The sequence below is a fragment of the Emydura macquarii genome, unplaced genomic scaffold (assembly GCF_026122565.2).
Source record: "Emydura macquarii macquarii isolate MOO-44397 ecotype Brisbane River unplaced genomic scaffold, CSIRO-AGI_Emac_v2 contig_1876, whole genome shotgun sequence".
NCBI lineage: Eukaryota > Metazoa > Chordata > Testudines > Chelidae > Emydura > Emydura macquarii.
The window spans coordinates 209,029-497,386 of record NW_027132013.1 but is presented as its reverse complement, the minus strand read 5'-3'; the positions used below and the strand labels follow the sequence as shown (position 1 = coordinate 497,386).

Sequence of the window (288,358 nt, the reverse complement as noted above, 5' to 3'; positions counted from 1 at the left end):
TATCGAACATCCCCACTGTATTATTTGTTGAACTGCCTTGACATACTGAAGGAGAGGCTTTAAAGCTATCTCAGTCTGGTAGGTGAGAATAATAGAGGACGTTTGGAATAACGGCTATAGCAAATAGTTTTAGAGCGTTCTCAACTAAAAACAACAAGCCCACCCAAAGCTCACATGCTCACTCCAATCTCCCCAATGATTTCACTTCACACTCCATCACAAGCCTGAATGCAGATGTCTCTAGATGAAAAGAAAGCAAATAAAAACCTCACTAGTGAGCCAACAAGAATTCAAGCAATTCCAAGAGTGTGGGCCAATACAGAGTTTGAAATGTAAGGCGAATAGTCTGTTTTTACATGCAATTAAAAAAAATGTCTGGTTTACTAACCGCCAATGCCAGAATGACAACTGAAAGCAGAAATGGTAGTTCAAGTTTTCCAAGCTCTGCAAAAGACAGATCTGTAAAATGTCTGTGAAGGATAAATGTTTTTTGAAAAAATACCTAAAATTATCATTCTAATTAGTGTCCATTTCATGTGATTTGATCCTTGCACACAAAAAAGTATTTCCACACCCTTAGGAAGTGAAACATTAGGGGCAAAATTCTACTCTTGATTACACCAATGGAGTTACTCTGGATTTACACTGGTGTAACTGAGAGCAGAATCTGGCTCAGAAGCTGGTAAGTACACTGAAATACATCCTGTCTTTGGGACATATAACCATACTCCGTGGTAGGGCTCTAGTTGCCCCCAAAACTTTGTTAAATGATCACAACCCAAGCATTAAAGAAAAAACAAATCAGTCCATCATGATTTTTGTGCCCCACTGATTTTGAGGTCAAAATACTAAACAAATTGGAGTGCAATCTGTAGTCATTTTAGAACTTTGCAACCAACTACACCTTTAAAATGAAAACTAGCATTTGTATGCAGGTAGCATGCACTATCACTAATTTGGCAACAGAAAGACAAATGTGGAATTTCCCAATTACCTCATATATGCAGGTATTTTATGTGGGCATATCAACTGATCTCATCTTTGAAAAATTGCAAAATTAACATTTAAGGCATATATATCAAAATTAGGTGCAGACAATTATATATGAAAAAAGATTGCACAATTGCATTCTCCATGTTAGCAATAGCAGTATTTAGCAATAGGCTAATATATCAAAAATGTTGGTAGGCTAAACAAAGAGTACAATCACATTTCAACAGAAGGGTCCTCATGAATCCCAATGAAAGAACCTCAGGGATCATCTTTCTTTTTCTCAGTGTTTTTATTTTTAAAAGTTTGGTGAATATAAATAGTTAAATCAACAAGCTTGTAGAGCCATAAATCTAAAATGTTTTGAGCCACAGGCTACTTCTGAGTGTTTCTCAAGAGCATTATGACTACTAACTGTATGGATCTATTGTCTTTTAAAACTCTAAGATCTCTCAAAAGGATTGGGTACAGGGTGAGCTTTTATACGCTCTGTTTTTGGATTTGAATTGTTTTAACTGCCAACTCTCCCTAGCCCCATTCTTTTCTAGCACATGAGACAGTGAGAAAGACTAAAATTGATTCATTTCATTTCTCTAAAGCACAAATAAAACTCACAATGTATTATCACATACCATAGGCCTGATCATGCCCTTGCTGTAGCTACTTTGCGCTGGCCTGAAAGCCCAAAATAGCCTCACAGGTGGCTTAACTGGACAAAACGGCATTCCTGTGTCATAGCAACTCCTTGTCTTCTGCCCCATATATGGGTGTAGTACAAATAGCTGCTATAGTTGGGCCAATCCCCAGCTGCTGTAACACCACCTTGGAGGCCATTACAAGCTTGAAAAAGTTAGAGCAGCTTTTAGGCTCTTTAGATGGGAGCAATGTTTAGCAGCCCCTATGATGCATAAATGTGGTTTAAATCCATCTTTTTAGCCACCCATCTTGAGCTAGGTGCAGAAGGAATGGTCCTGAGAATCCGCTCACATCTTGATTTGAAATAACTAAAATAAACAGAAAAGAAAGAATTATTAGTTATTTTCTCCCTTCATAACTCATGTAGGATTATGCAAATCAACAAGAATAATTTTCACATGTAGTGTTTCATGAAAAAATGAAGACTAATCAAGTTATATTAGATTTTGTGATAAATGAAAGGCAGATTATTCTGCCAGAAAAAAACCTGATTTTTACATAGTCAAATAGAACAATTTTTTTGTCACAGCAGGCAAAATTAGTGAAACGAATAGGTAAACAACCATACTTTGGGAGGGAAATGTTTAATGATCATTAAGGGCCTGATCCAAAACCTTTTGATGTCAATGGGAGTCTTTTCAACTGCTTCATTTGGCTCTGGCTCAGACCCTACAGTTGCTGTCTTGATTAGCTTGAAAAGTGAATCCTTTGTTTATCAGGCATGATCTGGACAGCAGCACTGCAAGTACACATACTTCCCCACCAACTTGCCTAAATCCTTTTCTGAAGAATTATCTTTTAGGGGGAGGGTATCAAAGGAGTATCAAGGGGTATTAGTTAGTGTCAATGTGGTTTTTTGACATGGATGAAAATCCTCCAAAAACTGTATTGAGACTACGAGCACACAGACCTAACAACCAGAGGACCCATAGCTACCACAACTTTATGTCACTATCAACCTGGGCTAAATTTTAGCAAATGACCTAGATGAGAAAGGCTCCATAGTAGTGCTGGGAAAAATGTTAGCTCTTTATGGGGTAATTTTTCAAGAGATGAGCCCACATCATGCCTGAAGAATCTGCAGTCACTAAATGACCTGTGGGTGCCAATTGGAACACTTCCACTGCTACTGCTGTCTGATTGGCACTCACACTCTCATGCGACAGGCACAAAAGATAAGATGGACAAGATTTTGAAAAACTCTCTGCATTGATCTAACCCTGTTCCCATTCAAATCATTGGTAAAACTCCTATTGACTCTAATGGGGGGCAGCATTAGAGCAACACAGAACACCTTTTGAAAATTCCACCTGCACTTCAGCTGATGGTGCTAAAATGCAGGCACAAATTTATGGGATCAAATTGCTTTCAGAAAAAGGAAGCCACCCTAATAAATGTTTGGTCCTTTCAATATATTCCTTTGCAATGAATGAAAGAGATGGCAAAATAATTTCTGATCCACGGAGACATCATGTAGAGGAGATAGTGTCTACATTTATTGTACCCTCTTTCAAGTGGCATCCAAATGACTGATTTCCTCGATTAATTCTAAACCTTGCAAAAACAATTTTAATCAAACAAGTAATAAGAGCTTTACAGTGATGAACTGTTTCAGTTAACAGACTTGAACTATCCAAAATATTCAACTCATTAGGGTTGAAGTGCTACAATTAGAGGCAAAACAAAAAAGAATGCTCCTAGGAATTGCAATTTTTGTTGCAATTTGTGGGACTTCACTTTAGATTTTCTGTCCTTTCCATTATAGGCAGAGTCATCAAAGATTTCTACTCTGCCCCCACAATTCTTCACACCAGTTTCCCCAAAGGAACTTCCACTCATTTTCCTCTTTGTCTCTATTTAAACATTATTGCTCACCCACGTCATTGTGTGCCATCAGAGCGGTGAAATAATGGTGGATGTCCTCTTCTTTTCATTGTGATAAATAAGAGGGCTCTTTGCATGCTGACAACATATTCTCAAAGGCTGGACTTCATTTGTTTTATCAGCCATTTGTTTTTTCTAAAACCCTCAGATGGTCTGACCATATGCTCAGCTCACACTTTTACTGCCTGGTTAATTTAACCCATTGGAGCTTTATAACTGACTTGAGAAAATATATTTCATGAATTTACCAGGCTTGTAAATGTAATTCTGTAAAACACAAATACATTTTCAGTTCTGGGATGTTGGATCTAAGATTTCTGTTTAAAACATTTTTATTATATAGTATACATATACAGCACTGGGCCAGGAACAAAGAATAAATCCCCTCAAAGTCATCACTCAAGCACTATGAAATCTTTCCCACCTTTGCAATAGCCCTTTTCCCACCATGTATCAATAATTTCTATTGACCTTTTAGTAGATGATGTGTTTCTTATAATAATATGTTGGGTTAGCTTTTGCAGATGTTCCCAATAGCTTCTTTTTTTTCTGAGCCTTCATCATACTAGTTACACCTCCTGAGTGGCCAAGTTCACCCAAGATGATATAGGAAGGTGTGGTTTACTCCTCCAGCATTGCAAGAGAGATTCATCTCAAGGGAGGGAAGGTGATGGCACCACAGCCATCCATCTAATGGGTGTTTTGGCCAGTGGAAGGTAGCTTTAAGATACAGTAGGAACTTTGCTATCAAAGGATGCTGGAGGAATACATGGAATCTGTGCATCCTCCCTACCCCCCAGTATTCCATACATTTTTGACTGAACTGGCCCCAACAGGCTCCCCGTGGAGGCTGTGGTCACTTTGCATCATTTCCCACCATCTGGAGAACAGTTCCTTCCTTTAGGCTGAGGGAATCAAACAAAGTTAGGCTGAATCTGGTCTGATACATTTAAGATAGGATTTTCAAACATGCTCAGCCCTGGCCTAACTCCAGTCCCACTGAAGTTAATGACAAAAGTCTAAATTTCCACCCTGAAGTCAATGAGAAAAAAACAATTCCAATGCTGAGTGCTTTTGAAAATCCCTCCCTTAAACTAATTGCTTTCTCAGAATGTATTGGTAAAAAAATGGTGTTGTAACGGGTGATTAAAGATGCCAGTGCTGATTATTATTTATTAGTTTGCAGTGACACCTGCAAAGTGCTGGACACTGTGATTATACCAACAAAGAAAAGGCACAGTTCCTCCTTTGGCAAGCTTCCTAGTGAAACTGCAGTCAGGCAAAAGAGAGAAAAGAAAGCATACTAACCAATGAATAAAGTGGTCCCAGAGGCAATTAGCCATAGGAATCTAGGTCTTGATCCAAAGCCCATTGAAGTCAATGGGAACCTTTCTATGGTCTCCAATGGCCCATAGTGGATGCTGTAGAGAATTCTAGTACTACATTTTTGTAAGAGATGGAATAAGATACACAAATATTTCCTTAACTAAATATATCTAATTTTAGTCTTACCTGTTGAAAAAAGAAAATGTAACTTTCCTAGTTTCATAGTTTGTCAGATATGCCATAATAAGTGTAGCTCACTATTACAAAGTACTTTCCTAGCTCCCAGGAAGGTATCTTGTGCACAGCATGCATGAACATAGGTTTAATATTATTTTCAATATTCTGATGTGCTTCACAAGAAGTAAAGCTCATAATTTTTCAAAATATGTCAGCATTATAAAAACTAAAGTTTATAAGATGCAAGAAGTCAATTTAATTAAATCACATTTCATATTAGCTTTCCCCATTCTCTGATTCCTATTACCAAGGTGAAGGGCTGTTGGACTACGCTGCTGCATAACATTTTGTATAACGGTTTTTCCTATTTATTCTTGAATCAGACTTTTTTCATTCCCATTTCTTTAAAAAAATGGCTATCATTAAGGATTCTTTCTAGGAAATTATGCATTAAACTTTGGTTTATAAATTCTTTCCTTGAATTTCTGGTTCCATTTTCTCACTGCCATGGCAATCAGGTGATCAGGCAATCAAGATCTCTCTGTCTAGGCAATTATACAGCCCCTATCATGATGTTATCATTCATCTTACAGAGAGGGATCTGAGACAAAGACTTAGGCATCAAAATAACTCTGAGGATCTGAGCCTAACTCCTGTTGAAATCAGTAGCAGTTAGGTGCCTAAATACCTTTGAGGAGCTAGGCCCACATGACTTTCCCAAGGCCACATGAGAAGTCTGTAGGAAAGCTAGGAATTGAACCCAGACTGTGGGGTCTCTCCCTGCTCATGCTAGCAGGTGATCTGTGGAGAACTATGGTATTCTTTGATTCCATCCAGGCAAAGGACACACTTCATAGGCAATGTGCTTAGCTTTGGGACTGCAGCTTGGGAAACTAAAAGAAAGGAAAGGCCTCATAACACTCAAATTTGACCCTTCTGGGTAAAAGAAATGTGACACTGATGGGCGATGAATGAAGAGCAGTCTAGTCTTCCTTGGCCAGGACAGTGCCTCTGATATGCGGTCACAATGGGGGTAAGTAAAGTTGGTGAATATAGTCTTCAGAGCTCTCCCTTCACACGAAAAATAATTCCAACATTGCTATTTTCAGGTGCTTCAGTACATTACTCTTGCTTCCATTCAGACATTTGTAAACACCCCCTGAAGGAAACCTGTAGTGATAGTAACTAGTGACCACTTAACCACTACAGGTGGCTTGGGTTTCTTATTATATCCAGATCTCCTGGAATTTTCAGCCACTGCTTGATGTTGTACACTACTGTAGAATTCTTGCTCCTGTAAAATGCTGACAAAGTGTGTTATGTACCTACTATTGCTAAGAGTTAAAGGAGTTCCTCCCAGGTAAACACCCATGTTTTAATGCTGAAGGACCTAGATGGTGATGGCCTGTGATGAGAAAGTTACACTTACACACTTACACACAAATTGCTCACATCAGATTTTCAGATACCTCAGTCAAAGCTCTTGGGAACGTGCCACATTGAAACACTTCTGCTCTGATATCATAAAACAATAGAAAAAATATTCTCAGGGATATAGTCCCCCAAATCCCTCTTATTATGATGTTAGGAAAATGCTAAAGTTCAACAAAGACCCATATCTGTTTAGAATTCTTGTGGCTGCAGCCAGAAAGTGTATCCCATCAAAACAAATGCAAAGGCAATTACCATGGAAATGTGGTTGACAATAATAACAGAATTAAGAGAAATGTAAAGACTTACTGCTCGTGTTTCATTAAATAGTTCAGTTGCTAATGCAAGATGAAGGTGATTGTAAACAAAGCTTTGATACAGCTTTTAAAATATTAGTATATTGTACTTAAAACTCATAGTTCATATTCCCTCAGTTCTACTATATTTCCTTACCTTGCTTTCCTCTATTCTATTGCTTATACAAGAAATTAAGTTGTACAGACAACATTTCTGGATACCTGCAATTTAAGATATTAGTAGGATTGGAAGGATTAGATTTTTATCAGTAAATGTCAGGAAACATCGATTTCATTGCACACACACCAGCCGATGAAAAAATATTTCCATCAATAAAGGTTTAGAGATGAGAATCTGCCACTGGGAAGCAAAGGTTAAAGAATACAGGATATCTGTTTTTATGCTACAATATGGACACATATCCTGCAATCCTTACTTACAGGCAAATGATGCTCTCTGATAATCCATTGAATTCAGTAGGAGTTATGTGTGCAATAGGAGTTAAGGGGAGATTTTAGGGTCCAATCCTGCTTCTTTTGAAGTCAATAAGAGTTTCCTCTGGATAGCGGAGTTTCAGGAATATTTCTTCTAATGGATTGGATCCATATTCCTCACACAGGAAAAAATGTATATTGCATTGGTTTACTTGTTTTAAAATATGTTAACTCCCTTTCAGAGACTCAAAATGAGAGTATCTTAAGATACTGCTGTAACAGGAGCAGGCATTCAGCAGTTTTCAACTAAACCCTCTTTAAACTTATGAGTATATAAAAGGTTAAAAAGAGTAGCCTCAGGGTTTCCAAGGACTTGGAGCATATCATTTTTACTCAGAATGGAACCCAGATTCTCTGTGCTCCAAAATGATAGGTCTCTACTCCACTTTAGCTAAAAGAAAATCTCCATTAGCTGCTAACAGTCTAAGGAATATGACACACAGTTGTGTAATTGTGATACTGTCTAGTAGAGGGCAGTGATAATCATATTTTCTATCCAGTTCATTACAATGGTAGTTCATTGGAGGCAACATTTCGTAAAGCATTTATTTGCAGTTCAGAAGGTTTATAGATTCAGTCTGACATTATTCAATATTGTTTTCTCTTTTTGTGTTTTGCCTATCTTCATTTTTATTTTATTTATGTATTTTTGCATTCTTACAATTCTTTGATAAGCACATAAAATATATAAAATGTATTTTCCCAGGGTTTTCTACCTGATTCAGGAAGATACTTAAGCACATGAATAATCTCACTGAAGTCAATGTATCTTCCTGAACTGAGTGCTAAATTGTAGAAATCAACTAATATGTCTCTGTTAGACAAGAAGTATGTTGGTCCCAGAGCACTCAAAATTTTGCATTTTGAGGGTTAAAATTAAAAAATAAGGGGGGAAAAATCCTAAAAATCTCATGAATCTACCTTCTCCTTTTCCCACCACCTCCAGTTGCCACAAAAATATTTCTCTTCCGAAAGATCAGATGATGTTACCCTCCACACTACGTGTGAAAGTTCTATCATCATTAGACCATTTTAAAAACTTTATAAATAACAATTCTCATCCGTATTTGCAAATTAAAATTGACTTTATCAATCTAATCAATTTCTGATTAAAAATCAAAATTAAATGCTCTCTGGGAATCATGTAAAAATTACAGAATAGTTTGTTTTAAAATTATCAATGTCTGGAGCACCTATAACGGTAGCAATGGGCCACATCAAAGTTTGAGATCCAAATTTTGCTTCTTGAGCCCACCTCTTAAAATTAGGGTTCATGGAAGCAAACGTAGCGAAGCATTAGCTTCAGTGTCAGATCAAGCAATGTGGGGCCCTAAACTCACTCCCATACAGAGCCCACCACAGCCACCAAGCATAAACTGGTGGTGGTAGCCTCCTTCTTCAAGGGCAAGAGCAGCGGTCTTTTACTACTATTAGATGCTATCATAATACAATTAATAAATACTATTGGCTCCAGTCAAGGATCAGGGCCACATTGTACATGCACCTAAAATGAAAAGACGTTCTCTTTCATGCAGCAGCAGCAGCAGGAGTCAGCACTGAGCAAAATGGCCTGGTGGTCTGCGCTGATGGGATTTTTTTTTCTCCCAGGCTCCGGTGATCTCTGCTGCAGGCTGTCTGCAGCCTCAGGCAGACATCGCTGAGTTGCTTTATACTCAGTTCATGTTTGCAAGCTTTTCTTCGCAATCATGACATCTAGGTTCATGTATTTTAAAAACAAAAACTGAGATTCTGACTTCATCACATTACTCTGGGAATTAGGGTCCCAGGCACAGGTTTACTGTGTCTGTGTCTTAATCCAGCCCTGATTAACTCTGTAAGGACTGGATCCATCATAAACAGTTTTACTAAAGCTAAAGTCCCAGTGATATAATGACAGCTTTGTCTGAGTAAAGATTGTAAGAAGGGATTACATATCTGAAATATAACTCCATTTTATTGAATATTTTGGGTATAACAATGTTTAGTAATTATGGATCCTCTGAAATTATTTTCCTTTATCATTTGTCTAGCGAAAACATTTTAATAAAGAATATTGCAACCAAAATTACATTTAGTATATTTACAGTATTTCACACCTTCATTACTTCTCTTAGCAGAATCCATTTGTCCCCCACCCCCTTCTTTATGTTCTACAATAGAAAGTTGAGTGACATGATTAGATTTTTAGATCCAATCAGTAGTATAATGTTATGCCTTGCCCTCCATGACAATAGATCAGCAAAAAAAGCCGAGTACTCAGGTTGTTTCCAGGACAGTGATATTAATGTAGGCTTCTGGCCTGATGCAGTGTGTTGTCACAAAACGGACTGGGAAGACCAATTTTTCTGCACGTTCATGTAAATGTCAAGCTATGGCATCATTAACATAGTGCAGTGTCCAATAACTCCATTCTCCCCATGGACAAGAACTGTGCAGAAATAATTACTTGGCAATCACATGCACTTCATCACTTCCAAATTAGATTTCAGTAATCCAGTGCTTTATTTCCAGAGTAATCTCATTACCACAATGGAGTTTCCTTTGCTTTCCCCCCCCCCCCCCCCTTCATTTGATATTTATTGCCAGAGATGGACAGTGTGATTTAAGACACAGTCAAAAGGTGTACATGATTTGGGGAGAAGGCATTGAATAATGAGGTTCAGAGAACAGAAAACAGTTATCCCCTCATTCTGATTTCTATCTTCATTAAATCAGTGTTATGAAAATAACCAATAAAATATCTATCGCTTTCTCAGAAGGGAATCAGATTTGGAAGAAGAGGAATCTTACAATTACATAACAATCCTCCTTTTCACTTTAATAATATCTTTTAAAAAAGAATTCTGTGAAAAAGCCCTTTCTATCCCATTGGAAATTGTGAAGTGGATTCATTTTGTTGTTGTTGTTATTGCAAGGAAGATCAAGAAAAATATTTCTGCTGCAGAATAAATTATGTTGGAAATGTGAGATATTTCTTCCTCTAGGCTACTCAAGTGTCATCTCCCTTAATCCTCTCATGTAATACAAAAGCTTTACGGTTTCATTTATTATTTCAGACATTGTTTTACCCTTTCCTTTTATAGGAGTGAATGTAGCATTGGATAATAAAGGCCTATCATAATACTGAGAATAATATAATAAGCAAAGAGGATTATTATGTACAGTAGAAAAACAAATGTTGCTTAAATATAGTACTTAAATGCAAAAAGAAAAAAAAAAACCTTCTAAAATAATTACATAGGTGGAGCCTGATTTAGAGCCCATTGAAGTCCTTCCATTTACTTCAGTAGATTTTGGATCTGGTCAATAAATCCTGTTCAGCATGCCATGTCATCCTGTCATGCCATGTCATCCTGTTCAGCATGCCATCCCCATTCAACAGTGCACTTAGGCATATGCTTAACTTTAAACACATGCATAAATCTCATTGATTTATAGGGATTTAAGCATTTCTTTAAAGACCAGCACAAATTTAAGTGGTTTGCTGAACAGAGATAATTTGAGCATGTGCGTAAGTATTTTTCTGAACTGGGGCCATGGTGCTAGATCCAAAGCCCACGGAAGTCAGTAGAAAGACTCTTTGACTTCAGTGGGCTTTGGATCAGGGCCATACTGAAGGTTATTTCTGTAGTTTTACTACCTTCTTTATTACAGTTCCTAAATCCTCCTAGATTCTTCCTAACTAAATGCAGCATAAGAATTAGAGGATGTTGTATGGACAGATATGATGCTCTATCATATATTTGTCTAATAGGCACTAGCTACTTTGCCCTTTGAAGTAACTACACATCTTTAACACATTTTGTTTTTATATAAGCTCCAAAAAGTCACTTGTGAGTAAATTAAGTCTTGCGGTGCGCTGCAGTGTAAAGTTTGCAACTCACTATCTGTGTTTAAATGTGATGGATGATGCACTAGAGCGAGCAGGGCTCTAAAATGCTGCCATACATACACGTAAGTGGGAAGAGAGTCCGTGTTTCTTTCAAATGTTAATGATCTGGTCACTTTCTCTGTTATTCTAATTAAATGTCACCTGGAATCAGGGCTGCCTACTGGTTACTACTGTGCAGCCTTTGAAATATTATTGCTTCTCTTTTTCTGTTCATATACAAATAATGGTACAATGGCAAAAGGAAAGACACATAAAGAGAATTTTGGTAGATCAATACTCTCGATTTTTGGAGATTAAAGAGGGATAGTAGGATTTCCACCCAGAACAGATAAGGTGGAGACTGATAATTACTGCACTTCAGAGATGCCTTGTCCGCCACAATATCCCTTTCTAGGCTCTAAAGAGGCAGATTATTTTTCTTACATGGGTGTTTGTTCAGGGCATCAGTACCTCCAAAGTTGCAGATGTCACGTTTGGAAAAATACTTAAAGTTCAGATGCTTCTCCAAAGCTTAGCCAGACTTTTTATAGCTTTTTCAGCCCCACTAACTTGCAGGTCCCTCACCTTCACAAAATCTCAGTAATAAACTCTGGTATCTTTTTATTCCACAGCCTTCTTTTGGTTAGGCTGAATAAGCCAATCTCTGAGTCTCCTCTCATAAGGCAGGTTTTCCATTCCTTGGATCATCCTAGTAGCCCTTCTCTTCACCTGTTCCAGTTTGAATTCATCATTCTTAAATATGGGAGACCAAAATTGAACACAGTATTCTAGGGGTGGTCTAATGTTGTATAATGGTACTAACACTTCTCGATCTCTACTGGAAATACCTTGCCTGATGCATCCTAGGACTGCATTAACCTTTTTAATGGTCGAATCACATTGGAGGCTCAAGTCATCCTGTGATCGGAAAATACACCCAGGTCTTTTTTCTTCATTGTCACTTCCAACTGATAAGTCCTCAATTTATAGCAAAAATTCTTGTTAGTTCCTAAATGCATGACCTTGCACTTTGCACTATTAAATTTCATTTTCTAATACTTCAGTTTTCAAGGTTATCCAGATCTTTCTTCTATGATATACTGGTCCTCCTCCATATTGACAATACCCACCCTTCCAACTTTGTATCAGCTGCAAATTTTATTAGCATAGCATACTCTCACTTTTTGTGCCAAAGTCAGTAATAAAATTTTTAAGTAAGATTGATCCCAAGATCGATCCCTGAGAAACTTCACTAGTAACCTCCCGCCAGCCTGACAATTCACCTGTCAGTATAACCCATTGTAGGTCTTCCCCTTTAACCAGTTCCTTATCCACCTTCAATTGTTATATTAATCCCCATCTTCTCCAATTTAACTAATGATTTCACATGTGGAACTGTACCAAATGCCTTACTGAAATCCAGGTGGATTAGATCTACTGCATTTCCTTTGTCTAAAAATGTCAGTTCTCCTATGGAGAAGATATGTGCATAGGAACACTCTCATGTCATAAGATGTTCCCTCTTCTCAAGATGAAGGATGAAATCTTGGCTACATTAAAGTCAATGGGAGATTTGCAATTGACTTCAGGGGGCCAAGATTTCACCCCAAATGTGCTGTCTTTGCTGCGCTCTCAATTGAGAAACAGGTATCTGCACTCATGCTCAGGTCTGCTGCATGATGATATGTGATGCTATCACTGTTCAAAGCTACCATTATTTCTCTGGCTCTCTGACATCGATAGCAGTAATATTATAAAACAGATTTGCAGCTCCCAGTCACAACACAGATTTAATTACAGTCATTGATATTCTGGGCTAGGAAGAGCTGTCAAAATTGTCTCTCTTTTCAAATTTTGTGTTTTTCAGGCTGCTTCTTTATAGTTGCCAATAAATCCAGTATTAGAAACCTAAAGCTTGAAATGAATATAAACAGAATAAGAGAGAGGGGGGTAGGAAGGTATGTGTGTGTGAAACTTCAAACCTTTAAACAAACTAAAGGTATAATATTCAGATTATACATATACAGCAATTCGGCTTTTACTTTTAAAAGTGTCCTGTTGATAATTTACATTATTTAAAAGCAATGTAGATATTTTAACAGAGTAATATATTTTACAGGATGAAATAAGGAACAATAGTTTTAGGTGTGAGAGGTTCTGGAAACCACTACATTTGAACCAAATATTTTGGTGCACTCTAGTGGTAGAAAACGTGAGATGTTCAAGAGTTGAGAAATACAATAGCTTTGCAATTTTAAAAAATAATGTTTGGGAGATGTACTAATTTTTTATTCTTACTAATTTACTAGGAAGAAAAATTGGTAAATAATTCCTATATTTAATTTACTAATTTGTGCATTTTTAATACATTGTGTTGTATTGTGTATATAATTAACACTGTCATGTTAGGAAAAAGTAAACAGTCCTTTGCCAGCATGAAAAGACGAAGCACAATAAGAACAGGTTTTCTGCAAAGTTTTTATGGGCTTAGGATGTAATAATTACATGGTTTAGTTCGACCATTATACAGCAAAAGACCACTTGGCAAAATTTGGATCTGAATTTGGATTTTGAACTTCTCGATTCCCACTCTAAGTTTGTATTCTTTGAGATCCAGTGTTTTATTTTGGGACTATTTCTGATACATATGGGCCAAATTTGGCACATATATGTGTGTGCACACATATTCATAGATAAATGTATCATCATTCTGAGGGGTATGACAGAATCCAAATAAAATGAGATAGAAAGGAAAAGAAACCAAATGTGCATACTGACCATCAGATACCCCAAATATTCAGAGGAACACGACAAAAGCTTGGAAAAGAAACAGAGGAAGCCAGAAAAGACATTTGTTATACACCAATTTGCATCTGCTCAAATAACAACAAAGACATGGCATCCTGATTCTGAAGCTGTAAAAATAATTGTGACAGGAAAAGGCAATGGCAAAGTAGTACTAAAATAACATATGTCAGAGCATTGTTATTGTTAAAGGAATAAATTGTGTCTTGAGTAGAAGGTTAGGTAGTTTATTTATCTTTGGAAATGTTTAAATATAGAGACAGCATGATGTGGAACATTATTAGGAACTATACTCTGAACAGAAAAAAGTCGGCTAATAATAATATCTAGCACATACATATATAGCACTTTTCATCAGTAGATCTCAAAGTATTTTACAAAGGAAGTCAATATCACAATCTCCATTTTATAGATAGGGAAACTGAGGCACAGAGAAGGGACATGTCTTGACCAAAGACACCCAGCAGCAGAGCTGGGAATAGAAATTAGGTCTTCCAGCCACTAGGCAACACTGCCTAATGAAATCATCTTCTTTACTTTGACGATTTAGAAGAGAAAATTATTGTTTGCTGTAACTATTTTCATCCTGAGCAGCCCAGCTCAAGTACTTTGTTTAAAAACTCAGATAAAATGGAGTGAAGATGAAGTATTAGTTCAGGGATTTAGTAAACTATGACCAAGACTCAGGCAATCAAAGGCAGGGTAAGGTCAATACCTGAACCAACTTCCACGCTGCTACAATAATTAAAACTCCTGGAGTACTGTCTGCATTAATGGAATTCATTGTTCCAGACTGCCAGTAAGCTTGGCTTTACATGGTTTTATAGCACATAATCAAAGAGTGGCCTTAGAATGTAAGCATTGTAGTAAAGATGGATAAAAAACAGGTCGGAGTTCCAGGGAAATGGACAGATGCCAGTGACTGAAAATAACATCATATAGCAAATATTAATGTTTTTTCCCTCCAGGCAGCATTTCAGTAGGGTGACATACCCAGTACTGCCAACCCCAAGCATTCAACATTCATGAATCAGGCCTTCCAAAATCATGAAGGTTTATTAATTAATTATTATCATCATTATTTGGTGTTCTTTTTGTTGGTCTTCTAGTTTCTGAGCCTTTAGGATGCACTCTTGTCAGATTTTTAAGCTTTTCCCTGCAACCCTGAGGGCTAGAAATTTATTTTAAAATAAGTGAAAACATATGCTTCCTGATCACATGCCTCCTGCAGCTGGGGCAAAATCACCACACATCATGTCATGAGACTTGCCATAAAATTGTGAGGGTTGGCAACACTGCATTGATTTAGAGTAAGAATAGCTAGGGTGAGTAATGAGACAGATTCCTATATGTGCAGAGTAGATATTTCTGGAGGATGATTCAGTGTTGACTACTCCACATAAAGCCAGATTCTGATTCCAGTGCTACTACTCATGGAGCAAAGGACTACTCATTTTAACTATGAGTATCAGGACCTGGCATGTAGCTTCTAAACTGCTTTGGGATCCCTTTAGATTTAAATTACTGAATAAATGCAAGTTATTATGGGCCAGATTCTGATACCCTCCAACATGCTGAATATGATCTTACTACATAAATGCTTCCATTGAAGTCAATGGGACTACTCAGATAATAGGTTGCTATTCATCCAGAGTAAAGGTATCAGGACATGGCCCTGTATACTTATTTATTATATTTCCACTAATATAATGATGAGTTTTTAAAAGTACATAAGCAGTTTGAGAACACAGAGAGCTATCACTGTAAACAAAAGTTCCTGGAGTCCATTCTTAAACCATTTTTGAGTATGTAAGAATTGCTATTACAATCAGTATTTGAGGAGTTATGGCCTACATTTTCAAACGTGACCAACCATTTTGGTTGCCTTCATTCTTCTATGCCCCACTTCAGGGCTTGATTCTCAGACCCTCTGAATCTCAGGCCCCTGTTAAGGTGTCTTTAATACTTGATCATTTGAGGGGATGGAATAGGGAAAGGATGTGGCAGTGATGTCCACTGGGTTGAGAAATGCAAGTTGCTGCTGAGAAGGAAACACAGAGGAAAGTACAGAGTTGGTTCACAAAGACAAGGGTGGGGGAGAGAAAAAGGAGGAGGGGGAAGGAAGAAGAACAATGGACAGAAGTAGTAATGAAGTAAAAGGGAACAACTTTCCCCACTGATCATGGAATTGACAATATGACTCAGAATGAATAATATCTAATTATTAAATTTAGCTACTGCATACAGGCCATATTCTCCCATTGATCTCTGTGCAAATCTCTTACTGGAATCAGTGAAAACTGCCCTAAGCATTGTGGGGACTGTATAGTCCTGAATTTATAATCTGGCTCATGAATCAGAATTAAATATTGGATTTGGGCCTCTCCTCCAAGGGAGTTTGACTCCCCTGCTCTAAATCATGCAAAAATAATTTGGTCAGATATCTTCAGCTGCAGTAAATCAGCATAGCTCCACCGAGGTCTGAGGATCTGGTCTTTTAGTGTATTTTAACTATTGAACAATAATCCCGTAGTCACATAAAGGAATGTAAGCAAAATTGGATTGATTTACACTTTCACATCAAAACCTTTTGCTCATGGCTGTTTTGTTATGGTGATGGTGGTTTGTTTTGTTTTTTGTTTTTGCCTGTTCACAAATGAAACTCAAAGTAAAACTTGAAGGGACATGAAACCAATGCAGACAAAGAGAGAAGAAAATATTTGTATAAACCCTGCAAATCAAGCCCTGCACCCATTTTGCACCAATCTACCACTTAGCAGAAAAAACAGAAGCTCAAAAGAAAATGAGTCAGATGTTTTCTTTTTGGATTTATTCTCCATTTTTGTTTTTGTAGTGCTTTAGGTGTCTTTTTAAAACTGAGTTTAGTTTGCAGCTAAGTATTCCTTATTCAGTACGAGGCTATAAAATAAAATTCATTTAATTGCTCAAGCTGACAAAAACAGAGTAGAGTGTGCTGATGCTTCTTTTCCTTTGTAGTGTCATAATCTTCTTAGATTTATGTCAAAGTGAGAGTCTGAGTAGACAAAGAAAAATTTCCTGTCAGTGCACTTGCATAATACCTGTCTGTCAGATGAAATCCTGAGCAAGACAAGGTGGGTGAGGTAATATCTTTTATTGGACCAACTTCTGTTGGTGAGAGAGACAAGCTTGTATAGATATTACCTCACCCACCTTGTCTCTCTAATATCCTGGTACTGACATGGTTACAACATCGCTGCATACAGATGAAATCCTGTCTGCTCATGATTTTTAAAGAAACCATGTTATTTTCTTTTAAATAAAACAGGTGTTAATCCTGGCTAAATTCCAACATCGGTAATTACATTCTGCCTAAACTCATCTACCTCCCCATAGTCTCAGTTGTATATGACATTTGTCTTCATTTCCTGTCTTAAAATTGAGTTTAGCTGTTATATAAATGGGTGCCACATTGTACCCCTTCAGTGGCTTAAAGCATTTAGGGATCCTTCAATCCTATGTAAAAGTAAGGTACATTATTATTATTAATGGTGATACATGTGCATATTGACAGGAATATAAATATAGCTCTTTGTATGACTCCTGGAGCTTTTTTTTTTAAGCCTCAAATTTGACAAAAAACCCACGTAAGAAAGATATTGACTTGTTCGCAAACATTTATTGAATCAGTTTTTGCTGCTTTAAAATACCACTAAAATATAATTGTATCTAATTCATTAGTTCTTCCAAACTCTCAGGCACACCTGAAGGTAGAAATACTTCCAATTTACTCCTCAGTCTGTTAAAACCACCAATTAGCATTACCCAGCTTTGTAATTGGAAGTTGGTAGCATGTGTTTTTCTTTGTTTCCTACTCAAACAAAGGGACTTGTCTTGAATAGAATTACACCAGAGATGAATTTGGCCAAAGACCTAATGGGCCAGATCCTCAGGTGTAAATCAGCATAGGACCCAATTACTTCATTGTACCTGTGCTTATTTACACCAGCTGCCCCTTCTATTCAGACTGCAAGCTTCCAGTGTAGAATATGACATTTTTAGGTTAAGTACTATACACCACATTTCTGAGTGCTATGCTGCCATGCAGACTGTAAGCCAAAAGGTCAGTGCCAATACTAAACAAAATGCTGTACATCGCAGAAATGTTAAAAAAAAATGCTTTTAGACTGAATTCCCATCTCCATTATTCAGCCTACATTTCTGGCAGTAGAAAAACCAGACTAGGTATCCATTTTAAAGAGAAAATAATTATCTATGAATGATCCAAAAAAGTTGAGCCTTGGTTTCCCACATGTCCATAATGTGAATTTTGAAAAAGTAATAGGGTAGACAGCTTTATGGTGCACTGAAACCTCTGAATCTGCACTGGTACATTTGCAGCATTTAAAGAAGTAGGTCAGAGACACAGAGCTAGATTCTCTCCTCGGCCAAGCTCAGCACAAGATGAGAGTCATTAGGGAACCTGTAGGGCATGTCTAAAATGCAATAAAAGACCTGCAGCAGTGAGTCTCAGAGCCCAAGTTAACTGACTCAGGCTCCTGCTGTGGGGCTAAAAATAGCAATGTAGACATTTGGGTTTGGGCTGGAGCCCAGGCTCTGAAACTTGGCGAGTGGGGAAGGTCTCAGTTGACCTGGGCTCTGAGACGCACTGCAAGGGGCTTTTTATTGCAGTATAGACATGTCCTCAGCATCCCCCACTCTTGGGGCTAGCCATGGCCCTGATTCAGTTTAAAGCTGCTAGCAACCAGCTTTGAAATAAGCTACTGGTTTATGGTCCCCAACTGATGCTAATCGAGTGCAGGCTTGCTGTGGCAAAGCAAAGCTCTACCATGCCCCCTTCCTTCTTCAGACATACTCCCTAGGGCGGGAGGGAGTGTGGGAGAAAGTAGGTGCTACACCTAGCTACAGTGCAGACTTTTTTGTCATGTAAATGTATTGGTTTATAGTAACTGTGAAGAATATAATTCTACTGTGAAACTGAAACTTTTGTTTCTGTATCAGATACAGATATTAACTCTGCAAATGACATTACATGCAAATGGCCAATGAAATAGTGGAGACTGCCATCGACGTCAATGGGCTTTAGATCAGTACTTATACTAAGTATCTGCATATTCTGAACTTCTTTTTTGGCATGTAGATCCAAAATATGTAGGAATGGCTTTTCTTGGCTGACTTTACTTTACAAGGGGTGGGGAGAGAAATGTGGGGGCGATACCCTAGATAGAGATAGTGGAAGCCATAGTTTTGAGGGATTTTTAAGAGGAAATGGGCTATGAAACACTTACTCTATTTATTCTGGTATAAATAAATCAAACAAGTCTTGTGATTGCAGGGCACATTAAGGTTTTCACAGACATACTCTGTCTATGAGAGCTAAGACTAGCCTTCAGTGCATTAGATGACTTCCACCAAATAACAACTAACTCCTTTACTCAATGTGAGAATAGGAACCTTTTCCTGAAAATGTAGATGTGAATTTTAATTAAGCAATTAGAATCATAAGCAAAGGTACCGGATGGCTCCACTTGCCAGAGTGTTGAGTCAGGATGAAAGAGTTCTTACCAATTACAAGCATTAAAATAGCCCTTAGAAACAAACAAACAAAACCCTTCTCAAACACACCTAAACCCAAAATCAAATGAATACAGATTCACTGGAGTTTTTTCAGACTCTTTAGTCATTTCTACCTGTGCTTACCTCCAAAATTCTATTGGCACATCTCACTGTAGAATACAAAGTTTTTCTTATCCTCAGAAAAGAGCTCAATTTTGAACCCAGTCATGCGGATGTTAGTCAGGCAAAATCCTGCTGCAGTTTTGGTGTAAAGCTATGAGTCAGCAGTCCATTCACAACTCAGAAATGTAACTAAGTCATTATTCTGAAGACAGGTTAGAACAGTGTCATTTATAGGGGCCTGAATTAATGTCCTCCCTCACACATGTACACCTCCCATTGACTACTGATGTAAGACTTCAGCCCAACTCCCACTGAAGTCCACTGATAGTTTCACTTCGACTAAAATCAGAGTTGGATCAGGCACTAGACAAAGGAAGAGCTGGGTCCATAATATCTTTCTTTTTTGAAGTATATTTCTTACATTACAATAAACAATATAGAATTATTGATTTTTTTAATAATTCTTTTCATTACACAGCTTATTGGAGGCCCTCATATATTATTGTTAATATTATGTATTATGTATATTATAATAATATGTTAATATTCCTGAATTTTTCATAAGACCACACAATTGATTTTTATGGCTATGCTGCTATCTATGCTGCAGTTCACAAAGCTTCTATAACTTCCTTGACTTCATATAGAAGTACCATTAGCTAAGTCTTAGGATCAAGAAAATTCAAAGGGACAGACTCTGGTCTCATTTACACCGGTATAAATTGAGAATCAGATTTTCACTAGTGCAACTAAGATCAGAATCTGGCCCAAAACAGTGTCATTGAAAGTGCTCTGTCATGCTGGAAGAACATTTTATTTTAAAATGATATTTTTCAGGATACTAGAAATATGGTATTATCGTTATAGTATAGCAAAATAATTAATCAGCCTGATCAAAGCCCATTGACTTCAGTGGGGTTTGGATTAACTCTGTGTAATGTCAGTTACAATACTACCTGATCCTGCAACCTTTATTCACACAAGTACTCATTGTTAACTCAAGAAAACCAAATGACTAATTTTTTGTCACTTGGGTTACTTATGTCTTCCAGGGTTGTTGCATTTATCCTATAGTTGTAATATCAACTGAATAATTATCATTACAAAATATCCTATTCTATTTTTTAAAAAAATATCGTACGATATGTAGAGGTAAGGAACTTTGGCATAAAAAAACCAGGTTTAAACACCACTGAGAAAAACGTCCATAAAGATGAAAAAAAGCAGAGCGAGATCCAGTCATTTTCCATATTATAAAATTGCCTTTAATTGATTCTTTCTTCTTTCTACAACTAGAATATTTGTACTATCTGAGTCACAAATTGACAACCTGACTCATTTACCTTTGTGGGTGTTTTAAATATGAAAATTATAGGTTTGCTATAACAACACTTGATTAAGTGGGCATGCTAGAGAACACCGGAGTGCCCTATTAGCCTCTCTGTCAAGAGAAAGAAAGGATTCTTTAGGCAGCTATGGGAAATAAGGAGTCAATCAGACACAGGAAGCTGACCTTAGGCACAACAGAAGGGAAGCTGCTATTTCCTGCTGGCTGGGGTTGCTAAGAATCAGATTAGTGGAGCCGTTCGGAGCTTTCCTGTCTTTGTATCATCTCTCTGAATATGTAGAGTATGGTGGAGAATACAAACCAGAGTCTAATCTCACCTCATCATAAATCTGGAATTATTTTAACTGAAAACAGTGGTGTTGCACTTAATTGAAACTAATTAAATTGTTTAATTATGAAGTTAGCTATAGTTGCACTTGTAACCCACTATCAGAATCAGTACAGTAAAGGATGCATATGAGATAGAAAGATAACTGGAAATAGACAATAACAGGAATAACATTATACATATATATTTAATTACACACCCACAAATTGTTAAAAGAAGAGTAAGGTTGCAAAATCAAGCCACTCAAGAGTTAGGAAATACTAGAATTAAGATTGCCCATGTAACCTTAATTTGGCTCCCTTATTCATATTTTTAATTACAGGGTCACATGCTTTTTTTTCTCCCACAGGACTTCCTCTGAAACAGTTGAACAGTTTTAGCTGAAACTTTCCAAAAATAAAATTCAGATGTGAAAAATATAGTTTGGCAAAATGTTATAAGTAACTAAAAACCATGTCTTATAATCAGAACTGTCAGGCAACCTTAGTTATAGGTAGCATTAATGGCTCTACCTATAATATTGCACTTCTGCGGTGAAATCATGCAATTGTGGAACTGACATCACAGGGTATGCAAATCATAGAGCAAACTGTTGATGTTATTTGATAAAATATCCCATATGGAAACACAATGAGGGAGCATGGCCTAGTGATTAGACAAGGGGATTGGCAGACAGGAAACCTGGGTTCTTTTCCTGGCTCTGCCAATGATGCAATGTATGATCTTTATCAAATATCTTAACTCTTCTGTACTTCAGTTTCCTCTTTAACAGGACTATAATAATACTTCCTTGCCTCTCAGAGGTGATTTTGAGAGTCATATTTGTCACAGTTGGACCAACGCCAGAATATTGGTCCTGATGCTCTTCAAACTACAGGAGATTTTGATCATGATCCAGACTTTATAACCTGGAACTCTCTTTAATGTGCCAATTGAGAACACCAGATCCAAAAAGCCCTAAGTTATGGGGAAATTTGGTTTTGGATCTGATTTTTCAACTGGGAAACATTCTCTAATGTTTATGAGGCACTCTGAGATTCTTAGAGGCTCATGAAACCTATATTTAATAATAATAATAAATAATAATCCCTCACACAGCACACGGCCTCACATTGCACACGGCACTGCTGGGATCTCATATTTTTCTGCTGAGCCTGCTATTGTATAAACTGAGAGACAAGGTGGGTGAGGTAATATCTTTTATTGGACCAACTTCTATTGGTGAAGAGACAAGTTTTCGAGCACCACAGCGCTCTTCTTCATCATGGAGCTCGAAAGCTTGTCTCTTTCACCAACAGAAGTTGGTCCAATAAAAGTTATTACTCACCCACCCTGTATCTCTCATACTCTGGGACTAACATAGCTACAACAACACTATAAATGTTGTATAAACCATCATATTGCCAGGGGACAAGTATAGATTTAGTATAGAGGACAGTAGGTAATACAATGGCTAAATCACCAACAGATAAATTCTGGGCTTTTACAGACCTAGAAAAGGCATACAGTAAAGTAGACAGACAGATGCTCACACCAGTGCAGAGGAAATATGAAATGTTTGAGTATTTAATAACTATTGTACATGCCCAAACTAGATCACCCAAAACAGTGATCCAAATATGTTTTGGAACAAATCCCTTTGAAATGAAAGTCAGATTGCACCATCGCTCAGCCTTAAATTCATTGCTGTTTGTCATATTGATGGACTACGTCAACAGGAAGATCCCAATGTGAAAAGATGAGAAGATGCTCTGTGCAACAAAGGAATCCTCAAAAGAAGGATTTTGTAGAGGAAATAGCAAACCAGTGGTATGACCAGCTAAGCTGGCATGGGATAAAAAGGAGCATGCCTAAGACTGAGGTCATGTGGGTCAGTAAAAGTGCCCTGAGGAAACTGGACACAGAGATTAATGGAGTATGACTGAACCAGACTGACCAGTTCAAGTAACTTGGCAGCTAGGTTCCGGAAGATGGTGAGCTCGAAAGTGAGATACAGTCTAGATAGGGGTGTGCTGAAAGAATGTGGAACAACATCTCAGGGATTGGGTAGAACAAATGTATGCCACTGAGACTAAAAGCCCAACTGAATAGACAATAGAGCACTCTTCAATATTTTATGGTACAGAAGTATGGGTGATAGAGACAACAGGTTCAATACCCATTGATGTTTGAGATTAGATGTATTTGTGCCATAAGAGGAGTTACATGAAGAGACAGATTTCAGAATGAAGCTATTAGGATGGAAGTGAAATGCTGTGATATGGACTAGAATGCTCGACTTTGCTGGTTTGGACACATGTAGAGGATGCATGAAGGAGGCCTGGTGAAAATAGCATGGCAAGAGAGGGTGATAGGAAAGCTGAGGAAGTGATGATGGATTGCTTCAAAGATGATAAGCAAGTGGACCTTAGTGCCACCTTGAACAGACGAAAATGGTGGGTGCTTGAATCAGACGGCTGTAGATGAGAAAAGGGAACCAGATGATGAAGAATAGATTTAGTTTTTCTATTCCCTTAGTGACAGATTCTACCACCGTTACCCACATTGAAAAGTTCCTTTCTCCATGACTGATTTCAGTGGGTTTTTTCATGGAGGAAGACACTGATCAACTGTCTAACTCTCACTGGGTAAGTATGGTAGAATCTGGTTCTTACTGAATAAGCTGAAAAGCTATTTATACAAGTATATTTAAAGGACCATATAAATCTATCTCCAGAACATTATGTTCTGAATTATATTAAAGACACACAGACATAAAAACCCATTGGGAATACTCAGAACAAATGATTCTGCTAAACTCTTTAGGTCTGTCCCTTTTGGTTTCTTGCATTTCCATGTCACTATTTTTAACTCATCTCTCCCTGGTTTCTCATCGTAAAATTCTGTTGAATAGATTTGCATTGTGTAGCTCACATGCTTTTCATGTAATAAAATTCCATATAGTTACTATTGTTTGTACCAAAATAATTTTCTTTAAAACTTTCTCCTTTTGTTTTCCACAGCTCTAATTCTTAGATCCTGGTCTCTTGCTTCTGTATTTCATGCCACATTGTATATCAAGGTTCCTATTGTTTTCCGTTGTTTCTAACACTTTCAAAGGCTTTGTTTGGCTCTGAAAGTGTTAGAAACACTTCCTTTCACTAAAGGAAATATATCAAGATTTCTTGCTAACATTTCCTCACCCTTAGTGATTGTCCAGGAATGATCATATTATTCACAAATATGCATTATAAAAAACTACAGAATAAATGTTCTATGTTTATATATATTTTGGAACATGGACTGATCATAAAGTGTTCATTGTGAGATTTGCTTCACATATTAAATATCTGAAATCCAAGATGTTTTGGTTGAACATAAAGGTGGCAGAATATGTTTCTGTTCAAGACTGGAAGACCTTTGTTTATAGAATTAAGTTTCCAGTGGGAATATTCAGGATTTCAAATTCAAAATTCACTTTCCGTGCATATTCTGCAATATTATAGTGGTGCAGTGGTGCCACTACAGTTATGGTTAACATAAGAATATAAGAATGGCTATATTAGGTCAGACCAATGGTCCATCTAGCCCAATATCCTGTCTTCTGACAGTGGCCAATGCTAGGTGCTTCCGAGGGAATGAACAGAATAGATAATCATCAAGTGATCCATCCTGGGACCCATTCCCAGCTTCTGGCAAACAGCCATTGATGGACCTGTCCTCCATGAATTTATCTACTTCTTTTTTGAAGGTTACATCACAACTTCTGTTGAAAAGTCAACTATTCTAAGACCTCTAAAATCAACATGTTTAGTTAGAGGCTTTTGAAAAGCCCTAGTTTAGTTTAAATATGTATGGGTGAGGGGAGGGGGGCACCCCGCTGCCAATCAATTGGTCCCATTGCCCTTATTTCTTTGAAATTTGGTGTGGCTCCAGAAGGTGCAGGGTAGGGTTAGTGATCCAAGTTTGAGTTTATTTGAAGTAGGGATTGTAGAGATAGAAGTCCCTCCCAAAATAGCTATATTTCAAAAAAGTTTCTAACGGGGATGGGATGGGCACAGAGGTAGAGATCAAACTATGGATGTGACGTGGGTCAAAATGGTCTCAGTCAGTCAAGTTTTACCCAAGACTGTGCATGGCACTCACTAAAATCTTCGGGGGATCCAAACTGAGGATGGTATTTAAGAAAACACACATTTTGACACTGAGCATGTGCCAGCATAGAAAAATGGAAGAAGGTGGGATCTGGGGGGGCCATGCCCTCCAGGGATGTCTGAACCCCTCTCGCTGCTCCCCCTGTGTGTGCCAAGATGTAGGGGCTCATGCCTATGCCTATCTACAGGGGTTGGACACCCTACACCCCTCCTTTATGTGAATCTGGTTTGGGGGGGGCTTGCCCTCTTGGGAAGGTCTGAAGACCCCTCTGAGTCAAGATCTGGGAAGTCCTCAGTATGCACCCAAAGGGCAGAACAGCTCTAAAGCATTCAGCGGGCAGGGCTGAGGAGGGAAGGCTCAGGTCTGAGATATTGTTTCAGGTTGTATTTATCTCCATGAGCATTTCAGCTGAGATCATCACATTGAAATGACTGGGCCACTTCACTCCTTTCAGAGCCTCCTATGCTGCAGCTAGATGTGTAGAGGAGCCCTTTCCCTCCATTGTCCCTCTACCCTTCCTGTTTCAAAGTGCTCTAAAATCCCCATACTCACACAGATTTCCTTTAACTATGCCTCATCTCCTTTTTATCCTTTAATAGCATTAGATAGAATCCTGTGTGTGAGAGTGAATAGGTTGTAAAAGAAGGTGAAGATCCTGTACATTTCAGCCATGGTGGGGGTGGCAGAGTAAAGTTGTGTGTATTAAGAGGGCACCCTGGGGTACTTCTGAAAAAGGGCAGAGTTAAGGTGGCATTGGCATGTTAGCTATGTATTTGCTGGTTTTCAGAAGTTTGAGTTATGCTCAACTCAAGAGTTCTGCAAGGGGACAACATACCAACAAGCAACCTTAACCTTGCATTAATGTATTTTTTTTTGCCATTGAATTTTCTTAAAATTTGCTCTCTCAGTGAATGCTCCTGCCATTGAACTTGTTTGTTAGACTATTCACAGAAAGCAAACACAAAGGACATGAATAGAATTAAAACTAATTCAAGTGAGTTCTATTTTGTCCAGTTCTAAAGTATCTCACTGTGACAGCTGAATTTATCCACATGCACAGTGCCTAATTTTTTTATTTTGTTTAATTAGAATGAGTACTATGTTACTTAAAAGAGAACTCTGCTACTCAATGTGCCAATGAATTGTATCCTCCTGGAGATCTATTTATTATCAATATGAAATGTTAATTGAATTATGAATAATATTATGTATGAGAACGTGTGACCCTAGTTTGTTTATCAATACAACAGCAGTTAATGGAAAAAATGCATAGATTTCACTTTGTGACACAAAAGATCAAAATCCTTTTTTGAAATCGACATAGAACTATATTACTGCGTCTTGAAAAATTAATCATTAAGGAAGAAAGGATCTCCTCCATAAGTCAATATTCAAGTTGTATAAGTGAGAAGAAAAACTGTAATAATGTATGCAAATCTCCCTAACTTCAGGCGGGAGGATGGTTTAACTAAATTATGGGGCAAAATTCAGCTTGGGTTTGATGCTGGCTTCTGTTTCTCATGTTGACATTTAAAAATATTTAGGACCTTTTTTAAAAAAAATAAAAATAAAAGGACTTCTGCATTTAGGCATAAATTTTTCAAGTACAATAATTTGCAAGCAAATACCAGCAGCTATGCCCACGAACAGGCTGTATCTGTTCAAATCATGTAATTTAACCAGCCAATTAGCACACACATTTTATTATTTCTGCAAGCCAATTGGATAGTCTGATCATAGGATTTGCAACTGCATAACTCTTTAAAAACTTTGAGTTCAAGGAATTTTCAGTGGTTCTTATTATGTCCAAACTGACTTGCCCATCCCCAATGAGAGCATCATGAAGTGATTACCACTGTCATTACAACATCAAGACAATAAAAATGTTCTGGAAATAACATATTTGCATGCATGTGCTGCAGCCAATTTTCAAAGTGAAACATGTCAGCAGTTTCAAGGCTTTTAAAACTGTCTCCTTGAAGGGGTGTTGCCTGAAAAATCTTAGCTTTCTTTAATAAGCGATTGATTTTTAACAGAATTTGGCAACAATCCCACCCAGGACTGTCTTTAAATTAACTTTCTATGCTGCTCAGTATCTAAAATGCAGCTTAATATATTAAAACCATTTGGGACTTTAAAAAAAATTACATTTGTGCTGAAAAAGCTGAATAGCAGGGGTCTCAACCTAAACAATCAGAAGCAACTGGGATATGAACCTCCCCAAATCAGATTTTATAATGGAAGAAGAATCTCACCCTCTATTATAAGTGTCATTATTGACACAACTACAGAAACAATTGTTCCTGGACATCAGTGTCTGTTCTGTGAATCCTAGGCAGTCTTTGATGGACTTGGATATTATTTTAAAAGATATACCAGTTTTGCTGATGCTAGTCAAAAGCCATTTCTTAATGTCTTTAATCAATAACTATAGTGGGCCCAATTCTGTCTCATTTGACAGCCCCCTCATAATGCTCTGGTGTCACATCATGGCCTTATAAGGGTCAGAACAGACCTTCTGGAAAGCCCCTTGCTGGTGCAGGAGTAGTGGAGCAATTCAGTGCCGCCTCCCTGCAAGATGTGCTGGGGTAGAAGTGGAAGCAGAAAGGAGTGGTTTGGAGAGGGAAGAGTCATGGCTGAAGCTCGCTGCATTCCTCTGGTTCTGGTCTACAAAGCAGACCTGTAATTGGCCATGAAAGACTATTGTAACTTGGGGTTTCTCTAAGGAGCTTCTCTAAATTGGGCCAAGGACCAGATAAGCTCCCTCCTTCCCCCCTCCCCCCAGTTTGGCCCAGAATGCAGAGGGTGCAAAGGTAGTAGAAAATCACCTTTTGCTCTCTTCACTTCCAGGCTGCTGTCCTGGGTTATATCTCCTGCAGAGAGGAGAACCGATTCTGGCTTAATGTCTGTTGTTACAGTTCAAGGGTTTTTCCAAAATAGAACCAAGTTTCTGCCAGAATTAATGATTGTCCATAGACAGCAGGGTGGAAGGGCCACTCATTATACTGCACAGTTACAAACCCCCATGGAGGTTCTTACTACTCTCATCTCACTGGTCTCCTGACTATGTTTATTGAGGTCGTCTTGCATGCTGGGGGTATCCATGTACTTAGTACTTATTACCCCAGGACCAAAGCCTGTCATCCTGTACAAAGACCTGTAAATGGGTTTTATGTAGGAGAGTTCCATGTAGGCCTGAAGAATCCTTCCCATATCCAGGTCTCAGAGTTCCAATAGCGAGTAGTAGGATCCACAGCTTCTACCATGCAGGGGACTAGAGATTTAGGCAATGAACTGTACGGTTGTGGATCTAAAGCTATGCCCTTGCGCCTAGCCTTGCCTGTCCCTGTTGCACCCCGTATCCATCTTCTGCACAATGGTGGTGCCATGCTCCACAGTGCACAGAATTTACAGACACTTTGGCAGCCTGCCCGCCTCTGTACAGTAGAACTTCACTGGTTCTGTTTCCTGACAGGCCCAAAGGCAGGATTTGGCACTGCATACACTATGATTCAAGAGCAGGGCCAAGACAGTACAGGCAAAACACTAGCACAGCGCCAACACAGCAGCCTCGTGCCTAGCACTGAAAACACACATCTTGACCAACAGCCAAATTGTGTTGTCAAACCTTGCAGAGAAATGCAGTTGTGAAATTGCAAAGAGCCTGGTACACATTCATTTTTCTAAAATGGTAAGAATAAACCAGGGAACAGGCTAAACTTTCAATATAGAACCATTAGCGAGCCTAAAACAGATGGTATCTCAGTTTTAGCTATAGGCAAAGTGCCAAATGACATGACTAAATAGAAGAAAAAATCCCTATAGTATTGCATTTTTTGTGCCTATTGAGCACAGAGACTGAAAGGCAGGAACATTTTTAATAACCTTTCTTTGACAAGCTTAAAGCCATTTAAAGCTGAAACCTGTCCTATACATAAAGCCAAGAAAATAGGCCCCCAGAGAAAGCTTGCTGCTGCACAGCTTCACCTCCCAGCAAAACACATTATGCAGCAAAGCCACATGATACTTACTTTCCATTAAACACACAGACACACACACCCCCATTGCCTATTGTAATAGTAACCTTTCAATCCAGGTTTCTTTAGTATTTATTGGCAGAAAAGTTGTCTGTGGGCAGTAATTGTCTAGTTTAGAAACTAAAAGTCTCCTTTCTGATTTAGGGGACAGTACTCGTAAAGACAATGGAGTCCAATAAAAAAAAAAAAAGGCACCTAGAAGTGCTCAACAGCACATACCAAATGACTTATAATAAAACTAATAATTACGATGTTTTGTGCTGCTACAGCACCTTTCATCTGAAGACCTCAGAGCAGTTCCAAACATGAAGCCTCTGAACATGAAAGCATTCCAAACAGGAAGTTTTCACTGCACCTCTGGGAAATACTTTATAGATGTGTAAATTAATTAAACAAAGGGCCAGATTCCTGACTTCATTCTGGCCCTGTTTTACTTCTCTAGCATAGGGAAGTCTCCAGCTTGCCTCGCTAGCTCATAATTAACACTCATTTGGAGCTCAGAATAGAGAGCATCAGGGATATTACAGAAGCATTACTGCACTCTGACAATTACCTAGCTGGTGGATGACCCCAGGCTGGCATCCATAGTAAGCAGGGGTAGATCAGAACAGCCCCAAGCTTGCTCTAATTTATGCCAGGACTGGGTTCACTATAGAACTGGCCCAGAACCAGGGATACACAGTCTTTGTGACTCACCCTTCCCTCAGTTGCAACCAGCAGCTATTGGGAACAGCTGAGAACCTAGTCTAAATAGGTTAGAGGACTTGACCAAAATAATACAGCAAATCACCGGTAGAGCCAAGAGCTGACCTCAACAACCCTGATTGCCAGGCCCATACACTTACCCCTGGAAAAATCTGACTCCTAGAAAACATATTAAAAATATATAGAATGTAATCAGTGGCATTTGTGTTGGAAGGAGGTATCAAAGCAAAACAAACCTCAGAATGAGTTTAATTTTGTAGAAATAAAAGTTAGAATTAACTATCTGTTTCTAAAGTGCTTTAAAGGACCAAATTCTGGCCTAGTTTAATCCCCATTTACTTCGCTAAGAGTCTGCTCTCACTTACTGAGATTTTATAATAAGCCTCATAATATTTGATTTTGTTAAAATCCAAACTTCTAGAGTCATGTGATTACATGAGAATCTCAGCTTTTCTGTCTTTTTTAAAGTAAAGTAAGTTTCTAGTACTCATGGCTGTGGAGAAAAGCTGGTAAACAAGAACCTTGAGGTTCTAACACCAAAAAGCAAATAAACTCCCAAAATGTATCATCTTATAAATCTCATGATTTCTGGGGCCTGACTCATGATTTGTGAATGCTTGGGGCTAGCACTACTGGAGGTTGAAGTGGGTGTAAAACAGGGTAGAATTTGCCTATAAAGTGCTATTTGTCTGCATGGTATTATTAACCCTTCTAGAAGTGTGGAAAAGAGAATGCTCAAAAGGTAAAGCAGTTCCACTAAAATTGTCTTTTCCCAACACACTAGTGTTAATCAGAACTGCACATTGTATTCTGTAGCTCACTTATTTCTACAGGCATCATCTATTGTAACATATTCAGCTAATAAATTATATTTGTTTTCCAAAGATTCAGTTCATAAGAACATTTGTATGGATGCTGGGCATTTTCCCCTTGAGTCAAGGACTTCATCTTGTCTCAGCTGTTTCATTTTCTCCTCATCAATCCAAAGCATTTCTGCTATAATAACAACCCTGAGTGCCCTATTTCTTTGTAAGGATACAAGGACATGGAATCTGCTTTAATGCTGAGCATTATTGCTTAACCTTCTCTCTGCTAGGTAGAAAATATCACAAAAAAAAAAAAAAAAAGAAAAGTGAAAAATAACATTTTTAATACAAATTCTTCTCTTGGAATTTGTTTAACTATGTCAGCCTTGCAAAATAGAGAGCCAGATTCTGCCATGCTTCTTCAGAAACAGCAGTACCATACTCCATGAGTCGTCCCCTGGATTTTAGTGAGACTATTTGTAGAGCAAGATACTCCTCAATATGAGTGGCGGTAAAGGAAGTAGCTAGATTTGCAAAGCCTTGTATGTACAAAAAATGTATTTCAATTACAATATTTGCTTATATTTGTCAGTAGCCTTTACAAATTCTAGTAAATGTAACTAATAAGACCTTAGTTTTTCTAGTACTTTATATGTTATAGACCAGATTTTCAGACAGCTTTCAAAACTGAGTTTGCAGATTTTCATATTCAAATAATCATCCTTTAATCATTTATGCATGCACAGGCATTTGCATGGGTAGCATCAGAGGATCAGGCTTTTTTTTTTTTTTTTTTAAAGTGCTTTTTCTGTCCTCAGAAGGAACTTATAATCAGGATCAACACTAATGCATATGATGCCCAATATCAGAGGACACCAGTAAGAATGTAGCATTGCATTTTATCTCTTTAAATCCTGTGCCCTGCAACCAGGCTGAGTAGCTAGGTTTGGCAAAGGGTGGATTTTATGGGGATAGAGGAGAAAAAAATCCTCTTTTTTAGGCTGTGGAGCCTAGTGTGGCCCAGAACAGTAGTGCTTACCATGCTTGCACCTATATCTCCATTCTGCAGAAAGCAATAGCTGGAAGACACACACAGCAACAGATCCATTGTCCCTGAACCTATTCCTTCCCTAGCCTGTGCCCATCCCAAACCCTAATTTCTGAGTGCATGCACAAAGCTCCAGAAAGTTGGCATCCGTGGAAGTATAAACCTCCCATTTAAGATCTCGACATCTTGCCCTCATGTAAATACAATAGGAATTTTGCCTAAATGTGCATTGCAGAATGTGACCCAGTGTGCACAATGTTTCCCTCTTCTTACTCAATTTTCTCATTTGCTTAATCTCCAGGGGCAAAAGCATTACTCAGAAACCTGCCTGTATACAGAGAATCCAAGGACTGAATAGGCATGAAGAATCTGATCATGTAACTTGCATTCCAGGCATAGAGGCCCATTGATAGGGCAATGCGGTGATGCTTACAGCTCTATTGCTTGATCTGTAACTAAAAAAAGGGATATCTGCCTCCAGCATTACCAGTCCAGTATCCTTTCACATGCAATGAATTCACTTATGTCCAAACTACTGCTGATTTTGGATGCCTGAATTTTTGGGGACCCAACCTGAATTATCTTTAAAGGAGACAGATTCTTAAAACCAGCTGAACATCCACCCACTGAAAATCTGGCTCTGTTGAGGAGCCTCAAGTTGGGCACCTGAAAACTCAGACATCCAACATTACTAGTCATGTTAGAAGATGTAAGATATATAGTTCATTTCAGGCTGGCCACAGTTGGGGAGCATAATTCTTACTCCCTGCTAATGACCCCAAAGGCAGTAACAATCAGAAAGAGGGCAAGAATGAGCGAGGTGACAGACCAGACTTGGCAGTGCCCATTCTACAACAGCTGATGAATTGATTGGGCATCTAGGAAGCATGCCCTAGCCCCTGCAAGGGAAGAGAAGCTAACACTTCAGTCTCGGCAAGCTGAGAGCTCCATCAAAGAACTCTAATTGATTCCACCGAAATTCCTCTTAGGGTCTCTAGCTGATATGTGGCCCATCCATCCTTTTCTCCAGTATAGCTAAGGACACCAGCTGCAGAATCTTGTCCTTGATGTTTTTAAAATTATAATATAACTCAACCCAGGTTTTCAATTACCTTTTCACCTACTCTTACACACACTCTCCCAAACACACCCAACATGTGAATAGTAAATGTTCTTTTTCTCATGTAATGTTACAGCTGAATTCTTCTTAGTCCAGTTTTCTTCTCCTCTTCTTCTCTTGTATAATTACTTTACAGATTCTATTAAAGCAGTATTTGTAACCAATACAAGAATGCTCTTACTTGTGTCCCTTCCTCCTCTTTAAAAAAGATACATGGAATTGTCAAATTCTTGTCTGACTCCTCTGGGTTTTATTCTAGGCATGCTTGATAGCTTGAAGATAAAAGTCTGCTGTCACTATACCACACATACAACAAAAAGAAAGGAATAAGGTTGTTATGTGAAGGTCTGAGAGGATGTCTCTCCTGCAGTGTCATTTTAGAGGCTTTTAAAATTTCCATTAAAGAAAGTAACATTTGTGAAGGATCTTCTGAAATTGCAATTCATATCTGAGACATCTTTGCCATTGCTGAATACTGATTAACTTTCTGTATCTCTTGGATTTCGGTAATATTTGTTCACAAGAACGACAGAGACACTCAACATTAGTACATTCCGTCACAAACCATCCTTTGAGATCCTGTAATGAAAAAGAGCTGACATTTCAAGCTGACATTTGTTCTTTGCCTTCCAGAAATATAAATAAGGAAATAGAAACTGGTACAGTTTATTCACTCTTACTACCGAATAACTTTATTATAAGGCATATGCCTTACACTCTTCTGTGATAATTGTCCTGAATATCCCATATTCTGTCACAAATGCCTCTTACAAATAGATCAAGACTCAGAACCCTTGAATTAAAATCTGGATTGAAATCTGAGTTACCATGTCTTACCGAATGGGCCAAATTTGAACATCAATTCAAATATCCCTGGATTGGGGAAGTTATCTAGATCTTGAATTCCTCACATTTGGGATCTAAAATTTTGGTTCTACCTGTTAGAGAGCTATGAATTTGGGATCCATGATTTTGGATCAATGCTTTTGGTTTAGGTCCATCTCTTCTAAATGTACAAGAGTTAAACAACAACATTCCAAGCTAGAATATTTTCCAAAGCAGAAATTAATGGACCATACTGCAAAATAGTATTTCAGCACATGAAGGGAAGATTTTCAAAAGTGCTTAGCATTGGCCTAACTCTCCTTCCATTTTAGTTAATGGGAGTTTTACTATTGAGTAGATCTAGCCAAAACTCTGGATTTTTGGTTGTCAAGAAATTGATCTTTTAAAGTTTGTTTATTTCAAATCTAAAAGAAACCAATTTTTGCAAAATTTCTCACGGACTCAAAATCCCCTAGCTGCAGCCAGGATTCTTATGGCTTCCTAGCTGCTGCTATGGAGCCAGAAGCCAATCTCTTGGCTAGAGAGGGATTCTCAGGGTTTTCAAGCTCCTAGCAGGGTTGCCCCAAAACTGCAGACCTTGGAAGCTTGGGCTCCCCAGCAGCCTACCAAGTGAGCTGGAGGGAACCTGCAGGAAACCTGACTGTGATTTTTGTCAGACCAAAACTGCTTTCACAAGACATTTCAGGTTTAAAGAATTGGCATTTTTGACCAGCTCTACCATTGTCTTTCTTGGGACAATAATTTTAGGGCAATGTCAACTGCTTTTGAAAACCCCACCATAAATATATGTAAAGCAATGAACTGAATCTCCTCTTCTCTTAAAAGGATCCTGATACAAGGCTCCATTCCTAGTTCAAGCTACCAAGACTCACTCCTGAAAAGTGATATTCTGATACCTTGATGAAACTCAAATAGTCAGGTAACATATATATTTCCTGTAATGAAGGAATGAATCCTCCTTTCAAGTTCTTAATCACTAACACTCCTATGTTCGAAGTAAATCAGACAAATTTTAAAGAAATTCAAACAAGGTTCAACAGTAACACAAGGAAAGCATTAACAGTGATCACTAGTTGATAAAGGGTAAATCATACAGCAAAAAAAAAAAAAAAAAAAAAAAAAGGCCTGAAGAAATGTAGCAGCTGGTTTGTAGAAAGAGAAAGCCTGTATTCACAAAAACATGCAAATATTTCTAAAACTATAAAATAATTAAACATACTGTAAAAGCCATTTTGAATCCTTGAAAGGACACTATATTTCCAGAGTTAAGAGTAGTACCATATGATGGGTATAGTTAAAATGGACTTTCATGTCCACTGCAGTACACCTTCCACTTCATTTGATAATTCAGTCTTTTATTAGGTTAAAAAAAAATTCAGAAACCAAATACTTGTAATTGTAAATAGCAGAATTTCCACACTTTATACACTGAGCATTTCTGCCAGGTTTGACTAAGTAAGTAATTTGATCCAAAGAAAATTGCCAATAGTAAAGTGTTCTTTTCCTCCACAAAAATTCTTCTACAGCAGGAAGAAAAACAAAGACACCTTGCTAAAAGGTAAGTCAAACTTCTGAATGGGATGGAGAAAGTACGTTCACGATTCTTTCTTGAGCATGGCAGATTGCTAAATAATCACCTTATTTAACAGTCATTACCAGTGATCTACGTTGCTACCATACTCTAGACACTCTCTTATACATCTTCTAGCAGTGATACAGACAAGTCGGTCATCCTATTATCTTTGATATAGGAATGGATTTGACCAGATAAGAGCAAGGCATTGCAATGGAACACTTGCCATGGTGTTCTAGCAATTTACAATGCAGTCCTGTTCATAACTTATTGAACTCGGATTTTGTTTAATTTTGTTATAGGAGTTTTAATATCTTCTGAAAGAACATTTCTGAAAATATCTTACTGTGATATATTTAGGTTAGATTCTCTGAGGATAGGTATGCTGTATTCTTCTTTGTAGTCTTAGATACAGTAATACAATATTCCATCCAATCTCACCTAAAGAAAAAAAAGTGTTTTTCCCTAAAGCAGTCTCTCTTAAGCTAATGAGACAAAAACCTATCTAAATACAAGTTGGTAGCATGCGTTTCTTGTTAGTTTATTATTTATGCAATACATAAATGTACATGGAACCCATCCGTACATGCAAAAAGAGTCTTTCCCAATATCTTAGCTAAAAAAGGATTGTCTCGCTAAATTAACAACATTTTTTTCTTATATAGCATCTTCCACCCAATGGTCACAAAGTGTTTTGCAAAAATTCATTAATTTAGCCTCACAATTCTTCCATGAGGTAAAGTATATTCACATTTTATAGGAAAAAAAACCAACAAGGCACTAAGTGGTTAACTGACTTGCCAAAGTGTCTCAGAAATTCTGCAGCCGTGCTGGAAATAAAATACTTTTTTTCTGCACTCAATTCTGTGACTCAACCACAAGAGCATCCATCCTCACCTGTTGATAAGCAGGGAAATGGGCTATCACATGGGTGTTGATATACCTCATACCATTAGATTTTGTCCCAGTAATTCTTTTGGTCCCTGGAGAGACTTGAATGATGTGTTAAAATCACCCTCTATTGTGGATCTTCACAATTAGAGAAGTAAGCCCAAAGTTTCCTACTAAAAGAACTAGAGCTGCTTGTATGGAAGGTCACTGAACAATCACAGTTAATAAATAGAACTGGAGCCCTGAGGGCAAAGCCTGAAAAAAGAAAAAAGTTACACATGTGGAACAGAATCCAGTACATGGGGGGAATTCAACAAGTGGTGAGTGGAATTTTCTCTATATTTGGCAAAATGTTTATATAGAAAACACTGTTGAAAGTGAGAAAAATCCAGACTCGTGAAAGGATTTTCCAAGTATTTGTGCCAAGGACAGTAAAAGTTTTGCTTATTTACTGCATAAATGCTTAACATATAAACGAGACCTCACCTGCTGCTAGTCTAACATGCTCATACTACTTCTGGGGACTTTTCATGTTGTTGACAGGTATCTGTATTCTTTGCCGGGAAGCTTTCATTTTCCTCAATCTAATAAATAATGGATCTGAACAAAAATATTTTATTCCTTTTGAACATAGACTATCAGCAACCTTAATCTTCTGAATAGCATCCCCACAAGCTGAATAGGTCTGCAATGTTGAACTACGAGTTCTCTTTATAAACTCCTAGTTTGGGTTTTCTTAAATTAAAAAAAAAAATGTATTGGGTTGCATGGAAAAGTGCAGAGAGCCAGCCAGAGTAGGTCAAAAACTGCTTAAAAAAAAAAAGATATTGATACAAGAATTTTTGGGGGCTGCCTGTTTTCCCCATCTTTTACTGGCATATCTACCATAGGAAGAAGAAAATCTCAGTGAATGATCAAGCCAAGGGGGCAACATATTATGACTATGAAAATATATCAAAATTCTCCAGTAGTTTTGATTATCTAGATAACAGATATGAAGAGCTTTACTTTGGTCCAAAACAGGATACTAGTCTAATATGAAACAAATCCCATCCTATCTCCCAGCTAGGGCAGATAATTTAACAAGGCTTTTCCATATCTAACTTCTACAATTCATTTCCTCGGTTGGGTAGATCAGTGTATTAAGCAGTATTATGGACAAGGAAGTAGAAATGAACCCAGAGATCAATATGCAATGGAAGAATATTTTTTAAGTTTGTTTTTTTCTACGATTGAAGATTAGGAGAATCCTCTGAGTTCCTGAAGGAACACATCTCAGTCAGTGCAAAAGCTGCTTCCATCAACTGCTAAGCCAGAAAATGAACCCTCCTGACTTCAAGATAGGGAGGGTGCAGGGAAACCTCCTCCAGCTGCTGAGTTCTATGCTGTCGTTTATCACAGTTTCTCATATTTAATCATTATCTGCTTGGCACTGTGAAAACCACAGAACAAGACCTCTGCCCCTGAGAAGCTAACCGTCTAAACTAAAACAGAATAATGCATATACACAATAAACTTCAGACACATCATTCATCAGATTTTACACTGCAGATATACTGAGAACACTGATTGCAAGGTTACAAAGAGCCTGAAATCTACAAAAGACTCAGTTGCCCAACATGCTTTCACATAGTCAGTCTTCAGCAGGCAAATGTTAAAAAAGCATTATGAATGTAACTACCATTGGGGGGCAGCTAATCAAGGTCAGTCATCATCTAGCTTTATGGTATTCAGGCTAAAAATAATTTTAGTCTTCAAAAAACACTAGAGGCTCCTCCGGACTATGCAAGAATGAAAGGACTTTGTGAAGACAAACTCTGTTCTCTTTCCAGCAGAGAGCATCACCTCTGAAAAAGCCACTCAGTAAGAATAGACAGGTCCTTTAATATATTATATTCCATGCTAAACCGTTTCACTGAAAATTTCAGGACATTTATAGGGAAATTATTCCATTCCTTAATACATTCCTCAACTAGCATTTTCAAAGTGTTCCTTTTTCAATTCCATACAAATAGCAGCAACAAGAATATGCATTTAGTGTACCTGCTTTGATAAAAGAACAGGATGACATGAGAGTGTTTCCCAGATCTCAGGTCATCAACTGCTAACGGCCAAATGGGTTAACATCAGTGGGAAAAAGGAAAAAGTATTTCAATCTTGTCCCCCTAAATTTAGGGCATGCAAATCTATGAGGACTCTGCTGCTATTCACACATTGCCTTGTAGTTAATAAACCATTCTCTGTGGTGCACTCACCAAGCTGCTAGAGAAGTGACCTCAGAGTTTTAAGATGTTTGCACAACAGCGGTCAGCTGGGGATCTTAAGCTATTTACAAGGCAGCAGTGAGACTGAGTTTTAAAAACAGCTACTTTTAAAAGCTACAGCTCATAAACACAGATGCCAACAAGGGAAGGCAAAACCTCTCCTGGTGACTGTTTTTGTGCCCTATATCTAGAGGTAAGACTAGCGTAATTAAATGGTAGATTTCTGATAGATAATAATTCAACCCTTATATACCATTACATGTACTATTCAATCCTTTTCAAAAGAGACTTAGACTTGATGAACGTCTCACAGTGATATCCAGGAAACTTCAGATCTCATAGGTTGTTCTTTAAGTCGAATTCTGTCCCTCCATTATTTTCTTCAAACAGAAATTAGAGTAGGGCAAAATTTGGGCCAATATTTCCTAACTCCAGTGACTTCATCAGGAGTTTTTCCTGCCTGTGCCAGAACTGAATTTGGTCCTAACATTCTAGAGGCAAATCAAACCAATAACCACGGCAGTTCAACTTTACTATCCAAAATGGAGAGAAAGTTCTCTAAGCTTCTCCAGATCACTGCAGAAAAAAACCAAAAGAACCCAAATAAACCCCCCACAAACTTGGGAAATGCAATAGGATAGCAATGAGACAACAGACTCAATCTCTGAAGAACAAGTTATTTGTGTTGTTATACACTTACAGTTATTTACTTTCTTACAGTGCTGTAGGTTTACAAACACTTAGGAGAAGAGCCAGTCATTGCCTCCAAAGACTATACAGTCTAAGCAAGACAAAGCAAGCCAGATCCTGGCCTCTGCTCTGACTCCATTGCACAGCTCCACAGCAGAGGACAGGATCTGGCCCTCTTTATCAAAGAGGCTGGAGACCTGCCCTGAGGAAACAGTCAAGGATTCCTCAGGCATGGGGAAATACACTACAGGTGAAGATCCAGCATTCCCAACTTACTTGCGTCCTTTTCCTACCAGTGCTGCAGGCATGCCAGTGCAGAAAAGGATATGGCCAGAGCATGCTGTTTTCCAGCAATCCCCAACTGGTGCCACAAGGCTAGGGGGTACTATAAGCTGGCAAAACTGTGCTGCTCTAACTTTAACTGTGGAGCTGAAGCAGCCTCATGTGGCCATGGGGTGCTCAAAGATTTCTAAAGATGCCATGCAGTGCTCTGGCACTGCTGAGGATCTGGGCCAAAGGGTGAGGGAGATAACAGTCATGTGATTTGGCTAGTTTTTGCAGGCCCTTAACTTTGGTGCCCATCTTGGAACATCTTAAAGGAACTTGAATTTCAGAAGTTGCTGAGTACCATCCTCTGAAAATCATGGCCCTTTAAGGTGTCTCTGGTTGAACCCCCCTGAAAATTGAGGCATCCAAAAACCACTAATCACTTTTGAAAATCTGGATCACAGACCTTCATGTATGGTAAGGAACAACACTGGGAGGGGAAGGAATGGATTTCTCTAATGAGAAAGCAGCAACTTATAGCAACCTCACCCCCAAAATGAACAAAACACCACAACAAAATCCTACTATATTTATTTCCTACTGTTCAAAAGAACACCACTATGATCTAGTCTACTCAGAAGCCTCCCTATCTTTCAAATCCCAGAGACAACACTGTTTATACAACTGTGTTTCGGTTGTTGCCTGCAATTGCCAACTATTCATTTATAACACCGACTGTTCAACAGAGGCTAAAGAAGTGTCCTGGGACCTTACAGAGTTTCAGATCCCAGTGCTTTAAAAACTATCACACAGTGAGGCCATTACAATGGGACATAAATATTATTTTGGAAACATTTAGCAGGTCCAGGAAGCACTAACAGACATTGGCTGAAGACCAATTAACTGAGCAACTCAAAACTTAGTGTGGCAGGCCAGATGAGAGAAGGACCTAACAGAGATGAGGCACACATCGGTCACTTAGTAGTGACCACAACTTAAATCTCACAGTAGCTTCCATAACAAAAACCTAGCAAACTAAGGCCCTGTGTTGATGGACAACAAGGATGTGTTTTTCTATCATGTTAGCTCAATCAAGTTACCTTTCCACAATTGAGAAGTCCCATTAAAATGAATGCTAACACATTTGAAATTGTGTTAGCTAGTCCTGTTATAACCTACGCTTCCCCACAGGCTACATCATCACCAGCTAACATAAGAATGGCCATACTGTGCCAGACCAATGGTCCATCTAGCCCAGTATCCTGTTTTCTCAGGGCCAATGCCAGGTGTTTCAGAGGGAATGAGCAGAACAGGTAATCATCAAGTGATCTATCCCCTGTTGCCCATTCCAAGTTTCTGGCAAACAGAAGCTAGGGATGTTTCAGAACATGGTTTTGCATCCCTGTTCATCCTGGCTAATAGCCACTGATGGACCTATCCTCCATGAACTTAACTAGTTCTTTTTTTAATCCAGTTTTGAACACGGCTTCAAAGTGTTACCCTGCCTGTTAAAGGGGCTTTTCATTCCGATTAAACTAGCTTGATCATGAAACCGCACCCTTTTTGCATATCTAGTTATACCCTAAAGATAATGTCTAAGGGCTTGTCCACACAGGAGACTTTTCCAGTTATACTGTATAGTTATATCAGGATAGCTAAACCACTATAATTATATTGATATACCCACCCCTCCACTTCCCCAATTTAGACACACTTATTCTGGAATAAGAGTAGCTTTTTTCTGCTTATCTTAAACCACTTCTAAAGCTACATAAACTAAACTGGAAGGCACTCTTTTATAATGGAATCAGAGTCTTCACATGGGGAATTATACTGGTATAACTATAGCACTTTAATTACACCCCTATATGGGTGCAACTTCCCCATGTGAACAAGCCCTAAGATGCTGATTGAATGTATGATGTCTTATATAATTTTACAATATTAATTGAAAAAGAACAGTTTTAGTGATGAGGGGCTATGGATTTCAATGGGACTACTCAGAGTAAGGAAATACTCATATGAAGAGTGATTAAAAAGACTGGGACTGTTCATCTTAGAAAAGAGATAACTAAGGGGGCAGAGATGATAGAGGTCTAATAAAATCATGAATGGTGTGGAGAAAGTGAATAGGGAAATGTTATTTACCCCTTCACGTAACAAACAAATCAGGGTCATCCAATAAAATTAACAGACAGCCAGTTTAAAAACAAACAAAAGGAATTACTTTTTACACACAACACACAGTCAACTTGTGGAACTCATTGCCATTGGATGTTGTGAAGGGCAGAAGTATAACCGGGTTCAAAAAAGAATTAGATAAGTTTGTGGAGAATAGGTCCATCAATGGCTATTAGCCAAGATGATCAGGGTTGACCATCACCCATGCTCTGGTGTTCCTAAACCTCTACTGCCAGAAGCTGGGACTGGACAACAGAGGAGGGATCATTTGATAATTATCCTGTTCTGTTCATTCCCTCTGAAGCATTTGGCACTGGCCTCTGTCACAGACAGGAGACTGGGCTAGATGGACCATTGGTCTGACCCAGTATGGCTTTTCTTATGCTCTGACTCACTATGAGCAAGACTCTCAGAACCTGCCTCAGGCTGCTTTGCTGTAAAGGGCTAGAGCCTCAGCTGGTGTACACAGCTCCATTGTGAAGTTACCCTGATTTATATCAACTGAGAATCTGGCACAACGTGTTTTGTCAGTGTAGATTTAGAAAGTGGTCTTGTTTCCATGAGGAAGGCCTGATTGTGTGAATAAGGGTAGGCAGGAACAAGTCCACAGTTTGTTCAGTTTTGCACTATTATCAGATAATAGCAGCAAAAAGCCAAACTTACTACACTATATTCCTTAATTCAGTCAGTAATTGCTTCCCTCGCAAGACTGTAGAGAAATGTCAGAGTTAACTGAGACACATATTAAAAAAAGAACTAGAAAAATTACATTAAAATCAGAAGTCTGTCAAAAGTTCAGGTCTGACTCAAAATTTCAAAGCCAGGAAATTCAAACAAGAATAAAACCATGGGCCAGATCTTTGACTGATGTAAATCAGCCTACCTCTGTTGATTTCAGTGGAGCTATGTCTATTCACACCAGATGAGGATCTGGCTCTACATCTTTAACTCATTCTAGTGTGCCTAAAAATTGCAAGCCAGGTGATATGTAAGAACATCTGCCATAATGAGGCTCTCAGCAGAGGAGCATATCAACTGCAGAAACCTCAGTTCCACAGGAACACTCAAGGATCAAGTTGCAGCTTCAAATCTGGGTTAGAATCATAGAATCATAGAATATTAGAGTTGGAAGGGACCTCAGGAGGTCATCTAGTCCAACCCCCTGCTCGGAGCAGGACTAACCTCAGCTATATCATCCCAGCCAGGGCTTTGTCAACCCTCAGCTTAAAAACCTCTATGGATGGAGATTCCACCACCTCCCTAGGTAACCCATTCCAGTGCTTCACCACCCTCCTAGTGAAAAACTTTTTCCTAATGTCCAACCTAGACCTCCCCCCTGCAACTTGAGACCGTTGCTCCTTGTTCTTTCATCTGCCACCACCGAGAACAGCCTAGCCCCATCCTCCCTGGAACCCCCTTTCAGGTAGTTAAAGGCCGCTATCAAATCCCCCTCATTCTTCTCTTTTGCAGACTAAACAAGCCCAGTTCCCTCAGCCTCTCCTCATAAGTCCTGTGCTCCAGCCCCTAATCATTTTTGTTGCCCTCCGCTGGACTCTCTCCAACTTGTCCACATCCTTGTTGTAGTGGGGGCCCCAAAACTGGACACAATATTCTAAATGCGGCCTCACCAATGCCGAATAGAGGGGAATAATCACTTCCCGTGACCTGCTGGCAATGCTCCTACTAATGCAGCCCAATATGCTATTAGCCTTCTTGACAATCAGGGCACACTGCTGACTCATATCCAGCTTTTTATCCACTGTAACCCCCAGGTCCTTTTCTGCATAACTGCTGCCTAGCTCGTCGGTCCCCAGCCTGTAGCTGTGCATGGGATTCTTCCTTCCTAAGTGGAGGACTCTGCACTTTTCTTTGTTGAACCTCATTAGATTTCTTTTGGCCCAATCCTCCAGTTTGTTTAGGTCACTCTGTATCCTATCCCTAACTTGCAGGGTATCTACCACTCCCCCCAGCTTAGTGTCGTCCGCAAACTTGCTGAGGGTGCAATCTACCACATCCTCCAGATCATTAATAAAGATGTTGAACAAAACTGGCCCCAGGACCGACCCCTGGGGAACTCCGCTTGTGACCGGTTGCCAGCTAGACATGGAGCCATTGATCACTACTCGTTGAGCCCGTTTTGACAGATTGTAAGGATCTATGGGCTACAACGCAGGCCTGGGATGGCTGACGTTCCCACAATACCACTGGGAGGGGATGAAGCCAGGGAGCACTTTGGAGAGCAGGTGCCACAGGACATACCTCCCATGGGACCCAAAGTGACAGTACCTTGTGGCCCTTTGATTGGGCAAGCACCCTATTTAACCATGGGGAATGCCCCAGGAAGTTGTCTGGGCAACCACATAGACTATGGGTCTCCTGTGATTCCTGACTTCACCTTGTCTCCTGATCTCAGGTCTCTAACCCCAGCCTGACTCTGATCCCGATTCCTACCTCCTGACTCCAGCCTGGTACTGCCTTTGATCTCTAACCCCAGTCTGACTCTGACCTTGACTCTTGCTTACTGAACCTGGTTCTAGCAATTCCTCCAACGCCTGCCTACCGACTACAATCCCTGATGTGTAGATCCCAGCCTAGGTGTGACTGCTAGGGTAGATCTGGCCCCTTACACAGATCGTTATATTTTAACAGAATTATGGTTTATGAATTTTCCTTCCCTTTTAAAATAAGTTTTAAAAGATCAAACAAAATCTCATTAAAGAATCTCAATCTCATTAAAGGACCATATATTAATCTGAAAGACTGTAACTACTTTTATCCTGTTCTTTAAATGGGAATATATATATTTTTAAAACATGCATTTTAGGGACCTGATAATATTTTACATTTATATGTCATGGACCAGATTTTCAAAAGATCTTAGCACCCATTTAAGCACCTTAATGAAGTGACTGGCTATAAAAACTGCTCTGGTGCTCCTCTCATCTTGTGCTGAGAATGGGAGAAATCTACTACATCCCTTTAGAGAGTGCAGCATGCTTCCCATTTGCATCCATTCAGTTCTATTGGCTGGCACATGAGGCTGGAGTCATGGCTCCCGTCTTCCCCATCCACTTGCTTGGTGTGTGAGCAATGGAAGTACAGTCCCTAGACTTCACAAGCAGCCCCTCGCCCCCACTCCCGTAGCTGTATTCTGAGCCATGAAAAGTGGCTATATAGGCAGACTGAGGGCTTTTATTCCCCACTGCTCTCTTGTTCAGCTATATTAGAGTGAGCTCGTAGCTAGGTCTAAGTACTTCTTTTTTTTATTAGGTTGAATACATTACAAGCTGATGAAGATGAAATCCATCGTCATCCATTTCAGAATATATCCTTTAAAAAGCACCACAGTAACAAAGGCTAAACATCAATCTTCTAATTTGTACTCATGCAGAAGGGAATCAAGTCTGTGTGTCATATTAAATAAGCATAGCAGGAAGCATTTTAGTTAATGAATGTGAATATACAAATTCACAATGGGGCTTAAAAGAAAAAAATACAATGTACCATTCTTGATAAAGACCATAAGGAAATAAAACAAACAACATTTAACAGATCTCGACTGTCATTTGTCACTAAAATGATGAATACTAAAACAGTAATTAAATGCTCTGAAGATTAATATAATAGTTTGTAATGACTATATTGTGAATCACCTAGTAAATTTCTAGGTATTAGATTCCTTAGTTCCAGGTATGTTATTTTAGATTGAAATAACTACAATATAGCCTGTATTTTTTATTATTGTTTTATTTTACAGTGAATGTACAGTGTGGTTTAAGGGACAGGACACTGGCCAAGGAGTCAGAAAACCTGGATTGTTACCAATTCTGCCACTACTGTATGACCTTCACTTCCTGACTCTCTGCCTCTGTTTCCCCTCCCACCCTTTGCCTTGCCTACCTCAAGTATTAGCTTTTTTTGAACAACTGTCTCCCACTGTGTCACTACAGTGCCTAGCATCATAACCAAAATCAGGGCTCGAGGCTTGTAGCTGCTGTTGTAATACAAATAATAAAAAGTGAACAACTAGACAAAACTCTCTCTTGGTGTCCTTCCACTGACTTCAATAGAGTGATACCATCAGAAAATTTGGCCCACTATACCTAATTTGACCCACTTTACCTAATAATGAACTGCAAGCATGTGACTAATGCAAGAATATATCAATGTTGCAGTGGTAATAGAAGAGTAACCAAGATGATCATTTCTGTAACCCATAATAAATTATATGCAAGAACTACTCTGTAATATCATAGTGACCTTTAGCAATATGATTTTGCCACTTAATTATTTATGCCATGTAAATGTTTTGCTCTATACAGGAATGAAAATTCTGCTCTCATGTTCAGCCCAACAGCTTCTCCATCTAAATCCCTCTTTGATAAAAATATATTCAAACTAATTCTGCAGGAACTTTTTATTTTGTTTAGAGCTGTAGGGAAAAAAACCTTCACCCAACATCATTGCATAATTTGGGATATTTATTTTTTTCCTGAAAGAGTGAATAACATTCCCCTCCCACCCCAGTGTTAATTAATTTTGCTTCTGGCCAATGTCTTTTTCACTTAGTGAAACTCTGAATCATTTATCAGAGTAGGGAGAAAGTGAAGAAGTTTAAAGATGGTTTTCTACATCAGTTCACTCTTAATCTAAACATAATCAGCAATGCTCAGTGGAACAGCAAAAGGAAACAAAGGAACAAAAGGAAGAAAATAGAGGTAGCACAGACAATATTTTTAAAGGCGTCTTAAAAAGCCATCACAAATAGATGAACAAAACACACAACAAAAATTATATATGTTATTTTTAAATATTGTACTGGGAGTGGAATTCATCTCAGTGCAAAAAGCCTGTACAGCATCCTATTCATCAATTGTGCTTTAGGAATGACATTCATCATTGTGAAGAAGGCCTGTTCAAGACCTATGTGCTATTTAAATCCTAATCTGAGAGGTTTTAAATGGGATGAAAGTGATGCAGAGGCCTTGTGCTGGCCTTTGTACAGGGGTGAATTTCACCCACAGGGTACAGTCTGGACATAGGAAGGACCTTCTTTAAAACATTATGTTTCCAGTGACTCCAACAACCCTCTTCCTTATTACCATTGTGACTCTAAACCAACAACCAACCAGATTTTTTTTGAATTAAAAGTAAAAAAACAAAAAAGGTTTGTGTCTGTGTTATTTTTTAATAAGAAAATAACAGTGCTGAGCCATTGAAAAAGTGAAAATGGAAGTGTAATGAAGAGCGGGAAATAAATTCTACAGGTTAAAAAGAAAAAATCTGGAGAAAATATGAATGAATAGGTATTATTATTATTTACATTATTGTAGCACCTAGAAGCCCTAGTCATGGAGCGAGACCCATGGTGCTAGATGGTGTACAAACAGAACAAAAAGACAGTCCTTCACCAAAGACTTTACAATCTAAATAGACATGGCAGCCATGGAGTGGGGGAAGGAATATAAATACACAAGCAGAATGAACAATGGGTGGCAGCATTTATTCCACAGTTATATATTGGGAAGGCTTTTGGGGTGTGTGTGAAGGTGTCATCTGAATGGGGAAAAAAGGGAAGGTTAAAGGGTGAGGAACAGGGCAGAGGGAAGAGGAGGAGAGGGGCAGCTATGGAGTGAAACTGATGTGTAGACAGCCAGGGAGAAGGAAGAGAAGATTAGAGGCAAATGGCTTATCAGCACAGGACAGAGAAAGTCCAGGCAAAACTACAGATAGTCCTCCAAACACCAACAGTTCCTGATTTGGCTGCTTCTCCTCCTATCAGCTGGAGCCCCTGGCTGGCTCCTATTTACAGTAGTCATCAGCCTTTCTATTATGTCATGTCACAAAAAAGTGTCATGAATCTCAAGTCGTGGCCAACTTTGTGTGTGTGTTTCTCATCATCTTCCTTTGTATCATAAGAACTGGAGTCAATGGACTTTAATGGGGCCAGGATTTTAGGGACAATCTAGGACAATGTATCATTTTCTCCTGGCTTGTAATAACAAATGTAGTAATCTAATGAAGGTGCTACAGGATTCTTGTTTTTTCTAATGAAAACAGTTCTCCCTCTTTCAGCAGAAAGAAGAGATGTTGTGTTAAGCCATCTTCATATGACCCTATGCCAAATTACAACTGAAAACAAACACCACATTTAATACATCTTTTCTTTGAAGTACTGTCAGTTGCGTTTCACAATTTGACAGGTGCAGAAGAAATGACATTATGTACTTCCTATAAGTAAATTCACATCCATAATATGGTAGTAACCTGGATAAAGCAATTCACCTGCTGACTTTGCAGATGATCTGCAGGAGACAGTCTAGAATATTGCATGTGCAGGCAGCACTGAAACATTGGGATAAGGCTCTAACAGTAGGAAAGTGTTCCTCCTGACCTATTTGGTAATCAAATCAAAAATAAATCTGGATTTGCTGTTTTAGGATCTTATCTGGCAATCTTGACCCCCCAAATCAGGAAAGCACTTAAGCACATGCTTAAATCCATCCCTATTCAAGACAGCACTTTAAGTATGTACAGTCCTGAAAAGGGGTGCTTTCCTGAATCAGTGCACCATTCAGACAAAAACCACACTGACATCAATTTTGCCTATTTGAGGACTCTAGGTTTGGGCCTTTGCACACTTCTAATGGTGGCTGAAGTAGTTCTATCTATAAATCTGTCACCAGAAGTCCAATGGGCTGGCTTTCCATGATTTGGTAAGCCAGTACCATTTGGCCCCACTGCTTTGAGCTAAAGAATCTAGGCTGTCATTAAAATAAATTTCTCTAGCATATACATAGTTTCAAAAATAAGCTTCAGGTTGTGAAGTAAGCATAAACCAATGAAGTTCTGTCTGCTTGTCTGCAGACAGCAGAGAATAGCTCTGAGAAACATGAACTCCTCTTATTTGTCTCAATGGGATGTTAACTTTGAAGTAGTTAAGTGTCATTTATTTCACTGGAATTAAAGAACGGAGAGGGATGATCACATTATGAAGAAATGAATAATCTACTAGTCATGGTATTTAATTTTGGGGTACCATTTTGACAATTCAAATGAGTGCAGTGAGAAGGATTTTCCTAGTTTAATCCTAGACTAAAGTCATACTGTGTTAAAAATAATTAAGGCCTATATATGGTATGCTAGAATAGACTGGATAAGGACTTGCAAGTCAATAAGGAGAAAAGCAAGGTATAAGAATCTTGAGAAAAGTTTGCCTATTTCCAATTCTGGTGAATTGGTTAGTTCTGTTTCAATGCAGAAATATGTACATTTCAATGCAGAAGGAATCTCCCAACATAATTAAAAACATTCAAATAGGATAGCTTGTGGAAATCAACAATTGTAATTTTAGTGTGCCCTATGTGATTTCAATACTATTAAGAGGACAGAAATGTATTTTTCCTATTTAATTGGTGTGAGAGATTGAGAGACCATATTTGTCAGTGTATGTTTGGGCTGGATTATTTTTTTGCAGACAAATAGTTATTGCAGAAGAATATCAGCATAATATGCTAGCTCCTGAAAGCAACAACCTATTAGCATATGATAAAAATTTCAGGATAGAGCCACTTCCCGGGGGGGGGGAGGAGACAGATCCTAATTAGCGAGTGGACTTTTCTACTGTAAATCTATTATGTTTTAGTATCAGCAAACCTACTTAAAGGTTTTAGCAAAATTTAACAACCTTGTTTCCTGAATATAAAAAGAATGAAAGGCTGAAAAAGTTAATCCTGGTTATACATACTAAGGATTTCACTTAATATACATATGGTGCAGTTCGCTGTGGTTTATTTAAACACAGGTCAAATTAAAAAAAAGTAATTGTGGTGCATTGCCACAGGCTCCCTGCCCTTCTGGGTCCTCTGGGTGGTCTCTGCCCCTCTGGAACAAAAGGACTCACAGGTATAACCCAGTGCAATCACCCGTGATCGTTTATTTACAGTGTGTGTGTGCAATCCCCACTCTCGCACCAGGGCCCTCTGGCCCCAAAGCTTTAGGCTGCTCACCCTCTGGCCAGGAGGCAAACTGAATATCAGGGCTCCTGCCCTCCTCCCTGGCCATGCCTCTCTCCAGTTCCTCCCTAGGTGGTTTATATATCCCCTCCAGCTAGGGAGACAGCTGTTCCCCCTTGCCTCATTAGACAAGGTTCTGGCTTGCTCTAGTCAGCGCATTCAACTGTTGCTTTCTCCTTTGCACTCTAGGGCCCCACTGGCCCACTTTGCCCCAGCCCAGGCAGCTGGGTAGGGGTTGGCAGAGGCACCAAAGGACTTGTCACCCTCTACAAAGCCCCAGTAATAAAATCTGGAATTGTGAAACAATGCAATAAGGTCTCAACCTTGCAAAGACTTAAACAGGCGCATAGTTCCATGCACTGGGTTGCGATTAGTCCCATGGAAGTCAATGGCATTGCTCTGTGTGTGTGAAATTCAATGCATACATAAATCTTCGCAGGACTGGGACCTAAATCTATATTTTTATCTGTATCTATCTATGCCCCAAAATAAAGTGGTAGAGGAAGTAATATTCAATTCTAAGTGAAGACTAGATAATTTCCCTCTCGAAAAAAATCAAATAAAAATAAGTGTGTTGTACTTAATCACATTTGTTTAATAAGGTACTTTTAGAAACATTTTTATTTATTTAGACCATCGTTCATCAAAGCTTTTAAAACATGTTCTTGGTTTCAAGCTTGTGCTTTAATCCCCTTTACTCCAACAGGACTTAAGCTAGTGCTTAAAGTTAAGCATGTGCTGAAATGGTTAAATGAACTGTGGCCTCAATGCAGTCCATCCTGTGTGTCTGTAAAGAGGAGTAAGGTGGTGTATGACACTTCATTACTCTCCTGCGCTGGATACCTACACTGTGGGTAGCACCACAGCAGAGAGATCACACTCCATGGAACCATCATGTCCAGTGACCAGGCTTTGGGCAGGAGTAGGCAGAGACATGTGCTGAGCCAGGTAAGAACTAGTGCAGGGTATTGGAGCATAAGATGAGCTGTTCTGTTCCTGGGGCAAGTGCATCAATTGGCTGCCACATATGTAGGATGCATGCAAAAGCCACTTTGGAAACCTTAGCAAATGTTTGTGGGAGAAACAATGTACATCTTCCTAGCCCCATCTACAGTTCTGACTGTTTGTGGAATTGGAGCACAGGAAGTCATTGCTGTGGGGGCAGTTGACTCTTTCACCCTCCTTCCCATGGAGATCCATATGCAGTTAGTTCCCCTCCGACATAGATCCTAGTGAAATTTTCCTCCCAAAGAGCCATGTTGTGCCAGTGATTTTTAATCAATGGGGTATTCTCAAAAAAGAGGGCATGATATATTCCAGTGATAATATTTATCGGGTGACTCAATTAAGGGATTTGGAATTTACATATACAATGGGAAAATATAACATACCACACACAAACCCATAATACTAAAAAAACAACTCATAAATTATATCCAGAGTTGCCTTCTCTGACCTCACTAGGGATCTGATAATCAAATGGTGTAAACATGCATAGCTCTGAAGCTACCCTGATTTACAGCAACTTAGGTTTTGGCCCCTAAAACCATGCAAATCTGGGAACAAGACACATAAGAACAGAACTCCATATAGTCCTGAGAATAATGGCATCTTTAGTAGTAATAGTTACCTTTCTAATGCTGTGTTTCATTAGCAAATCTATAAAGGGGAAAAAATCAATATGACTTCCCCTATAAAAGTGTAGGGGATAGATCTAATATATAAATCTTTATTTGTTTAGCTGTTATAGGGCTGATGCAGAAGTACCCCCAAACTAATTTTACTGGCACATAGCACATGTAATTTGCAAGTATTATGTTACCTGTATAAACCTTACGTATGGTTCAGAATATTGCAGTGCAATCAGTCTGTGGGAACTATAATGTATAGTCCTGAAATAATGACAGTGCACATAAATTATGCAAGGTGTTCCTAATCCCCTCAATATTTCAAGAAAGGAGACAGCCATTAGGTAACAAGAAATGTCTCCTACACCTTTCTGACAGATGAGACATGAACATTATTACTACTTTCTGTTCCTCCAGGGCAGGTCACCCTTTCAGTTCACCACAGTAATGTGTGTCTAATTCTCAAGGCTTCATCGCTTTTTCAGATTTAGGCATTTCATTGTGGTTGAAAAACTACTATTTTCTACTTGCTTGATTTTCAGTTAATTACTTTTCATTCTAGCTCTGCCAAAGGAATAAGGATTTGGCTTAGACAAAGTTTACAACCAGGGCACATGGTTACCAATAATTTTATTAAAAGTAGTGTATTAAATATCTATTATAGACTTTTTCTTAAGGCTTTTATTAATAAGAGTTGCCTTCACTTCATAAAGCATGTAAAACATGATTGAATCCCATAATGGAGGAAAAACAGACTTGCTGTTAAGGCACTACACTTAGGACTCCATAGATCTGGGTTAAATTCCTTGCTCCATGTGTGACCCTAAGCAAGTCACTTGGGCCAGATTAAGGGTATTTAGGCTTTGATCTGTTCTGCATTGCAACACCTATTAAATATTTTCAAAAGGTATTTATGTATTTAGGAGCCCAAATCCTATTGGGATTTAGGCTCCTAAATCATAGAATCATAGAGTTGGAAGTGACCTCAGGAGGTCATCTAGTCCAACCCTCTGCTCGGAGCAGGACTAACCTCAGCTAAATAATCCCAGCGAGGGTTTTGTCAAGCCACAGTTTAAAAACCTCTAAAGATGGAGATTCCACCACCTCCCCAGGTAACCCATTCCAGTGCTTCACCACCCTCCTAGTGAAAAACTTTTTCCTAATGTCCAACCTAGACCTCCCCCCCGCAACTTGAGACCGTTGCTCCTTGTTCTGTCATCTGCCACCACCGAGAACAGCCTAGCCCCATCCTCCCTGGAACCCCCTTTCAGGTAGTTAAAGGCTGCTATCAAATCCCCCCTCATTCTTCTCTGCTGTAGATTGAACAAGCCTAGTTCCTTCAGCTTCTCCTCGTAAGTCTTGTGCTCCAGCCCCCTAATCATTTTTGTTGCCCTCCGCTGGACTCTCTCCAACTTGTCCACATCCTTGTTGTAGTGGGGGGCCCAAAACTGGACACAATACTCCAAATGTGGCCTCACCAATTCTGAATAGAGGAGAATGATCACTTCCCGTGATCTGCTGGCAATGCTCCTACTAATGCAGCCCAATATGCTATTAGCCTTCTTGGCAATCAGGGCACACTGCTGACTCATATCCAGCTTCTTATCCACTGTTACACCCAGGTCCTTTTCTGCAGAACTGCTGCCTAGCTCATCGGTCCCCAGTCTGTAACTGTGCATGGGATTCTTCTGTCCTAAATGCAGGACTCTGCACTTGTCCTTGTCGAACCTCATCAGATTTCTTTTGGCCAAATCCTCCAGTTTGCTTAGGTCCTTCTGTATCCTATCCCTATCTTCCAGGGTATCTACCACTTCCTCCAGCTTAGTATCATCTGCAAACTTGCTGAGGGTGCAATCTACCCCATCCTCCATATCATTGATGAAGATGTTGAACAAAACCGGTCCCAGGACCGACCCCTGGGGAACTCCGCTTGTGACCGGCTGCCAGCTAGACATGGAGCCATTGATCACTACTCGTTGAGCCCTATGCTCTAGCCAGTTCTCTATCCATTTTATAGTCCATTCATCCAACCCATACTTCCTTAACTTGCTGATAAGAATACTGTGAGAGACCGTATCAAAAGCTTTGCTAAAGTCAAGCTATATCACGTCCACCGCTTTCCCCACATCCACAGAGCCAGTCACCTCTTCGTAGAAAGCAATCAGGTTGGTCAGGCATGACTTTCCCTTGGTGAATCCGTGTTGACTGTTCCTGATCACCTTCCTCTCTTCCAAGTGCCTTAAAATGGATTCCATGATTTTTCCAGGGATTGAGGTGAGGCTGACCAGTCTGTAGTTCCCTGGATCCTCTTTCCTCCCTTTCTTGAAGATGGGCACTATATTTGCTTTTTTCCAGTCATCAGGGACCTCCCCCAATTGCCACGAGCTTTCAAAGATAATAGCCAATGGTTCTGAAATCACATCAGCCAACTCCCTCAGCACCCTCGGGTGCATTGCATCCGGCCCCATGGACTTGTGTATGTCCAATCCTTCTAAATAGTCTTGGACCTGTTCCTTCAGCACTGCGGGATGTTCGCCTCCTTCCCATTCTGTGCTGCCCAGTGCAGAAGTCTTGGAGCTGACCTTGTTTGTGAAGACAGAGGCAAAAAAGGCATTGAGTACCTCAGCTTTCTCCACATCCTCTGTCACTAGGTTGCTTCCCCCATTCTGTAAGGGGCCCACACTTTCCCTAATCTTCCTATTGTTGGCAACATACCTGTAGAAACCCTTCTTGTTCCCCTTCATGTCCCTTGCTAGCTGCAACTCTAATTGTGCTTTGGCCTTCCTGATTTCATTCCTGCATGTTCAAGCAGTATTTTTATAATCCTCCCTAGTCATCTGACCAAGCTTCCACTTCTTGTAAGCTTCTTTTTTGTGTTTAAGTTCAAAGACTTCTTTGTTAAGCCAAGCTGGACGCCTAGCATATTTGCTATTCTTTCTGCACATTGGGATGGTTTGTTCCTGTGCCCTCAATAAGGTTTCTTTAAAATACAGCCAGCTCTCTTGGATTCCTTTCCCCCTCATATTAGCTGCCCAAGGGATCCTGCCCATCAGCTCCCTGAGGGAGTCAAAGTCTGCTTTTTCGAAGTCCAGGGTCCATATCCTGCTGTTCTCCTTTCTTCCTTTAGTCAGGATCCTGAACTTGACCATCTCATGGTCACTGCTGCCTAGGTTGCCACCCACTTCTACTTCCCCTACCAAATCTTCCCTGTTTGTGAGCAGCAGGTCAAGAGAAGCATGGCCCCTAGTTGGCTGCTCCAGCACTTGCACCAGGAAGTTGTCCACAACGCTTTCCAAAAACTTCCTGGATTGTTTGTGCTCTGCTGTATTGCTTTTCCAGCAGATATCAGGGTGATTGAAGTCCCCCATGAGAATCAGGTCCTGTGAACTGGAAACTTTTCCTAGTTGACCGAAGAAAGCCTCATCTACCTCGTCCTCCTGGTCTGGTGGTCTATAAATACATAAGTACCTTTCGAAAATGAGATTTAGGTTCCTAAATCAGTTAGGCATTGGAGTGCTAAGTGTAGCAATCTTAAAATACCTTTCAAAATTTGGGCTTTAAGCCCAGCTCGTCCAAAATAGATTAGGCTCCCAACTTCCAATGATTTCAATAGAGATTAGGAGCCTAAATAACTTTGAGGATCTGGACCATCTCTCTGTGTCTTGAGTCCCACATGCATAAAATGAAGACAACAATCCCACCTTGTCTGTTTAGATTGTAAATTCTTTGGAGCTGGGACCATCTTATAGTATGTATATGTTTACAGCTAGCACTGCAGGACCCTGATCTCATCTGGAGTCTTCAGGTGCTATTATAATATATTAACTAATTATTAGCTCTTTAGGACTTGGAAAATATATACGAACCCTTTTCTGGAGCTTTTCATTAACAAAGAAAATGTGACAGAGTCTCTAACTGAATGGGTTTAAAACTAGCCTGTTTAATGTATTAAACCAGAGATTTTGCAATTCTAACACATGACTTGGCAATACACACAATGAAAGTTATACCAAAAAGATATTCAATCCTTCCAAGAAATAACTGGACATCTTGGAAAGTATATGCAAGGGGTTGTATATTCTAGAAAGAGAACTAAGACTCCAACGAAGAGGATGTAAAAGCCAAGAAAAAGGAATTCATGCATTTTCCTAAAAAACAAACAAAGAAAAAAATCCACCCACTCACTAACCCTCTGAGTGAAGAGGACGGTGGGGTAGGAGGGAAAAGAGAAATTGTGTATACTGTCCCCACCATACACATCTCACCCAGCACATCTTAACAATCCAGTACCCTAACCGAGCCAACATCAAAGTCATGACCTTGGGAGTGGTGGATGAACTTCAAGCTTTCCACTGCAGGCTTGGTTTGGATAAGCATTCCAAGGTATGGGACAGAATGAGAGAGAAAAAACATAATCTAGGTATATCTAATAGATAATACCATTTTTCTTTAGCTTTATTATTATTTTTAGTTGAATTATGTTTGAGAAATTAAAAAAAAAAAAAGACTGCAAATAACAGGGGCAAAAAAGTTCAAATTCTAGCTAGGTTTTTGTAAACCCAAAACTTCTTTAGGAAGCTTGCCCCATTCCTAATCCTTACAATATTTTTAAATCGTTATTTAATTTGGAAACCAATCCACTTATAAAGCTGACTGTAATATGAGAGATACAAATTGTGAAATGATGTGTAAAAATCCCAATTCTGTGGTTTAGATTCTCTGGTATCCTGCTGAAAGCTCAACTTGATTTTGGCTTTTAATTCTATATATAAAGAATCAGAATAAAGAATCTTTTAAATAGCACCATGGATTGTGTATTTACGTGATACTGTTGTAATGTGGAAAGTTGGTGTTATAACAAGTCCATCATGTATGCAAAATGGAAGATAAAATTCACTGTTTTATATCCCTCTTAAAAGTGGTTGTGATTGGGTGTATTTTATTCAATATTACTGGCAGAATACTGTACCCTTGAAATGTTATCGAAATCCTATGTCTCAACTAGTTATATCACATAACTCTACTTTGACAAGCAGAAAAAAACAATTTCAAGAGAATTCTCAGTTAACATTTGGCTTTCCAATGTGGCCAATGTTATGTGAAAGACCAATCAACATCAGCCAACATAATACTTAATGTTGTTGATTAATATAAATATATCAATGAACCGGGCACCTGTACAGGGGACAAAAAGTATAAAACTAAATATAATGAATTTTAACACACAAAACCAAAACCTACATTGTAAATACCATAGGCATGATCCTCCACTGCCATGCACCTTGTATAGTCAACCATACCTGTGCACAGTAACTGTACAATGCTATTTTTCTGGTATGTTACAGGTACTCTGGCATTTCACAGTCACTTTGCACAGGTGTAAATGACTACAAGAGGTGCATGGTAGTAGGTGCTTAGGCCTCACATATTTACAGACAAATTTAGAAGATTATACTTTCATGGAAGTCATACAATAATATCAGTTAAACCATTGCAAAGAAAAAATGTACACAAGTGCTAGGAGATCTGTTCATATATAGTATGACCAGTTCACTGAAACATTACAAATCAAAATGCAACTACTTTCTTGTGCAGAAAAAGCAAGCAGTATATGAGGAACAGAAAGTTAATGAGAAAGGTGACTTTAGCCACACCTTCTAAAAGCTGGCCCATAAACTAAACACAAGTGCCTTTAATAACTCTATATTCCAAAATTTCTACAGTAAATGTTCTTCTACTGGAATGTTCTGTTCATGGAACTGGACTATAAATAGGGATATAATATCTTTAATAGGTTGCAGAAACCATACTCTGCTCAAATATCCTGACTTTGCTTGAGGCTATAATGACAACAGTGAAATACCTTAGATAGCACTGGGACCAATTTGCCACTGCAGTGCACAGGGTCCAGCGTTTTCCTGTTGTAATTAGCGAATGGTATATGCTTGCTATTAGCTTTGGTTACTATAGTAATTCCAGATGCCACCATATGTCCGCTGACTACTGAGGTGCATATATATTTATATCTCTGTACCTTCTGTAAATTGTTCTTGTTAGTCCCCTGCAATTTATTTCAGATTTCCAACAATTTCAAACTGACAATGTCAGTGACATGTTTTTGACATTATTGGGAAAGCAGAGAAAATGATTTGTGCCATTTTTCCCCTCCTCAAGTTAGCCTGGTACAAAATGTAGATAAGTAATCTATAGAAAGATTCAGAAGACCTGACTTTGATGGGGGAGTTAGGAGAGGGAGAGCATACAGTATGCAATTATCTGTCAGTTTATCAAATAAAAGACTTTTGTTCAGTTAGAATATTTCTAAGTTATCCTAAAAGGAGCAATTGATTTTGCATATTGCAAATTTTGTAAATATATATTGTAAATATAAATAAAGTGCTACCCCAAACCATTTATTTGTGCTGTCATACAAACACAAATGTTTAAGCAACTATTTATTCCTGCATTGCTGTTGATAGCCTCTCTGCCATTTCACACAACCATTTGAACCCTATTTTGCTTGCACTATAGTCAGTAGCAAAAATCTGATTGCCTTCAGTTGGAGCACTATTGAGCCCATCCAGACTAAAGTTATTTTCTCACTTTTAATGGATAGATTCCAATAGTCTTAAATAATGTTCTGTTCACAAATATTACAGCTTTGCTGTTAGCCATCATGAGCCATATGCTCTGTGCTAAACTCACCACTTACAGGAGATCACTGTTACAAGGTGTGATAAATAAGTAGGCACAGTGTTCTGAAATGGGGAAAGGAAACTACTGGCATGATGCCCTACCAATATTTGGATCAGACATTCCACTATGAAGATATACCCCTTTTGTTGAACATGAAAAAGAGCTTGGCTTTGGAGAAAACTGAAAGGAGCCAGAAGGAAAGTAACTTAGATCACATAATACTGTCACACAGTACAGTGCAACTCAATGTAAAAATTTGATGGTAGGTTAATGCTTCAGTAGTCAACATTATCTTCCAGACCACAAGTTATGCCCCTCTTTGTTTCAATATGAATAAGCATTAGTAGCCTCTGGAATATAGAAGGCCACTCTGGATCTGCTAGTGATGATGGAGGCCTCTTGATGATATGAACAGACTCAATGATGTTAGATCAGTCTCCCCATGCTTTGCAGTAGTCATATAAATTTGGGTCAGCAGTATGTATGTAGTTTTCAACTGTGAATGACATAGGCACAGTTTTTAAACACATGCTCACTGTGCTTTTATTTCGTTAAAGAGTGTAGCATTGCATATCCGCTATGAACATTATTTCTGGCATCTTTTTCAGCAAGTTTTGGGTTCTACAGAAGAGGTACATATGTCTAATTGTATATATAAACTTCATATAAAAATTAAGGAAATTAGTTTCTTCCACTATTTCAGTAGTAAGAAGGTATATCCTAGTGCCACATTGATAGGCTGTGGAAGCTAAATTTCTGAAATGTGGCAATTTTGTCTGTGTTATTCTCTAATACATGTTATCTTAAAACTGAATCTATTTCTTTGTTTGTTTGAAGTGCTGTGGATGGGAATGTGTGTCCTTGGTTTTGCGACAGCAAATTTGAAAATACAAATGGCAAGTGAACTCAAGCTCAGAAACTAATATATGAAATGTCTAGTGACAAATTCAACCTCCTCAGAGCCAAATCATCTCATTGGGACAATCCGATACAAGGGATTTGCTTATGTACCAGTAAAAAAGGCCTCCAGAAGCAAATAACATCATGCCCTGCCTTTCTCCCTCTTCCTGCAGAAGACATCTCTATACGGCTACACTGACGGCAGTAAATTTGCCACCGTCAGATTGATTTCTCTGGATTGACTGAGCGGTCAGTGCAGACCCGCTCAGTCGATCCAGAAATCGACATACTAAGACCAGCTACAAAAGTAGCGTAGCGCTCCGTCGGCAGGAACACTGTTCCCGTCGGCGCAGCACAGTGCAGTGAAGACGGCGCGCAGAAGAGAAGCTCAGCAGTCAACGGGAGTTAAGCAAGTTTTTTGCGTACTTTGCGTAACTCTCGTCAGCTGCCGCTGAATCTTGCAGGTAAGTGTAGACAGGGCCTGTGTGTTTTTGAGTCTCCAGTTTCAGGAAAGAAATTATCTCAGTACCATCCCCCTCCAGTCCACACAAGGATTTTCCCACATAATAGAATGCTAACATCAAAAATATAGTGTACAGAATCCCACACCCCCCCAGCATATACAAGCTCACTGAAGGCATTTTTCAGCTGCTACTGTTACGAATATATAGAGGTTGTCACCAGGGAGGATCTCATAGCTGTGGAGGGAGTTGGATAAAGCCCTACTAAACATAGGCCACTCCTGACAACAGACTGGCTTCAATAACATCTGTTACTTTTTATGTATTGTGAATTTGCTTTTCATCCTCCTTGTATCTCTGCTATAATTATGAGTGTTTGCAGAACTGAGTTTGAAAAGTATAGGGGATAAAATTTCAAAGCAAACATAAAACATCAAAAAGCCCCTCTGAACTCAGCAACTTTCACTTCAATATTAAGAATAATGAGGCTCTGGGAGACAACAGTACAAACATTAATTGTCAGCAGCCTAATGATTTAAACCTCCTCCCTGCAGGCACTCCATCTTTTCTCAGCTGAAAGGGCAAGCTTAGCCCATTGTGACATTAAGCAGCTGATGAATGATCTTGTTGTCACACTTGTGATTCAGGGATTGATCATGTTCAATTAATTCCTGGGAGAAATCAATTGTTCCTACCTAGATCATTTACATTGATAAGAAACTATTAATGAATTCACTGCCCCCCCCCCCCCCATATATATATATATATATATATATATATACACACACACACACACACACACACACACACACACACAGTGGAGGCTGCAATTACACCTCTGCCTGCTAGTACTGAGTCCCAGTAGTTCAAGGTGGTTCACATGTTAGGAGGGCAGAACAAACAAAATTGAAAAAGAGCTCTGTGTAAGCTTGAAAGCTTGTCTCTTTCACCAACAGAAGCTGGTCCAATAAAATATATTAACTCACCCACCTTTTCTCTCTCATATTCTTTCTGGCATTTAGTAGCCAGAACTAGAGTATTGCTCTCTGCATTTTCTGATAGTTATATCATACAGCAATTTGTTCTTTAAGACTTCTTCTTGGATTACTGATTTATTCCTACTGGAAGTTGTAGTGTCTTATTATTCCTGTTGCACATTGCAGAAATCATACTGCTATTTTCTTTAATTGCTACCTTTATATTTAGAGAGCTGTGATATGACCTTTGTACAATAATGCAAGATGACATAAGATATCCTCTTCAGATTGTGAAGAATGATGATGTGAATGGGCAGGTTAGGAAGGCTTGTCTTATTTGATTTTGGGAAACAATCCAGAAGGAAGCATTCAAACTGAAACCCCTTGGATTGGGATTTAAAACTCATCATGATTTTCACAAACTTAACTAGTGCTTTATCAGATGCTGAAATTAGCCTCTTTGCAGGCTACAGAGTAAGAATATTACATTTCTGAACAGTCATTCTGGAGTTTCCTTGAAGTGGGAAAGTCAGTAGGAGGGCACAGCTGAGGACTAAATTCAGAATCTGGTTGTTATATTCTCTATGTAATGTATATCAGGAACATTTCTGGTAAAATGTTCTAGGTTGGGATTACAGTAAATTGATCACATAATACTACAGGAATTTATCATGTAACAGAAGAGGAATTTAAGAGCTGAATACTTAATATTAATAAAACAGGACTGAAGATAGAGACAGTTAGGGGTAACAGTTTATAGAAGAATCCCCTGCCAAATTCAGGGCCTCTTAAAACCAGCATGAAGGGACTAAAGGGGCAGAATCTCTGTCAGGTTTCCTTATGGAGATTTATCATGCTTGCTCTAGCAGGGAAGTTTGCCCTCTCTCTTTGAAGGGCTAGGTTCTGGAGATGATGCACAAGCTTTGCTTATTACTGGAGATCAGAACGGAGATTCTTGACCTCCACAGCAGCTGTCTCCCCCATCAACCCATCCTTCCACAGTGCATTTCAAATGGCCAGCAGCTGCTCAAGGGAACTTTATGCAGGGAGAGGATGATCCTAATCACAACATGGTGGTGCTATGTTATCTTCTGCTCCTCCTCAGCTCCACTGAGTACAGAGGTACAAAGTGCATTGCTCTGGTCCATGCCCTCCTCCCTAGTCTACCTCAGCACTCCTGCAGATGGATCCAGACATACAGAGTGCCCACCACATGGTCCTAGGGAGGGTTACATACTGCTAAGAAAGTGGATAGGTCCCCATTCCATGTGCAGGTGGTGCAAGCTGCCCATAGAGGATACACACCACATGTGTGAAAGGTGCACAATCAGGGCTACAGTTATTAATGGAGACAAGAAAAAGATACAATGCAACAAGTTGTAAAATACATGCCATGTATGTATCTTGCATATGAATTTCCTGGGCCCCCAGAAGCTGGGAAGAGCAACTGCAATGACGCTCTGCTTGGCCCCTGAAGTCCTAGAATTGAGCATGCTTAATTGCTTTGTAGAGCTGGCACATAAGCAGTATGGTTGGTACACAAGAGCTGAGAGAGGATGGAGCATGCTCAGTGCAGATGGAATCTTTGGAGAATTTAATTGCCAAACTCTAACAAGCCCCTACCAAGCATATGCAAACCGATTTTTTCAGAGGTTTATGAATTGGCCAGATTTGGCTAAATTTCCAGAGAGAAAGCAAAAGGCCATCCCTGAAAACAGGGCAACACCCCTGTCAAATTTAATTTGTTGCTCTAAAGCAGGGGGGGCACTACAGCTTGTCAATGAAATGGTTGTAAGAATTATTTTACATAGGCAAAGGAACATATTTTCCCTTAACCTCATGCTTAACTGTTTTAGCTGAAACTTTTGAGGAAACCCTTACTATAGACGCCACTACCAGCACCGCCTCTAATAGTGCAATTTTTGCTAGTGAAAAATCCAACACGTACACAATTAAGGCATCCAAGAAGCCAATGTACTAACTATGACCAAGAAAATATAATTTTTGAACATCTCTATTTGCATCCACCAAAAAGGACTTTACAGCAGCCCAGTGGAACAGGTAAGTTTTATTAAACACGTACGATATGAGGAATCTTAAGGGTTAAATGACTTGCTCAAGGCCACACAGTCATTGGCAGAAATGGAAACAGAACTCCAGCTTCTTTCTTCTGCTATAATTACTATATCATCCTTCACTGTCATAACAGGTGAAGTAGGGTTTTTTTTGGTTAACTTGTAAGACATTTAGGATTTTTCAAAACACATAAATAGTAATATATTATTATATAAGGAACATATTCGTATGTAGTACAGGTTAGGACTGTCATTGAAGAAGTCTACAAATTGAGGTTCCTATACTTCTCCCTTTGCTCAGAAAAAAAAAATAATAATAATTAAACTTCCTTGGGAGCTTTGCTTAAGTAAAGATTCTAGTACTTAACTTGGTCATTTAGAGAACCATGTTCACATATCTACTCACAAATGGGGACCATCTGCTTATTTATTTCTATAAATAAATGTTGTGTTTCATCTGTTGTTAATTCAGTCTCAACCTATGTTGTAAATTAAATTGTGTCCTTGTTCTGTTATCTGTGTTTTCTCATAAAACTTTTATTGTTGGGATCATTGGGAAACAGCAGCTTCACCATAGAAATTATTAAAATATTGGCAGTTTAACATCCAATCACATCTTGTTCTCCAGTGGAGGAAAATTAATTGGTAATAGGCAACAAAGATTTTTTTCCCTGATCAGCAAGTTTTTACAAATCATATCTATAGACCTTTGTGGATTTGTTGGTACAGTTTATTAGTAAAGATAATAAATTATTTCCTAAATTATTATGTAGAGAAAACAAAAGAACTTAATTGGTATAAATTTGCCCAGATCAACAGACAAAGTGAGAACTAAATTACATAATTTATAACTCATAATCTTGATTTCCTGGAGTAATACGAATTTACAAAAAAACAAAAATTGTAAAAACTGATGAAAGATTAACAGTCTGTTACCTCTACAATCTTATTTCCTATATCAGCCGAAATTTCTTAGATCAAGGATTCTCAACCTATGGGTCATGAACCCCTAGGCAGCAATGCAAACTGGTTTCATCACACCTTTTCCTCCACTGTTTGCACTTTCATTTTAAAAAATCATATTTCTAGCTCTTGTGGTTGCAGAGATTACACCTGGTGTACATTTGTGAGGTGAACCAATGCAGTGCTGCCTGCTTGACTCTCCAGGCAGTCTGAAACAATAGCTGTAAGAGGTTTGAACTGCCTCATTCATTTCAGTCAAGGTCATGCGAAAGCTACCATTTTGCAGCCATGGAATTTGGCATTTTTCCAATATGTTATGGGAAGGAGCATTTTTGCCATGGAATTTGCCATTGTGCTGCAGCCAAGTGTCTGACATTCTGTATGCTATCTATCTCCCTGCCTTCTTGGGACATGTCTATAGCTCGTCTTTTCTCTCCAGCTTTCCTCACAAGGAGCAATTAGATTACAATGCATGCTGCCTCCCCTGTTCCATGGAGAGAGGCAGCAGGATGGTAATACCCACTCATCTTTTCTTACACATTTTTTCTTCTTTAATGAATACTAAGTTTTCTCTCTGGCAGTCTCAGACTAAAGTGCACACCAGAATGCTTGCCAGCTACTGCAGCACTGCAAAGAAGTTGTTGCAGTAGCCAGCAAAATATTATAGGTGTGCATACTGCCATTAGAAGGCATGAGCAATGAGTGATTTGGAGAGCGAGTAACCATCTGTATGAAAGAAATCCTTTGCATTCTTCAAACAGAAATTTATGGGTTTACAAAACTCAAAGACTGTTTTATTATCTGGCAATGCTGTAAACATCAAATCACTCCACACACCAGACTTATGAATAGTGAAAGCTGCCAAGCCTCATGATTAGGAAAATATTGATTGCACCATGTGTCTGGGATGTTGTTAGTGCTAAGACAGGATCTTCTGCTGCCAGAGTCAAAGCAACGCAAGTCCCTTTCTCCCATGACAGACAGTTGATGAATTCATAATATGGATGCAGAGATTTGGAAACAGCTGTTTAGAAAAGTTCAGAAAAACTAGTATTTCTTAGTACAGCTGAATTAAATTACAGATTATCTTCTGCACAACTTTTACTATTTGATCAGTATGGATCCCTCCCATTCATACATGTTTTGGATTGTTTTGCAGTCCTCTGAGAGGATGTGCAACAAGGGAACACAAATCTTTGAAGTATTCCTACAATCAGATATTATAGGTGGGTTGGATTGGCATTACAGTATTGATATTTGCACTGAGGGTGCCTAACCTATGACAAAGAAAAACAATTACCTTATGATAAGAATTAAGAGTCAACTCCATCCCAAACCCTTTGGACATATTGTTTAATTCATCAGGAAGTTCCAGTGGCAAAGCGAATTGCAGTAGACCTGAAAATGGCCCTTGATGAGGCTGTAAAAGTTGTGAATTTTAATAAAGGTATGCCCACCATTTCATGCCTCTTCACTATTTTATGTGAAGAAAAAGGCACTCAACATTGGCAATTTCTCTTCCATGTGCACATTGCAACATTTTAAATCACTTGCTTGAGTTCAGAGAACACACAAGGATTTCCCTGGCTCAACGAGGATCTGCCATTGCTGCATAGGTCACTAACAAGCATTAGCTCATTCAATATGCTTCTCTGAAGAGGCAGGATCTGACCTGCGTTCTCATGTTGGAAGTCACGCACAGATGTCAGTGCATTGTGATCACCCTACTCTTCCCATATTGCAAAAGGAAAGGTGCGTCCTGGCTAAAGAAATAGGTGGCCCCAAGTCAGTCCTACTCTAGAAAAAGGAATCAGGTTATAGCTGATGACCCCAAGCTGGCTCCCATATGCATTGATCAAAGTCAGAGCACTTCAGTTAGCTCATAGCAGTGCTATTGATAGCTTCTTTTTGTCTTAGCTGAGATCTACTCAGTTGGAGGCCTGGAAACTATGTAGTCTTCTCTGCATAACTACAGTAAAACCTCAGAGTTACAAACAGCTCGAGAAAGGAGGTTGTTTGTAACTCTGAACAAATTGTTATGGTTGTTCCTTCAGAAGTTTACAACTGAATATTGACTTAATACAGCTTTGAAACACTACTATACATAAGAAAAATGCTGCTCTCTCTTTATTTTTTATTACTTTATATTTACCACAATACTGTACTATATTTGGTTTTTCCCTCTCTCTCTGCAGCTGCCTGATTGTGTACATCTGGTTCCAAATGAGTTGTGTGGTTGACTAGTCAGTTTGTAACTCTGAGGCTCTATTGTACACACCAGCCAGGATGCACAACTGCAACAGCACCGAGGGGGCATGTCTAAAGCCCTTAGATACAGCAAGTTTTCCTTTTAAAACACTTCTGAGATACTGTTTCAAGATAGCTATAAATTTAGGAAGACACCACTGCAATGGTTTACAGTTTGCTCATGCTTAGGGGTGTCTTCTATACTATCATAGGGCTAGAAAAAAATGTAAGTAAAAGCTTTAATTCTGGAGTGTAATTTTGTGGCAAGAAATGGATTTAATAGCAAATTTCACAGCTGCAGAATACAGCAAGGCCTAGCTACAGTTCAAACTCATGCTCTCTATACTTTTTAGTCATTAGGGACCCATTACTCCTTTCTGCATCACAGGAGTTACCATACTGGCTTACACCTGAGATCCATCTAAATTCAGTATTCTGTTCTCAGACAGTGACCAGCATCACATGCTTCAGAAGGTGCAAGAATCTGGCAATAAGAAGATTGGGAAAATCCTAATTTCTATTAACTAGAGCTTGTTTGAAACCCTAAATATAAGATTTAGTATTGCTCTCAACATCAGCTAACTTTAGCTACAATTCTATATATTCTTGTTACCCGTATAAATGTTAAATCTTTTTTAATTTAGCTAATTCTTGGCCCCAATCCTGGGGCAATGAGTTCCTCAGGCAAATTATTCACTGTGTGAAGTTATTTCCATGTAACGGTTTTGAATTTGACACCTTTTAATTTGTAGTATCCCATATTGTATTATCAGACTGGGAGAACAAAAGCTCCTTGTCTACCTTCCCATTATATACTTGTTAGATTTGTCTCCACAGGTCAACAATCCCAATTGCCGGATATGGAAGTTTTTCCATGCTCATCATTTGCATTGCCTTTCTCTGGATCCCCTCTAATTCTGTAATATCCTGTTTGAAATGGAGTGACCAGTACCACTCACAGTATTCCAGAAGAGGCTGCAGCCCTGATTTTTATAATGGCAAATTTTCAATATTCTCTATCCCACTCCTTACGCATCTTGTCAAAAAAGCAAGCAAAATGTTAACAGCTGCACATTAGCAGAGATATTCACTGAACTGGTCCAGTCCCTTTACTGAGCTGATAGTTAATTTATAAACACATAAAATGGAACAAAGCGCAATAGATCAAGAACAAAGCAAAGGGCTACTCTGCATCTTGATTCCAAACTTGACACTCAAACTCCTTTGTGGATGCTCCAAATATATGGTTGCTGCAGGAGAACAGCATTTTGGCAATACCATTTCCTCCATTTCTCATATCTCTATTTGCTTCTCCCCCAAAAAAGGAAAGATGGAATCCCTGTACCCAAGTGCAAATTAATGATCAACGATGTCAGTGCAAAAGACTTGATCCAGTCCTGCTCTGGTTAGTGAACAACAGAACTCCCTATTGAATTCAGTAAAGGTCTAAATATTTTATTCTGCTACCCACTGAACAGCCATCAGTCCCCATTGCTGACACTTCACTGTCCCTCAATCAGGGAAGTACAGGTAAAGAGGAATAAATCTGATTACTCACAGATAGGTCAGGCTGCAGCGATTTCAGGATACAGTAGGTGTATCTAAACTGTGTGAGGGGGGTACCTCATTTTCAGCCCTCTGAGCAAGGAAAAGATCAGGCAGAATCTGGAAGCCCAAACTACAGAGTTCCCATTATTTCTCAGGGTGACTAACCCAGGTTAGCCCACTACTGTTTTCCCCCCTTCTAATTCTCCGCATTTGTTTAATTCCTATAATAATATATGCACCCTCTAGTGGCCAACTGTGAGGAAATTAATCAAACTTAGTTTAACCTAGTGGTGCAATTACTCTACTTTCCAAGATGATAGGTTTTTCTCCTTAAAAAACCGAGAAGTCAGGCAATTCTCCCAACAGTTAAACATTATCCTCATTTTCCAGATGGAGAAAACCAAGTGAGGAATTAAGTAGCCAAAATCAAATAGTGATTATAGCTCAGGATTTGCCTACTCAGACCACACCTGTGTCACAAAATTTGAAGGCAATAGGAGCTAGAAGTTGATTTAAAATGATAATTTCAATTGATAGGTGGTAGAAATAAGAGTAAATGTTCATAACATGGACTTATTTATCCAAATATATTGTGCATTTAACAGGACAAACAGCTTTTAAAAAGCAACAAAGTGTAATATACACTGCATTAACCATTGCAACATGGCCCATTCTCCTACACTGCTATGCACGTGATTTCTCAAGACATTTATATGACCTGCAGCATCAAGAAAATGATACTTCCCATCATTTATTTGCTACATCTGTTAAGTTTCTAGACAGCTTTTGTGCATGTACAGAGGCAATTTGTATCAAAAGAAATACACTTCATGCAATATAAACCTGTACACTCATGCTTTTAGCTCGGTCATTTTCCAACTCTTTGTTGTACTGCTTTTGCATTTTCTGTCAGGACTGTACATAGGACTTCTTACTCCTTGTCTGAAGGGCAAAACAAAAAACCCATACAAAAGGCTAATCAGACCCAGTTCAGCTGAATGTAAACTAGAACAAAAGGAAAATTCAGTCAAAAGTGATAAATAGGAGAGTTAGGACAATATTAGTATTTAAGGAGTAAATTTAAAAGCTGATATTGATTTGTATTTACTACACTTTTTGGTGAAAATTCCCACAGTTGTAGTCATAGGTTAAAATCCACTAATTATGGTCCTTATTTATATAAGGTGCCAACAGGCTCTTATTTCTCTCAGCTAGATGAATCTTAGGTGTTGTTATTATTACCATTACTATTTTAAATATGTTTTACGATGACAGATTCTTTAATATGTAATTGTAAGTTATGACTCCTTTTGGGGTTGGAAGGCAAAGGTAAAGATATAATCACACAGATAGTGCACTCATGGCCATATAACATAGGAAAACACTTTAATTTTTAGATTAGACAACTACTATTGTTTAAAAATAGAATAAAATTACATCATGTTCAGCAACATCTAGATCATTGATACTTAGCCCTCAATAGTTCAGGAGCCAAATTTGGATAATGTTTATCACTAATGAGTCATAGTAATGTGAATTCATGGTTTCATTTACTATATATATTTCTTACTGAAAAATGACTGACAACTACAATCAGTTAATAACATAGTAAAAACATCCTGATTGGCTAATAATTAAATCACACTTTTAATATGATGAGCTGCAAAGAGTTGCAGGAAACACATTAGAGAGGGACTTGCAGCTCACCAGCCTCAGTCTGAGTATCACTGATCTAGATGTTACATGTGCTGAATATGCTGCACTACTGGTAGGAAAGAATTATTCCCATCCAGGATAGGGTTTGAAATTCCAGAATAATTCAGTAAGATTCTAGAAAAGGTGGTAGCTTTAATATACTCTCCAAGAGGTGAAGTACAAGTTGGATGCCTTTCCCTGTGTAACAGCAAGAAGCAAGTACCAACGAGATATGAAAATACAGGATAAAACATGATACAATGGGTTTAAAAAGCAGAAGTGGAAACCTGATATACATATTTAATATTTCACCGGTATGTGATGAGTCTAAGGGAGTGGAACTATAAGATATAAAAATCATTAGCTCTGGTAGCTGTTAAGTTAAAACAAATAAAATATTTGCTAGTTATTATTCCCACTGCAAACATTCTCAGGATATCATACTAACTGATAAATAGGATTGTTAAATTATCAAATATGAGTAGATTAAGGAATAACATTTCCACAACAACAGAATATTTGCAACATTTTATGCCACAGCAACAGAATGCTAGGGCTCCTGTAATTTACCAAAAGTCTCTATGGTATTTTATTTGAATTATTTATTGTGTATTTTATTTGTGCTTTGAAATTTATGTCTATTCTGCAAAATGTCAGTAAGGCAACAACAGAAACAGGTTTAGATGTTCAGCTTTGATAAAATAAACACCACCACCATCACTCTATAAGAACCTCATTAAGTGAGTGATATGCTAGGGCCTGAATGAAACTCCTTGTTTTAACAGGCCAGACTCGACTGAAGTGGAATTTTTTAAACTCAGTATTACCAAATGACTCAAGCTTCACTGAGAAAGAGCCTCTGCTCTATAAAAGACCTTCCCTTACTATAGTGATAGTATAGTTTTCCATTTTCACAGGTTTATAACTTGCCTATCCAATTTTCTCTCAGATTAGACTAAACCAGTGGTTCTCAAAGTGGGGGGCATGAAATGGATCACTGGGCAGAGTTGGTTCAGCTCCATGCTCCCCAGAGACGGAAGCAGCCACCGTCACCATCGCCCACTTCCTGCAGCATCAACAGCCCCCTTGCGCTGCCGAGCATGCTCCCCATGCTGCTGCTGCCCTTGCGCTGCTGCTTCCGCTTCCTGCGCTGCTGCCAGTGCTCGCTGCTCCCTGCTGCTGCACTTCCCGTGCTGTAGGCCTGTTTTTTTTCCTGAAAGAGGGGGTTCAGGGGAAGGGGGCGCAATTGTTAAGGCCTACAGCGCAGGAAGTGCCCCCTAACAATCGCACCCCTTTTCCCCCTGAACCCTCCCTTTCAGGAAAAAAACAGGGCCTACAGCATGAGAAGCACCCCTGTTTTTTCTGAAAGCCCCCACTCTTTCAGAAGGGAGAACAATTGTTAGACAAAAGTCCATGGGGGAGCTCCATTTAAAAGGTTTCAGAACTACTGGACTAGACTAGGAGTTTTAGAGCAATTTTAAGAATTCTGGCATATTCCATTTATATAGTGCTTTTAACCTAAAGAATCTAAAGCATTTTACAAATACCTTAATGAAGGTGTCATTGTACTGATGCACTCTTAACAGTTGCTTACAGTAGGCCAGTTTATGATTCCCTCTTTATGGCCCACTGATGAGCAGTCACAGTGGCATTAGAACAATTTTTATAGTGGGAGTGCTGAAAGCCATTGAACAAAACTGTAAACCCTGTAAAGGATAGAAACCACTTCAAGCCAGGGGGTGCTGCTGCACTCCCAGCACCCCAGCTCACAAAAGTAGTAATATCTGGGTAGTCCCATCAATTAATTGCTCACCCACAGAAGTAGAAGGGTCATGATTTAGCCTTGTATTATCACCATACAGCATTTCAGTTGCTTTGCAAAACAGATTTATTGTATATTTTTTATGTGCAGTTAGATAACATTATGGCTCGGAAGTATTTTGAGACTGTAGGTAAAATGCCTTCCATTTTCATACCTGTAACACTCCACTTCTTGCTGTGTGTAATCAAGTGTTTTTGTTTTATATGAAAGTGGACAATAAACCTAGATCTTTCACAGTAAACTCCAGAGCCAGTTGCTTTAGTATTAGAATAATGCCCATTTTATAGTTCAAGGTCAGTGTCCATCTCATCTTCATTTAGCAAATCCTGACCAATAAACTAATTTCCCTCATGGAGATTGTGATCAAAGTTAGTTTAATAAAGACAATTAAGACAAGCAGGTCCTTCAGTATCTATACTATTTGAACCGACCCAGGATGAAAAGAAGAAGTCTGTTGCCTAACCCATTTGAAACAAGATATTTCTACTCTCCCATTCTGGTTCCAGTTTGGTGAAGGAAACTCAACAAAAAGCTACACTGAGTATCCATTCAACTGAAAAAGGAAACCGGATAGGCAAATGAAGCTCCACACTGCAATACAGTAACAAACATGCTACATGGTGATTGATAAACCCTGCAGACTTGAGATCTTTTATGTATGCTTTTTGGACTCTTTCCCATTCAGCATGAAACCTCCTGACACCTCTGCACTCCTATCCACATTGTGCTTAGCATATATGGAAGCATGCAGTGAAAAAAGCAAAAATAAACCACAACTGGAAGACAAATTGATAGCGAAGAATAGATTTAACTTGGATTAATGAGCATACTAAAAAGGTGAGACTAAAGTCCTTCTTCCTTTTTTGTACTCTGCCACTGCTAGAAACAGACAAATGCTGTCAACACAAATACTGTATCCATGACAATGCACAGTTCAGCTTCTAACCTTTCAACACACAAAGTCGTTTAAGCTAGTTTCTCTATATTTTAAAGATATTTGCACAGTTTACTTTTGTAACAATAGTGCCAATAAGGGATGGAAACATTTGCTGTTAGTGATCAGCAGAATTAAGGGCACTATAAACACTGGGGAATATCGGAGCTGGCAAAGAAATAAGGGGTGGAGGTAAGAAAAGAAATTAGAAGAGATAAGAAGCAGATTCCAGAGTCAACTTGTTCTCAGTTGCAGAGAAAATTAACTGAGAACAACTTAACTAGATGTAAGGAGTCTGATTCCCAGCTCATTTACCCAGATTTTACATTGATAACTGGTGGGGAAAGGGATGGGAGGGGTCAGTCCAGGTTTACACCAGTATATACACAAGAGCAAGACCAGGTCCCTTAAGCACTCTTTGTTGAGCATACTGAAGTTTTATGGCATGCAATCAGATCACAGAGTTGCCTTTTCACACCAAAATGAGGCATAAACCTCTTGTCCTTTGATGTTAAATATGAAGAAAAGAAAGTTACTCCAGTTTCTTGGATATGAGGCCTTTTAATTTCCTGTCAGCCTATATAATGTCCCAGTCCACTCCTCCTCCGAGCTAGCAATCTAGTACAGTCCTCTCTTTAGTGAGGTGCCTCCATCTCCAGTAACAGGTCAGTCCAGACACTCAGGCCTGAGACTTCGAAGTCTCCATCCTGGGTCTTTAGGTTTTTCAGAGCCGCCAGGGCAGCCTCTCGGAGCCGGGCAGGTCCCCTCATGAAGCAGCTGAAGCGCTCCCGCAGCTCTTCCCAGGACAGCTCATCCTCACTAGGGCAGTGGCTGCTGACCCACTGGCCGCGCAGGGGGTCGTAGCGCAGGCGGCTGCCCCAGCCGGTCAAGAGGTGCAGGTAAGGGGTGCCCAGCTGGGGGTATTGGGCGGCGAGCGCGGCCAGGAGGGAGCCCGGGAGGAGGCGGCAGAAGGCGGAGAGCCGGCCGGGGTCCCCGAGCAGCCAGGAGAGCACCGCCCCAGCCGCCTCCTTGTTCTCTGCCCAGCTGTCCCCGCTCTGCTCCAGCAGCAGCGCCGCCAGCACCCGATAGACCCTGGGTCTGGGCAGCTGCTCCAGGACACCGGAGAGCCAGAGCGGCTGCTCCCCTGCAGCCCTTGGGCTCCCGGGCCCCTCCTCTTCCTCCTCCCGCAGCCTGGACAGCAGCAGCTGGGCCTCGGTCCGCACCCGCGGCGGCTCCAGCTCCTCAGAGCTCTCCGCAGCGGAGCTGGGCGGCGGCGGCGGCAGCAGCACCCGGGCGGCGGCCCGGCGCCGGGCCAGGAGGCCGAGGCTGCAGGGCCCCGGCCTAGCCTGGCCCTCGGGCGGCGGCGGGGGCAGCAGCAAGCTCCGCAGGAGGCGGTGGCAGGCGGCGGGCGGCAGCGCCCGGTTGCCCAGCAGCGCCAGGCCCAGCAGTTCCGGGCAGCGCCCCAGGTGCCCGAAGCTGAGCGGCGGCGGCGGCCCCAGGTGCTGCCCTCGGCGGAGCCGCTGCCCCAGAGCGGCCCGGAGGCGGGGCTGGGCGCGGAAGCGGCCGTGCAGCTGCTGGAAGTAGCGGCCCCACTGCAGGGCTCGGTCCAGGGTCGGCGGGTCCCAGTCCCGGACCAGCCCCGAGCGAGACACGGCCAGGAGCCCGGGCAGCTGCTCCACCTGCCACCACAGCGTCTCCATGGCGACAGCTCGCGCCCGGCCAGGCCCCGCGCGTCTCTTCCCGCCGCAGGTTTGAACAGCGGCCGGCCGTGGCTCTGCCTTCCGCCCGTGACGTAGCCCAATCAGGACCCGCTTCAGGTAAGCTCCGCGCTCCCGTTGGCTAAATGTGATGTCAGTCTCCTGCCCATTGAATTACGCTCCCCCAGTTAGGTTAGGTAGTGTGTGTGTGTGAGCAGGCTGCTAGGTGGAGCGGCAAGAACGCTGCTGTGACTGCAGGCTGGAGAGACTGGGCTGCTTGGTTGTTGCAGTGATGCTAGGTAGCTTGCACACCCCCGACCCCCCGCTTGCCGTGTAGACGTACCCTCCCCAGGCTTCTTCCAACACCCCCTGCTACTACGTGATCTATTAGGCACAATGCAGCAGCTGTGAATGCAACACTGAAATATGGACACAGTGTTCAGGCACAGTGGTGTACAATATAAACTAATTTCTACAATTATGCCAGCGTTCGAACACTAACATTTCCATATATACATTGTTCGAACATTTACATATATACATTGTCCCCAGTCATCAGCATTTGAACCCATCATCTTCACATCCCTAATTTACAGAGAGATTCCAGCTCTGGAGCATTTGTTTGGTTTGTTTCTTTATAAATCCCTGTTGCTTTAATCCTGTGGTGAAGTGTGACTCAGCTTTATTTTAAAACAGTTTCTAGCTCTTACACTTGTAGAGAAAAATGTTGACAATGTCATCTGAATGAACTCTAAAGACTCAGAAAACAATAAGCAAACCACAATTTGGGGTTAAATCATGAGGTTTAACACAATCTTGAATCTGGGAGAGTTGATTCATGGATTTTTGAAATTTGAGGATTTTCAATGTTAGAGACCTCTTTCTTTTCGCCTATAGGAATACTAGAGAAATGGCACTCAGACATGCTCTTACCCACTATGTTTCTCTGGGCTTGGGCTGAACTATAATATACACATTGCAAGTGGGTTACACAATTATGTGTGATACTGCACTGGAACACCAGGCATCAGGTTGGTTTCTGTTCCTGGCACTGGTAGCAGAATGTGGTCTAGTGGTTACAGTCAGCATATCCTAATGTAGCAATTCTAGTATTTGGGTCATCTGTGGGGACTGAACCCTCACTCTCTTTGCATAAAAGGAAAGACTTCTACTTGAGTTGAAGAACCAGATTTATTAGCATGCAAGCAGCAGCAAAGTAATAAATCTCTAGATGTTGCCTCACCACTAGAGGATGACCCAGAGTCACTAGGTTACAGTAGCACTTACTTTGGCATGTTCCTTCTGAAAGGCTGGTAAAGTGGATGAGATTTGGCTGGAAACTTACCACATGCTCATGCAGCCACCTACCACAGAGGTCAAAATTGTGAGACTTTAAAGCACTATCTGCCTAATTCCTCCACTGTGCCCCACAGCATATGCTTACTTCCACATCTCCTGGTGCTATTTTAATTATTTGTCTTTGTGTCTCATAAGTTCTTTAGTACTAAACAGCAATTCTTCTTTAGCTCAAGTGGCAGGGGCCTATGCTTTTGCATTAGAAAATGGTTTTACCTCCACTGCTGCTATGAAGTTACAAATTATGGTGTAGAGCAGTAGTGTACAACTTCTCAGCTTGAGGGTCAAATATATCATTTCAGGAAGGTCAATGCTGTAGAGCAAGTTTTTTGCCTTGTTCTCCTTCCTTTGCATCATTCAGGTGACAAAGGGAGCAGAAACCACCTGGAAGTTCCCAGCAGGACTACAGATGTATAGCAAGCTTGGACCCCTCCTTGATGCTCTTAGCACAAAGGGGTGTGTTGTGAGCAGAAGGGGGAAGTAGCTGAAGTGTACTGCATTTTGATTGTCCCTAGACAGTGTTTGGTCCCTAAGAGACTATTAGTATTGGTGCAAGTTAGAACATCTCCCCAAGATGCTCTAACATGGACAGAAGCAAAGCACCAAGAAACCATAAATGGTGGTTGGTTGTCAGCTTCTCCTGTTTTTCCCTTGTCTTAGGCTACCTTAGATAGCTATACAGAAATGGACCATCCTGTCTTAAGTACTACTCAAGGGTCACTCAGAGCCCGTGAAGCTCCTATCCTGTTCTCAGTAGGACCCACAGAGCCAGAGCTATTCTCTCCTCCTTCCCCTGCAGTTAGGAAGAGAGCACCATTAGACCTGCTAGGGAAGGTAGTTGAGGTTTAGTGTCCCTACTTCTTACCACCCATGATGTGCTGACTTAAAAAATAAAGAAAGGCATTATTTGTGTTCTTAACTACAGGAAGAATTTGAGAGGATGGGCTGGTTTCTCCTCCTTAGCCTCTTTAAGTCAAGATTGAGGTCTTTCTAGAGATATGGGCTTAGAGGTATTCCTCTGTGAAATTTTATGGCTTGTGTTAGCCAAGGAATCAAACTCAATAGAATGAGTGCTTCAATCTTTAAAAATCTCTGCAAGCACTTAATCTAGTGAGACTTTTTTAAACTCTCTTTTTAAATTCAGAATGAAATACATATTTCTCCTGAGGTCCACAAGTTGGACACCACTAACATAGGAAGTTCATGTTTATCTCTAGGTAGCCATAGATTCATTTCAATATTATTGTAGAAGAGTAGACTCACTGTTGGCATGCAGCCTCATGGCTAGGCATAGCATAACAGACTCTCCTCAGCAAACACCCTGTCAAAAGCTGTTCTAGCCCTGTGACGGTCTACATCTTTTCATGACTTACCCTTACAGCCAGCTCACATTTAGTCTCACCTCCTTTTAAGGAGAAACTAAGGATCATATCTCTTTGCTTCTACCTAGGCTCTGCAGTATAGTTTTCCCTCTCTGGTGCAGAGCAACACCTTCTAGAGCTTTCTACCTAGAGGCCAACCTTTGCACTCAGTATTCCTTCTCAATGTTTCCATACCACTGTTTCCAGTGCTCCAGTAGAGGAACTCATGCACACATGTACCCATCCCTCCACTCTCTCAGCTAGATTGTGGTCAGGGACCCTGTGGTAAGCAGTTTAGGTCTGCTCCTTCAGATGCCTCACTACCTCCTTCCTTTTCTGCCTTTCTTTAACTCCTTTCTTGTAACCGCTTTCTGTATTTCTCTGAGCCTTTTTGCCTGTTCTGAAGAATTTCTCCCTAAAAACCCTTTTATAGCTGGGCTTCTTCCTTTTATGCTCACCACCCAGTTCATCCTCCAGGTGGGTTTCATCTTCAGTTAGGCCTGACTCACTCACCAGGTGCAACCAGGTGCACTAATTACTCACTGTCTCTGGCTCTGCAATTAACTGTTTCATTATAAGTGTGGGGTTTACACTCACCACAATTACTATTAATGTTAATACTACTTTGTTTACATATATCATCTTTTATTTCAAAAGATTCAAAAGCCTATTACCAGCTCATATAGACTTCATTCAGTGCTGAACTGCAGCCATTTCTCAGTTGGAATCTGTCAACGGTTCAACAATACGCAGCAATAAATGCAACACAACAGTTTAAGATATGAAGTGGGGAATAGTGCATTCACCTGAAAGTACAGGTGGACGTTTTGATAGTCAGAAAATAGTTTTGTGAATTGGAATTTGGTCAGGATGCCAGTATTAACACAGCCTGTCTTGCAAAAGGTGTTATGGTCTCTAAAGTGAGCAATTTCACTGAATTCTAGGCCCACATATATTTTATTGAAGGATTTATTTTGGAGGGTTGTATGCAGCACAGCAGAAGTAAATGAGAAATTTCCCTTCAGGAATTTCTCAGAGGAAATTTTTGTGGGTTACTGCTCTTAGTCTCATTGGATGAAATGTCCATGTTTATATGCCATAAATGTACCTGTAAATTTCACTTGAAAGAAATCAAATAATCACATTTGCAGCACCAAGAACCTAACAAAAACAGGCTGTGAAAGTATGACTGCATTGGACAAAGCCCTAAGAAATCTGGAACATTCCTGCATGTAAAGGGAAATAGATGGGATGGCTAACAGATCTCTGTCGAGCTGATTGAAAAATGGCATTTCCAGCCTATGCAAAATTCTGGTATTTTAACATTTTATTTTGTCCCAAATATTGCAATTTTTAATTGAAATGAACATTTTAACATTCCTGAAATGAAATGTTTTGTTTCAGTTTGTTGATTCAAAACTAAACCTTTTTTTTTCTTTTGGGTTTTTCCTGTCCTGTGTTTTTCCTCTGTGTCAGTGTGATCTGTCATGGTATGTCATGGGACTTCAGCAGCTAAAACTTTCTTGCATACCGGCAGTGGTCAGCATCTGTAACCTGAACTTCCTCCCAACTTCCAGACCCTTCTTTTGCACTAGTAGCAAGTGCAGCTGACTTGCCCTATCTTTCCAACCAAAACACCTGCACTTTTCCTCACTATGGGCCTTGAATCTCAACATGCCAACCTCCACCTCATACAAGTCCCTCCCCACCTGAACTACTGATCCCAGCTGCCAAATTATTCCCCAGGTTTTAATAAGCTATTGTTATTTACTTATTTGCATTACAGGAGCACCTAGAGTCCCCAATGAAGAAGGGGGTCCTCCTGTATGGTAGGCACTATACATACACAGAGAATGATTAAAAAATCATAGAATCATAGAATATTAGAGTTGGAAGGGACCTCAGGAGGTCATCTAGTCCAACCCCGTGCTCAAAGCAGGACTAACCTCAGCTAAATTCAAACCGGAACAAGTGCAGAGAAGGGATACTAGGATGATCCGAAGAATGGAAAACATGTCTTATGAGAGGAGACGCAAAGAGCTTGGCTTGTTTGCCCTAACCAAAAGAAGGTTGAGGGGAGATATGATTGCTCTCTATAAATACATCAGAAGGATAAATACCAGGAAGGAAGAGGAATTATTTAAGTTCAGCACCAGTGTGGACACAGAAACTAATAGATATAAACTGTCCTTCAGGAAGTTTAGACTTGAAATTAAACAAAGGTTTCTACCAATCACAGGAGTAAAGTTCTGGAACAGCCTTCCAAGAGGAGCAGAATGGGCAAAAAACCTAACTGGCTTGACTGAGCTTGGTAAGTTTATGGTGGGGATAGTATGATGGGGCAGCCTAATTTGGCAATTAACTGATCTTTGACTACTAACAGTAAATATGCCCAACAGCCAGTGATGGGATGTTAGAAGGGGTGGGTTCTGAGTTGTTACAGAGAATTCTTTCTGGGTGTCTGGCTGGTGAGTCTTGCCCACATGCTCAGGGTTTAGCTGATCACCATATTTGGGATTGAGAAGGAAATTTCCCCCAATGCAGTGTGGTATAGGTCCTGGGTTTTTTTTTGCCTTCCTCTGAAGCATGGGCAGAGGTCACTTGCTGGTAGATTCTCTGGTGGATTCTCTGTACCTTGAAGTCTTTAAATCATTATTTCAGCACTTCAATAACTCAGTCATAGGTTATGGGTCTATTACAGGAGTGGATGGCTGAGGTTCTGTGGCCTGCGTTGTGCAGGAGGTCAGACTAGATGATTATAATGGTCCCTTCTGACCTTAAAGTCTATGAAAAGATCAAACCTGATATAAAGAACTTGCAATCTATGACCAAAGATAACAGATACAAACAGATGAGAGGAGCAGAGGGTAACAGTCAGGCCTGGTCTACACTGACAATGGAGATCAATGTAACACGGCTTACGTCGACCACCTAAAGTATGCTGGCATGTCAGTTCCGCTGACCTAAATCGCGTTAAAGTTCGACTTAATAAAACTACCTCCGCAAGTGGCGTAGTGCTGAAGTCGAATTCTGTGGGTCAAATGAGCGTCAGTGTAGGCAGAGCACAACGTAAATCAACATCATTGGCCTCCAAGAGGTATCTCATAATGCTTTGTTCTGACTGCTCTGCACATTTGCAGTCTGCTGCACTGTGGCCACATAAACAGGAAATAACTCTTCCCTGCAAACCCCGGGAAATTTTGAATTCCCATTTCCTGTTTGGTCAGCATGGAGAGAGCTTGCCAGCACAGCTGATCATGGCAACTGCATGCCCCAAATGCGCTCCAGCCTGGAGTCGATATGAGATCTTGGATCTCATCGGTCTGTGGGGCAAAGAGTTTGTTCTGGCTCAGCTCGGAGCCATCAAAAGAAATTTGGATATCTACAAGAAAATATCTCGTGGCATTTTGGAAAAGGGGCACAACAGGGACGCGCAGCAGTGCTGCGGTAAGATCAAAGAGCTGAGGCAGGCTTATCAGAAAACTAGGGAAGCTAACAGCCCTTCTGGCTCCTTGCCCAAAACATGCCGCTTTTACAAGGACCTGCAGGTGATTCTTGGCGGAGACCCCACCACTAAGCCACCATGCAGTGCTGATACCTCAGGGGAATCCAAGTCTAGGATGAATGAGAATGATGAGGAGAACAGGGGGCAGGCGAGTGTGGTATCCCTTGTCCCTGAAAACCAGGAGCTGTTTGCAACACAGGAGCAGCCCACCCAGATGCAGGAAACCACGACTGACCAGGATGCTGGGAAAGGCACATCTAGTGAGTATGTACTGCAAATTGCATGTCTTTGGTTATATCCCCTGTCCAGAATCTTGTACCAGTGGGAAAAAGTGGTGTGAGTGGCAGTGGGGCTGTGCTTCCTTGTACTTGGTGTACTTAAGCATTGGGTTCATCCCAGAAAAGATTATTTATGTGCACAGGGATGCTTCGAGAATCCTCCATACACATCTCCAGGAAACTTTCATGCAGGTACTCTGCAGTCCTTTGGAGAAGGTTTCTTGGGAGCGCAACCTTATTTCTTCCACGCGATAGGACACTTTCCCCCACCACTCTGTTATTAATTGTGCAGGCATCATCGTGGAACACAGCATAGCAGCATAAGGGCCAGGCCTGTATCCAGATGCTTGCAGCAAATCCTCCCTTTCTGCCTCTGTGACTCTCAGCTTGCTGATATCACTCATGGTTGCCTAGGAAAGATGGCACACATTTACAGTAGCTGACCAAGAAAGTTTTTTAAAGTGTGTGTTATTGCACAGCCTGGGATGGTTTCTTGGTTCAGCACACCTCAAGTCCATAAGCAGGCAGTCGTTGCTATGGTCTTTGGGTATCCGTAAATGGGTTCCCATTTTTTTTACTCCAGAGACAGTTAACCCGTACCCGCCCCTCACACGTTGTTCCTCCTGTTAAAAGCCTGATCAATTGGGAGTCCGACATCCATGCTGGTCTAGGGAGCATGGACTTGTGCAGCATGGTCCCCAGGAATTTCACTAACATAGATGCACTCTCCCTTTACTTACCATGGCTGGAATAGCACTCCGACCCCTGCAATAGTCAGGCAATGGAATGCGGTTGTAGCCTTCCCTTGGGAATGTTCAGGGGACTTATTTTTACATTGTAACATTGCTTTTCATCCGTGGGATGAGTTAACAATGGGTACCTTGTGCTTTGCTTCCCTCACAGTGGACAACATGGCCTTCAACACACCATCTTATACTCCTGCACAACACCTGTTGCAGATAAGAAAGCGAGAGAAAAAAAACTCAGGATGACATGTTTAATGAGCTAGTGAATGCCTCCACAGGGGCTGACACAGAGATAAGAGCATGGAGGATTTCATTATCTGACAAAGTGAACATGGACATGGACAGCAGGAAAGCAGCACAGGAGTATGAGTGTTCAACACAAGAAGAAGATGCTGCATATAATGTGTGATCAGTCAGACATGTTGAGTCGTTTGGTTGAGCTTCAGGAAGCTCAGTGGCAAGACAGACTCCCTCTGCAGCCCCTGCAAAACTCTGAGCTAATGCTGTTTTTCCTAGCCCCCACCTCAAAGCGGTCTAGGAGGAGGTTGAGCAGGGTGCAGTACGTGCTGCATTCCTCGCCGGTTGAGGCGAGCAGAAAGAGATGACAGCCCCTTTAAGGAGTGGGTATGTGTGATTCTTTTGTGTTCGCACAGCCAAAATGGGCTCTGTACCCCTGGCCCTACACAATGCATGCAGAACATTCCATTTTCTTCCATTTCCCCCGTCTGTGAAGGATCACCAATAAAGAAAGCACTGCTTTACAATTCATTACTCTTTATTTATTGATAAAAAGGGAATAAAGGGAGGGTGAAGTGGGAGGGGGGCGGAATGGATCAGAGAGGGAGGGGGAAGGTTGGGGGGGAAAACATACTGCTTCACATTTCATTACTGTTTGTTTATTGATAAGAAGGAAATAAAGGGAGGGGGAAGGAGGGAGGAGGACTGGAATGGTGGGTGAAGGAAAACGGGGGGGAACTGGCTTATTGGGGATGGGTAAGGGCTGTGAAGTGAAAGCACAGCACAGATAAGCAACACACATTACTGTTGTGTCTCATTGCAAAAGCAGTTTTTCAATGCTTCCCTCAGGCGCAGCGCTCCACGATTGGCTCTCAGCGTTGCAGTGGCATCTGGCTTCTCAAAATTTGCGGCCAGCCTATCTGCTGCCATAACCCAATCCAATGGGAACTTCTCCCCCTTTGTTTAACAAACATTATGGAACACACAGCAGGCAGAGATAACTATTGGGATGGTTTTTTCACTGAGGTCTAACCTAGTGAGCAGACTTCACCAGTGAGCTTTTAAACAAGGGCCTGCAACACCATTGAGAAGTATCCCTTTCATTTTATGTACTCTTTGGCAAGGTAGTCTGGGGCTAAGATAGGGATGTGCGTGCCCTCTATCGGTCCTCCACAGTTTGGGAACGCCACTGTGGAAATGCCATCCACTATGTCCTCCACGTTTCCCAAAGTCACTTCTTATCAGAAGTTTATTAATGGCCCGGCACATTTGAATCACAGCTGCTCCCACGGTGGATTTATTGATTCCAAATTGATTCCCAACTGACCAGTAGCAGTTTGGCATTGCTAGCTTCCACAGAGCAGTGGCCACTCTCTTCTCCACTGTCAGAGCTGGTCTCAAGTGAGTATTCATGCATTTTAGGGCTGGGGAAAGTTCTCTGCAAAGTTCAAAGAAAGTGGCCTTTCGCATTCCAAAATTCTGCAGCCACTCTCATCATCCCACACCTTCATAACAATGCGATCCCACCAGTCACTGCTTGTTTCCTGAGACTGTCTGCAGGTGATATGTGACAGCCTGCAGCAAATGGGGATTGTTTCGTTCTATGGCTTGTAGTAAGGTGGCCTCTGTAACATCACAATTTTCAGCACTGCAACTCCCGTCTCGCCCCTGAAAATACTGCAGAATAAGTCGTGAGGTGTTTGTGATGCTCACAATAATAGTGTATAGCTGAGCGGGCTCCATTCCTCTCAGGCAATGGCGTGTGTGTGGCAGAGAGTGAAGAGCTTGAAAAAATGGCGCGAAAAGGAGATCGTCTGTTTGTTTTGGACTGGGGCAAGAAGGGGGGGGAGTATGTTGCATCATGGGAGGATGACAACCTTCCCAAAAACCTCTGTGGCTAGTTGCGCTGTAGGATAGCTACCCGTGGTGCACTGCTTTGATTGTCAACCCAAGCACGGCTAGTGGGGACGCAGTTCCCTGACGCAATAAGCGTGGTGTGATCACGCTCCTCCGAATTCTAAAATTCGGCGGGTGAAAGTCGATTTGAACACACCACGCTTGTTGCGTTGGGGAATTGCATCCCCACTAGCCGATTTCACTCCCCAGTGTAGACATACCCTCAGACAAGTTATGATTAGTGTAAAAAGCAGTGACCCTAGCATGATAGCTGCCTAGCTATCAATTCTTTTTTCCACACTCTTCACTCAGAATACTTCCTCAATGCCCCACACCCTAGTACTGATATTATAAAAGGCATCCAAGGTTTATCATTTCAGTGCCTGGCTGCCCTAGAGATGTCTTTTGAGGCCTTCCACTATAAGGCTGGAGCCTATTGATCAGCCTGATATGTTGGTGTGATCCAATAATCCAATGCAGTGGAACAAATGGAGAATTTTCTTTGGGTCAAGAAGATCGTGAGCAGCTTTCTATCAAACTGGCTTTCTTTTCCATGTAAACATTTTTTCCCGGGGGGGCTTTTTAAGTGTTGGAAGTGTCGTTTCTACAGTTTGGCAGCTTCAATAATTGTCAGCATTGTGGATATGGTTATATGTTTCATGTTGGGTAAAATATATAAGCTCATTACTTTGTTTAGGGAGAGCAGGAAGCCACAAAGACATCCAAAAGAAAATCATCCAGATATAGTACATGATATTTCTTTTTCTTTTTCCAAAAGGGGAGACGTGTGATAATAGTATTTGTCAAGCATTCCAAAGAATTTATCTCAATGCCCAGCCTTAAAAATACATTTTCACTATTCCTAATGCCTAGATTTACAACTAAGGGTCAGATTCTCACTTGGTGTAAATTAGTTTAATTTTCTCTGACAACTGAAACTATGTCTATTTTCCCCACTTGGGATAAGGCCTCAAATCTATTTTCTTTAAAGAAAAAAGCAGTACCATCTGGTTTAATATATCATCTTTTTGTATCTTTTTGTGATATTGTGACCCAGTAGTTGTATCTACAACTTTCTTTAAGAATGTATGTGTCTATACGTTGTTTTTCCTATTTCTTTTTGTTTTATTTCATGTGGATGTTGTATATATTAGACCTAATATATTTGCCCATTTTAGGGCCTAATTAAAAAGAGAAAGGAGTCAGAGATCCATGCTCATTTTGGGTGCTTTACTTCATGTCTATGTGTACATTTCCTGTAAATGCCTGCCCACAAGTGGTTGTTTTAGTTCTTATGTAAATGCTCATGCAAAAGTAGGCATGATGGGGAACAGGCAAGACAGATATCCAGGCTTTTTATTTTTTTAACTAAAGATCCTTAATATATTTTTTAAGTCAGATTATAACCAGGAACGATCATCTGGGATACTGTTTAGCAGCCATAGTGTAAAACAGTATTAATAAGTAAAATTTCTTCATCATAGTTGCTTTTGATAGATAGGATACGGAGTCCTCCAGAGAGTTGTGGATGAGAAGATGCTGTTGATTAAAGAACCAGAGGAGTAACAAGCCAACCAAATCCAGTTTTCAGTGAACCATATCAGTATGGTTTCACAATCCCTATATTTTGCTCGAGTTACTGTTATTTCATTCTCTCAACCTGAGAATTCAAGCAAAAGGTTCATATGAAATCTTGTGAAACTCATGAATTTCTTCCCTTTTGTTATGAAGCCAATAAAACTCCTCAGGCAAGACTGGTCAGTTTGCAGCAAAACTGATGAAAAGTGCTAGAAATCTGTAATCTTTTGTTCAATTCTGTTACCTCTCAGTAGTCACATTTGCTGTAAAATGGGCATAATCTTTTCTCTAAAAATAAAAAGGAAGTATACCGTATTTGTCCACATACTTAACACTACAAAATGGGAAAGCATTGCTGCAAAAGATTTGCATTTTCAAGCACAAGCCATTTGGGGGTTAACAGTGTTATGCCATGTGTTACTGTCTGGTCAAAAGTTCCAAACATTTTTGGCCACTTGGCAAATGGCTAAATTGTCAATAGTCTGTGGTCAGCCTCTTAGTGGACAGTGATTTATGGACCTCTGACATGTCTCAGCCAATTAGATTTTGTCTATCAAAAGACTAAAATATTCCTTTGCCAGACAACAAAAACTAATATTTTGCTGTTGTATTAGAGTTAGACCAAATTAAAAGTCAGGATTGGACATAGGTGCTGCACCTAATAATAACCCAAATACATGATTTCTGTCTTCAGCACCCACATTATAAAAATTGTTCCAGCACCACTGGGATTGGAACATCCTTGATATGTAGAGACATATGGTTTTATGATCTAACTTTCTGGTCAGCCCCCCTCTGAATAGTGGGCCAAACTACAATTTTGATCTTTTGAGAAGTTTAGATCTGTATCCAAACTTTGTTGATTGGGCCCATCTGTAGTTCTGATGTTATCAGTCATGTATGCAATATCACAATTGTGGCATAGGGCTCAATTCACCAATGCTGGAGATGCAGTCACTGCATCTGACGGGCTGTGGGTAAAGGTGACTTTATACCACCTATTTTATTCTCCTAAGCCCTGGGCTAGCTAGTTTGACTCCCACTGCAACTTACAGATGCCTCAGGCTGATCCAAGCTTGATGCCAGCTTGTAGCCACCCCTGAAGAACAGTTACACCAGCCAGAGATCACTGGAACACATCATGCACTGGCCATGCATGCCTCTGGCAAGCCTCCTATTCCAGGTGACAATTCCCTCATGCCAGGAAAATCCTCAATTGCTCATTTAGGGTAGCATTGCAACAGGTTCTGACATATAGTTTGTGTGAGAAAATTCCAGATAACTTTTACAGCATTTTAAGCCACACTTATTCTAGGTGCCCAAATTGAGACACGTTAAAGAGACTTGGTATTCAGAGGATGAATGATCAGCACTTTCTAAAAACAAGGGTCCCGATAAGGTATTTCAAGTTGGACAGCCAAAAACTGAGCCACACAAAATCACTAGTCATGCTTAAAAATCTTGATTTTAGCCATTAGAGCTGGGGTATGTAAATGTGGTCAAGTGTGCCAGGACTGAGTTAACTCCAGCGTCCCACAGCTTTACTTTTGAACAATGAATTGTTCTGAGTGGTCTTCAAATGAAATTGTACATTTAAGAAAAACATCTTTAAAAAGTTCTCTCCAGCTGGTAGTTTTCATGTGTTTTAGTGACAAACAAAATGTTATCATTCACAAGGGTATACGAAAGTTTTAAAAAGACATTTTTCATGTTGGAGTCCATTATATTTTTAATGTATATAAAATGCAATGGAGGATAGCTGTGAATAAAGCTATTTATATATCTGTCTGGATTCTAGTAACACTGGCCACTCAAGTTTCAAACCCGTGATTGCCCTAATACCTCAGAATCTCTCATTGTCTGGATGGGCTAATATCTCACAGTTACCTTATATATTACAGTTACCTATTTAGTATATATATATGTGCGCACATGCATACACACATAGACACATGAGCACTCACACACACATATTGGATGAAGATTTCTTTTTTGTGTAATAAATTTCTAAAAGTGTCTGTTGTTTCCATTTCCATGTCTCCAAAGCTTTTATGTGAATTCTTCCAGCACGTTTCTCATTATTCTTCAACCTTTCCTCTGCTGGATGGCTGGGGTTTCCAGACATATAACCTGAAATGTCCTGAGAGAATTTACATAAAAACAATAAAGCCAAGGAAATGGAAACCACAGGATATATACATTTTTTTCAATCTTTGCTAAGAAGATTATTGGTTCATATTTACAAAGGAATTCAATTTTCCATCTTTTCCTTGTGAAACAAATGTGGGGGAAAAGGGATGGTAGAAATCATTAGGGCTGGCATTTGTCTCATTACGTAAGTGAATATTCTGATTTTGAGGTGAGGGTTGTATGCTAATCTCATTAATGATTAAAAGGTTTCACATGCATTATTCACAGCACATTAAGAAGAATGTACTGTGAAAAATCATATAAATGTTTGGATCAAGCACTATTAATGCATAGTTTGGAAGGTAGGGTTGGTCTGTTCCCCCTCCTCCCCCCATTTAAGGAAAGTTTAAGGGTTGGTGGGGGTTTTTTGGTTTTTTTTTTGTCATTTGCTAAATATAGTGGAGTGGTGTTTTTCAACTCTCTAAATTTAGCATCTTCTGCAATCAAATAAATTAAAAACAGATACAATTGTGCAGGCGATAAGTAATGTGAAACAGAGATTCTAGGTTTCCAGTTTGAGTTGTGCACAGATTGGTAATAACCAAAAGTTGTTACTGTCCTTTTGTTGTGTCCTCATCTATACAAAATGACTCTGGTAGACTTTGTCTGATACCCAAAGGACAGGTGTTCACATCACAAAAACCATCACCATACTGGCACTTCCAAGACTGGGGAAGTTTTGTTTCTCTTTTTGCTTACATTACTTGGTTTGATTTTTGTTGATAAAGATTCTCTCTGGCTAAAAGACTTGACTGTCTCTGGGGCCGTCTTGTTTCTTCTCAAGCTTACAGGCACTTTCCTTTGAGAGTTTTTACAAAGTTTTGGTTTGGGGAGAGTTTAAGTAGATAGATTCAGACCCTATCAGAAAACTCTAATGCTCAAGTTACATGGAGGAGTGGGTTGATTCTAGACAATTTTTCCTGCTGATATACAAGACAGTGGTGTCTTCTTTCTCCCGTGCTTGTTTCATTGGCTATTGAGGCACTATCTCAAGTAATTTGAATTAACCAAGCTACTAAGGATATGTCTACACTGAAGCTGGGAGACTTGTACTAGCAGGGCACATTAAAAACAGCAGGGTGGACATTGCGGCTTCAGGAGCAGCTTTGGCCTTCGAGCCTGTGCGGTCAGGTGCACTTGAGAGCATTAGCTGCAGCTCAAGTCACAACATCCACACTGCTGTTTTTAGAGTGCTACCACTAGCACGAGTTTGCCTACCTGGGCTGGAGGCTTGCTCCCGTGTAGACATACCCCAAAGAAGTATTCATTGGGATTGTCTGTCATACAAAAATATATGTGGATGATCCGCTTTTCGTTTTGTTTTTGATTTAATCAGTAAATTGCATATACCCCAAAGTTTGGACCCTGCTCCTGTTCATTGATTTCTTAGGTTACAAAATTAACTATCATAAGCCAGAATTATTTCCTATAAACATGCCCCCTGGTTTGTATTTGAATTTGACCCCTAAAGAGGTTCACATACCTAGTTCTCAAGAAAGCCTTTGGGAGTACCCAGCCTATTCTATCTGAGCTATATGCAAATCACTGCCAGCATTCTTCAGTGCCTAATTAATTGTTCTAAGCTTCTGATTTGTGAATGGGTAAAGTTAACCTTACTAAAGTTGAAATCCTGCCCAGACTTCTTTACTTTTTTTTCAACATGTTTCCAGCCTGTATTTTCCCTGAGCTACACATGATAGGCCTGATTTCCCTTTTGCTTGCTCCATTTTTACTCTGGCATAAATCCATTTGCTTCAATTAAATGGCTCCTGATTTACAGCCGCATAATTAAAAGGAGGAGCAGGCCCAGGGCATTCTCAAGGTTTATCTAGAGAATTAAAAATGCTAGGTATTATAATTATTATCATCCCTCTGTATTACATCATGGGAATTTTTTAAAACAAGAAAACAAATAGTTTTCAAAACATACAAGATCTTTAAGAGTAAAAAGCGGAAAGCTACTGTCTAAAATTTACCATAAATCACCAATAAATCCTGACCATGAACCAACAGCATAGGTTTGTGGAATCAGTTTTGTTAAACCTTTCACAAAATTCTTGCATTTTAGGTGCTCAAATGCACTCGTTTTCCTTTGAGCTTCCTTAAAATTCTCACAGTACCTAAGAGCACTGTCTTCTGGAGGTCACTTATCCTGATGTCTTGCACTCCTAATATGTTCTTGAGCTGCTCATTCATATCCTTAGGGATCACTTCAAATGCTCCAATAATCACTGGGGTCATCTTTATTCTAGTTTTCCATAATCATTCCACTTTGTGAAAGACTTTTTCATACCTTGCTATCTTCTCTTCTTGTTTTTATTATATTATTATTATATTATTATTATTTATTAGATTAATAAAGGCTAGCGGATCACCCTAATCAATTTATTATTTTACCTTTGGCCAGTAAGTGTTAGCTTTATAGCCAGAATGGTAAGGTAAGAAATGTGAATCACTAGGCATGCCCAGCCAGGCCATTATATATTTTGCTATTTACATTTTGTTTCTTCTCTTCAATTAGGAACAAAATTAAAGGTTAACCTATAAATTCACACACATAAACTTTGGCACAGAGTTCAAAAGGTCTTTAACAAGGGTTTATTTCCTCCCTTAGGGCTTGTCTACACTGACAGTGCTGCAGTGATGCAACTGCACCAGTGCTCTGTAACACTTAGTGAGAGCTTCTCCTGTTGGCATAGTAATCTCTCTCTCAGAGAAGCTGTAGCTATGTTGATGGGAGAAGCACTCCCATTGATGTAGCACTGTCTACACGGGGGGGTTAGGTTGTTATAATAACCTCACTCAGGGATGTGGATTTTCCATTTCCCTGAGCAACATAGTTATACCGACACACGTTTGTTGTGTAGACCAGGGCTTACTTTCACTTACATTATCTCAGATTTTCCTTCTTTATGAAGCACTGGGCTACTAACACAGAAGGCCTCAAATTCTGCTACCTTTCAGATCTTGTCTTATGTCCAGAGATCTTCAAATTCCCCTAGCACAGAGGTGTACTATGTAGTGAGAATTTGAAGACTGGTTACTTATTTTTGTAATGATAGCATTATTAGTACTCATCCACCTTATAGAGATATCTGGTCTGAATATATATAAAGAGCAAACCCACTTGAATCCCAGTGATTTTTCCCCTATTCACAGTATGCAATTATGCACAGCATTCTTGTTCACCCTGGTGGGATAATTATTAATTTGATTATTTTTATAAGTCCTTTGTCATGGTGTCTTGACCCATGACAAATAAAAAATGAGCAACATACTAAATAAAAGGGTTGCCCTATCTTATTTTCAAGCATGCCTACAATATTTACAAAGGATAAAGCTCTGGTTTACTATCCATGGCTTTCTCTTCTCATTGTTGGTTTTGAGTGTCTGGTTTTAAGGTTGGTCTGAAATTTGAGCTTTTCATAGTTTCTCAATGTGCTTCAGCAACATGTGTCGTTAATGAGGTGAATTGGGTAACTAGTCTCACCACTGTTTGTAATTCAGCCTATGACAAGCCACAGGAAAGCAAGAAAGGCTCAGCCAGCTCTAATTAGGAAAGCATGTCTAAGACACAGTCTGTAGTATAAACAGAGACAGGACAAGTCACTCACTAGAAGAAAACCAAAAGTGAGCATTTGGCAAAGATGTTTTGCATTCATACAAACAAAAAAACCTGCTTAACAAAACAAGCCTCACACACTGACATCAGAATGACTCATTGTTGCAAGAATAAAGAACCATTACCAAAGGGGGGGAATATGAAGAGACACTGGAAAGGAAGATCCTACAGAGGGTGCTGAAATATATTTAATCAGAAGAATGACTTCTAAGATTAAAAAATAAAATCCAAATCAACAGCCAAAATTGTGTTTTTATGCTTAGTATGAATATAATAATAATTAATAATAGGATGGCTTTAGTCAGCAACTACATATGCAGTTGTCTAGGGCAGTGGTTTTCAACCTGTGGTCCGCAGATCCCTGAGCGTCTTCAGACTATGTCTAAGGGGTGTGCAAAAGGTTGTCATTACCATAGAACAATGGTTTTCAACCTGTGGTCTATGGAACTCTGGGGGTCCACAGACTATGTCTAAGCTTTCCAAAGGGGTCCACACCTCCATTTGAAAGTTTTTAGGGTTCTGCAAATAAAAAAAGGTTGAAAATCACTATCTAGGATGCCACATTTCAGGGAGTAGTGCCATAAATCTAGGAGAGTTCTACTGAGGGAAGCCATTTTAACACCACACTCCTTGGGTTCCAGAAGGCCTTCATTAAAGAGTGGATTGTGGAAAGTGGCAAATTCCTCACAGCAAGGGGAAGGCTAGTGGAAAGAAAAAGAGATAATATATCAAAATACTAGATACTATTTACAAGTAACTTCTATCTGAGAATCTCAAAGTATTTCATAAATATTACTTGGTAAGCCTCAAACACCCTGTGAAGTTCGTACAGTAAAGCATTTCATAGACTGGGATACTAAGGCATGTGGAAAATCAATTAAAATGACTTTCCCAAGATCACACAGGTTTTTTGTGTGGTTAAGACAGCAAGTGGCTGTCCGAGCCAGGATTATTCCCAGATTTCCTGACTTTCCTGCTCTAACTACAAGATATTACCACATATATGGACAGAGGGACAAAAGGAGGAAAGAGAGATAGAAGACACAGGAAAGAGACAGTAAATAAACAAGGGTGACTTATGTAAAAGGAAGAGGACTATAATTAATATAATTAATGCCGTGCTATTACATAGTGATTTTCATTCATAAATGTCAAACTGCTTTACAAAACAGGGTTAGTATAATTATTATTTATCTTTTATAGATAGGGCAACTGAAACAAAGAAGGGTGAAGTGACTTGCTGAAGATCTCACAACATTAGCGGCATACCTGGGAACAGAACCCAAGTCTCCCAGCTACTAAAGAATGGGAGTAATTTATGTTTATGAAATGAGCTGGAGAATCACCTCATTCATGGGGCAATGTAAGAGGGAACAAACAGAATGATGTTCTTTCCATTCAGAATGTTTTGAGTGAAGCTTCTTTAATGGAAGAAGAATGGAAAAGATAGGTGGAACCAGAGCCTTCCCTGAGGTTTAGGAATGACTCTTTGAACTGAACAGTTGGAAGCAGAAGGAGAAGACTGGGGGGAAAAAAACTTGATGGCAGCAGTGTCTCTTTGAGGTGGAGACAGGGAATACCTAGTGAGGAAAAATGAATAGGAAGCAGTCTATAGTGTAATTGGAGAACAGCGTAAAGGTGATGAGAGCGTGTGAAGAAAGGAGTAGAGAAAAAGAAACAGACCTAACTGAAAAGATAAGTATGCTCCTAATTCTCCTCATACTGCATTAAGAGACATATTCTGCTTCTGCTTCCATTACCATAGAAGGCCTGGCAGTGAAATGCTACAATTCTACTGTACAAAGGGGGCGGGGAAGTAGGGGAACTATACACACATATGCACCACCTCAGAAGGTGTGGAACCCTCCTCCAGGGACTCCCTGCATGGCAGTGTGAAAAGATCACTTGTGAAGCGGGCCAGGATGAGCTGGGGAAGGCAGGAGTGTGGCCAGAGGATCTAGACAGGATTTTCCTATCATTGTCCTGTGTGGGAGCTTCAGAAGTTACTACAGCTAACAGAGAAAGCTTCACAACCAGTCTGCATCTTAAAGGGAAGACACATCTCCATCCCTCCCACATATGCCCAGCAAAGCCATGTGAGATCCTTGGTGTTTGCTGGGCTTAGCATATTTCCCTAAAAGTATAAGAAGGGTTTGAATTGCTGACTGGCCTGTTTAAATAAACAAATATACTTGTTTATTTTTACCCCATTGAGTAAAGTCTTGTAAATATAGTAATGTCTTTGGTAAGTGTAAACCAGCTCAGGAGGTGTTAGTAGCAATATGGAAATGCTTTGAGTGTGAGGACTCAGGGATGAATCCACAGCTACCAGAATGGAGATTCTTAGTCATCCATGCTTAGTTATGGTTCTTCCAAGTTTGGGGTAGGAATCCACAATTTAGCTCAGAATGTTCATGCTGATGAAAAAGTCACAAACTAGAGGAAATAATCTAAACATTAAAGCCTAATGCAGCTTTCATTGACGTTAATGGGGGTTTTACCACTTACATCATTAGAGGAAGGATTGGGCTCTAGATTACTATAAATAGGGAATTCAGGAAGAACAGTTCCACTTAAGAGCTAGTAAACACATGAAATAAGTTACTGGGGAAGAAATAGGAGCAAAGAATATTAATGAGTGTAAGAAAAATCTACATTTGTATCTGGAGAAAGAAAGAATTGAAAGCTAAAGTGAAAAAGCAGAAAGGTGGAATTATGACCAATCAAAAGAGAGCAGGTGGTCAAGCAGAGGGGGTTGTAAATCCATTACCTGTTCTTAAAAATTTGCATTCATCTTGAATAATGCATTGTTTTTCCATTATCTTTGGTTTGGAACAGTTGCTTACTTTTTAAAAAGCAGTGATCTACATGTGGACTATTTATAGAACATGACAGTGAAATGCGTTCCATGGCACAACATCTGTCAGTTAATTCCTATGGAAAACTAGCTCTTCGTTCCTTTCTAATGAGCCATAGTACAAAAAATGTCTTAGTTACAAATCATGAGATTAGCATTACAGAGAAAAATGTTATTAGTTTCAACCTAAAGGATTTCATCGGCTCTGTGATGGAATTTAACATCAAGAAGAGATCTTCTGTGTTTCAGTGTGTTCATAACTTTCAATGTGGGTAACTAAGAAAGTCCTGTTTAATGCATAATATTCTCAGACAGAAAGTACTTTATTCAAAAGCACTAGTTTATAGGGTCTATTTTGGCTTTGACTGTGACCCTGATCATGAAGGGGTGCTCAGTATGTGGTTGCCCTGATACAATACAGCATAAGAAAATTATATTTCTATAATAGAAGAATAGTTTCAAAACATACCTAAATAAAATAAACAAATCAATCACAGCTTAAAAACCTATCAAGAGTCATTTTACCCTTTAAGCAACAAAAGTACGTTGCTGTTGAACTCTTGTCCTCCTTTTATCTCCCCTTCCCCCTGCTGCTTTTTGTGTCCAGAGTGGCTTGATTCTGACACCCTTAGTTATGTTGAATAGTAGTACTTCACTGTAATAAGTAGCCCCGCTAAGTGTATTGGGGCTGCTGGTGGAATAAGTTGCTAATTAGTGTAAGAGTGGCAGAATATGACCTTTAGATTATAAAATCTTAAGAGCAGGACCAGTATCTTTTATAGATTTGTGAAGCACCTAGTAAACTAGTGATCATGGAAAAAAACAGCAATAGTAATCTGTGCAGATAAGGTTATTCTTATTGTTGTATGGTTGTAAGAGCTATGGTTCCTTAAATATTTTGGGCCTATTTTTACAAGTTGCTGAACACATCCTGGAAGGTGCAATATGCCCTCAATTCCCACTGAAGTCAGTGGTTACCCCAGATTACACTGATATAACTGAACAGAATTTGGCCCATGATACTCATGACTCTACTTCGCTCTACTTGATGTCTAGGGTTCAACCCAGACCAGTAAGGGGTTTTGTCAATGCCTTCTCTGTAAATGTGGGTGCTTCCCTGCTGTGCACCTTTGGTTCAGAGCTCTGACACCAACAGCGTGATCTCAGCCCACTTGCTGGGTCACTTTCAATCCTGAGTTCTCCCCAGAAGCATCTTTCTCTGCAGTGCTCAGCTCTTCTTATTATAGCGCCCACAAAACCTTACCAAGTTTGCTGCTCCCTTAAAGAGACAGTACACAGCATCTTATTAACTTAAATGTGGTTGACAAACCCTCTACTTCAGTTAAAGCACTGAGTTGGTTTATGGTAAAAGTAGAATAAGGTTATTAACAAAAGGACAGATGTTTATGTGATACCAAGTATAAGGAATAAGGACAGAAAAGATTTACCAGCAAACAAAAGTAAAACTATGCTTCTAAGATTAAAACTTAATTTCAGCAAGTTACAGTCTTTGCCAAAGCAGGTTTCTCACCTATACTCAGTTCCCAGAGACTTCGACCCCTTTGGCTGAAGGATCCACCGTTCTGTGATTTAACGAGCTCTTGAGTCCCTCAAGTGATGGATAAAATTGTTCTCTCCCGCTTTCTTTAGAGACCAGTAAACCTTTGAAATGTATTCTTCTGAAGTGTATATCCAGAGAAAGTTCCTTTTCCTTGCTGGGTGTAATCACCGTGATGTTTGGTGTATATGCCATGCTGGCTTCTCTCCCGCTTGTAATTTTACAATGCAAAGGATCATTCTGCAATCACTGATACAAATAAATAGCCCTCTGTCCTGGGATACAGCTGGCTTGGCGTGTTGGCTCTTTTCCTTTATCTGGAAAAATTTATCAACTTCCCATGACATGCCTGATTTAAACACATTTTTAGTTACGTTTCCAGCACGTCTGTATAATTCTTTGTAGGTTAACCGAACATACATCATGCAAGAACATTAATGATCAGTGAGGCATTTGTTTTCCAATGACATATTACATGACACCTTTTAAATAATTATCATGGCAACAATGTGTGAGGTGTTGAGCTGGTCAGGCCATCTGAGTTTTATTGTTACATACCAGGGAGCCCCTTGCCACTCTATCCTATCCTGACAAATGCTTGAGAAAAGAAATTGACTTTGCATTGAGCCCTGAATGCCAATAAACTCAGGTTCTGGTTAACTAGTTGGTGGAAATAACTCCAGACTCAAGGTCCCAACTTTGAATGTCCTTTCATGTTTAAATTTAGGGATAAGTACATCAGCTATTTCAATTCACCTCAACCATCATGTTAGATTATGAAGAAAGAAGGGTATTTCAGGACCCAAGCCATACAGAGTTTCATAGAGCAAGGTCAATAACTTGACTTGCTCCAGAAGTAAATAGGGACCCCAGTATGTAGATGCATTTTGCACTAGTCATAGCTTCTGAGAGGTTTTCAGGTGTACCCTGAAGTAGAGTGCAGTGCAATCTAGAAGTGATAATGTCATAGATTACTGAGGCAAGCATCCATTTTCCATCATCTTGGAGAGAATCTTGTATATATCTAGCCAGATACAGATCAGCAGTCTCCTCTCTGCATTAGGGGAGGTTACATAAGAGCATCAACATGAGTAGTGATGCCTTAATGAATACATCAAGTCTATGATGCAGAAGAACCAATTTATAATTATTTAGATTCACAATTGTCAACACAATGTCAGTTGATATTTTTGTTCAGACTATTCTATAGCAATGACTTCACAATTGTGACAGATAGCAATAAAACTTTATGAAAGTTTTTGGAGTAGTTATTCTAAATGACGTGTAAATTATACTCAGAGAAAATGTTTGTGGTAAAGCAAGTTTACACAATAAGAGGTAAATCATATTTCCTTGTAGCGTCAAAATTCTTTGTAGATGTTATTCATAAAAATGTCAATTCTAGTGCAGAACTGATAAATGCTGAGACCCTTATGAAATCAACATGTGCAATGGGTTTATAAAGACCATGTTAACTTCTGGCACGCCTAATTTTGATGACAGTTGAAATGATGAATCCAGTTGTTACTTCAATGCGTGACTGAATTCTTTTGAAAGTTTGCCCATTTTCAAAATATTTATGTCTCTTTTTCAAGCTGCCAAACACAGAGAAGACACATACTCCCTAGATCTGTGTATTCATCTACTCTTTTTAATGAGGATATACAAATTGGGGTATCTGGCACCATAGTATGGATGCTGAATTGCCATATGTCCAGATAGGACCTCCTCCATAACACAGGCCATTGAACTTCACCTAGCGATCCCTGTGTCAAGATAAATGACCTCCAATTGAGCAAAAGCTTTTATTTTAGGAGGGAATATCCAATTTTGATTTAAAGACTCCAAGTGATGGAAAACTTATCCCTAGATAATTGATTAATTCCCCCCACCACCACCACTTCAAATTTGTGTTTTATTTCCAATTTGTACTTGCTGACTCCGACTTTCAGCTTTTAGGTCTTGTTAGGCCTTTGTATGCTAGCGTAAAGAGCCTCTAGTATTAGATATCTTCTCCCCGTGTAGATAATTATAGACCACCATTAAGTAATCTCTTAACCTTCTTTGATAAGTTTAATAGTTCAAACTACTTTAGAGGCATATGAGGCATGTTTTGTAGACCATAAATCATTTTTATAGCTCTTCTCTGAATCTTTTCCAATTTTTCAACATTCTCTTAAAAAATGTGGACACCAGAACTTGACCCACTATTCAAGTGGTGGTCTCACCAGTGCCACACTCAGAAGTAATGTCACCCTTTCTACTCTTAAAGTTGTGTGAATGGCCACATATGGTAGATATTGTCCTAAATGTGTTGGTAATTTTGACACAGAATTTCAATAACTGAAATTGAGTGTGGATTGGCCAAGACTCCTTGCACAACTATGGCATTCCCTCACAAGCCTCTTTCTCCTCAGGTCTCTACAAGCCCTGTTCACTCTGCTTTCTCCCTCTCCTCAGCCCTGCTCTCCTCCCCAGACACCCACTCATCCCCCAGGTCCCTTTGACATTGGCTTTGTCTGAGATATTACCAGAATGAGTGTATAAAGTTGAATGTTTTGTGGAACTATGGTTGTTCAGCTAGAAAGACCCGAGCAAATGGGAAGAAAATGGGACAAAATTTCTAAAGGGGAGCATTTTTATGTTTCCTCTGCAAAAGTTAACAAGGATTTTACTAACATAAACTTACACGGAAAATTCAATTATACTTTGATAAGTTACTGCTTTAAATTTAGAAACTAAATTCAAGTATTAAAATGGGGAAAAGAGATTTTAGTTTTAACTTTTAAGTGCAAATTTCAATGCATTTGTAAGTGTGCTGTCACTACCGATACCTTCAAAGTATATGTATAATGTTGATTTCAGATGCATGCTTGTTAGTCTGTTCTAACCAGTCCTGGTTGGATAGAGTTTAATCTAAATTGTACAGGTATTGTGGATTTTAACTATTGTACAGTATGTTGCATATTCCCCTTCTAGTATTTGACAATTCTTTACTAAGTGATAGTGAGTAATCATAGCAATGAAAGCAATGCAAGTATAAAAAGATTAAATATAGTCAAAACTCTATGAGAATGAATCATCCTTTACTACCAGATGCAGATCTTGGAATGTTTGGTACAAACTCTCCATATGAAGGAGGTATCCACATCTCATTCTAAAAAGCTTTTGCACTATCTTTTTGAACCTTTTCAGAGTTATATATACAAATGTGCATTTGACTTTTTTTTTCATTTAAAATCTGGGGTAGACTCAGAGTTTGATTCCATGTGTAGGATTTCTCCTAAACATAGTGAGAAGTTCTGTGTTTTTCAGGATAATGCAAGCATTGGAGATTCAATGAGAGTCACAGAAGGATTTCTAAATGGAATGCTTTCAAAGCTTTCTATTAGATGAGAGCAGTCTTTAAGCAATACAGTGGTACTGGAATGTTCCTTCTCAGTTCAGGATGGTTTTTAAGATTGAATTGATATGGAATATAAATTGTTGCTCATTATCCTTTAAGGGATTGTTTCTCAAGGTCACATGAAGTCTCTAACTTCACCTTACTTGTCTACAGATTTTTATTTAAATGCAGTATTTGTTCTGCTAATCTGCAAACTCCTTTCCTGGGCACAGAAGTGTGGAGTTCTGAGGGCTATGCATAGTCTATCCCCTCAATGTTCCGGACCAGGACCTTGGACTAACCAAAGAAGAGACTACCCCGAGAACATCCATCCCATGTTTTACACTAAATGCTGAGACAGGACTTCAGGAGTTTAGTGCAGATACTTACAAGATGCATAAAGCTCATCTTAGTTATGTATTATGAAGTCTCAGATTTAAAAAAACCCTGTGGAACAGGTAATAGCCAATCAAACCAGAGAGGTTTAGTCTATTAGCCAGTCAGGATACATAAAAAGATTTTACATAAAATCTCAGCATACTGATTAGCCAATTATTAACCAGTGTACAGTAATTTGCTTACAATATGGTATTGAGAAATAACCATACATTAATTATGCAAATCCGATTTCCCAGCTGATCAGAGTGCAAAAAAAATGCATAACTGAGAAATGTGTCAATTTGAGCTGCATTTCTCCACTCTGACTGGTTAAGACAATTCCATTTCAGTATAGTGGTTCATAATGTGCATTGGCTAGAGCTATTATGTTAAGTAGCTATGCATTATAAAAGAAAAATAATTGTGTGCTGTTCATCTGGGGCTTTCTTATGGAAAGCAATAACATGATGCCATTAGGAAACTCAACAAGACAATAATCTACATCTATTCACAAGGAGAAGCAGAAGTTTGAACATCTGTTTCCCTCTATTGAATTCATGAAAGGGCTTCTCTGCACATAGAATAAATGGACTAATAAACAACAGTTGGGGAACATTATTTCTGACATTTACCATAACACTGAAATATACCGAATGAAATAAAGGTGAGGTGGGTATTTAAACAGCTTTCCAAACAAAACACTTCACCAATTAGTAGATCTTTAAAAGTGTAACATTAAGAATTATTAATGTATCTATTTTAATTTAAAAGAGATTATAGAAGAGGATGAAATCTTATTGGGAAAAGTGTAATTAAAGCTCATTATCAAAGACACAATGCCCACCAGATATAAAGCTGAAATCATGTCACCTAGGGCAGCAAAATCAAACGTTTTATAATATCAAATGGTGATAGTAAGTGCTAAAAAATCCTAGCCACCAATTTTTTTGGGAAAAAAAAGTTTAAACTAAATATGGGATTTTTCCCCACAGAATCAAAGTTTTGGAAGGGGAATAATAATAAAAGGAACTTTGGACCCCAGCGCCAAGTTCCTGCCAAGGGCTTGTAATACAATATCTCAGAGTTTCAAGGGTAATTCAGTGTCAATTACACTTGCCGTCCCCCAGAAAAAGTAAGCATTTAACTTCCGTTCAGTCTATGTGGACTGATGAAATGTAGGAAATCTGTTTCTGGAGGGGGGGAAAAAGAGAGAGGTTTCCCAAAGAGAGCACCAAGTGGAGCGATCAGAAGTATGAAGAGTGGCAGTGTTGCTGCTGCTGCTGGTGGTGTGCTCAGGCTGGGAGACCGGGACGGGCTGCAGAAGAAGGGCTTTGTGGAATTGCAAGAAGAAAGTGAGTGAGATTTCTATTCTTCCAAGCAATCGCTTACGGAGTGCGGGGTGAGGAATGCTGGCCACTAGTAAATGGCTAAGGCGGGGAGAGAGCTCTGCTAACTGCTACTGCAGTTAGTGCAGGCATCTGGCTGGATTTACAGAAGTCACAGCCCGGGCTCCTTTAAGTTGTGCGTGGGTTGTTTGGTTGTTTTTTTCACGGCTGCATTAGAGAGCCATGGGTCGGGGAAATTAAGCAAGACAACGATTCTTTCCCTTCAGCCCGTCACCTTACAGCGGGGTTTCTTTTGCTTTCTTCCTCTGATTTTGAACTTCCAAAGAGTTTGCAAGTCAGTGATTCATGGACACGGTAGGGAAAGCTGCTCTGAGCGCGGCAGCAGAGAGGTAGGCAAGGGAAGGGAAGAGAGAGTTGGGCTAAGAAGTTTGCAAATTGCAGTCGGTGCGCTCCTGCACAGGTAACATTTTTCTTTTGCCTGCACATTGGGTAAGCAATTCTCTCCCCCCCCCCCCCCTTTTTGACGAGCCGGAGTTCGGAAGTGTCACGGGGGCAAAGTGGGGGTGGGAGGAGAGGAAGGGGGAAAAAACAAGGTTAATGATTTGAGAATCATTATTTCCAGTTCAGGAGCTTGCCAGGGCGCAGCCCCTCCGCGCGGATATGCAGATAAACCTTCCATGAATGTTTGCATTGTCTCGCCTTTAATGAGCCGGACTTGGGAAGCGGGGTTACACACACTCACGGCAAAGCCATCTGTCCAGGCTTATGTGCACGGGCCCTGACGAGAGCAAAATAACACCAGCCACCCAGACTAGTAAAGATCAGACGAAAGCTGGGTTCGGGCTGGGGGGAGAGGGGGGGGGAATGGCTAGCATCAAAATATCCAGCATGATCCCAGGAGAATAATATGTTTGCCCTAGCTGCATGGAAGTCTTGTCCATTTCCAGCACACCGTTCGGGGCCCTGGTCTGCTTTCTGTCTGCTCTCTCTGCTCGTTTGCCCCGTTCGTTAGCCCTAAGCCCCCCCGTTGGAAGAAAAGGAGAAGGTAGGTTGTTTGTATAGGACGCTCATTGTCCTTTGGCCATAGGATCATCTGCATCAAATGCAGGAGCCAGGGCTTGGCTGCCAAGCACTCTGCCTACAGAGCTGTGCCACTGCAATTAGGGCATTCCTGACACCCCCAAAGGACTGGCGAGTGGCAGGACGGTACTAACGCTAAACCGGGGGCAGCTCTTGCCGTTTGCCTTCCTTCTCACGCAATAGACACGAGCAGAAGAAGGGCGGGCAGGCTTCGCCTTTATGCTGGGATCTTGCTGCACGACAGCGTCATGTTGTTTTTACAAAGGCTCTGTCCCTGGTGGAGGAATGCTCTCCCCTCACTGCAGCGGTGCTGGGCAGCGGGGCGACCGCCTGCCAGCCGGGCTTGCTCTGCCTGCGTGTGGAAGGTAAAGACACCGAGAGCCTTCTTTGCTCCTATCTGGGGCAGACGCATTGCAGCCTTCCTCCCGTGCGGCTCTGCAGCTCTGCACGTCTGACAATGTCTTTGAAATTGGGAGGGGGGCGGGGGAGGTACTTTTCTTTCAGTCGCCACGCACATTAAAGCTTGGATTGTTTCTTCGCCGCCGAGCCGAGGCTGTGCCAAGTGTAATGGTTTTGTGATGTGGATTGTGATTTAATAGGAAATTAGCTGACAGTCCTAAATTCATTTCATATGGTACACTAGGCCATCTGATGAGAATTACATTGTGGACCCCAGGTTGGAACCTCAGCCAAACCTTGATGAAGGAGGTGAGGCAGTGGGGAACTAGCATTGAGTCCAGCCACCCAGCTCTGATTGATTTTCAGTGGGACCTAGGTCCCTAAATCCTTTAGTGGCTTTTGAAAAAAATACCTATATTCTTATTATAATTTGATCAGAAAGGAGACAGGCTCTTAGCATTAGGGACACCTGTCCTGCTCCCATGTAAGATATTTTACACTTGGCCATTGATTTTAATGGGAGCAGGAGCAGGCCTAGCAACATTTAAGAATGGAAGGTTACATCAATTAAATGCAAAGTCATAGATTCATAGAAGCTGATGTTTATTGGCAATAAATGCACATTGTTGTGTACAAATTTGCATGCATTTAAAAATAATAATTAAACTCATTAGGCAAACACCTATTAACATTTCCCATCTGTAATAAATATTATTTCTTTAGCTAAAGGAGACTACTATTTAGATTTGAGTTTTTTAATGATCATTTTGATTAGGCAAGTAGAAAAATGAGGAGCAAGGGTCAGATCCTGCAGTCCTGCAAATCAACAATCCAGATTTTTGCCTGCCATAGGAATCAGGCTCATCATCTAGAACTTATAATGTTATTGCCAAGTGAATATTGAACATTCCTAAAGCTTTGTTATTATATGTGTGTGAGAGAGACAAATGACATTCCTGCTTTCCTTTTGGTGGAACAGACATTTAGCAAGACAGCAACATTGTCTCTGATAAAAACAGTCCTGAAAATGCCTAGGCTTTCAGTAACCTGGAAAGTTTTTCTTAATTTCATTTGGTGCTGGCTTCACACCAAGGGTCTTATAGGTTCAGAATATCAATACAAAGTCCTGTGCCAGGTTCCAGATACACGTTTTAAGTACAGTGCACATTTTGTATCCTGAATATTCATAACACAAGGGACAAAGGCTTCTTGTGAATCAGAGTTTACTTTATCAGTCTAGATCATATTTTGATGTAAGCCCTTAAAAATTCTAATTGATTAATGAGTTTCAGATGGTGGTTCCCCTCTATTCCCCCTCCTTTTTAACATGTACCGTATGCCTCAAGTTAATCTGGGAGTGCACCAGAAACCCTGAACTAAATTAGCTGTGTGTAGTTTATAAGGGTAATAAAATAACTAGAAAAAATGAATTTCTTACAAAAATATAATATTGCTTTCTGCATCTGTGAAAATATGTTTTATCCTATTATTTGTTGTAGTTAGAAAAGACAATTAAAATTAGTGTCGTTGTAACCATGTTGGTCTCAGGATATCAGGAGACAAGGTGAGTGAGGGCCAATAAAAGATATTACTTCACTCATCTTGTCTCTCTAATTAAAATTACAGATATATATGTACTTAAAATGATGTAGCTAAGAGTGACATCTAATATCTTATAGAAGGTAAAGTTCACTAAAAATAAGAAGATATTATGGCAGCAAAATCAGAATTGGATAAGCATAGCATTAAAGTCTCTGTTATTTTCTGAGTTAAAGAGTACAATGAGAGGAATTGTTGCGGTACTCCATACTAAGTCATAGCATCTTAGAAGTCAGTGATGACAAAGACTGATTAGATCATATATAGTCCACCCTTGCCAACACCTGATTGATATCTATATTTTATTTAGTGCTCTGTTCAATCCAGTGTTAAGTGTCTCAAATGATGGAGCATTCCCTATTTCCCTTGGGAGATTATTCCACTGTCTATCAGATCTCACTACCAGGAAGAATGTCCTGACACTGAGGAAATCAATTACATAACTTGTTGTTTATCCCTGTGGCTGTCAGGGGAAGATATTAATCAATGTATATATTAGGAAAAAAACAAAAGATTATTCCAAATGCAGCATTTAGTTTGTAGTCTAATTTCATACATATTCTGAGTCTGCAGGACCATACACACTGGGCATAGCACATCTAGTAGTTTTGTTTTTAATAACATTAGTAAGATCAACTTTTCAAATGTGAGTGTTTAAACTGCACCTACATATTTTATACTTGAACTCGTGTATACAAAACCTGTATTTGTTCTCATGAAAACAATGATTGCGTGCAAGAGACCCCATTTGTATGCAGTTTCATGTTTGCTTACACAAATACACTTTGTAGGTGCAATGTATGTGTCCTACTGATGAACATTTGATCTATTAAACATCTCTAATTTTTAACATCCGCTTTTGCTACTCCAGGGTAACCCCCAAAATATATAGTTATTTGCACATTCTTATTTCAAAATGGGTCAACCAGAGCTCCAACCAACACTCTGAAATTCTGCTGAAGGGCCAGAATTTTGTTCTTTTCCATCCCCTTCTTGATGTGATTAAAACTAGCAGGGAGATCCAGGAGAGACCCATGCCAGATACTCATGAGCTCTGCTTTGGCTTTTGATCCTCAGTTCTTCTCCCTTTCCAAAATGGCTGCTATCCAATACCATTACCTTCTCTCCAAGTCAGCAGGAGATTGAGAGTGGGACATCAGTTGCAACTGCAGACAAAGGAAGTGTGCACTGCTTCTGTGTAGCATTATAGACTGCAGTCCCTGTGGAGAAAATGCTGGCTACTCACTTCCAATATATTTTTTGCCACTGTTACCAGTGATTGTGAAGCTACTGCAGAGTTGTGTATGATGTGAACATTTTACTTTATAGTATAGTTTGCTGCTTCTGCATCTATCACGTTCTCCCAACTCTCATCTCACACAGGAGGAAATTTAGTCCATTAGCATAAAGCCTGAGCATTTGGACTCTATGCAGGTGGAATGAAATTCACTCCTCTAATTGAGAACCAGGAGACAGGATTGCCACACAACCCTTCCACACCAGTTGTGCAGAACATGGAGGCCACTGGATCAGCATAAATGCAGATCTGCATTTCCTTCAATAGCCCTAGATACCACAGGTCCCTTGAAAATTGCCTTTCTGCACTGGTTCCACATAGGCTGAGTTAAGGATAGTAAGGAGGAGTTTAAGTATATTAGGAAGAAAAAGAATTCAAACAATGATATTGTTCCATTACTAGATGGAAGTGGTAGGAATTATCAATAATAATGCAGAAAAGGCAGAAGTGTTCAATAAAGATTTTGGTTCTATTTTGGGAAAAGCAGTTGAAGTATCATATGATAACACTCTTTCCATTCTGCTAGTATCTCAGGAGGATGTGAAACAGCAGCTACTAAAGTTGAACATGTTAAATCTTTAGGTCCAGATAACATGCTTCCAAAAGTTTTAAAAGAGTTGGCTGAGGAACTCCTTGGACCATTCTTTTCTATAAGTTGCTTTTCTATAAGTCTTAGAATACTGAGAACACAGAAGATTGGGAGAAAGCTAATGTTTTAAAAAGATAAATTATAGGCCTATCAGACATTGATTCATCAGACATTGATCCTTAGCAAGTTAATGGAGTGTTTGATATGGAACTTTAATAAAGAATGAAAGGAGGGTATTATCACTAATGCTAATCAATATGAGCTTATGCAAAATCGATCTCGTCAGACTAACTTGATATCTCTTTTTGATGAGATTATAAATTTGGTTGATAAAGGTAATAATGTTGATGTAGTATACTTAGACTTTTGTAATGTATTTGATTTGGTACTGCCCAAACTTTTGATTAAAAAACTAGACCAATATTAAAATTACAATGGCATACATTAAATGGATTAAAAGATGGCCTATTGTGAGATGTTTCAAAATATAATTGTAACTGGGGAATCATTGAATGGGTGTGTTTCTAGTGGGGATCGATTCTTGGTCCTATGCTATTTAACATTTTTATCAATGATCTGGAAGAAAACACAAAATCATCACTGATACAGTTTCCAGATAACCCAAAAATTGGAAAATAATGAGGAGAACAGAGCAATCTGGATTACTTGAAAAACTGCATGCGAACAAACAGTATGTGTTTTAATATGACTAAATGTAACTGTATATATCTACGAATACAGAATGTAGGTCATACTTACAGAATGGGGGCTCTATTCTGGGAAGCAGTAAGAGTTGGGGGCCATGGTGGATAATCATCTGTGTGATGCTATGACCAAATGAACTAATGTGATTCTTAGATGCATAAACTGGGGAATCTCAAGTAGGAATAGAAAAATTATTTTACCTCTGTATTTAGCACTGGTATGACCACTGCCGGAATACTGGGTCCAGTTCAGGTGCCCAAAATCCAAGAAGAATATTGATAACTTGGAGAGAGTTCAGAGAAGAGCCACAAGAATGATTAAAGGATTAGAAAACATTCCATGTAGAGAGAGACTAAAGGAGCTCAATTTAGCTTACCAAAGAGAAGGTTAAGGGGTGACTTGATTACAGTCTATAAGTTTCTGGGTGGGAACAAATAGTTAATAATGGGCTCTTGAATCTAGCAGAGAAAGTTATTACATGATCCAATGTCTGGAAGTGGAAGCTAGATGAATTTAGACTAGAAATAAGCTATATATTTTAACAGCAAGGTTAACAGTAACAATTTACCAAGGGTTGGGTGGATTCCCCATCACTGGCAATTTTAAAATCAAGATTGCAGCTATACTTTAGGAATTTTGGGGGGGAAGTTCTATGGCCTGGTTATATAGGAGGTCAGACTAGATGATCACAATCGTCCCTTCTGGTCTTGGAATCTCTGAATCTAAGCCAACACAGATACCAGTTCTACAGCATGTAGCAGGTGCACAGTTACACCATTCTGCTGCTTAGCGTACCAAACCACCATGCAGCTTCATGCCAGGCTTAAGTGGGGTAGAGGAACTTGGGCTAGGCCCTTGCACCAGAAGTGAATTGGTTGAGAGTACTGAACACAAGTCTCTATTTAGCTTGTGAAAATATTTCATTTTCCAAACAACCTTCTTTAATTGTGGTTTGAGTGTGGGTTATTGTTTGTTTTTTAATAAGTGAATACAAATCTCATGAATGGTTTTGTCTTTGCAGCCCTGGAGGCTGAAAATCCTCTATTAATCCACAAAGCAAGTAGCTATAGCTATATATGTGTGTGTGTGTATATATATATATATATATATATATATATATACAGCTATAGCTGGTAGCTATAGAACAAGGTTTACCCTGCTGCACCCCCTACTTTGCCTCACTTTTGACTTGGAAGGACAAATTCTAGGGATGAGAGGAGAATTTGGTCTATGCACCTGTTCAGTTCCTTACTCTGTCAGCTGAGACTGCAGACACAAGTGTTGATGTGAATACCCATCCAGTACGAACTGGACAGAGACAACAAAATTCATTTCAAGCAGGACACTGAATAGCCTTCAGCTGATATCAACGTTAAGTCATTGCTTACCTGGGCTGGATTTGAAATGTTAGTTTAGAGTGAAAGGTGCTATATCGCACTACTACTTCCCTATGATACTTATATGTCCTTCACTACCCCAGGGTCTGAGCACCTCACAATGCCCCTGTGGGAAAGGGAAGTGCCATTATACACATTTTACAGATGAAGAACCAAGGCCCAGATCTCTAAAGTTATTTAGGCACCTCACTCCCGTTGAAATGAATGAGTGAGGTGCCTAAATACCTCTGAGGATCTGGGGCCAAATGACTTGCCAAACTTCCCAGAAGAAGTCTCTATTGGCACCGGGAATTGAACATGTCTGCAGAGGCCTAGGCTAGACTTTAACCACTTGTCTTTTTAGTCTATGGCCTCTCTTTTGCCCATCTATTTTTTTAATACACAATATGTAGTATTCTTGGTACTTTTTGCAGTAATAATTATTCACAACAAAAAGCCAGAAGAATTAGAGAACATTGCTTACTTGACTCCTATTGGTTACACCTAATGATCATTGACAAACATCAGCAGATAGTTTAAATTACACTGCTGGCAACACACTGGGTTGAGCTACAATACACAGAAAACTAAATGTGCCACTGTAAAGCAAAATAAAAACTCCACTGTTTGGTGGAAGCAAACAAGGAGGACTGTAACTTTCCAGATTGTTGAAACAGTTACGTGCCGTTAGGTGTACTGTAAACTATCCTGAACTGAATTCTTTATCTAGACAATGAGCCTAAGAATTTGAGATGCCTTATTGCTGTCATGGGACAGGGGGATGGGAGGGAGAAGGACCGCACTGCATAAATATGACTTGCAACAAAACAGAACGTAGGTAGAGTTCTGTCCTAGCTTATGTCATTTTCAGAAGAATAGTGAACAAAATTATTTTCCTGAAGAGCAAGACATTTTAGAGGTAAGTTTATAAAATGCTTATGCATGTTTGTTGGTAGGTTCAGTTTCTCATAGAAAAGCAGGACATATTCCATAACAAGAGAATGTCTATATGCATTTATACAAACTGATTTTAATGCATTGTTATAGCTGATGTTATATCAATGGCCTTACTGTTAAAATACTGTCTGGGGGAAAATAATGGTAACTTAAGGCTAAACTGTATCGTCATTAATAATTGCAGGGAGGGGATGGATGAGCCGGTACTAGGCTGACTTAGGGGACCTATGTTCAGTTCCCTGTTGTGTCATTGCCTGTATTGTGACATTAGGGAACTCACTTAGGGTATGTCCACACTGCTATAAAAAAGCTACAGCACCAAGTCTGAGCCTGGGTCAGCTGACTCGGGCTCAGAAGGCTTGGGCTGTGGGGCTAAAAATTGCAGTCTAGATATTTGGTCTAGGACTCGAGCCTGGACTCTGAGACTGCACATGGGGAGAAGGTATCAGAACCCGGTCTCCAGCCTGAGCCTGAATGTCTACACTGCAATTTTATAGCCTGAGTCAGCTGACCCTGGGCCAGCTGCGGCCATGCCATGGATCTTTTATCCCAGGGTGGATGTACCCTAGTTTCTCTGTGCTTGAGTTTCATATCTGTAAACTTGGGATAACAATACTTCCCTGACTCACTACATAAATACATTAAAGTTTGTGAGTTTTTCAGATACTATGGTAGTGGGGAGCCAAATATAGAGACTTAATTTCCCCTGAGTAAGGATTGCAGGATCCAGCCTTGGTTATGGCTGGGATTTTCAACAGGGCCTCAGGGAGCTAGGTGCTCAACTCCCATTGACTTTCAGTAGGATTTAGCTGTTGGTCTCCTTTGAAAATCCCAATCAACGTGTAGTGAAATGAAGCTAGGTAATATTTGGGCTGGTAATGCTAATCAGATTAACTGAGATAAATGTTTAAGTGATAGCCAGACCTTTTATCACATAGTCACTGCAGAGGGTTAAATGTAGTTTGGATGAACTTCACAGATTTAAAATGAGGAAGGTCAGTGAGCACAAAAAACAAAAAAATAGCTGTGCCAGTGGTACTAACAACTTGAAAGCACATGGCCAAATCGACCAATCTTCACCCTTTCCTGTTAGGCGAATCTTATTCTCAGAGTAGTCATGGATGACAAAGGGAAGTGTTTAGCTGGGGGATAAGACAGGTTGGTGGGGAAGTGGGAAGAAACAGAGGAACCCTCTTTCCCCTTTAGGAAGTAAAATAGTGAGGCTTTACAAAGAGAAGGGGGGGATCCAGTATTTATTTATCTGTGAGTGCTTCCCTGTTCTTTCCTCATCCTAGCCTCACCCTTGCCAATCTAACTGTTACCATACAATCCCCTCTTTCACATGCACACACTGTCAATTCAACCACCTCTCATTCACCAGTTGACTTAATTTCCCCTGCGCTCAACCATGCCATCTTAATCTGCCTTCTCCTGGTTTAGAACCCCTACTAGCTCAGAAGAGCTCCCAACCACACATGCTGAGAACTCCTCTTCTACTTAATTAAACTCTCTATCATTCAGAAACATTCCCTTCCAAACACGAGCTCAGTCAGCAGGGATCATGTGCAAACAGCCCTGTACAGTGAGTCTGAACTGAAATAGCATGGATGCTTGAATTCCACGCTATGTGCCTTCTTCTTCTGGCAGAAGCCCATGCTCTCTACAGGAGCTGCAGGGAACATGTGAGACAGCTGTACTTTGTCTCTGTTTTTTGCAATAGTTCTATATTCCCTGCTGTCTGCCTCCTCCATAAAACCCCTGGTGGCAGCCACATATAACACAGCTTCCAGGGCAGCCCCAGTCCCACCAAAAATCAAACAGGGTATGTCTACAAGGCAATTAGACACCCACAGTTGGTCCGTGTCGGCTTGCTTGGGCTAAGGGGCTGTTTAATTGAGGTGTAGATGTTCAGGCTTGGAATGCAGCCCAAACTTTGTGACCCTCCTACAGCTCAGGATCCTAGACCCCGGGCACCAACCTAAGCTCTAATGTCTACACTGCAATTAAACAGCCCCTTAACCAGAGACCTGTGAGCCCAAATCAGCTGGCATGAATCAGCTGTGGGTTTTTCATTGTCCTGTAGTGCACAGTGGCAGCAGGAGGCACTGCACCCTGCAGTATCTCAACCACACTACAGTTTCAACATTTATTGGTGGGGCTGCTTGGTGGGGAACATTTCACCATATAGATGCAGAGAGGTATGAAACCTTAAAAGGGAGTTTGCTTCCAACTAGGATCCTAAAGCATAGTGTCTCTTCATTTCTTCAAGAGCAATGATCCAATTTCTATATTTCCCAATGAATGTATCAGAAGAGTAAATGAAATGAAATAAATAAGATGACTATCTTAAAGACTTATCTGTAAACCTAAAAAGTGACTGTACACAAATAGTACCTTCTTACTTTGCTTCCTTTGTGCATCCTGAGTCATACGTATTTATTTTAATGAATAAGATCAGTTTTTACTACGTTTCTCCCATAGAATTACAGAGCTGTAACAACTATGGGAGAGTGAGCTGGATTACATTCTGGCTCATTCATCAATATAAGTGTTTACTGTAGGAGAGGAACTTTTTGACTCCTTTCTAACTTCTGGAGAAGAAGGATGAGGTAGAGAAGGTTTTAATCCTGACGATCATAGAGTCTCTGTGACAATTTGGACAAGTTGCTTAATCTCTTTGAGCCTCAGTTCCCCTAGTTATGAAATGGTGATGATAATACTGCCCTGGCTCACTGTAGTGTTTTGATGCACTCAGCTACTGTGGTGATGAGTGACAAAATAAGTTATGCTTGTGGAATCTTTATTGTTGTTGATGTATAGGCCAGAAGGACCCCACCTGGAAAGTAGGATTCCAGACTGAGTTTGCAGAACTGACATCTTGATCTTTTGTTGTTTGTTAGAGCAAAATGAACAGATTTGACCTGGATGTCGTTAACCAAGAAACTATAAATCCATGATGCCATTTTTACAAAGTCAGTTTTCAGAGCAGAGCTGTACTTTCATTGCATACCTTTCTCACTCCAAAGCTCCTTGACTTTCAAAAAGAGTTTTGGCTGCACAAGGAATGCAGAGTCAGGCCCATCATTTGTAATTTTTTTTCCATTACATCTAAATTCTAATGATAATTCAAAAATTTGCATTTACCTTGGGGAGACAATCTAGTTTGTTTGTTTTTCAGTAATCAAAAAAGCAGAATGATTTCTGTGGAAAACGTATTCTAAATAAAGATGACTAGTATGAACCTATTTATTCAAAATGCATCAGGGACATCCAAAATTTTAGGAGAAGCAGAATTTTGGATAAGCAGGGAAGTGATGCACTAAATGCATTGACAGGGGTTAAGCAAGAGATTAACCAGATGTATTGTCTAACAAGAAGTTTGTTACCCAAGGGTATGGTTACATGAGGTAGGAGTAATTTTAATCCATACATTAATATCCCAAATTCAAATATTTATGAAATGCTGCAGTAAATATTTTTACAAAAGCCTTTTTATATCCTGCAACTATTTTTCTTCTTTCTGTACATATAGATTCAGTAGAATGTCTATTTTATGAAGGAATTTGGTATTGAGTTAAAGAAATCCAAAAGCTAATAAAATTGAATATCTCAAAATTACAGTAGACATGATGCATATGTTAATTTATTCAGTGTTAAAGGATTGTGTATATAATAATAATGAATGGTAACAAACATATGCCTGATTTTTCTTTGAGAGAACCATATCTCCTCTTTGCCACCAAATCTGTCTTTTCAAACCTGTGCAGCTGCTTGAACATTGGCAGAAGGACTGAAGTCACATTTGGCATCAGAAAGATGACTTCAGTGGCAGAAAAATGGTTCATATAACAGGTCGTTCACAAGATCAATGTTCATAAAGTCAGGGTTCTACTGTATTACTCTTGCCATTCCTAATATTCTAACCACTGTCATAAGATAGCAAATTATTCTTCCTTATTTTTAAAGTCACTGTTAACTCAGGGCTGACTCATGACTTACTTGGCCAGGGCCTGACTGTGCTCGCTTGGGGCCACCGGGTGCCAGCTGAGACAGTAGCCAGTCCCCTAACTTGGCACTCTCTTTCGCAATAGGCTGAAATACTGCTATGCTTCACAGGGACAGGAAGAGTCTGATGCCCTCTTCTTCCCCTAGCACGCCTGTGCGGCAAATGGCAGAATTTGACTTTCAGTAATAGAACTATAATTCCAGTGGGCACTTTACACCTCCGGCTGTTGAAATTATTTTAAAGATTAAATTGGGAATTAAATATTGAATGGGAAAATGAAGTACTCTCTCACTTCTAGAGGTGGGTTCCACAGGCCAGAATTGAGGCCCATTAGCATTTGTGTAGGGGCAGTGAAGTTGGAAGCTTGCACTGCTACTATATCTGTTTTGTGGATAAACTCCATCCTCCAGGACTGCCATTCTTTTTATTTGTTTGTAGAATAACACAGTAAATTAAAGGATATTTTAAAGGGTTCTTTGTATTTTTTATTATGTTAGAGCTGTAGAATCGACTGATTTCGTTTGGCAGAATGGGCATCTGTTTATTACCGTTGATGGTTTATTACTGTTGCAGAACTACCTTACTCGTATGTTGTTCTAGGGCCTTATCCGAAGCCCACTGAAGCTTTCCATGAGTTTCAAAGGCCATTGAATCAGGTCCTAATGAATTGTTAGCTCTGCATCTAAAAATGTTTATTTTGATTTGGTTTTAATCATTCCTCGCAGAGTAGTGGATTGTTGAAACATGTGTACCTGGGTGAGTACAAATAAGACAGCTGTTATCTATATGATTAAATCACTAGCAAAATGCTTCATAAGCAACAAGACTTTCATCGTGTATGTTGTTTCCATGTTAGATGTACATCGATTTGTCTGACATCCTGCATCCCAGGATCATAGTTAGTTTCACGCACTATCAATAAACTAAAAAAAATTAAAAAAAGCTTCAGTCCATGTATAGTATAATGAGGAATTTTTTTGAAAAAACAGGTACTACGAGCGGATAAACAATGTGCACTGCTCTGAGCCCAAAGGCACGAGGACCTGGTCTCTCTGATATGCATCAATACAGCCAGTGGCTGGCCAGCAGACATGAGGCCAACTTATTACCAATGAAAGAGGATCTAGCGCTATGGCTCACAAATCTACTGGGTAAGAAGATTTATATCTATATCTATATAAATACACTTGTTAGTATGTTAACTTTTGGCACTGTAGGTCAACTGAAAAGTTGTTCTCCAGACTGTTTTCCCTTCCAAATAGAGTAGTTACAGTGAAATGGCTCCCTATGAGTAATGCAGCCATTAAGAAGGTCAGAAAGGCTTAATCATAAGAGGTATGCATCCACATTTCTTATCAAGCTGGTCTAGGACATAGCTAGGTAAACTTTGTTCTTCACATGGTAACTATTGTTCCTTGAAACATTTGAATATTGAAACACTGAACAGTTTGAAACATGAAAACAAACATTTATTTTAATGTTGTCTTTGTGTGTTTCAGTATTATTGTTACAATGGAAGGTGTTAATGGCTGCCATCAATCGTGTATTTGATCTTGAGATCAATTTCAGACCTGGCTAAAGTCGGTGGGTTAACTTTCATTCAGGCTAAATGGAAGGAGCATTTAAATGTCCGTTTGTCTATTGATAGCTGAAATAATAAGAATTTGCCTCCAAGGCAAATCATTGTATGATAAAGCCAATCAGAGCTAAGCCATGTGAGCCGAGGGGTTTTCCTGGGGCCTGATTGCAAATGCTGGGACTGGGGTATTGATTGGTTGGAGCTATGTGTGTCCATGGGTTTGATAGGCAGAAAGCGAGCAGATAGTGAGAGAACTGGTGAGCGTGGCCCTAAGAGAGAACAAAGACAGATCTCCTTGGGGTACAGGACTCACTGGAGAGACAGGCATGGAAGTTGTGAGCCAGGAAAATGCCTCCTGTTCATTTCTACTGTGTTCAAGTACACAGGACTTTGTGTATATTCTTTGCAAATAAACAAGATCACATCAAAGAAGTACTTGAATCATAGAATCTGTTTCTCCTTCTAATTGAAAAAACTTGGCAAGGCCTCAACTATTAGCTAATCCTTCAGACCCTAAAGGGGCAATAGAGTTTTAGTGGCCATGGTAGTAAGCACTGTACGGGTAAGTTATAACTTCCATTCTAGCCTCTGTTGTTCAGTTCCATGCTTGATCCGTTAGTTCAGATATGATCTTTTTTGGGATAGACCTTTCAGCAAAATAAATTCAGCTGCTTTAGAGTTATACAAGAAAGGAAAAAATACACAATTCCTATATATTCCAATCAAAATGTTTGTATTTCCATAACTCAAAAATAGACAAAATGAGAAACTTCATGTTTAGCTTGTTTTAGTATTTCTCACTGAAACTCAAATCAGTTCAGTTTTGAAGAAAACCATATAAGTGGTTTTAAAAATATGAATATTTAAAATTGACAGTTACATGTACGCATACTAGAACTCTTCCATTCATTTATTTTTGCATGTGGTTAGACAGACAGATATAAAATGTTTTATTAGACATTGAAATGTTTTATAACTTGAAAGGCTGCTATTATACAGTATGCAAAATATTTTCCCCGTTTTAAGGTCAGAAGAAGAATATAGTGGTAGCACAGAGTATCAGTTGAGGAATGCTCTGGATATTGTTCTGGTTTTTGTACAGTAACTACTACTACATATTATCTTAACATTTACCTCAAAGAAAACTGAAACCCATTTGGCTTAGCATAGCAGTTAGAAAATACAAGTTAAGGAGATTGTAAGCTCATTGGGACAGGGACCATCTGTTTGTATTAGGCACTGTACAGTGGGGATGCTGGTCCACAACTGGGGCTTATAGGCTGTAACATAATGCAAAAATCATTTAAGATCATCTAAATGGGAGATTTCAGACCTCAGTTTTTAACTATGATTCAATTTTGAGCTTTTTGCTCTCAGTTTTGGTTCATACATGACATCTTATGTAACACAGGTTATATTTTAGTTATTAAGGGCACATGAGCAAACTATCACACTGCACAGGAAAGATAAGAAGTATGGCAAGAGACAAACCTGGCTTAACCAGGAGATCTTCAATGATCCGAAATTCAAAAAGGAGTCCTACAAAAAGTGGAAATTAGGTCAAATTACAAAGGATGAATATAAATAAACAACATGAGCATGTAGGGACAAAATTAGAAAGGCTAAGGCACGAAACAAGATTAAACTAGCTCAGAGACATAAAGTATAACAAGAAAACATTCTACAAATACATTAAAAGCAAGAGGAAGTCCAAGGGCAGGGTAGGCCCATTACTCAATGAGGAGAGAAAGATAACAACAGAAAATGTGGAAATGGCCGAAGTCCTAAATGACTTTTTTGTTTCAGTTTTCTCCAAAAAGTTTAGTAGCAGTTGGACATCTAACATAGTGAATGTCTGTGAAAATGAGGTAGGATCTGAGGCTAAAATAGGGAAGGAATAAGTTAAAAATTACTTAGACAAGTTAGGTGTCTTCAAGTCACCAGGGCCTGATGAAATACATCCTAGAATACTCAAGGAGCTGACTGAAGAGGTATCAGAGCCATTAACGATTATTTTAAAAAACTCATGGAAAACAGGAGCGATTCCAGAGAAATGAAAGAGGGCAAATATAGTGCCAATCTATAAAAAGGGGAATAAGGACAACTCAGGGAATTACAGACCAGTCATCTTAATTCAGTATCCAGAAAGATAATGGAGCAAATAATCAAGCAATCTATTTGCAAACATCAAGAAGATAATGAGGTGATAACTAAGAGCATGGATTTGTCAAGAACAAATCATGTCAAATCAACCCAATAGCTTTCTTTGAAAGGGTAACAAGCATTGTGGATAGGGGGGAGGTGGTAGATGTGATATATCTTGACTTTTGTAAGCTTTTGATACTGTCTCACATGACCTTCTCATAAACAAACAAGAGAAATACAACCTAGATGCAGCTATTGGGAGCATAACTGGTTCGAAAACTGTTCCTAAAGAGTCGTTATCAGAGGTTCACAGTCAAGCTGGAAGGGCATATCAAGTGGGACTCCACAGGGATCGATCCTGGGTTTGGTTCTGTTCCATATCTTCATAAACGATTTAGATAATTGCACAGAGAGTACACTCATAAAGTTTGTCGATGATGCCAAGCTGGGAGGGGTTGCAAGGGCTTTGAAGGTTAAGCTTAAATTCAAAATGATCTGGAGAAACTGGAGAAATGGTCTGAAGTAAATAGGATGAAATTTAAAAAAGACAAATGCAAAGTACTCCATTTAGGATGGATCAATCAGTTGCACACATACAAAATGGGAAATGACTGCCTAGGAAAGAGTACTGCGGAAAGGGATCTGGGGGTCATAGTGGATCACAAGCTAATTATGAGTCAACAGTGTAACACTGTTGCAAAAAAACACGAACATCATTCTGGGATGTATTAGCAGGAGTGTTGTAAGCAAGACACGAGAAGTAATCTTCCACTCTATTCCATGCTGATCAGACCCCAACAGGAATACTGTGTCCAGTTTTGGACACCACATTTTAGGAAAGATGTGGACAAATTGGAGAAAGTCCACAGACGAGCTAGAAAAATGATTAAAGGTCTAGAAAACATGACTTGTGAGGAAAGATTGAAAAAAGTGGGTTTGTTTAGTTTGAAGAAGAAGACTGAGTGGGAACATGATAACAATTTTCAAGCATATAAAGGAAGAGGGTGAAATATTGTTCTCATTAACCTCTGAGGATAGGAGAAGAAACAATGGACTTAAATTGCAGCAACGGAAGTTTAGGTTGGATATTAGGTAAAACTTCCTTACTGTCATGGTAGTTAGGCACTGGAACAAATTGCTTAGGGACATTGTGGAATCTCCACCAGTGGAAGTTTTTAAGAACAGGTTAGAAAAACACCTGTCAGAATTGGTCTAGTTATTATGAGATCCTGCCTTGAGTGCTGGGGACTAGACTAGATGACCTATTGAGGTCCCTTCCAGTCCTACACTTCTATGATTTGAACCTTCTCAATGATAATTTCACATAATAAACTACTCTGTATGTATAGTGCCTTTCAACTGAACATCTTAAAATACTTTTATAAAAATTCACCTCACAGTGTTCCCTGAAAAGAAGGTAAATATAATTGGCAGGATAAATGTCTGTATATGTGTTAATAGTTAATAGAGAAAATGTCAGTACATGGTCTTCAAGAATATGCAGCATAGTCCCTGTGTTTTATAGGAACAATAACATTTCTTTTTGTTCTGCTTTCTAAGAGGCTGTTGTGCAGCTTTTTACAACAGCTTTTAACACATTACATCAATTTTAGAGATGAGGAAATTGAGGCACAACAAATTGAAGTGTCTCACCAAGGTCACAAAGAAAGGGACTGATCCTACAAGCCTTCAATGCATGGAACTCCCACTGAAGTTAATGGGCACTGTAAATATAGAATTGCCCAAGTGAGCCACAGAGGTGAGAATCTTGATGCCTAGCCCTCACTTAACCACTAGACTGCTCTCCTTTTCCTCTTTAATAACAGTTAAAGTGACAAGAAGCTCTTCATGGTTTAAACATTGAACACCCTGCTGAAATATTGAACAAGAAAGTACTACTAATGAAGCAAAATAGAAACGTGTTTAAAGTCCGTAACACAGAGGTCTTATATTGACAAGATCATGAATGAGGTCACTTTTCAGCAAGAAAGTGGCACCAGCAGGAAAGTCTGAAATGCCAAATGTATATTAAAAATCTTATTTTCAAATGCATGACAAACCGTGAACCTTCACAAATGCTGTACTAAACCTAAGAAATGCAGCTTGGTTTTAATTATGAAGCATACACCAGTGCTTAATTTGTGCCAGGGCTTGCCAGTCTGAGCCTCTGTATCTCTAGGCTTGGCAGATCATAGCCCCGGAACCTCTAGGCTTGCTGCATCAGTTATGAATATAAAAAATTGCTTGAGCCCAATCACTTAATTGCTTGAGCCCTGGCACTGCCTTCATTACAAATTCAGCACCAGCATATACTTTCCAGCCGTTTCATTCTCCCACAGCTTTTCAGAAATGGACCCTCTCACTTTTGTGAGTCTAACATTGTCTTCAAGGAGAGCGTGGTAGTTTAAGGACACATTCTATTGATTACCTGGGAAGCTGCTCAGAGTTGCTCAAAAGACTATTGCTGACAACTGCAGCATCTGTATGCGTGTATCTGCATATTTGCTATACCTGCATACATAAAAAGGCAGAACAAGAAATAAAAGGAAGTGCCGAATTCCTAAAATAAGTATTCAGATAGTCAAAACAGTCCCTCTCTCTGAGTCCTCAGATTGCTTCATATTAAGAAGGTATCTCAATCAGAATCTTGATTGAGTAGGGACTGCAAGATGTGTACCTTTTATTTGGAAAATATAGACAAGATATATACTTTCATCTGTTTGTGTTTATTTATTTGTTTATTTTTTATTTAGTGGCTTTTAAATTGACTCCTGCATATAGTTTTTTCTCATCAAAGACTCCATTCCCTGCTTCCCTTCTTTATAATTACCATTCTGTATACTATAAGAAGGACAAGATTTTTCCAGTGGTCAGAGCCACTCTTAGGACTTTGTTTTCAAAAGAGTTTGTGTTTAGGCAGCTAAATAAAATCCTGATTTTCCAACGTGGTCAGTACACAGTAATTCCCACTGTGAAATTATGAGGCAGATTTTCAAAAGAGATCAGCACCCAGCATGGTTGTTCCAATAGGAGCTGAGTTCTTTTGAAACAGGACTTCTTATGTGCTTTTAAGTTAAGAATGCACTTAAATGCTTTGCTGAATAAGGACATGATCCCAGATCCTCAAAGGTATTTAGGTGTCTAAATGGGAGTTAGGCTTCTAAATGCCTTTGAAGATCTGTGCCTTAGCCTCTATACAGTCACTGCCTTCTACACTGGATAGCTGGAAAAGAGAGCATATTGGGAATGCAGAGTCCCAAACAGGGATACTCCATTTATATCACTCCCAAACTGGCTATAAAACAGCCTGTGTTCCAGTGGTTATTTAATCTCTGGTAAGATGGAATGTCCATTGCCTAGTTACTCCTGTTAGGAACTGCAATACCTTCTGATTCCCACTTCTTTTCAGGGCTGGTTGAACCAGGCCACCATGTCTGAACCCACATAGAACCACAGATTTAATTTAATGGAGGAGAAGTCCCAGAGCTTTGTAAGGGTCTTTGAAAAGTTGGCTTTGGCCCTGTGGCCCTCCTATGACATTAATAACAATGAGACCACTGTATAAGGTGGCTGCCCTTCCGAGCCCTGCCCACCTTAGAAGTCACTGAAGCACTAGATTTAAGAGTTTGGTTCAGTTAGCTCTGTGGAGTAGGTGTTTTGAGTCTTTTAGCATGAGGGTTTGTTATAATGCTCATGAAGTGCCCAGGAACTAGGTTTGTCAGGGAGAAAGCACAGCATATTTTTTTCTACTTCACAAGCACTAAGTTTAGTGGGTGTCTCCTTGAACTTCTGGAAACTTCTTTTTCACACTGGGCATACTCACATGCTTAACACAGGGATTAGCATAGTCATGGTGCATACTATTATTGCATCATCTCATTAGCATACAGCTCTCATACAGAAACATGACATTCTTTTTCCTTACATCCTCCCTCCATCCCCTTGTATGGATATTTATTTCGCTTTTAAATAGATTTCCCCCCTCAATTACTTGTTGAGTCAATTATATCTGATCTCAACCTTTTTGACTTTTGTTGGTTTTCTCAAAGCACAGATAATAGAGCTGGTTTAAAAGATTTCAAAATCTGTAACATTGATGAACATTTTAATATTTCAAATTCTGATAGAAAAATATTTTGATCAGCTCTAGTTGTTAACATGATTTAATCCCAGGCTTCTTATACTTTGGCTTCAGCTAGATGCTACTTGGACTTGTCAGCCTCCATGATGTTAATGTCTAAAAGGATTCTGCCCTTAGATTGGGACTTGATATTCAGTAGTGCTGAGCAGCTGCAGCTCCAGTCAACTGGAGCTGTAAGTATTCAACATGTCTGAAAATCAAGCCATTGGTGGTTTTGGTGTCTCTAATGTTTCTGCTGGCACTGATACCGATAGAGTCTCATTCCATTTCATGTTCCTTGAGTTTTCATCTCTTTTCCTTTGAACAAACACACCTTTGGGATGTCTTAGGTATTTCATTTTAAGCAAACATTGATTATTTCTCTGCTATTGACTTTTCACAATATATGATCATTTGTCTTTTATGGTAGTCAAAACTCTTGCAGGTTTCCAGTTGTTATCATTTGTTCTGAGGCAGATTGATTGCCTTCTTGTCAAACTGAACAATGGTTTTGTATGCCTGTTGTAGTAAAATTGCTATCTTTTTTTGCTTTGCATCCCATTTTGTTTGTAAGTCTGGTATCTGCTTCAATTTGAGCAAAACAGGTCTGGTGGAAAGGGAAGTAAAAGCCTTGTTCATCTATCTATGTGCAATATTACTGGGGAAACCCATCTTTCTATTGTTGTATTTCATAGGTTCAACAGATCTATATCCAGATCTCTATTTTCATGCATAGATGTCGTCAAGAGATTTTTCACTGTCTGAATAGTTCTCTTAGTAATCCCATGACTTTGTTGCACAAATGGATCTCAGGGAATTCTTAGAAGTCTGCACATGAAAACTGGGATCTCTTGACTGTAAGTTCAACTTGTAGTGTTCCATGCCTCGCATACTGTGATGGATAATTGCCATTCTATTTCTTGTGTTTGCTATTGAATTTAAAGTAATAATTACAATAAAGAAGCTTCTTTGCATATTGAAATAAGTCCTCCCTTAGACTTTGCATTAGTATTTCTGGAATTTCATGACCCTTTATGAGAGCACTATTCATGGAAAAGACAAAGTATCTCTTGCCTTTAGCTAATATTTTTCAACTCATATATGACAGCTGTGAATGTTAGTGAGTGTTCCTTGCCCCATCCAAGGTAGATGGAACAACCAGGCCTTTGCTGTTTAGCAAAAGGTTGCCCTCTTCATTAATTCATCCATAAATAGTCTACATCATTTTAGGGTATATATACGCTGCAGTGTAATCCCAGGGTTAATAGAACTTGAGTTAGCAGACTGTGGGTTTCTTAATCTAGGGCTTGAGCATCTACACTGATCTGTAACCCCAGGTTAGGAATTGTTAAACTCTGGATCTCAACTTGAGGCTCCAGCATCTACATTGCATTATGTGGGCCCAACTCCAACCACCCATGTCCCAGGCTTTCTAGCATCCTCCCAAAATGTGGCCGCTTTAGTCCTTTGTTCGTGGTGCAGACTGGCAAAATGTGACTGTCCACCAAATTTGACTGTCCAGAGGACAAAAGAAGTCAGCCCATGGAATTGTGGAATACTTTTGATGGCTCCAAAAGCATGGGTCCAGTGGGGCTGCTTTTATAATGCAAAGCAATAGGGCTTGAACCCTGGGTCCCAGCTTGCCTCAGGCTCAGACCCTCTATCCCCATGGGATCTTGGAATCCTGGGTCTTAGCCCTGGGTTAGCATGATTTGTGTGTATATAGAAGGAGGGTTAGGTCTGAGTCTGAGTTTGAACACTGGGCTTACACTGCAGTGTAGATGTATCCTCAGTTACAAATGCCCTTTCTGAAGGTCATCCATGGAAAACTGGGTTTATGCACAACTGATTTTGGGTGTGTTTCAGTAAGAAATTCTGGTAGTTTTGAAAATACCTCAATGTATGAATTTTATATTCATTACTATTGCATCCAGGTGGTGTTAATCTGATTATTACCCGGCTAAGCATATCAATGTGATTTATATTTCACATGGAGATTCATTCTCCTCTCTTACACTAATTTTGCGTCATCTCACTTGGGTGGAGTTACTCCTGATTTACCCAGGTGTGAATGGGTGGGCAATCAAAGACACTTTACAGCTTCAACATTATATATTAGATTCTAGGTAATGATAAAGACAGAGGCCCATGTCTTTGGCAGCAGTATTGGCTGCTTTCTGCCATAAAGTGGTCCTGTTGAGGTAGTTGGAGATTTCACACATGTATCTACAGCACCTGCTCTCAGCTCCCAGATGTAGGGGGCGTGTTGGTGTAGGTTAGGTGTGAAAAGGTGCAAGGCCAAAGTGCTTTCAACTTCAGTGGTCTTTAATCGCTAAAGAAGTTCCTGCTGGTGTGTAACACACTGTACCCCATGTACACCCTTATAGTGTGATTTGTGTACCATTCATGTTTACCCTCATAGTGTAACTGTGTATGGTCTAATGCAAAGAATGTCATATAAGGTGTCTTTGGAATGCCCATGACATACTGAGCATTATTGTTACAGTGGCAGGTTTCCTGCAATTTCATGCACATGTACAGATATGAAACTCTGCTATGTCATATCCCCGAATGTGTGTCTCACATGGCTTGTGTGGATGCAGACAAACACAAAGTTGAGGTTCTAGGCCCAGCAGAGGCATGCATACAGGAACAATGGACTGGCCCAAGCACCTTTGAGCACTTTGGCTCAAGTGGAAGAAATCGTGCCCATTGCCAGACGTGGCCGATCACCTGACCCCAGGGGGTCGAGGAAACTTGTTAAAAGAAAGAGGCTTCCTTGTCATAGGGCTCTCCCTTGGAATCCATCTTCTAAGCAACATCAAGGACTGACAACTGCCAATGCAGAGGGCCTGGTTGCAAGAGGCAGCACAGTCAGCTGTGGGTAAGCTAACATCACAGACTGAAAGGCTATTGAAATATTAATCTTAGTTTAGGATGCGACTTCCCTTTAAGTTGATTGTGACCAACTCTTTGACTCATTATTAATCTTTGAATTTATATTAACCTGACTTATGATCACTTAAAATCTTGCTGTAGTCAATAAACTTATTTGTTTGTTTTACCTAAAACAGTGCATGTGGACTGAGTGTGTGTAAAGACTTTGCTTGGAGTGACAGAGCTGCTGCATATCAATTTCTTTGACAAATTGATGGACAATGTAAATGAGCTTGCAGGGTGCAGTGTACAGCACTGAACCCTGCAAGACGGCAGTTCCCGGAGTTGCAACTGGGACTGAGGGTGTTTGCTCTGGGTCTACCCCATGAGTGGCTGGCCAGAAGCGCTCCCTTGCTGGGCCAGGGACCGATTACTCACAAGAGGCTGAGCATGGGCTGACCCAGGAGTGGATGGCTCACACAGCAAAGCGGAGTAAGTCAGGGCCCAGGAGTGAGGAACTGGGGTGACACAGCTACACATCAGACCAGATTGCGGGGGGGATGTCACATGGTGTGACTCGGAGGAGCCTTCACCTTGTTCTAGGTTATGCTGGGAGCAGAAATGGTCTCCAGCTGGTCCCAGAATTAGTTCCTATGCAAAGCACAGCTCAGCCAGACCCGAGAATCTAGTCCAAAATGTCTCAATTTACAAACCTTTAGTTTATAACATTGGATTTATTTTTAAATGTTAATGATTGATAATCTAATTGTAAGTATGTAGGCTCGAGTCATGATTGGAAACTAGAGCTGCCAGAGCCTCTTGGCTCCCATGCTTTGACTGCCAAAGATTCTCGGAACCCGATTGCAAAACCTGATCCAGCATCAGCTGGATTTGGGGCCCAATCTAAACAACCTTTATTTATGTAAACAGCAACCCTAATTCCTGCAAATAGTCTCATTAAAGTCAGTGGGATGACTTGGATAAGCAATAATGGCAAGATTGAAGATGACTTTATTTTCCTGTTTGCATGCTTCTACCATTAGTTTTTGTTATGTATTACGCTGTTTCCTGCCTATATACACATTGCAACTACTTTCTTGTAATTATAGATCTTTTAAAGATTTTTTTAATGGATTTTAATGTTTTTTCCATCCAAATATATGAAGCCATTTTTTGTTCTCAGGCTATGACATTGCTCTCATTCGAATCAATACATTTTAACTGTTAATATGTCATGGTGTCTCTTTTAGCAAAGAAATGCCACCTTTTGGGGCCATAAAATACAGTGAATTGAAAGCTAACACCTAATATATTTTTCATTAAATACAGATGTTCAATGCAATACTCATTCTTTCAGCATTCATAAAAGGCAGCAGAACTAAAATAGTGTAGAAATTAAATTTGTTAGCCTTTAAAGAGCTACAGGACTCTCGTTTTTGCTGTATACAAACTAACATGGCTACCCCTCTGGAACTTTTCATAGTGTAGTTTAATGTACAAAAATGCAATAATCAAACTGCTAATGTAATTTCATTGTTAAATGGCAAGAGAAGATAGAAGCGTTTTTTTTTTTTTTTTTTTTTGTATCTGTTTAAAAAGGAATATATATTTAAGTTTATTGCTTTAATCAGATTTATAAATTCAGCCAAGAGAATAGCCAAATCCATAAACCATAGGACATCATAGGCATTTAAAATGAGGATTATTTTACTTATGCAGAAAATCCTAAGGAGTCTGCATTTAAAATAATAAAACTTCAGTTATGGTTAAAGATATTAATATGTGTATCTTACAGTAGAGTTCTGTATTAAAATATAATATTGCCTTTTAAAATAAAACAGCTTCTAATATGTCCATTGTTTAAATTAGCTTTCTGATCATTTCATACCTTTTGGCAAAGGTCAAAGGGACAAAATGGAAAATATTTTTCATTAGTAACAATAGAAAATGTAGGCCAACGTGGTGGTGAAGGTATTAAGGTGCTGGGAGGCTGACATTTTTGTGTCTGGGGGCTATTAATTTAATTCCTGGCTTCAGAAAAGTTGCGTGCACTACTAAAATAATGTCAGTTATGCACAGGCTTCTATTGTGAGGCAATGCTGCTACTGCTCTTCTGCCACCTGCAGAAGTCATTATATACACTAGAGGCTACAATGTGAAATATACAGTGGAGAGAATCAAGGCTAAAAAATGAAGGGGGGAAAAAGGCTTTACGTCAAACAGATGTTCTTGAAAGAATAAATGTATCAATAGCAAGTTTAACTTAAACCAGAAAAATGAGTCTATTGTTGCATCTGAGAATCACTTGCTTTAAAGCTCTTATTTTATTCATGTCTGGTTTTAGATTTCAAAATGAAGAACATTGGGGACTGTTTTCCTTCAAGGTGTTAAAATATTGTCAGAGTACCTAAAAACCTTCCAACAATTTCAAAGGCATGGTCAGATAAGTCCTACTGTAGTATCCTTTTGATTATTGTGTGTTTGTAAAGTACCGCTTCTTTCGCTGCCGTATATAATATATAATATAATATAATAATATGCCGTATACAGGCTACTGCTGAAATATTTCAGATGTGTAGTACATGTATCCCTTTTGGTGTTAGCAGAGATGGCTGAATAAAAGTATGTTTTCTGAAGATTCTGGAGAACTGGATTTTTTTTTTCATTTTATTTGATATTGTTCTGGTTTCTCTATTTTGGGACAAAAGAATCAAAATGAAATTGTTCAAAAAGCTCTATTTTGGTTTGAAGGGGTAGAAAAAAGGAGGAATTTATTTTTAACAAAGGAATGTGGCTAAAAACAAAAACAAAACAATACAACCCATCTCCCCTCCATCCTTTTTTTTATAATGGAAGTGTGAGACAGTTTTTTAAAATGATTATTATTGTACGTATTGTATTATATGATTGTATACAGTCAGAGATTTAGGGACAGCCAGACCATGGGACTAATAGCCATTGATGGACCTATCCTCCATGAACTTCTATAATTCTTTTTTTAACTCAGTGATACTTCTGGCCTTCACAACACTCCTGCAACAAGTTCCACAGGTTAACTATGTGTTGTGTGAAATACTTCCTTATATTTTAAACCTGCTGCCTCATTCATTCGGTGACCCCTGGTTCTTGTGTTATGTGAAGGGGAAATAACCCTTCCTTATTCACTTTCTACACACTATTCATGATTTTATAGACCTTTATCATATCTCCTCTTAGTTATTTCTTTTTCTCAGATGAAGAGTCCCCACCTTTTAATCTCTTCTTATAGGGAAACTGTTTCATTCCCTTAATCATTTTTGTTCCCCTTCTCTACTTTTTCTAATTCTAATATAACTTTTTTTGAGATGGGGAGACGAGAACTGCATTCAGTTCTCAAGGTGTGGGCAAACCATGGAATTATATAGTGGCATGATATTTCCTGAATTATCTGTCCCTTTCCTAATAGTTTCTAACATTCTGTTAGCTTTTTCAACTGCCTCTGCACAGTGAACAGATGTTTTCAGAGAACTATCCACAATGACTCCAAGATCTTTTTCTTGAAGGGTAATAGCTAATTAAGACCCCATTGTTTTGTATGTATAGTTGGGGTTATGTTTTCCAATGTGCATTACTTTGCATTTATCAACATTGAATTTAATCTGCCATTTTCTTGCCCAGTCACTCGGATTTGTGAGATCCCTTCATAACACTTTGCAGTTAGATGTGGAGTTAACTATCTTGAGTAATTTAGTATTGTCAGGAAACTTTGCCACTTCACTGTCTACCTCTTTTTCCAGATCATTTATAAATATGTTGAACAGCACAGGTCCCAGTACATTTCCTTGCGGGACCTCTCTATTTACCTCTCTCCACAGTGAAAAGTGACCATTTAGCCCTGCCCTTTGTTTTCTAGCTTTGAACCAGTTACTGATCCAAGAGTGGGCCTTCCCTCTTATCCCATCACTGCTTAGTTTTCTTACGAGCCTTTGGTGAGGGCTTTTTGAAAGTCCAAGTACACTATATCTACTGGATCACCCTTGTTCACCATTTTGTTGACCCTCTCAAAGAATTCTAATAGTTTGGGGAGGCATGATTTCCCTTTACAAAAGCAGTGTTGATCTTCCCCAACATATTGTGTTCAATTGTATCTAATGTTTCCAGTTTTTACTACAGTTTCAACCAGTTTCCCTGGTACTGAAATTCAGTTGCCTCATTTCATCCTTTATAGGAAGGCTTGACAGAATTCAAATTTTTAAATATAAATTTGATGGGTAATATTGATTTTAAAACATTTTATTGTTTTTATCTATTTTTAATTTTCACAGTTGCAGGAAATTATGTGGGGTATCAGACAATAATTATTTAATGACAGTAGGCATTGAGATACAAATGTCAAAGCTTTCTAACAGTTAAAACACAAATTATCAACCACCATGTCAAAATATAGAAAGTAAATATCCTTAAATCAAATTCTTAAGTTTCATGCAGCATTTTTCTTATTTTAGAATCATAAAATTGTAGAAGATTAGGGTTGGAAGAGACCTCAGGAGATCATCTAGTCCAACCCCCTGCTCAAAGTAGACCAACCCCAACTAAATCATCCCAGCCAAGGTTTTGTCAAGCTGGGCCTTAAAAACCTCTAAAGACGGAGATTCCACCACCTCCCTAGGTAACCCCATTCCAGTGCTTCAGCACCCTCCTAATGAAAAAGATTTTCCTAATATCCAACTTAGACTTCCCACACTGCAACTTGAGACCACTGCTCCTAGTTCTGTCATCTACTACCAATGAGAACAGCCTAGCTCCATCCTCCATGGGACCCCTTTCAGGTAGTTAAAGGCTGCTATCAAATCCCACCTCATTCTTCTCTTCTGCAGACTAAACAAGCCTAGTTCCCTCAGTCTCTCCTCATAAGTCATGTGCTCCAGCCTCCTAATCATTTTTGTTGCCCTCCGCTGGACGCTTTCCAATTTGTCCACATCCTTTCTGTAGTGGGGAGCCCAAAACTGGACACAATATTACAGATGTAGCCTTACCAGTGCCGAATAGAGGGGAAGAATCACTTCCCTTGATCTGCTGGCAATGCTCCTACTAATGCAGCCCAATATGTCATTAGCCTTCTTGGCAATAAGGGAACACTGTTGACTCATATCCAGCTTCTCGTCCACTGTAACCCTCAGGTCCTTTCCTACAGAATTGCTGCCTAGCGAGTTGGTCCCCAGTCTTTAGCAGTGCATGGGATTCTTCCATCCTAAGTGCAGGACTCTGCATTTGTCCTTGTTGAACCTCATCAGATTTCTTTTGGCCCAATCCTCTAATTTGTTTATGTCACTCTGTATCCTATCCCTGCCCTCCAGCGTATCTACCACTCCCCCCATCTTAGTGTCATCTGCAAACATGCTGAGAGTGCAATCCACCCCATCCTCCAGATCCTTAATGAAGATGTTGAACAAAACCAGTCCCAGCACCAACCCCTGTCGGCTGGAGCCAGTTTACTTTGCTTGTCTGTACATTTCAGTTATGATCAATGCAAATATTTTAATTGGTTTGTGCATGTACAGTGAAATCCACATTTATTGACACTTTCTGATAAAAGTCTAATCCTTCCAAGCCTATCTATAGGTTTGGTGCCCTGATTGGATTACATCTGCTATCATGTACCAGGGTGTCCTCTCTTGGAGAGTGGAAACAGTGCATCATGGGAGATATAGTCTGACAGGGAGCCCAGCCTGTAGAGGTCAGTGGGAAAATGAGGCAACTGAACTCCAATTTTCATAAAGCAATGTGATGGCATTACCAAAATCAAAATATTTTTGTTTATGAGCCAAAAAAAAAAAGGTCATTTTCCATGGAAAAAAGAGAATCTTATATTGAAAAATTGTATTTTTGTCAAACTCAACTTTCCTTCAAAAAATAATTTTGACATAAAATTGTCAGCACCTTCCAGAATCAAACCCTAAATTAACAATAAAATGGAAATTAACCTCTCATTTCTAAAGCTGGGGACTACACCATGTTGGTGGATGGCAATGAGGCTGAAGCTTGCAATGTATCTGTTCTGAGGATAAATTTAAGACATTATACTACAGGGCTCTCAATCTGGCACCTTTTTAATGGCACTAAAATAAAACAGTGGTCTCATTTAGTCAGGAATGGTAAAATAAGATTAACAGAATCTTGCATATTAGTTGGACTCATTCTACCAAAATGGATTGTTTGACAAGATGAATGTTTAACAATATACCATCCCAAAGAAAACAGCAAATTATCCAACAGAAAAATGTGTCCAAGAAATATGTCTCAGTGCCAGGAAAATAGCAGCAATACTAAATGATAAAAACTCAGTGTAATGTGAATTATTCAGTTAGGACCTATTTCTGAACCCACTAAAGCCAATGGAAAGACTCCCATTGACTTCAATGGGGTTTGGTTCATGGCTTTATTCTTTGCAAATCCAGTATTTACATTTGCTGTGTTGACACGTGCTTCCTTTTTTGCCATGTTAATTTTCTTCTTGCCTTTCAGGTAGGGAAATAACGGCAGAAACTTTTATGGAGAAGTTGGATAATGGAGCCTTGCTCTGTCGACTAGCTGAGACCCTACAAGAGAAATTTAAAGAAAACAGTTTTGAGGCAAACAAGCCTGGCAAGGTAAGTCTTAGATAAAATGTTGTAGCATGCGCTATCAGCATTTGGGATTTGTGACTGTTCATGGATCTAATTGTGTTTGAGAGTTTCAGAGGTTTGGTTTATAGAAGCTCTACCACTTGGAACCTGGGGCCATTACTCCACATAGAAAAATGAGAAAATAAAAGTGGAGTAAAATCAGTGTACGTTCCTCCAAATTCTGAGTGCTTTTTCATAGATACTCATTCTTTCACAAAAACGAGCTATCTTAGTAATCATTGTAGTGTCCTTGACAATACAATGCACATTCCAGTAGGGGCTCTGTAGAAGCAGCACTTCACTGAACAGTGACCAAAGGTCACTTTGAAATGTGTTCTTAAATGGACTGCCTCAGAGATCACTAAGGACAATGAAAGTCTTTTCGTTTGCTTCAATGAATTTTGGATTAGCCCAAAAGTCTGGGTCTACTCTTCAAAGTAACAGTGTAACAATGGCATTGTGGAATTTCATGTTCATTGTCTTTCAATGAGTTCTGTATCAAATTAATTCAGTTTACAAATAAAAAAAAAAAAAAGGTTTTAATTTTTAAACCACCAGTCCTGCAAACAAAGCCTGAGCTCCGAGAGTCATGCTTGGTTCTTTCCATCTCACACATCTTGACCCATAATAAAGGTTTGGTAGCACCTGCCACACATTCCACTGGAGCTAGGCTGCGGAAATGGCTGCAGACCGCCTGTGATCACTGCAGTGCTTGCTGTGCTTGAAGCCAGGCAGCCATGTGGCCTGTCTGTCTTCTCATGCTGAATCACCGCAGGGAAGGAACTGCCAAGAGGAGAAGCAGGTGGTCAACGGGGACATGGGTCCTAGTGCTAGTACCAGGCTTCCCAGCATCCAATCAATCATCTGTCCCAGCCTCTGGTTTTCCCCCTAGGATCCCAGCCAACTCCCCTTAGTCCTTAGATTATGCCTAGACAAGCTTTCCTTGCCCCTCACCACCACCCAATCCCTTCTGAGAATCCCAGCTTTCCTCACTTCCTCCCCACACACCCTTCAGCAATCCCAGGCTTCCTCCAGCATCTACTCTACAGGCCTAGTACCCACCTATCCCCAGACACCCTCAGTTTGTTCAGCACCCATCCATCTCAGACACAGTCTGGCACTTACCCAGCCATTTACTCCAGCAGCCCCTGAGAGTCACTCCCATCTTCACCAGTCACAAGCTTCCCGATTTTCTGCAGCTTGTGTCCTTCACTTGCCACTGACTGAGACAGAATGAGTGGATCATAAGTTAAAGTTTATGGTCATATGCAGATATTAGTACATATGCAAAACTCACAAACACAAGACACAGAAATTGGTGCAGTGATAAAGAATGACAGGTGGGGTTTGCAGAGTGATATACATCTCATCTCTTGAACAAACTTTCATTAATACAGCTAAATGCAAAGCCATTTGTCTAGGAACCAAGAATGTAGGACTGCATTGTGGAAAACAGTTACTCAGAAAAGGTCTTAGGAATCCTGATAGATAACAAACTAAACATGAGTTTTCAGTGTGATCCAGTGGCTGAGAGCAAATGCTAGCATTGTGTGTATATAATCAATGAAATATCTAGTAGAAGTAGGGAGGTGTTATTTCCTCTGTATATAGCTTTAGTAAGACCATTACCGGAATAGTGTCATCAGTTCTGGCATCAGCATTTTGAAAAGGATGTTGACAAATAAGCAAGGGTTCAGAAAAGACCTATAGGTTATCTGAGATCTTGAAAACATGCTTTACAGTGAGAGGCTAAAGAATTTAACAAAGAGAAGGTTAAGAGGTCAGTCTATAAATACTTACATAGGGAAAAGATTTCTGATAGTAGACGACTCTTGTCATGCAAGTAGATAGTAGACAGATCTTGTTATGCAAAGGCATAACAAAATCCAATGATGAAGTGGAAGCTACACAAATTCAGATTAGAAATGAGGTGCACATTTTTTATATTGGAAGTAACTAACCTTTAGAACTACGGAATTTAGGATGTGTCAGATTTTTCATCACTTGAAGTCTTTAAATCAGGATTGGATATCTTTCTAAATGTAAATCCCTAGCTCACCCAGAATTTAGGGGCTTGATGAAGGAACCACTTGTTGAAATTCTATGGTCTGTGCTGTGCAAGAGATAACGTTAGATAATTCTAGTGGTCCGTTCTGGCCTTAAAATCTATTAATCTAGATGCAGATTAGCTCATTATATAGTTAGCATAAAATGTCACACATGGGTCTGTACAAAACTTAGCAGCTATGAGTTTTACTTAAATTCTTTTAATTATTAATCGCTAGAGCTGATCAAAAATTGCAAATTTAAATGTTTTGACAAAAAAGACACTTTATGGAAAATTTTCCCACTCTATTTCCCACCGTTTGTTTATTTATCACATTAAAGAAGAAAATTAATGCAAGTAACAGTGGCCCACCTAAAATGCTGATATAGAACCACCATTGATAGCTCTCCTTATAGAGTTCTGCGGACTCTTGATCAGCCGGAAAGTCAGTCTAAACAGAGTGGAAAGCATTTGCACGGGTGGCATAAATTTCAGAGGGGATGGACTAGATAATTTCTTGAGATTTCTATGATTCTTTGTTCACTTTCTCCTCCCCTTCTCTGCTGTCTATATAGACTATTGAAGAATTTGATAGGCTGATGAAAAACATGAATCAAGATGGATTAGCCAATAGTTACAACTTAACAAATATTTTATTAAATCAATACCTCAGACAATGCAGTTCTGCTTGCCATCTGCACTTTGTTTTTTTGTATTATCATCTTATCTTTGTTATCTGATGTTGTTTGGAGAGAGAGATGATGTTAGCAAAGATAAACCAGAAATGTATCAAAACGTAGGGGCATGTCCTCAGACCTTGTTAGTGACATTCTGGGGTTACATTAACACTAGGTGAGAATCTGGTCCTAAAAGAGCCAAAATTTGCTCAAATCACTCTTTGGAGCCTATGTACAGCAGCAGGTATAGCACAGGAAAATTAGACTTTGACAATCTGTTTACTGTAATTATTTAGATTTGTAGGTCATTTTCTTTGTCAAACTGGTATAACAAATTGAAATAACATAGAAAAATCTCAGTCCAAAGCTATTTCTCATTGCATATTTCATATCTGGAATAATAAGAATTCAAAGAAATGGCGGAGTGATGGCTTTGTGTCATTACAAGCTATTAGAGGTTTGTTTATCCTTTCATATTGTAATTCCCTAATGTAGAGTCCCAGGCAGCAGACTCCATAGTTGGAAAATTTGACTCTTGGTGCCAAGGAAATTTATATGAGAATCATAGTGTATGAAATTTAGCATAGTAAGAATTCTACAATACTCTCCGGAATCATTACTGTACACCATGTTAATAATATATATGGTATTCTGGAGCCATTAGGTTATTACTCAGTGCATAGGAATAAAGAAACATAACAGGCTTTCACTCAGCTGCCCCCTTGAAGATGACATTTTTGGCAGCTGGGTCTGAGACACTCCAGTTTCTATTAAAATAGAGAAAGCACTTAGATCCTTTTTTTTAAAAAAAAGAAAAAGGATAGAAACTGACTGATATAAAAGGAATGGCTGCCAGAATAACTGGCTTGGAGGCAGCAGCCAGGCCAAAGCTGAATGAGGGGGAAGCAGACAGTGTAGGGTGAGACCAGGGGAGACAGATAATGGAAAAGTGCTACAAGGTATTGCCATAATCCTAAAGACTAGAGAGAATTTAAACTATTTTCAAATACGTTCTCCCTTCTGCGTGAGCTGCTTCTCAAATGGCAAATGAGGCTCCATAAAATGCTTTGGTTTTAATTTATTTTTACAAATTAAAGGAAAAAGATACATCCTGTTATCACAAGTGTTCATTGCTAATCTCTGTGCCCTTCTAAAAGTCTGCCTGTGGTGTCATGCCCAGTAACACATCTAGGAATGCATTACAACGGATAATGCACACCCTCACTGAGGGAAGTTATTGCTCCTTTGTTCACTGGCATTGCATGGAGCCAGATTGTGATACCCTTACTGACCCAGAGTAATGTTTTACATCATAAGTAATCCCATTGACTCCAGTGGAACTATTCCTACCATAAGGTGGTATCACAATCTGGTCCTTAGTATATTCTCCTCTCTATCTTTTGGTATAGAAGAGTTAAAAAAAAAAAAAAATCAACCAGAGGGATCGGGCAGTTTGGGAAGTACCACTTTGATGGGATCACCCCCTCCCTTTTCTTCAACTGCCTAGGAGACCCACAAGGATTGACTTTGTGTGTGGAGAAGTGCAAGAATTAGGAGGAGTCAACCAATAGCAGAGCTGTTTCCACAGCATTGTCCTATCTCCAAACCTGGAGGACCTTGGCAGCATTAATTAAATTGCTTTCCCCCTCTGTGACATAGAAACATCATTGGGGTATTGGGATACTTCCAGAAGAAGCAGTGGGCTGGAAATTCCTTGGCAGTACATCTTTGGGAATCATACTTCTAAGAAACTGGAAAGGGAAGTGTGGAGCCAGGAGTCAGCGTCTGTATGGGTCTGCATGGGCCGTGAGGGATCCCCTAGTTTCTGGGCCTGAATTCCCTGATATTTCTGCAGGCAAGCATCAGCAAAATCCTGCCTCCCTGAGGGACAAATGTGAAAGAAGTTCTCTTATGCATATGAGGTAGAATTTTCAAACATGTATAAGTTACTTAGGAGCCTAATTCCTTAGCCCCATAGAGTTAGGCTCATAAATGATTCAGGGCCAAATTTTCCAAGGTATTTAGGCACATAAAGATACAGAAAGGTACCAAATGGGAGTTTTGAAAGCACCCATTTGGAGTTAGGTGCCTAGATGCTCTTTAAAATCCTACTTGGTGCCTTTGTGTGTCTTTAGGCACCTAAATATCTTTGAAAATCTGGCCTTTAGGGCTTTTGAAAATTCTGTTCATGGTCCATATTGATTAGGGATCTGATCCTACAGTGCTGACTCAGTCAAAACTCCTCCTGGCATTAATGAGAAATTTGACTTCACATGGATTTCTGGAGATCATGGAACACAGTGAGTGTAGGATGCATACTGCAGGAGGGGCTGCATTTTTCTTTCTAAAGCATAATGTGTGCTGTTTACAATATCAAATGGGTCATAATCTTGCAGGTTTAGGAGACTGGCAGATACAGAGATAGTGATATTAATAAATGCCAGAGACTGGTACAGTAGTAAATGTCTAAAACTATTCATGTTGCAGCTAATGACTTGCTGTCCAGAAACTTCTTATTACAACAAGTGCAGTTCCATAAAAGTGATTCATATTGCAGGATGCCATTTTGTAATTTTCTCCCACTGGCTTAGTTTTCATCTCCTTACTCTCCAGGCAATATTTTACTTCTCCTGACAGATAGTTAATTTGAGAATTTCACAGCTGTACAAACAAATTTAAAGCATCAAGGCATGTGTGGTATGCACTGAGCACACATTTGCTAGGAATTATTTAACTAACTTGTAAGATTTTAAAGTAAGCTCAAATAAAATGTGTTAATAGTTATCAGTATTTTAATATACAGGACATAATATTCTGCCCACGGTACTTAAAGCTGGTTGTATATTTATGCTGTATTACCATTGAATTCCATTGAGGTCATAATGGTTGTGTGGCAAATAAAAGCAAATAAAACACTCAGTAGACGTATTTTTCGGTTTCCAGAGGTTTATACAGAATAATTCTTTGTTTTCTATGACCTCTCAGAAAGGGTGGCTTAGCTCAGCTTGAATTCAAATTTTTTTTTTTTTTAGATATAATCCTGAATCATGGATTTGAATCCAAAATTTCCCCTCACATTTGGGAGAGTCTGCATGTTGGGCTTTGATTTGGGCCAGTAATAGACATAGGCCTGAGCTTCATAGTGGATCTAGATGCAAATGATCCTAAAGTTGATGTGGTGAGAGGATAGGAGTCAGCTTTCCAGTTTGTGTCTTCTTTATCTAATGGGAGCTAAGTTAAAATGACTCAATAGGACTACATATACAGTGAAATTCAGCTATTGTATTGATAGAACAAATTTTGCATTCAGATGCAGGCATGTACAGCTCCCATTGAGATTGTGTTCATATAAGATCAGAATTTGACTCACAGATAGTGAATATGTTTGCAATCATTGTTCAGATTCTGTATTTTCAGGATGAGTCTCTTCTTTGGTCCACACTGTCCATCCCTGAATCACATTGCAGGCTTCTACAGTTCTTTTTGCACTTGTTCCAAGTCCAAAGCTTCCATTTGTGGCAGTGGAAAATCTGTACAATAAGTCAGATCCTCAGCAGATTGAAATCGATAGACACATTGATTTCAGTGGATCTATGCTGATTTGTATCAGCTTAGGCCCTGGCCCAATGAGTGCAGAGTATTCACGTTGAGTATTACAGTGAAGATGAGACATTTACATTGTGAGTTGGAGAAGAGCATTTTGCCCTAAATAATCTCTCCCATGAGGATATATCTCATGTTAAAGAGTGCTTCCTTGTGAGTTCAGAGAAGCTAAGCGGTTGTCACTTATAGAGCTCATGCAGTGGTGAAAACTTATAAAATTCAAAATATCTGTTCTTCTGTTTTAAAATATGCATTAAAGGGGCACTATGTGTCTGTGTGCAGTTGGGGAAGGATGGCTAAAGCACAGGACTGGGAGGCTGGAGATCCAAGTTAGTTTCCAGCTCTGCTGCTGACTTGTTATTTGATCGTGGGCAGAACACTTAACATCTCTATGCTTTCTCTTCCCACATGTGAATTAGGAATAACATTTACCCTGCATGAGTGTTTTAAGGCTTAATTCATTAATGTTTGAAAAGTGCTTTGAGATTTTCAAGTAGTAGGTATTATATGTTATTGTATTGGTCCTGGGCTGGAGTGGTTCAGAGCCTCACTAGGTTGTTTCCCCTGGGAGGAGAAATTGATTACGTGAGATGAATCAGGTATTTTTTGGCAATCCTGTTTGTTTACAAAAAATGTACACAATACCCTGTTTACCTGAGCAAAGTAAAAAAAACAACAGGAGGTACTTTCCATCCAAGCCTACCTTTCCAGGCGGTCCTGTGCCCCAAGGAGTTCTGTCTCTGTTCCATCTTAGGGCCATGCTCATCACACTTCTCTCACTATCTGCTGGTTTTATTTTGCCTTCTGGCTGCTTTCTGCCTCAGACACACACATTGTTGCATGCACTCTGACCTGAGGGAGAGCTCTGTGTGACCTCAAAAACTTGTCTCATCCACCTCGTATCTCTGACACACAAATACACACAGAGCAGTAACCAATCAATGCCCAGCTCCTGCATTTGCAATCAGTTCCCAGGGAAATCTCTCAGTTCACATGGTTTAGCTGTTGATTGGCCTTTCATGTGGCCTCATGCCTCAACTGGTGGCTTGCATTGTCTCTAGCTATCTTGGTCTATAACTTCTGGTTAGCTGGAATGAAGGGTGGCTAGCACACCCATCAGCTTTAACAAGGACTGTGATTGACTCTAGATAAGGGGATTCTATGCCATTCCAGGGTGCAATCCAGATCAGTGAGGAGCTGTGTCACCACCTGCCCTGCAGCCTGGGGTGCCTAACAATTCTTTGCTGCCGTGGCTCCCAACCTGGGTTTCAAACAGCATGCAGATCACACACAGAGTATCTGTGTATAGCCACAGCCTTGGTCCAGCATCTCTGACCCCAGCAGCCTGTCAGCACACACCAGCCTCAATCTGGCTTTCAGCAGCCTTAGTTACTACATGTAGGGTAATCCCAACACACTCCCAGGCCCAGATTTCCCCCCCAAAACATATGTTCTGAAATGTCCAACCCCCTGCTGGACAATCCAGATATACTAGGTCAGTTTCCCTTCTAAGGGGATCAAGATACAACAGTTTGCCACTTTAAATGGAGTTATCCATACAGTTCACAACACTAGATTAGTTTTGATTAAAGAACAAAACAAGTTTAATAACTACAGAGAGAGAGAGAGGGTTTTAATGAGTACAAGTAATAAGGCATTAAAGTCAGAAATGCTTACAAGGAAAAAAAAAGATAAATCACTTTCTAAACTTAATAACCTACACTTGGTTCAAAGTGAAGTCCCTTACCACATTTCCGGTAACATTGCTGACCAAACTCCCAAAGTCCAATGGCTGCTTTGTCTTGCCTTCTTAGGTGAAAAAAGAGAGATGGATAGGGAAAGAGAACTTGAGTGTTTTTGCACCTCATTCAATCATCCTTTGACAACATTTTCATGAGAGTGACCCCTAGTTAAAATTCTTTTCAGCTGAGAGCAAGGACAGATGGAGGAGGCTTCATGCTGTTTATTTACACCTGTGTATGCTGAAATGCAGATTTTCTTTGTCTTCATTCTTCCCCCTCTCACTCTTGAGGACTCTGTTTACAGTTTATAAAAAAAGTGAGGTAAACACACATCCCTTTATTTAAGATAGGCCTGTTCAACCAATTCCATTTAATCAGGTGATGTGAGTTTGAACATATACCTTTAACATCGTGCAGGGGGATTTCATAACTTTACACATAACGTTGCTACATATATTTCATTATGGTATTATTGACCAGTGAGTTACTGGTTTTCAAATGATACCTCACAAGGCATATTTGGTACCAATATTATTGCAGTTGTGCATAGGGTGTGAATACAGGGGTGGATTTGGTCACTGGTGCACACATATATCCATACCCAAAAGGCTGGGGTCTTGCATTTTTTTATTTTGAAAATACTAGGCATAACTAAGGCCTGGTCTACACTGGTGGCTTAATTCGAATTAAAGTCCCTTAATTCAAATTAATTACTCCCGCGTCTACACTTGCGCATTGTTAATTCGAATTAAGGAGCCTTTAAAATCGAATTAATAAAACCATCTCTGCAAGTGGATTAGCACCTGAAGCGCATCAGTTAATTCACATTCGTGTCTGTGGACGCAATGGGACTTAATTTGAATTAATTGGCCTCCAGACTGTATCCCATGATGCCCCATTTCAGTACCTTCCCCCAAAACAGCGCCGGGAAGATTTAAATCTTCATTTCCTGCAGGGAATGGGTTTAAAATCCAAGCTGTGCTCACCCCCCTCCCCCGCCATACACACACACACACACACACACACACACACACAACAAGCCCTTTGCAGTTTGTCTCTTTAAGGTTTTGAAAGATTTCACCACCCACCCCTCTCCCCGCGTGGTGAATGCGTTTTAACTGCCCAGCAAGCCCTTTGCAGTTTGTCCCTTTGAAAGTTTAGCCCTTTAAAGTTTGTCCCTTTGAAAGATTTCACCACCCACCCCTCTCCCGGCGTGGTGAATGCGTTTTAACTGCCTGCAGTGAGAGGAAATTCTTTGCTACATTGTTTCAGTGGCCAATCATGGAAATTGATACTTTCTTAAGCATTTATTCACAGCGCTATATGTGGATACATTATATCATGCTTTCCATCAGTGAAATGGAAACATTTGTATCACTGTATTAATATACGAACTGACTCCGTTGTTATTTATCTTACATTCTACAGACACCTGTAAAATCAAAATCAAAGGCAAGCAATATGGGGGGGGGGGGGGGGGAGGGGGAGCATAAAAGCCAAACAGCATACAGTTCTAAAGTAATCCAGGATATGCTGCAATGTATTTGTCACAGTCAAAATGAGAGCATAGTTCAGCTGGCTCCATGTGTCTGCAGCAATGGTGATCGGGGGAATAAAAAACCAGCATGAAAATCCTTTTCCTGTTTGTTTGGGGGTGGGGGAAAAGGGTGGGGGAAGCAGCGCTGCATCCTGGGATGATGGATGACACTCGTCACAACAGCCTCTATGGTTAGTTGCAGTGTGGGATAGCGTCCCACATTGCACTGCTTTCTAATTCGAATTAAGGCTGGCCAGTGTGGACGCAAGAAACCAGCACAAACACTTTAGTGTGGACAGTCTGTAGTGCTTTCTATAAATTGCTTTCTGTAATTCGAATTAAGCTAATTCGAATTAGTGCTGCAGTGTAGACATAGCCTAAATCAACTATTCTACCAGGAAGACCATTTATATCCTGATCAGCCAGAAACAACCAATACTCAGAACTTCTTGAGATGACATTTCTTAGCAAAATATAATACTACTGCACCAGAATGTTAGGAAATCTGGGATGCTGACTAGTTCATCAAGATTTGGTCCATCTCCTTAAATTTCACTGAAATCAATGGGAGTCAGGAATGAGTAATGACTTTAAGGTTTGACCAGTAATTATATATATGAACAAAATTTGTACTTTACCTTAAGAAGCCAGAGTTGTGTATTGCTAAGTGTTTGTGAGCATCAGGGTTATGTGGGGCATTGGAGAAGCATTAAATATTTCCATATCATAATCAGGCATCTCAATGGTGGAATGACAAAAATGAGTGGGGTTCTGTAATCCTTATCTAGAAAAGATACAGGAAGTGCAGATTAAATCATAGACATAGGGGAATAGCACTGCCCAAAAAGGATTCCATAGAATCTAATGAGATAATATTTCAGAATGGAGAAGACCTTACAGTAGAATGTGTATGGTTACAAAATCCCAAGGCAGCTCTGAGCACGTTTATAATTCTGGCTGTCTAAATAGGAAAAATGTATTGAGTGCACAATATTGAGGGTGATCAGAAGCAACTAAATCTAATAAATTGGCTATAATGGGTGAAATCAATACATTTTCACAAACTGGTCAAACGTCACTTTGGGACAAAATTTAGAGAAGCACTTTCTCAACTTATTAAACAATTATTTCTTAAAACAGCTAGTTCTAGAGCACACAAAAGGAGAAGCTATTCTTAGTTGTCCTAAGTAACACATAAGAGTTGGTTCAAGAAGTAACTAAAGTTCAGCCACTAGGTAGTAATGATAAATAATTAAATTCAACAGCCTCCTAGGAGGAACCATACCAAAAACCAGCAGATTTTAGGGATTTTTAAAAATGAGGATGCTAGTCAAAAATGCCCAAATGTGGTGATTAAAATCCTTAGAATCTGTATTGAGGTTGCTTAAGAATACTATTTGAGAGCCACAGAAAGGAGGCATACATCTAAAGAAAAAAGCAGGTATGCAAGAAATAAACCAGTATGGCTAAATGACAAAATTCATGAGGTTATGTGAGCCAAACAGGTATCCTTCAGAAAATGGGAATCAATCCCTAGTGAAGCCAGCAGAAAGGAGCATAAAGTAAGGCCAGTAATATGTAAGATGAAAATCAGGAAGACAATTTAGTGGCCATTGGAAGGAATAACTGGAACTACACATTGACCTTAATGGGTTCTAAATTAACTGTAACTGCTCAGGGGAAAAAACTGATGTCAGTGAGGGCAACTCAATGAAAAACTCTGCTCAATGTGTAGTGACTGTCATGAAAAGCACACAAAATGTTAGAATGTATAATGAATAGGATGGGTAATAATTATAAATGCAACTTTCTGTGTAGTGTTTTGAATGAAGAGATACTGACATGGTGCAGGGGGAAAAAAAAGATAACCTGGCAAAACCATTTACAAGAGTTAATCCATCTGGATGGAATTATTTTCACAAGGCTATAAAGCCGTTTGTCAGATAATTCCTTACACCTTTTTCAGTGTTGTCAATAATGTGTTAAACTCACTTACAGACACTCGAACTGGACTGCTACCAAGTTTATAGCAGATGCACTAATGGCCCGATTCTTCAGGCCTCAGACAAGCAACTCTCCCACTGAGTCCAGTGAAAGCATTGTCTGTCTGCTGAGGAAAGTGTGGCAATGTAGAGTTGTACATGGTACCACACCAGTTAAGGCTATTCGGCAAGTGTGATGGTTTGCAACTACATAGCACATTCCAGTCAAAGATCTCAAAGCACCTAATAAACACTGATGGCTAAGTTGTGACTTTAAAACAACAGCACTGAGTTAGGGGCAGTGTAGGGCCACACAACCCTAGAGGGAGCACTGAGATATTGGGCCTCTGAAAAGCATGCTGCTGCTCCTTGCACAGGAGGGAAGCCCACTTTGCTTTCTCATTTGGGATGGAGCAGATTGCTTGTTATAGTGCACCAACCCTGGTGCAGTCATGGATTCGATGCAGCCATGGAAGGGAGTAAGTAGTTTCTTGCTCACCCTGCTGCCTCTGCATGGCCTTGCAGGGTTGCTCAGAATCTGGGCCTATAGATTTAATCCTAACAACACTCATGTGAGGTTGATACTATCAGTCCCATTTTACAGATGGTGAAAATGAAGCACAGAGATTAAGGGTGGGATTTTCAAAAGCAGTTTAAAAAAGATAGGTGTCCAGATCCTATAAAGCTCCTAAAATCTGTGGGAGTTGATTGTCAGCCTGCATTGGAAAAGTCAATGGGAACTTAGTGGTTAACTCCTGAATGTGTTTTTGACTTGTGATTTGTTTGAAGTCAAACTGCAAGGCTGTGGCAGAGTAAGGAGCAGAACCCAGATCTTTGGATTTCCAGTCATGTGCTTTTTCATTAGTTGACAATCATGTATCATTATTGGGTGGGTAATTATGTTCTTACCAGTTTTATTATTATCTGTTAGATTTCTAAATGATTTATCATCATAGTGGTGTCAATATTATGGGGATAGATGAGTTTGTATTAGCTAAAATAGACAGACAGATTATTTAATTTGTTGCTAGAAATTTATTGTGTCCCCATTTTCATTAAATGCTTGGTAACAGGTTACTATAGCATCTTTTCTTAAGTACTTTAAAATAACTTGTATATCTCTATAATATTAGAACACTTGATATGGGCTTCTTACATACACTATTGGATGTAATTGTAGGATCTGGACTTAAATGCACAATATGACTTTGTTTTTAAATTCCTGTTAAATTTATCATAAAGATATCAATTTATCATTTATCACACATTTGCTTTGGTCTAAAGCCTGCAGTCCTTATTCAGTTTAAACTCCCATGGACTCCTGTTTGGCATGAGTAATAACTTAGTAAGAAGTGCAAGATTTGGCTCTTTATGAATACCCAAAGACTGTGAATCCTACAACACTGGGCAGAGATTGCTAAATAGAGAGGTGTAAGGAATACAAAGGTGCAAGTGGAGAACATAAGGCAGAAGAGATAATGCATTATGAACCACATTTTCAAGTATGGCCTCCAAATTGTGCATGTGTTGGACAGTTGCACATCTAATTCCCATTGTTTACATATGCAAGTATTTTTGTTTGCACATGTAAATTCATAGCTATTTGAACAAATGGAAGTGCATAAGAAAGCTTTGTTCATAATTTCAGAGACTGATTTAAGGCTGGATTGGAAATTTGGATCCATGGGTTATCATTTCAATATATTTTTCAACTGATGGAAGCTTTTTTTAGAATTCCCAAAGCTCCAGCGGCTTCCTTATGATTTCCAGTGGGAAAAATCACAGAAAATTAGAGGCTTTATCAAAAAGAATAAGATGCAATTTTTGTTTAAAACAAATCTACAAGGGCTTTGGAGAATCAAACTAAACTTCCGTAGAGTTATGCATGAAATTCTATATGAACATTTTTGGTGTCAACATAAAAGCTGTATGTTTGTTAAACATCTGGAAATCTGAAAAGAAAACAGATAAAGCAACTGCAAAAAATAGTCTAAAGGAAGAGAGAATTTCCTTCCTAGATCATTATCTTGACATTTGGCTCATGTTAGATAAAGCACCATTTGGAGATAATCTTGCAGGAAGGGAAAGAACTCCCCACTCACCGCCACCACTACATTAAAAGAATCACAGAGCATTAGATTGATCATTGAGAGAAAACTGGGAAGAGAAGAAGTGAGAAGAAGAAGAAACTTTATTTTAATATAGTGATAGGCACCATGTCATGATGACTACATGGGATTTGACTACATGATGACTACCTAGGGGTTTGTTACTCAAATGGCCAATATGCCTTCAGTTCCATAAAACTGTGCAAAATGTTAGTACTTTTGAGAGCAGCACCACATCTTCAGGGGAGTGGTAGCAAAAGCTATGTTAAGGTTGCTAACACTTTCCATTATAAGCCTCTTTTCAGTTGCTGATACCTTTGACTATTCAGGCTGAAATTGTAAGGAATTGGGAACTAGAACCTGGGGCAGCTGATATTCCCACAGTGCCACCAGGAGGCCATGCACAGGTATGGGCAGGGAGCACTGTGGAGAGTAGTTGGCACAGGAAGTACCACCCATGAAACCCAGAGTGACAGTACCCTGCCGCCTTCTGATTGGTCAGGTGCCCCTACTTAGCCCCAGGGGTTGGCCCAGGGAGTTGTCTGGGCAACCACACAGGTCTTGCCTTGTTGCAGTGCAAGACCTTGCCTTGTCTCCTGTCTCTGACTCCAGCCTGACTTCAGCCTTAATTCCTGCCTCTTGCTTCTAACCCAGTACCACCTCTGCTCTCCAGTCTCTGACTCCAGCCTGATTCTGTTTCCTGCCTCTTGATTCTGACCTGGTACTACCTCTGATCTCTGGTCTCTGACCTGACTTGATTCTGACCCTGACTTTTGTTTACGGGACTTGGCCTCACGATTCCTCCAACTCCAGTCTGATGACTCCAATCCCTGATGGGCAGACCTCAGCCCAGTGATGACTACTAGGCAAGACTGCCTATGACCTGGTCTCTTACAGAAATTTTTCATGGCTGGTAGCTTGAACGTTTTTGGAAAGATTGAGGAAAAAGTGCTTTATCATTTTTTGAGAATGAGACTAGTGAAGAATAGGAAGTTTTGTTAATGTTCAAAATTTTTCAGACTAATTTTCAGTTTTAAGATAACCTAGTGCCTCCATCTTTTGGAGAAGGAACTTGAGATTCGGCAGGGCTGATCATGGAGTCATGGAAGTGCCTTTTGCCATCCCTATGGAAATTCTCTTAGATCCACTTGTGCATGCATGCAGTAAAACTTGTTCAACAATTGTTCCTTTGTTTACTGAATGTCCCAAGTTCACTGCATATGTTCACAGGCCCTGCTCAGCCCCATGCATCATTCTGAAGTGGATAATGCAAAGCTTAGCCTCTCAGTGGAACACAGACAAAATTGATCCTCCAGCTTCCCCCCATCACATTGGTGACAGTGTGCTAGAGTGGAAGGCAGAAAGCCATAAGTTCAGGTCTCACGAACTGGTGTTAATAATTCTGTGCATTTCATGGACATCATTTTTAAGAAGACCTCAAACCTGTACAAGGGGCTGGAGGGGAATAAAGTAACAAGGAAGGTGCATAAAGTCACCTCGGAAAGCTCTGGTAATAAGATTCAGGTCTCTAACACAACTAAAGCAAGTGTCCATGTGCCACATACATTTTCTGTTTGTAATAAAATGGATCAAGAAGGCTGCAGTATTGCACAACTTTCATTTAACTCTTATTAGATGGTAGCTAGAGTGTGCACCTGTCTTTCAGAATAAGGCACTGACAGAGTGAACATGGAGTAGAGATTGTAATGGTTTTGATTCTAAATCTGAGCTATTTGGGGGCCAGGGTGGGGGTGGGAAGGACAACCATTTTCTAGCTTTATGATTGTGAAAAAAAATATCCTTGAAAGTATGAATCGAGGATACACCAGTTTTGTCTTCCTGATTTTGCAAACAGCTTGAAGCAATAATTGCAAGAACTGCCCCATTCACTTTTATGATTTATTAACTATGAAACCTAAAGATGGCAATGTAAACATTGACAATATGTTTCACTGATGATCATTTTAGCAGAAACGTCCTGCTAATGTGCTTACTCCAGAATCCCAAACTGTCTACCACTTTCCCTTGTTAACAAAAATCTCAACTGTCTCCTACCCAAACGATAAATCCCCCAACTTCCCTCTATAAAAACCTCTATTATGCAGTTATGCATTGTCCTTACAAAAACTCGTAGACATTGAAACTGAAATGTAAGAGGAGTGTAAAATAAACTCTATTTATTATCAAAGTCAATGCAGGAATCTGGCACACAACTTTCAGTTTACCTATTGGAGTGCCATGCAAACTAGGACACTTTCTTCCAGGAAAAGATTGGTTTTAGGGTTAAGGTACCAGAGTTGGACTAAGAAGATCTAGATCCAGTCCCTGGCTGTGCCACAGACTAAGGTTGAGCAAGTCCCTTAATCTCTCCGTGCCTCAGTTCTCACTTATCCAATGTTGATAAAAATACTTTTGTCTCTTTTCTGAGTAGCTAGGAATTCTGCTGGACTATAGGGACTGTATCTGACTGTGTTTGTAAAGTACTAAACACAAATGCACCTTGATCTTGCTTTGGGCCTGTAATCACTACCACAATGCAAATAATCTGCATCTGAATCCTTGCACTGTTCTATATTGGTAAGGGCCTGAACAAGGCACCACCATCTCTGTTTTTCCTGGGCTGTACATTGCATGTCCTCTTGAAAGTCTGATAAGTTTTTCCCTCTCTAAGTCCTGTTCAACAGAAGGATTATTTCAGCTGGCCATTTCTGCATGTTTCTCCAGCTGGCCAATGGCACATCTGTCATGGCAGACACTCTCACTTCATTCATCACACATGGCCTAGATATTTCCATTTTCTTTTTCAGATAACTTTAGAAAAAGGAGGTTGTTGAACTCTTGGATGACTCTTGGCATTCGTTATAAATTCATTTAATTTAATATCCAATATTTTCCTAAGGCAGTTGCTTTCAAAGGTACTTAGACACCTGTCTGTACTTTTGGCGGATTTCCAGTTTTCATATTCATATATGAAGGCAGAAATAGCATTAAAGTTGAAGATTCATTTACTCTTTAAGTTGTAGATTTTTAATGACCAAATTTTGTCTAAGCCGGTGAATGCAGCTGCCACCTTGCCAGTTCCTGACATTATTTCCTTCTGGATATCCCCACTGATTTGTACATTACTGCCAAGGTATGTGAATTAACTCACCTCTTGTACTACTTTGCCTTCTAACATAATGCTTGAATTGGAAGTTGTTGGGTGTAAAGTAGTACACATATCAGCTGTAGTGTTCTGTGGAGTAAGGGCACTATGCTGCAGGGGGCCTTGTCTCTTGCATCTCCTTTTGACCAATATCTCTCTCTGGGTCTTCTGTGACCTGGACAGAGGACCTGGTCACCTCTTAAGTTCAGCCCCCTTCTGGAGTAACCAAAGGTCGAACTGAAAGTCCAAACAGATATCCATATGATAATTCTTCTGCCCTCTTGTGCTGCACTGTAGTTCTCTGCTTCTTAGCCACTACTCCTGGGCTCTGCAGAACTTCACCTATACTATTTCCTCTGAGCCAGTTTTTCTCCACTGCCTCCTCTCCCGAGGGACCCAGGCAGCTTCCTCAGGGATCTACCTTCTCCTTGTAGACCCTATCTCAGGACTTCCCCCACAGAAGCTTAACCTGCTTCCTGTCAGTTGCCTCCAGACTGACTTGAACAGGCCCTTCCCAAGGAGAGGGAACTCTCTCTCCTAGTTTCTCTTCTCTGAGTTCTCCACTCTATGAATATAGGCTTTTTCCTGACCCTTTCACAGATGGGGTCACTAATTATCATTAAGTTGCCATATCACCATTAGCTCAGGACTGTCAGAAACTGGGGCATGGGCAGTCAGATTCAGTGTGGTTAGAACTATCGGTGGTCAGGCCTGAGTTCAAGCCTGAGTCAGTAGTCAAGATCTGGAGCCAAGGGTCAAGCTGGAGTCAAAGCCAGGAACTAGAAGGCAAATCAAGAAAGAAGGGACCCAGGAGCAAGGAGACTGTGTTCTATGCATCTGCACTTCTTCTCATGTTGAAAGTCAATGGCAATGCCAAAGAGGAGAGTTGAGAGAATGCATTCTTGTTTGACACTAGTGTCTCTGTTAAACCATTCTCTGAAATTTCTATTTACTTTAACTGTGCAAGCTGCATCTTGATATGAAGACTTGATTATATAAATTATTTTTATTGGAATACCATAACACTTCAATATGTAACCGAGTGAATGATAATGGAGAATGTCTGTCTAATGCTCTTTTAATCTATGAAGTTTATGATGAGTGTTTTTTTGCCATTTTGGTGTTCTCTTCAATTATTATTTTTAGGGTGGAAATGCGGTCAACATGATCATCTGTATTGAAATCCATCCTGCTCTTCCTTTAGCTTTGTCTCAACCACTTCCTTTATTCTGCTTAAGATAATACTGCAAAGGACTTTGTCTATCATTGAAAAGACTGTAATACCTTACCAGTCAATACAGTTGCTTAGGTCACCTTTCTTTGGTATTTTGACTAAAATGTCATTTTTTTCATTGTTTTGGAGGCTCTTCCTGGTCCCATATTTTATTCAGTGATTTTATCAGTGGTCTCATGATTGCAAACTTTCAACACACCAAGCTTTCAAAGGGGAAAAAGGAGGACTTGGGGAATTAGACCAGAAATCTTAACTTCAGTTTCTGGAAAGGTACTGGAACAAGTTATCAACCAATAAATTTGTAAGCACCTAGAGCAGTGGTTTCCAACCTTTTTGAGTGAAAGCCCCACTAGTTAACACTAGGTAAAACATGAGCCTCCCATCCCCTACCCTATCCCCTCACTGGCCATAGACACGTATAACCCCTATAAACACATATAATGATAATAATAATAACATTAAATTACATAATAATAATAATAATAATACATTACTCTTACCTGAATAAAGAAGTAATGCCTTCCCTGGTGCAGCCACCACCACATGCCCCATGTGGCCCCACCTCATGGATGGAGGGTAATGGAAATGAGCTCTCACAGGTTGGCCAGGGCTGTTCCAGGTCCCCATTGGTGGGGCTGTTCCTCTTCATCCGGGCACCTGGCCGTTGCAGGGTGGCAGTGGGGAGGCTGTTCCTCTGCTCTGGCCAGCATGGAGCTTGAGGCTGCTGCGCCTGGCGCGGAGCTCAGGGGGCTAAATGACCTCAATATTACTGAAGCCTCATGGACCCGCGGGAATCTTTGGTGACCCCCCAAGGGAGTCCCATCCCCCAGGTTGGAAACTGTTGACCTAGAGGATAATAGTATGATAGATAGCCAACATGGATTTGCCAAGAACAAATCATGCCAAATCAACCTGATTTCCTTCTTTGTCAGGATTTCTGTCCTATTTGGATGGGGGTGGGAGAAAGCTGAAGAATGATATTTCTTGATTTTAATAAGGCTTTTGACCCAGTCCTACATGACATTCTCATAAGCAAAACTAGGGGAATGTGGTCTGGATGAAATTACTATAAGATGTGCGGGTACACAACTGGTTGAAAAACATTCTTGAACAGTAGTTATCAATGGTTCACTGTTGAACTAGCAGGAGGTATCTGTACTAAGTCCAGTACTAGTCAATATTTTCATTAATGACTTGGATAATGGAGTGGAGAATATGCTTATAAAATGTGTAGATGACACCAAGCAGGGAAGGGCTGTTAGCACTTTGGAGAACAGGATTAGAATTCAAAAAGACCTTGAAAAATTAGAGATATGGTCTGAAGTCAACAAGATTAAATTCAGTAAAGAGAAGTGCAGAGTGCAATATTTAAGAAGGAAAAATCAAATGCACAACTACACAATGGTGAATAAATGGCTACATGGCAAAAAAGGATCTGGACGTTACAGTGGATCACAAATTGAACACGAGTGAACAATGTGATGCAGCTGTGAAAAAGGCTAATATCATTCTGGGGTGTGTTAACAGGAGTGTCATATATAAGTTGTGGGACATATTATTCTTCTCTACTCTGCAATGGTGAGGCTTCAGCTGCAGTACTGTGTTCAGTTTTGGGTGCCACACTTTAAGAAAGATGTGGACAAATTGGAGAGAGTCCACAAGAGAGCAACAAAATTGATAAAAAGTTTAGAAATGTTTAAAAAAAAAAAAAAGGACACATTTAGTCTCGAGAAAAAAAGATGGAGGAGAAGCAGCCTCTCTCCCGCCCCACACCAGCCAGGTTCCCGGCTGAAAAGGAGCAGCCCCGCACCAGTGGGGGCCTGGAGCAGCCCCGGCCAACCCGCCAGAGCCTGCATCCATGAGGGATGGGAAGAGATGGGGTCACATGGGGCATGTGGTGGCAGCTGCACCAGGGAAGGCTTAGCTTCTTACTCAGGTAAGAGTAATTTATTATTATTTTTTTGTAATTTAGTGTTATTATTATCATTATATGTATTTATAGGAGTGATATGTGTTTATGGCCAGTGAGGAACGGGGCAGGTGGTGGAGAAGGCATGGTTTACTTAGTGTTAACTAGTGGGGTTTTCACTCAAAAAGGTTGGGAACCACTGTTGGATGATCTCTGATGGTCCGTTCCAGCCCTATATTTATATGATTTCCCCAATGGCCGTTGATCTTCACCTGCAGCTTCCCTGGGTTTTAACTATTTTTTTATTGAGGCTTTCACTTTTTTGTGATGTGAGATGTTATGATGGCTAGTTCTGGCTGTTACATTTTTGGTCAGACTTAATCGTTTCTTGTGGTGTTGCTTTGTTTAGTGCCTCTTGAAAGTGCTCTGCCCAATAACAAATAAATAAAAAAGAACTTGGGTCCAGCTTGATACAGGGGATTGTTTACCTCCACTGAATGTTCTCTGATAATTTAGACAATGTCTAATTCATACTCACCCACACTTGTGGATGTGACTGTTTGCAAAATTCAGGGTTAGTTCTCTAGGCAATATACCGCAGTTGGAACAATTTTTTTTCTTCCTGCCCTCAAGTGGAATGGGCTGGGGACAACATTTTTGTGAGCTATGGATGGAGACTGAGGTGTTTTAGGAGGGCCATTTGGGAATGTGAGTATAGCAACTGCATAAATGTTGCCTGGCTTTAACTGGTGTTGTTTAGTATTCACATGTAGACAGGATTGAGCCTTAAGTGTATTTGACACTTCACAAATTCATGAAGGACAAGGGGAGAAATCCTGGCCACACTGAGTCAATGGCAAAACTCTGCAAAACTCTGCCCTAAATACCTAATTCAGACAAAATATTAGGATAGAAAGTGTATTTTAATGAGGGATTTGAGAAGGAGCAAGATGGTACCTGCAGGACAAGAAATGAGAGCCTGTTCCAAATGTAGGGGCTGAGACACTGAAATGATTTGGAATGAGTTTTCTTCGTCATTTTCTTTGAATGTCAATTTGTATCCCTTACTAGCTGAATAACTATCATAGAGGTACACATCAGTATTTAGATACTGCAATATTTAACAATATCTCTTTCTTTCCTTTTTCGATAATGTAGGTAATTCAGAACATGATGGAATTTTTCCTGGCAAGGCCTCAACAGCCGTAACCCCCTTTTTTAGCAATAAAACGGGCTAATCTATTCCCTGTACTTTGTGGCAAAAATAGGGAGAGGATAAAAAGAATGTGGCCATCATCAATAGCCTTTAAAACCTGCTTTGAGTCTGCTTAAAGAAAATAGTTTTTTTTAAATCACTTATTTATAGACCATCATTCTGGAAAAAGGTGTACAAATACATTTCTTTTTTCCGTGTGATTTCACAGCACAGTGAAACCGAGTCCCTCTTGGGTTCAGAAGTGAACCTAACAGCATTTTTCCGGGATTACATCATCTGTTTCACTCACACTTTCACATCCTGCATTAAACCACATGTATGCACATCAACAAGACACGATTGTAAAAAGAGTGTAACTAGGGAACTGTTTTTGTGATATTTGATAGGAGTAATTGTGGGTACTGCTGTTTCAAAGTAACTGTGGATATACTATACTATGTCAACAAAAGTCACTCTTGCCATATGGAAACCTAATTATTTCTGAATGATCTGTTACAAAACACTTTTGAGACATTCAAGCCATTTAAACAAATCAGTAAAGAATATTTGAGCATAAAACCTGTCTTTAATAAGAACTTTCATCTGTTTTAGAGTTGGCCTTACAGTAATATATTTGAAAATAGTAAGAAATGGCTTATTTTTAAAAGGAGGCAGGGGATTTTATCAGGTGTTAAGAAAATATGGGTATTTCCTTGCAATTCTTCAGTATTGGCCCAATTCTCCAGTGATTGAAGTGAAAGAGTATTTTGCTGTTGGCTTCAGTGAGAGCAGGATTGGGCCCTAAGTTTGTGGGCACTGGGGTAGAATATAGTGTGATATATATTCAATGCAGGATATAATTTTTTAGGGTGTAAGGTAACCTAGGCTGTATGGTCCTTTGCTATTCTCTAGTCTTATTTTAAGCATTTTTGACAGTGATATTGTTTGTTCTGATAAGTTCTGTCATCTGAGTAAATAGAAGAGAGGTCATGAATTATTTATAAAGCAAAACAACCTCCCTTCCCCCCAGTCTAGCACATGTTTTGTGTTTACATGCCATTGCTTGTCACTACTGATTTCATACTTGTTTTAGGCCACCTGTCAGTGACACTGGCAAGATGTCTGTTGGCTAGACTGGATAACATAACAGTCAGATAAGCTTAATAGTTCAGGAACCTAGACATTTTTGCCATTTGCTTTTAGTAGATCTCAATATAAGAGACGTCTCAATCTTTATAATAGTAAGAGATTTTACTAGCTTCATGAATATGCCTGTTTCACAGCGAAACAAACTTGATGGATACAGTTAAGGGAGTGATCTCAATTTTCAAGGTGAATATATTTAATTTATGTGTAGCACATTAAATAAACATTATATTTTAGATAGTTTAGGTAGTGAAACTAACCTGATATGAATCTGACACATTAACAGGCTATTCTAAATTACCAGGCTCAATTGAATGTCTATATCCAGGCTTTGCCATCTACTTAAATTAGGAGATATAGAACATTTAAAGTCTGATTTATCCATGTATTGGTGACGATGCACAGCCACACTACTCCATGTGACAGCTCCGGAAGATGTTGTGTCTCAACAAGGCTTAATGTCTCCCTGAGGTCCCTGGCACAAAAGATAACATGTATGCTGCACTCCCCTTCTTAATGTGCAGCATACTTTCCTGCACAACTGCTCAGCTCTGCAGCCTAGTGTAGAGGCTCTGACTCCTTCCTACCCTTTTTGGGGTAGTAAAAATGCAGGGGGTCCTTAGCACAGGGACTGCAATCCTGGATGGCTCCTATCCCAGGTGCAAGGGCAGAGTGCAGAGTCCTGCACTTAGGACAGGAGAATCCCATGCACTACTGACTGGCTAGGCATCAGTTCTTCAGAAAAGGACCTAAGGGTTACGGTGGACAGGAAACTGGATTTGAGTCAACAGTGTGCCTTGTTTCCAAGAAGGCTAATGGCACATTGGGCTGCATTAGTAGGAGCATTTCCAGCAGATTGAAGGAAGTGATTATTCCCCTCTATTCGGCACTAGAGAGGCCACACTTAGAGTATTGTGTCCAGTTTTGGGCTCCCAACTACAGAAAGGATGTGGACAAATTGGAGAGAGTCCAGTGGAGGGCAATGAAAATGATTAGGGGGTTGGGGCACATGACTTATGAGGAGAGGCTGAGGGAACTGGGCTTACTTAGTCTGTAGAAGAAAAGAGTGAACAGGGATTTGATAGCAACTACATGAAGGGGGATTCCAAAGAAGATAGAACAAGGCTGTTCTCAGTGGTGATAGATGCCTGAAAAAGGAGCAATGGTCTCAAGTTGCAGTGGGAGAGGTCTAGGTTGGATATTAGGAAAATCTTTTTCACTAGGAGGAGGATGAAGTACTAGAATGGGATACCTAGGGAGGTGGTGGAATTTCCATCCTTAGAGGTTTTTAAGGCCTAGCTTGACAAAGCCCTGGCTGGGATGATTTAGTTGCTGCTGTTCCTGCTTTGAGCAGGGGGTTTGACAATGACCTCCTGAGGTCCCTTCAAAACTAATCTTCTATGATTATATGAAATGATTTCTTTCCGTTGGATTCAATGCAGCTAAACTAATTTACATCAGCTGATCTGGCTCTATGTCAATAGGCTCATGTAGCAGCATCAGATTGGGTTTTTTGGTATATATATTCTAGTGAGTCAAATTAATACATAACATTACCAAACAACATATCTTCAAGTTCATCAGTATAATGGAGCTCTTTTAAACTAACAACATATCTTTTAAATGTTTGGTTACAGTACAAACAATTATAAACCATTGGGCCAATTTCTAAACTCATTACACTGGTCTTGCACCAGTTTAACTCTGGTGACTCCATTAGTTACTCTGGTTTTGCAGCAGTGTGAGGTCAGATTTGGATCCAATGTGTGTCTGATGGAAATGATACTGGAGTGAAATAGTGGTATAATTTTATTCATTAGGAAGACCATCAGCATCAAGGACTCAATTCCATAACATTTAAGATTTCTCTCTATTTCAGTGGCTTTCCCAGAGACATAGCCTGGCCTTGAATCCTTATTCTGACAAAACCACCAATGATTTTTTATTAGCTTTCTTTTTTTATTGTTCTTCCTTTGAAAAGTCCAGTACTGCACTTTTTATTTCAGTGAAATTTTCATTCACTGGGAGTTCATCTGAGAAAGGAGTGCAGGATTGGGTTGAGATGGATGAATGCTTCATTATATCACCAAGAAGGGTGCGAGTCACGAAGGAAAACTCAATTGAAAATGTGAAACAGTCAGTGCTTTAAAGTGTGAATTTGCCTCAGGATACTGATGCTCACTTGATCTTAGAGATTGTTCTGATATGGAGTAGGTATTACTCTAGAAACCTGACTAGAGCTAATAGTTATAATAAGGCCTAATCCCGTGAAGAACTTTTATTGACTTCAACTCAGCACTTCTCAGTAAGGGGACCTACGACAGAATGGAAGGGAAAAAGGTTGGTATTGGATGTTGGGAGACAGCTATGAGGATTGGGAGGGATTTCAAACAGTGATCACCAAACTCTTACTTAAATTTCAAAGTATTTTTCCACTTTCCATATCTGCTCTGGCTCTTATCCTGTGAGATAAACCTAATGTACCACATCCTTGGTATTGCCAACCCCATGTTTACAAAATCATGAGACAGGCTGCCCAAATCATGAAATTGACTTAAAAATCAAGATTAAAAAAAAAATCAAATAAATGTTTTGTTCTCTTTTTATTTGCCTCCTGGTATTTGCCTTTGATGTGTGTTTTTAAAAAGTTTTTCTGTGTACCTAAGAGCGCTAGAAATGTACTTAAAAAAAAAAGTGAGATTCACACATAATCACCTGACTCTTGGGACTGGAACTTTAAGAAAACAGCCAAATATCAAGAGATTTGCAATAAAATCAGGAGTTGACAAAAATGCACCTCATTCTTTACCCTCTTTATTGATCATAGAGTTTTATACTGCTACACATCATCATATTATCTGAGATGTAAAATAAGTATAATTAGCAAAGTCCCTAGAGGACTTCATAGAGTCTCTGGAACTTTTCCTTTTATGGAGTAATGCCTCTGCTTGGGGTAGGTTTTTTGGGAAGAGTTTGGGAATAAAAAGGGTGTTCGACCTGTGAATGTCGCTTATGGTGGTAAAAGCTTTCTCAAAGAGGAAGGCTTTGCATCATTTCTTAAAGATGGTCAGACTTTGGATTCACCTGATCTGTGGAAAATTGTTCCAGAGCTAAATCTCCTTGATCAAGAATACTTTGTCCTCAGCTTTCACATGCTTTGTCCTGGGCTTTGAGATCTGCATTATTCCAGAGGATCACAGCTGTTGTGGGGGTTCATAGAGCAAAATTCAGGCTGTGGTGTGCCTGGGCTTTGATCCATTAATTGCTTTGAAAATTAGGACCATGACCTTCAACTGGGATTGGAAGCTGACTGGGAGCCTGACTTCAGCACAGGCTTCATGTGCTCATGGGGAGCTGAGACACAGAGTAGGTGGGCAGCCTCATTCTGTACCAGCTGGAGCCTGAGCATCCTCTTCATGTTCAGCTTCAGATACAACAAGTTACAGTAATCCATGCTGGAGGTGAGAACTGCATGAATCATTGTAGCCAGGTCCTCATCTGGGAGGAAGTTTCCTGGCAAGCTGGAGGTGAAAGAAGGCATTTTGGGAAACTGATGCTACCTGATCATCCAAGTTTAATGAGGAGTCGAACAGGACTCTAAGGCTTCACACCACATCAATGAACAGGGGCTCTATGGCTTGGATGGAAGGTGGAGACAGAGGTTTCGCCAGATCTTCAAAGTGTTCTTACCTGCACCACTTTGGTCTTGCCTGAGTTCAGTTTGAGCCAGCTGCTTTTCATCCAAGAGCAAATTTCCTGTAGGCATTCTGCCATTTTAGTAGCAGCAGTGGTTCTATCAGTTCAGAATGAGATCTATACTTGAGTGTCATCAGTATCGGAGAGAATTTTTTTCTTAAAGCCCATATTCCAATGTCTTTTACTATTTTAAAATAGTAAAACTAGAAACTAATGATGTTTGGGAAATTGTACTGTTTTACACTACGTCCTTTGGTCCTTAACAAAAGGAATAATTTCTTTATTCAAAACTGTACAACTCAAAATTATTGGGCCTAATTCTTGAACCCAGCTAAGCTGTGCTTGCCACAGGATCCCAGGAGTTGACATGTGGCAACATGGATGTATGTGGTCTTTATACTCCTCCTCTCCCTATTCAGGGCCAACTGAGGCTAGTTCAGTCCCATGGCTGCTCCTAGCTGCACCTGTCACTTAGAGGATGATTCTGGAGCTGGGATTGCTGAGCATAGCAGCACTCTGGCCACACACTCTAGGCTAGAGTCCAGGAGTTTTGGAGAGGGAGACATCTTGGAAAAACTGTGAATTGGCTGATTAGACCAGCTTCATGGCTTCTTTGTATTTTTGGGGCAGCACAGAGAGATCACATTAGACCAGACAATTGGGTGGATTATCTTGGTTATACATTACTCCTGTGTAACATCTCTTGTACAAACTGCATCTCAGAATTCTTCATAGAATTATTTCCTACAGATTGGGCCAAATCCTGGTCCTGGTGAAGTCAAAGGAAGTCTTGCAAGTGACTTTAATAAGATAAGTGTTTGACAACCTGAGTTGAATAACAGCAAAGGGCAAGAGAAATTAAGAAGCTAAGAGAAGGCCAATGCTGGGTCAGCAGAGGAAGTAGGGATGATATGGAAAATAAGGTCAATGAATAGAATGAAAAAAGTCTATGAAGGGTTTTATAAACAGCAGAAGAGCAGTTTTGAAGAAGCTTCTAAATGGATGGGAATCATTAATTTGTTTGTTTGTATGAAACAAGCTAATTCTTGCATGTATAATAAGAATAATGAATTTGCTGTAATTTGGAAAGTTTGCAATTGTAGAAGTCAGGAACAAGGGCATTACAGTAATCAAGTTAGAGAAGATAAAGGTACAATTGGGCAGTGCTGGAGATGTGGTGGCAGGCAGATTTACAGACAATGAAAATACAGTAGAGAATGATGCCAGTTACTGATAACAGAGGCAAATGGAAGGTCTGGCTTGAGGAGGAAGGTAAACGACCGGGAATTGTGTTTAAGGATGTTCTCCTTCTCCACGACAAGCACTCAGTCTTTGAGACATTAAGGCAAGGGGGTTGCCATGGCACCACAGGTTTACTTGATCAAGGCAGGCAAAGGGAATGAACAAGGAAGAATTATTATAAGGTGTCAAAAATGACAATTTGTATACCATCAACATGAAAGGAGTAGTTAAAATAATAGAGGCAAAACCTTCTGTCAATGGATGTAAGGGACACCAGTTAATGGTGATGCTGCATCCACAATGAGAGTTCTCTCTAAAAAAGAAGGGAGTTCTGGTTCCAAGATGGTTCAGGAGGAGATGTGATGTCTGTCACCTTTTGATCATTTTTTAATTTTTTTTTGTAAGAACCATAAACATTGATCAGTCTTGCATCCCTCTTTCTTGTAATTATTTTGAATCAAATTAATCCTTTTCCTGCCCCAAAACAAAGGATTAAGTTCAGAGAGAAAACAGAAAGGTCACAAGATTCTTTTGGAACCTGGAGGTAGGTTGTGATTGAGGAACAATATCTAAATATTTATTGTCCCTGGAAATCTATGGCTTCAAATGTCTCATTAATAAAGTGACAAGAATGGCTAAAATGACCACTTTCTATTCCCTTTGCAAATTGATTTATCAAATATGTAGTTATTGTTAGGCTACCTACATCAAGAACCCAGAACACATGCTCTGCTGTTGCATTGCTACAAACTGATCTCTGAAGTAGGACCATAAGCCAGCTGTTTCTAAATCTTGTAATTAGTGTGCTGCCAGCAACTGGGGTCAGGCCTTCTAAAGTCATTTGATTTTTTTTTTCCTGCTGTGTTTTATGTGATGCTTCCAAGAATTACTTGGACTGTTGATAGTAACTGTTGGACATAGAATTGGAAACTGCTACAAGACACCATTTGCATTTTCTCAGCTCTTGAGCTAATGGCTTTTGAAGCTAACAACCAGCTCCAGAACAGAAGCAGATACTCCATAAATCACGTTAATGGCAAAGCTGCACAATAAAAACAATTTTGGGATCCGAGTTTCTCAGTGATGAGGCGACTTTGAAAAGTTGTGGGGCAACAATGGTCATTTCTCAGTTTATTTGGCCTTCTGTTGCAGATATATCTTTTAACACGGTAAAAATGAGCTTTAGATTAAAATTAAAATTATTGATACGAGCTTTGTATGTGTCCCTTGCAAATAAAACAATAGGGGTAAAACACTCCCTCAGCTTTTTTTGTTCTGGTCATTAGCTTTGGATCAGATTCTGGTCTCAGTTATACCTGACTAAATCTGGAATAACTCCCCTGGAATCAATAGTGTTTAGTCAGAATTACTCCGGTATAACTGATATACAAATATGGCTGTATCCTGGTCCTTGATTTTGTAAGTACTGGATCATAGTGTATGTTTTTCTTAATGGGCTTGTAAAGTCAACTGTTCAGAGTGTAGGCTGTTGAAAACTGCCAGTGTTAAGAATCTTATGGTCCCAAAGAATCTAGCACATACATTGCTACACCTGTTCCTAAGGTGGTTCTTGGTTACTATTGAAAGATGTGAATGCAGTATTTTAAAAACTGTATTGTTACCTTTATAAATGGGTAAAATCTGGATCCCAAGCCATGCCACATTTTGGGGAAGTTCAGATCCAAATCTGGATTTTTACTTAACAGCTGACTTCTTATTCTGTCAGCTGAACCAAAATGCTGATTCCCAAAGCTCCTAGACTTGGGGAAAGCTCTAGTATTGATCCAGTTTCAAACGTCACATCTTGGATCAGTCTATTGGTACTTTTGAATGCACTGCCAGGCTAACATTTTTGTGCCAAATAGATTGTACTATTTATTTATCTTTGGCTGTAATTCTTTAGGGAGTAAGCAAGAGTGATACTTGGCCCGGTACATATGCTGCACCTATATGATGTGATTTCCTGTTCCCTAGGTACAAATACAGCCCGACCAAATACTGTATACCTAGAATGAGAGGGGTTTTTGTTTTATTTTTATAGACCCTGCCAGTGCGGAAGATTCCATGCAAAGCCAATGCTCCTTCAGGGTCTTTTTTTGCACGAGACAACACAGCAAATTTCTTATCCTGGTGCAGAGATGTGGGGGTGGACGACACATGCCTATTTGAATCAGAAGGTTTGGGTACGTACTTGCTTATATGGTAATTGGCTACTGAATGTCTTTTTGGTTCAGGTGGATATTTTGCCTTGTCACATATGTCACATATGTTAGAAGTATAGTATGATCTACTAAAGCTGGTTAAATAGCATTTCAAAATACCACATTCATTTTAAAAAACAGATGACTGGGAAGAAAAATACCAACACAGTGTTTTTAAAACCTGGAAATAAAGTTGCTTAATATGTTGTAGGCACTCGACCTGTAGCCCTTAATCCATAAAAATTCCTATTTCTTTCACTGGCAGTTCAGTTTGAATAAGAACTGAACAGTCAGGGATGGCCCTGGACACACTAATGCCCCAGGCCACTGCTACCCAATGGTGAACCCTTAAAAGGGCAGCCCCCTACAAGCAATATCCTGGCTGGGCCAGAGCCCTCTAGAACTTTGGCTCTCACCACTTACTCCTAACCTGATGATGTTTTGGGGTACGCATCTGGATAGACACTGATAAGCATAGGAGCATGCAATGCACATGTTCAAAATTAGCCATATTTTAATATCTACATATGTAAGACCATGCCATTTTTAGATACATAATAGTCATTAATGACCAAATTCCTCCCTGATGTAGTGGTTCGTTGTGTTAAAATGGATAGTTAAAATAAATTTAAAAAAAAAAATCTCTTTTTGGACTAGAATTTTATCTTTCATCAGAAAATTTTAATGAACCAGTAATTAATTAAGCACCAGGACCAAGATCCCTTGCAGCTTATTTGCAACCTGCAGTAAAGTGCAACTGAATTTCATCTTCTAGTAGTAGAAATAATAATAAAGCAGCTGTGGCAGAAATTAGGAAGAAGAAGATACTGTGAGCTCCTGAGGCTGCATTCACCCCCAGGCAGGAGATGGGCACAAGACCTACGCACCACTGAAATCCCACTTAAGCCCTAGTTAAAATGGATTTAAGAGGTACACAGGCCTTGTATTGGCCTCCTGCACAAAGATGAATTTTATTCCAGGTATGGTTTTTTTTGATTGTACAAAACCCTTATATTAGAATGGCCTGGAATTCTTGCTCCTTAGTTCAGCAAATAAGATGATTCTTTTTGTCTCTGGAGAGTAGGATCCAATTGTGCTCATAGTTTTGGCTGCAGGAAATTCACCATTAGGCCACAGATATAGTGGGTATCTCAGGAAGGGAGAGAATATGAAATTCTTCTCCCCATCCCACACCATTCCTCCAGGCTCTTGAAGAGGAGAGTGAGATCCAACACTTGTGCCTGCTGCTGCTCCACTACAAGAATGGACTGTTTCAGCAAAATCATCATCCTAATAATACTTCATGCCTTTTACACTTCTCTTTTGAAAGAAAATGTAGGACAACTTTTTGCCTCAGGATTGCATTTCAGTAAAAAACACAAGATGAAGAAAATCGATTGTTTGCTTGTGATCTGAACTCAGATAAAAGCCTAAAGCTATTTTGATGAGACTAATTTGTTTGTACTGAGGATAAATGAACACACTGTACTGTATCAAGAGGCTTCTGTATTCAGTTGCTCAAAAGGTCTCTGACTGTATAAGTGAAGTCCTTATCTTTGTTGCAACTGATCTGTTCCCCTTCTGTTCTAGTGTTGTGCTTTTTGAGCACTATTATTTGTGAAAGGATCTTGCTTCACTAACCACTTGATCTGCTCTATTCATATACTGTTTTGTTTAACAAACAAAACTGTTGTGTATCCCTAGGAGAAAATGTTTGGCAGAAAAGAATTTAGCATGTGTTGACAAAGACTAGTTTTGAGGATATTGCTTTGAAGATATATGGATTGTATCTTATCATATTTTATGAAGGTTAATTGTATTTTTGGGTTAATCATCCCTCTCCCATGAAAAAAATCCATGGAAGGCAAATGATGATCATACTTCCAAAGCTCTGTAGCTGTGGAAAATCTGAGGCAGAGGGATTTGCAAACACATGGGGAAGAAGAAGGAATGGACCTCTAAACATATGGATATTGTGAGATCAACAGCTGGATCTATGGCTAATCTGGTATCTCTGTTCATTGGCTGTCTGCTGTACCCCTTACCATTCCAGTGAAATATAGTTGGCTGAAAACAAATGAAATAAGACATTACAATTAAACTTTTTACAAGAGATCTTCCTTATTAGACAACTTCATCTCTTAAGAGACTAAGCCAAAGTATTCCTGAATGTATCAAGCACAATTCAGATCAGATCTTTATTAGAAGAACTTGATTAAGAAACTGATTTTTGTTGACTGGTGGAGTAATCAGTTAAAAACAGATTTTGCTGTTGGTTGTTGCTTTTTTCTCTTTCTGAATATTAATGTCTAGCAAGATGTCCCTGCTCATGGATAGAACTCATTAAATAATTGATTGGTGACTCAGTGGCAGGTATAGGACCTGAAACTAATTTGAACTCATTTTATGAAATTGACTAGATCACAAGTTGATGGTGTCCCTTTACTTAAGAGTTTCAAGGACTGAGAATTAGCAACTACTTTTTCCTTTTGCCTGCTTTTTGCTGGAACCCTTAGCACATTAGGAGTTTTATCGTGATTGGGGCCTTTGAATGCCAATGCAATGGAAATAACAACTGCTGTTATAGACCTTCACATTCACCTGCCAAAAAATAAATAAATAAAATAAAATCACTTTCCCTCTGGACAGCAAATAAAAATTCAGTGAAGCTAAGAAATATAAAAGTTCTATTCAGAAGTTGTGAGATATGTCTGCACATGAGATATTGGTGTTTGCATTGCTTTATGAAAGACCTTTGTATCTTTGAGACTGCATAGCTCTGGTGATGGGGTGGTTACTAATTTAACTGCTTTTTTTGTAATAAACTGAATTGGTGTGTAAAACATGGGTAAATTGTCAGCAATACAGAAAATGTTTGCTCATCTAGTCTCCATGGTCCTTAGTTTATTGGTCTTAGTGTACCTGATTTTGTGTCCTTCTCTCTTCTTTATTATCTTTCTTCCCTGCCTATGGTATGTAAAAACTGCTTTAATGAATTAGAACCACTGTTACACCTGTATTTAGAATATTTTCCTGTCCTTATTATCCTATTTTAAACCTAAGGTCTGCTCTAATTTTCTATATTTTCTGTGTCTGATTTTATGAGGATGATGTTGATATTGTTTTTGTCTAGTTATTGAAAATGTTAGAATGATTTATGATGAAATAATAACAATGCCCTGAGTCCCTTGCAGAAGAGAGTAAAACTGGGGACACGTTTGATAAATAATAGTAGTAATAATAAATAATATAAATTAATGTATTATTAATTTTTATTAAATTTTTATCATACTTCTTGAGGGAGAAAAATCGTTTAATAAATCATGGAAATAATAACCGTGGCCCAAAACTGTACTCCCTGTGCATCCATATCTCCCATTATGATCTCCCTCAGAACTGGGCACTGTATAAACACAGAAGCAGATATAATCCCTGCCCCAAAGAGCTGCACACTATTGATGTCAATGGGTGCTATGGAGGCCTCAGTTCTGCAAGGCACTGAGCACTCTGGGCCTAATTCAGCAAGGCATTTAAGCACATAGTCCCTCAGATGTCATCCCTTGTCTTCAGGTTCATGTGAGGGTCTGATTTTTTCCCTTCACCAGGGTCTGCATTTGTCCGTTGAGTAGGAATCTGCTGAGGAGTATATCTGTAGAAAGAAAACAATTGACTTTTGGGGGGGCGGGGTTCTCCAAAGGTATATATCCAAATGGATTACCTCTCTCACCTACATTTCTCCTTCAGACTTCTTGTATATTTTTAAGGCTAACAGGACTGCTCCTGTGTTTAAAGATAAGCACAAGCTTAAGTGCTTTGTTGGAGGAAGGACAGAGCGCTCAGCACCTGTGGGACCAAAGTGAGAAAGCAGGATGTTACATAAGGAAGTAGGAGAAACAATGTATTCTACTTATTTTTCCAAGTACAATTAACATGTCATCAAGCAACTTGATTTTACAGAGGTCCTCAAAGGGTATAAATCCTGAAGTTTGTAAATAGTATGTATACACATTAGACCTGATCCTGATCATGCTCATTCACACCAGTGTGAGTCAGAGAAGTGAGTTCTGATTTACTCCAGTGTGATGGAGAACAGAATCTAGCCCATTACTCTTTATAAAATAACTTGCTCATTAGTAATTCACCCTCAACTGAGATACTTTTAGACTTTTACTGCTACGTTGTTTCAGTACAAAGGAGACTGTGAAGCTGAGCTGCCTCACTTCAGTGGGAATTCTGGGGCCTCAGGCTTGCCCAATAGGGCTGATTCTTCACGGCCTTCCTCCTTATATAGTTAGTTACACCCATGTAAAGTGGGTATAAAATGCTACTAGTGCTGAATGATACACTGTCATACTCACTTTGCACTTACTATGCATAGGTATGACTGCACAAGGAGCAAGGCAGGAAAGAATCAGGCCTAATGTCTCCAGCAGTAGAAGAGGACTGATGCACCTGTCTCAAGACCCATGGTAGTTACCAGTGGCCTCTCTCTCACACTTCACTCCTCCCTTCCCTCACCCCTCTACCAAATCAACAGTATTCACACTATCATGGAACAGTCCTGAGTTCTGCAACTGACACTCTGACCAGCCCCAATGCAGTTGCTCAAGGGGTGGAGGGGGGGGGAGAGGATTCTTGCACCTTCCTCCAAATTTTTGTCCTGTAGGCAAATCCTGAGTGATATGATCTTGAATGGGGATCTCAGCAGGTATCAGGGGGGAATAATTTTTCTCCTCATGGAACCCATGAAATGTGATGCATTCAGTGTTGGAGTCTGGAGTAGCGTCTACACCTGCAGCACGCACCAGAAGTTCCCCTGTGTAGGGCTTTAGGCCAGTGGAGCCATGAGGCTTTGATAATGCAATTTACTAGCAGAAGTTTTCATTCCATACTGAGGATATCTTGATACGGAACTCAGACTTGAAGAATGTTATAGTTTGGCAAAACTCCCACTAGCCTCCATAGGAGTTTTGCCAGGCTTAGAATTATAGAATTTAGCCAGATGCACATCGTTGTGAAAGTTAAGGACTCTTTGTTAGCAATGACTGTCTCTATACTCTAATGTTATTGGATGGTTATAGGATGTGGAGCCAAAGAATATTCTTCATCTGTTTCTTCGAAAAGAATCTACACAGCAAGAAAAGGGTTTGCCATCAACTGTGCCAGCATGCTAATGTGTTTGATTTGTTTTGGGCGTGTTTGATGGTACTGTTCTATTCATCCTTTGTGCTTTGTATATTCTGTTTGTGTGTGTGTGTATGTGATGTCTGACACTGACTTCTTTTGATGCAATACAGTGACCACGGTTTAGTAGAATAGGTTCTCTAAACAGTGATCAGCATTGTTTTAATGTTAATGGTGGAGTCAAACATAGATGCCTCTGTCCCCCCACTCTAGAGTTGATTTCACACTGCTATCAAAAATAGCAAGCAGATATTGATTGCTTAAATTGTTATATGTATAACACAGAGCAGTTTTTCTTTGTAATATTCTGCATATTTGCTCCAATTTCACATTTAAAAGAAAGTAAAAACAGAATAAAATCTATGACTATGCCACTATTTTTCAAAGACTATTTACAGTTTGAAATATTGGGTTATATTTTATATCCAGTTGCATCAGAATAAGTCTTTGTTTCTATCCTTCACAGTGTTTGACTAAACAATCCACATTATTGTAGAGCGTGTCTTGTCACTTTGAGGACTATAGAAGCACCTTGAACCCTATTTTATTAGCACTATACAGTTAACTTAATGTATTACAGTAAATCTCAAGTGTTTAGATGATCTGTAATCAATTCCTTGCTTATACCACAGTTGAGATTTAGAACTTAGTCCATGATACATCCCATTTGAAAAACTTTTACAGATTGAGAGTTATATAACTGATATAATTAAATATAGGGAAAAAAGAAGTAGTGAAGTAGCTCACTGAGGTAAGAGTGTGATGGTATCACTCTTTCTGGAACCATGAGAAACTTGAACATGGTGCAGAACAAGGAAATTGAGTTTGGGAGAAGGTGGAGAGATAAGTGTTATGTTGTCATAACATTGTCCCAATATGTGTGATTGTTTCCCTCAGGTATTTATGACGGTTAAAGGATATAAACCTCTTTGATGATTATGAGTGGGGACAAAGTATTTAAGATGAGATTTTCAAAAGCACAAATGGGGATTATGAGCCTAAATCTGACTGAAAGTCAATGAGATGTGAGTGCCTAAGACTTATTTGTGCCTTTGAGAATTTCCCATATCAAGATCAGGGAATGTTTTAGTAGCAAAATACACATTAATGACATACAATACTGTGGTCACAAGTAGTGAAAATTCAACCCAACTGCGTTTATAGGCAGTGCAGATAGTGAGCCCTGTAATTAAGGTTGCCAGAAACTTTCCATAAAATCCTGTTTTCAACTGCTTATAACTTGGACAGACTTAAACTGTTTGTGCCGAAATCTTCCATGGTCCATTTCTCCTTCTGGCTGAATTTTTTGGAATTTTTTTCAGTTAAAATGGTTCATCCATTCCTGGGAGTTAGGGGAAAATATGATTTGCCCATGTTAAAAAAATGTTCTTAAAATTGCTTCATTGATAAGATTCAGCACCTCTATGCTTTGGAGCAGGGAACTGATGTTTTGCAGGGCGGGTCACCGTGGTGTCAGGGATGTAGCTTTTGCCATCTCTGTGAAAATTTGTCCACATTTGACCAAGTTATAAACCTCTGAGAAGGTTCACATGCTCCATAGAGATTTCTTAGAAATTAGCAGCTACATTTTCTGAAGTTTCCGTCTCCGCTGAGCATACAATCCCGCCACAGTTCCTAAATGCTGACCAGACTGCATAGGTGCCATCCCTACAGAGTGACTGACCATGTTCCAAGCCAAGTCTGTTGTGACTGAGCAGGACTTTCCCTGCAGTTACTCCTCCCAGATATTGGGGCCTGCTGTGGTGCTAGGCTCAGGTATGGGAACTGCCTCTCTTGCATTCTGAATGCTCCCCTTCTTGCATCCAGATGGTGAGGAGGGGAAAGAGGAGATTGCCTGACTCAAGTGCAGAGGAGTGATAAACAGGAGTGGCAGGAGGAAGAGATGTAGGGTGGGGGGATATAGGTAAGAGATGAGGGGGCATATGATAGGATCTTGGGGAGAGTTAGGAGTAGGACCCAGCAGCGAGGGAAAGGGGTGGGACCAGAGGGGAGCACAAAAATTGAAAGGATTAAAGACACGGGGGGAGAGAGGCAAGAGCCAGGGTGGGGGAGAATAGAAGTGGAGAGGAATGGGCAGGAGCTGTGGCATCGGGGTACCGGGTCAGGAGTTGTAGGGGGGAGCAACTGGGAAAGATGTACAGGGGCTGGGGAGCAGGGAATAAGATCATAAGGGAATGGGGGCAGAGTGCGGTGGAGGGCAGGAGACAGGTGCATATGGGTCTGTAGCCTTTAGAGAACACTCCTCTGGAAAACCTGAAGTTGTACTTAATAGTCCTTTGCTCTCTATCAAATAGCTGTGAAACCTGCAAAGTCAGTCTCCATCCCTGTCTAGTGGCAGGCTCACATAGAAAACAACAGCCTTCCATTGTTACCAGTTATTCCTTTTGCTCAAGTGGTGTCCACTGAATCTAAAGATCCCCACCCTCTGATGACCCAAATGGAGGGGCAATATGGTTACATAAGATGAAATTATTGTTTTTTTCTGTTTACATTTTTTAGAAAATTAGGAAATTACAACCCGAAAACTACATTAATTAAATTGTAAGGTTGGAAAATTAAGCACTCAGAATTAAGAAAATTCCCAAATTAAGGCTGCCCATGTAACCTTAATTCAGCCACCTTGAACATATTCATTATGTTACAGTCTTTATTAATATGATCAGGGTACTATTTTTTACCTACAGGACCCCTTCCTCATTCTCTGCCCAGGATGGTCTGTACTCTGGGAATGAATCAGGCTTCTGTAGTGAAGGAGGCTGTTGTCTGTAGGGCTCCAGCCTCATTTGTTGCAGAAGCTGGAAGGTGTGAAATGAATGAGTAAGGGGAATGCAGGAAAAGAAAGTGGTTAAAATGATTAAATGGTTAAAGCAGTTCAATGACGCTCTGGAGAAGTGTCTTCTATCTCTGCTTCTGCCAGAGAGTTCCTATTGTGCTTCTGGGAAAATCACTTAAACCAAAATTTTCACAGGTGGTCGCTGATTGTGTATTCTTCATTTTCCGGATGCCTGACTTGAGACACTGGGGTCTGATCTGCGGAAGTGTTGAACACTCACAACTGTATCTGAGGGCAATGGGAGCTATAAAATGCTATGTACTCTGAAACATAAGACCTTAAGTATCTCAAATAGGACATCCAAAACTAGTTGACAATTTTGGCTTTAATCTCTATGCCTCCGTTTCCATGTGTAAAACAGGGATAATAATACCACCTTATTTCACATGGGTGGTGTGAAAATAAATTCATTAATGTTTGTAAAACACTAAGATGACAGAACCACAGAAAAACCCAGGTGGAAATTAATAATTCTGTATTCAGTGAAGGGTTTGGATGGTATACAGTGACTAATGCATGTGGCCACACATTAGATGTTGATTTTTTAAAAAAAGTTGAATGACTCCCCATTAATTGAGTACCTTCAGTCCTGTGCACTGAATGAGTCAGAGATCCTGGGAAAAAAGTAGTATGTGATTATATAATTAAAGACTTTGCCATATGCCAAGGCACAAGGGATCCCAGTTAAGTTTGCATAGGCAGCCTTAATTATGTCATTTTCTGACTATGGACTTCTTAATTTTGCAACCTTATGGTTTTTAATGTAGGTTTTTGGATGTCGTAAATGTTACATGTATGTGATAATACAAAGTGTGTTAGTGCTAATTTAATAATGTTGCCTTCAAATTATTATTGGAAATGCATTGAATATATGTGATAAGAAAATGAACATCAGACACAAGGGAGGAAATTTAGCTATCAGAATAGATGAATCACAAATATGTATTTTTATACAAACTGTTCAAGCTAAATAACAATTTTAAGTATTAAAGAATGTACATATGCTAAATGATGTACTTCTGAAGGGCAGAGTGAATTGTTGGCAGGAGATTACAAATATCTCATTTTTTTACATCCATGCAACCACATTTACCTGGGTTGTAAAAGAAAAGAGCAGTTTCTCCTAAATGAGGACATAACGGACCACACTCATCCATGGTGTAACTCTGTTGACATCACTGGAGTTATACCAGCAATTAATTTAGCCCATTGAGTCTTATTTTGTTGCTTATGATGCTTTCTTTCTCAAAATGAATATTTATTCTTACAATTGCAATAAATCTGGTATTTAGCAAACTTTTATTTGCCACTCAGTGCTTGAAGGATCAGGTAACCTTTCATGTCAGAAAGTTGAGGTACTGGTAATAATTTAGGAACATACATTAATTTAGATTCCAGTAAGTAATTCAGAAAATTATGAATACAATTCCCACAGGAAGCAAAAGCATACCACAGGTACAGATGTAAGATTTCCATCTGAGTCTGTAATCACTCACTCCAAAAAGGAATTTCCTCTAAACCATGAACTATATTACTTGTTACTGAATATATGTATGGTATCAAGGAACTGCTTTTAACCCTTGAATACAGATGCAGTAAACGGGATTCCTGACTTGCTCCAGTGCAGACAATGCATGGGCATTTTCCTCAAAACTACAAAGACAGACACAGGTTTTCCTGTTCAGTTCCACATTTGCACTCTGAAATACCTGCTTACAGCATTGTCAAAGGATAACGTAAATGAAAATCACACTGGCAAAAAAAGTTCAGAAGATTTGCACACCTTCTATCACACTTTCTGTCAAAGATCTTAAAGCACTTTACAGACACTGATGTATTTAACCTCACAGCACCTCTGTGAGAAAGGGAAGTATTATTCTCCCCATTTTGCAGCTGGAAAACGTGTAGAATAGCAGCCAGCTTTCAAAAAGTGGATTCTAATATTGGGTTCCTCCAGTTTGAAACAGAAGGCATCTCAAACTGAGCATCCAAAACCTCTAGGCACCTACAATCGTTGCTCACTTCTGAATATTTTAACTTTAGAGACTTGCTGAAGGCCATATAGGAAGTCTGTAACAGGTGGAATGGAACCCCAGTCTTCTGACTTTCAGATCTTTGCCTTAATCCCTGATCACATTGCCTTGTTAGCTAATAGTCCATTAAAAAGTCCTGCTTGTAAAGATATAAGAATTCTGTTTTGAGAGTCTAAACTGTTCTATACAAAATGGTGCTCTATTCTATACAGAATGGCTTTTGTTTTCCCCAGAAATTCACAAATGTGCATGCTGGTATAGTCCTCAGGAATGCTAACATTTTGCTGTTAGAAATACAGTATCACTGTATTCTTATCACATCACCAGATGTTTGTTTTTATGGTTGGTTATTGCCTGCACAGCTTGTCATGCTCTAACAATGATTTCACTCTTTCACATTGTTCATCGTGAAATGCATGAAATGTGTCTGAAGCATTGTGGGCCAGATTCACTGGAGCACATTGTTTTCATTTAAACAGTAGAAGTTTTAGCATTGACAGACACTTTATTTTTTTCATTCAAACCATCCTCTTATGTTTACAAATGCTTTCCCCAAAAATGCATTTGTCCCCCAGTTTTTTCAGATGTGTGCAGATGTAAACTGGAGGTAAAAAATATTTGCCCCCTTCATCCCCCAAGATATTTCCAGAACTGGTTTTAAGATACATTTAATATATTGACTATTTTGGAACAGTTTTCAGGTGGAAGCAGCAGAATGTATGTCTGGGCTATGGGTGTACTTTTTTTTTTAACATATTGGTTTCTCAGTAAGATTAAGTATTGAATTAGTTTATGGCAAGGAAGAATATTAGGAAGGACTGAGTGCCCAGGTCTTCTTTTACATCTCTGATATGTCTAATAACAGATGGCAATAGAATTGAAATTCTATTCCCAATGCTTTGCCACTTTATTTTTATGCTATGCAGTTTTCCTTCTGGAAATATTTTTGGTTCAGCTTCTACGGGGGAAATGCATATATATTTTTCAAAGTATTGCTGAATATACAATACCAAAAGTCATTAGGGCAGAGCCTCAGCTGAAGAAAATTGTAATAGTTCCATTGATATCAATGGAGCCATAACAATTTACATCAGCTGTGGATCTGTCCCACTTTGTATTAATTATATTCAGAGATAACTATCTCAGCTGTTCCCACTCAGAGGTCAATGTGTACAGAGTGTAGTACAAGATGAAAACTTCCTTAACTTTTAGCCTCTGAGGCACCTATTGGGGTGCATTTTTTCACCTGGCTGAATCAGATGAGCCAGCAAATTCTCTTAAATTCCATATAACAGCTATTTCAGCCTTTCATGAACACATCCGAGGTAGACCAATTTCTCTGCCACTAGTCTTCTGGTTCATGATTCATTTATTCTTCAAGTGCCAAAATGAGCCCTGGTGTAAGATGGCAAAGATTCTGTTTGACAAATTGAAACTTGTCCATTTACACCAAGGCCTGAATTTATCCCCACAGCAGGATTCCACTAAGACAGGCATCTCTGGAGAAAAGAAAACAAGGTGCCTATAATTCTTATCCTCTGAAGCTATACATCCAAATGGATTGTTCATCACCCAGCATCTCCTCTCAGACTTTTTGTATATTTTTCCTTATGTATTTTACTGGGCCTTTTTTGGGGGGGAGTTACCATCTCCAAGTTTTTACAGGAACTGATATTGGAACATGATGGTGCTTCCAAAAGTACCTAACTGAGTGGTCCAGGAGGTTCTGCAGCTGCCTCCAAAACTTAAAAGCTATGGGAGCTCTCCTGAAGTCTGGCATAGGACCCAAGCATGGCAACTTGCCTAAATGCATATCTTCAGAGAACAAGACTTACGGATAAGTAACTTTCTTTTCAAGGCCTGGGTGACTTCCTTGAGTACCCTAAACGCATGTTGTTTTCAGAGGGAGTGCTTGAGTGCACAGGTAATACAGGATCAAGTTTATAGAAGTATTTTTTTTGCTAATATAGTTTTAATATTTGCTCATTTAAGCAGAGGGAGAAAAACTGTTTCCTATGGAATATTATCTTTTTAGTTTGTAAAAAGTGATACAGAATCCTTTAACATTTCACTAGTTTTTAGTGTTCTTTAGAAGCCCTTCATTAATGTATAATAGCTATAGGTAGACTGTATGTTACCAAATTGTGTAGACCATTTATTTGGTGATTTAGGCTGGGATTTTCCAAGGAGCCTAAGGGAAATTCAGCGGGCGTTAGAAGCTCCTTCGGAAACCCTACATCTTGGGTCTTCTTAGCATATGCGCAATGTGCCTCAGGTGGCACGTGACCAGGATTCATCGCAATCCTGAACTCTTTATTCAGGCAAAACTGTATTGGAAGCCAATGGTAGTTTGCCTATAAGAGGAGTTCAGGACAGACAGCTGATGACAGCCACTAGTAAGTTGGGATCTGTTCATCACTGAGATCCTTAAAATACCCTTTATTGTAAATATTTTCCATCTTCATTTTGCTTTCGCAGTCCTCCACAAGCAGCCCAGAGAAGTGTGCCTTTGTTTGCTGGAACTTGGAAGGATTGCAGCCAGGTATGTGAAAATATTTAAAGAATTAAAAAATATTTACATTTTGACAGCAGTAACTACTGAGATACTTACTAACTCAGTGCATCTTCATGCTAACATTTACACTGGCCAAGGTCAAGGCAAAAACCTGCTGATGCTTACACAAGAATATTTTTTGTGCAATTGTTCAAACAATATAATCATACCTCCCTTAATATAGCGATAGTATTTGTCTGCTGTCTTCATATTAGAAAGGGGTATATGGGGGAAACTGATATAAAAATAAATTTAAAATTAGAACAGGATTTTTCAAAGTAAAGTTGTTAAATTCTTACTCCTTATGATCATGTTGTCTCTGTAAATAAGCAAGACTATTTTCTCTCCAAATCTTCTATACTAGTGTCTAATCCTGATCCCACTGAGGTCAATGAAAATTTTTCCACTGATCTCAGTGGTAGTAGAATTGGCCTTCAGATAGCCTAGATCTGATTTCATTTACACTGGTTGTAACCTCATTGACTTCAGTGAAATTACTCCTGATTTGTCACCAGTCTAAGATAAGAATCAATCCTAGAGTCTCTGGCCCTCCTCTGTTGGATGTTTATGGCCAGCCGTGGTACTCAAGAAAGGATACAATAGTCTTTGCTACTAAGACAACGATTACTCCTGCTAGACTCTCTGTATGCTTAATCCTTAGGGATCAGATTGTGACATACTTACAAAGTCACACTGAACGGTAGTCCCTTACATGGTAATCACTGAAATCAAAGGGACTACTTTTCACTGTTAGTAAGGATGTCACAAGCTGGTCCTAGGGCATTATAACTCAACAAAATATTACTCTTTGTTTTTAAGAAAAACTTTGCCTTAAATGCATTCATATCTTGGGAAGCAGCTTCACTAAATTCTTCCCTCATACCTATGTGACCTCATTCCAATGGGTATTGCATGGGAATGAATCTATAATTTTGCCAACTGCATTTGACTTGTTTAACTTAAGTGCGTATACCCTGGGTTTTACCATTTGTACTCTTTCATAACAGTGTATCCCTCAGGTGTAAAAACAAATACCAAGCGATACCCTGCTATCACTTATAACTTCCCATGTAAAAGAATAAAACATGTCTATTTATTTTGGTTTATGAAAGATGCTCTCCATTTCACCATTCCATGCACAGGCAATGGGAATTTAATGTTAAAAGGCACTACCCGAGCTGGGGTGCAGCCCTTCACTACGCCTAGTTACCACTACAGGGTTGGCCCAGTACAGGCCACAGCCTCTTAGTCCTTGCAGTGGGCCCCACCGTGTGGGTCAGCTTACTTTGTTTGCAGGTGGGGGAAAAACAAAAGTTCAGATTCAACACAAAACAAACCCCTCCTGGGATCAGTAGAAAAGCATCAATATTTATGGCACCACTTCAGGGGTAGCAACTTTGTTGGAGTCCCTATGGCTGGGTAGTCAAGTCAATCTCTCCCTATTGGGCTTGCCCCTGAGGTCATTGGACTCCTCACAGAGCTGGGAGAGTTTCTTGTCTGAGGTTTTTCTTCTGCTGGCTCAGGAGCCACTCAAGCCACTCCCTTCTCAGGGCTTCCCCCATTGCTGGCTGCAGCTCCCTCCTTTTTAAAGCCAGCCCTTCTCCCTACCATGCATGATTGGCAGGGCTGGAAGGGAGGGACTACCTTAGCACACAGCCTCCCAAGCCCCTACCCTGTTAGTGTGGGGTTTAAACACCTCATCACTTATGGCTCATATTTTAACCAACTTGTGAGCAGAATAATAGGCAATTCCTTCTTCCTATTTTGACTGGTTACTTTTCCTCTCCCCTAAAAAAATCCTATCCCCATATGGGATTTCCAATCCCACCACAGCTAGTAAGTTTTCAAGATGCATGGGAAATGCTGGAAGTGGAAACATAACAAGGTTATGTAATTTAAATGACAAATATCTAATGGCAGTCTTGCTTTAAGTGTGCAAAAATCTGTTGGCTGGATTTAACAAAGAAAAAAACATTTTAATAAACTGATCTCTGCTATAGCTATTGCTTTAATTTACCCATGAGGAACAATAACATGTTGAACAGACATCTTCCTTGCTTTTTAAAGCCCTGTTCATCCTGAAGATCGAACTAACTGTACTAACACTCTGTGGGGCCTGTTTTTCAGAACAGGAACCTCAAAGATATAACATGAAAAAGGAGCCTCTGCAGAGTCCTAAGGAAGTAGGAAAGGAAGAGACACTGAGCAGTTATAAATACATTTTACTTCCTCCTCCAAAAACACAAGAAGGTGTTCAGGGAGACCATCCATTAACCATTAAAAGTCACCTGTGAAATTCTCAAAACACTATTTTCTTAGATTTCACTGGTTAGGACCTAATCGAACTCGCAGTCAAGCCAATATGGGTCTTTCCACTGATTTGAATGGGGGTTGGATTGGGCCCTTATTGAGTGATAGATAGTACAGAAGACTTGGGAGGGGGAAAAAAAGACCTCCTCTCACCCTATCAAACTGGCACTCTTTCTAGAAACAACCCTTTTAATGTTCTGTAAAGACGCAGACTTTTTTTCAATCTTAACTGCAATATAGAGGAAATAGAGAAAAAAAATCTGATTTAATTTAAACAGGTGTAAATTTAGAGTTACTACTGAAGTCCACATAAAATTACTCCAGACCACTGAATTTGTCTGAGGGAGTTTCTCAGATTTTCAGATGACTTATTTTGCTGATTCAAGGGCCTGATTCCCCCTTGGCTTATATAATTGACTTCAACGGAGTTATATTACTTTATATCAGTATTACTGAGGATAGAAACAGGTCCTAATCAGGGTGAGATAACCCTGTTAAAGTGCCTGACTTCTGGTTTCTTATCAAAAGAGAACCTGAACATTGGACCATGTTGTGTCTTGGTAGCCTACAGTGAGGGCAGAAAAAAGTCAGGTTTTTCCAGGCAAGGAATAGGCACAATCTGTCCTCTTCTACTTTGCACATTACTATCAGGCATATCAACATGTCATTGTGTTAGATGCTACCAGTTAACTCACCATACATTATGGAAGCCTTCATTATTAGCAAACCATCTAAATAGTTTGTAGCATGTTTACTTTAGTGATTTGTGCCCAGTTTCTTTATCAGTTCAGAGAGCTGGGTTGAAACTGTACTCTCAGCTCTGCAGAGAAGGAACAACCTGGCTTGACTGATCTTTGGCACCATTTGTACAAAACACATCAGCTAGCAAAAAGAGAAACTATTGAATGTTACTACTGGAGCTTGCATTTAAATGAATGAATACGAAATTTCAAAGATGATAAAATTTTTGAGAAAATCAACTAAAAAAATCACAAAAAATACTCTGCTGACAGTGCCTTGTCCTTTCATTAGTGAAGAATTTATTTGTATTTCAGGCTGTAGGCAGACCTTCAGGGCCTGAGCCTGCTCTCACTGTAGTAATCTGTGGTCCTGATCTGTGATCTTTGCTCATGTGAGTAGTTCCAGTTGAAGTATACTCAAGATCAGGGACAGTGTTAGGCAGAGGGTCAGCTCATTATGCGAAACTGAAATCTTGTTTTGCATGTAAACAATTTCTAATCAGCTACTGGCTCCAATCAATAACTGTTCTGATTTTTCTCTTTTGTCCATATGATGGAAATTAAGTCAGGAAATATGTGTAGAATGTATAAGACTCACAGGCTTTTCATTCAATAAATATAATGGGCCAAATTCTGTACTGACTGATCCCATGTGAGTGCATTGACAGTGCTTGTGAAAGATGGATGAATCCTATGTGGTAAAATCCACTGACTTAACCTATACAGTTCCATTGCAATCAGTGGGATTGCAGAGGTCTGATTCATCTTTCACATCTTTAAAATAGGACTAGCTTCAGTGAAATTGTTGGAATTACACTGATGTAAAATTAACATAAAAGAGAGCAGAATCAATCTGTCTACATGTGTAAATATGTCTTAAAGAATGTCTTACATTCTGGAAAGCAAATTAGGTTCAAATATATCTATGTGCTGCTTTTTTTGGTGGTATGACATGCAATAGCTAAGCTATCTGCTCTACAAAAAGAATTGGAATTCTTCTTACGTGGCTGTACACCCTTTTTTTGGTAAATCAGCCCCCAGATGTCTTTTGTTTGAAAATTATAGTCTGTTGAGAAATTTCAATATCTTTCTGGTATTGTACTTAATTTTTCCTTGGGAAAAATAGGAAGTGGTGCACTTAGAAGTCTATCAGAGATCATTTTACAGTCTGATGCTGCTCTATTTGTAGTTACGGAGAAGGCAGGCTAAAAAGGAATAGAGAAGGAAATTCCCAACATAGTTCTCAGAACAGGGCTTGCATCTTTTTTGCATGGCAAGCTACTGTGAGACAAGCAGAAGGATTCCTTTGTTGAGTCAACCTTCTAATTAGTCTGTTTGATTGTTATGCAGTCCATGAGGATATATATTTAAATTTAATTTCAGCTGATTAGTGGAAGGAATTTTGTTAAAGTTATCCATAATAACTGTATACTATCTATTGTAAAGATTGAAATTGGAGGTGGGTTAGATTCTCAAAAGCAGCAGAAGCAAAGAAGCAGCATTACTGAGAGTGGGAAAGGTTTATTTGATGAGTAAGGCCTCATGCAGGTGTAGGCTTAGAGCCCAGTGGGAATTTAATGATTTACAGCCTGTCAGCATCTGCAGACAGACAGGAAGTAAATGGATTGAACATAAGTGTTCGCTCCAATGTTGGCTGACGTTTCGTTAGCAGACTGCACCAGTTAGCAGCCAATACAAGCACAGATTTGGTTCTTAGTTTTCTGTGTATTAATTTACTATGCAGCAGTGTGATTAGCTTGTAATTTGTAATGAAAAATGCAAGGGCCAACATATACACTTATGTTCTTTGCCTGTATGACTTTAAATTTTATGATAATGTTAGTCTTTAATACTCGGTGTATTTTTGGTTCAGGAATTTAGTGGCCAGGGCTTCAGGTAGTGTAAATCAGGATGGTCTCGGATCTGGCCTTAGGTTTTTATATTACACAATACAATGTGTATTTTCACTATAGAAGGAGTTTGATGTGAAAACCTATATTTAGCATAATGGTCTTTAGCCAAAAAAAATTAGCATTTAAAAAAAGATGCTTTCTTTTCTTGTTCAGCTAAAAAAAAATATGGTGGCATTGAAGTCCAATGGCTAGAGCAGTAGTACTATTCTCAGCTCCGCTACTCATTCATTATGTGACACTGGCCAAGCAATTTACAACCAAACTTGTAAAAGGAGCCACTCATTTTGGGTGGCTCCATTTTTTGAGCGCCAAGCTTGAGACACTTTAAGCCAGATTTAAGTCAGAGATTCACTTCAGCTGGAGCTGTGAGTACTCCACAGTTCTTAAATAAAACAAAAACAAAACAATAAAACCCACACAGATGCGAAGTTGGGCTCCCAAAAATTGAGGTGCACAAAATCAGTGGCCAGTCTTGAAATCTGTCTCCATTTACCCATCTATAAACTAGGTATAACACCTATCATGCTCAGGTTTAATAAATTTATCTTTTCTCATATAGATTTAATGTGAAAGCTATTTAAGTTTTCATAATTCCTACAAAAAGTCTGTGAGGATGGTGAAATAAAATGCAAAGTAGTGTTCTCTGAATTGAAGCCTTATACTGTAACAAGTCTGTCTACGTGTCTATCACATACCAAATACCATCACATATGTCTATAGACATTTCTCAAAAAATAGCAAGCTAAAAACTAAGTCCATTTATTGTAAATTTGATTAAATCAGAGATGATATTTAATTTCACAATGCATATTCATTTATGGTAATAGTAACAGCTACAATAATACATCATGTTCTTATCCCTTCATTAGTGTGTTTAGCAATTCTTTGTTTCACAGCAGTGTATGTATGAAGTTTATGCATCATGATCTATTAAGATATGAAATGCTTTGTAGGTGCTGGTAATTTGTTTCCGTGTTTTCAAAAGGTTTGGTGTGGAACCTCCTGGATTAATAAAGCTGGAGAAAGAGATTGAACAAGAGGAAATACTTTCAGCCCCTCTTCCATCCCCTTCACCCTCCCCAACAAAGTCTCCGGGGAAAAAGAGCACAGGAAAACTGTTGGATGATGCTGTAAGTGTGCTTGGGCAAGCTTCTTAGCATGAGATAGCTACAAAAAAAACAGACTAATGTCTGTCTGACACATTCTGGCATGTATTTTATTAACACAGGACATAAGGGGCTGAGTTTGACATCTGACCATATTGAGAGGTCTGACTGCATGATTTGCAAGCACCTACAATTACTATCACTTGTGACCACAATTATTTCCACCTGCAGTTTGGGGAATTTTAGTGGATAGTGGAAATCTGCAATTTGGCCCAACTCTGCAGTGCTGAAGTTCTGACTGAGGGCCAGGTGTTATTATTTTATTTTATTTATTAAACTCAGTTGTTGTTCACTGAACTCCCATTTGGTGTTTTGCCTGAGGAAAGACTGAGTCAGGACTGTGAGATTAGTCTCATACTGACTTTTATGTATTTCTAACAAAACACTTCTGAGTTATCTGAGCCTCTTTTTATATGCTAGTTCTGCATGTCTCTTGTAGCATAAAACAAGTGCAAAATAGCATTTTCCTCACTATTACCAAAGAAAACACCTTGCTTTACAATTCATTAAGCTCTTTACACCATGTTGTAGTGATCATTTCTCAGTTACACTCCTCTAGAGGGGTTCACTTTGAAACAGCTGGAATCAGATGAAAGAGACATTTTGAGGCAATGAAGAGGTTAACTAGGAAATTACAAAAGTATTCTATAAAAAGAAACAGTTACTATAGTAACAGCTATATCACATGGTAGATGTGCCACCTGGGAGTTACAAAGCGCTTCTTGAAAAACCCATGTGCCACTTTTGTGTTACAATGAGCAGATGGAATATAATATTCATTCTTTTCATGAAAAATGTATTCTTAAAATGTAAATAAGTTACATTTAACTTTTATATTTTGTGTCATCTTTAACTTTGCAAACCCACTCATTGCTCCTGTAAGAGCATTGTGGAGAATGTGGGCACGTTTAGAATGGAAGAGGTGACAGTATGTCTCGGGAACAGACAAGAGAATATGAAGGCTGTCTCCAGCCATCTTCTTTCATTTAAAAAGTGGTAGAGATAGAAAGGGTTGAATTTATGCAGTTAAATTCCTGATCCTCACAGCCCCCAGACACACGCACTACACACTAATGGCAGTGCTCAGATAATCCAGACACAAAAAATAAAACAGGGATTAATTTTGCCCTCCACTTCCATATTTGATTTTTGGATTCCATTCAATAACACTTCTATGCCCCTCAGGCCAGTAAGGCTGTGAAGGCAGCAATGGCAAGTTCAGTAGTTATGGCTCAATTATCCTCTGGTTTGTACCAGTTTTATGCTGTCATAAATCTATTGACTTTGAGTCTCCCCAACATTGAGATTGCTTTATGCTACTTATCCGAAACAAAGCAATCCTAACGGTGGCAGACCAGGCTGCTGGAGGAGTCCCTCTGCTCAGGTGAATTCTCAGCAACATAGACTTATTATAACATCTCCTACACCACCTTTCTGATGGCTTCCAGTTCAAGGAGTGTCACCAGAAGGCATGGTTGGCATGTGTCTATGTGCTGGCAATTCATACCTGTTAGACCTTGCGGGCCATCTGCAAGCTGATTTGGGCATCATTTAGAAGATCTGGTACTCAATCCCAGGATCAGAAGACATATATGTCCATCGATGCCTGTTGCACCTTTGGCAACCCACATTAGATATGAACCATTGACATCCATAGTTCCTCCTGATTTATGCTGATGAGAGAGGTCCTGACTATGTTAATAGTTTGGTGCTCCACATCCTGGGCCTAATACTCTTGATCTGTGCCAGAGTGAATGAGAGGAGAATTTCCTTTGGAGTCACTGGAATTATTCTGGTGATAAAACAATTAAGTGACAGGAAAATCAAGCCCAATGACTATTTTTAATGTGTTTAGTGCCAAGTATAATTTCAAACTATGAAGTAAGTTTCACAAAGACATTAATGCACATTTTCAAGAGAAAGAGTAATTATTCTCAGCAATTATTTCACAAGTGAAAAAGTCTGGTCAGATGGTAGCACTGGATCATTTTAGCAATACAGTGGAAAGCCTTCAAATTAGGTGAAAGAGGATAAGTCAATTTTAAAAGTTCCTCTTTCTGTCCATCAGCTGAGAAGATGAATTACAGAAAAAGTAATGCTAGTTAACTTGCCTTTTACCTCTGTCCATATCCCCAATCACCTTCCAATGAAAAGAAAGTTCCTTTGACATGGTATAATTTTCCCTGAAGTATGGCTAAAATCCCATACTCCATATAACAGATTTTTGTCAGACAATCAAAATACCCAGCAGAGCCCCAGTACACAACCTTGGTCTTTTTCCTGTCTAAGACAGTGTTACTCAACCTTTTATCAGTAAGTTATTCTAACAGCTCTTTTTCTTTGTTATCATTCTCTTTTTATGAAGCCTTAATTTACAAACTGGATCTTAAAAGGTTTCTTGAGTGTTACGTGAAGTAGACAAAACCTTTGGAAAATACATCCTGCATTTTGTTTTATTTGACATCAATACATTAGGTCAGCTTTCATCCAAGAGAACAACAGTATGTGGAAATGATTGCCTTCATGCGCTTGTCAATGTTGTTTCTTAGTGGGAGTGCTACTTGAATGTCAAATTAGAGTTCACTCAACCAGATCTGCTCTTTGGGATTGATGGTTGTACTACTTTAAGATCATCTAAAAGTTCAGAATATACTTCTACTAAACATTAATGTCACTTGTATCACATTCAAGGTTGAATTCTCAGCTGGGGCTGAAGTTTGGCTGATGTAGCTGAGGAGTGGGGCAAAAGTAGCATACAGATGCCTTTGTTCATCCCTCATCTCTGAGGTTGTGGGATCTAGTTTGGACCCCGGTAACTGAGGCCAGGTCTACACTTACCTGGAAATTCAGCAGCAGTTGATGGGAGTTACGCAAGTTACACAGAATAGCTTGCGTAACTCCCGTCAAATTCATAACTCCTCTTCTACGCGGTTTCTTTACTGCGCTGATGGGAAATGTGTTCCCATTGATGCAATGCTATGCCACTTGTGGCGGTGGTTTTAATGCGTTGACTTCCGCATCGATTGAGCGGGTCTTCACTGACCTCTCAATTGATCCGGATTGATCGATCTGATGGTGGTGAATTTGCTGCCGTCAGTGAAGACATACCCTTAGAAAAACTCAAGGCAGCTCTAAATCACACCTGGCTATAACAGACTCCAATGGGCTAATGCAACAGCAGCTGATCATCAGAATGCAGCTGCACATCCTCTACCTCAGCCATGTTCCTGCTCTGGTGAACATCTCAGCACTGAATTGGCCGAAGATAGGGGGGACACAAATGGCACCTTTCTCCCTACAACTCTTCTGAAAGGCACTGAGTTTATGTTGGGCCTTGGCTCATGATCTGGGCATAGTGTTTTACCCAGGTGTAAATGGCTATGCAAGGTGCAGATAGTGGGAAATCAGGTCCTGTATCTCTAAGCTAAGGTAGTGTTAAATTTATTAGTAGGGAAGCCCTACAGGAGAAATGATTGGGCAGACTCCTTTTTATGTATCAGATATACATAGGATTCTGATACCTGGACTTCCTTTATTTTTTATCTGATTTTTATAGGTGGATTTTAAGTATAAATCTACCAAAAAATCAATAGAGTTCAATTCCATTCACATACCGTCAACCTCAGATTGACAAAAAAATTGGGCTAAGTTCATCAATCAATTATATAGTGCAATTCCATGACAAACTGTGTGTCTGAGAGCACCACTGGTCCCTTCTTTATCTTTTCACATCTGGGAACTCCTTTTTGATTTAGGAATCCCCACAATCTTGGATTTCACAGATGCTTTAAAACACTGCTACTGTATTTGTTTTTCATTTTAGTATTTTTAATTAGTAAGAATACAGATTTATTTAATTTTATGTAATTGAAAGTACATGTAGATTTCAAGTACAAATTATGGCCCAGTCCTTGGGCTTGTCTGAACTCTGCCGAGGACTCAAAGGGAGGGACACGTGATCTGTTTGTCAGTACTGGATGATGACAGAGGATGCTGATGCAAAGGATCTTTCTGCATATATTTTAAGATCAATAGGGTCTTTCTTGTGGGTCCCCAGACTATCCCAGAAATTCTGCAGAGCCAAAAAACAAAAACACAAAAAACAAAAACAAAACCCAGTGACCCTGAAAAAGCCGTGGATCACAGATTTTTTGTTTCCCATCCACACAGTTTAACATAAGAAGAGAGCATGTGTTGCTAATATCTGAATGCTATATGAGGTTTATTACTACGGGATTCAAGGCTTTACCTATACCAGAGGTGCCAAATCCTGAAGTCTTCATTCAGCTTTTACCCATTCTTAATTGAGGCAAAAATTTAATTGAATGTATGGGATTGTTGCTTACAGACCAAATAAAAACTGAGTAAAGATTTCATGATTTTGCACATTAATAGTAATGCTATTGAAATCAGTATCTTAAAAATTCACTCAAAGCCAAACTATTAAAACATTAGAGTTAAGGGGAAAAAGAAGTAAGACAATTTCAGCAATAGTGCCTTAATTAAAAGCCTGAAGAGGTGTTCAGAAGAAGTCATTTGTCAAGATAGCAGAGAATAAATCAAGGGCATGACATTATGTTAACTGTCCTTTTGAACACTTTGCTGCAGAAGCACTCTATTAAACAGATACAATAACTTGTTTTTCAGGTCAAACATATTTCTGAAGATCCTCCTTGTAAATGCCCCAATAAATTCTGTGTGGAGCGTCTTTCACAAGGACGATACAGAGTTGGAGAGAAGATCCTCTTTATTAGGGTAAGAAATTTTCATTTTTCATTTCATTTTATGGAACATTTGAGGATCACTGATTGCCATCCGAGAGCAACATTTTTAAATATTTGGGCTGCTGCTTGTCCAGGTAAAAATGGCACAATTGGTTAATGGGAGGAAATATTTCCTTTCTGACAAGTAGAGACTCTTATTCAGAGCATAATTAGAGATATATAGTTCACAGGAGGGGCTAGTTGGTTTAGGGAATTAACAGTGTGGTAGATCATTCTACTTCTAGGTCATTAATTCTATGCTGGCCATGATCATTGATGACTAAAAATCTTCAGAAATAGAGATGATGATTTCTTAATTCCTGTTGGAATAGTATTCTTGTCAGAAACGCCACCCTCCCACTTTGTGTTAACTGGTACCCTTCTTGACAGTCTCAGGAGAGAGCTCAAAAACTGACAGAGTCTAAATTACTTTCCCATTCCCATTCCTCCATTCCCTGGTTGACATACATCAGAAGGGTAGTGTGGGCAAACCTGCAGTACCAGTACCTGTTTGGTCAATTAAAAGAAGATTTCAGACTCCAGTGCCAGCAAGCAGGCGCCTTCACAGGTACTACATTAACTCATGTTTGGTAGAATTGTATTGGTAATACACATATACATATAATTTCTATCTGGTTGAGCTGTCCCCAAAATGCACTATTGTGCATTCATTCTGAACATCTTAATCTTTTGGATATTTGCTTACCTGGGAAATTTGAAAATACCCAAATTATTGATTTTTATAAATACAATGCTAGATCCTGTCTGCCATTAGGCCTACCCCCAAAATATATTTGTGCTAGCCCCAAGTAGTGGCCAGACAGAATTGCAACTCCTGTACTCATGGAAGTAAATGGATTGTGCTATCCCTAGTCCACCAGGGGTACATGGCTCTGCTCTGGCACAACTGAAGGTTTAGGGCCTGTTCCAAAATCAGTAGAAGTCAGTTGGAGCCTTTCTAGAGTCTTTCTGGAGTCAATGTGAATCTTAGCTTTTGAATTTGCAATCCAATATTTACTCACATTCTCAGTCCTACATTCCTTGAGGTCCCAATTCAGCAAAACACTAAAGCATGTGCTTAACTCTTAGAAGATGCTTAAATCCCATTGGTCTAGTGCATGCTTAAGGGCTTTGCTAAAACAGAATGGATTTAAGCATGTGATTAAGGTTAAGCACACATTTAAGTGCATTTCTGAAAAGGGGCCTGAAAACTCCTATTGAATTCAGAAGGAGTTCTGAGTGTACAAGAAATGAAGGATTGGGCTACAGATAGAATTTTCAAAGGAATTTTAATGTGCTAAAATAAGGGATTGGTAGACTTCCTGTTTCTGTTTGCCTATGAAACTTCCTTTTAACTCTACAGTATTTTTTGAGGGTACTAAAATAATTATTTTTTAACCAGTTTGTGCAAAAAGTTAATGTTAATCAATGATAGCTATGCATTTCTGTACATCATGTATGGGGTTTTATAATTCACATTTTTAGTTTAATTTTTGTCCTCTATTACATTTCACAGTATTAAGTTTCACAAGTCACTGTTGTTCCCATTAAAAACAGATTTTTAACAATGGAAAATGAACAACTCTAGCTTTTCAGCTGTACTCTTAAAGTAGTCTTGTATAAAACTGGTGCTTTTTAGCCAGCGTACACTTTTGCTTTCTATCTTTATTGTTAGTCTTAAATCACAAATCTTATACCATTCTTAACCTTCTCTTTTTGATAAACTGTAAGTTTTCCTTCCAAAAATTTGCATCACAAATTCCCCACTGCTGGCTTCTCTGTTATACAGTTCATTCCAAGTCAGTTTTCCATTCCAAGTGTGCAAACAAAACACTCCTTTCATATCACGCTTTTGCATTCCAGGTAGAATTGTGCCAAAAAATTCTAACTGTGATATGGATTAGACATCAGACTACAGTGTTAGGGCCAGGTCCTGCTCTATTAATGTCAATGGAAATTTTGCCATTGACTTCAATGAGAACAGGTTTGATCCGTAGACAGTGTACTTCAAAAATAAAGTACATTATATTTTGGTTGCACTAGAATCTGTCTCATTATGGAGCATTCCACTGGGTCACAGTAATTCTTCACCAGCTTCTCTTAACCCTTCAAGCTATGAATTTCTTTCATATACATAAATACATGTATTAGGCTTTTCTCTTTGAACCCTTTAGAAACTTTCTTACATATAGTAGAAATGCAGGTAGAGAACCGCTTAATTGACATTTAATTTCACTGGCCATTTGGCACCATCTCCTGATGTTGCTGGGGATAACTTTTCCTTCTGTCCCACCTGCTACATATATGGCATAGGTTGTTTCCCTAGGCACTGCCATCCACTTTTGCCTTGCATACTAAGTAACTGGATAAAGGATTAGGATGAAATTTCTAGATTAGTCTGTTTCAGACTAATCTGGATTTATAACTTCTCAATTAGAGCCCAGTGGAAGAAATGCCAATGACGTCAGTGGGACAAGGGTTAGAGTCTTACATCGTGAAAATATTTATTGTTATAATAGAGTTGGTCAGAAAAATTCATACAAAATATTTTTCATCAGAATTTACTGAGTCATAGAATTTGAAATGTTCTACAGAGGTGGTTTGATTTCAAAACAATTCCTCTGGAAACCAGGCAGGGTTCTGATAGAAACTAGCCTCGTTTCCTGCCAGCTCACCTGCCTGGCTCCTTGGCAATTCTCACTTCTGGAGTCTGTGGCTCTGGGGCAGCCCAACTCAGAAAAGGGATCCCAGGGCTTTCCCTTTTGTGGACAAAATCAAACTTTGAAATATTGCAGACCAGAACTACCTTTCTACACACAGGTCTAGTGGTGAGCCACTCTTCTGGGCTTGTTTCTGCTATGGAAATGCCTGAAATTATAAAATTGAGCTCTTAACTAGCTGTTTGTTCTCCTCTGCCATCCTGGATCTAACTTTTTACTTTTTTGCATTGGATGTTAGGGTAACATTTTCAAAAGCACCTAAGTGACTTAAGAAATTCAATGGGAGCTAGGCACCAAGTTGCTTAGTTATTTTCGTAAATTCCACTAGGTGCCTAACTGCATTGTTAGACACCAAAATACCTTTTGTAAATCTGGCCCTCACTGTCCAAATTACTTTAAAAAATGGGACTTTGGCTTCTAAATCATACAAGTACTTTTGAAAATTTTACCCACAGCCTAAAGTTCACCCGCTCCTGTAAGCTGGCTGAGTGTACCTCTACTTGTCAATCACTTTTGCCTACCCAGTTTTAGATGTCACCCACCTCCAGGGGAACCTAGATGCCACTGTATATGAAACTCATGAAGAAGATAGGCTATGTCTATACTTAGGGTAATGTGTAGAGTACAGGCTCTACACGTGCATCTATGCACTGTAGTTAAAGGCAGGCTGCATCCACACTTGTCATTGCAGTGCGTAGCTATACGCCGCAGTGAATGGCTGGAGCAGCGGGGAAAGGCTCTGGCAGGGGAGGAGGCAGGACATCACACTACTAAAAATAGCAGTGTGGACATGAGAAGCATTACTTGGACATGTAGAGGTCTGTATAGGATATATACTCTACTCCCCTAAGCCATGCCTCATGGTTCACCCAGCTATTTATACACATGCTAACATAGCATGTAGTGTCTATACTTTACACTCCTCCATAAATCTTGACAAAACCCTAGACATATAATGTCTGAGAACTTACCTAACACTTTGTTTTTATGGTACTACTAACTGTAAATACAGTGAATGACTTTATGATTATGGGACAATAAAAAGAAAATGTTAATGAATATTTAATGAAGTTATCTACTACCATAAATTCCTTTTCTGTTCTGGATCTACCATTTTTTTAAAGGACAAATTAAGAACACTTCTCTTGTTTAATTTCTGTAAGGATTTCTGCTGCTATTTTTAAAGCAAGTTACAACAACATTAATAAAAAATCTAGCAGAATGAAATCCTATATGCAATTTATCCAAAATTAATATTTGTCAGCCTGGGATATTTATTACAGAAAATATTTTTTCTCTTTGAAATTAAAAAAACCAAAAATACAAAGGACCCAATCCTTCATGTGTTTCTCACATGAATAACCTTCTCTCAAGTGAATTGTTCCACTGAAACAAACAGGACTACTTTCTTGAGTGAATACTACTCTTAGAAGTAAGGATTATAGGATCAGGCATCAAATCTTCTGTCTTTTTGCTATTCAGCAGGGTGTATATTTACACGTTATATGAAAATAGAAGAAAATGTGTAACAAACAATGCTAAAGCAATGGAACAATGGAAATCTTTATTTAAAAATATTGAAAGGTCTTTCAAATGGACTGACAAGAACCCATGTGACAATATAGGATGGCTAAGGTTTGTTTCCCCTATCTAGTTTACTTGACATTGGGGAATTAACAGATTGGATTTCGGACCCTACTTAAACTGAGCGGGCCTTCCATGAAGTAAACATGAAAGCTTAAACATTGAACATAATTGTATTTTAAGTAAGAAGTGTGACTTCTCTTTATTTTTTTTCTTCCTTAATAATTTATATGGTGTTTGCCTGCTAGGTAAAAGTAGATAACTGTAAAGACTACTTAAATTCTGATAAGAAAAGCTATATTTTATAATAATGAATGCTAATTACTTAAAGAAAAAGAAATGATGGTATCCAATTTAATAATGTATGAACCTGATCCTTTGGTTTAGAGTTAACACTCCACATGCATATACCATGTATGGGAAACCACTTGCACATTAGCTCTTGGACTAGATGACCTCTTGAGGCTCCTTCCAGCCCTACATTTATATGATTTCTTGCTCATAGTGACACAATGGTGGGAATGGGACACAAAGTGGTTTTGTGGCATTCAACTGTTCTTTAATGAGCCTCAATAATTCAGCTATAGTATTTCAATTGACAAAATATTTTAAAAAATAAATGGAATAATGAGATTGTAACAGAAACATGATGAAAAATTTAAATTTCACAAAATGAAACCTTTTATAACTTGACTTTTTAGATTTTGTTAGCATTAAATCATTCAGGCCTGAGGTACTAATACCTTCAATTTCCACTGAAGTCACTGACAGTTTTCTAAACGGATCTTTAATCTAGTGGAGAAAGGCATAACAAGAACCAATGGCTGGAAGATAAAGTCAGATAAATTCAAATTAGTAGTAAGGCATAGATTTTTATCGGTGAAGGTGATATAGCTATTTTACCAAACTACCAAGGGAAATGATGAAATCTCCATCTCTTGAAGTCTTCAAATCAAGATGCCATTCTAGAAGATATACTTTAGTCAAACACAAGATGTTGAGCTCAAAACAGGGGTAGTAACTTGGTGAAATTATTTGGCCTGTGGTATACGGAAGTCAGACAAGATGATCTAATGGTCCTATGAATCTATGAAAGGTGTTCAGTACTTTGCAGGATCGTCTCCTGTAAACCAAACAATGAATCATTCATAATCTCTCATATGTTCACATTTTTATTGTCTGTGAGCTTTTTTAATGCTGACATTCTTCAGTATTCTGTTTTAGTAGTAATAATAAAGGATTCATCTACAACGAACTCACTGTATGAACCCATGCAAGGAAAGTCAGGGTAGTTTGGTTGCTATGGAAACAGAGCCAGGACATTTTCTTTTGGGATTCCCTATGGAAAGGGGCACCACTATATATGTGTGTGTGCATATGATTAGTCTGTAAACAGTAATCTGGTATACACTACTGCCCCTTCATGGAGAGAAAAATGTCTTGTTTTACAAAAATATAGAGGTGCTTTGTTATAACATACAGATTTACATCCAGCCATGGAAACCATCATAGAATTAATCACAGGAAATAAGATAATATGGACATTTTGTGGGGGACATTTTTGAAGCAGGAATGACCCTGAAACTGCCATGAGCCCAAATGGTTTGTGCTACCATTCAGACCCAGAGATGCATACACAGCTATATTCACAATTTTCCCATGATGTGCTTATTATGCCTAAAGTTGCCTCCCACCTATCTTTAGTTGTTCTAACTTTCCTCCTTACCCTCAGCACCATAGCAGCTGTTCTGCCTCTCTTGAGCCCTACAGTCCCAGTATTCTGAATTCTATACCCTCTTATTTGCCACTTCTTCTGTTGCTATGCCTGTGACCCATAACCCCATCCTCGGGACTTCCTCTATGGCTGATCTACTTCCAGCTTCCCAGCAAAGGTATCACGTAAAAAAAATTGGGGATCAGGGGAAGCGGAGATGTTTGTCTTTGTTTTAATAGCATTGTTTGTGCCTCTGAACTAATGCAGTTGGTCCATTTTTCTTCAAGAACAGGGAACCACCTCAACTTAAAGAGATGAGAGGAGACCTGGGAAGAAGAGACCATTTTCCCATATAAACAGTTTGGAACTAAATTTTAAAGGTTCATATTGTCCCTTAGGAAAGTAGCATCAGGCAGATAAACCCTCATAAGAGGGTTTAGAACTGTCCAATAACACCATTAAACACACAGACTTTGATTCTTCACTCCAGTTAAATGGTGGGGTGGTGGGGAAAGGCTATGAAATAGGTCTGCAGGAACCAGCACTGCACAAGTACAGACCTAATTTTCATCCCTGACAAAGTCCTAGAGAGACCTTACATCAGTGGAGGATTGGGTACAGCAAAACTTTGCTTGCCATGTGCCCTCCCCTCCCTGTCCCACCTGTGTCTCCAAGGCCCCATTGACACATCCCCCCATTCTCCTTATGCTAGGTCGTGAGGAGCTTTCTGACAGTGGAGAATTCCCCTGTGTGTGGAGTTCTCCATCAGCTATCTTCAGCCTCCTAAAGCCACTTTGTAGTACTTAAGCAGTGGCCTGGCAGGACCAGAAAATCCAGCCCATAAGGCTCAAAAAGTGAACATTGTCAACCCACAAACTGATAAGGAGAGGGAGTATGTCTGTAACGGGGTTGCCTGCAGTCCAGTGGCTGAGCATGGGATAGGGGACCAGGAGGTCTTAGTTCTCTTCCTGATTTTGCTACTGACTTGCTGATTGACTTTGGGCAAATCTCTTAATATTTCACTGTCTTACTTGCCTCATCCATCAAACTGATATGAAAACATGGACCCACCTTTTTAGAGCAGTTTGAGATCTATGGATTAAAAATACATTTCAGGTTAAAATATAACTTGTAATATTCATTTTTCTCCCTACCATATTTCATTTCCTGTGCTTGTCTCTCACCCCCTTTTGTCTTTCTCTTTACAGTCATTTGTTTAGTAAATGTTGAGGATTTAGCTGGATAAGGGATACTGTTGGAGTGTTGCATTCAAGTCGGTTGTCTCATACCACTTTGTATCATGTCATTTTCACAGCAAGCAAAGTCTTTTCCACAAAGCTACTCTTGGTAGTCAAAGACATTTCTAAATGTCTCCATTCCAAACTGAAAATTCTTTAGAATAAAGTGCACACACATACACTTACACAAATTGTTTTCTTCTTCATTCCCTACTGGTTCCATCTGCTAAATATTCTTGAATAGCAACCACACATAGATGTTCAAAAATCTTTAATATAACACATTCTCCCCCTTCCAGGATTTAAATATTCTTCTGGGAACTTCAGACTCTAGTTCTTTTCATAATGGTAAAGATACCTTTAGTTTGCCCTGTTACCATCTAATGTCTAACTGTGTGCCTTCACATTCATAGGTATGAAAGCCACCTGAGCTGTGCCTGTGTATGTGGTGCATAGTTGGGCCCATGCAGCTCTTTAGTGCCTTAAAATAAATATTCTGCAAAATGAAGACGTTTTCATGTCATAAGAAGGGCCACACTGGCTCTCACCAATGGTCCATCTAGCCCAGTATTTTGTCTCCGACAGTAGCCAGTGCCAGATGCTTCAAAGGGAATGAATGGAACAGGGAAATTGTTGAATGATCCATCCCTTCATCCAGTCCTTTCTTCTGTCAATCTTAGGTTTAGAGGCAGCCAGAGCATAGGGCTGCATCCCTGACCATCTTGACTAATAGCCATTAACAGACCTATTCTCCATGAATTTATCTAATTCTTTTTTGAACCCAATTATACTTTTCACCTTCACAACCTCCCATAGCAATGAATTCCACAGGTTGACTGTGCATTATGTGAAGAAGTACTTCCTTGCAATTCTTTTAAACCTGCTGCCTATTACTTTCATTGGATGACCCCCAGTCTTTGTGTTCTCTGAAGCAGCAGTAGCAGCTAATTTAGACCACATCATTTTGTATGTATAGTTGGGATTATTTTTTCCAATGTGCATTACTTTGCATTTATCAACATTGAATTTCATCTGCCATTTTGTTACCTGGTCACCCAATTTTGTGAATCTTCTCGTAAATCATTGCAGTCTGCTTTAGACTTAACTAGCTCGAGTAATTTCGTATCATTTACTAACTTTGCCACTGCACTGTTTACGTGTTTTTTTCAGATCATTTATGAATATGTTGAACAGCACTGGGCCCAGTACAGATAATTAGGGGACCCCACAATTAATCCCTCTCCATTGTGATAATTGACCATTTATTCCTACCTGTTTCCTATTTTTTAACCAGTCACTGATCCATGAGAAGATCTTCACTCTTATCTCATGACTGCATGCTTTGCTTAAAGCCTGTGGTGAGGGACCTTTTCAAAGGCCTTCTGAAAGTCCAAGTACATTGTAGCCACTGAATCACTCTTGTCCACATGTTCATTGATAACCTCAAGGAATTCTAATAGATTGGTGAGGCATGATTTCCCTTTTAAAAGCCATCTTGGTTCTTCCCTGACATATTGTGTTCAAGTGTGTGTCTGATAATTCTGTTCTTTACTATAGTTTCAGCCAATTTGCCTGGCACTTAAGTTAAGCTTACCAGCCTTTTCCAGGATCACCTTGAAAACCTTTTTTAAAAATCAGCATTACAGAGTCCCCCCTTCAAGAACTGCAATGCAGTTCTCCAGAACCATTTATGTAAGTATAATTGGAAGTATCCATGGAAAATAGTAAGGAATTTTCTTATGGTTCAGTGATACCCTTTTGCTATGATAATATGCCATGAGTAACCAGAAGTTCATTAAGTCTTACTCTAAAGGACATTTTACTTCAGCAAGAGACAGTATATGCTTTCCACAGTTTGGAATTACTGATCCTGAGTTTTAGAAGTGAGAACACAGCTACCCATTGGTGTCATGTTTTAAGGATGGAAAATGTTAAGCTTCAAATTTTCCTTCCTAATCACTTGGTGAGGTGAAGCATATTGTGGACAGAATTCACATCAGTCAAAGCAGAAAGCTCTTGTTTTATAGGCTTCATGGTGAAATGTCTTATGAACTAAGTGAAGTTTACCTTTAGGCAACTGCTATTATACTGTGTAACTTTTACCATTTGCATGATTGTTTAAGCTAGGGTTTTTGATGCATACAGATGTTTTGCACTATTAAGGGGTTACTTTCATGCTGTAAACATAAAATGACATTATTCTAGAGCTGAGAGAAATAATTGATACCAGGAGAGGACTCATTTATTTCTACAGAAAAAATGAGTATGTGCGGTAGGAGTGATTTTCATTATACATGCAGGACTCATGCATAAAGATACTGTTTAATGGCAGTCCCTATAGATTTATGGTCATATTCTGGTTTTGAATGGTTCTTAAAAGGACACAGTTTACATTAGGATTTCTAGTTGGACTTTTAAATGCTTTACATATTGACATGAGAATAGTATTACTGTGTAATTAGAGCTGAATTGGCCAGCGGTTTAGCAATACAGTTTGTAGGATTTAGATTGTTTGTGATGCATTGCTTGGTCTTTCTGCTGCTGAAATAAAGGGGACACATTTAAATGTATTTTAGGGTTTGGGGTTTTTTTTTAAACTTTGCCATTCCTTAGAATACTTTTACAAACTCAAGATACATTTTCTTCCCCTACTGAGTCCTTTTCCATTTTGAGGATGTTCATTTTCTTTGTTTTGTTTTTGCCCTTGCTTGCAAATCCTGCTTGTCTTATTCATGCAAATAATTCTATTGACTTCAGTGGGACAAGACACTGCATTAGAGCCAGAAGTGTTAGAGCACTCCAGTGAAGTACAGCCTTGCCATTTCTTTGGGACAGAAATCACGAGATCTCTCCACTATCAGTTCAGCTCTCTGATATCAATCTGGAATAATTGCACTTCACATTGTCTTTTAGATTATCCAAAAATCACTTTTAAAGTGTTTTACTTTTACCATGGCAGTTATGGTATTTTATGGGCTTACAGTTTTATATAACATGTTAAAATATGTCAACACCTTCTATAATAATAATTGCAAAGGATGTGAAAGTCTGTTGATTTTTTTAAAATTATGTATACACCTGTAGCAGGGCCACACAGACCACCCCCTGCTGGTCAGGTCCTCTGCACCCACATAGAGTCATCAGATTCATGCTCCCACCAGTGCTCTTTATTTACAGGCTTCCCCACCACCAACTATGTACAGATACAGTCCCAAGCTAAGGCCAAGCAGCCTCAGCCCCTAATCAGCTCTGCTTCAACTACAGCTTTACCCTGGCCACTCACCTTTTCCCTTACAGCTACCACCAGCCTCCCCTGAGCCTTTATAAGGCTGGGATGAGTGAGCCTACCACCTGCTCCTCACTAGCCTCAACCCTGCAGACTCTCTCAGCTGGCTCCACTCCCCTCTTAATTAGGGCTCTTGTGGCCGTGGGGTGGCTTAACCCCCAGGGCTCAGCCAGCACCCTGTCACAAGACCATAAAGGTTTCTGGTGCTGAATGGGCAAAAAATGGAGACATTTATAAATAATACATTCTGTCCTTGAATTATTGAGTAATCTACCTGGGAACCAAGACATATCCTGTAAAATACCATAGTGACTGTAAATTCAATCTGCATCTCCCTTGTATGAAATTGTATAGAGTATGTTGAACAATGCTTTTGTAAGTACAATTTTCTTGAGCTTATATTAAGTTGATGAAGCTCAATAGTATACTGATGTAAAATTATTATTAATAATACTGATACTTAATGTTTATAGTGTGCTTTACAGTTATAACACAGTTTGGAAGCTTGAAGTAATTAATTCTCATAACATCCTTGCCAGGTACAGTAGGCAGGTCGGTAACTGTTATAGTTATCACTTAACAGATGGGAAACTGAGGAAAGGAGGTTGTGGCCCAATTTTAAAAAGTTTGTGCTTGTGCCTAATCCCCCACGGCAGACACATGGCATGAGAACATGCACAGTTCAAATGTTGTGTGTGCGACTCATGGGCTTAACAAAACATATGAACAATTAAATATGGAAGTCTAAATGACTACACAGAATGTCACTGGCAGAGTCAGGACTGGAATTCAGCAATTTGTGTGTCTTAATCCCTGTGTTAAACAACCAAATAATTCTTAGCCCCATTAAATGAGTTAAGAATAATTAAATTGATGTTCCATTCTTCCTAACTGAAACAAGTGGCCAAATTTGTCCCTTGGTTACTCCTCTGGCTTCACTGAAGTTACACCAATGATAGGTTTGGTTCAATTAGTTTTAGTGGATTAAGGTCTGCATAGAGGAACAATGGTTTGTGTTTAAGACAGTGGACTGGGATTTAGGAAATCTGAGTTTAGTTCTTGGATCTGCCATAGATTTCCTATATGACCTTGGGCAAGTCACTTAAACACTTTGGATGGGATTCACAAGGGGCACTTCAGGTGCCTAAACCCAAAACTTAGATTCTCAAAAATCCTGCTCAGCGGCTGCCTAACCTTGTAGGTGCCCAAAGTCCCTTACATATCTACATTTGTGCCATGCCTGTACACAGCTACCTCATTCCTGATACCTCTGAGCAGGTTGGTGCCTAACTCACACCTAAGCCCCAGTGGGATTCACAAACTGGGCATTCTCCCACCTATCTTGCCTGTAGAGCTGGATCTGTAGATATGCTCTAAGGCAGCCTCTGAGCATGTCTACTGCATTGGGCCTTACACAAACTACAGGCAGTGCAACCGCCCATTCTCTTGTGCCCCCCCAAAAATTACTCAATAGCCCAGTGATTTTAGAACACTCATCCTGGATGTGGGAGACACAGGTTCAAGTCATCTCTCTGCCAGATGTGAGGGAGGGATTTGGGTTCCCCACCTCCCAGGTGAGTGCCCTAACCTCTGAGCTATGAGTATTCTGGGGAGGGTATGTCTCAGTCTCTTGTTGAAGTTGACCCCGTGGTGGGTGGTTGTTTTGTTTTGTTAACAAAACCAAAACCAAACCCAAACCTTAACTAGTCATTGGAGCAGGGACTTGAGTCTCTCACATCCTAGGTGAATGCCAGAACAGTTGAGCTACACAGTCAGTCTTTTTCTCAACTGCAATGAATATGTAGGTGTTTTATACACAGTGGAATTATTTCAACAGGAGAAATTAAAACAAACTCAGTGTGATGCTGGCATATCAGGTGCCAACTCATGCCGAGGCCCCAAGGCACTGATGAATGCATAGCTGGAAACCAGTCTGGCTTTGCTGTGTGTTAGTATTATTAAAATAGATATTTGAGTTATAAGAGTGTGTTTAGTATTTAGACTTTATGGAATGTTTGTAGAATATTGCATGTATTAATCCTACTTATAATATGTGTATCCCATATTATATGGTAATATTTAAATGTTTGCTGTACAACTATAAAAACATTTTCTAAAACTGTAAATCCCCCACAGTCAGGGGAGAAGCATTACCAAGTGTGAAATGCTAGTTTACCACAAGAGGGGTTATTGTCTCCCCAACAAAAGAAGGTCTATAGACATCAGATAAGCCATTGTGGACAAAAGATTTAGGTTGATTGATTCCTCCCACATCCTTGAAGAGGGATACCTGCATCCCATCACAGCTTGAATACTGGGGGAAGGGAATTAAAATGCCTCTTAAGGAGAAATTATCATCTTTATACTGTCTGGATTCTGAGGGACAATGACTCTTAAACATAAGCAAGGATCCCTATCTTGCTTGAACTCTCAAGGGCAATGATTTCTAAGCATAAGCAAGGGGTACCCAGCTGTTTAGCTTGGGTTAGCCCTAAAGGACATATAAAGTTTGCTTATTGTAGAAGTTTCTATTGCCTTTTGGAATTTAAGACTGTAGCTCATTTATGCGTGTATATTATCTGCTTTTAACCTGGTAAATAACTCTGATTTCTTTTTCCTAGTTAATAACTAACTCACTTTAGTTAATTACAGGATTGGCTACAAGTGTTGTCTTTGGTGGAAAATCTAGGATATAAATTGATCTGGAGTCACTGACTGGTCCTTTGGGACTGGGAGTAACCTGAATATTGTTGTGATTTTTGGTATAAGGGACCATCTATCACAGAGGCAGTCTTGCCTAGAGTGGTAAGATACACCACAGTGCCCAGACTATTTATGATTCCATGGTAAGGCTGTTAGAGTGCTTTAGGAGTTCACACTTGTTACTTGGTTAGTGAAATCTAATTATAGAACTCACAACCATTTTGGGGGTTGTGCCTTGTTCTGCCCTAAGGACACCCATCTGGGAAGTGGAAGACCTGGGTTAAAATCCCTGAAACTCTCAGGCAGATCCACATCCTGGATGTGTGTTCTAATGAGTGGGCTACTGAGTAAAAGAGGTCAGGTACTACCACCACCAATGACTGCCTTGAAAAAGGGCTGACCTGACTTAGGCACCTTACTCCAGGTTAGGGTTCACAGCTGCAAATCCCAAGTAGAGGAAGGTACTTTCTCTTGCCTGGATTCAGGTACTTAACTCTCTTGGAGGGGTGGGCTTAGGCCACACCCCTCTCCTTGGCTAGTTTTGGCTGCTCCCCACCCAGATTGCTGGCATCTATCAATCCCATGTTTAGGTGCCTAACTCTCCCCATGCATTCTACAGGGAGTCCAAGCATCTAACTTGGGAATGTGTATTTCATGTGACTGCAGGGAGCCTAAAAGATAGAACATTGAAATGCTGAGCCTAAGTTCCCCTTGAATTTCCCACTCTTTGGGTGAAATCCTAGCCCAGTTGTAATTAATAGCAAAACTCCTGTTGACTTCAATGGGGTTAGGATTTCACTCTTTTTGCAACAATCCCCATCTGTAAAATGGGGGTAATACTGCCTTTAGTCTGTTAAGCTCTCAGGACAAGGACAGCCTCTTATACTGTGTATATACAGCATCAAGCACAACAGAGCCCTAATATTAGTTATGGTCTCTAGATGATATTATAATATAAATAAATAATTATACACAACTATCATGACATGATTGACATGTTTTCTGATGTTTACTATTTCAGTAAGGGTGGTCTTGCCGTTATCACAGGACTAATAATTAGGACGTCAGGGTTCAATTGCTAATTCTACCATGGACTTCAAGGACAGACTGGGACAAGTCACTATCCTTCCATCTCCATATTTGTAAAAATGGGAATAATAATGCCTAGTATGATTTTAGGCTTAATTCAATGCATTCTGAGATCCTTGGTGAAAAAGTGTCAGAGAAATATAAAAATGTACCTATGATGAAGTTATTTTGTATCAACAGATTTTAGGAAAATCTTTTTGTGTTAATTTTTGTACATCTGACTTTTCTGTGTGAAAGAACTGCAGAACCCTTGTATGTGGCTACTTCCTGCATCTAATTAACGTAGGGTTCCAAGTTTGCCTGCAGGGCTCCCATTGAGGTCAACGAGAATTGCAAATGCACAGCCAAAGTCAGAATTTGACTCTTAAGTTTGTTTTCTGCTTCACTTTTCCTTAGTCCCTTCATTTCTTCTCAATATGCTATTTCATTGTAGCATTTGATCATTGGACCATTTGTGCTCTGTACATCATCTGTTAATGGTTTTTAGCAAGTGTTATTTACTAAAGTTACCTTCCATTGCAGTTGAGCATTTAGGCAATAATTAGTGTTCTCTCACCTCCAGCAACGTTCATAATTCATCAAGTAAATGAGTTAAGTTGTGCCTGCAACCTAACGCACCAGTTCCTCAGCTGGTGTAAATTGGAATCAGTTCACTGAAAAGTCCATGGAGCTATGCCTTATTGCAGCTTCTGCTATTGTGGAAACTATACATAAAACAACATTGAAAATTTCATTATAACCCACAACCATCACTATTTTAAAAATATTTTAATATTTTAAAATCACCAATATTTTACAATCATTTTGGACTGAAAATTTCTATGCTAGATCTCTGAGCTCAGAGGTGCCTTCCTTTTTGTGCCCTTGAGTTGATATTTTGAGCTAAATCTTTTCGTTTTGAGAGCTGGGTGTGTTTGTTGAAAGCAAATATGTTGTGACTGGGAATTTTGCATATACAGAGCTCAAAACCAGTGAAGACGTGTTAGTAAAACTTTATTTTTTTTTTTGTAGATCTCACTGAGACCTAAGGAATAAATTTGAAGAGAATTGGTTTAGAAATGTTAATGTGATGATCATTCAGAATCTTTTCACACACATGCAGTAGCATTTGCTGTTTTGGTGTTAAATTATACAGTATTTGTCTCTTGAGGCTCTCATAGCAATGCAACAAGAATCCTGTGTTGTAAGGAAGTATTAAATACAGCAAATATTTCTCCCTGGGGAAATTAGGAGATATGTGACTTGAATGTTTGTTCAAATTGGTATTTCCTAAATACCTAAACTATGTAAATGAAGGCCAGATAGAGAGTATGACACATTTGGTTTTCCAAAATCCTGTCTGCACACCAGCTGATCCAAACCATTTTATGCTGTTCTGTCATTCTTGGGAGATATAATCTAGGAACAGGATAACTAAAATGATCATGCACATCAGTTTTTTGGAATTCTGGTCTTTTTTCAATTAATATTCCAATCCTTGGGCCACATGCTGAAGTCCAGTTTTTACTCAGTCCCTCTTTAGGCAAAACTCATGCTGGAATAAAAATTGATCTGGTCAGTGTGCGAATAAGATTCATTGTCAGAAACATTGCCTTCTGGCTACATAAATAGATCAATATCTGATTTAGACATGCTTATAAAAATTGCATCGGTGGTAGAACTGAATGCTGTAAACATGAAACCTGCAATTAGACTTCGGGTGGTGAATGTTTTTATATACTAGGCAAAAAATATCTTTGTGTAACATTTTTAATCTGTATGAAAATTTTTCTTTAAACTCACCACTGCAGACTATATGGGGAAAGTGGAACAACTCCCTCTACCATGTTTACTTGATAAAGCCTGTGGCAATTTGGCTTTTCTTAATATTATCATCTTTCAACATGAACATCCTGACAAATAAATACATTCATATAAAGTTAAAATCAATGGTGTAGTCATAAAGAAATGTGGCTCACTATCTGTGAAATGCATAGCTAGAAGGGTCTCTCTAATTTAAATGAATACTCCTAACAATTCCAAACTGAGACTGTTCTTAAATATAAAGAAAGAGACTCTGTGTTCTCAGTCTGGGAAAATTCCTGAAGTCTTAATCTACTTGAGCTCTCTCTGATAAAAGTATTCCTACTGATTACGTTAAGGCAACTGCGAGAGAGGCCTTGGGTGAAGGATTTGATGGCCTCCTGTCTTCCCAGTCACTCTTCCTTTCTTCCCACCAACCTACTCTGCTAAGTAATCCACCAGGCCTCTGTTCCATGTCATTTCTCCCTCCAGAAGTGTGTGTCTCTGTCTCTTCTATTGCAGACAGTGGGGACCTTGAGTTCCTAATAGAGTAGGCCAAAACCAAAACTCCTGATCCAAACATCTCTGAACCCTGGGGAGATTCACATCTGGATTTGGACTTTGCAGTACAAGCCAATTTATGATCCTCAAATATGGTTTAGAATCTTTCCCCCCAGAGGCACAAGGCTTCTAAGTAGATACTGAAGCAAATGGCAGGAGGGACTCTGGCATCTTGCTGAATCCAAAATGTGCCTAAGCAGAGGCAAGGGGCTGACAATGAGAGAAACAAACTCCATAGCTCCCAAAGAGTATCTGAGGACTGGCTTTTTTTGTAAATGACCATTGGCCAGTGCTCTTCCACTTGTATTACCTCAGAGGTGATACTCTAAGGGCTTATCTTAGGCTGACCTTGGATACAGCGGAGTCACTAAATAAGAATTTCCATTGTCAAATGTTTGGTTTCAAGGTCCAAGAAACCTACGTTAGGATTCTTTAACATTTCTGGTATTATTTTTGCTGTAACACACTGCTAACAATGAAAGATGAGAGAGAGAGAGAGAGAAAAAACATCACCTGCTACCTAGATGTTTTAAATAGAAAACTTTCTGTTTATACACAACAGTTTCAAGCATGTTATTTTTATGAGAATCCATTACAAAGAACTAGCACTACAGTGTCTCTTCAGATCACAAATCAGGGCTTACTTTCTGCATTAGAGCTGAGAAATATTTTATCATCAGCCATGCTGTTTGGTTCCCTGGCCATTTGGATGGTAAACGTCTTGCAAAATAGTTCATCACAATGTTTATAAAATGTTCTACCAGGTTTACTTAGTGGCTTTTACTGGATTTTTAAACTTCTAATTGGAAACATTTTCATCTCAAGTGACTCCTAAATTAATCTTGGGAACACTCACAGCTATTTCCTTTATGTATTGATCTTTCTATTTATACTAATGTATTGATCTTATCTATTATTTCTTTTATGTAATGATCTTTGTTATGTCTCACTTGATCTTCTAGTATCAGACAAAAGTAAGCAAGCAAATGGAGCTGTGCAGACCTATCTCAGCTGAAGAACTGATTCGTACATACAGTTTAAAGCAATGCTATCTTTCAGACAATCTGATCACAGTGATGATATTTTGGCATTCCTTTCTGCTTTTGATCAATCTTCCTTAAAATCCAAGTGAGAATCTCAGAAAAACAAACATAGTGGCACTTAAGTGAGACTGAACATCAGTGAGAGTGTTTACAAAATAGAAGGTGATTTTTTAATATTTTGGATGCCTTCCCAAAGTCAGATGGGGAGAAATATTCCAGGGCTCCATGGTCCAAAGCAAAGTCCTTCCCAACTATTTATTATTATTTGTTTGTGTCAGCACCCACAATATGGTAAGCACTCTCTAGACATTTAAGAGGTATTGTCCCTGCCTTGAGGAGTTTATAATCTAAAGGCAAACAGAGGCAGGTGGACAGAGGTTATAGGAAGGGGAATAATAAATAAGGAATTTTTATACAGATCAGTTAGATTCACTACAGTCTGCTTAGGAAAATTGGATCTTTAACAGGTACTTACATGCAGACAGAAGTGCAAACCTGCATAAATCCATCAGGATTCTTGATCTGATGCTATCTGAAAGTTAGATGAGATTTATCAAGCAAGTAGGAGAATAGACATACAATTCTAGGACATTTAAATAAGTGAATGTTAAAGCAGCTTCCACTTACCATTTCTTTCTGTCGCTATAAATGTTTCAAACAGATTCCTTTAACATATTTAAATGGTTTCCTTTCTATCCAGTACAAAATTATCAATATGCATTATACATCAGCATATTTTTGTTGATCTTCTTGCTAAGCTTTTAGCATGTCAAGCAACTTTTAAACCAAATATTGATTAATCCTTCTTTAACTGCCTATTCTAGCTTTGCTCCTACTAGAGGAATATAACCACCAAAAAAAAGTGCAACATGTTGATTTTGGATTGCCGAGTATTACTGGCTGGTACAGCAGTCTGCTGGCTTGCCAACATGTCATAATTTCCACTTGTAAATAAGGTCAATTTCTCTACTTTGGCATGATTAGACTGGTGTGGATTTTTTTTTAACATAAGATTAAATGTGCTTCCAGTCAGTTTCTCACTGAAACAAAAGAGACGGTGAAGGCTGGTAACATCTGCAAGTGGGAGGTGACATTAACACATAAAAAGTGAACTCAGAGCCAATTTACAGCTGCAGATAAAAAATCATAATGTTAGAACTTAGATACTACAGTGAACTGTTGCTCTCTAGATATATACAGATAAGCGAAATAGATCTGATTTAAGTTGGATAGGCAAAGTCTCTGCCCAGCTTGAGGAGCCTCCACTGGGGAATAAAAAAATAAGATCAATACTCCATTTGTGCTTAAATTCTAGGTCTATAGTGGTTTTCAAATTCTGCTAAGATCTATCAACTGGAGTCAAATAAATCAGATAAAATGACAGTCTGGAATTTTAATTAAACCTATTATTCAGAAATAATTTTATGGTATGTTTTTGTGCTAATTTCTTGCTTCTTGGTTCGTGTTACTTAACTGCTTCTCTGTGATTTGATAAGGGGAAGGAAGGGGAGTCATTTGGCATTTTCATAACAGTACAAAGAGCCCTGTTTCTGTTTCCTCTCCCAAAATATATATACTAGCAAGCCAAAGAGTGAGATCGTGGCATTTTTATGCTGAAAGTGTACATTGTTCTCAGACCCTTTCCCCACTTCCCCACGGTGCTCTTTGTAGTTTTTTGGGTTTTTTTAAAGAAATACATTTAGTGTTTGTGAAAGGTGCCAAAATGACAGCCCTGAAAAGTGAAGCCCTCACAAAAGTGGTATGGACATGAACACGCTTTTAGCAGAATTGAAAACAAGGTCTAGGGAAGAATTATGCATGTGATCCTCCATGATTCTTGGTGTATAGCTGTGGCTGTTAACTCTGCTCAGAGGCAGTGTCCAGCAGTAGTGGTTAACAGGACTACAGGGGCTGGACTTATTTTGGAAAGCATCTTAAACTGAGACAAGTGAAGGAAAGCAGTGTAAACTGGAGAGCTTTTTTTTTTTTTTTTTAAGTACTTGATCAATCTACACTCCTGTGTGAAATTTTTAAAAACCTTCCATGTTGGTCTAACTCTGCTCCAATTGAAGTCAGTGGTAAAACTCTCATTGACTTCAGAGGGAGCCAATGCTGAGCACTTTTGGAAATCCCTCTCATACAGTAAAACTAGAGGATAAATATCCTGCCAATGCAAGGAAATAACCCAGAACTTTAAACCTTGTTTTGTTCCTATTCTCAAGAGTTCATTGTCCCATTCTGAAGAGTTCCACATGTGTGTGTGTGTGAAACACTTGGAAAAAAGAGCAAAATAAGTGTTTTTGTTATATTCAAAACCATCCAATATGCTATATGTCCAAGTATCTTGTTACAGTTAATAAAGAATATTGCATTCAGAAGCAGCCACAGTATTTCTGGCTGGGCTTGCAGCATTATTTTTTACCCCCTGGACTGACATAACTGACTTTTCTCCACTCTGATCACGCCACTGTTCACAGAGCTGGCCTGAGCATTTTAGGAAGGACAGTGAGATGAGACACCTCCAAGTTTAACTGACTCATTTTGTATAATAAGGTGGGTGATCTTTGCTGCAGGAAATGTGGATTTCAACTGTGAGCTGGGGTCTGTCAACATTTAAAAGAATTCTTTGTGGGACTATTTTCCAAAGACCCAGGAGTCTGATCACTCCTAGGCCTTGAACCAGTGGAGGCCTTTGTGTGGATACCAGTGAATTTTAGCATTTATAACCTTAATTTTTCAACAACACATAAGAAGTAGGTGAGTATTATCCCAAATTTTATAGATGGGAAAACAAAGAAAAGATTAAGTAATTTAACCAGAAATATTCAGGCTATCAGTGTCAGAACTGGGATTAAAAAACAGGAATCCCTTGTTTTCAATCCTGTGCTGAACTCACTAGGTGAGGCTGCCTCTCATGTTACCCAGCTGGTCAGATTCCACAATAACTGCTCAACAGATGGCACAGCTCAGCTGCAGAAAATCTTCGGGGAGGAATCTCTCATTAGCCCTATCATCATCATTTCTAGCCCATTTGGCAGGAGCTCCTGTGACCCTATATTTATGTGGGGGCTGTTGTGTGGTGTCAGTGACTAATCTATGGTCTTTGGAAAAATCAGAAACTAACTTCCAACCTCAGTGATTTTGCTTTCATTTTCAAGCTTATCTCTATAACAAAAAGGGCTGGAAATCTTTTTTTCTTTATTTTTTAATAACTGTTCAAATTAGCCTTAGATTCTCTGAAACTAAAGGAGCTGTGGCTTGCTTCTGTGTGCCCCAATGTCTAGTTCTGACGATACAGTACTGCAAAATGTCCAAGACTATCATCTCCAGCAGACACAAAATAACCAAAACGTTTATTTACATTTAAAAACCTCTTGTATACATTAGTCACTCGGGCCCAGTGAGCTCTGCCCATTTATTACTTGTGTGTGTGCAACACTTCCCTCAGCTATCAGTTCAGACTAAAGTCACACTTCTTAGCGAATACCATTTGATGCCAATTCAGAATAAATAGAAAAAAATAAGAAAATCAGCTAAAATTTTGGTTCACTGAGGCTATGTCTACACTGACGGCGGCCATGAAGACATGTTCAATCAATCCGGAAGTCAATCTAATAAAACCACCTCCCCAAAAATCGTAGCACTGCATCGACAAGTATGCATTTCCCATCGGTGCAGCACAGTGGAGACAGCGTGCTAAACAGAAGTTACGAAGTCAATGGGAGTTACGCAAGCTACTCTGAGAAGCTTGCATTACTCCGGTCGACTGCTGCTGAATTTTGCCAGCAGTGTAGACTAGGCCTGAATTTTTTAGGTAATATTTTGTTTTCACATGAATACTAATCTTGATTTTTGTGGTGCATTAGCATTTCATTTCTAGCATAGCATCTCAGATGTTTCACTGTATTCAAGAACAGTAATGTGTATAAATATTTGGTCATATTTTCATGTTCACAGAAAACTGTCTGAAACCAGACTCTATAGAACTTACAGGCAAGTGATTCTGGCAAATCCACCCTTCTTATGTGTTTTGATATATGTTGTTGTGGGTATTAGCTTTTTCTTGTTAATCAAGGAAACAGCTGTTCTGAAAGGAAAAAGTGCACCCTCTTGTGAACATTGTAGCAGTAGGGAGGGAGCATGTGTTTTCTCCAGAAATTTTTGGTATAGGTTTCAGAAAAATGTATCATTTGTATTTACATATACACAGTACTTTTCATTCTGAAGATCTCAAAGTCTTTCACAATTGACAGGACACACATAACGTTGAAATGCCGCCACCTCTAGGGTGGATAGTGGAAAAATACTGAACACTACACAAAAATGGAAGAAAGAGATGTTTTGGCCAGCAGCAGGATATATTGGTGCACGTATGGCTAGGTAGACATCTTATTTCTATTTAAATACAATATAGTACATTTCCATTGTGCATATAGTAATTTTGCACACAAACTGGTCATGCAGTTGCATATGGATTTCTGTGTGAAGAACAAGATAGGGAGGACCATTTCAAAGAACCAGACAGTCACCTTCATAAGCTAGCTTGAAAGGATGAGTTGAATTTGTAAGATTTGAATGTGTGACTCCAGGAAGTCTAGATATATCAGAACTGATACCTAGACCTGCACATTTATTTACAAAGCTTCATGCTCTATTAACCAACTACTAGAGTCTACAGGCAGTAGCCTTTATGGACATAAAAAAGCTTATAGACTTTCCTATGGTAGATATTGCAAAAGTAATTCCTTCTAAAGGGAACTGTTCATACCAAAGACCAGAATCATCTAAGAGTACTTGGGAAGGAAATTTGAGGCATCTGCTTCAGCCATGCATATTCCCATGGCCTCTATGGCCTTCACTAAGATATTTCTAGAATGATAGGCAACTAAGAAATGCCACATAGCCATACAAATAGATATGTCATTACTGCACAAGATTTCCTTGCAGACATTTTTGTATATCATAAAATTTTCTGTTATTCTATGCAGTGTAGTTGTTTCAGAAAATTCTCTATGAGAGCAATATCTGAGGAAAATCCAGCTAGATTACAGACTGACTAAGCAGGAAGATACGTCTTCAAAGGAAATGGAACCTATATGCCTAAGCATTTAAGCAAGTAGTGGCATGCTCTGGGTTTCCTACAGGTGGACCTCTTTAAATCAAGAGAAAAACAAAGGCAAATGATTTTTCACCAGGTACCGAGGTCATGGCAAGAAGGGCATAGATGCTGTGTCATGTAAATGACCTCTCTCTCCCTCGCTTCTGTATGCATCCTCTCCAACTCCTTTAATACAAAAGCAAACTACATAAAATTCAAGACAATGCATTGTTTATGATACCAAACATTCTAAATTGGCTGAAGTGGCTTTGGAACTGAGTTACCAGTAATCAAGCTACACAGAAATTATCACTGGCAAAACCCCTTCTGTCACAAGACCCAGTTCTGCACCAGAATCCAGTTTTTCAGAAAAAGAATAAAAGCTCCAGGATTCTCTGTTACAGTAATCAGTGCCTTGGCAGCTAGAACATATTCCAAGACTTTTGCCAGAATCTAAAAAGATTTTTCTTCTGGTATAGGAAGAAAGATATAAAACTGATGAGTGCAAAGAGATCCAACATACTAGCATTTCGGCAGCAGGGGATTTTCATGTGAATAAGCCTGAGCACCATCTAGTTACAATTGGCAGCCATCAGAAACAAGCTAAACTCCCAATGCTAAATTCAGATAATTCATCCTCACATCAAGGGAGTTATCAGAGCCATAAGGCTATCAAATCCCACCAAGATAAGGAAAAGTATGACATGGAAACTCAATCTGGTGCTCAAGGCACAGGCTGCATCTCTCTTTGAGCTCGTCAGCTCTGTATCTAAACTTCCACACCAGAAAAGTGATTTTTCTGGTAGTAATCCCATCATGTAGATGGATTTCTGGGCTTGGCAGCTTGGCAGTCATTCATTAGTGCTGCAGGAAGAAAGTAAAAGAGTGAACAGCTCCAGAATTCACTCTAAAGATAAACTCAGAATTCCACAGAACAAAAGAATTAGTATTGCCATAGTTTTTTCCTGGACCCTTCCCATAGAGAGGATAAGATTAGATACAAGATCAATATCAGGTATGCTGTCAAAGCAAACATGAAAAAAACAGAAGATCTTTGGCAAGTCATTAGTATTTTTCTCCTTTGCCACCAAAGAGACACAGGGGCAAATCTTGCCCAGGTTCAAGCTTATCTGAGATTTATGGTCTTTATGTCGAAACCATGAGAAAACTCCTGGCTTCACATCAAACGCAAATGAAACTATGTTTTCAATTGAATTTTAAATTATCTTTGGGATTAATTCAAACAGAAATACAGAGAAAAACTCAGAAGATGCAAATCTATGTGGACTGAAAGTAAAGGAAAGTTTTCCATAAGCCCCTGTGAGTTGAGTTTGTGGAGTTTTGCATATCCAGTCATATTCCACATTGATGTAAACTATGGTGTAGGTTACACACTGAGTGTTGGTCAGGTAGTCAGAAAATGAGTATCTTGTAAGTGACAAAGTATTGTAATTTGCATGAAACTATCACTTTGGATGTGTAAAATGAGTGTAACTTACATACTGAGGGGCAAATTCTGCACTCAGACACACCAGTGTAAATTCAGAGTACATTTATTAAAGTTAAAGGGAATTGATATAAATGGACTTTGAATTTGGTGTAACTTTGGACTCCAGTGTAAATGAGTGCAGATTCTGGCCCCAACATGAAAGAAAGGGAGTGTAGCAGAAAAAGTAGCTAACAGAGTACTGTAAGGTAAAACAGCCTCTTTGTCACGTGTCTATGTTAATTTATGACCACACTGTACTCAACACTTCAGTTCAGTTGTAACTGAGATCAGAATCTGGTTGACAGACTCCTGTGTGAGTTGCTCCTCTTATCCCAGGAATGAATTTGGTCCTCACAGCATTCCACATCAGTGCAAGTTACACTACTTTGACCACTTACATGTTTCCAGGCCAAATTATACATGTGTAGTTTTCACCACTGCTTAAATCACTGTTGAATTTGGCCCAGACTCTTCCAGGCAATCTGCACCCACTGAAGCCAAGTGGACTTTGGTGGACCAGAATTTGGCCAACATATTCCAGGCTGCATTTGGTTGGATTTGACCCAGTATATCCAGTTAAGATTGATGATTGTTATGGCAGAGCTAAATCGTAATTTCTGCACATTTGTAAGTCTGATTTCATCTTAATTTTATTTAATATTGTTTAATCTGCTTAGATTGCTGCTTTTTCAAGGATTGTATAACGTGCATTAATATAGTCTTAGTTCATTACTTTTATACAATGTTGCTTTCATAGACTTGCACTGACATCATTTTATTCCAACATTATAATATTATCCCCTCTAGACTTGCAGTGATGTCATCTTGAGCACTTTGTGAGGATGGTTTGTGCTGTTTAAGGGAAATAAGGCCTATATATAAATATTATATAAAGTATTATTTACAGCAATGTAAATCAAGAGTAACTCTAATAAAGTCGGGAGTTAAACCAGTGTAGTTGTAAGGATAATCAAGTCCCTTGACTTCAAAAGAGTTAGGCCCAAATCTACAAAGGGACTTACACATTGCAATGCTGAGTGTTGCAACACTTAACTTTTAGGCACCTAGCCACCCACTGGATCTATAAAGCCCGAGTTAGGCACCTAGGCTCCCTATAATGGGGAGAGATAGGCACCTAAGAATGGGATCCACAAAAGCCAGCATCTAGGCACACAGCTGCCTAAGCTAGCCTATGGGAGATGCCGACGGGTGTGTCCTAAACCCTGCCCTTCACAGGCTGTTCAGTGCCTAAGTCCAGATGGCAAGGATTAAGTGCCTAAGGAAGATGGCTACCTCCACTTGGGGTTTGCAGTTGGGAGCCCCTCTCCTGGAATCAGGCACCTAAGTGGTGTCCTGCAGGAGTGGTAGTGGCACACACATGCCTCCACACAAAACACCAGAGAGGGGAGCGGAGGCCTCCCTTATAACTGTCAGCCCAGTGGTTAGGGACCTCAGTCAGCACATGGATACCTTGGTTCAAATAGCACCAGTGCCTGATGAGGTGAAGGGATTTGAAAATGGGTTTCTCATCTTACAGTGCCCTAACTGGCCTCTGAGATATTGTGATGTGGGCTGCCCTCAATCTTTCCTGTTGAAGCTGGTCCACTGTGTATAAATAATTAAATATGCATTGGGCGAGAGAAAAGTGAGACTGACTCTATAGCCCAGTGGTTAAGGCAGTCACCTGAGAGGCAGGAATTTACAGCTGAAACAAATCTCATATAAATTTGGATTGAAATTGCACTCATGATATTAGTCAGGATTAATTTGTGAGAAATTTAATTCATAGTGTCAAGAGTTCCACTGTAATTTAAGATTTAATATCCACCTCTTATTATCTGCCATTTACCACCTATGTGCCATACAACAGAGATACAGAGGGAAGAGATCTACATATCATTACCTTCAGCCCTTAAGAGACAGGTCTGTCCTTTAGGTGTGATTTACCTTATGGACTCAAACCAGTTTCCAGTGCTTTTGGGGAAGCCATCAGGCATTGTTGTGGTCAGAGGAGAGAGGGCTTCTAACTTCAGTGAGCTGGGGCTAGAATGGAACTGAGGAAGTCCTGAACAGACCCACCTTCTCCCACTGGGTATCCTGCCCTTCATATACCCTTGCTAAATCCACCCCTCTACTGTGCCCTGCCACCTCCCTCTAGTGTGTGACGGGTTTTAGGAGAGCAGGCTGAGGAAAGGGATTATTGGTATGATGCCCATAATAGCTGTATGCAGAGGCCTGCCAGTTGCTCAAAAATAGTGTGGAGTTTGAGGCTTGCCACCCAATGTGGTCCTCTTCTGGACTAATCAAGGGGATGAGGTGAGTAATGGTAAGGTTCCTATTGGAGAAGGAGGAAGGACACAGCTCCTGCTACAGAGGGCTGGGTAGAAGTATGGGAGCCAAGCCCACTCTTTGCCTCAGAACCTTTGGGAATTAGGTCAGAGGAGAAGATCCATTTCAATATATTGGGAATCTATTTCTGTCATCCCAGAGCTAGGTTGTGCCATTAAGACATAGACCTGTGTTGGCAATGATATAGGGTCACTTCATCCTAGGGAATGCCATAGCTTCATGGAGCTCCAGTGTGCCACTCCATATGAGGGTGCTGGCATGGGTGAGAAGGACACAGCCCTCTTGTAACCCCCCACCCCTTTTGGGGTGGATAGAATCCCTGAGTGCACGAGCAGGGAGGAGTGCTGGGGGGAAAGTTACTTGCTCCCTTCCTCTTCCATGGGCACAATCAGTTTCTTAATTAATGTTCTATTTTCCAGTCCTAGGCTCCCCCCCTAGACAGAAACCTTGGAGAAGCAGACAAAATCATCCTGGGGGGGGGGAGCAAAAGAAGAGGGGGGTTAAAATTACAAAAAAATGACCCAATGTTTAGCACGCTAAATTTGCTAAACGTTAACCTCTCCCCTCTCCACACCTGGTGATGTTTTCTCATTCCCATTGCCAGTGGAAAAGATTCTGAAAACAATATCTAAAAGATAGAGATATCATGCTGGAGAGTCTCTCTTCTCGGAGAATGATAACAGGAGCATTGTGTTCTTCTCATTAACAGATTATATTTTTAGGGTGTTTAATTGGAGGATTTGGCATTGAAGATGTAATTATTTACCTACACACTAAAGAAAATTAACATGTAACCCTCTGAAAAGGAGGGCAGCATAAAGGCCCAGTGAGCATCTTGTTGTCATTATTCTAGTGTCACTAAGCAACCAAGGACACATTGCTTTGTATTCTGCATGGAATATTGTGTAGTCCGTAAAGGCCTTTCAAAATGACATTGTTTAGGACTAGAATAAATGGAATCCAAGGATATTATGACCCTTCTCAAATAATTTCTGTTTTCTCTTGTGTGTCTCCAGCAGGTCAGAGCAATCCCACAACTGGGGCTCCACTGGCTTTAGATTTCTCACTTACTGGTTTAATTAAAATTTCTAGCCAGCTCAATCCTTCATTTCCTTTTTCTAAGATGCTGTCTCTGAAAGAGAAAGTCTTAGTGCACATTGCAATAGTGCAGTACAGCTACTGCATCTTTGGTACCCAAGTACAACCAGGCTGGCTGAACATATCAGTACAATTCTCCGTCTCATTTTAACTGAAAGCATTCAGTGAGAAGGCACAATAGTGCTATTTATCTTCTCTGCATTGTTTTCTTATAAATCTGTCCTGCTTCCTAAGAGAACTTTAAAAACTGCTTTTAAATACAATCTTCAATTCATTAGTTATTTTTACAGTTGTCTTTACAAACCGCGGTGTAGTAGTAGGTGCTGTACATAAACATAGTCAGAGACAGTCCTGCCCCAAATAGTTTACAGACTAAATACTCAAAGAAAGGAAGTCTTATTATCCCCATAAGGGGGAATTAAGATACGGAGATTAATTGACTTGCACAAGGTCACAAAGGAAGTCTTTGTCAGAGTCTGGAATTTAATCTAGGTTTCCTGAGTCAAGTCCAGGAAGCAGAATGGAGACATCTTATGGCTAATACTCAGGGCCAACTAAGAGTCAGAATAGGCTTCATAGCCTAGTGCCCCCATGACAGGTGTGGGTGTAGGAAGGCACTGGAGGATATATGGAACAGTGGAATCTTTGGCATCACGCTGTACCAAAGAGCTACTCCAGGTAGCCTCTGCAGGAGTCCCAGCAGATCTGGACTTCATGATGCACTAGGGGTATGGAGCCATGTACAGGATCCCCCTAAGCACCAAACCTATGTTGGGGGCCGTTGGTGCTGGCGGAGGATTGGGGCCATACCATATATATTGCCTTGGTGTGTTTTGTGAGAACCATATTGTTGCTATCTTAGGAGAAAAGTAATAAAATTCCTTGTATAAATTCCAATAACAAGAGTGCCCTACTAAGGTACAGGTCGCTATTGGTGGCAGTGTGTCATTGCATCACCCAGATGGCGCAATGGGAATCGTTGTGTCTCCCAGAGGTCCCCAGAATACAACGGCCTGGTTTTTCCATCAGTGGTTGGACAGCTCTGCCATGCAAAGTGAGGAGCAATGGCTTCCTGCTTCTAGTTGAGCCAGAAATATAGTGTAAGAACTTTCTAGTGGTGTTTGCCAGTTCTGGAACACCTTCCAAAACTTTGGAGAAAAGGAGAGTTAATCAACCTTTTTCAAAATCCCCCCAAATTAGATTTGGCCTAACTTGGAACTCCAGATCTGAACATCCTTGAACTTTGGTGTATTCAAATTGGGAACAGTAGCTCCATATTCTGGGTTTGGATCCAAAATCTGGGAAAGATCAATTGTCACTTCCAGAGTTCAGAAGCAGAAACTGGACTGTATGCCCAGAACTCCTTCCTGGGGACCCACATTGTTGCTATCTTTCTGGCCTCCATCTCACTCTCTGCTGGGGGAGCCAACTGGCCACTCCCCACAAAGACTTTTCAGGGATCTCCAAGGTCAAGCCTCCACCCTCCATTCCAGCAAGGTGAGACAGACCGTTGGCTTGCCTCCCCACGGTTTTCAGAACTTCATAAACAGGTGAAGGGGCTAGTGGTTGCTACAATCCAAAGGTTCATAGGCAAGTTGTGTTGTATTGTATTGTATGAATGCAGAGGATATGGGTAACCTGGTTGTAGGTGCAGAGGAAAGCCATATACTGTCCCGTGTCTCTTGATTTCAACATAAGGCGATACCTGCTGCACTGAATTGCATGGTGTTATGTCCCTAGGAACTTATGCTTTCAGGTTGTCTAGGGATTTCAAACTTGATTCCGACCCTACTCCTTCACAATGAGCTTGGTTTTGATAATATAAGCAGAAGAGAAATTAAAACTAATGTTCACTTCATTGGTCAAAACTGCCTCATCCTAGACCTTCAGCTGGCTTGAAGGATCCTCTTCAGTGCCTTCTTCTAGTATAGATGTTTTTGTCATAGTGTATGTCTGCCACCCAGTGATTTGCTTTATAACTGCAGCTCCACCGTCTTTTTTTGCTTTCCGAAGAAGACTGGAGATAGGCTTAGATGCCATGAGTCAGTTAAATAATGAAGTGACATACATGGCATATATTTATTTATTTATTTGTCATGTATTTATTTCTCATGTATTTCTCATATAGGAATGAATCACTTGACAATCTCACACATCGAGGCTTGTTAATGAACTCATGAGCACGTTGTTGTACTTTGTCATCATGTATCATTGCATGAGACTGCCATTACCAAATGGAACAGCACATATTCCCATTGCTGATTGGGTTTAAAATTTTATGAATCAGCAGGCCAAATGGTGCTCTCAGTGATACCAGCCTGAAAGAGCCTTATCCTGCCCATATAACTTTTGCTTTCCGTGGGCTGCCCTAGGCAAGTACCAGTGTTAGAAAGTCTACTCGTATGACTTGTGGCACTGAGGTCACATTGACATGTTATATACATGTGCCTCTGTGATAATTTTGTTCAAATAGGAATGGTTGACAACAAGGTGGTTGGATCAGGATCACCTTTTATGCAAACCCCAAAGTTCAGGAGGTGAGTATAAATGATTCTAGTTTGGGCCCATCTCTTTAAAGAGCAAAACTGGGGGTGATTGTATTTTTGCAAAACCTCTTGATAAGATTTTGCTTTGACAAAATAAAAGCTCTTTGGATCTAGGTTCCATTTTATATTATTATTATTATTATTATTAATTACTAAGGATTTGTATTATTGTAGCACCTATAAGCCCCAACTGATGTCTATTGAGCTAGGAACTGCACAAATGCATAGTAAGACACTGACCAAGTTTTTGTCCTTAGTACTTACTGAAGCAGTTAATCCAAGCTGCCTGTGTTACCTACATTGCTATTTTTAGCATGCTAGCTTGAGCCGAGCTACTGGGGTTGTCTGTGTGAGCTGGGAATCACATGTTCCACCTCAAATGCAGGCATTCCAATAGAGTATCCATGCGGGCTCTGCTGTAATGGCATTCCCATGGATGCTGGTGTGCAAAACAGGAAGAAAGCAAATAAGCCATTTTAACTCCAGCTTCTAAGATGGTATTACATATTCTGGGCGGCAGGGTGGGGGGAGGAAGAGAGAGAGAAATGTTTAAAGCAGTTGAGTAGGTTGGAATGTTAAATGAATCCCAGAGGAGATAGATTAGTATGCAAATGGTGCAGTCATAGGTATGTGATAAATTGCACAGGCATATGCTAAGTTTATTTATCATGTATCTGTACTATTTATGATATATACATTACCTCCATATCAGGCCACTGCAATTTTGATAGGAAATTCCATATTTTGTGGAAGAGGACAAAAAGATTTTGGAGGCAAGTACATTTTTGTTATTGGTGGCTGAAGCTGCTGTTTAGAAATTTGGAATGGTAGGATAAGATTTGAGAGACTGGTTTAGAAGTCAGAGGACAGATTAGGTGCCTAAACAGGCATGATAAATACATTTATCACATGGCTCTGCAATTCTGCAATGTGTGTGTGGGAGGGGGAGGTATATGTAAAAATATTAAAAGGCAAAACTCTCATTGACTTCAGTATGGCTAGGATTTCTGTATGCCCACACTTTCTAAAAACACTTAGTCTCCTTAAAGGAAGGTTAAATAGGGGGGACCTAAATAGGTTGATAACATCCCTTTAAATGAATAAATTCATTTTTATTTACAGCTTTGTTTTGCAGTAATATATTGCTCATGAGCACAACTATGCACATATTTATTTAGGGCCAGAATCAGCCACCCTTATTTATGCCCTCACCCATACCCTCACTCCTCCAGTAGTGCTATTGATTTCAATGGGACTAGTGGAGGAGAAAGGCTTGCTCAGACTAAGTAAGCAAGGCAGAATCGGCCCTTAATTAATTATTTGCTTTTAATAAGTGGCTCTCCAAGACTCTAAATGCTTCTACAAACATTACCAATACAAAACTAAGAATTCATAATTAACTATCCACAGCTAAGAGGAGACATCTGTGCTTTTGATTCAGAGATAATAGTTGGCCCTTCTCTTGTCTACCAAGAATGCATAGTTTTGCTTTGACAGTTTCATGTGTTTTTTACTGTATTATATATTTTCTTTCCCTTCCCATATTATTTAATCTTAATACATCTGGTTTTTCATATCTCCATGCAGTTGCCAGTTTACATTTTTTTGTCTTCCCCCTTAACCTCATCAACTCTCCCCCTGGCTTTATGCTTCATATTTAATCTATTCGCCATATCACCTTTTCTGCTGAGCATTGCATAAAATATTTGTTATGACTCACTTGCTCTGACTGGAAACATGCAGCAGCTTGGTACTTAGATTTCTGCTAACCACCCCAGATTTAATTTGATGGGGAACTCTGGCCTACATTGTGGCTGGCCCCGGCATGAACATATGGAGAAGAAGTGAACAAGAAGCTTCCATCCCTTGTCCTCCTCACACAGGGCCTTATCTAAATTGCATTGAAATCAATAGATATTGCATCAAGCCCACAGTCCTTGTGTTCTCCTAATTGTACAATGGCAATGGGATGCAGTGAAATATTATAGAAATGGAAAATGCCATTATGTGAGTGAGACTACCACATCCAATTAATTTTGTTTTGCATCAATGCCTGAAGCCACAGGTTTCACTTGCCAGAAATTCACTTGCCTCATAATGAAATAACAAGCGTGTTTACTTCTTTCTGCAACTGAATCATTTCTCACGTATAAGGTGCTTGACTACACATTATTTCTTTTTGAAGCCGGAGTGTTAATTAGATATCCAAAAGCAGAATATCCCCATCTCCTATTTAAGAAAAAAAAAAAAAAAAAAAAGCAGCCAGGTGCAAGACACAAGCCAGAAATAAGTGTAAAGAAAAATTTAATCACAAAACTGTGAATCCCAAAGGGCTAAATCCTGCTGTTATTTACACCAGAGTATATCCAAAGTATCTCCATTGACTTCCATGAGTTACTCAATATTTATACTAGTGTAGCTGTGAGCCAGCTTTGACCCAGTTACTGCTAAGGATCTGATATACTCTGAAAATTAGGAAATAAAAGACTTAAGAATACAATGGCTTCTGACTTGTGTTCAGAGTTTGTAATACCGACAATACTTTACTTTGCATTTCCATAGCACTTTTCATTTCAGAGTGCTTTATATCGGTGTGCTGGGCATTATTATTACCAAGTCTAAATGGATGTCTGATTGTATGTCATCTTGGTGTGACCCTGGCTGGCCTGAAAGAGGCTTTGCTTCCTATACAACCAAAGGCACTGGCATTCAGGGGTTGTGCACGATAGCTAATAGGGGGTCTGGTTACCTGGCTTCCACTACCCTCAAGGATAAAAAACTCAGCAGTTAGAATCCTGTTGGAATTATATGTTCCGAGAAGCAGAACTACAATAATTTTCTTTAGCAGGTGCCACAGTAATACTGGTCACTTATTATGTGATTGTCTGTAAGTATGCAGTCTTTGCTAGTAGTCTGGTTTCCAGTTGATCTATTGAACACCTGTTTTCATGTTCCTCAGTGTTTCACATAATACAAATATCCTCAGTTCCCAGTTACATCAGCAGACTTATATTGAGAGTGCACCATCTTAGAACAATGTTTCATCTAGCACAATGTTGAGTCATAAAGTAGCTTAAAAACCTGTAGAAATACCAGAAGACTCAATTGGAATGAAAAATTCTCACTCAAAGGTACAAATAGCCTGTAGAGACAACCTGTGAATGGAATAAATAAGAAGGTGTTTGAAAACACACTATGGTGAGTCCCAATAGGCGAAAGTGTTCTAAATTTAAGACAGCTTTCTCCATGCTCCTGCTGTTAAAAGCAGACTAGCTCATAAAAAGTTTCCTGCAAATGAAAGAAGTTGCAGAATGGACAGTAATCTGAGCCAGGAGGGAAGGGAAAGCAATATAAAAGCAAAATTACTGTCTGATCAATTAAGTGAGGGTAAGGCTTGTGAAAGCTATAAAACAATTCATTCTATCCCACACATATCACCGAACAGAGCAAGTTCAGTTTCTGCAATGAGAAAACTAATTTGGTGAAGTGATCAAGTTGGTGACATGTGTTGTTCTACATTTTTATAGGAATGTCTTTTGGATGAAAGAGGACACTAAGGTGTCTGAATTAGGAGTGGGATTAGTTAGGACATCCTATATATTTGTACAATTTTCATCATAAGAGTATCTGAATGCCTTTCTCTGAAAAAAATGACCTTTTATTGGAGCAGAAGGGTCATTTTGGATCTCATAAAGTCATGATCCAAAGCCCATTTAAGACAATGGAAAGATTCCCATTGACTTTGATGGGAATTGGGCCTGATTTACACTAGAACATTGATCAGTTTAAGTACATCAGTCAGAGGTGTGAAAAATCCACACCCCTGCGCGGCGTTGTGAAGTCAATCTAACTCCCTGTGTAGACAGCACTAGTTTGGATGAAAGAATTCTGTCGCCCTACCTGCCATCTCTCGTGGAGGTGGATTGCCTATGGCAATGTCAGAATCCCTCCCATCAGTGTAGGTAATGTCTACACTGAAGTGCTATAGTGGCACAACTGAAGTGGCCCAGCTGTGCTGCTGTAGCATTTTAGGTGTAGACATACTTTTGGATCAGGCCCTAAATGAAAATGCTGCATAACCTGACTGTCAATTTTATGAAACGTCAATATTCTCTTTTTTAGACTACAGTGCACAAGTTGAGGAAATTTGCCAGCAGCGATGGTTTAAAAGTATTTACTTACCTGCTTTTCAGGGTTCACATGAAGGTTAATGTTTATAAAGTACTTTGAAGATTAAAAGTGCTAAGGATTATTAATGGATGCTGTGGTTTTGCAACAAAATAATGTGTTTTGGGCCCATTGTGTATGTTTCTCTGTTGGACATATCATATGATTAAAAATAATATTCTCATGCCAATATTTGAAATTCAGATTCTCAAGCACATATTTTTCCTCTGCCACTAAAGATTCATATGTGCATCTATGTTCGGGACATTCTTTAAGCAGTCAAGTACTTTTATTGCATCAGAGGAAATCCCATAGGCAGGGGAAGAGAGATGAATAACAAAGTGAGAATAGGGCCAAAATTGTTAATGCACATTCTTACAAAGTATTAATGTTCTAATTATCTAACACAACGGATGCAGCAATTGTCATAATACTCCTGAGGGGTGAGAGGGTAGTTCATTCTCCATGACTAGCCAAATCCCTGGCTTCTCTGCTGAGGTAGCCAGAAAGGATGATTTGTGTTGTAGGCACCTGTCAACAAATAACTGGATTCAGTTTACATAATCTAATAAACCACCATCAGACAGTAATGATTTTGGGTTGGTACCCACTTGGGCCACATTGAATAGGTGAGTTAGAGGTAAAAGACTCCTTATGCTATCCTGTCCCTTTATCCTGAGCCATCCAATCCTTCATTCCCCTATTATATCATTATAAAAAGAATAATAGAAAAAGAAAATTAATGTTCTGTGATCAAATATGAGCATGAATCTGATTGTGGCCATGAATATGAGCATGAATCTGTGTTTAGTGGAAGTCCTTTTGCTTTTGACTTTCTCTCTGACCTAAAGAAAAAAGTTTACAAAACCCTACTAACCTTGAAGGAAGTGTCAGTGTCAAGAACCTAGCTGTGATTATTAACTGGTTTTCTGCTGACACCAATTCAGTAAGCTTCCTTATTTGGCAAAAAAAAAAAAAAAAATCTGCCTTTCTATGTGTAACATAAATATTTCCATTACCTCTCCAAAAGAAAATCAGTGAAGAGCCTGTTCTCTCTAACATAACAACAGCTTGCCTCAGGTAAAGAATTCTTTAATACCTTAATTTAAGCCAGTGATGTTACACAAATACTGTAAGAATCTCAATGTTATTCAACTCAGTTTAAGTAGCAGAAATGAGTGACATTATTGGGGAGGAAAAAACACCTCCTAATCAAAATACAGTCGTATCACGATTCAAAAGCCCAAGCATCTGGTCCCTTGATAGAAAGGTGACATCTTAAGGTTTTTGTTGATTGACCTCTAGAGCTTATGCATCTTTCATTGTGTCCTAAATGACTTTTTTTCAGGGTTTTCTTTGAAGTCAATGCACCTGCTATAGCTGTCTGCAAAACATGATTAATCATTATTTTATTTCCATTGCTGAAAATGAACATTAAAAGGAAGCTTTATAAATATGTATCTGAAATAATGCATGTGTCTATCTGAAGAAGTTTGAAATTTGCCCAAGTTAAAACGGTATATAAATTGCCATTGTGCTCTATTAGTCTTACTTTTTTGTCTTATGGTAGCACCTATGCTGCCCCAATCAGAGATGAGGGCCTTATTGTGCTAGGCACTGTTAATATACATAACAAAAAGATGGTCTTTGACCCAACAGCTTAGGCCCAGATCCTCAAATGTATTTAGGTTTCTAACTTCTTTTGATTTCAATGGAAGTTAGGAGTCTATGCATTTTTCAAATCTGGCCCTTACTACCTAAATAATGGATTGTAAATTATTCTTAGTACCTTATTTTTCTGAATATACTGATTCTAATAACAGTCCTTGTTTTAAAAAAATGTGATGAAAACAGTGTGATGGTTTCCAGCTTTTTTGTAAATTGAGGAGAAACTTAAAGCTGCATGCCTTATTTCTTCTCCTTGGCAGACTTCCAACATGGAACTGTTAGCTGTTCAGAGACAACAATCTGCAGCCCCTTTTATTGATGTTCCCCTACTGACTGATATTTGTAGCCAGCTTCTGAAAAGGGCAAAAGCAGTTTTTACCCCCACAATTCCAGTGATTGCATGTGCAGTTTGGGTATTGGCATATGCAAATTACTATTTAGACATCTAACAAGGCATTTATGTTTACAAATACTGGATCGTATGTGCAAGTGCCCTGGGTTTCTGCTCTTTTGAAAATCTGGCCCTAAATCATCTGGGAAAGAATCTCACTGAATGCACACCTGATCACATGCTGAGTGACACCCCAGCTGCCCAGCCTGATCACCATATTTGGCAGTCACAGACCTCGTGCCTATGAAAGGGTTAGGAGCAGCATGTGGATGCTGAAAAGGGGATGTTTTTCCTTGGGACGGGTAGTAGCCTCTGTTTCTGTCTAGTCAGGGAAGTCTATAGCTTCAGTGAATGTGCAACTGCCAATGCTCCTTCCAGTTGGATGGAACTTTTAGCACTTTCTGAATGGTTAAGTCAATGCTACTTGAATGTAAGTGCCAACTGTGTGAGTGTTTTAAATGCAAGTCATCATGGGTGTAATGCATAACTAGCAATTTTGCCGCAGCAGTTGGGAATTGTATTCATTTCTACTTGGAAACTGAGCTCTTTAAGCAAGAGATAGGAAGAAATATTGAAATATAACGACAAAGTCTATCCTGGTCACAGCAGGAGACTTAGGGACTCTACAAAGCGACTCCGTTTCACCTCTATTTTCCATGAGAGACAATTACTACAAAATCATGAAAATTTACATTTGATTTTCTCTGGAACTGGTGACTTAAATCAGTGAACCTAAGTTTAAAATATTTAACAGAAATAGATTCCCAGCCTGTTCTTTGTTTATGCAGTATATCACAGTGAATTGTTCAGAAGGAAGAGAGCCCGGTGCTAATGCATTGTTTTGATAAACAAAACAGATACATTTTAGCATGTTTGATAGACACTTTTATTCTGAAACTGATATAAAATTCTTTAGAAGTACAGCTCAAAACAAAGTATTATTTATAGAGGCCACCTATTGATACAGCTGGAAATGTTGTGACAAGCAATTAACAGGAATCTACAAAGCTCTGGAGATGTTTTTGAGACTTAGTATTATTATAGAGGATTTTTTTCATCTCAAATTATAGGGAGATTTAATGGGATTTATGCATATAAATCCCCCAGCAGTGAGATGGAAATGTTAGCCCAAAGTATTAACTATTCCATGTGTTTATTATCACAAGTGCCCCTTGAGGGCAAAGCCAGCATTTGCAATATACCATCCCTTTTCAGGGGTATAAAGCTAGAACTTGGAACACAAAATCTCAGAGGTCGATTTTTTTTTTAAAGGTGTTTGAAACAATCTATAGTCTTCCTGATGTGGTAGTGGAAGCTTCAACACTTGAGACATCTAGAACTAGATGTGATAAAACACTTGATAATGTTCTATAGGAAACAATCCCACATTGACAGAGGATTGGAAAAAATTTGACTTAATGGGATTCATTGGATATAGGAATGAAAAAAAAAAAGGGAGATGGATTCTAACTGTTATTTCAAAGCTGGGAAATATCGTCTTTCTTCCAATTTAATTTTGTTAACTATCAATCCATACATGAATATTATATATAGATGACTCAAGTATGGTCAAAGATTAATATCTAAAATTGGCTATTGGATTTGCTCTGTAGTATCTTAAGAGGCAGTCAGTGCCTGTATTTACATAAATTGGTGTGGAGAGCTCAGGTTTCTAATGTGGTTACCTAAATCTGCACCTAGGCACCTAAATAAGCACTTAAACACCTAAATGGGCCTTTTTTCTGACAAATTCAAACCAACCCACAGAGGCATATTTGATGCACACACATATACACTGTGGTTGAAGTAGAATGAATGAAAGGAGGGAAGTTCTCAGTACACCAGCCAAGAGGATAAGTAGCTGCAAGAGAATTTTCCTGCTTTTATAAGAGAGGAGCTATGTTTTAACTCCTGCATGTATCCCTGGGGCCCTCCCCAGCCACCCCTTGCCTCCTCCTTTCCCACATACAATTATCATTCTTGGGATTTTTCGGCCACCTGCATTGCCTCATATGTTTGAGATGTGTTGAATAGCTGTCTTCTGCTCCATCTTCCATCTTCAGGGTCCCACTAGGTAAGGTCAATATTGCCACAAATCCCAAGAGTCTTGGAGGGGAGTAGGAAGCAACCCTGGAACACACATCCCTCACACCTACATGAGGAAGAGGAGGAAGAAAAACTTCTTTCTCCTATCCCCGCAAGCTCTGCACTAAACCCTGAGTGCAGGTAGAGATCCATAAGATATAACACATGGATCTCTGCCTGGCTTTATTCCTGCCATTGAGGAGAATGGGAATGCTGGAGTTGAGGGTTCAGACACTCATTAGGGGGTCAAGACCTTGTCCTTTTTCACTCTGACATATATCTTCATATAATGAAGCATCAAATCCTCTGGTTACCTGCCTTTGCCATTACATCAATTTCTCATCACATGCATTCTTGCCCAGGTTGCTAAATAATTTATACTTTTAAGACTAAGAGTAGGACTTGTCTGTGATTTACAGGGTTATCTCTTCATCTACTATGTATTTAAATCACACTCTTCTTAATGGTGTCTGAACACCCGTAGCATGGTATCTGACTTCTTCTAACCATGTCTGAAATATATGGGCATTTTCTAGAACATCATGCAGTCCAAAATGTCACTTTGAGGTAGTATGTTTTCATTATAAAATAGAAGTGTAAAATCTTCCCGAAGAACATAGCTTCTATGAGTCAAATTCTTAGCTGGTCTAAATAGATATAGTTCCATTAAAGTCAATGGAGATATATCTATTTACGCTACCTGAGGTTCTGGCTCAATATCTGTACAATATACTTGATCTCAAAGTACTTACAAAGGAGTGTAAATAATATTACCCCCATTTTATAAATGGGGAAACTGAGGCACTTGAGAACTTGCATATGGTCATACATTAAATCATTGTCAGAGTTGATAGCTGAACCTATTTCTGATAGCTTCTAATCACCTGCTGTTACCAGACTGCTTCCTTCAGTTACCTGATCTGCATGGGATTGTTTGCAATTTCATGCAGACAACTGGTATAAACCATACTGGCAAAATTGCCTCTACACTAAGAGGGTTTGCCAACGTAGCTGTATTGACAAAACTTTTCATGTGTAGACTAAGCCCAAGAGTCACAACTGCCAAACTGCTACTCTAACCAATTAGACAATACCATTAGTGTAAGATTCAGAATGTGTCTTGGGGGGGGGGGGAGCAACTTTACCCCAGACAGACCTTTTAAAAAAAAAAAAGAGAGAGAGAGAGAGAGAGAGACTATATAAAACAAATGGAGTAAATGATATGTTTTGTTCAGCCCATTATGGAACAATGTAGCCATTTCAGTTAGTGTCCATTCACTTTTTCTTTCATATTCATGCTAGGAATTTTCATTTGCTTGCTTTCCTATTTTGAACAGTAGGCATTATCAAAGTTATAAAAACATACGTATTAGCTTCCCTGGTTCATTCCACCACAAACACTTTAGGATTGTTCCTCACAATATATTTTTTAGTGCTTTGTCCTGTCTAGTTTTAAATGTCTCAAAGGTTGGGGCCCTCCCTCTTTCCTGGGTCCAATTCAGTCACACTGTTGAAAAATTTTATCTAGTATTTAATTTGTGTTCTTTTTCTTCATTTCATTTCAATGTTCTTTGGTATGTATCTTTTCTTCCTCAGTCTCTCTCACAATATAATATTACAGTTTTGTTTCCATTCAGAAAATAAGTAATTATTTAAAAATAATAATTATAACACCTTGCTAGTTTGTTGAAATATATAATACTTTCACTATGTCCATTTGCTTGCTAATCTCCATTAAGAAATGTGTCCCCTGGTGAAATTGGATGTATGTTAAAGTGGTGATGATTCTACCAAAGATACTACACAGTCCGAATGGCTGAAAATTAAAAAAAAGTACAGTGACTAAATCTCACCTAGATTAATTTTTAAATCTGATGATGCTGAAAGAATTAGTGTAAATTATACAATGGTTTCTTGTGATAAACTTGTAAAATCTTTGCTAACATGATTTAAAAAAAAATCTATATTACATGATTCATAATGATTCATCACCAGGCTATTAAACTTGCCTGTCAGCCTTTGCAGGTTACTGCATTCTCAGTGAATCTTAAAAGGTAATTATAGCAACAATTACCTACTGATTTCTAAAAGGCCACTTCCTTCTTTGAATGCATTAAGAGATTTTGTTGAAAAGAGTCCAATACACAAGTAGATGGAAAAATATTGACAATGATTACTGATTTCAGGTGATGAAGTATAAATACACATCCAATATGATATTGCATTAATGAAAACTGAAATTTCATATTGCTGTATGCCATTTTGAATATAGGTTAGTCTAATAATTTTAAGATCATGGTATTTTACAATAGTAATTCCAACTGGTATTTTAATTTTTCATGGACTGCTGAAAATACACATGGTGTTTTACAAGTATATAATGCCCAAAATACATAAAACAGATGGAGCTAATGGAGTTACTCCAGATCTATGTTGGTATCTTTTGATTTCAAATGGGCGAGAGAAGAAAAATTTTCTGTTAACTCCTGCATCTGGTAGGTGAATCCTGATCTTGGAAACTTAAGAAAAAGCTTAGATATTTAAGGTGTTTCGTATGGAAATGTATTTATACCAAACAACCCATAATATTTTAAAATTAAGGTTGAGCAAATACTGAAAAATTCAACTTTTCATTCACATTTTTAAATTAATTCTCATTGACAGCATTCTCACTTCTTTTGAATTTGTTCTTCGCTAATATTCTAGGAAATTAAATTACTGGCAAAAATGTTTACAGAAAAATCCAGTTTGGAATTCAGAATTGCAAGTGCTTGCATCATAAATCTAACTTTAAGACTTTATGCTTATCCAATAAGGCAGCAGAAACATACTGACTTGTGTCCAGTCAAAGCAATTTGAATTTGGAACTGTGAATATTACATTATCAAAGCAATTCCTGTGAACAATGAACTGTTTGTGAGTGATCCATAGGCTGACACATAGTTGCGCGATATATTATGCAGTATATATTCTTATAATAAAAAATTTGTTAAATTAATTTGAACAAGAAAAATTTCACGGACAATTGTTGATGCACAATTTGCAAACAGTAAAAAGATCTAAATTCACAAAAACATTGTTTCTTTTCAGCAGATTGCCAACTCGCTAATTAACTTTTAGCACATCTCAAAGTACTTTACAAAATTATGCTCTGCTCCACTCCAGTACACTGCACATAGACAAACCCTTATGCCTCTGCAGAGCTCCCCTGACTTCAGTGGAGCTCTTGAGGTGGAGTTGGGGGTTGCCTGGATGCATCACATTGCAGGATCATGCCCTAGGCTTCCAATCCTACAAAGCACAAGGCAATGAACTATGCATAGGAGTAGTCCCATTATTTTAGCAATGATATACCAACAATGCACAGGGATCATTTCTTCCACCTTCAAAATGCAGCCACTTCTGGGGTGAAATGCAGCAGCTGTTTAGTGGCACACTATGAATTTTCACAACTTATTATATCAAAATATTTTAAACATATAGTAAAACATTGCTTCAGAAATGTAGTCTTTTTGTGATTCACTCTTACCCATCCTATCTACCTCCATCACTGAGGAAGTGCCAACAGCATTTGTCTCCTTACCTATGCAAAAGCTGATGATTCTAGATATCCATTGGAGTTGTAGTGCTAAGTGCATTTCAAAATGGGATGACTAGTGCAAAACTATGGCAAATGAGAGTTGTGTTCTCTTGTGAGAAGAATGGATTTGATCAAGTGGCCCAGATTCAGTTGAAATAAATTGATCTTTAGCCTAGAACCACGCCCCACATACAAATACACACACTATTAGTTGTTTTTCCTGCTGTACAATCTTTCATCTTTTCAATGTATAAGTTTCACTCACTTTGCATAACCACTGAATGCCAGATAGGGGCAAGTAACCCTACCCTGTCACTAGCACCCACGCACTTTATGACCAATATATGCCTAACACGTATCTTACACCACCATTTATGTCACCACTAAATTTGGCCTACAGGTTTCCAATTTACACCAGACTGAATTTTCCTGAATTTGGCATCTAGGGTCTGATACAAATCCCATTAAAGTCAGTGGGATTCCTTCCATTGGCTCTAATGGGAGTTGGATTAGGTTCACAGTGCACAATTTAAATATGAGGGTATTTAAGAATGGGTGTAATATAGTATACAGAATAGCATACTGGGCCAGGTCCTCCACTCCTGTAAACCAGCATAGCTCCATTCCAGGCAACTGAGTTATGCTGATTTACATGAGTTAAGGGTATAGCCCAATATCTTTTTAATAAGCCCTAAAGCGCTCTATATATTAATTTATGTGAAACACATCCTTTTTTAGAATACTTCACTGTATTTCCAAAGTCCTATGTAATGACAGTTCAGTCAACATGATTCATACTGCAAATGTTTCTCTGTACATTTATTTCATGTTACCTCTTGAGATAACTTTAATGTATATTACAGTGGTACATCATTTATATATTCCTTTCTAATGCTGTTGCCTGTTAAGACTGTTTTCTCATATTTCCACTAAACTACAGACTCTCCTACACTAATTCAAATTGTGGAGAAAACAATTATTTTGTGGAAGACAAGTTTCATAGAAAACAGCAAATAATAAAGATTTATATCATTCTTAAATGTCTCCTGGAAATGATTGAATGATATATATTTTTTTCATATTAGTTTTAATTCTCTTGGTAGCAATATGAAAATTCCTTCATGTCAACACTGAAATCTGATTAATAAGATTTACACTTGCTGGATCCAAATTTTACTGTTTTTGAAGTTCTTATCCAACAGAGTCACCGAATCAGGTCAAAAATAATGTCTCAAAAAACAAATTAATCAGATCCTCAACTGTAATATGTGGGGGAAAGATTGTTTTTTATTTGTTTGGGTTTTTTTCAAATGAGAAGAATGCTGTGTGCTATTTCATTTATCTATTGTTTTACCAAATTGCCAGCTTCTGGACTCCTTAACAGCAGTTTGAATCTGGAGTAATTTGAAGCTAGAAAAATTACTCTGGATTTACACTGGTGTAAATGAGATGACAATACGGTCTATATAGTGCAAAACAATGAACACATTTAGGAGGCAACAAAACATCATTTATATATATATAGAAAGAATGGGTAGTAAATGTGTATCATTATATCATAGCAAATTATAATAAAACACAAAAATGGGGAAAGCAACAAGGGGGGAAAGACAGGAAGAGGTTGTACATAAAAACGGCCATACTGGGTCAGACCAATGGTCTATCTAGCCCAGTATCCTGTCCCCTGACAGTGGCCAATGCCAGGTGCTTCGGAGGCAATGATCAGAACAGGTAATCAGCAAGTGATCCATTCCCTGTAGAGCACTGTTAGGCTGAATATCAGGAAATAACTTACCAATGAGTTTTATTACACTGTAGGATAGTCTCAAGGGAAAGTGGTGGAAGCTACATCACTTGCAAATTTTAAAGCTAGATTACCAAAAAAGCGCTATAAATTATACCTTAGGGAATAACCCTGCATTGGCAGGGGGAGGAACCTAATATTTGTTTTGCTAATTTTCCATCTCTAACTTGTATGACAAAATCAAAAGTCCAGATACTAATTGCTTTTGAAATGAGAGCCATTGTGTGACAAAGGGTGGAAGCCTTACTTGAACACCAGCAGACACGGAATTAACTCTCTCCCAGAATAGTATAGAGTGGTGCAATGAACCAGGGTTGGGACTAAGACCCAGACCTAAAGCCCATTGACTTCAAGAGGCTTTGGATCATGTCTTAGAGGGTCATATCTACATTATCACTTATGTCAGAGTAATTTGTGTCACTCAAAGGTGTGAACAAGCCACTCCCTGAACGACATAACTTACACCGACCTAAGCACCAGTGTGGATAGCGCTATGTCTGTGGGAGAAGTTCTCCCACGGACATAGCTAGCTCTGCTCGTTGGGGGTGGATTAATTAAGTTGATGAGAAAGCTTTCTCCCGTCAGCTTATAGCAGCTACACTAAAGAATTTACAGCAGTGCATCTGCATCAGTGTAGCTGTGCCGCTGTCAATGCTTTAGTGTAACCATAGTTGACAGGAGAGAGCTCTCATCCAGGAGGAAGCTTCTGAAGAGACAGAGCTGTGCACCTCATTTCTCGACGGCTGGGTTACAGTCCGAGCTGAGGTTTCTTCAACTTTACAGAAAAACCTTTTGTTTCTTTTGTGATTATCTTATCCACACTAAGGGCCTGACTCAGATCTCACAATGTTGTAAAACCAGAAAAACTCCAAATGTATTCAGGTATGACAGAATTTATATAAAGTTTGACTGATTTCTGTTTCAGGACTATGTAGCCCACTCCAACAGTTTACATGTCTACAGTATTTGAAAAACTTGAATAAAATCAGATCATCTGATTCTGCGCCCCTTTCTATCAGTGTGAATCAGAGGAAAGTCAATGCCGTTATACCAATGTAAGAGCAATGTAAGGGAGATCAGAGTCAGCTCCAAAACGTTGCCCAGGGCTTGGAGTAAGGAAACATTGTTCTATTTCTATTAGAGCCAATCAGAAAATGTTAAGTGTTTCCAGTGAAAATTTTCAAATGAAATTATTTCTTTCAAAAATTTTCAATGCATTTTGTTTGTTTCTCTAAAAAATGAAAAAATCATTTTTTTTCAGTTTTTATAAAAATGAAAAAAATTAGTTTTTACAATGTTAAAAGAAAAATGTTTATAAAAAAGGCTATTTTTAACTGAAAATGTTTTTGAATGAAAAATTTCAACCTGTTCTAATGTCTGTTTGCAGCTACTAAGTCAAATTGAGAGCTTGATTCATTTTAAACGTGTCCTATCTTTCACAGTTCAGAAATCCTTGCAACTTGTTCTTTGGTTTCCATTTTTAAAATGGAATCATGCCCCCAAAAGAAAAGTTACTGTAAGCCAGGGGAGTGTGAAAAACTAATTAATAGTGCAACACTTCATTATCTTGGCTTCCTCTCCTCTTCCCTTCCCTTTTCTCACTATTCGGTTTGCTAGTTTAAATGACGGAGTAATATTTACCCCTGTGCAGAGGATCAGCACAAAGCCTTTGCAGCACTTAAGTCCCATTTATGTCTTCAAAACAGTGTGGACCCTTAGGTGAATTTCAGCCATGTAGAACCACACACACACACACACACACACACCAGCTATTAATCTAAGTCTCATTATCTAGAATAGGTAAACATGCTTTAGTATGCTCTCTGAGGTGGAGCTCTTACAAGCCATAATTCTAATTTCTTATGCCCTAGGTGAATGATGTCTAGTATTTTGTGAAGTATATTAATCAAAGCACCTTTCATTACCTGAATTAAGCTGTCGCTGTCATAGAACTTGCTGGTTTATGATTCCCAGATGGCATTTGTTTTATTATGCTGTGTAGGAAATGAGATGAAAGAAGTGAGAGTGCAATTACCAGCTGAAATAACAGGCAAAGACACTAGCGAAGGTACATCTTACTTGGGTAGGAAATGTGGTTGTTTTATGAGGATCACATTTCTCACTGCATGTTAGGAAAAAGAAAGACTTTTAACAGATAAGATTGCAACGTTCCATCACTTAATACTTGATTGCAACCTATATTGCATGCGTGCGGAAACACACATACACACACAGAGTAATAATAATAATAATTAATAATAAGTCAGATATAAGAGTATATCAGATTAAATATACATACTTAGCTCATGAAAATAAGGGGCAGATAACTTAGTATTAGAACCAGCCATAGTGCGGATAGGCAGTGTTCAAGTTTCGCAGTACAGTTGATAGTGGAAGTGAGTCCTGACAAGCAAACATCCTTATTTTTTTAATCGGCCTCCTGAATACATATTACAAGCATTACAAATAGTGTGGTTAATTTGGAACCAACAGGAATACAAATTAATAATAATTATTATAATACCTGGGGACCTCCATCTGTATTTTCACTCGCATTTTATTTCTGAATTCAGCTCTCTCTATAACAGCTTCAGGCTGCCTTCATTATTTTAGATGTCCCTCATTTTAGACCCACAGTTTTTTCCTCCCTCCCACACAGTACTTTATTCTTTCTATTACTGTTGCACATTACTGTATATGTCAGAAACGCTAAATCATATCACTGACACTAAAGGAAGCTTCATGTTATTAAAGAAACTCCACATCTCATCTAACAATTTTGAGTAGAGGAAATTGTTTTGGATGTTTGCCCCACACTTGACCCTTTCTAGAGTTAGGACCCCTTCTCCATAATATATCAGAAGCCTATTTTTACAACATCAAAAGCTGTATCATTACTAAATATGCTTTCAGCAAATACAGCTAAACAACATCCAGTTTCACTAAGGAGCTTATCATTAAACATCTAAAGAACAACTTCGCCCCCTGCAGTCAAGCCAGGAAAATATGTAGTGAACATTTTACAAAATTTAAAAATCTGCCCAGTCTGGGTGCTTCTCCATTTTCTTACACGCGGTTACTTTTCTGTCTCTTCCCCTCACTTTTTTTTTTGCACTAACCTGCAGTGCAAACCAGAAGCTACTTGCTTTTTCTCATTCTTCTTGTAAACCAGGCTGCTAACAGATGTTACTTTTAATTATAGAAAGCACATAAGCACAACATGTTGAAACAGAAATGTGATTTTCAACTTGATAGTAGCCCTTCAATATTTTGTCTTTTATGCAATTTCAGATGCTGCACAACAAACATGTGATGGTTCGTGTAGGAGGAGGATGGGAGACTTTTGCAGGGTACTTGCTGAAGCATGACCCATGCCGAATGCTGCAGATCTCGCGGGTGGATGGGAAAACCTCTCCAATCCAGATCAAGTCTCCAACCATCAAGGACATGAATCCAGACAATTACCTGGTTGTTGCTGCCCATTACAAAACCAAGAAGGAGATTAAGTGAAATTAGCTTCTCATTTGACTGGGACTATATATATGTAGGTCCAAATTATCTTCTTGAGTATAGTAAATTTAGTTCATGCTTTGAAAGGACTTCAGAAAATTTAACAGACTGAAAATGGCAATCTGATTTGAAGATCTTTGAACTGTAGAACTATTTATTTCTAGTACTGTACCCTTTATAGCAAATTATCCTTGATAGGTTAATTACTACAATCAGATAAGAAATAGACATAATTTTAGCCAAATCATTATTCTTAAATATGTGAATGTATACTTAGAATGACTTAAAGGATGTGGTTCATTTTAAAGAGAGAACATTTCCAGTACAATATATTTGTATGAAAAACCTATGTTATTGAGTCCATGACTGCTTTCTAGGTTAGTTGGAAAAGATATATGCAGGTTGAGTGTGCAGAGTGATGAAAAACTATTTGCTAACACTTTCTTCCCACTAACTAAAATCAAATTTGACTATTTTTTACAGGTTGCAAGATTCCCTTAAGCAATAAATTTTTAAAACAAGATTATTTGCTAGACAGTTTCCTAAAAAGGCCACCTTAAAAAGCTTGTATTCCCTTAAACTACTCTGACAAAGTCAACTTTAAGACCCAGATCCACAAAGGGATTTAGGCACCTATGCCCCAGATTCAAACACCTAAATCCCATATTTAGGCACCACTGCAATCCACAAAATCCACTTGGTTGCCACCTAAGTCTTTAGGTGCCTAAACTAACCCAGTGACTAAATTTTTGTTGTAAAAGTTCCCTAGGCATCTAAATTCCTGCCTCTGGGCATGTGCTCAATCAGGCATCTGGACGCCTATCTCATGCCCCAGCAGGATCCTCTAAATAGGTGTAGATAAGCGTTACCCTGCTTATCTCACTCACAGCATGTCTACCAGATTGGGGTACTTTAAAAGTCCTTCGGCTGAGGAAGTGGTGGCAGTACCACCACCTCCCTTAACACTTTTAGCCCGGTACTTAGGGTACTCACCTGGGATGTGGGAGACCCATGTTCAATTGCTCACCTCTGCCTTTTTGGGAGAAAGGATTTTTGAAGAGGCGTCTCCCACACAGGTGAGTGCCCTAACCACTATGGAATATTCTGATGTGGGACTCCCTCAATCTCTCCTGTTGACTCTAAAACATTTAGTCATTGGGGTATAGGTAGTGGACTCTGGGTCTCCCATCTCCCAAGGGAATACCCACATTACCAGGTTCTCAGTTTAGTTCTCTAAATTGCTGGTATTTATCCAGTCCAGGCAAGGTAGAGGAGGAAGTATATTATAAATTGCAACTGCATGAAAATGAATACAAATAAAGATTTTTAAACTGTCTGGCTTAAAAGTGTGTCTCAACAGCAGAAGTTGGTCCAGTAAAACATACATCCACCTTATCTCTTTAAAACAAAATAGTCAGGACTAGAAACTGAACTGCCAATTTGTTCCGCTGCCAGAAGCGGAAAATCTAGTGGCTTGAACTGAAGAACAGAGCTTAGCCCTAGAGCCTCCAGCAACAACACTGCACAGCCACAGAATTCCACAGGTGCGGGGCATTAGACTGTGAGTAATAGATTCAGAGACAAGCTGTGCCACAGAGCAGGCAAAATTTCATGCCCACATATCCTATAGCCCAGTGGTTAGGTCATGCCCCTAGGAGATGAGAATCCCCCTATTCAAATCTCCATCAGCCAGATGGGGGTACTGAATGCAGGTCTCCCCCCTGTTGGGTGAATGATCTAATCACTGGGCAAAAAGTTATAAGATAGGCAGCACCTCCACCTCCATCAGTGTTTCTTGCAAGAAATGGCTTAGATGCCTAACTCCAGGAGAAGCAGAGATAGGATTTCCCTGCAGCTCTGTTAAGCCAGCTTAATTCCCCATGTAGACAGCGCTAGGTCAACAGTAGAATTCTCCCATCAACCTAGCTACTGTGTCTCAGGGGAGGTGGATTATCTATGCTCATGGGAGCATCCCTGCTGTCAGCGTAGGTAGTGTCTACATTGAAGCACTCTAGCGGTGCAGGTGTAGCAGCACAACTGTATCGCTGTGGCATTTTAAGTGTAAATGAGCCTTGAGTCAGAATGCCACCTGGTGCTTCCCTTGTGGCAATTCATCTTCATACTGCGCGTTACTTTGGATCTGACTGAAAGGCACAGTCTAACCCTACTGTTAGTCAATTAATTGGGTCAAATATGAAACTAGTCATTGCGCACTCTTTAGAGCAATTCAGATTCTTGTAAATCATTCACATGCCTCTAAAATATATATATAGGGATTGGGGGGGTATTTTTTATTTTTTGCTATTTTTCCTTGTTTATATTTGGTGACTTCTGTGCCTTGTAATTTCCTAGAAAAATCATTGTATAGGATTATTTGAATGGTGATAAATTTGAGCAGAAATCGGTTGTTTCATTAGCAATTTAATAAACAGAAACTTTTTTAAAATACTCATAAAAGATTTTTTGCCTCATTTATTGTTTGCAATATATGATTCCCCCCTGTAATCACAGACACAAAGCAAGCAAGCAAGCTCCTTACTGTACTTCTATGTGCAACAAAAATGTGAATAGTGAAGAGCAGGAACAGAAATTGAGGCAAACCGTAATTTACAGCAGGTGAAATAAACAAGAGATGGATTCATTTAAAAATCCCTTTAAAAGAACGTTTTCATTCTTGGGAGGTGGGGTAGAAGTTGAATTTGTTTTGGTTTTTTTTTTTTTTAACCAAGTTTTTTGGTTTTTTTTTTTGGTTAGAATCAATGTTTTCTGTTGGTTGTCAGTTTACATTTGCAAATTGGAATCCCTAAACATGAGTTGGATCCCCTTCTCATTAAAAATTAATGGCAAAATGCCAATTGATTTAACTGGACAGGGTCAAGCCCCTGGGTGAAATCCTGGCTTCATTAAAATCATAGACCTTTACCATCAACTTAAAATCGTAGACCACTTTTACCAGTAGACCTTTACCATTAACTTAAATGGGCCCAAGATTTCCACTACTGTCCGTCTGTATATACTAGATACAGACTAAACATATCTGATTATTTGCTTGCATTTAGAAATGATAACTTGTACAGTAAGTTGCATGTGACTTATTTTCAAGGAATTTTCTATTGAGAGTAAATATTTGCATTAGCAGTAAATCCTTATTTAATAGGTAATAAGGTAGTCATCCTCAGTGAAGGCCTGCTCCTGAAATGAGCCAAGAAACTGCAACACTCATTGAGTGGTGGGTGTTCAGCTACTGTCAGAATCACGCCCTTGGTGACAAAAAGTGTAAAAATTCTGTGTACCAGAAGGGAAACATTTTCTTACCAAACACAGCTAGAGACCTGATTTCAAATGAGCTAAGCGCAGGAAAGAACCCTTCAAAATGAAGTGTTTGTGTCAAAGTTTCATTTTAAAATAAGTGATAGTGTCATTCTTTAAAAATAAATAGTTGGTAAGTGTATGTCTACATTGTAATACAATACCCATGGCTGGCCCCGTCAGCTGACTTGGGCTTGTGGGACTCGGGTTGCAAGACTATAAAATTGCTGTGTAGACATTCAGATTCAGGCTGGAGCCTGGGTCTCTCCCCCATTGTGGAGTCCCACAGCCCAGGCTCTAACCCAAGCCCGAACAGCTATACTGCAATTTTATAGCCCCACAGCCTGATCCCTGCAAGCCCAAGTCAACTGACACAGGTCTGCTGTGGATGTTTTACTGCAGTGTAAACATACCCTAAGTTGCAGGATTTCAGTCAATGGAGAACTTTAACTGCCCATTGTTTGTTAAAAAAAAAAGTTTCTTCTGTTTGGTTGAATGTAAGTTATTTTGGGGAAGGCAGTAATAAACTGGAAAACTACAGGAAACCAAACTCCTACAACAGGAGAATAAAAGAAACCTTTATTCAAACGCCTAGTGTAAGTTAAAGCGAGATTGATATGCAAACTGTTTGCGATGGGACATAAATCAGCAACTACCACAGACATTGAAGGAGACCTGCACCAATCTAAACCACTCAGCTCTTTTTTGCTATAAAGGCACTTACAAAATGCCTGCTACAGGCAGTTGCAGCATGATCGATTTTTTGTGAGAAGATAAGATTTTTTGTGCTTTAGCCTGGAGTCTGGAGCTGCCACTGATGTCAGCATGGCTAGTGACCATTACGGGAGGTATCCTCTCCCACCTGGTACCTATTCATGTGTGTTCTTTATGCTGCCCAAGCTGGATTTACCATACATTCTACTGGGGATGAGGAACTGGTCTACTGGTCTTCACCCCTCCCCATCACTCCCTGCACCTAACCCCCCCGATTTTAAAGTTCTGAGCTCGCCCTTGTAATGTCCCTCCCCAGTGGATCTGGAGAAGGTGTATGCTCTGGTGTAACCTGAAACCCCTCTGAGAAGCCTGAATAATCAAAGATCTGCAAAGATTGGCTTATTGTTGCAGGTGAGGAGTAATTGGGGAAAAGATTAGAGAAAGTACTAGCTGAGCTTGCACAGGGGCCTCAACCCTCACCATCAAATCCAACACAGTCATCTCTTTGGGAACAATTGATTATCAAGACCCTAAAATAGAAATTACCCTTCATGAATGCAACAGGTAAAATTACTAACAAGGTCTTTTAATAATTTACAAGTGTGGTGCTACAACTTTGAGCAAAAGTCTCCTGAAATCCCACATTTGGAGAAGATAAATGTTGAGATTGGAAGTCATTGTGTTCCCCATAACTGCTCCATTAAAATAAAGGTTAATGACTAATTTAGAATGGTATGCATGATACAAGTAAGCTGAATTATGCTATTGAAATATAAAGACGAATTGTTGAATGATAAATTAAACTAGAAAGCTTATATTTAGGTTTATAGTTATGAATAGTGAATGAATTTGGAGAGGCTAATATGGGCCTTGCTTTTGCCTGGCATAAGTGTTGCCAATCTCTTTCTCTTTCTCTTATATAGTGTTGCAAATCTCTTTCTCTTATATAGATTTTGTTTACTTAATACTTATTGCTTTTAGCACAAAAGTGATTTTTTGTCATTGCATTGGAGGAAGATAATTTAGTATAATAAATACACAAAATGTAATGCTAAAAATCCCTGTACTAGAAAAAACAAGAACAAGGTGATATGAAGACTTAATGACATAAAATTAGTTGTGATGGCATGTCCACCCCACACATGCCCTGAGCAAGTTAATGTGGGCCAGAAGAGGCCAATTAACATTATATACTGCACCTGGAGAGGATCCAGGGATTGATAAAGCCTAATGGCAAATGAAGTCCACCTGAGGGAGGAGCTAGAATAGAATTATAAACCAGAAAGTGAGCAGCGAAAGGGGCTAGCTAGGAGAAGAGAGCACAACCTGGCCTGCGCATGCTGAGAGCTGATGCTTTGAACTCAGGGAAAAGTTGGTAGTGATGTTGGAAAATGAGGGAAAAGGAACAATGGATGAGGAATAGCTTCAGAGTAGGAACATTGGGCAATGAATTGGCAGGTAAAACAACTAAAAATGCCTTAAAAATGAGGAGGCTGTTATAAAGATCCCTCTGAGTAAACAGGACTTCAAAGTTGGGTTAAGAGAAAACTTAAGAAGGAATGGCAAGCACTATGCCCCAAAGAGGAAGAAAACACAAAAGTTCTATGAAATACACCCGAAGCTTTCATTCTAGACCCTTGCACACTCCCTATGGAAGCAAGCATACCCGAAAAAACAAATTTACACGATATCTTATTACACATCCTTTCAGTTCATTTTGACACTTCTGTCAGGGGGTGTCTTTAAAAAAAAAAAAAAAAAAAAAAAATCTCACAAACATGGCCCTATGAGTATATGGAATCAGACGAGTGGTCCATTAAGTCCGGCATACCATCTGTGACAGTGACCAATACCAGCTGCATAGTGGAAGTTACAAGAAATCACAATGTGGGCAATTATTGTACTTACAGAGGAAGTCTCCTACTTCCTTTTAGCAGCTGGCTTATGATTGAGGTATGAGTGTTTTATACCCCTTCTGAAATCAGGGAGTAACCAGAGGTCAAGGCCTCTCTGTGGCAGTGGAAATAATGTGTCCTGGGTAGAGAGGAATCTGCTGCATTTCAAGACAGTTCATATAAAGGATACAAAAAAAAAAGAGGAAAAGAGAGAGTTGAAGTCCTTCTTTTAGTCCTCCACTGGCTCAAGTACTTTTAGACATGCTAAGTAGCCATGCAGAAAACAGTAGACCTCCTGAAGCAGGGACTTCTTCATTCAAACTGGGATCACTACAGCTCATACCTGAAAGAGGAGTGTAGCTCAGCACGGATTATGTTTTTGAGGCAAAGGGAACCAGAAAGCTTTTTGGAGCAGAGACTGCCTCTGTGTTTGTGCAATGCCCAGCACTATTCAACCCACCCTGATAACCTAGTAAATAACAAGAATACAAATTGAAAATGTTCTCTAAAGGTAGACTTAGACATATGTTGTCTTCAGGTTTATTTAATATGTTTTCTCAAGTTGTCAATACTAATAATTGGTTGCTGGAAAGTTTCTACAGCTGTGAAAAAAACTCTTTGGTGGCCAGCTGAAGGGCGGAACTTAGTCCTGGAAGTTCCAGCAACAACACTGGATTGTCTCCAAATTCCACAGGTGAGTGGCATTAGCCCATAAGTAATTGATTCAGAAAGAAGCTGCTAACAAAGAAATTCATCAGGTAAGAAATTTATCATTTCATCTCCAAGTGTATTAGACTGTAAATGGCCATTGGAACAAGATACTGTAATTTATCCTCATAAATAATGTATCATTTTAGCTACAAATGTACTAGCAGAATCCTGCTAATTCTCACTCAGCTAACTTGCAAAATATAATTAAAAAAAAAAAAGTCTGGCCCTATTTCTTTGAAAATCTTCAACAGGAAATAGCTGTATTGAGGTCTCCTATTACTGAATTTTCATTAATCTTACAAAATATATCCACTCTATTTGTTAAAATTCAGTGATATATTAAAGTACATTTGTCTTAAAAACAAAATATATTCTTGGTTTTGCCTCTGCAGTTTTCAGTGTAAGATCATTTTCCCTGCCAATTGAGGAAGGGAAATAAAACCCTCTTGACTGCCTCTCAGTTCTTTTCTTTCTGCATGCCTGTGCAGACGTGGACCCAATCTTTATCCCTGTAGGGGTATTTTGTTTGGAATGCGTAGTTTGTTTAAAAATATTTGTCTACTAATAAGGTTGTCATTAACTTTTTCTTGGTTTTTATGTGTGGACTTTGTCTGATGGTTAGGGTCACTCTGCACTAGAGATAGGAAAGAGATCAGGGTTTAGGACTTCATAGAGATATTTTGTTAGGACACGGACTCACCTCCATGGAGAAGTCTTTGCTGGACCCCTGCCTAAGGAGAACTCTTATACATCAGAAAAGGATCCAGCTCCTTGGAGATGTATTATTACAAGGGAATTCTTGTTTTGCTCTGATAATCCAAGTGGAAATACTTTAAGAATTCGGGAAACCTAAAAATAGATGATTAGTAGTCCAGTCTTTTGCTCCATTACAACTTATTTCATAATTTTCTATGTCTAATAGATTTGGTATTTTACTGGGATACTTGGCTTCAACTTTCATGTTCCTGTTTAAGGGTTGTGATGCAGTCTGGAGAGCTGTCTTTTGTCATCCTTTAGAAAACAGTATTTTAAAAGTTTGATGGACATATATAGTCAAAATCATAACTTGCAAATATATGGTATTGAAATTTTTAGTTTCCACAAGGCTTATGGAAGTTTTTATTGAGCCTCTTAGAACCTGCTTTCTCTTGTATCTGTTTCTGGAGATTCCTTCCCTTGTGGCTGTAACATTTGCCGAAAGACCATCAGAATTTCAGGCTTCGATGACAGATCTTCCTTATTATAAATTTTATATAAATCCAAGTGGTCTCGGATTTCCCTATACATAACTTTTTTTTTTGGGGGGGGGGGAGACAAATACTGCTTTTAAGCTTCATAATCTTCTGGGTTAAAGTTGCTTGCACACTGATCCTGACTGGACAATGTATTTTATAGAAGTCTTCAGGAATGTGGCTTTTGGTGAAAAGTCCATGTAAGTCCAGAGATGAACTAAACAAATTTGAAAGCTCCTGTAAAGCAGCTGAAGTTGGTTCCTTGTTCCCAATCCCCATGAATAAGAAACTCTGGGTCTCTCGAGTGTACGCTTCCAGGCTCAGACCACCTCCTGTCTGATGTGGGACTCTGCAGTCCAGACACCCTAGACCCTGAAACTAAAGCCTCAGACATCCCAGTTCCCACCTTTCCCCTAGTCACTTACACATGCTCCTTTAAAGTCCCATTTAGACTATATCTACACTAGAGATCTTACAGTGGCACAGCTCCACCTGCACTGTTGTAAGGTCTCCTATGTAGCCACTTTATGCCAATAGGAGAGAGCTCTACTGTCGGCATAATTAAGCCACCCCCAATGAGCAGCGGTAGCTGTGTCGGCAAGAGAGTGTCTCCCACTTACATAGCGCTGTCCACACCAGCGCTTAGGTTGGTATAACTTGCATCGCTCAGGGGAGCATGGTGTATTCACACCCCCGAGCGACATAACTTACAAAGACATAAGCTGTAGCGTGTACCTAGCCCTGGTCTAGTTAATTTCAAAAGCAGAGAAAGGCTGGTCTAGTGCTTTTCATGGCCAGGAGGATCAATTATTTTTAAGGAAGGACCGGCCTCTCCTTACTCCAGTAAATTAACAGTGGCATGGAGAAGCCCATGTGCCTAAACAACTTAGAATTTGACTCTGGGCATATAAGGTGAAGGCCTTAAATTTGGAAAAATGTCAGACTGCATAATGCAGAGCTTTTCAGGCCAAAGAGTGGTAGAACATGTACAGCATGACTGAATAAGTAGTTATATTTCTTTTTTCTAGCCTTTAAAAAAACATATTACAATATTGTTAATTTTGTGGCTTATGTTTAAATGTACCCAAGGAATTTGATAAATAACATACATAATAAACTTTGAAGTTTCAAATTTGTTTAATCTGGCTGTAGGATTCATCCTGCTTTTGTAGTCATTCATACAAATGGTGCATTATAAATTAACAGTAAAAGCAACAGGTGCTATTAAACAATAGATAAGGATCCATTAAAACTTTCTGCATTAGACAAAGTTAATTACAAAAGCTTTCTGCACACAACAGGATTTTATTAAATTAGATTTGGACATAATTTAAAGACTACTTGCTCTTTGTTTTTACATTATTAGTACAGTGTCTGTAGATATAGATTGGTCCAATTTTCCTTTGAGATCAGTTACCATCCCACTTTGGGCTCCCTAAAATGTCAGTAGATCTCAAAACAGCATGACAGCAAAAGGAGTAATATTATTATTCCCATTTTAAGGCACTCATTCTGCAGTCTTTCCAACTGCAAATATCTAATATTTCATAAAATCTGTTTGTCACACACCTTAGTTATGATTTTGTTTTGCAAAAATCCCTTTCAACAGGACATGTCTTAGTTGGATGTCAGACATGAGAGGTGTTGTGTCTTCTTCTCAGTGTGATGATCCCATACAAATAGTGTCATGGGTTCTTCAACAACTGCTTATTCCCTGACCAGTTCCATTAAATTAAATGCAAGAATGGGGAGAATCAATTATTATGGATTAAAAGTGTGAGTAGGAAAACTTACATCATTTCTTGATTACATGGCTGGAAAACAAAAATATATGCACACGTTTACATATACTTACCTAAAGTTATATAAGATAAGCCTCTTGCTATACTATTGACATACTCTGCAGCATCCAAACACGCCTAAAAATATGATGCTGAACACTTAAGGCCTTAACGTTGCAACTGGATTTTTATGGGTGGACCCCTAGATCTAAAGTATCACTGAAGTTAGCAAAACTCCATACAGCTGCAAGGGTCTACCTGCACAGATCAAACTGCAGGATCAGGGCTTAAATTTATACCGGGAAGATTCATACCCATCCACTTATAATGTTATGTAATCGATAGAAGAGAGTACAACATTTATCACTGAAGGAAAAAATTCATAGCTACAATAATAATGACTCAAAGCATTCCATAGTACAAAGTGTAGAAGTGGCAGCTTCCATAAATAGCAAATATTTTGGCATAAGGATACCATTTCACGAAGTAAATAAATTATAAAAATTAAAGGGAGAAATTCTGGATCACTTGAACTCAATGGCAAAATGGTCACTAACTTGAGTGAGGCATTTTCTAGAACTCTGCTTTTGTTCTTCCTAGAGCTTATACAGAAGACCGCCTCCCACAATAAGGTATATATTAAATTCAATTTTACTGGATTTCCCTATCTGAAAAAATGTACTTTGTCAATTTATTTTAAGTACAGTAAATTGGTAACAGATACAGTTCTAGAGTTTATTATTTTTCACAAAAAACAAGTACAAAGCACTCCATTAATTTATTATGCCAATGAAAACCAGAAGGGCAGGAGTCTTTGGGAGATGGGGGCTATGAAGTTATTCTGGGACTACTCTACCTGGAGTACACTCAGTGTTGTAATCCATGTTTTTTTTCTTTTATGGCTCAGTTTTTCCAAGATCTCCAGTCCTTTCTGAAACCATAGATTCAAGTGGGTAAACAGATTTCCATGTCACTGTTTTTTGAGCAGCTAATCTAGCTCAATAGATTGTGGACTTTCTTCTCTACCCTGTCTAAGATAGGAATAACCCCCTTGCCACACACACAAATCTGTGAGCCTAATCTTTTATTATGCCAAACACTCTGAATGTTTTTAAAGTCAATATATCTGAAGGAACTCTGACTCTCACAAGACTGGACTGTTAAAATTTAAGTATGGTAGAAATAAATCAAAGCTGAGTCACAGAATAGTTAAAAGCGAGTAGCTAGAACAATATCATACTTGAGTACAACTCTGGTATTTACATTTGTCTCCTGGCTGATGGCTTAGCACAATGCTTACACAACGAAGTGCATTAATACAGAGGCTAACTCCACGTAGCGCAGATTCCCTCAAAAAGATCCTGATCAACAAAGGCACAAACCATATACTCCAAAAAAACAAAGTGGCACTTTAATTTGACACAACAAGTTGTCTTAATACAATCACTCTGTAGGATACTCGGTCTACTAGAAATCCCAGACAGTTACATTCTACATTATTACATGTACTGTATTTTAGTGGATTTCATAACTTTGTCTTCCATTGTAGTCTAATTCAGTAAACCAAGAATATAACAGTGAAGAGAGAAAATGCCCACACTCACAAAGTAAATGTGAAGTGTCAGTATCTTCTATGAAGGCCACAGCTTTTGTCACTAAACTAATAGTAGTATACTATTTTTAAGAATTCCTTTGCTATTGTGAATTATGAAGGCAGAAGCTAAGTCTTTCAAGAGAGTGGCCTTAAAATAATACTTTTGGATTTATGGGGAAAAGATGGTGTATTTAATCCAAGTAACACTTCCAGAGTCTAACCTGGGTCAAAAATGGAGTCACTAGGACACTAAGAGGCCAAACATCATGCCCTTCAGGGAAAATAAAAATTGTATTTTTTTGCAGCAGAATAATTTCGAAATTCCCTCATCTATTCAGTAGTGGCCTGAGGTCACTTCTAGTTTTGGAATCTGTTCTTAATACATCAGTTTAGATAGCTGTAAATAATCAAAAGCAGTTTCACATTTGGGAAAAGGATTACAGACATTCCTGGATACAAAAGAACAGTAAGAGTGATTCTGGCAGTTGGCAATTATTTTTGTACTATATATAGTTAAGCCACCCAGGTAGTATAGAAGCTTTTAGGAATTAACTATCCAAGAGATGACCTAATAGGCCTTTTCCTTTTCTATTTTTTAAATATTTCCAGATGCACACCACCACCCTCTTGTGGTGGAAAAAAATAAATTTAGCCAACAATATTTACTTAGCGAATTAGCATTAACTTTCAGTATGTATATCATATTATAAATACAATTATGTACTCAAAAGAAATCCATAAGTGGAGAATCAATGAAAAGAGAATACGTATAAGACCAAATAAGAGATTTTTCTCAGTAAAAACATATAAAGGGATTATAATGCAAAGTGATTTTTTTTTACTGTACATTTGACACAGTTTCAATTTGCAGAAGCCAATCTTTTCCAAGCATTTTCTCGAGCCTTTTAAAGGCACTAAATTCACAGATGATTCACCAATAATTAGTACAGCAGAGGTGGACAAGAACACATTTATTTAACTATAAATATCTAGGGAAGATAACTTTCACAAAGAGGCAGAAAAAGCTCAATTACAAAACTTTAAATAAATGCTAAAACAAAAACCCACTCAAAATTATCCAAGCTGTGCATAAATTAGTCTCAGGAGCAGAAATAAAATACATTCACTCTATCACCATTAAATACTGGATTCATTTCTAAATAACTGTGCATCTCCCACTCTTGACCCCACCAAAAATATGAAACATGAGAAGTTTAAAAAATGGAGATTGAGTTTTAAATGATAAATTTTGGCCATCTTTGTTTTGCATTCTGAGGTTTCTGTTTGAAAACATTCTTAGCATACATCTCTATCCTCTGTCGTACTGCAATGGCAAAGTACTGTGGAATCTTCATATGCAAACAGCAAAATCCACATAATGAACAAGTACCACTCAGCTGCAGAAATTGGCTAGTTATTGGCAGTATTTGACCCTCTTCTTTTCAAATGCCCCACTTCTTTATCCAACCTGCCACTAGAAAAATAAAACAAAGTTGTGCATGAGCAGCAAATTCAGTGACTCATTATAGTTCAAAAGTATTGGTGGATTTGAATGACATACTTAATGTGCAATGAAAGAATGCACAATTTTCCAGATGCTATCCTTGTCCCAAAAAGAATTTACCATTTAAAAGAAAAGCAGGAACATATTAAAAGGTAAGGGAGAGGGAAATAAGTATATATAAAATGTAGATTTAAAAAAAACAAACCCAACAGATGCACAAATATACATAACTCCCCTTTGCCTGTTTATTATTAGTTGGCCAATTTCTTATAAGCAGAGGAAAAAGTGTAGCTTCTGAAGGAGGTCACCATCTTACAAGTATGTTCAGTAAAAGTGTTCCATGTGCAGGCAGCAGCCTGGAATAAGGAGTGAATATGATTGAGAGAGAATTTGACAAATGGGAAGTCAACATTAGCATTAATGGTGGAGCAGAGAGGATGACAGCAATGCATAAAGAGACAGGAGTGGATAAGTGGGGACGCACAGAGCTGTGAAGAGACTTTAAGACTAGTATAGCTGGAGCTTTATGGTACAAGAGAGAGACCTGGTGGAAGAATTCAAAGAGGGGGTGATATAGTAAGACAACAGGAAGGAAGATGATCTTAGATGTTGCATTTTGAATGGATTGGAGGGGAGGATCACACTGGGGTTGGAGAAATCATAAGAAGAGGCAGCTGCAATACTCAATGTGGGATATGAAAGGACAAATTTTTGCTGCGGGAACAAAAAGGAAGGTTGCATCTTAGAAACTTTATAGAGGAAGAACTGAGAAGATTTGCACACAACCTAGATGTATGGGTCAAGGAAGAAGGAGAAATAGAACTCTTAGATTATGGACCTCAGTGGCCGGGAGCAAGGTGATACTGTTAATAACAGCTGAGAGTGCAAGTGGTTAAGGCGAATTTGGAAGGAAACTTCAGTTTGGGATATGTTAAGTTTACTTCTGCTTTCTATTTGTGCTTACTCTGTGTTTTGTATAGTTCTTTAATACATGTATATTAGTAAATACAGTTTTGTCTGTAAAGCTAGTTAAACCTAAAAACAAAAACATTTTTCAAAGGATTTAACATAAAGCAAATAGTAAAAAACTTACTCTAAGTCCTCCTCCTCCTCCTCCAGAGCTTGAAGATGCAATTTGCTTTTCCATTTCTTCCTGTTTCTTTTTCTTTTGCTCCACAGAATATGGGTTCTTAACACCCCGAGAGGAGGCCTTTAGGGAAATAAGATTGGGTAAAATAAGCACACTGCTGTTCAGTTACTTTCCAAAGAAATAAAATCTTGGCAACTACATTCTGGGGATTTCTATTTGGAAGCAATATTGAAATGCTAACTAATAATACTATTATGTAATACAGCCGCATAACTTTTTAAGGTGCTTTTCCATATTGCACAGTATTTGTCAGTGGTTGCAGTAGGATATTCTCTTATTTCATTTTATTTGCAAATCCAGCTGGGCATAATTTAATGAATAAAATGCATATAGTTTCTATCCAGGTTGTAAAATTAAATATTTTCCCCTCCCCTTCAAAAACCCCCATGCATTTTGATCCTGCAGTTTTTCCAATTGATGAACTCCATATTCTTGCCCTCACCAATAGAATTTTAACTTAGAAAGGATGGTACAGGCAGTCAGCAGCATTCAAGAACCCAAACTGTTGTTTATTATAAGATCACTGCTCCAACTTCTTCTCTTACCACATGTATTCCTCCAAGTACGGGGCATCCTGTGGCTAACAGAGGGATGTTAGCCAAAAGACCTCAATACAATTTACAATAAGTGCCTGAGACGAGATGACAGATTTAGTTTCCAGATCTACAATCCTTATGTGCATCCTACACACAAGTCAATGGGAATTTTACATGCAGCAGAACTGCACAGCCAAGTGTTAGGGGCCTAGCTTAGGATGTGTGAAACCAAGGTTCAATTCCTCCAGCAAAAATATCTGCTGTGACCCTGGGGAAATCACTTAGTCTATTTGCACCTCAACTGCTCATCTGTAGAATGGGGATAATAGTACTTTCCCCTATTTCACAGGGGTGTTCGGAGGATATATACATGAAAAGATTGTGAGGCAATGAGATACTATGGTGATGGGAGCCATATAAGTACCTATATTGGACAGATATACGGTTCTAAAATGACAATACCAAGGCTATACACAATAGCTTCTTTTTCCTCTTATTTATTTTGAAAGTTGAAGTTTACAGAATTTTTAATGCACTTTTAGTTCATAATTTAGAGCTATGACACTACATGTGAGCAACAAGGAAAATAATCTATAATGAGAGAAAAGGGGAACAGACTGTTAGCACAAATCCAAGGTGGTGGTGACTGATTAAAGGAGAGTTGTGACAAGTCAAGACTATAGACGACTAAGAATGTGAAGAGAGGCATTAAGCTGTCAATACAATATAAAATATGAAGTAAAGATGAAACAGGGTGATCTGAACAGTAGATTAGATATCATTTGCACAGAAACACGAGCATGGTCTGAGCACAGGGCTGGGAGCCTTAATTCTAATTCCAGTTTGGACACCAACTCACTGATGCACCTATGAGCAAGGCACTTAGTCCCCAGTCATTTAAAACACATACACACACAGCCTTATACATGCAAATATTACCATTGAAATCAATGGGATTACTCGTGTGCCAAGGTACATGTTTGCAGAATAGGCACTTTAGTTTGTGTCTGTTTCCACCATCTACTATATAGTATATGGTATTTATCTACCTACCTCACGGAGTTCTTGCAAGGATACATATTTAGAAGGTACTTTGAGATTTGAAGCTCTGTAAATGTACTAAATATCTTTTAAATGTTTTACAAGATTTTAAATTAAAATGTACTCCAAAGCAAGCCAAAAAAGGTTTAATAAAAAGGCCCTTAAATATCACTTAAATGCTCCTATAATAATTTAGAAAATGCTTTCATTCACGACTCAAATAAGAATCATGATCTTTTAAAACACGAGCAAACAAACCCTTACCAGTAAAGGCCAACAAACTATACAGAGAACAACCAACAATGTTCATACAATACACACATTCATTATCTTCACATTTCAGCTGCATATTTGAAATTCATACAAGACACGATATAGAATTTATATTATGCAGTGTTTAAAAAAAAGTCTGGTAAAGTACAAGTAAGTCTACACTGATATTGCTTCAGTCTTTCTCTGTGTTTCCACCCTCCTATTATTACTTCTGTCTCTAAGGCACATTCTACCTCCATTTTCCTAACTTTAAGACCTCCCAGATTCAACACCCAAGTCCCCAACCTTTCAGGCCCAGAGTTTGTCAATGTCACTGTTTAATTGACTGGGATAAGGAAAGAGACCCAAATTCCTCCCATGTTAATGAAGTGAACAGCCAACAAAACTCAGCTACGTTGAGCTTTTAGAAGTAGCAAGACTCAAAATAACACTTGCAAATGCCACCAAAACAATTAAATATCTTTGAAAAATGCAGCTGAAATCTCTTCGGTGTTTGTAGTCAATGTAAAAAAAAAAAAAAAAAATCAACTTCTTCTTTGGTTTAAAATAACTTTCCAGATTTACAATCACATTTTATAATGGTAGGGATTTTCAATGGCGCTCATAGCCATTTAAATTTCAATGGGAGTCAGGTGTGTAACTACCTTAAGCTCCTTTCAAAATCCCAGCCAATGTTCCATGATGTCATTATATAAAATACCCATAAAATATAGTATTAGTAATATGACAGACAAGTGCAATGATGAATTCCACTTGCCTATAGTCCAGGTATGCTATTCAGCTGCATTTTGGCAAAGAGACCTCTGGTATTTTCCATATTAAAATCAGTGGCTACATAAGTTTCTGAATAGATGTAATGTTACCTCCATCTGCCTCTTTTCTGCAGCTTCTGCAAGTTGTCGTCTTTTACTTTCCTACAGAAAATTTAAAAAAGGTATATTCCACTGTACTAGAGAGAGCAGAATAAATTGACTGTTTAACATAATGAAAATACAGTAGTTTAAAAAGTTTCTTAAATAATATAAATGCATAGACTACTCAATGTCCTTTCCTTGTCATTCATGTGGACAATGAAAGTTATTTAATCAGATCCTGAACTCAAGTCAAACGGCAGCTTCTTTCTGTTATAAATAAGTATTAAAGTAACTACATAAAGACAGTATGCTGTTGGTTACTAAGATGGTAAAGTGTTATTGCTGCTATGATGTATTCCAGTGTTTGAGTAACATTAGTTAGGATTATGCAGCTATATCAATTAGAAGGCCACATTTCAGATGACTTGCATCTTTACCGTAAAAAAAAACACACACATTCTAGGATGAAACTGGCAGACAGTCCATAAGATGTTCTTGTCATTTGAGGAGATAAGAAAAATGAGATATTGGTATGATTGCTGTTTCCCCTAAGGTCCTCATGAAAAGGAGGTACGTGTCTCATAAGGTCATTACAAGCATAAGTATTTTTAAAACAAACATCATGGAACTTCTGATAGTGAAGTTTACAAAACAACTGTAACCAGAAGAGCTATCACTATAAATAGATTTTCACTGAATGCAAGTTGACTAAAACCAGGTTCCAGTATATTCCAGAGTTCAAGAAGCAGATTTATTTATTTAATAATTAAATCCAAACCAGGGTATTGATTCAACAATCAGGTCCCTCTAGATACTTCAAGTGGAGAACACCTCTGAGTGAGATTGAAACTCCAAATGGTGTTAATTTTAATTCATGCTAGAAGTTGCAATCTTATTAGGGATCCTACTCTATGGTTTTTGTTCTCTGGTTGGTTACATAATCTATGTTGAGGTATTGATCCTGCAGTAGATGGCGGATATGACAGCTGTACTGAAGCACCTAGACTTTTGGACAGTATAAAATAAATAACTGGGATTTCAATGTTTTAAAACATTTTAAAGAGATACTCAGTTTGACTGAAACTAACTTTTAAAAATGTGTTTGGATTTTGTTTTTAAAGTCCTTAAATTTTCTGTTTGTTTATAATCTCCCTTTTCTCCCCATCTCCCTACCAATCAAAGAGAAACAAACAAAGACTTGCAGGATCAGGGTCTGTACAGGAGTAAGAATGGAACTGACATATTAAGTGCTGTCAAATGCACAAAGCAGACAAGATGAAATGAGAGAAAAATGTTTGCCCACCAACGTCTTTCAGTTACAAGTAAAACCTAAATTAAGTAGAAAATTTTCTTACAAAAATATGATTTTCAAATTGACAATGTCCCTTTAAAGCAAAATGTACTTTAAAAAACCCAAACAAACCTAGTGCACTGTGGGCCTGCTTCTGCAGATCCATGCAAGATCAAGCCATATATTTGTTTAATTACAGGATATAGTCAATTCTTAATTCTACATTGAGGACTTAATTCCTCCCCCCTCCCCAAAATAAATATTTTAAAATCTCAGCCTTGTAATAGGATCTCTCACTGTGTGTGTTTGTGTGTGTGTAAACACTGGATGGAGTAGGTTAGTGGTGCACCTTTTGGGAGGCACTAGAGCCACTCCTCACGACTCACTACACGCCAGGTGGGGGCTGAATGATGGTCGATTACAGGCTAGCATACAGATGTTCAGTCCTTAGGCAGGAGAAGGATAGCAGCAAGTGACAACGAATTACCCCGCCTCTGATGCATTATTTTATCCTGAAATGATGGGGAAACGACACCAGGGAAAGTCGCCTCTATTTGGGGTAGTTTCAAAAAGCAACCTAAGTAGAAGAGGAAAAACTGGTGGCTCGGAAAAACCGTCCAGCAAAGCGCAGCTAAAATGAGGATGCACCCGCTGAGGGCCTGCTCCGGGCTGCGGGGGGGGGGGAATCCCTCCCTGCCCCGCTCTTGCGTGGAGGGGTCGAGGAGAGCCGGGAGTGCGGTGCCGCGGCTCGGCCAGGGCGTGTCGGGGGAGAGGAGGTGGGTCCCCGGGGCGGTGGTGCCCTACGCACCGCACTCACCGGGTCGGGCGTCTCCACCACGTCCTCGGCGGCTCCCCCCAGGCAGGGCAGGCAGAGCCCCATGCCGGGCCCCGCTCCGTCCGGCCGCCTAGCGCTCGCTGTCCCCGGCTCCGGCAGCGAGTAGTCCGGGGACGCGGCGATCCCACCCCTCGCCGCCCTAAGAACGCGGAGGAGCCAGCCCGGCAGGGCCTGCCCAGGTCTGGGATCAGGGGCACACGGCGCCACCTACAGATCCGGAGCCGCTGCTGCCGCGGCCTGGGTGGGTGGGGCCGGCCGAGGGGAGACAGAGGCGGGGGGAGGAAAGAGCCCGGCAGGCTGTAGAGAAGAGTTCTGCTTAGGTAATGATTTGTCCGACTGACGCTCGGTAGCAGCCGGCGTTGCAAGGGGCTTCTCACATCTGGGGTCAAAGTGGCTGCCAGTTACTGAAGAGGTTGGCGCAGGCAGGGGTTTGTGCACCAGGCGTCATTACAAATGTGCCACTGCTAAGCAGAACCAGAGTCCCTTCAGACTAAGGCGATGTCAGTGTCTCCATGAGAAAGTTGCAGTACATCTTGTTTTTGAAAGTGATTGTAGTCAAACCAGTGCAAATATCTGTGTGGAACCTCCTATTTCCTGAATAAGAAGGGCTTATTTATCTTAAATTGATTCCTAATCGATTTAAATTAAAGCAAAATATAAATGTCCGCTCAAGGTTTTATGCTGGTTTGACTAAATCATTTTAAAATCGAACTTTTAAATTAAACTAGTGAAACGTTCTTATGTGAATAGCCTTTAAGCCTCGTCTACATTACCAAGTGATTTGATTTTAACTAAAATTGATTTTAAAATTGATTTTGGTTAACCCCAGTGCGGACACTTTTAAATTGATGTAAACCTGGTTTATATCAGTTTAATTTAAATCTATTCCTTACCGAATTAAAATGCTAATCTGAGTTTACACTAGGTGCTAAATGATGTTTTAAATAATGTTTAAGTTTAAAAAAAAGAGTTTCCCCCCAGAATATTCCTGTTGTAACAGATACATACACACACTGGGGGATTACAATTCATTTTGCAACCCATGCTGTGATAGACAGTATTTCTATTGAGATGGATTCTCATCTCCACATGTGGTTAATCTCTCCTATTCCCCACTGGAGACCTTCTTCATATGGCCATCCAGTTAATTTATCCTGTACTGTCTCCAACTGGTTCTCAAATCCAGTGAAGCCAACTGGAGTTTTGCCACGGACTACAGTGGTCAAAGAGTTAGGCCAATACAGTGCTTTTGAAAACCTAACCTGAAGAATAATAGAATTAAATACATTTGTTGATTCTAGGCCAAACTATTTTTGAGGAGATATGATCAGCCAAAAAGCACTTTTGTATCTCCAAAGTGCTTTGTCTAGTATACCCCAACATCATCAAAGACATTTGCCCATATATACATTCACATGTGAAAGTTTGTGTATCAATTTGAATTTAATGAAGTTAGTGGGAGAGATCAAAATCAGGTTTGTATTTAAAAAGTCCATCAATTTGCAATGTATGCATCTGATTAATTATGGATTAGTGTTTGTCACAACATCTGCATGTTTTTCTTCTTACTCTTTTTCAAGCAGAATAAGAACATGTTAACATTTGGGTTTGAGTTGCATTTTCAAACCTATAATGTTAGAATGGTTTTAAAATTAGGGAAGTGAATCCAATAACAAAGGACCTGATCTAAAGCCCATTATGGAAAAATTGCTTTCATCATGGGGTTCCCAGGAATACAATATTTATAGCTAGTTATAATTAGCTATCTATCATATTGTTAGAAAACAATCATCATGGACTATAGGCATCCATTAATGGGATCCATTCCAATTATGAGAATAAAAGATCTTATCTATAGCAAGCGTAAATCAGAATCAATCCAAGGAACTTTGCCTGTTTATACCAGCTAAAGATCTGTCTCAAAGAGTTTATAGCATGAATGGCATCCCTCTAAAACATCCTAATTTAAGACTGTCTAATTTTCTTCATCCATCACAGAGATAAACAGGGCCTGAACTTGCTCCCATTGCAGATGTAATGGTTAGTTAAGGAGATTGTCTGACTGAAATTAATGGGACAACTCATGTGAGTACAATTTATGGATCCAAGTCTCATTGGATTCAACTTGATCCAATTCCAAATAAGTGGGCGAGTTCTGTGGAGTTGTGTGTCGTTTTTTTATTTTTGTTTTTTTCTCTTCAGTTTGCAGGAGCTGGTACTGGGTGGTGTACTGAGATCAGATGACCCTAATTGGGGGATGGGACTTCCCTAATTAGGGGACCCACTCAATCAGGCAACGGCATAGGAGTCGGCAAACAGAGCTGAAAATGGGAGTTTGGGGAGGGAGTGTGTGGTGTTCTGGTATTGGTGGGGTGCTCACTGGGGGTTGTTTTGGTGAGGTTTTTTTGTTTTTGTGTCTCTCACTGACAGGAAGTAGGGGGAAAGACTATGATGGATACAGAGGTGGTAGTCACTCAAGCAGTGGAAGAGACAATGAAGATGACTGGATGTGAGATGTACATGATCCTGGAGGGGGTACCTCAAAAGAGCTTCATTTGTATGAAATGCTGCCTCATAGAGCTGATAGAAGAGAAGATTTGAGGGTTGGCGATGCAGGTGGAAACTCTGGTTGAGTTTAGAAGAGGGTTCGAGCAGATGATGGAGCAAAGGAATGAGGAGGCTGAAGGGAAAAACCCAGGCCTGCAGTTGGAAGCAGGACTAACAAACTCTGAGGGAGAATGCTGGGTGAGGAAAGTGGTCAGTGGAAGTATGTGACTGTGAGAACCCAGCAGAGGAAAAGACAGACTAGTGAAGGAGAAGTAGAGCTCAGAAACAGGTTTGCATAGTTGGAAAATGAAGAAGGGGCACAGCAGGTGGTTACTGACGGTGGGAGGGCAAGGATGAAGAGAAGATCAACTAGTCCTATACAAAGAGTGGATGAGCCAGTGGAGATCCACCAAATAAGAGCCCCAGGAGGATACAGGAACGGTTGCAGAGGATTGCAAAAGAGAAGCGTAGATGAGATGACTTGCAGCCAGGAAGAACAGGGGATAGGCCAGAGAATTGCACCGTTCCTGCCTTCAGGAAAAGGCAGGTCTACGTGACTGGGGAGTCTCTGCTGAGAAGAACAGACAGGCCTGTAACCAGAGCTCATCCAGAGAACAGAAGGGTGTGCTATCTGCCAGGTGCTAAGATATGGAATGTGGATCTGAGGCTGAAGAGGATCCTAACAGGAATGGGAAAGAATCCACTGATTATCCTTCACGTGATTACAAATAATATAGCTAAATTCTCACTGGAATATATCAAAGGAGACTATGCCAGGCTGGGGAAGACTTTTAAGGAAATGGAGGCTCAGGTGATCTTCAGTGGGATTCTGCCTGTCCCTAGAGGAGGACAACAAAGGTGTGACAAGATGCTGATGATCATGCAGTGGTGTTATAAAGAGGGCTTTGGTATGTATGGTCACTGGGAGGCATTCATGGACAGACGACTGTTCTCTTGGAATGGACTTCACCTGAGTAGGGAGGGAAATGCACTTCTAGAATGGAGGCTGGCACAACTGAATAGGAGAGCTTTAAACTGAGGAGTTGGGGGAGATGGTTGGAAGATGCCCAGGTAATCTCCATACCTGATTTTAGCATTGAGAGGGAGGAAAATGAAGGAAGAAGACACAGCAGTGGAGAGCAGAATGGACATTAAGAGGAAGGGTAGTATAGATACCAGCCTAATAGGCAATATTGGCAGCAGAATGAGGTAAATCAGTGCCAAATCAGGTACGGAGCGTGAACAAAGCCAAACAACAAAAATTAAGATGTTTGTATACCAATGCGAGGAGCCTGGGTAACAAAATGGAGGAACTAGAGCTACTGGTAGAAGAAGTGAAACCAGATATTATAGGGATAACAGAAACCTGGTGGAATAGTAGACACGACTGGTGTACAAGTATTGAAGGGTATGTGCTGTTTAGGAAAGACTGATATAAAGGCAAAGGTGATGGAGTAGCATTGTATATCAATGATGAGTTATACTGTAAAGAAATCAGAAGTGATGGAATTGATAAGACCGAGTCTGTCTGGGTAGTAGGTTTCTTCCCCAATGTGATTTTTAGAGTTTCCTCTGGGATAGAGCTTGGGTGTGCTACAGATCACCAAGATCTGATTTGGACATGCACAGAGACCTCTTTAAGGCTTTTGATGTAGTAAATACTACTGGGAACTGTGTGATTATGGGAGACTTTAACTTCCCAGATATAGACTGAAGTAATACTAGCACTTGTCCTAATAGGGTCCATATTTTCCTGGATGTGATAGCTGATGGATTTCCTCACCAAATAGTTACTGAACCAACAAGAGGGGATGCCATTTTAGATTTGGTATTGGTGAGTAGTGAGGACCTCATAGAAGAACTGGTTATAGGGGACAACCTTTGTTCAAGCGACCATGAGCTAATTCAGTTCAAACTAAATGGAAGGATAAACAAAAACAGATCTGTGACTAGGGTTTTTTACTTCAAAAGGGCTAACTTTAACAAATTAAGGGAATTAGTTGGGGAAGTGGACTGGACTGAAGAACTCATAGATCTAAAGGTGAGAAGACTTGGAATTACTTCAAGTCTTTAAACCATGATTTGAGGACTTTAATAACTCAGTCATAGATTAGAGGTTGACTACAGAAGTCAATGGGTGAGGTTCTGTGGCCTGCAGTGTGCAGGTCATCAGACTAGATGATCATATTGATCTCTTCTGACCTTCAAGTCTGTGAGTCTAAGTGAAAAGACTAAAGTTGGATCAGGCCCAATATGAGAAAAGGTTACAGAACAGTGGCCACATATTAATTGCTGATAGATGTTTTACTGCAATTCACTGGGGGGAAAAGCCCATCAATTGCATTTTGGTTTAACAAAAATTGGGAAATACTGAAGATGGATAAATTTACCTATTAATGACAACTGGAAGCAATATCTGGCCTTGTTTACTAACTTTCTCTTTAGTAACTATAATTGTTTTCTTGTTGTTTGTATTTATATTAAAAAAATAAACCTAGTCAAATAATAAAATTAATCAAAACCTCCCAGAGGTGCTAAGGGAGGTAACTGAGTTCCTATCAATGAAAGTGTTCCAAAAGAGATTATCTAATACTCTCAAGATAATAGTGTAAGGAAATAACCTGCACTAACTACAGGAGATTGGGCTTTATGAATTGTAAACATCTGTGTGATGGTTATAACCTACACTGGCACGGAACGTGATTGAGGGAACTGGAGACCTCAGTTAAGGTACTTAATGGCAACAAAAGGGTGTATCAGGCTCAATTAAGGATAAGATCCAGCTGGAGAGGAGCAGTGTAGCAAATATAAAAGAAGGGCTTAGGGCTGAAGGAAAATAGCTGAGCTGAGCTTTTGGAAAGGGAATGTTAATCAAAGATCTTGTGTACATATCAACATGGGTTTCTCAGGGAAGGTGCATGAAGCATGCATCTTCAATATCAGCAGTGGAGTTGGTTTTCAACAGAACATTCAAGCCCTGACATGACAAGCATAGTAGAATGCACTTGTGAAATGGCCCTTCCTTGTTACACTAAACCTGTACTTCTAGTTTTGGGGTTAATCCAAATCTAGTTTAAGGGCAATCCACATTTAACAGGGCATGTTGATTTCAATTAATTTAAAGTTTGTCTAATAATGTACTGCTAGAGTCCATGATATTTTATTACCCAAACAGAGTGTATTTAGTTAAGTGCCGAGATCACTAAAGAGAGCAATAGTGAATGTTAGTTGTTGCTCAACACCAGTAGACACCAGTATAATTGGAAGAATTGAAAAGGCTCTGTGTTAAAGAGCTGCTCATAGTTTTAGCAATTTGTAGGTGGAATCCAAGCTTTAGTCTAGGATTTACCAGAATGATCTGGAAATGAATTAGGACAGTGGGTGCGATCAATATAGATACTTATATAGATAAATCCCAATTTTGGGCATCACTGCAACTGGGCTGTATAGAAAGCTGCAGGCAGGGACTTTCTTTCCAGACCAAAAGATTCCAATGGGGGATGTTGAAATGCCCCTTCCTTGAAGCACACCTACCGTATCAGACCTCTGCACAGGAGTTAGGTGGCCAAACACCTGCCTTCCAAGGTTTGTTAATTTTGCTCTGGGGTTTATATCATAGATAGGCCCCTAAGTGCCCAGAATAAGGCTGCAGAGTGCATGGTCAAATGCAACAACAGAGGTGCCTACAGGATTAGATGAAGCTGAGTAGGAATATTGTTGATTGAAATGCTTATAGTGATCCTGGGAGACCCAGTTTACCCCTTACTGCCAAGGCTCATGAAGCCATATACAAACAACCTGGATAGCAGCAAGAAGTACTTCAATAACAGGCTGAGCAGGTGCCAAATGACCATTGAATGTGTGTTTGGCAGATTAAAAGCTCGCTGGTGATGCCTTTATGGCAGGTTAGACCTAAATGAGGAATATATTCCCATGGTTATAGCCGCCTGCTGTGTGCTCCATAATATTTGTGAAGCTAAGGGTGAAAAGTTTCCACCTAGGTGGAGTGCAGAGGTGGATCACCTTGTTGCTGAATATGAACAACCAGATGTCAGAGCTCTTAGAGGGGCACAATGGGGGACCATTCGAATCAGGGAGGTACTATTTTTGACAATGAGCACCAAAAAGGTGTCTTTGTAAGCAGCACTGTGCCATGGACTGCTATCCAGCTTGCAGTGTGTATCAATGTGAGTTGCCACCATTGTGTGCAAGAGACCAATAAAAATTGCTTATTCTTCAAGTATGAGTATGTCTTTATTAAAGACCAGTTATTCACAACACACATGAAAAGCTAGGCTGGAGGGGAGAAAGCAGTGAGGGGCAGGGTGAGCTATGACAGCTGGGTGTAAGTCCAGTTATCATTAAGGAAGCTGTCTAGGGGGTGGAGTGAACGAGGTACCGAGATGGGTTGGGAATTTGGTAGGAATGTATAGGTGTTTGGGGAGGACTTTGAAAGCGGTTCTGTATTGGATGTGGGGGGGTGGGGTACGCATGAATTCAGTCTGCAGTATTATGAGTGACTTTAGCAGATCTGTTTGATTCTCCATGGCTTTTATCATGCGCTCGGGACCTGCTATCACTTGCTCCTGGTTTTCGCTTCTAAGCTGCCTATCAGTTTTCTGATTTTCAGATACAATGTATCTCTATGCCCTTTCTTCTTTTTTTGCTGCCACAGAGGACTGGAGGAGTTCTGGGAACATCTCCTCTTTGCTTCTCTGTGGTCATTTTCTTATGAGTTACAGGGGCTCGGCAGGTGTGTGTGGGGGTTTCAACTCAAGGGCACATCTATAGAAGCATAATAAACAATTAACAGAAGCATTATTGTGAGTGCAATAACAGCATTGATTCAATACTGTAAAATATGCCTCTTTCTCATTGTCCCCTGGCAAGTGCAAAACTTGATCACCCAGGGCATAATGAGTTGTGCCCAGAGGGAGGAGGCACTCAAGCTAAGGAAAAGGTTCTGGGTGATTGTTTGTTTGGGGGTATTGATGCAGGTAGATAGGTACAAAATTTCAAATTGTGCCACCATTTTCCACAGGCAGAGGCCATAGAATCAGATCTCTCTTTCCTGAGAGTAAACAGATGATAGGGTGCATCTTCTCCATGCAAACAGCTTCAAAACAGCTTTCCTGTGCTGCTCGCCTGTGTGCTGCTTTGGTCTCTGCACAAGTGATTGCCAGTTGGCACGGGAAAGTTTCCTACAATGGGGGAAGAAACAAAGCACCTCTGCTGAGGAATCTCTGTCAGAGGATTGGCGAGTACCTCCAGGAAAGTTTCCTAGAGATCTCTCTGAAAGATTCCTGTGAAATCTCAGTGTGCAGTAACACACTTTCCTCCCACACTGCCTAGCTGAACAGGGAAATGGGAAGCACATGCAAATACAGCTACTCTTGTGCATTTCTATCCCTTCAGCCAGCAGTATAATGCAACAAAGCAAAGGTCAGCTGTACGAGCTCCAAAAAATCACTTACCCGCGCTACCCATTCCTGCATCCTGCATGCCACTGCTGGGGGGCTGGGACTGGCTTGAACCCTCCTGGGTAGAGAAGAGGTCCTGGATCCCATGTCAGCAAATTCCCTACCCGCTGCTCTGCATTGTCCTCCAACTCGATTGCCTTGTCCATGACTTCTTCGTCAGGGTTGACTCCGTTGTCCGCTGCCTGTGGCCCGTGGAGTTATCCCAGCCACAGAAAGAAGTAATCTGAAGAAATAACAAAGGGTCTGAGGAAACAGATCTTAACTATTCTCTGCAGGGGTTCTGGAATGGAACCTGGAGCACAGGGAGGATTTGTGTTCTCCTATTCACCACCGATAGGCAAGGGGGTAAGCATTACTAGAAGCCCTGAGTCCAGATGTATAAGAAACAGCCTGGTGTAGTATTGGGGTCTGAGGACCTGGTATGATCAGACCACTGTTTCAGGGACTTTCTGCTCTGAAAGGGGTGGAACTGAATGTAACCTGCTCAGTGCACTGAGAAGCAGACAGCTGGAGTGGCTGTTAGCTGGAGGAGGAGAGCCACGCCCACCCATGAGGGCAATACAACCTGTATAGTCTGTACACTCTCTTGGTTGAAAAAAACATGGTACCTGTATGCTCATATATACATGAGGTCACTTAATGAAACAGGCCCGGTGCATGTGTCTGTGAAGCAAGGATGACCTGGCTCTGGTCTCTGCGTGCTGTGGTTGGGAAGTTGTAACTGCGCTCTTCTATCACAGTGAATGAGGAGACACCATTTAGCCCTGTCTCATTTTCACTTTGAAAAAAATCTTAAACCCAAAGTAGTAAGAAACTAAGACAATACCAGCCTTACTTAACCTCTGGGTTGTGTCCCCAGCTGTAAAGTGATTTTTTTTTTTATTGCATCTCAGTTTAGAATACTCAGATTCCTGGCTCATAACCTCATGTTCCATCAGTCAGACTATGATCCCTCAATAGTCTGTCTCATCTAGTCTCCTGTTACAATGACTCAAAGAAAGGCTTTAAAACTATCTGCACAGTACTCCTCTGTGAGGAAAATAGCTGTTGCAGCTGAGAGAATGTTGCATATGATAGTGGGAGAGTAGTCTTCTGTTAGCAGGAACTGATAAGAACCATAACTGTAAAGCCGACTTGTGCAAGCAAAATGTAGACTCTTAGGTTGTCTAGGTTTAATAGAGAGAGTTAGTTTAAAAGCCACTCATATGCTGAATTATTTAAGGATTTTTCCTGCTATATTCTACAAGCATTTCTGAAATGTAGTCTACTCCCATGAGTGACCTCGTACAAAGAGAAACTCGTGATGAGTGACAACAATTGCTGTTTGCATATAATGGAGACATTCCTGCAAAGAAGGCAGTCCAATGAAATAAGTAAACTCATAAAAGGACTCCTTCTCCTCCCCAACCCCAAACAAATCTTTTTGTGAAATACTTCCAGGAATCTCTGTTGCTGTTCTCTGTAAATCAGTGTGGGATCCTGCTTTGCATGGAAGTTGTCATGCAGAGGTGGATGAGCAAATAATAAAATGATGATCCCAATTGTTTCTTATGGATGAGTGGCTAGAGCTCTCTGGGAGGTGGGAATCATAGAAGCATAAATATTAGAAAGAGTAAAAACTATTTGGCTGACTTTTTTATGCCTCTGGCTAGTCCAGGATTGTTCCCTATAATTGTATTTGTTGGTTGTCTTTATCTAGTTTAAACATCTCCAGAGACGGTGAATCCACCGTTTTCAAACTCACATAGCACTTCAAACATTAAGGGCCAGATTGTGTCCTTGGTGCATAGTATTGCCCTTGTGCTAAACCATCCTTTGGGAGCTGCATTAGCATAATATCTCCTAGAGGTTCCCATCATGCAGGTAATGTGTACAGTATGTTCTCTTTCCACGACGGCGAGAGGATGCAAAGGCTATGGTTCTGCCTCATCACTGTCCAGCCATTGCCCCAGCCACCATCCCATTTAGGGAGTTGCATTGATCACTTCTATCAGAGAAAGGAGACCATGATGCCACTACCCTTTTAATAGGTGGTGTTTCCAGGAGTATTAGAAAGGAGCAGTCCTTGAACTGCTTCTAATGCAGGGGTTGGGGCAGTATATATTTGTGGGTGAAATTCACTTAACGTAAAAGCCTGTGGATGCTCCATGAGGAATGTGAGGAGTCAAAAGCCATCTCCCAACCCAAAGCCAGGGTGTAGGAACACCTGTGGTCCAGCCTATAGACTGAAATAGCAGCAGCAGACACAGCTTTCATGCCAGTTCTGTGGGGTGTAGTAGTGGGATTACAAGATTCCTGTGAATATGTGGCTAGTCTCCAGGCCCTCCTGTAGATTGTCCCTAGACTGGTCTCACATATGTAGTATAGGCCATTCTGGAGACCATTTCAGTAACATTCAGGGGGTTCTGTTCCTGTGCAGCAGTGTTCAGGCCTATGTAATCCTAAAGTGGAGCTTAAATGCCTTGTGCTGGTGGCCAGAATTGGGGTGAATTTCACCCTCTGTGAATAACACAGCAATGATCCTTTAACCTTTTCTCAGTTATGCAAGGCACTGTTTTTTGGTAATTGAATGCTGAGTACATGTTGATGCTGAGGTCAGTAAGGTTAATACCTAGTGGCTCATAACAACAACTTTTTTTTCAGTAATATTGAAATGGAGTTATTGCATTAGTTAATTGTGATCTTTTTTTTAACCTTGCTTCACAATGTGCTTGAGCAATGTCTCTCCCATGACATCAGTTGCAGCATATATTTAAAAAAATATTATTACAAGGTGACAGGTTTTTTTAATAATATGTTTAATGGAGTGTAGTGGCTTTTGAGTGTCTGCTCTAACAAGGAGTGGAAATCTTGACAGTCTAGCACTGCAAATTTTGGCTACTATTCAGAATAGGTGACAATTGATTACTGCTTCATTTGGAACACATTAGTCTTGATGGTATTTATGTGGGTGTGATATTTAATTCTATAAGAATTTGACTGATATTTAGCATGAAATATGTCTCTTCAATTCCAGGAGATGGTGCTGTATTCACAAAGATTTTCTGTCTAAGTGTAAAACCATGATTAGTCTCACTGTTTTTCTTTAGCTTTCTGAAACAAGCTGTTATGGATAGCAGCTTTGAATAGCAACAAAGGACTAATTATTGGACTTCTAAGCCCTGTCATCCTTTTTCTGCTCAACTGTGATAAGATACAGGGAATTCTGTGAAGAAAAGCTGAAATTCAGCTTGCCCCTCTTACACAGGTGCTATGGAAAGGTCTGGAAGAATATCTGCCTGGGAGAGAGGGAGGGAAATGTCTGTAGGGAATATTGTTACATTACCAAGAGGCTAGAGGAAATAAGCCTTTAGGCTATAGGACCATCTCTAAGGGAGGCCTTGGGATCAGGTTATCCTATAACCCCATACTGTTACTTTCCTGTGGTAAATACTAGTCCCCTGAGAAAAACATTGCTGATTGACTGCTTCTTTTGTCTTGTTGAGTTATTCTGCATGCGGCATCATTTGCTATGGAGGGCAGTTGCCCCCTGAACCCTGATTTGCCCTCCTGACTTTTCATAGTTCTTTGCCAGCTGGTGCTGCAGTGTCTTTCCCAGGCCTATGGGTGTTGCTGTGGGGGCAAGCTGGGGCTCCTAATTGCCCTGTTGTCAACACTGCCTCCTCTCCCCAAGTCCCTAACGGCCAGATAGGAGGTTGCAGCCTGGGCCAGAGCTTAAGTGCAGAGTGAACTGGGTCCCAATTGCTGTCCCGGGCCAGTCACCACTGATACCTCCTGCCTCTCAGTCTTCCAGCAAGGGTGCTAGAAAGACTGCAAAATTGGGGAGGGGGACACTTTATGTCCCAATGCCACTCACTGAAATTTGTCCTGGCCACGCCTTTGTCATGTAAGCAGGGAAAGGGCTCTACTGGGAAGCATGTGTGTGGAGGGATGGCCCCTCATCTCTGGTGCCCACATCTTTCATGTCCCTTCTTCCTCCCTCCCCCTCCCCCCATAGGACCAGTATGCTATCTCCTTATCCCCTTCCAGGATGGGGTGGTCTGTTAACCCCCAGGAAGCAGCCACAGCCTCAGCAGGGAGGTGGAAGCAGAATTCCACCCTCCCCCAAATTTTTTCAGAAATGATTCCCTGCGCTCTATCAAATATTAACTCATCTAAACATTACAAAGATCAAATCTCAGTGTTCCTGTTACAGAAATTCATATGAAACCACTATTCAGGCTTTTGGGAGATCTGCCTCAATTAGGAATTGGTTTCAGCACCGTATCTTAAATTTTTAACTTTCTACCTCTGGGCTTTTTGTCTCTAACTCTGCAAATCTTTCTGGAAGGAGGAAAAAGTCAATGTGTGTACATAAGAATAGCTTTGATTTAATTAAACTGATTTGTGTATCACTATTGACCACTATCCCTGTGCTATGTATATCACTGTCAAAATAATTAAAAATAAATAATAAATGCAGGATGCAACCAGTTAAACAATTATATATAAACATGGAAAGACTTTGTAAGTGCACTAGTATTGGAGCATGTACAACTTTAGAAATGCAACTGCAGCATTACTGGGCACTTACTTTTAAAGAGTGACACCTGCTTAAATGTCCACACACAGTGCTTGGAACCAGTGGACTTGAATACATTCAGCATCTTGGAGGACTGGACCCTAAGCCTTTGTTCAACAAGATATTTACACATGTATCTAATCTTAAGCACATGAATGAAGTTTGTCTGAACTATTCTCATGTTTAAAGTCATGCATGTGTGTTAGTACCTATTGAATTTTGGGGCCTAAATAAAACACTGCCCTAATTTGCAAAGTTAATTCCACTAATCAGATGTGATTGAAGTATTGTACACTGCATACTCTGAAGCTTTCACTAAGAAGCTGGGAAAGTCCAAGCCCACAAAAATAGTAGCCCAAAGAAACCAAAACAAAAAACTCTAGATTTGAAATCAGAATCATAAAGGTAGAGATGGAGAAGCCTTGTTAGGCCATCTAGATCATTCCGTACCAGTGCAGAATTGTAGTCGACTTGTCCTTTATACTTCCTTAGTTTTAAAAGGAAATGCATTAGCTGTTACTGCCTTTTCTGATCTTTCTTAAAGGACATTTAAAAAGGAGAATCTTTTAAATGGGTCTGATCCCATAAAATCTGTAGCAGACATTCTATTGACTTCAGGAAGAACAGGCCTGACATGACACTGATTTGAAGTATCAGTTCAGTTTGTTCAGCAGGTTTCTAAGTCTGGAATCTTCCAATTTGTTTCAGATTGTCTTCTTGTTCAGTAGTGTCACCTACAACTCTGCCCTTTGAGTAGTAAATTAAAGGGGAAGATCAATTTCTGGTTATAGGAGAGTTCTGTCTCTCTAAATGCCCTCTGCAATACAGAGAAACAGTCCTTTGTAGCTGTATCAGTTACAAAAGAGCAATTACGCTACTTTGAATGAGTTTTGGAGCCTCTACTTCTTCTATTCTAGCTTCCTCACAATTCCTTGTAGGATTCAAGAGCATTAAGTGCATTTAAGTTTTTTGGCCCAAAAGGGAAATTTTCCATAGATAAATTATTTAGTTGTTAGAGTAGCATTCAGAAGCATAATCAGGATTGGGACTTCATTGTGCTCAATGCTATATATACTTGAAAATATGGTCCCAGCTACAAAAAGCTTGTAATTTAAGACCCTGATCTTACAAAATTAAGCAACAGCTTAAGTCTGTGTACAGTGAGTAGCTACACTGAGGTCAATGGGACCACTCTCACTGCATAAAGTTAAATGTGCTTAAGTCTTTACGGCAGCAAGGTCTAGTTTTATGTAACTCACAAAAAGTGAGTTAAACCAAAGGATGGAGTGTGGGGCACAATTCTATAGACTAACTATGACCACCACTTGATGGTTTTGAGTACTTTCAAGAGTTAAAAATACTTGGAACCCTTTGCTCAAACAGCTCAAATCTGAACCTCTAACTCTGCCCTGATCCCCTTGATACTGTGAGCCATAGTTATTTTCAAGAGCTTCATAGCCACATGCTTGCTTTTAAAGCACATGGAAACATTAGCTGTTTAATGACTTAGTGTTGCTAGTGCCCACTAAAATACATAAAATAGCAATACATATTTTTCTTTGCTGCTTTCACAATGTTCAGTTGTGTAAAAAAAAAAAAAAAATAGGAAGAAATGGTCCCTGTACCAACGAGCTTGCAGTCTAGACTGATAAAACAATTCAAATGCACTTGATGACCCAGAGGAAGTGTACTAGTACTGATTAGTATCAAAGGCTTTCTTTTGAAAGAATAGGACATCTGAAATGCTCTCTAATTCACATTTAATTTGTAAGTAGAGGTGAGCGAAGTCATATTAGATAACCTATCTGGAAAATGTAGACATGAATATTCTGGGAGTACTTGGATTTCATATTTAACTGTTCAGACACTAGATAATGGATTAATTGTGAATGTTTGAAATCCAAGCTGTGTTTGTTAGTGATAGGTCAGATGGTCACATGGCATCATCTGTGATCCTTGACTGTAGCAAAACCTGTAAGCATACGCAGCACAAATACATTGTTACCAGAAGAATTTAGAGAAGCCAATTTTATATTACTGAGAGAACTTTAGAGTACAGGATTACCCCTAAAAACTACTGGTATGGTTGAGGTAGAAATCAAGCATGACTTGTAACCATATAACAATATATATATATATTTATCAGAATACAACTATTAGATCTATGGTACAGAAAATAATACTTAGACTACTAGAACATACACGGTATAAGAAAAACTATAACTTAACACTATAATAACTATCACTATTAATCTACCAATACATTAATTAATAACATACTATACATATATTAGAAGATGTTAGCTAGGCGGTTGCTGGATGGGTAGAGAGGGACAATCTCACTCAGACCACAAGCATCCAACTTTGACACGCAGATTCAGGTGGCCTTTACTTCCACAACCTTTAAAACATCCCTCTGTTCGTCAGAGACGGTCCTTCTGCTCTGTCCAAAGATTGCTAAGAGAGTTACCTCAGGCTCAGACACAGAGCAGGGATTCAGTTAGCCCGGTTGTCTGCAAGCCCAGAGGTACCTGTGCAGCTTCCTAACAGAAGGATTACCTTGGTTTAAACACCGAGCAGAGACTAAGTTAGCCCGGTTGTCTAAAACCTAAGGCGCACTTTTGCTTCAGTGATGCTCACCACTGTTCACACGTTTTCGGGACTTCGCAAAGGTCTTGTCACGGAGCTCCTTTCTTTGCCCCAGGTTCTTTCCAGCTCTTTTCTTCCAAGTGATTTCAACTCTTCTTCTTTCAGTGGTCAGCTCTCTACAAAGCTTAGCCTGCTGACTGTGGGCTTTATATATAGCTTGGTCACCCAAGCTCAGCCAATCAGCGGTAAGGCCACCTAATATGCTAATTAGGCCATGCCTGCCATGTTAATTAGGTTCTGATGTAAAAATACTCCAAGCCAATCAATTACTTAATATTCTAATGAGCATGGTGTTCTATGCTAATTAGCCTTACCTTCTATGCTAATGAGAAGGGCAGGGAGTTATGTGCCAGGGAATGGGGGGTTACGTTAGGAGTGAGAAGGTCAAAATGGATAGGGGAGGGGCTAGTAGTGAGGAGGAGGGAATCCCCCTTCCAACTGCCATTCTCAACTGTCACTTGCTGGATCTCTCTTATTACTAATCCTTATCTAAGAACATCATTCCTAAAACTAATTATTTTAAATGCCACAGAATGTCCAGACACTGATACCACTCTCTTTTTATCTAATTAATTACTATTATTTTTGTTGTAATTTTACACCCCTTCTGAGGCATTTCTGCAACCCTTTTCACCTGATTACTCTGCCTCACAGATTCAAATAGCTCAAGACAAAAAAACTCCGGCTACAACATGTGCAAATTTAAAACTCAATTCTTATGAATACTCACCCATGGGATATTGAAATTAGCTTCCTGTAATACACTGTGCTAATAAAAGTTGGTAGATGTTATGTTCATAAATAGCAAAAACACAAGGGGAATTAATGTGGCCAGTAAACTCCTATATAAACATTTTCAAAAATTAATTGTCTTTATTTATATTTGGGTCAAGTTCAACTCTAATTCAGTGAATAGGGACTTGGAATGGTTCTCATTACAAGAAGTAATTATCACTGTTCACACATTCTCACCTTCTAATCAATGGTTGTGAATAGACCTCATCTACTCTAACTGAATGGACTTTGCTAACACCTATCCTCCCCATTGTTGTTCCTTACCCTTGGATGTATATATATAGCCCCGATCTAATTTCTATTTCTTGCATCTGACGAAGTGGGTTGCAGCCCACAAAAGCTTATGCCTGCAGAAATTAAATTTGTTAGTCTTTAAAGTGCTACAGGACTCTCGTTGTTTTTGCTGTATACAGACTAACATGGCTACCCCCCCAGCTACTTGGGTAAAATTCACGTGTGTGTAGAATGAGTCTGGTTGATTATAAAGGAGAAAGATTTTACTGATATACAATAATTGTCATCACAACAGGTTTATGCAGATTCTGGTGTTCATATTTGTTCTCATAGACATTTTTAATGACATGGTAAGAAGTTTATGGGCATGGAATTACATAGCAATATATCATCCCTACTCCGAGGCATCCGAAGCGTATGTTAACAACGCCTAAGCATAAATAATGTGCCTAGCCATTTGAGTTTGGACGTACCTACCTCCACCCCTTGCACCTGAACACAGGTGGCTAGCCCAAATCTCTGTTGGTGCCATAACATCCACACTGCTATCTTCAGTGTGCTAGCTCAAGCATCCCTACATGGCCTGGGAGTGTAGTGTAGACAGACCCAATGGGGCCTGATTTTTTCTCCAGAATCAATAGTAACCTGTCTCAGTGTTCAGCAGGTTTTAGGGTCACTTGTTGGCTTCATTCACTGTACTGGCCCCTGCCATTATTGGGACTCAGTTTCACAGCAAACTGCTGATCAGCTGATCACTGCCATTGCCATCTTCTAAATGCCATAACTGAAGAGAATGGCAGTGGCAGGGAGGATGTCCTGTTCTTAGCCCTCTGTTCTGCATTGACATCAACTGAATCAGTCTTGCAGTTATAACATTTTTTTTAAATGAAACAATCCCCCCAGGACTACAGCAGAAGTAGCTTTTTTTTTTTTTTTTTTTTTTTTTTTAAATGGAAACACAATACAAAGTTAGTCCTACAATCAGAACTAAAATAGAAGAACTAATTTTTTTTCAGTGCTACAGAAATCCTTTTAAAAAATCTTTGTTCCTCAGTCAGAAAGCTTCTGAGGAACTTTATAACAGTTAGGGTGTTTTGAAATAATGTCTTGTAAGCTGTTCATCTGCTGAAATAGCTTGTCCTGCTGTGTTTAACATCTTAGCACAACAGAGTATATACAATAGAATTTTAGGTATGGCTTCTTATTCGCTTTCTATCCACAATGGCTTCAATGATACACTGAAAAGAAAACCATAAGGGGATCATGGGGGAAATAAAAAATAGGCAGACATAAAAAAAAGATGAGCTTGTGAGACATAATAAATGCACAAGGCATGACCCAAGTGGGAGAATCCCCATCCATTACAGAGGTGAAAAAACAAACCAAAACCCCTAACCTATACCCACCATCGTAAGTATACTACTTCCACCCTGCATACTTAATAATATAAAAACATAAGAATGGCCATACTGGGTCAGACCAATGGTCCCTCTAGTCCAGTATCCTGTCCTCTGACAGTGGCAGGTGCCAGATGCTTCAGAGGGAATGAACAGAAGATAGCAATTATCAAATGTTCCATCTTATTGTCTGGTCCCAGCATCTGGCAGTCAGAGGCTTAGGGACACCCAGAACCTGGCTATCAGTCACAGATGGACCTATCCTCTATCAATATATCTGTTTTGAACCAGGTTATACTTTTGGCCTTCACACCATCCCCTGGCAACGGGTTCCACAAATTGATTGATTGTTGTCTGAAGAAGTACTTCCTGTTTGTTTTAAACCTGTTGTCTATTAATTTCATTAGGTGACCCTTGGTTCTTGTGTTACATGAAGGGGTAAATAACACATCCTTATTCACTTTCTTTCCACCATTCATGATTTTATAGACCTGCATCAGCCGTTAGTCAGATAGGTATCTCCTTACCATGGTAACACCCAACAGGCAGATGAGGCCTTGGAGGAGTAGAGGGTAGACCGCCTGGAGAGAAGAATTACAGGGGAGCATTGAGTCAGGAGAGAAGCTCCTTGGGATGGGAACCAGAAGCAGAAGGGAGATTGTGTAAAGTAATGCACACTGGAAAACATAATCCCAACTATACATACAAACTGATGGGGTCTGAATTAGCTGTTATCACTCAAGAAAGCTCTTGGGGTCATTGTGGACAGTTCTCTGAAAACCTCCTCTCAAGGTGCAGTGACAATCAAAAGCTAATAGAATGTTAGGAACCACTGGAAAAGGAATAGCTAGTAAAACAGAAAATATCATAATGCCACTATATAAGGCCATAGTACCTCCACACCTTGAATACAGCATGCAGTTCTGGTCACCCCAGTTCAAAAAAGGTATATTAGAATTGGAAAAGATGCATATAAGGACAAAATAAATGAGTAAGGGTATGGAACAGCTTCCAGATGAGGAGAGATTAAAAAGATTGGGACTCTTCATCTTGGAAAACAAACGACTAAGGGGGGATATGAGAGAGGGACACTACTCTTGAATACCTGTTTCCTTAAAGAACCATGTCATGGATCAGGATTTGGCTAGCCACAGGTTCCACCTCTTTGAAGAGGACAGACCACCCTATTACAGGGTACCACTTACAAGAACTTCACATACTACCATTTGGTAACCCCTGCACGAGCTTTACGATCATATGCCTCATCAGACATTTTTATAAGCTCTGCAGGACCTTCCTTGAAATAGTAGAGTTGCACTCATTTAAACCACCTCTTGGCCCTGCTTCACACTGCCACCATCATGCACTTAGCAAGCTGCAAACTCACCTCAGGGAAGTGGTATGCTATGCTAGATTTAGATCATACTATCCTATGAGAAAACAGACAGTTTTTTCTTTCTGGTCCTATCAAAGGATCTGTCTTTGGTTGCTGAGAAACTACAATTTTATTCCATTATAAATCATTTAGAGCAGCTCAGCAGATACAGTTTTTATAGGTGGGCAGAGACGTTCCATTTTACTAGGGACACCTCGCATGCTGCATAGGACGTTAAATACCCCAGAAGCTACTTGAGATACAGCTGCTTTCTGAATGTCATCTGAAGTCACTGGCCTGCCTATTGACAGTTTTAATATTTCCATGGCATGAATAGGTTATGCTATTAAGAGCAGGTTCAGAAGAGCCATCAAAGACTTTAAGTGGGGTCATTGCTCCAAGGCATCGTGTTTTCACGGTAGCTATTAGTAAAAGTATACTTTTAAAATTAAGTAATCTCTGCCAAGATATAACTATAGAACGTGGTAACTGCTGAACTTTGCATAAAGAGACAATCTCTTTCACATGTAAACACATTGACTCTGTTTTTCTTACAGAAAGTCACTAGTTTTCCAAATCCACTTTCCATATCCCAATAATCAGCAGATCCCATTGCTTTGCTCTCCAATGCTTAGGCTTGGTCTATACTACAGAGTCAAGTCAACATTAGGTAGCTTCTATCTCTATAAGCGTCTACAATAAAATGTAGCTTTTTCATTTATAAGTGGAGGTGGTTGCTCACCTATACTTAATGTTGCCTGACACTTCTGCTTGTAAAACCTGGTTTCCAGTTACTTTGCAAAACTCTAACTAGTTGAGCTGAAAATCTTCATGCTGGGGTCTGCCTCAGGCAGAACTTGTTTGAAGAAGCATTAGCAAAAATAGTTTGGCCACATCTAACAATGAGACTCTTAGTCAGCTGTAGCAACTTATTTTCCACACGAAAAAATATTAAGAAATAAATCTCAATATTGCTGCAAAAATTGTTAGATGTTTTTCATGATGGTGTGTTATTACAGACTTGTCTTTGCCTCCTTTGCTGAGTATTGAGATGCTTTCATACACATGATGCTCATAGAATATAGTAACTTACATGCTTGTGTTCTAGTTTATTTTTATAGGAAAGATTTAAGCTCGCTAAGATATTTCTTATAAAGTCTCTGCTGTCTGTCAGTATGGCAGAATCCCAGCATGTCCAAGAAAACACCATGAGCCATAAAACCATGTGTTTCCCTCAGGCTCTGAAGTAGTTTTATAACTTCAATTTTACTTTAATGTTCTATGTCCCTTTCTTATGCTGTCTTTTGAAAGATGTATATTGTGAGACTGACAATATCTGGAACAAACTCTATGGAATGAAGATTGTTCAGTACACTTAAATTAAACTTTATTGAATTGGGGTTAATACCTTTAGGGTACATTATGTTAAAATGCAATTTTGTATGTTGTCATTGTATGTACTTCCTCCAGTAGGAGGAGGATGTTAAGATATTTCCTCCATTATCAGCCCTTTGAAGCCACCCCTTGGAGAGACGTACATATACTAGTTCAAATTGGATTCTGGGGCAAAAGATTTTTGGCTGAATAGCCTGGTCTTAACAGGCTCAGGGCTTTCTTGTTCCAGCAAATGGACAGGACCGCAATCCTTAAAGTAGGTTTGGCAGGACTGGGCCTACTGAGGCCCCAGAAGACTGGGTGCTAGTTCTGTGATGAGGCTGTGATGAACTTGTGACCACAAAGGAAACTCTGTGGATGGGGTGTTGAAGGACTGCTTCTGCCAGAACCCATGTTAAAGTTTGGGTCAATGTCGGGTAAGCCTATTAGCATGTGCGTAGGTTCTTATTGTTTAATGTTTTGTCTATAGTGTTTTTTAACTTAAGAATAAAGTAGGCTTGCATAGGGCATGTGTGGTACCTTATAGCTGTAGCAATTATACCTGTTAACCATCTCTGAAGAGAAAGCAGCAGGTGCCCTTGAGCAACCTGTCTATGCTGGACATAACACAGTTTGGGCAGGGAACTGTGCAGCTTGATACCTCACTCAGAAGGGGCAGATGCAGATCTCCATCCAGAAGGGCAATAGCTGGGGATTTGAGACACTGAGACCAGGTGTCCCGCTGAGAAGAAATACAAGTGCAATTGCTATGAACTGTGACATACATATATAAGCACTGGTTATTGTGATTTGTCTCAGAATTTTTGATCATCTTAATTGCAAATTGTAAATGATATTCACACTTTAAAAAGACCTAAATCTAATGTAAAAGAATGTGAGAACCTCTTTATTCAGGATACTTCAAATAGGAGTGATGCAGAAGAGATGTTATCAAGAGCCACAAACTAATTTGTAAAAATGAGCCTCCCCACAACCTCAGCAAGGAGGGAGAGCCTTCAGTTTGAAACTGCACAATTCTAGACATGTCCTGATTATAATTGTTTTTATAAACACTAAGGAACACGTGTAACTGGGCAAATGTTTTCATTACTTCTAACATCATGCTTCTTCTTAAAGTTGTAAAACCTTTTTGTGCCTTACATACTGAACTGGCATATGTACCTTTCATGATGTTCACGTGCTAACACTTTGTATCTAAAATTAGGCCTCCTTGTACCAACTTTAGCATACCACTGTAATGCATATAGTAAAACATTTTATGTATAAGCATAGCAAGGCTATTTGTTGATTATATATTATAAGAGCCAGTTAAGTATAAAAGTACTAATTGAGGGAATTAATTGTCTAGCAATGCTTAGGCAACTTCTGTACCAAACTCAAAGACAGAGGTCACCTCCCCAATATTAAGAAAGAACCATGAGTTAATAACCATTTTGATTTAAAGACTTTCAGAATTATTTCAGTTTTAAAAGACTATTTGGGGAGCAGAAAGACCTTTATGTGATGTAAGTATGAGACTCATTTGAAGCAGAATTGAAACTTCCACTAAACCCTGGCAGAACTAAAAAGATCTCAGAAAATGGACATAAGAGTTAAAATGTTTTGAGAGCCTGCCACCAGTAGCCTGCTGCATAAACATTAGTAAATTTCACACTCACAAGCTGAAGATCGTCTTAAGACCAACTCAGGAAGGAATTGAGTCAATGAAAGGATAACAATAACTGATATTTGAATCTAGTTAAACCCTTAAAGTGTGCCTTCCTCTCTGCGTAAAACTACAGAAGAAGAAGATTAAACTGTGAATTGAGCAAGCAGTAGCAAAATTCTGCAGTAGCACTCAGTAAGTACCAGGCTCAGCTCTGCCAGCAGCCCCTCTAGAAGAAAGCTGCAGCAGATAGTTAAGGTCAAAAACTATAATACAACATCAAAAAAGGGCAAATTTCCAGTTCAGCACTCTTTCTGTAACTTCTTGAAATCACCAAGACTTGAGCATCTATGAAAGACAGTTGGCAAAAACACTGCCCAGGAATTAGAGTTATATTTTCTTGTAGTAATTTTCATGGGTATTGAATTGCTATTGTAATTCAAGAGGGTAACAGCTTTTCCTGTTAAACACCAGATAGTTTAAACTATATTTCTAGAGAGGAGACATAAGCCAACACTGGTAAGTGAGAAATGGTGGATTTAACTTTAATTTAAGATCTTAATATTCATTAGTTTAGGGCTCTAGACTACTTGAATGGCTTATTTAAAATATTCAGTGTAGGGGTAGCAATGTCAGTCCTAGGATATTACAGTGACAAGGTGAGTGATGTCATATCTTATATCTGACCAACTTCTGTTGGTGAGCGAGACAAGCTTTTGAGCCACACAGAGCTCTTCTTTCCATCCATGAAAGGTACTCCAAGCATCACAGCTAAATGCAAGGTGGAATACATTGTTTAGCTAACAACTAGTTAGCTAAGCAACTTGTTCTACCTTGCATTTAGTGTGATGCTGTGAGTCAATCCAAAGCTTCTCACCTACAGAAGTTGGTCCAATAAAAGATATTACCTCACCCACTTTGTATCTCTATTTAAGATACTTTCTTTGGTTTCCTAAGACTTAGTTAAGATCACCTTTACCCACTTTATAAACTGTTCAGGCTGTTAATGATAAACCAAATAGGATTCTGCTACCCTTAAAAGAAATCCTTGGCCCATATATAAACTTAGTTATCTAGGATATGCCAAGATAGGACTCTATTGATTTTTTGGGGGGTGGGGGGTAATAATCTACTGGTTGTTTTTGAACATGTGGTTGCAATGTCTTTGGCGACCATATGTTTTTTGCTATTTAAAACATGAAACAGTCAAAAGCTATGGTGCTGAGATGTGCCAGACAGTATGAGCTGTAGAATATGTATAACTCTCTGTATCGATAAAGGTGGCATGTCCTGGGGTCCCTGGGGGAGCAAGCAGGGATCATGAGGAAGTGATTAATGCAATAGCCCAAGGTTGGCTATGTAGATTGCCAGTCTTTGAAGCTCAACCTCATAGAAAATAAGGGGAGGACTGTTTTCAGGAAGATGGGGGGTGTAGGACACGGAAGAATAGTGTGACGTGAGGGCAGAGCGTAAGTGGCAATGGCTAGGCCTGGGGCAGCGTAAGTAACAGTAGCTAGGCCCAAATTAGCATAAGTAGCAGCCTCCAGGCCCAGTGTGGCCTGGCTGTGACCTTAAGATAGAAAGTGGAAGTCAGCTAATGTAAGATAACCACAAAACTGCTTTAAAGCAACTTAAAAGCAGTTAAAGTCATGAACAACTAGCCTAGCTTATAGTTAATTGGGTGGCAAAAGTGCACCAATGGTGCAAAAAAAAAAAAAAAAAAAAACCAGGTATCAATAGCCAATCCTTTAGTAAATTAAAAAGTAACCACGCAAAATAATAAAATAAACTATATCAGAACAGGAATAACACACTGCAATTGAGGCTCTCACTAGACCCATGCACACCGGGTGCTATGCGTTAGTGTTCGCTTCTGGAGCAGCTGCTTGCTGAGAGGACATGGGTCCCCCCTCTCTAATTGTGGTAAGAGTCTGACTTCCTAACTTGTATTACTGCTGGTTTAAATAAACAGCTTTTGTAGTCAGTAACTTGTCTGTCTGTCTCCGTCTCATCACTGAAATCTCAATGCACGAACTCTGTCTCGGCAAAGCACTGGGGACATATCAAGGTTCAAGGCTGTTTAAACAGATCTCCAAGGCCTTTCTTTTGATTCACTAAAGGGATAGGACCTTTGGTCCTCAAGTGACCTCAGCCTTTGTAGAAGGGTTGGAAAGACTCTTGACATACCAGACTCCCCCTGTGGAAGATGGGTGATCCCTGGTATGTTTAATGAGCATTTAAATACTTTTGTCTTCTCTGTGATGTTTTTGCTCTAAGAATAAATGTGAAAGTATCTTCAAAAGCAAAATACACATTAGTCATCTTCCTCAGAGAAGGCAAAGCATGGGTGCTGGCCATTAAGCAAACTGACGTACTGGGGAATATCAGTGTATAGTAGGGGCTGTTCAGCCTTAAAGCCCCAGTCAGTAAGGGAATGGGACATGGATGATAGCTAGAGGCCTGAGGTGTGAGTGGCATTCCTGGAGCAGACCCACAGAGGGGAAATTTAGATGCAGTTACCACAAAACTGTGACAACCTTAATTTACAGAACTGTCCCATCAAAGGAGGGCCCACTCTCAGAGATGTAATTGGTAAAAGAGCTCCCCAGAGACATACAGAAGAAACTAGACCATGCATTTTTGGGAGGAGTTGGGGTATTAATCTTTTATAGATCAAATCAGGTTCCTCTTACTGCATTATTTCAGTGAACCTAGTTGGGATTTTCATTGACAAGGAATTGAAATAAGAATCCAGTTCTGTATTTGGGAAACCTTTAAATTCAAGGCACATACCAAGAAACTTAAATTTAAACTGAAATAAGGTAATTAGAACTAATTACATTATTTGCAGTGGTATTATTTTTTTGTGGGATGTGAGCCTCATCATGCCGCCGTGCCTCAATTCATGGTTGATTATAAATGTGGGTTATAATTTTAATGTGCGCTTTAAAAATTGTCTAGTGACTAGCCAAACTTTCTTTTCAAACTTTACAAAAATCCTCTTTGAGGTGTCTCCAAATAGAATGTATATCGTGGTAAAAGTAATAGTACTATCTGGAAAAAATGTTGTCCTTGTGTATATGGGTAACTTTAAGCCCATGAATAGTCTCACTGAAGTCAGTTGCTTGAAACTAAGTGTGTACATATTTTTGCTGGCCTTATTGTGAATTGCATTAGCAAACAATGTATGCATAAGCGGGCGGCATGGCCCGGCGGGTGCATCACAGCCCTTCCTTGGTCCCAAGCTCCAAAGAAGGCCACAGTGCCTCTGCTAAGGGGAATTAGCAGTCGGTTAGGAGTCTCACGCCCCAGCCCCTGGGCCACGGAAGCAGCAGTGGATCCGCTGTCGGTAGCGGTGGGGGGTAGAGGGGGCACGTTCGCCCAGGGTGGCCAGGGAAGGGGGATGCAGGCCCACACGTCTCCACTGCGTCCCAGCCCAGGGCCCTATCAGTGGCAAAGGCGTTGCCACTGAGTCAGCGGGGCTCCCACCGCAAGACGCTGACGGAGGGGTTTCGCCCCGGACTCAGCCACTGGCTATGGCTGTCCCTGGGCCACTTCCTTCCACCCAATCCCGGGGTACCACGTGTCCCCCTCAGGGTCGCTGGGGGAGATGGTGAGCCGGCATCCGGTGAATCCCTCACCGTCAACTGGCGGCAGGTCTGGGAATATCTGAGGGTCGTCGGCGAGGGGTAACTCCTCCAGGTTGCAAGGTCCCAGGGGTTCCTCTGGTCTGGTAGGGCCAGTCCACGCTGGTGGGTCCTCCACGCCAGGCAGCTCTTCCAGGTCAGGGCCAGCCTCCGGGGGAATTTCCCATCCAGCAGGCAGGGTTAGCTTTTCCCAGCTCAGAGGTTCTGGCGGCCCCTCCCACTCAACAGGGTCCAGGGACCCTCTCCAGTTCTCCGGGCCGGGTGACCCTACTTGGTCAACAGGGTCGGGCAGCCCCCTCCAGTCACTCGGGCCGGACAGATCCGGCCATGGTTGGAGGCTCCAGTTGGCAGGGCGTCTCTGCCACCCAGCTGTGGGGCCTGGATCAGGCATAGGCTACAGCTTCCATGAAAATGTGTCTGCCTCCTGCAGCCACCATCTCCCAACTGAGCTGCTGGGCCTGTCTTTTATACTGCCAGCCCTAAGCCTGGCTCCACCCCTCTACTTCCGGGTGGTTGGGCCTGCAGGGGCTGGTTCTGTCCACTGGGGGCAGAGCGACCCTCCCTCGGTCCCAGGCTCCAAGGAAGGCCACAGCGCTTTGCTATAGTATAAAACTGAAAATTGCTCAAAAGCATAGATATAATAAAAATTTCATATCACCAGGAAACATTGAAATCCATTGCAACCTAATACAATGCTGGTTTTTATTTATCTGAAAAATGGAATGCTAATGATTCATGAAAAGTGCTGATATGAAAAGATTTTGAAATTAAAGTGCAATAAACAGACAGAGGAAAATTGGCAATAAAACATGTTAGTATAGAGGAATACTATGTATTCCTGTTGAATATTAAAAAACCCCTTGTATTTCTGGCTTATTGTGGATAAATTCTCACCACTACATGTATGTTCTATTTCTTACTGATTTCACTTGATTTATTAATTATTTCAGTTAACAACATGGGGATATATTTTCAGCCAGCCAGACTTGCTTTTGTACTTATGGTTCTAGGCAAAAAAATACTGACAGAAGTCTTGCACGTGTAAATTGTACTCATGGGGAGGGTGAGTTGGAGGTATACATCCTCTATCTTCTAAGGCAGTGTTCATTTGCTCTTAAAGACAGATTTTTGAGAGCACTTTAAAATCTGGTGCTCTAATAATTATCCAGATTAGATTTTATATTTTAGTGTAATGTAAATGCACCCCTAATACAGATGGAGGACATGGGGGTGATGAAATAATATTAGCATATATTAATCCCACCACTCACAAACAAGTAAGAATTGACTTGGAATAGGATCAGGAAAGATTCAGAAAATTATGAAAAACAAACTATGTAACAAGGAGAAGAAGTAACATTAAGAAGGCAATGGTACTTTTATTGTCTGACTAAAACAAAACTCTTTGTATCTGCAATAAACTAAAAAATTATTTGGGTGATATATTTCCAAGTGAAATTAACACAATCAGCAAACCGAAAGGAAGATATGAAAACATTGGTTCCACCAAGGCCAGCAGAGGTAGATGTGTCAGTAACAATAAGAACTAATAAGAAATTAATCCCTGCATGTCATATTTCCTTTCTGTAGGATAATGGTAGCTGAACTCTAGTCTCTGGAGCCTAATCTTTCCATTTTACCTCTTTCGGGGAGATTTTATACAAAGAATGATAAACTAGGCTGAATTTTATTTCCATAATCACATTCTACTTTTAGGTTGGATAGAATGCAGAACACAATGGATAGAGCTCTAGAATTAAACAAGTCCTGTCGCATGTAGATTATGTGACTTCAATTCCCTTTACCTCTTGAGTAAAAAGTGACTTGCAAGTTAACCAAAATACTCTATTTCCTTCTCCCACTTTTACACCATTCATTGGATTTCTGTGAAGCAAAACAACAATAATTAGCCTAAATTTAGCATTTCCAGTCAAATACTGTGTTGGAAGTTCCTAATTTTCCTGTACAAATGTGGTATGGCCTGAAGTTGAAATTCAAAATAATGCTTTTACTCTTGCATAATAGTTAAGATTATTCTTAACTTAAAAAAAATTCAAAACAGACTTTGAGGAAAAATGTATCTCAGCATGTAGGACCCCAGTCATAGACCAAGACCTTGTTGGGCAAGGTGTTGTACAAACACAAAACAAAAAAAGATGAGCACTGTCCCAAAGAACCTATCACATAAGACAACAAACACGCTTGTACAGATAGATGGACAGAGGACTTACTGAGAATAATTAATACAGTCTGTTGGGTAAATTATAGTGTCAGCATCCTAAAGATATGACGGGGTGAAATGATACTCTAGCCAGAAAATGAGGTCCCTCTCCTGGAATAGCATCTGCTTGAAGGCATACTCTTCTCTATTGAAATAAAAAGTAAGTATGAGGCTCACCAGCCCTTTCAGATGCCCTGAGATCTAGAGATCTTGTGTATTGGATGGTGAGTAAAGGAATATTGTCGACAGATCCTGCGGTTCCATAGCAGCTCTGGTTCTCCACTTTGGTTATTAAATATGACTGCCCCAGGACAACCCTTAAACAGTGCAGTAGTGCTTCTCAGAGGCCTCATTTGAAAACCCCATTTTACATATAAAATAGGTGCCATCCCTACCCCAGAGTTTACTGTCTGAAAGGACAAAGGAAGTATTATCTCCATTTTATAGCTAAAACTCTCCTGTCCATCAGTTCAAGTGACTTATCCAAGGTCAGAGGCAGTCTGTGCTAGAGCTAGGAACAGACACACCAGCTTTCCTGTAACAACCAGCAACTTCTGTGGTCTAGTACCTTACAGTATTGTCTTTTAGGTATTTATACGTATGTTCCTCATCTACACTTCATTTGTATGTGAGCAGGTGTAGAAAGGGAATATGAGAGAGGAATCTGAAAGATGGCATTGATTAGCCATTGTAAATCATACAGATAATTCTGTGCTAAAGAAATGTGGCATCTCATTCAGATACCTGAGATATTTCAAAGGATTAGGTAGAAGCACCTCATTAAGCCTTTGCCTTCTGAAATTTCCCATGAAAGCAAATTCATGGTGTCAATGGGCTTTAATTTCTTAAGCTTATGCTATTTTTCTTTCTCATGTAAATGCAAAGCAAAACTCAGTTATTAAAATGTAGAAGCCCTTTGAATTAACTAGTAGTTAAGCTGAATTGCAGGTTTGTGATGGCAAGAGCTGTTAAATTTCATCTCTTTACCAGACTTGTATGGTGATTTAAGGCTTATTCCACAATAGAAATATTTTCTAAGGTTAAAAAGCAGAGTTGTAGACTCTTTCATAAAGTATTGTCATAACCATGCTGCAGTCTTGTTTACTTAAATATGCCACACTGTGAATATTATTTCCAAAGGACTCAAATTGGTATCTACATTTCAAACAACCCAAAGTTAGGGAATTTAGGTCTGGATTTTTTTACCATGTCTGACTTGTTTCTACTAATTGTAGATCTATTGTTTGCTAAAAGTTCTCAGTGGTGGTTTGTGCTAATAATTTTTTCTTAACGTATACCAGATTTGATTAAATTTATGGGATTCAATAGAATTAGCTGGTATTCTTACATTTGATATCTGTTCCCTTATAGAATTTAATAAGAATTAAACCAGTAAACCTGTTCTATAGAAACTACTCTAGAAATCTGTATATAATTTTACAGAGAATTCTGTCCTTATAGAAGCTTTTGAACCATACTCTAAAATTGTTGCAAGAATTCTGAAAAATCTTTACAGTATTTAAACTAAAGGGAGGTTATTTTCTATTATCCTATAATTTTCCCATGGAGTTTCCATCTTATAAATAAATGTTTTATGACTGGGGGTCACTACATTATCATTCAGGTGGGTGTGGGTGAGATGCCTAAAGATTTGGATTTACAAACTGTATGAAAAATGTTTGGCTTATTTTAATGCAACACATTAGCAAAATAAGTGAGAGAAAATGGTGTTTAGCTTTCAGATGATTAGCTGTATGAACATGACATTGAAAAACAACTTGTCACTGCTTGGTTGACTTACTGCGTACTTTGAACCACAGTGAAATGTATTGAAAAAATACATCGTATGTGCCCAATTCTGCAGATACATAGGCAGGTGCATAATGGAGGAAGGAAATTTGACCCAGTATTCTCACTCACCAGCAAATAAGCACAGCGCAGCCCACAGTACATGTGTTTTTTAAAGCCTGCTTCACCGATCTGTGAGAAGTGTATATATTGAAATCTGGTTAAACCAAGTATGTGATAGGGAAGCTATTATTCATAACCCACTCACAACTCTGCTTCACTTCATTTTCTGTAAGTTGTGCTATCTTACCTCATGAAAATAGTTTTCATATACTGCCCACCAATATTCATTGTCTATCACAGCTGCTGTAATATGGTCATGGCCACATATCAATGGTATTGACAAATGTAGTGCTTGTTTGTGGTTTGGACTACTTGCCCACAAAGGAGCATAAGGAAGAGTAGGAAGCCTTTCTGCTCATGTGGCCAGACCTTGGGTACAGGCATACAGGAGTAAGTAGGTACTGCACAATTATTACTCTCCACTGTTAGACTAGGTATGGAGGGAATCAGCAGAGCCTTAGCTCTGCTTCTCCATTGAGCCAGATAGCACAGATGTGCCAGTGCATGGATGGTAGTAATTTGCTATTGGTAAAGGCTAGCAACAGATTAACTCCCTGGAGCAAAGTAGTGCCTGAGATGTCTCTTAGGATACTCCGAGGATGGATCAGCATATGTACAATACCTTGCTTGGAGCTCTACCTAGAGGCACAATTGAATTTTGTAACAAATTAATACAGAAGTGGCGATTTTTACATGAAAATTTGCTTTATTTGAAATCTTGACTTTTCACGCTGAAAAGATTTAACATTTATTTAATTGTTCAAAAGTATACATATGTATAGAAAGATGTGCTCTAATGGTCTGGGTATAGTACTAGGTGCCCAGAACTCCTGAGTTCTAATCATGTCTGTTTTGTGAGTTTGGGGAAGCTGCTTTACCTTTCTTCCTTAGTTTCACCATCTTTAAAATGAGGATAATGATACTTATTCTACCACATATTCTAAATGTTTGCACAGCATCTTGAAGACTAAAAAAGCATTCCATCAGGGCCTAGTTCCACTACTCTCACATGTGGAGTAGTATCTTGCGCCACAAGTAAACTCATTGAAATTATATGTCTCCATTGATGTCAGTTGTATTTACCCCCTTGGAACGAGTGCAATATGCATGGTTCTTGCAATTGCTCTGTATTGCTGAAAAATGGTGTTCAGCTGAGTCTTTTAATACAATTTGTGTTAAATTCTCCTTTGATACCCAATATAAGACCTCAAAGTGAACATACAAAAACCAACTGTCTTCAGAAACATATTAAAACGGAGGTTGAGGGTGTTAATTTGTAGCGCCTCTGCAAGTGCAATAACTGCAATATTGGGCTTGTGAATAGTGAAAAGACAACTGAGTCAAAATACGGTTTGGATAGCCCTTCATGTCAGTGTTGCTAATCTCCTGTTCAAGAACTGATATCACAGAGATAAGAGCAATTCCTCTGTAGTTGCTCTAACCAAGTATCTCTGAAAAAACCTTCATGCTAAAGATAATGGAAAGAAAGCTTCAGCCTATGCAGTGACATTTGTCACTGATCAAAATGACCAAGATAGCAGGCTGTCACATATAGCACACCTGGCAGCACATTCTGCAGGAGCTATCAGTGCCAGGCCCAATCAGTACCTGTGGAATAGGATCAATATCTAATTCTGCACTATCTCACACATTCATTAGACCACACAGCAACAGGAAACCTGCAGAACCCTGGTCCGTATTAAGAAACTGAAATCAAACACATCATGAGGCAATTTAAAGGCCAGGACCAAATTCAGCACCCAATGGCACTGTAAAACTGAATTAACTCTTTGCTGTTAGTTACTCCTGTGTATAGAGAAGTTTACTACAGTAGACTGCTCTCTTTGGTATATTAGCACAGTTGTGGCACTAGCGTGCCATATCATGATGCCCCAGAATGGCAGGGTTAAGCAATACCATATAAAACTTGCGCTCTATACTACCATTTAAGATAGTGAGGAGATTGTGCGGTCCCATGGATAAAACATTGGAGTGGGAGTCAAAAAAGCATGGTTCTGGTCTAGCCGTAGGCCAGTCATTGCACCTCTCTGTGCTTCTGTTTTCCCTCTCCTCCTTTAATCAGTTGTGAGCTCCACAAAGCAAGCATAGTCTCATTGTGCACCGCCCAACACAATGAGGCCTTGATCTTAGTTGGGATCTCTAGGTGTAACTGAAACATATAATGGTATTGCTGTTATAACTGCACTGTGCTACCTACTTCTTGAGCATAGTACAAACATTTCTAGTATAGATTGGGCCTTAGAAGCTAGAACATGACTTTTAAACTTGTTTGGGGAATTTTTGTGGGGGTTTTTTGCCTCTCCTGTGATGGATCTAAACAGCATTAAAAATCAGTTTTGCTGTAAATATGTTTAACTAGAGTTTTAAGGCCAGCTTAGACAGGGCCTCTGCCAATAGTATTTTATAGTCATGGTCCTAAACACTACAGACAGCAATAATGATGATGTGTTCAGGGTAGTGGTTATCATACCCTTAAAAATACATAACTAACTCTTTGCTCAGAATAATTTCCTTTATTCCCACAACCAGTGTTTCTCACTGGCCTGATCCAAAGCCCATTAAAGTCAATGGGACTCTTCCACTGACTTCAGTGGGACTTGGCTCAGGCCCTTCATCAGCTGCTTTCTGGTAATGCGCTGCCCTATCCTAACACTGTTAGCATGATTTTGAAGTGGTTTTCTGATACTCTAAATAAAAAAAACACTAGCTGAAAACAAGTAGACTTTTGGTGTAATCTCTTCTTGGAAAGCTGAAAACACTTGGATAACCTCAATATGGCCTGCTTGTTTAATTCAGGCTGAGAAATTGAGCAGAATTAGAAATGATCAGTGATAGCAACTTTTTAATGAAACCACTAATTAAGAACTTTTCAAATTTAGCTTGATTTCTTTTCTTGTTGCCAGGCTGGCTTTTAGAGCCTATGTTGGCTAGATGCATTAGCAGGAATCTCTTTTTACACTTATGAGCACAGCTCTTTTGGAGCCCATTTTTCAAAATGAACATATATTCTTTTAATGACAAGATTAATTTTCTGACTTAGAAGCTTTACTGTTAGCAAGAAATCCTGATCTTTTTATCCTGTTCTTTCTGGCTATTCTTGGGATGTTTATCTTGTGTTCTTTCTAGATTTCATCTAACTTCGCAGCTAAAATAGTATTGATTTTTTCAGAAGTTGGTTTTCGTTTGAAATTGAAGTATTTTTCAGATCAAATTATATACTAATTCTTCACTGACATGGTCTTGTGCTAAATGGAGTACTTACATGGATAGTAGGAAGGGGAAATTTTCTTGCTTTCTTGGCCAAAAACAGTTCACACAGGATCTACAGAAGAAACCAATCTCTTGAAATAAATGGTAGACACAATTAGACTCCAAATAGATATAAAATATAAAAGCTATTTACATTTGTATATATCCAAAAGCAATGGGCCAAATCCTGAAGTCACTATTGAGTGTCTCATTCTCTCCTGTGTGGGAATAATTTTATTTAGATAGAAGAGAATTCTTTGAGGAACAGAAAATGTTTCTATCCTGTTGCAGAAGCCAGATGTTCAGTGCCCAGAACCAGTTGATGCATGGAGGTTCACCAGAGGTCAGGGCCACCCACGTGGATGCTCTGTTTCCATACCAGCTGTAGGAGCATCTGCCCCATCCTACTGGTTCTCTGACTGTTAAAATCCAATTTTAAAAGTCCTCTTTATTTGTGTTACTGTAGGGAAAAAAAATCTCTGTTTTCCCACTTTGGATCTACTTTAAAGGATTGATCTAGAAAAACCTTTAAACACCTGCTTAACTTTAAACAGTCATTAGCCCTAGTGTTCTCAGTTTGATTTTGATCAAGGTCTAAATGGTCACTTGACAAATATAGATGTAATTATATAGTGCAGGCACCAGTGAAAATCCTCTAACTTAACACTTGGTAAACTTTAATCAAGTATTAATCAGACTTTCTCTGTGTATTACATGGTTGAAAGAAGGTTAGGGAATCTAAATAGTGTCTCACTCCCCTCCATCCAAAACTCATCAAACTTCCTTGATCCCAGGCAACTGATGAAGATTTAGGGTGGATCTCAGTGTTTATGCTTGGGTTTCAGATTCATACTGAGAGCCAGATTGTTCACATCTAGCAACAAAGGTGGAATACGTATGATTCTGCTTTATACAGGGGGTGAGGAAGATGGCAGGATCTGGGGAATTAGTACAAGAGTCTGCATTTCCTGCCCACTGTAGAGCTGTGCTCCATAAAGGTCATGCACTATAACATGGGGGGATTAGGATAGGTGGATTTGAAGTTGTCTTAATCTGGCCAATTTGGATGGTAAAACACTATGGCTCTGAGCCTTGGCAATTTTCTTTTAATTTTCTATGAGCAAGGAATAGGATTTGTCCTTACTTAAGTGCCTATATGTACATTACGTAAATCCAGGTTGCTGAAAAAGTGGACTAATTTTTCATAATTGATGGTGAACCTCCGTTTTCATGGAAATAATGAGCTGTAAGCAATCACCTCAAAGTTAAGATACCTTATTTAGGTGTCTAATATTAAGTACTTGACTATCTTGGCCTTACTTCTGTGCCTCCCTTTCCCCATGAGGAAATGGGGATAATGCTCTTCCTCACCATGGAACGGATTGTGAGAACTCATTACATGTCTGTCCAGTGCTTATTAGGCCTCACTTGTTTCCGTGCAAGTCTGCATGATTGTCCTTCTTGTGTGCACACATGCAAGTGACACTCTTACAATTAATGTTTCTGCACATTCTGAGTTTTGTACCTGCATGCACACACTTTGTGCACCATCCCCTGTGATAGACAATGGATTTTGCACACTTACTTTCTGTGCATGCAGAATTGTATGCATGTAAATAATTTTCAGTAGGGCCTTAGCCTAGCCTGCAATCAAGAAAATATGAAGTATGTGCCACATTCTGCCACCTTTACTCACTTTAAGGAATCTCTTATTCCACAAGCAATTCCGTTCATTTCAAGAAGACTATTCCAGAAGCAAATTACTACTCACTGTGAGTAAGGATGGCAGCATTTGACCCTGTGCAAACTCTGTGGATTAGACTGACTTCAGACATAACTCTGAACAAGTGGGGGCAAGCGCAAACCCAAGAGCAGCTCTGGCTTGGGCTTCTGTCCAACTCCCCTTGCCTTCTGCACCTATTTCAATCCTCCCATCCTCAACCCCTGTCTCCTGCCCCCAACCACATCTTCCACCCCTCCCATTTTTGTCAGGCTGTCTGGTCGTCTTCCATGCAGCAAGAGTATTGAGCATAGGAAGGACAGTTTCTCTGCTCTGAGTTCCTGTGCTGGAACCACAGCAACCTTGGCCAGGAGGATAAGTTGAAGGGGAAGTCCTGCTCAACTCCCATATCCCTAGTTTGAAGCATACTCAGTCACTTTGTGGGAATGGCAAAGAGACAATCTGGTGACCATGAAGCTGCTGTGAAAGGCTGGAGCATGCTCCATGAAGAATCTTAGGAGAATTTAGCTGCCAAAATAAAGTCTGAGTGAACTGTGACACTTTTTTCAGAGGTTCCACAACATGGTCAAATTTGGGCAGATTTTCATTAGGTAGGAAAAGGCACATCCATGGCATCAGAATGAACCCCTCCCAGTTGAATTTCAAGTCCCTATTCCAAAGCATGGAGGTACTAGAGCTTCTCAACAAAACAGCTTTAAGAATATTTTCAATATGGCCAAAACTTATTTCACCCACTTTCATTCTCTGAAACAGATGAACCATTTTAGCTGAAACTATATTAAAAAAAAAAGTCCGCATGAGGCAGACACCTGGCACAGGAAACTTCAGCCCAAATAGTGAAAGTTCAGAAAAGTTAAAGGCAACTGAAAATAGTCTTATGGGAAGTAATAGGAAACCTTAAGTATGAGCAGAGCTGGAAGCACCATCAATACTAGTGTTTTTTGCCCCTGATTTTTCCCTAGTATGTGTTTAAGCAAATGAATTCTACTTTGAGAGAAAATTCACTGATATAGGTCAAAGGAAGGTCTTAAACTATAAATGAGGGCTTTTTTCTGTATGTGGTAATACCTCTATCTTGCTGACAAATTCAAGAAATGGTTGTGTTCTGATCTCTGTTAGGGCACTTCCCTGGGATGTGGAAGAGTTAGCTTCAAGTCACTGTTCCAATGAATATGCCCAGTGTGCATGTTGGCTGTATGACCCTAAGAGCCCTTCTGGGCCAACTGGCAGAGGGTCCATTTCTGTAATTCCTAACACATTACTGTTATAGCCTTTATCTGCAAAGGGTGGTGTGTGACTTTTTAAATATAAGCTGGCAACACTGTATATTCATGATGATTCATGATCTGTAAAGAATTAGGTATGTGTGCTGAAAATATGTTCCTAAAATGTGTTGGGAGGCAGAATTGACAAACAAGTGTGTCTTCAACAAAGTAATGTTGATTTGCCTGTGTCTCTAATGTAAACTGAACATGGTGAGGCCAGACATACTGGGCAGTTCACCTGCATCTGAGGTAAACAGCAGCCCTCAGGAGGATACAGAAACAGCATGGCATCAGCACCGTGAAGGCAACACCCAGTCTGAACCCCAGGGGATCATCCTGACTCTTGAGACAAAGACAATGACCTTTGGGGAATAAAGGCATCCTGCTATCCATTGCTGAGGGAACAGGGGGCCGAGCTCTTGGCATTCCATAAATAATGGATCCCCAGCCATGTGGGATTGATGACACTAAAGTGGCTGTAGGTGAGAACTGCCTTAGTCAAGGATTGTATCCTGTTAAGTCATAGTCACTAGAAAGCAAGACGTTTTTGTTTTATTTGTAACCTTTTATCTGTTTATCTCTACTTAGTGTCACTTGAATCTCTTAAACTGCTCATTATACATTAATCACGGCTGTTATTAAAGTGAGGTGTGCATCCTCAGCTGAGCCAACAAACTGGTGTGCATTGTCTTTGGAGGCAACTGACTTTATCTCTCTGGGCATTTGGTGAACTGGCTGGATGCTGCAGGGAGTCTTCTAGAGAGTTGGGGTAGCTGAAGAACACCAAGGGTTAAGCTGCAAGATAAGGGGTAGGACTGGCAGTGTCCTAAGGAGTTTAGCTAGATATCAGAGTGGTGTGCTAAGGAACTGTCACAGAGTGTAGCACCACCAGATTCCTCTCCTAAGTGGAAAGGTGACTGACTTAGTCTGGATGCCCCAAGAAAGGGTCACTAGCAGACTTTTTAGATGCCTAAGAGACTTTATTAGTGGAAACAGCTTGTATTGTAGTCATAACCCTGTGGGGCGGGGAGGAGAGGGAGGGTGATTCCCAGTTTACAGAGACATACTTATGCTATTTCTCATCTGAACTAGCATGCTAACTGTGGCAGCATGAGCGGTGGCACAAGTTGGCTGTCCTGACTATATACCCATGGAATTCAGGTGGGTTTGTATGTGGGCCAGCTGGATGTGTCATTACTGCCCATGCTACCATGGCTACACTATTTTTAGTGTACTAGGTTGATAAGAGCTAGCTGAGTAGGTGCACATGAGCTGGAAATCCATTCCACTCTTAAGGTAGCTGTAGCCTTAGGTGCCTAGGGAATTTACAGCTGAATGAAGGTTTTGAGAATTTAAATTTTCAAGTTAGGTGCCTAAGTGGCCATTAAGCATCTGAATCCCTTTGTATAGTCAGGGGTATGAGCCTCTATAGTACCTTCCCCCCAAACCTAGGGCTTTCAGAAGACTATTTGAGAGGGTTTAGGCTGGCAGAGTAGTGGGTTCTGCAGATTCCCAAAGCAGCCAGGGACCATATGGGAACAGACCTGCTGCTGCGGTAAGTCTGCACAGCTAAGGATCTGGTCCATAATTTGTACTACCTTCTGAATGGAAAGTAATGACAGTTCATCTACCTTAGTTTTCTAGATGGATCCTATCAAATCCATTTATAGTGAACAACCAATGAACTATGAAATATGTGAACCCACATTATGGACCAGTTCAATTAATAAGCCATTCACAATACACTAGAAGACATAAATTTCATGCAGTTCTTCATGTCTTTTATGGTTAAATGTGCCATCCTTGAATGAAATATGCATTTTCAGTGATCACTAATATTTTGAAACAGTTCTGTGCCTTGAGACTTATTGGTCAGGTACAGTATTTACTGTTTACTATGGATTTTATGCTTATGCAAATCTTTGAAAAGAATAACTATGGCTCTTTGAAAAGTGACTCTTGTAAAATATTCCCAACAGATTAATTCATGGGCCAAATCTTGGAAAATCCTTCTCAGTCTAAACTACCACTGAAATCAGCGAGGCAAATCCTATCATCCGTTGTCAGTGAGAGGCCTGCTTGTGTAAGGCTGGAGTGAGTGACATGGGACCAGATCCTGCAATAATCACTCTCTTGCTGCTGAGGGTGAGCCCTTTCTCTCCCTCATAGGAAATCTGGCAGCTTGTCTGTTCCAGAGACGCTGAAATATTAGCAGGTTTCAAAACTAAACATCAACCTTTTTGACAGTCAGTCAAAAAGCAGATGCTACACATTGTTTTCTCTGAAACTATCCAGTTCTGCATTAGAGAGGTGAACTGAAATGAGACATTTCCTGAAGTGGTATCTGTGAATGTGTATTAATATTCCATTGGGCTTGGCCTGCAACCAAATCAATTTCTTCTCACACAGAAATTTAGAAGAAATCTAAAATCATCTGAAATAAAAGGCTCCTTCAAGACTTCACTCCAGTGGCTGTGGCAGCTGTTGAACAGCAAGGGATCTTGTGAAAATTTAAAATGCTCTAAGAGCAGGATGTGAACTGTAAGGGTTGGGTCCAGATCTAAGTGTTCCCAGAGTTCATGGATGACAAGTTTCCGTGTTTGGACACAATTTGTTAGAGCAAAAAATTAGCCACAGAATCCATATCTAAATTTTTCCCAAAGTTGTGGCTAATGGTTGGCTCCAGGGTGTGTTCTGCCCTACTTCTAATTAAAATTAATGACGTGAATGAAAAGTTGTTTTAAAAATAAGTCACTGTAGTTATCTTCATCTGTGGCTTATTAACCACATAGCTCAATCATGTAAATAGCCATGTATTTATTGGTCTGTTTCCCACCACTGCCATAATTAGCAATCTTGTTGGCATTCAGAGAGGCAAGGAGCTTAATGAGATAGGAGATCAAGACCCCAATCTTGCAAACACTTATACATGTGCTTAATTTGACACACATGAGTAGTCCCTTTGATGACAATGGGACTATTCATCAGGTATGTAAATTTAACTTCACGTGTGTTTACAGGATTGTGGCTTAACAATGGATCCTTGGGAAGTGAACCCAGACACAGCCATGCATCTGTGAAAAGCAAGGAGCATGGCACACAACTGCTGTTGTTAACTGTGCCAGGGATTCACTATGTACTCTGGGAACAACATGAATTCTAAAGAGAAATCCTCAAACCAAATCAGAGTTCAACAAGTTTTAGACAATAAACTTGTGTCTAATAGTGATATTGTTGGGGCTTCACAAATAAGTAATAGCAACAGCATGATAGGCTTGCATTGTATACTTTGTGAGGGGCCTTTTTGTCTGCCTGTTAAGTGCCAGACACACCCATAGTGTTATATAAATAGTAGGAGTAATTCTGGTATGTAACCAGTTAAAATATAACTAGTGAATGATTGTTCTGGGGAACATAACACATCAAAATAATGGCACAGTACCTTTCCTATCCTGTGGCTTAACTGGCTTATTTTTCAAAGGGGAGTTCCAGTTTCTGCATCAGCTGAGCCATAAAATATAGGGTTCCTGCCACAGTTCAGAGCCAAGCATGACTTCAAGTGCATTGTGGAAGAAATAAGCATTTAATTAAGTTGGGAACTGATTCTGTCATGTACTTACTGCACTCAACTCCTATTACAATAAATGAGAATTGAAAATGGTCAGTCCTTGCAGGATCAGAGCTTAGAATGCTTTTCTTGCATTGCAGAAATAACTTAGTCTTGCATTTGTTTCTGAATATTGTCTATAGAGCTGATTGTGAATTTTTTAACAGATTTTTTGATCGAAAAAGCTGACTTGTCAAAAC

The 288,358-nt window shown here is 39.5% G+C and overlaps 3 protein-coding genes and 2 long non-coding RNA genes across 9 annotated transcripts; 2 read left to right on the top strand and 3 right to left on the bottom strand.

Annotated features, from left to right (window-relative positions):
* Nucleotides 1–71,096: 71,096 nt before the first annotated feature.
* FANCF (FA complementation group F) lies at nt 71,097–73,625 on the bottom strand. The gene has a single exon (XM_067558087.1). It carries the CDS (start codon nt 73,547–73,549, stop codon nt 72,485–72,487), a length of 1,065 nt encoding a protein of 354 aa, XP_067414188.1. The 5' UTR covers nt 73,550–73,625; the 3' UTR covers nt 71,097–72,484.
* A 6,290-nt stretch (nt 73,626–79,915) lies between these two features.
* On the top strand, nt 79,916–81,556 carry LOC137159596 (uncharacterized). 2 transcript variants are annotated; one of them, XR_010921656.1, is made up of 2 exons: nt 79,916–80,032; nt 80,950–81,556. It is a non-coding gene; the product is annotated as an uncharacterized lncRNA (long non-coding RNA). The 2 variants fall into 2 exon arrangements; XR_010921657.1 differs by having other exon boundaries at nt 79,968–80,028.
* An 18,599-nt stretch (nt 81,557–100,155) lies between these two features.
* GAS2 (growth arrest specific 2) lies at nt 100,156–229,932 on the top strand. The gene is made up of 8 exons (XM_067558172.1): nt 100,156–100,299; nt 112,837–112,998; nt 129,073–129,197; nt 158,517–158,658; nt 171,226–171,289; nt 177,250–177,394; nt 182,078–182,185; nt 229,480–229,932. Exons 2-8 carry the CDS (start codon nt 112,857–112,859, stop codon nt 229,696–229,698), a joined length of 945 nt encoding a protein of 314 aa, XP_067414273.1. The 5' UTR covers nt 100,156–100,299; nt 112,837–112,856; the 3' UTR covers nt 229,699–229,932.
* On the bottom strand, nt 129,750–137,373 carry LOC137159721 (uncharacterized). Its single transcript, XR_010921719.1, has 3 exons — nt 137,287–137,373; nt 130,338–130,435; nt 129,750–129,995 (listed from the first exon to the last, which is right to left on the bottom strand). It is a non-coding gene; the product is annotated as an uncharacterized lncRNA (long non-coding RNA).
* Nucleotides 161,965–248,612, bottom strand: SVIP (small VCP interacting protein). 4 transcript variants are annotated; one of them, XR_010921718.1, is made up of 7 exons: nt 248,401–248,612; nt 246,302–246,352; nt 243,532–243,648; nt 228,114–228,182; nt 200,389–200,445; nt 162,408–162,519; nt 161,965–162,325 (listed from the first exon to the last, which is right to left on the bottom strand). XR_010921718.1 is itself a non-coding variant. In XM_067558173.1 (5 exons), the coding sequence occupies exons 1-4, from the start codon at nt 248,461–248,463 to the stop codon at nt 228,150–228,152; spliced, it is 264 nt and encodes an 87-aa protein (XP_067414274.1). In that variant the 5' UTR covers nt 248,464–248,612; the 3' UTR covers nt 216,943–217,191; nt 228,114–228,149. The 4 variants fall into 4 exon arrangements, 3 of the variants coding, with proteins under 3 accessions (XP_067414274.1, XP_067414275.1, XP_067414276.1); XM_067558173.1 differs by lacking the exons at nt 161,965–162,325; nt 162,408–162,519; nt 200,389–200,445 and adding an exon at nt 216,943–217,191; XM_067558174.1 differs by lacking the exons at nt 161,965–162,325; nt 162,408–162,519; nt 200,389–200,445 and adding an exon at nt 218,020–218,044.
* Nucleotides 248,613–288,358: the final 39,746 nt, after the last annotated feature.

Coding starts and splice junctions, on each gene's coding strand:
- FANCF (XM_067558087.1), bottom strand. CDS start 73,549: ATGGAGACGCTGTGGTGGCAGGTGGAGCAGCTGCCCGGGCTCCTGGCC.
- GAS2 (XM_067558172.1), top strand. CDS start 112,857: ATGTGCACTGCTCTGAGCCCAAAGGCACGAGGACCTGGTCTCTCTGAT. Junction 112,999..129,072: donor ATGGCTCACAAATCTACTGG/GTAAGAAGATTT, acceptor CTTGCCTTTCAG/GTAGGGAAATAACGGCAGAA. Junction 177,395..182,077: donor GAAAACTGTTGGATGATGCT/GTAAGTGTGCTT, acceptor CTTGTTTTTCAG/GTCAAACATATTTCTGAAGA.
- SVIP (XM_067558173.1), bottom strand. CDS start 248,463: ATGGGGCTCTGCCTGCCCTGCCTGGGGGGAGCCGCCGAGGACGTGGTG. Junction 243,649..246,301: donor CAGAAAAGAGGCAGATGGAG/GTAACATTACAT, acceptor ATTTCCCTAAAG/GCCTCCTCTCGGGGTGTTAA. Junction 228,183..243,531: donor GAGGAGGAGGAGGACTTAGA/GTAAGTTTTTTA, acceptor TTTCCTACACAG/CATAATAAAACAAATGCCAT.